The sequence below is a fragment of the Cydia pomonella genome, chromosome 7, assembly GCF_033807575.1.
Source record: "Cydia pomonella isolate Wapato2018A chromosome 7, ilCydPomo1, whole genome shotgun sequence".
NCBI classification, from domain to species: Eukaryota; Metazoa; Arthropoda; class Insecta; order Lepidoptera; family Tortricidae; genus Cydia; species Cydia pomonella.
The window spans coordinates 14285503-14488375 of NC_084709.1; the positions used below are offsets into that span (position 1 = coordinate 14285503).

Here is a 202873-nt window from a genome sequence, read left to right on the forward strand (position 1 = left end):
ATTATTGCACGACTAAGTTAACATACAAAGCTATTTCCATTTCAAATACGCTTATCAATTTATCACTTTAGTTGGTATCTACCAATAGTCGTCGATTTGTGCACCAGAAGGCATTAACATTACGAGCGGGTGAATCAGAAAATGATAGAAGCGAAGCCCGGGGGAGCTCATCAAAATCGCGTTATCAGCTGCACTCACAAATCAGGAGCACCCTGGGAGCGCCGCGACACCTACTTATGCCGAATGTAGTCGGAGTTTCGGCTCGTGACCCGTATTATACAAGCGTAGGGTTGCAAATACGCACGAGTTTATATTTAGGAATAACGTCATTACTTTGGTCTTTGTGTAATAAAGCGAACTGGCGTCACGTCATAAAACCAAATATCTCATTGCACCTCGAGGAGCTTTGCTAAACTATCCAGGTTCCGTCTTATAAATGGGTGATGCAAATAAGCTCCCGTGCTCCCAAGACATTTTTATTACGGGGATAGTTAATATCGCCTTAATGTAAAACGCTCTAATTTTATTTTCTGCCCCGCTAATAACCTTACATATGAGTAGCTATCAAAGTTATTGCGAAAAATATAGTATCTCATCACCATTTTTCAGAATATGAGAATGAGTATAATCTAAATTCTCAGTACTCATTTTAGTCTTCATATTCTGAACCGTATTCACAGTCTGCTCCAGGTAGAATTTTTCTATTCCTTATGTAGTTCCGAGACGTGCGATGTCAATTTGTTCGAAAGCACGTACCTCCGCTCCAAGGATTTAACTAATAATGAAATCAATCACACAGCGACTGACACACGAATGTGAGGGAAGGTACTCAAACATAGTATTAGTTTGTAGAGCTCGTGTCCTGTTTTCGTGTCGCGCCATATAGTCGCACAACCGTATGCATTCTCTAATTGCTTTCTAAAAACACAGCTAGCTATAAAACCTAATGGATCCTGTTTGCAGGCGTTAGCACAACAACATTTCAACTTGTCAATTTGCCGATAGTTGGCGTGACGAGGCACATCAGCCGACCCTTAATCGCAGATAAATGAATTACGACGCGGCGTCATCCATCACTGTCGGTAATTTTAAGATAAAGCCCATAATGCGCGCAGGTTGCTCGCTCAAACCCTACCATGCGTTCTACCAACGCAGCGCATTCGCAAACTGTATATATTACAATGAATCGTTTTGCATAGCTTATGATGAAAGTGGGGGACCACCGCAAATCGCCTTTTCATACAAACGTAGTAATCATTTTCCTCTCTGGATATTAACAATATTAAAAATATTTTGATGTAATTTGTTGTATATCGAACACAGCTATGCCTCTGCATTTTTAATTAATATGAGAGTCAGGAGTATTAAAATTTTTTATGAAAACTGATATTTGCACCTAATTTTTAAAATATTAAAAAAAAAAATCGAAAAAAGTCAAATGTAGGGCCTTAGCTATTGTAAAAATACTTTCCATAATGTCAATATCCAGAGAGGAAAATGGGGACCACGTTTGTAGCGGTAGCAGAGAAGCGGCCGTCCACTTTCCTCTTAACATATTGGAACTACTTTCTCGCAATTCCGAAATGGTTTTTTTTTTGTCATGTGGCCAAGTGGGAGAATTAATAGTATTTTAAAAGTATCTCTTAGGAGTTGGTAATTCCCATGAAATATAATTTACTTGTACATGGGCCGATCAACTTTTTTTTGTATAAACGCGTCCCGTTTACTTCTAAAATATTAAACACTACTTTTTATTACATAAAATATATAATTACATGTTAATTATTAAATCAGATCTATTGTTTTGTGTTTGCCTTAGTTTTATAAAGCAAACTTTTTCCATTTTTATACAAAATTTCTCGTGACTCGGGTGACGAAATTTTTGTTTCATACAAAATCTCACTGTCCCCCAGGCATACTGACTTGCTATTATTGGAAATTCTGAAAAATAATTCCATTACGACTTCCTATATTTCGAGCTTTTTAAAAACAAATAAGTAACTTTTATCTAAATTCTTATTACCGCGCACGATATATATAATGTAAGTGTACAAAATATTTTTTCAAAACTATGTCCCCCAGGCGTTAAGATAACACGAGTCGGCTGAGTCACAGGATAGATTGTTTTGCTATGTGCGTGTGAGAGGGACTATGAACGGCTCAGCCAATAAGAGCTGGATCTAAGTATCGCTTCATGGCGCCTGCGTTTGCTTTAGGTTCATAGTGGCTCGGCCATTTCGTCCGTGACTCGCGAGGTGGCAGCGTGTGTTTATTGTGTGTCGGCTGAGTGACATTAGAATTCCGGTAAGTATATATCTTTCACATCTAATTTGTATCTTAGTTAAGTTCCTTTTAAGTCTGAAATGCTCAGTGTATATGTTTTTATCGTAATTTAAATAGTTTTGCGACAAAAACAACAAAATAGTCTTAAAATGTCTCTTTAGTCACAGTCCCTTTAGTCACGAAAATCGTGACTCTGAAGACTTTTTACGTGACTTGAGAGACATTTTTAGGTTGATTAACCTTAAATCCTTATATAATACGTTAAATTTAATCCTGATAATTATTGCTTCAGTTGCTACAATAGTACTACTAAGCGCAATATTTTTTTTCGTATCTGCAACCTCAAATTTCATAGTTTTTATGGATGTATCGCGTTCGCGAATGTTAATAGATAATGTGAACCTGACACTATAATATTCGATTTAAATAACCAAAATACAATACGATCCCCACATCTTAACTTTATTATCACATTTATTATATTTTTAAAGCAAAGGCACATCGTCTTTACCTATTTTAAAAGTCGCGTCGGTTCGTTTGTTTCAGTAGCAATGCCACTTACAGCGACAGAAAGACAAAAAAGCTATAAAGATAAACTTAAACTCGACCCTGAAAAGTATGAAAATTACAAAAATAATCAACGAGCAAATTATCACGCAAAAAGAGACTTGTCAATGATTTAACGACACAAGAAAGATACAAATGCACGAGTAATTTGGAAACTTAGCCAGCAAAATTTAAGACGGAATGACACCCCTCCAAGCTCTCCGACGATGATGAAGCCTAATGTCCCTCAGCCAGAAAATATAGAGCCTATGAAAATGCTTCGGAAATCGACAGTCCCCAAAGCACAACCAGAAAGAAAGGAGGTCGCAAACAAACAAGACGAGATCGATTTATATTATTGCGGGAAAATTTACAATTACCTAACTACCACTTAGGTGAGAAATAGAGCAGCTGAAAACCTTTAAGAATGTAAAATTGAACCTTCACAATTCAAAAGCTTTAGACAAGCTATCGACAATTTGCAGCACACTGAAGCGGTTGTGGTTGCGGACTTTAGTGAAAATTATAGCTGCAAACTTCTTCTTCTACTTGCCTGCGGCTATATGGGCACATATGGATCCAGTGTTAAAGGACATCCGTAGTTCTCATCCAGATATTACAACCATAGATCTCTATATTGACGGTCCCTTCAGTTAGTATCGTCAAAAACAAAACTTTTACCCCAGCTCTTCCACGACTTTTGAACACGGGTTTCTTGCTATGTCCTGGTCTTACTTTGAGGCTGGGCATGGTAAAGGGCCAGCCGATGGAATAGGTAGATACCTAAAAAGGTCAGCTGAGGAGTTGGTAGCTTGGGGTGCAGACATTTTAAACAGTAATTGCTTACTTTTTTACGATGGTCTAAAAGATATAAGCAAGATTAAACTCTACGAAATTTTATCACTGACACTGACAAGACACTACATAAATAGCCGATAATAAACATTTACAACCGTTGTAGGAAAATTAAAATACAGGAACCTTAGCTGTTTCTGCAGTAGAGGTTTTTGTGAATGTCTTTCTCCTAAAAATTATGAACCACTTAGACCTGTAACTAAGATGAAAGTAGACTTAGCTCCGACGATGATGAGGTATTAAGTAATTACAGGATTTCACGGCAAAGGTCCCCTTTTAAAGAGATTGACTTACTGGAACTGACAAAAGCCCACAACAAGAACTGGTATGATACCGTTTATTCTGAAACTTCCGATGACGATGAACATACACGTTCAAAACCTAATTCATCAGCAAATGCAACGGGTAAAGAAAATCGAGGAATGCAGCGTGGAGACTTCCCATTAGTAAATGTAAGTTCTAGCAAAGGGAAAACTTTTAAATATGTCTGTATTGTCGATGAGCTCCACGATGACGGTGATATAAGAGTCACGTTTTTACGTTATGTTAAAAAAAAAAACTTTTGTTTTAGACAAAACTGATATTGCTGTTATAGACTATACAGACATAGTTACAGATTTGGATAAGCCGAACATTACTATTAAACGATGCGTACAATATTACATTTTCAAAGAGAATATGGAAGTTACGAAATAATGAGCATTTCTTCAGGCATGATTCGTTGCTCAAGCATTTTACGATAGCGAATGACGAAGCTCTTACTATTATGATTCTAAATTCTAATTACGCTTAATCTACTCGCCATCGTAAAATACATATAATACTTTAATTAAAGAATATTGTTTGATTTTTTGTTGACCTCACGAACTAGAGTAGTAATACAAGTTATAATATATAAGATTTATGTAATATAATGTGTTTTTTGTAACCCATCTAGACATCTAGTAATCATAAGTTGATTCCAAATCTTCAAGGTTAGTGTAATTGTGTCTCTTGAGTCACATGTTTTGTCTCTTCGCTTACAGTGTTCTCCCCCTAAATTGCAACAGATTATCGGCATTTAAACGGTTCATAAGAAACATTCATTGATATTATATACAAATAATGTTTCGCTTAGAACTCTGTTAAGTACTGTCACTATACTTGTTTAGTTATATTGAGTGCATACTGAGTTACGTTAAAAAATATTCACATCAAACTACCCATGTGACTCAAGAGACAATAACAACCCCAATATTACGAAATTGAGACTGACTTTTGTACTTTTTATTTTGTAACCGTGTTCATTACTAATTACTTTCAGTAATAAAGGAATGAATTTTTAAATTAAATGTAGTTTCCATATCTAAATCGAGAAATCTGTATCTGTGACTCAGTAGACGTTTTACGTGAGTGTGTTATCAAATATATGTTTAATTTCCATCAAAACACAAGAACGAGCGATGCTCGAGATATATTTGCAATCTTTGGAAGTATTATTATCAATATTAAATAATATTGTGAGGAAAAACAAAACTTTATTTTTTTGCAAAAAAAGTTTATTCGATACAAGAAATAGTTGATCCGCCCACATATTATAATGATTAAGATACCTATATAAAAGTAATAAAATAATTTTAATTTAGATTCGTTTTTAATTTTAATATAAGTAGCTATTTTATATGATTGTATGTACCATTAATTTTACACTATTAAATAAATAAACTAAACTATTATAAGTCTAGCATAAAATAAATCCGACTAAGTGCATATCAGGCCACTCATAATGGAGGTTTTACACCTTCTTACGATATGAAAAAGCCATACAAGCTAAAGAGCGTTCTTTTGCGGCACTTACGTCCTCTTAATAAAAGAGAAGTTCAAGAAATTAAAATTTTTAAAAACTCATTAATGGTTCAACCGATCATATTCTTATTAATTTTGGTGGAAAGTGTTTACTTAGATATATTTTAAAAAAATTGTGAAGAGCGAAGTATGGTATATTTGACTTTTGAAGCGATTATTTTCAAAAGTATTCACTTAATCAATAACCTTTATAGAAAACTTAAAGTATATAATGTACGGAGTTCCCTATTTATTTTAAATATACCTTTTAAACTAAGCCGCGGTTCAAAAACTTCACCTATGATCCCAATTTCATTCAAATAAAATAGCTGTGATGTACCTACGTCCAGACATACTGACAGACCGACGGATGGACGGACGGACGGACATAAGCTTTGCCATTCTGGCTCCGGAACCCTAAAAATGAATGCCCTGCCTACATTTTCGCTCCTTAACCGAGTGACTTTGTTCGATTTTACAAGGGTTCCATTTTGAAGCACATTTGTATAACTATAACGACACTATAGTTCTCAAGGAGCGAAATGATCTCGACAAATATAACTTTCTCTTCTTTATAAGTTAATACAAGAGCACTTAACGTCAATTTGAAGTTGACCCTTTCGCTCGCAGTCGTAGAGGCAAAGGGCAAGGTCATTAGCGCGCCCAATGGCGCGGTTTTGACATCGAGACACAGCGGGCTCGTGGTAGGGGCCGCTCTTCCCGTTTCCTTCCTGACGTTATCGACGTCGCCAATTCAATTATATTCATTGAATGCAAATTTTTTGCGAAAATAGAGTCCCTACCATAAAGACTTTTTAACATTTTCCTGGTTAAAATACTTTTAAAATAGGTCAAGACATAGACAGACGTGGTGCGATACCGCTGTGTCTGTACTTAGAACACTGTGTGTCCGAAGAGGTATAAATTATGACTTATTCTTTTAAACTTTTTAAATCAGCAGTTTTTTTAAAGGAAGGAGCATTGCGAGAATAAATGTTTGTTTGCTCTCTCACAGGCCGAGTCGAACGTGTATCTGATGAAATCGTTTTTTTTTCATTAATTAAATATGTAGGTTCGACTATTTATTCCTAAATAAGTAATGCTAAATTATAATTTGAACCAGCGTTTATAATCACATACTCACAGTCTACAGTAACAGCCCAAAAAAATTCGGGCCGCTTCAGGGCCTAGCAAATATATGTATATGCATGATATATATAACTATATTAAAATACATACATAATAGATAGCCTAGCCTTTACACATAGTATATTTATATGAAAAGAATTGAGAAAATTGAGAAAGATGATACGGAGTTACGAAGCAGTCTAATAGTTAGTATTGGGGAAATACTTTTGTATAAATAGTCTTACCTAAATTCTGTAAAGGAGATGCCCAGGAAAATGCCTACGTATTTTATTCAGCCTTTGGGTCTTGAGTTTGGACACGCTTATGTAATAGCTCGATCGCAATATGTGGGACCTGGTAATTTGTCAAAATGTACGATATGTCTGGTAAAATGCAGCACTATTTCTAGTAGGTTTGCTGGGCTCACATTTAATTTAACACCATATCGTCTATATGTCTGTAATGTATATTATTACTTGCTTGTATTATATTTACTTATTATAATTCCATACAATAGTCTGGGTTAAAGCAAATACACAGTTTCAAGTGTTATCTGGACAATTATATTTCGAGCCTCTAGAAATACATACGCGATTTGTCTAAGCTGATGATTGCTTGAGTTGTCCTGTCTTGGTTAGCGAGAAACAGATGTAGTTAGTTTTGAGATGTATAGACTCAACGAATTTCTTTCGTACCCATTTTGTGCCACTGTAAAGCCCACCATGGTCAAGCCTACTTCATCCCAAGATTTACCAACAAAACTTATTACTGTACCAAGCAAACACACTGGCATGTGTCTGATTATGTGTGGAACCGAAGTCGTTTAAGTAAATATTAAATAATATTGCCTTGTGGCACGCCAAAGTCGATACTTTTGATTTCGCTGACAGTATTATCATTGATAAATACCCTTGAAACTGAACTGTACAGAACTGTGACAGTGACTTGTGTGTATGATAATAGTATAGATTTATGATAAAATTAATTGCAGTCATAATAACGTGTTTATTATCGATATAACAGCATAAATCATGACATCTAATCTAATCTATTTTATTTTAACACTTCTAGAACCACAGCGACTCCGTGGATTCTAGAACCACAGCGAGCATCCAAAAGTCCCAAGGCTAATTATCAAGTCATTACAAATTGGATTTTGTATGTAGTGAGTGAGAAGTGCGACTGTGTGCACGTTTCTCCCCGCAAAACATGGCACACGGTTTGTACAGTAAGATATCGCTTGGGCTCCTCCCTTCCGACGTATCGGAAGCTGGTGTTGCTCGAAGTTACTGTCACTTCTGACAGCTGCTCAGCTGCCTGCTGGCTGTTTTTAGCCTCTTCAGGCTGAATCATATTGGACTCATATCAGATTCAGACTTGTCAGCATATGTATTAGTGCGAGCGAGACGCCGTCGGTGGCAAACAAGCTCACGGCCCGTCTCATGGTAAGCAGTCACCATATGGACACAACTCCAGAGGCATGCGCGGCCTTTAAAAGTGCTTAAGAATAGAGTATACATATACTCCTTTTTGAAGAACAAGAACACTGTAGACTCTCGGAAAACCTCGGCAGGGAGCTCATCCACAGCCAGGCCGTCCGTGGGAGGTCATTCCTCTTAAACCGCACAGTGCGCGACCATTTAGGTTCTAGGGTGTGGGGATGAACGTCTCGTCGCCGGCAAAAGGGGGTTTGCCATCATATCGAACAATTCTTCAGAGCACAGCCCACTTCTTGTACAAGCGGTAAATTACAAACAAGGAGGCAAAGTCTCTCTTTATAGACTTAAAGGTTCAATACCGCTTGTGAGTTCGAGATCGTCGACGATTCAGTCCAAGGGCGCGCTGTACGAATCGAAGGTTCCAAGCTGGCATCCAGGTGCTCCTGCCCAAAGGTGACAGCAGTACCTACTCCTTATGGGGTCTGACAGCTAACTGATATGATTCCAATATTATTCAAATATCGGTTTTATGTTAGGCGCACGTCTGAATAGGCCTGTCAGACTTGCTAAGAAACTGCATTAGAGGTCATTAACTTTGGGAAACCTGGCGGTTGCATTGCAGCAACTTAAAAAGTTCCGATGCATATGCAGCAAAATTTTATTGATTGGTTTATTTGTATACATATCTATACGTATAAGACTTACCTAACAGTGCATTTGAAAGCAGAATAAATAATAGTAATACGCACAGAGGGTCCTGTGTAGATTCTGTATAACATAAACCCTATAAACCCCTGTTTACACCACACCATAACTAAAGAGCCTTAGCCATAACGAGAGCCTTAACGTGATCATTGTACGAGTATCTAACACGTTTTGTGAATTTTCGATAGCAATTAACATGTTACACCTAACACTACAGAAACTATCATAACTTTCGGGAGACAGCTGCGGAATGACGTCATTCCTTGGGAGATTGCTATCAAAGTAGCAGTTTTGACAAGTTACTGAAAGAGGATGCAGCCGATGCAGGTTTCCAGGTCTGTACTGTCTTTTCACATCTCCAATAAGGTAGGCGTCGCTACTATAAACAGTCGCCTATATAGCTCACCAGTCTCACCACACCTTGTTTCGGATGCACCTATAAAACGAGAAGTTATAGCCGCATGTAAAGCATTTCCGAATGGAATCGCATCGAACAGTAGTACGCTGCCAGCGAATCTTATACATTTTTCAGAAAGGTCGGCTGCAGTTAGATTGCATTTTTCCAGAAATTGCATTCTCCTAGGAATTGTTACACGTATTGTCGTACAATGTATGATCACTTTATGCCATGGAAATATAAAATCTGTGACAATGCTAGCGAAAAGGCAGGAATTGAAAATTCTTAGCTCCGACGTAATAACATATCGTAAGTAATAACTTCGGAAAAAAGTTTCGGAATAAGTATATTTCAAGAATTCAATAAGTCGATCTCACTTTTACGACTTCAAAAAGTTAAATCCCAGCTGATCACGCAATTAACAAAAAATATACCGACCTACGTACATCTAAGGTAGAAGTACTAGTGCTCGACGCTGCACTAGTCACCGACATGGGCACTTTATTTCATGGAAATATATGTTAAATTTGAACAACGAAGATTTTTCTGTATTCAAACTTAATCCTTGTCATTTTGACATAAAGTGCCCATGTCGACCTTAACTTCACATTTAACTAATTGACCTAGGTACTGCCAACTGTTCTCTAAAAACTCGAGCAAGACCTATACTTCAATTCTCATATTCATTATAAAGCATCGCCATCATCCATATTAAACACACGAAAAAAAAAGTTTCCAACCTACTATCAAGTGCTGAAAGGGTTTATTTAATTGAATATACATATTTTACCAGACTATGGAAACGCAGTGCCGGATTAAGACATTTTGGTGCCCTAAGCATTTCTAGACCATGGTGCCCCCTCATCAAGATTATATTGAATTTTATTGGTAAATTGAGTGACGTTTATTGCCGCATTACTGCTGAGAATAGAATTTTCAATGCGTCACATCATTTTATCACAGAAATTGACAGTATTGCAGCAGTATTGTTCCAAGAGTAGGTAAGGTCAAGTGTAAGCAAATTCGAAGACCGTGTTTTGCTTCAGTAGAGGCTTAGCCATTGGCCATTGGTTCTTGTCAGAACCAGTACCAATGGCAACAAATGTCTTAAATAGCAAATTATTGTTTACGAAAACGGGACTTAATAGGGTACGGTTAAAAAATAACCTCGGACCAGACGTTTCAAGGACGGCGCTGTCCCCATGGTCTCGGAGAAGACTGTAAAGTCGACATCATTATTTTGACGTTGGAGGTAATTTTAGAACTTAATCAAACGCGATTAAGTCCCGTTTTTTTAATAATAATGTCACAATGTAATGTGTGTTGTGTGTCACAATTAGGCCAATACAATTGGATTTTTTCGACTTAAAAATACGTGTAATCCAAGTTTGCTCCATTCCAGGAGGTGTGCATAAATGTTTCCTTATTTTCAGTTTTTTTGCTTGTACCTAAATCGAAAACGGTACGGCCGACGGAAAACCTGTTCTAATTACGAGTATTATTAAAATTGATATCTGAGGATCCGAAATGTAATTTAACTATGTTCTTGCAATAAAATATATTGATTGATTGATTTAAGGTAAGTACCTTCGTAGTAAATTGTAAAAAAGCGGCCAAGTGCGAGTCGGACTCGCGCATGAAGGGTTCCGTACCATTTAAGACGTATTAAAAAAAATCTACTTGCTAGATCTTGTTCAACATTTTACCACTTTGGACACACATTTTACCACTTTGGAACTGTCTCTCGCGCAAACTATTCAGTTTAGAAAAAAATGATGTTAGGAACCTAAATATCATTTTTGAAGACCTATCCATAGATACCCCACACGTATGGGTTTGATGAAAAAAATTTTTTTTTAATTTATTGACGTATTAAAAAAAAACTATTCACTAGATCTCGTTCAAACCAATTTTCGGTGGAAGTTTGCATGGTAATGTATATCATATATTTTTTTTAGATTTTTCATTCTGTTATTTTAAAAGTTACAGGGGGGGGGACACACATTTTTTCACTTTGGAAGTGTCTCTCGCGCAAACTATTCAGTTTAGAAAAAAATTAAATTAGAAACCTAAATATCATTTTTGAAGACCTATCCATAAATACCCCACACGTATGGGTTTGATGAAAAAAAATTTTTTTTTTAATTTTTATGACGTATAAAAAAAAAACTACTTACTAGATCTCGTTCGAACCAATTTTCGGTGGAAGTTTGCATGGCAATGTATATCATATATTTTTTTTAGATTTTTCATTCTGTTATTTTAGAAGTTACAGGGGGGGGGGACACACACATTTTTTCACTTTGGAAGTGTCTCTCGCGCAAACTATTCAGTTTAGAAAAAAATGATATTAGAAACCTAAATATCATTTTTGAAGACCTATCCATAGATACCCCACACGTATGGGTTTGATGAAAAAAATTTTTTTTTTTAATTTTTATGACGTATTAAAAAAAAACTACTTACTAGATCTCGTTCGAACCAATTTTCGGTGGAAGTTTGCATGGCAATGTATATCATATATTTTTTTTAGATTTTTCATTCTGTTATTTTAGAAGTTACGGGGGGGGGGGGGGGACACACTTTTTACCACTTTGGAAGTGTCTCTCGCGCAAACTTTTCAGTTTAGAAAAAAATGATATTAGAAACCTCAATATCATTTTTAAAGACCTATCCATAGATACCCCACACGTATGAGTTTGATGAAAAAAGATTTTTTGAGTTTCAGTTCTAAGTATGGGGAACCCCCAAAATTTATTGTTTTTTTTCTATTTTTGTGTGAACATCATAATGCGGTTCATAGAATACATCTACTTACCAAGTTTGAACAGTATAGCTTTTATAGTTTCGGAAAAAAGTGGCTGTGACAGAATCGGACAGACAGACGGACATGACGAATCTATAAGGGTTCCGTTTTTTGCCATTTGGCTACGGAACCCTAAAAAAGGTCGATATTTTTTATTTTTGATAAAATCATGTTAATGATCCGAAAACGCTTTCTTAACAGTGTCTGATCCACCAAGTGCTATTGTAATTGATAGTGGGTTCCTTCTACATCGAGTGGTTTGGCAATCCAAAGGAAAAAATTATCTCCTAAGGATCCCAAAATGTTTGCACACCTCCTGGGATAGAGCAAACTCGGATTACACGCATTTAGGACCAAATAAATGTATTAAAACAATTTCCAGCTTGCTGGAAATTAATTCCTCAAAACGCTATTTTAGGATCTACCTAATTTAATTGGCCATTTAGGCCATCAGTGTTTTTAGAGGCAACGTCTAAGGCTGAATGCGCGGAGCGTTCGATCGGCGCTTACGGATGAGGCCAAAGGTCGAGCTGGAAGAAAACAAAGCTTGAATTTGACCAATGGCGAGGAATGAATAGCTGGACGTCCGGAGCGTCCGATCGCGGCGCGTTATCGTATACTTAATACAACCAATGGCGAGGTGTCAACAAGGCAGCCCAGCTGCGAAAGAGGACAGCATGGATTTGGATCCATGGCCAAGCAAAAGTGAGGCAGTTTGCATTAAGTAGAAGGCCTGGCGTCGCATAAGACCTAACGCCGAACTGCAAAAGAGTGGCTTGAAATCGAACCTATGTAATCACGGTCCTCCTACTGCTCTGGCTTAACTCGAAAGCGCAACTTGATAAGATGCTTTTGTTTTTCGGCCTTCGCAGGGTCCTTTATTACACTTTGACAATTAGACCAGCGGTTGAACAAAAATGGGTTTCGATAATATTAAAGTTTTTTCTTTTTTGATATGTCATTGGGAGTATGTTAAATAATACTTTGGTAAAAAGTTAGAAATTTTAAGGTTGAGCTTTCGGTTATATTTAAATATTTTAATTTTTGCTAATAACTAAGTAAATATAGAATTAAAGTTACAGAAAACTTTAGAATATCGAATAACACTTCAATTTATGTACAATTTTCAGTTTTTAGAAATCTGGAACAGCTGCTTTCTGGTAAACGTAAAAACACGTATTATTTTGTAAATATAGAATTAGAGTTGCTGATATTGCAAAATTACGATATTGTCGATCAACTTAGTATTCTAGTAAAAAGTTAGACATGTAGACAATGTGCTTGTCTAGATATTGATTTCAGGTTAAGCAGTATAGCTAATATTGAATTAAAGTTTGTAGAGTTAATAATAATCGATTATCAACAATGATCTCAGTTACTAAACAAAAATTTAGAAATATAAAATCACGGCGACACTCATTACTGATATGTATGCATTCCTTGCTTATATAAATACGTTACGTTTCAAACGCGCGGCAAGTTTGCGCGCGCCGCGCGCTGTGGCAGGAGGCAGCGAACAACGGTAGTGGGGAGCGGGGTGCCCTTGACTGCGTACGGTCCATCAAAAAAATTCCTAAAGCGTGTTTTAAATTAATAGCAATAGAAAATTGTTATTTTGTTGTTACTATAATAGGTATTGCCCGCGGTTTCGTTCACGTAGAATTCGTTATCGCGTTACATGAATATTATTTATTTATTTAAACTTTATTGCACAAACAAAAAAAAAACACAAATGGCGGACTTAATGCCAAAAGGCATTCTCTTCCAGTCAACCATTGGGTCAAATAGAGACAAAAAAAACACATTCTCATACAGATGACCACCCTTCCTTGTACCATTTTAAAAGCCAGTTGCAGCTTTTCTTTCCCGATTTTTTTCAGATGTTTGGACTTGGTATTTTCCTCGCGATAGTTATTTGTTTTAAGGGGAATGTTGTTGTTAACCGCTAATGCTAATATTGATAACCGATAGTTATATAGAGATACGTTATAAGGTATATGCACCCTCATGTTATTTATTTCTGATAAGAAATAAATGTAAGACAAAATTCACAGTGATACATTTCAAGTAGGTTGCCTTGTAAGATTGCGTACGGATAGTTTTTTTTGTTTGTTATTTCATCGTATGATATATCAAATGAAAGCTTATTTGAAAGTTGCCGTATTAAAAAAGTTGGTCCAGTTAATGGTCGCCTAGATTAACCGATTTTTATATAAAATGTAGGGAACCATGGACTGGACCAACTTGTTAAAAAGGCAACCTAGTACAGTTAGTAATATAGTACCTGGGCGACCGAGCTTTGCTCGGTTATAACTATTTATTGTAATATGGTGGTGATAATCTACATAAACTTAAAAAGTAAAATGTGAACTGACAATTATTATTATTTACAATCGATTTTAACCTTACAGCACTTGTCACAGAGTAACGCCATCTATTGTCGATTTCTCTTATTACATAGGTCATTTTTTTTTACTAAATTAAACTTGTGTAAAACAATAAAAATTAAAAAATTATATATAAACTTGAACATATATAAAAAACAAAAGTCAGTCACCGGGCGAGATTCGAACCCGTAACACTCGTTTAGCAGTCCGCGTCTTAACCCGCTGAACCAGACGGACAGTGGCCGGCAACACGAAATTAGTGACCATATTCTGCGTCGAAAGAAAAACGCATGAAAACTCGAAAACACGCGTTTTCCCAAACATAAGACTAATCTAGATAGATTGTATACCCCCAAAAACCCCTATATACCAAATTTCAGCGAAATCGTTAGAGCCGTTTCCGAGATCACAGAAATATAATTATATATACAACGTGTCCCAAAACTCAACGATAAGCCGGCACCAGAGGATGGAGCTGCTTATGATTAGTCGAGAAAAAATAAGGAAAAAAATATATCTCAATTATTTTTGAAATTACAGAAAAAAAATGAAATTCATTGAAAATCGACATCCCTAATGGTATTTTTAACGACCATGTCTACAAATATTCAAATATTACTGTTTTTTATTTTGTTTTTGGAAACTTCAGTAGCCCTGCTATCTAACACAGTTCTTAAAAATACCAAAATACATGTAGTTTTTACACAAAAAATAATCAAAATTCATTTTGTCCCTACAATTTTGAAAGATTGTTTCTTACAGTCCACTTTCAATCATCATGGTGTAAAAAAATAGTATCGACACCATTATGGCAATTATTTTCAAAAGTTGACGCAACTAACCAAGATTCCAAAATGGTATAATACTTTGGGAAACCTAGTCACAACAAAAAACAACGAATTTTTAAACAAGAACCGACATTTTTAAATGTTGATATTAATCACTTTTGAAAAGGGTTGTTGTTGCAAGTTTTAAAATTTCAATGGAAAATGTGGGTAGTTAATACAATTTTCAAGTCAGTACACTCTGATCCTTTGTTCGCTGTGCACCGTTCCGTATTAATTGATGTGGCTCTCATACTAACAACTCTTGGCTTTGCTTTTTGGACTGGTGATCTGCAAACTGTACTGACCTGGCATTATTTTGGACTGTGATTGTGTTTTGTGTATTGGACTTTTTCCGTATTCTGGATTGTTTAGCGTTTATCATGCCGCTACCGTACACACCGTTGGAATACGCTAATATGCATCTCATTTATGGAGAATGCCGATGCAATGCTAACGCTGCTAGCAGATTGTATCGAGAAAGGTACCCAAATGTTCAAAGACATCCGGATTATCGAGTGTTTATTAATGTACATCAAGCCTTTGCGGAAGGTCGTTTACCATTTGACAGGAGACACTGGAAGACCTAGATTGGAACGCGATGAAGAAGTTCTCAATGAAATAGAAAACGATTCAACTACCTCGGTACGTGCCATAGAACTAGCTACGGGAATACCAAAAAGTTCTGCACATCGAATTCTAAAACGTCACAGACTTCACCCATATCACTACAGGCGTGTGCAGACGTTACTACCGCGGGACTATCCACATCGGGTCGCATTTTGCCGTGTGATGCTGCAAAAGCACAGGGAAGATCCCCAATTCTTAGACAAAGTTCTATGGTCGGATGAATCAACCTGCAAGAAAGATGGCTATTCAAATCTACACAACTTACAAGTTGGAGCAATGAAAATCCGCACTTGATGAGAGAAGACAAATCTCAGTATCAATTCAAGGTTAACTTATGGACGGGCATCTTAAATGGAAATGTAATTGGACCCTTTGAGTTACAAGGAAACCTTAATGGTGATGGCTATTTGACCTTTTTACAAAACGACTTGCCTGAATTATTAGAAGACGTGCCTTTACGTGATTTACAAAACATGTGGTTTCAAAATGATGGTTGCCCAGCTCACTATGCCCGTGCAGTGCGAGAATACTTAAACCAAGAATATCCAGGGCGTTGGATCGGGCGACTTGGTCCTATCTTGTGGCCACCCCGTTCGCCCAACCTGAACCCCCTGGACTTCTTCTACTGGGGCTGTCTTAAAGACAAAATCTACTCAAAACCCATAGCAACATTGGACGAGCTTCGCCAAAAAATCACACAAGCTGCGGATCATATCAATGGTAGAAGATATGCACGACGGATAAAACGATCATTTCTAAGGCGATGTCATGTCTGTATTAATGCCGGTGGCAGGCAATTTGAACATTTACTGTAGTATTAATAATGTAGTAAATGAATTTAAAAAAAAGGAAAAAAAATTGTACCATTTCTTTGCATTTATTCAACATTTTTCAACAACAAAAATCCTTTTTTGGGTACAGTAAAAGTGATTACCGCCAACATTAAATAATGTCGATTCTTGTTTAAAAATTCGTTGTTTTTTTTTTGTGACTAGGTTTCCTTAAGTATTATACCATTTTGGAATCTTGGTTAGTTGCGTCAACTTTTGAAAATAATTGCCATAGTGGTGTCGATACTATTTTTTTACACCATGATGATTGAAAGTGGACTGTAAGAAAAAATCTTTCAAAATTGTAGGGACAAAATGAATTTTGATTATTTTTTGTGTAAAAACTACATGTATTATGGTATTTTTAAGAACTGTGTTAGATAGCAGGGCTACTTAAGTTTCCAAAAACAAAAAAAAAACAGTAATATTTGAATATTTGTGACATGGTCGTTAAAAATACCATTAGGGATGTCGATTTTCGATGAATTTCATTTTTTTTCTGTAATTTCTAAAATAATTGAGATATATTTTTTTCCTTATTTTTTCTCGACTAATCATAAGCAGCTCCATCCTCTGGTGCCGGCTTATCGTTGAGTTTTGGGACACGTTGTATATACAAGAATTGCTCGTTTAAAGGTATAAGATAAAATAACTTTTCTTTTGAATATCATGTGACGTTTTCGTTTACACACTAAAAGCACAGTGTAAAAAGTAACAGTGGGCCGACGCCTTTGATGTTTGCGTAAATGCCGACACCGCTCAAGGTCTCCGTACCTACCTAGGGTTATCACAGACTTACACAACTGCCCAAAAGAGGATAGAAATGTTTTTAGTTTTCATGTTGTATGATGTATGTGTACTAATTTTACAAATGACGTCCATTTTGGAAATAAAGATGGCGGATGTCATTTTTTTGAAAAAGTCGTCATGGGTGTTGTTTTCTGGGTTTTTAGGGGTGTGGATTTCAAAAATGGCATCTATTTTGAAAATAAATATGGCGGACGCTACTTTTTGAAATGGGTGTCGATGTGTGTAGCCGTGATATCAACCACCTTTAATTCTAAAATGGTCTCTATTTTTGAAATCTGCACCAACAAGAACCGCCAAAATTGACGTCATTTTTGTAATTGGAACCCCGAGGAACCTCGGAGATGACACCCATATCGATTTTTAAGAAAAATTAATGTCTGCCATCTTGGATATCAAAATAGACGTCATTTTCGTAATCGGAATCCCGAGGAACCTCGGATATGACACCCATATCGACTTTTAAGAAAAAATAATTTCCGCCATCTTGGATTTCAAAATGAACGTCATTTTCGTAATCGGATCCCCGAGGAACCTCGGAGATGACACCCATATCGATTTTTAAGAAAAATTAATGTCCGCCATCTTGGATTTCAAAATGAACGTCATTTTCGTAATCGGAACCCCGAGGAACCTCGGAGATGACACCCATATCGATTTATAAGAAAAATTAATGTCCGCCATCTTGGATTTCAAAATAGACGTCATTTTCGTATTCGGAATCCCGAGGAACCTCGGATATGACACCCATAGTCGAAAAAATAATTTCCGCCATCTTGGATTTCAAAATGAACGTCATTTTCGTAATCGGATCCCCGAGGAACCTCGGAGATGACACCCATATCGATTTTTAAGAAAAAATAATGTTCGCCATCTTGGATTGCAAAATGGACGTCATTTTCGTAATCGGAACCTCGAAGAACCTCGGAGATGACACCCATACCGATTTTTAAGAAAAATGAATGTCCGCCATCTTGGGTTCCATAATGGATGTCATTTTCGTAATCGGCACCCTGAGGACTTTCAAAAATAATGAAAACATCAAATACTACATGATACATATACAAACAGAAGCAAGAAACAATTTCTTGCTTTTTAAAGTCTTAAACTACTCATAATTTCTTAAAATAAGTTATAAAACATGTCCGCCATTTTGAATTTGAAAATTGATATCATAATTATGATATATTTTTGTTTACACTGAGACAAATAATTAGCACATGTCGTATGAAATATTTTAATTGTGTGTTTTTTTTATTTTTTTTTATACTACGTCGGTGGCAAACAAGCATACGGCCTGCCTGATGGTAAGCAGTATCCGTAGCCTATGTACGCCTGCAACTCCAGAGGTGTTACATGCGCGTTGCCGACCCTAACACCCTCCCACCCCTCGTTGAGCTCTGGCAACCTTACTCACCGGCAGGAACACAACACTATGAGTAGGGTCTAGTGTTATTTGGCTGCGATTTTCTGTAAGGTGGAGGTACTTCCCCAGTTGGGTTCTGCTCTAGATCTGGAATGACATCCGCTGTGCTGTGCCCTACCACACAGAGCCAGATGACATTTACAATGCCCATACCTCTCTTATAATGCCTGTGCTAAAAATGTGATTGCGAACTACCTGCAATAACTATACAGTACCTGGGCGACCGAGCTTTGCTCGGTTATAACTATTTATTGTAATATGGTACTAAATTAAACTTGTCTAAAACAATAAAAATTAAAAAATTATATATAAAATTGAACATAAAAAAAAACAAAAGTTAGTCACCAGGCGAGATTCGAACCCGTAACACTCGTTTAGCAGTCCGCGTCTTAACCCGCTGGACCAGACGGACAGTGGCCGGCAAAACGAAATTAGCGACCATATTCTGCGTCGAAAGAAAAACGCATGAAAACTCGAAAACACGCGTTTTCCCAAACATAAGACTAATCTAGATCGATTGTTTACCCCCAAAAACCCCCATATACCAAATTTCAGCAAAATCGTTAGAGCCGTTTCCGAGATCCCGGAAATATATATGTACAAGAATTGCTCGTTTAAAGGTATAAGATAATTAGGCATTAAAACACTCGTGTGATCTTTTTAAGAAACTCACTTCGTTCGTTTCCTAAGCCCACACTCGTGTATTTTAATGCCTTTTATTATGTAGCAGTAACATAAACTACTAACATATGTTGAAAGTAAGTACAGGCGGCTAACACAATGGTAACAAAAGACAAAAGTTTTGAAAATGTAATTTTCATCATCGTCACTTGGCTGTACATTTGAGGGCCTATCGCGAACCACGTTCGACGTGTTACCTCTCTGCCGCACTTGTAAATTCGTACGTAAGTATGACAGGGAGGCAACACGTCGAACGTGGTTCGCGGTAAGCCCTCTGATGCCACCTCCATTAATCTTTTGTACGCCGGTATAGCCTTCGACTCAATGTATAATCTACACTTTTTATGGAAACGTAGTTCCTCCTTCCCGTAGAAATATTTAACTTTCCCATCACCAAGAAAGATTATTTGCTCGCAGTTATTAACTGCTCTATTCCTCGTTTTTTCTCTGTTACTAAGTCAGTACAGTACACATATCAAACATTTTTCACTCATTTTGAAGTCATAATAACTTTTATTCTATAATTAAATTCATGTAATGTCCGCATTTAATTTATGTGCACGATAAACAAACAAATGAATGATTTGAAAGAAAAGACAAACAGCGCTTGCGAAGCTGAGCGGGGGGCGCGGGCGGGGCGAGGTATCTATCGCTCACTAGGTCGGCTACGATAGGCTCCCGCGCGCCGAGCCGACATGTTGACGGACCAGCGCGGCGTGGTTATGAATTTCGCGCCTTTTTAAGTTGATTTTACTATTACAATGCAAGCTACACACAGATATTTCTACCTTTCCATAAAATGGCTGCATATATTATTTTATAGTAATAGACTTATCTCTACGGACTTTAATTCAATATTAGATCTTACAGGACAAAAAACGCATATTAATTGTAAAGCACATATCCTATTCTTCTAATTTTTTGCCTTGCCTATTAACTTAAGAATTTAGATATGATATTGTGGATTTTTCAAACTTTAATTCAATATTGACAAAATAATAAGCTAATTTGAGTTTGACAAAGTAGCACGTTGATTTTTTTTCTAAAAATTTGATAGCATAAAGCCTCATACATATTATAAAAGACGATGCTTAAATTTTGTACTTTAATTCAATATTCAAAATTCATCAATAAAAATACATAAATACCTTATTTATATCTAACGCTCGTTCTAAATTATCTTCATATATTACAAATATGCTTAAAAATATGTCCCATACCAGATAAACATCACTTTTCACTCTTTAGAATTATCGAAACTTATAGGGCAAAAATCCGGTCCCACTATTGGTCTAAATTAGGTCGCAGGATCGCGGCTCTGCAGCACTCGGCCTGGCCGATACATCTGGTGTGCAAGAGAGCAAAATACGCTACAAAATCGGTAATCTACGTCGAGAAAATCGGTTGGCCACAAGCCCGACGGTAAAATTTTTTGGCCATGAACTTTGATGGCCTCCGCGTAAGGTTGTAGATGTGCTTACGTGTTCTCACTCTCTTACGACCCTTAGTTATTAGATGGGTACTTGCACACGTATAAAAAAGCATAAGTACTACACTACGACTGCGATGCTTATGCAGCCTGCGCGTTTTTTTTCCTACGATTTTGGTGCCCCCCTACACGTGGTGCCCTAAGCAAGTGCTTATTTTGCTTAATGGTTAATCCGGCACTGTGGAAACGGTGTATGATTTTAGCAGCCTTTGTATGTATGTTGGTTTGGTATCATATATTTTCCACCGTAGCGTCGTTTTATGATAGAGTCTGTTCGGAAAGAGAAGAGTCGTGGAATGTATTGGGCCCCATACATTCCAGGACTCTTCTCTTTGCGAACAGACTCTATAATGGAGACACATAAAAAATGAATTTTCTACTAATTTGAATTTTCAATCTAATTTAAGTACTTAACTAATATAAAATTGTTAGTTACGCTATTCTTATTAGAATAGATACCTACTTGAAATAAGTAATTTAAAGTACTTCGTTAAGTATACTCTTTACGCGAAATAACAATACACGCACTTCGTTGCCGATTACGATAATAATAGTACGAGTACTTAGTTACCTATTTGTTTTACAAGCGGTTGTTTAACCCTTCTACACCAACGCATGGACAATATCTAGAAACTGTAAAACGTTACAAATTAAATCTGAATGAACGCTATTAAATATCTATTATTCAAAATCGTCACTTTAAAGTTTTCAGATTCAATAATCCTTTGTCTATTTAACGCTATTATCTCACTTAAGAATTTAAATTTATATCACATTACGAATTACTAAATGAGGGAATAAGGGCAGAGGGCACTCAGGTCATAAAGATAAAACAATTAATAATCAAGTCAGATTCAAATCATTTATTAAAATAAGTGATGTATTAATTTCTTATAAAGAACACATTTCAAGAGCAGTCTGCTGTATCTTTAAAATATTTATACACAATAAAAATAACAACTATAATTTATTAATGAAACGAATTTGGTTATGTGGACATTTCCTACGCGGGTAAGTTGAAGTCAAATGTCTTATTGCCAAGCAAACACAACCGTTCCCCGGAACATCCACCTCGTCAACGGCAGCATATTCGTATCCCCTCATTCACAATACAAGATGTAAAAAAGATTGTGAGGATCCGTTTAACGACATATTTAGTATCGTGTTCTGATTAGAGAAAAAAAATTGGGCATGCGAAAAACTATTGGCCTATGTTTTTGGCCTATTTGGACGACCTGCCCCATAGAAAAAAAATGGGGTATTTTTTTTAATTTCTAACTTTTTTCTAATCAGAACACGATACACCCTTAACCTTTTCGACACTGAGTCAAACACAAAAGCTGTCACTCGGACGCCACGTCACCGAAGTGTCAAAACTGAAATTGAACTTTATCCATACGTACGTAGGTCTACGTTGCTGTGGTCTGTGACGGATATGGATAATCCTTTGGCGTTAGACCTGCGGTTCGGATATATCCGTCGTTGGCGTCGAAAAGGTTAAACGGATCCCCACTATTTTTGTTACACTTTGTATAAAACAAAACCAAAGAAATTCACACAAAAAGTTGACAGGGATAGTAATGTGTTGAACATTGGGAATGAAGGAATATGAACCGCACCCCCCTAGATACATAAACATGTCAATAGCAACACCACAATAAAATCATGACACAGGTTTCATAGCTCGCCTCTAACACTGTAAGGCCATTTTCTACGTAACACACAACTTCACAACATTAAGAACATCGGAAGTGTAGACATAAATTTTAAAATGTATAAAGCATTTTTTGTAAAATGTACTTAGATATCCATAACAAAAAACTAAATTTCATTAACATTTAATGCTCTAGTCAAATCAATTTAATAATTATATTCTTTAAGTCTATTTATTACTTATAGAACAGATTTTTTACAAGATTTTAGTGCCGACCTCTAATATAAATCAATTAGTATTTTCTAAGAAAATGTTGTAAAAAGATGTCGATTTCACTGTCGGTCTCTTTTCTTACCAAGTTACTTCGCCGATAAATTCATGAATATCAAAATATATACCAAGTACTTTTTATATGTATTCATTCCTTGCGTTATCATTATCATTGATATCAATTATTTAAAATACAACGCCTTTTTTACATCCTATAAAGAACTCTTACGGCTAACTGTACGAGTAGGTAACTATACGGGAACAAGATAAAAAAACGATGTGCTTACACAAATGTTCCGAATTACCTATGGACTGAAATTGACAAAAATAATTGTAATTTAAATATCACCTATCACGACTAGTGTTTTGTTCAAGTGAAACAAAAAGTTTGCGACTATAAAAATAATTTAAGTAATAAACGTTAGTGCCGTTCTCATGAATATAGACTGTATGGCACAGATAGACGTAGAAATCGGTAATTGATCTAATATTCGATATGAAAAATGTAAATTAATTACAAATATACAAGTCGTATCAGGTACATAAAGTTATAATTTAAGGAAATCAACTGGCGTGTGATGTAATGGAATGATAGCTTATGTTTCTGAGGCTAAAATATCGAAGTAAAAAAAACTTAAAAGCACTATGCTGTACTTGAGGTACCTCTTAAAATTGCGTAAAACTATAACAATTACATAAGCTCGCTTTGGATTGCTGCAAGCTAAGAATTGCATCTTATGGGACCATGGGATAAAAACTAAGCATATGTAGTATTGTTCAATACTTAAAATAGCACCTAAACCGACTCTTCGTCAACAATTGCCGGATAATACAACATAATTATGGCTAAAATATATTTCAGGCATGAGGCAAGTAAATTTAAATCAGTTGCTTTACTAAAAACTTAATTTATGTACTAACCACCTATTAATAAGAGATATAGTTAATCTCACGAAAAAAATAATCGACGTCTCAATTGTAGAGATCGAGAACATTAAGTCGTTTACAATATCACTCTTTAAAATATTATATTACAAGATTGATAGACACATTTTCAACAATGATACTCTCACACTGAAACACTTTGAAAATAACATTGTTTGCAACCTCTGTAGGCGAAGCCCCGACCTGGTCAGGGCATGGTCACGACACAGACTTTGATCAATCCGTGAAGTATTTTATCTCGTTCCAACCTTTTAGGTTGAGAGTTGTGCTATCCATTAGATGATAGTTCGTCTTTGAGCCACTGCGGGACCGGGCGACCCAGTCTGACCAGCAGCTTCGACAAAGCCGTGTTATGAGGCGTATAGTATCGCTTTAAGAATTTGGCCGACCTTTCTTCCATTGGCGGGTAAACGCGCCCTTTAGATTTGCCGAGACATTTCGTCCGCTCATTGCTTACGGCTTGGCAGAAAAATCCTTTCTTCGGGTCGTACCTGATGAACATAAAAGATTAATTACTTAATGACCCATCGACTCTGATAGTTACTACATGAAGTTTATTGGGTGTTCTATGAGCTTTGAGCACAAAGAAGTAGCTCAGATACTGAGAAATAAAGTATATTTGACTCTCGGCGGCGGTGATATAACTATGTATACTTACCCATAAAATTGTTTTCACTTCAGGGTTCTCAAAGGACTCTCATATCTGATCGAGGTAAACAACGGGGAGATAGCAGTTAGGGTAGGAGTATGTGTGAGGCACGCTTACGCATAAGGGCTGATTTTGGATGTCGATATACGTGAGTTTATCCTTCATATCCCGAGATAGATAACAGTTTCACTCTAAGAATAAAAATACAATATCAAGATATACAATGTGTCTCTACCCGCTGGATATAGATGAATAGGACGTGTCGATTAGGGTATTTCTAACCTATGTACAAAGTTCTCATTCCAAAAGCCACAGTATTAACGGAGAAATTAATGATTAACGATTTAATAAATCGTAGAAGCCTGTATGTAGATACTGCCTGCCTGTATTTCTGAAATTGGATTGATCAATTTTTTCATGACATAGTTCTTAATGTAGTAACTACCAATATTTTTGGCTGCGATAGAGGAATGAATTAAGTAAATATTTTTCTATTTACGTTCCTTTATATTAAACATTATTAACCGACTTCAATTTCATAGAAAGAGGAGGTTCTGTATTCGGTTATGGCAATTTTTTTTAAATTCTGCAGTGGCATGAGTGCGGCGGCGGGCTACTAGTACTCACTTGAGCAGCTTGTTGTAGTCGAGCGTGGGGATCTTGAGGAACTTCTGCAGCGGCATGAGAGCGGCGGCGGGCTACTAGTACTCACTTGAGCAGCTTGTTGTAGTCGAGCGTGGGGATCTTGAGGAACTTCTGCAGCGGCATGAGAGCGGCGGCGGGCTACTAGTACTCACTTGAGCAGCTTGTTGTAGTCGAGCGTGGGGATCTTGAGGAACTTCTGCAGCGGCATGAGAGCGGCGGCAGGCTCGGCGCGCAGCAGCGACCCGTCCAGCACGTGCAGCTGGTGCGCACTGTACTCCGCAAGCCAGCGCTCAAGGAAATGACTGTATTTGCCCGGGTTTAGACATCGATTCCTAAAAGAAACGAATTATTTTTATTATAAAAAAATACCTCTTGAGCTTAAAAAACGCTTGAATCACGTTAGAAGAAAGTGCCCACAAGCCACGTTGTCAATTGACGTCCAGAACTACCTTTAGATAAAGCAAAGATGCTTTCCATATAGATTTTGTACATTGACCGGCCTGTTGATCTTTCTTTTTTACTCTCACTAAGACGTAATTAGAGTCACAGAGAAAAATGGCAGCAATTGACGAACTTCGATTTTCGCGGTTAGTTCTATTCTAACTCTATTGGACTCGCATAATTATATTGCTGTCCCGCCCATGATCTCGGTTTTCAATGGCGAGATTGACAGCAATATAATAATGCGAGTGCACTGGTGATGTCAACAGGCGGGTCAATGTACCAAAACTACCAAAATCTATATGGAAAGCGTCTCTTCTTTAGAATACACCGAACTCTGTAATAAAACATAAGCAATGTACTTTGATATTTAAAATATTTAAATGTAATTGATATTAAATCATTCATACGCCTGAGAACATGCTTCTAGCTAGATTAGTTATACTCGTATTCATTGAAACGTATATTGGTGGGTCAATTAAGGCACTCAGCGGCAACGTATATTATGCGTTCACCGTAGGTATATGTATATCGTGCAATCACCTGACAGTGAATGAATAACATTTCTGTTCATGAAAAAAGTTAAATTATGGCGTGGTGTGGTTCGAACTGGTTAAAGGTCATAACCTTTAACCAGTTCGAAGTAAGTAGGTGATCCCAAATATCTCTGGGTATTCGAGTTACATTTAGTTACATTTAGGTACATTTCTACATTCCGTCGACTTCATCTTCAATATAAATGATGGAACCGGCTACAATTACCAGGATTAGTTTACGACTATTCAATATGACGAAAAACTCTATTTGAAACATTTACTTATTTTTTGTTGTTTACTTATTTCTGAAATAGCACACTATCTCTAAAATTATGAACGCGAATGAGATTATAACGGGAAAATGTGTGAAGGTCACGAAACGAGACGCTTATTCAATCTCGATTGCGTAATTTGAAACGATGATTATATGTTTAGCTGCTGCAGTTATCTCTTACTGAACTTTCTAGCAGAATTGACATACTTTGAGTACTTTACTACTAAACAGATGTCTGGCTAGATAAAAAAATATTACTTCGTATTATAGTAGGTATATTGTGACACTCATAATATTTAAAGTGATATTTAGAAATACATAGAGTAAGCTGAGGTATGAAATATTTAATAAAAGTAACGCATAATTCAAGTTAATTTATTCAAGCTTTTATTTAACTTGCCCTGTTAGTTAGTAAATCTTGGAAGCTAAATTTGAGAGAATTTACGATTAACAATTGAGCTGATCTGAAGATAGAGACAGGAGGTGGCCATAGGAATTCTGTGATAAAACAATGCAAATTATTTGTGTTTCAGGTTGTTAGAATTGCCACGATGAGTATTAGTTGCCTGTGGACAGAAAAGTACAGTCAGCGATAAAAACTTGTACGTCTCGTACGTAATATATTTTTTTGCAAAAAACTTACTTATTAGGTATGTTTCTGATTTTACTCCTTGTCATCATAAAAAAGATATTTTTTTAATTAGGTACATCTGATTTAGATCAAATGTCATTTTTTTCGAAGCTCAGACCTTCTATTTTTCTTCTAAGCCCTTTAGAATTTGGAATACCCTAATACTGAATTGGAGGATTTCGAGTATGTGAAGTCAAACGGCAAGTTTCACGTTAATCATTATATGTATGTACGGTTTTTTCTACTTAATTACTCTATCATCTTAAAAAACATTACGCATTTTGTGAATTTTGACTATATTCCAGTTTTTTTAACCAGCCGCCATACGATTAAGAAATGATGTTACTTACCTTAAGTCTTTGAGAGGTTTTGGGGCGGAGTCGTTGGCCGTGATGACGGTGTGGAAGGTGTAGTTGTTGGCCACGGCGTCGCCGTGTGAACGTATGTGCTGGTACCATGAGTACGCCCTGCGTAATAATAAAAAATGCCTTAAAGACAATAAATTCAAAATCCTCAGGTTTGAGTAGGCCAGAAAGAAAGATGTAGAAAAATAAACACATTATCCTCTTTTGTGTCGCATTGTCGGGTCGGGTCAAAACCAAACTAGAAGTAGCAAACTAGAAGCAATCGCAGCGTAAGACCAGGCATACTGTATAAGTACTGGTATAGTTTGTTCGAGACGGACAAATGAACTATAGGTATACCTATAGAAGATGTAGTGTAAGGAGAACAAGTTTTATACCAATTTATATTTTATTTCCAAGCCTTGATATGGGCCTGTCATGCAGAACACCCTTGTAATATGTAAAGCAGGCCAAATCTGTCAGTAAGAGTAAAACATGATTTTCTCAGCTACTCGATCTCTGGTTATCTGGTTAGCTGCTCGATCGGATAGTATAGTAAAAAACCTCATAATACAAAACCTCATAATGTAAATTCATTCGTACTACATTAACACAAACATAAACAAATACCAAAGCAAGTGATAAACATGCTACTTGATAATAATGTGAAATGGCTCTCAACAGATCAGCAGGTAAAGTTTTCAATACGGTTCCGCGTAATCCGCTTTACACTTTTTCCATTTTTGTAGAGCCGCTCTCCTGAACTATGAAAGCATCGAAGAAATGGAAAACACTGCCCGTAATTATTAATAATGCATACTGGGAATTCCATAAGCCTATCGAGTTGAACTAGCATATACATTTTGGTAATGTTTGGCTAAAATATTTGACTTTCATTTATAGTTCATTGCCTACTAACTCGGCCGGCCCTTAAATTTACTGAAGTAACTACATAATTTGATTGTATTCCGTTGCGAATTTCATTATTTGAACCAAAGTAATTTCAATTAAGATATCTACAATTTGGGGGGATTACATTTCGCTACTCGGATCAACTTCAATTAAAATTGTTTTTGGCCTGCGAACGACTGATAAAAAGTTATTTCGCTTCTACAAGATTGGAGATAAGAGAGAGCTTATAAGATTTTGCATTGGCTGTACAGTGATTGCACACTCTAAAAATAACGGAAGTGGGAGTCAAGTAACTTAGAAACCATTAAATGATACATAAAGTTTTAAAATAGTAAACTAACTACTCTTTCGTAAAGTACCTCCGCGATCCACCTAATCATTGATCCCTATGGTGTAGGTAGGGGGAATGTGTAAATGACATACCGTTTGGACGGCGATATGAGTATGGTGATGATCTTTGCGTTGGGCAACAGCGCGTGGGCGCGCCGCGGCGCCTGTTCGCCGTCGAAGTACGTGGCCGACTTCTCGAACGTCATCTGCGTGCCATTGATGATGCTCGGCGGGAAGAAGTTTAAGTACCTGTGACAATTTTTTAGATTTTTTTATCGTATTTGGTGCGTTTGGTATGGGTAAATACCCCTTGTCACCAGTTAGCTGTTGTTTTGCGCCCCTGTTGGGGCATTCAAGGAGTTTGTAAACGGATACTATAATAAGCGCCTCCAAATGCAGTGAGTATAAAATGCACGTTGCGCAGTTTGCGTGTGGCCAGTATTCACCGTTGTGTTCAACGAGAATCAAGAGCAAGCTATGGAGCTTTGGCAACTACACAAATAAAATAACGATATAATAGCTGCCTACACTATAACTTGACCTGCTCTAAACATGAGCAAGATGACAATTCGGTAAACCCTAGGTATAGCTGACTACATTAATACTCATCATCATCATGAGGGCTTTAACATCATGACAGAGGATTTAACACATCATAAGCCAAATAAACGTAGGATCCGGAATTTATCTGTTGTCAAGCCCTTATTTAAGAAAGGCGACCGTAGTGATCCCAACAATTATAGGCATAACATTCGTTCCTGTAATCTCTAAAATAATGGAAAAAGCTGTGTGTGAGAGATTAACAGGGTTTTTAGAGAGGAACAATTTGCTGCAACTGGAGCAGTACGGTTTCAGAAAAGGTAATTTTTATTCAATTTCATTCATATAATAGTAAGCCATTGCAATTAAATGTTAATTATAATATTTTTTCTATATCGAGTTGTGAAAGTATTAAGTTTTTGGGATTATATATTGACCAGCATCTTAATTGGAAGGAGCGTGTTGATTATGTTTGCAGCAGATTAGATCGATTCGTATGTGCGATGAAGAATCTGAGACACACACTTAATGCTGCGGCTTCGAATACAGCCTATCATGGTTATGTGTCCTCGGTGCTTAATTATGGATTGCTACTTTGGGGTAACTCTGTAGATGCCGAAAGGGCCCTCCTGTTACAAAAGAAGTGCATCCGTGCAATAATGGGAGCATGGGTGACCGACAGCTGCCGGCCACTTTTATAAAAATTTAAGATACTGCCATTACCATGCATGTATATTTTAAAAGCGTGTCTCTTTGTAAAGGATCGTCCAGATATATTTAAAATGAGATCTGAGTTCTTCTCAGGAACTCAGAGATCTCAATATGAAAAACTAATATATCAGCCAAGATGCTACAAGGCCATATACAAAAATAACGCCTATAATATGTGTATCCTTCTATACAACAGTGCCTGTTAATTTAAGATGTCTAAAAACAACTCAATTTAGGAAAAAAATGACTACCTTTCTGTTAGAACACTATTTCTATAGTGTCAAGGAGTTTATTGAGCACAATAATGCAAATAATTAATATTAGTATAATCTAATTCAATATAAATCTTATGTAATGTAATGATAATGAACTAGTGTAATGGAATGATAATCAACTAATGTAATTTAATGTATTGATATTAGTCCAATTGATATAAGGATATGTGCTATGCAATTTTCGCATCGTTTAATTACGATAGAATACTGTACAATATTCTACAAGAACATCCTGTAACTATAATTAAGTATTCTTGCAAATAAATGTTATTGATTGATTGATTATAGCGTAATAGCATAGTATAGCGAAATAAGTGAATACGGTGGATTTGACACATTAAGACTATCATAAGCCAAATAAACGTAGAATTATGTAACAGCATATTATAGCGGAATAAGTGAAACCCGAATCAATTAGGTTCATTAAGATTCTCAGATTCAGACAGCAGTAATGATATATTCATATATTATTTCCCTTAATCGTAGTTCTGGAAATTGATAATTGTTCTCATGTTTGTCACAAATATCATAGCTGGAAATCGCTTTGAATTTTCATAAACAGAATCAAAACATTACGATCTGATCAGTCCGATTTACCAAACAAAGCAAGCTTACATAACGAGCGTTACCAAAAAAAACATATTTATATTTTAGGTAATACCGCGAGCGAAGCCGCAAGAGAGCCCCGGTATATGTATATGTATCCCGGTATCTGCAAATTTGCTAAACAACTGATGCTCTGGGCTCCCAGGCGCTAAAGTAATATACCTATTTCCGTATATTTTACTCTCACGAACGTTCTAGCCAACTGTGTTTGTAACGAAAAAGAAATAAAAATACATTTGTTCCGTCTGTTAACGTGAAGGGCCTGTCAATTTGAATAAATAATATTTTAGTAACGAAATATTGTATTGACTACAACATAGCCATTTTATACAAAAAAATACGTATTGCGAGTTACGAAAACTCGTCTATAATAGATTTTGTAGCTGGCTAGTATCCGTGCCAGATCATACTCCACACGCTAAGGTCATTTCGCAGATCACTTGGTCATTTACATACACTGAAGTAAATTACGTTTGGTCAGCTAACGGATGAGGGACTAAATATAAGCAAACACAGTATATGCAACAATTGCTATCTGATTGAATCGGGATAGAGTAATTTACACTAGAACTCGAGTGTTTCACCTTTACCATCGTAGCTCGATTCCAATTACTGCCAAGAGTACCCCGTAAAGCCGAGCTCTTACAAGAAATGTTATAGCAACAAAGTTATTTATTGTTAATTTAGTATTTGCTTTGTTGTTGCGGAGAGCGCTTTCTGTAACTGGCTACGAAGCTAAGTTAAGAAGACCTACGACTTTTTCTTTTTGCTATAAAACCATTTATTTACAAGAGCAAATCTAAATAAGTAAACTATTCTGATACTTCCTATTTTTTTATCGGACTTATTCACTACACATTGTGTAAATCCGAATCAATTGAAAATACAAGGCAATTGTTAAAGAAATCTATCTTTTGCGTGACAACAATTTTGGTGTTGCAAATGTCGAAACGAAATAGTCGCAATTTTGCAATTTTTTTAAAAGGTTTTAGGGATATTTCATTCTTTGCCAAAAAAGGTCTGTCTTGGTGTCGCACAGCAAAAAGTTATGAATCCAAGGAGCAGTAAAGTCATAGCAAATAATTTAAATGTCAAAGGGAGAGGCCCATTAATTTTATCGACTAACGATAACCGGCGCATCATGACTAAACCCCGGATTGACAGGGGCAAAAATGTACCAGTTCTAGTGATTAATTAAATATCAACTAAGTTTATCGACATCGATAAAAACAATTTTTTAATCATCATCATTATCATATGGATTTTAAATTTCTTGCAAAAGTAAGTCGTGCCTTTATTTTCTATATCTGAATGACCAGCTTTCCAAGAAGATAAACGATCTTAACCGACTTCCAAAAAGGTTCTCAATTCGTTGGAATGCTAGAGAATATTGTTGTACTGAATGAATTGTTACTCAATGTTATTTCAATGGTTGTCAAGTGACTTGAGTCCAGAGTCAATGTCAGATATCGGTTAAATCGGTTGTTTATAGTGTATAAATTAAAGAGGTTTGCACATAATTAAAAGATATTCCAACTTAGACATTAGTTATGATATATATATTTAATGAATCACTAGCACTGGTACATTTTTGGCCCCATCAATCCGGGGTTTGATCATGACAATAACATGAATGTCTTTTTAATACCGGTTAATAGAACAATCCCTTTATTAAATAAAACTAAATTGAACTAATCTTAACGTTCTGATCAAATAAAATAATGCCTTCCATCTTATTTATTACCTATTGCGTTAATTATCGATAAGTCGATAAAACAGATTGTTCTCTCCCTTTGACATCAAAGTTTTTACTATGGCAATTTCGCCCCTTAGTGCATACAAATAACCTTTCAAGCTCGCTACCTGTTCAGTTCAGCCATTTATATCATCAGACACGTTTGCTTATCAGCGTTGGGACAATTTAGACGGCGCCTGAACGTTGTATTGTTGCTCTGAAGACATTGTAAAGACGTAAGTGAGGGTCTTTAGTCCTCGCTAATAAATAATGATAATGACACCCGTGTCAGATAACTTCGCGAAAGCCGAGGCCCGAATGTTTCCCTTGAATGTTGCTTCATAATTCTTACGACGAACTACCGCCAATTAGGGCTTTTAGGGAATGGCCTAGAAGAGGGTTCTTGTTATTGTGGCATTTACGTTCAATGTAGTTATTCAGTTTAATATGCAGGTTAAGTAACTGTTTAATTCAGATGACTTTGTTTTAAATTCATATGATTAATATTGTAATTTAATAGGACGCTATTGTATATCACAAACAGAACTTTCGAAAGACCGACTCGATTACAGTTTTTTTTTATAGAGCCGCGTTGATGAAAGTCGGTTAAAACTAACAGGCCAATTCGAACGTGACACTGACATCAATATCTGAACGATGTTATTTAGTTATCCTACGTCTCGCTCGCGCCATTACTCGTACGGACAATACGACGAACGTAACGAAATGCCTGATAACCGAATGACATCAGTTAGATATCATTCTAATGTCAGTGAATGTTTGTTTGGATTAGCCTGTGAGCCTTTGTTGATCGGGCCTCAAAACGAATCGATTGAAACTTTATTCACTAAAATTGACTCACTGGTTTTCATGCTACGGTGGAACGCACGACCAACACATACTTACTCGTACCCACATAAGACATACAAATACTGCTAAAATCATAACCCCTTCGTCGCCTCAGTTTTCTTATGTATTATGTGTCAAAGGCATTATCAATGCAAACTAATAATTTTATACGGAAACTGGTTTATAATGAAAAGCAAATTCTGTTTTGTGATGGAGAAAGAGGTTTAATTAGGCTTTCAATCCCGATAGCTTTTTTCAATAAATAACTACTGTAAATATTCTTAATCACAGATCTCGATTTGTATGAAAATAAGGCATTTATCACTGCGTTACCATCTTTAACATAAATCAATTTTGGTCGACAAATTCCTATTAGTTATTTGTTTCAGGTACAGTTTGGGAATATAGATAAAGATAGATTAATTTTCAAGTAGTGGTGCCGAAACAAGTGTAGTTCGAGTAAAAGTTGCAATATTTCAAGAAACTTGACGCCGCGTGTGAAGTGCCGTTCGGACTTAAAATCTCTCATCGTGCGGATATATCACCGAAATATTAACGCCAAGTCGCGCCTCACAGCAAACGAGAAAGTTTTTAGTGATATTTCAAAGCCGCCACATCAAATTGAGCAAAATTTTATTTTCACGCGACCAAGCCCATTCTCGGAATTTGGTGAATTCAAGGACAAACCGAAAAGGGGCAGAATGAACAATTTTGGAGCGAAGATCAGACCATTCACTCAAACATCGTGAAACGTCATTCGAATCTAACATCCGCCGTCAATGTCATAATTGACACTTCATTCTCTACTCCCTTGTTTACAATTGAACATCAAAATGAAAAATAATACCAAATCCAACGAAATAAAGAAAATAAAGGCACAGATCGCGTGGTGTAAAGGATATACAACCAAAATAGAAAAACTTTTAGACGAACCGGACAAGCCTTTAGACTTTGAAACAGCACAAATTAGATTGGAACAAACAGAAGCCAATCTCAAAAAATACAACGACTTAGCGCTGGAGCTAGCCATCTTGACTGAAAAGGATTCATCTGAAGATTTTGAAGAAGAGGATGAACACGAGGAGCGAACAATAATCGTCATCTCGAGATTACGGAAACTAACCTCAACAGTATCGAAAACAACTACGTCTTCGTCATCGTCGGAAACAACAGTGGATACCACGGGCGTGACTAGTTACCATGGTGGAGTGCGGTTACCGGAAATCGACATTCCTGCGTACGACGGGAAGGATTACACTAAATACGTCGCATTCATCGAGCTCTTCGACGCGATAATAGACTCCAGTGACAAGTTGAAACCAGTGCAAAAACTTTTCTATTTGAAAAAATACCTAAAAGGTGAAGCTTTAGCCTTAATAGAAGGACTTCCCTTAACCAGTGAATCATATGGTAAAGCCAGAGAACTAATTAAATTGCGTTATGATAACAAATTTTTAGTAATAACAAATCACATTCAAGCTATAATAGATAGCACACCCATTGCAAAAGGTACTGCCAGCAACCTGAGGGAACTTGTTGCCAATACTCGTCAGCATCTAGGTGCTCTTAAAGCCTTAGGTCAGCCAATAGAACAATGGGACTTAATTGTACTAACTATTATCTTAAAAAAGGTGGATCAGTTTTCGTGCAGAGCCTATCATCAGGAACGGGACAGTGACAAGATGCCAAATCTTGAAGATTTCTTGTCATTTGTGGAGAGGAGAGCCAGCAGCTTTGAAGAAAGCCAGCAAAGTGAAGGTAAGTCACATACATATCAAACTAAAAGTGCTAAAGTGTGTAATGTGGCCAATGTATCAGTACCTTCATGCTTATGTTGCCAAGCAACAACACATAAATTGTTTTGTTGCCCAATTTTTGCAGCACAATCCCCCAATGAAAGACGGGAGCTTGCTACCAAACACAAATTATGTAACATATGTTTAGGTATGCACAAAAATAAATGTAAATTTCATTTCAAATGCTCCACATGTCAAAGTAAAGCTCACAACACATTGTTACATGTTGAATCTGAGCCAAAAGTTACCAGTTGCCATGTAAACTCAACAAATGCTGATGTTACTGATCTATTGCCCACCATTAAGGTCAAAGTCTTAGGGCCAGATGGAAAGTCATATATTACAGCAAGAGGTTTGATTGATTGTGGCAGCCAAGTTTCTTTCATGACAAATAAGCTTGCCAAAGCCTTGAATTTGCAGCCAATAAATAAAAATCTCAACATTTCAGCCCTACAGTGTCAATCTAATCTTACATCAAAGGCTGTAAATGCCAAATTTGAGTCGCTGCATTCAGATTACAGCTTGCAAGTAACATGTTCACTTGTGGACAAAATCACAACACAATTGCCAGAAAACCAAATAGATACAAGTAAATTCACAATACCAAATTCTGTTGTACTAGCAGACAATGATTGGTCAATTCCAGGTGATATTTCATTCTTGTTTTCTGCCAGCATATTTTGCAAAATATTATTGCCCAGCAAAACCAAAATCTCAAATACTGAACTTTATCTCATCGGTACAGAATTTGGTACAGTAATATCTGGAGACACTCCATGTCATAATGGAGCAACAACCTGCCATCATGTTTCATTGCATGTGGCCACCCATGAGGCCAAAGATAATATTGAGCACCTCCTAACAAAGTTTTGGGAAACAGAAGTTGTTCCTGAAATGAAATCGGAGGTTACAGTAAAGCAGAACTCCTGTGAGGCCGAGTTTCAACGCTCGGTACAATTAATTGATAACAAGTTTCAGGTGTCTCTTCCACTTGCTCAGCCCATGGATCAACTTAATCTTGGCAATACCTTTCCAATTGCTTTCAAAACCCTTAATTGTATAGAAAAACGATTCAAAAAGGACCAAAAATTGCACGAAAGGTACAAAGAATTTATAAATAAATATATAGAGCTTGGTCATGCTAAGGTGCTGCCGCTAACAAACTCAAATAAGCAACAATTGTATTTCATGCAACATTTACCTGTCATTAGAGAGGACAGGAAAACAAATAAGGTTAGAGTAGTTTTCAATGGAAATACTAAGGCAGGCAAAGAGTACAACAGTCTTAATGATGTGTTACTAAATGGCCCTAAAGTTCAAAAAGACCTGTTTGATATATTGATATCATTCAGAGTTCACAAGTATGTCATGATGGCTGACATCCAAAATATGTACAGAGCTATAAGAATAGACCCCAAGTTTCATCACTTGCAAAATATCTTATGGCACAATAACAACAATGAATTAATTATCATTCAATTACAGACTGTGACCTATGGACAAAAAAGTTCGAGTTTCCTGGCAACAAGATGCTTAGAGGAGCTGGCAGTAAGGTATGAGGCAGAGCTTCCTAAAGCAGCAGAGGTGATCCGCACTGCCATGTATGTGGATGATGCCCTCTTCGGAGCAGACTCCATTAAGGATGCATTGGAGGTAAGAGACCAATTTACTAACTTGCTGTCTCATGCAGATTTCCATCTGCACAAGTGGGCAGCCAATGATCCCAAACTGCTGACTGGTATCTCTCCCGAATCTTGCTATGCTGATGATCACCAGCTCTCCATGAAAACTGATCTCAAAGCCTTAGGCATGGTATTCAATCCCAATCAAGATGTTTTCAAAATTAATTATCCCAACAAAGAAATACAACATTGGGACAAGCGCTCAATCCTTAGCTTCATTGGATCCTTTTTTGATCCTTTAGGGCTGGCAGGGCCTATAGTTGTCAGGGCCAAGCAATTTCTACAAGATCTTTGGAGGCAAAACTTGGACTGGACCTCTCCAATACCAGAGGAATTCTTAAGTAAATGGATTAAATTTCACAAAGAAATATTGGAGATGCCAACTATACAAATACAAAGGCATGTAATGCCTACCAAGGATCAAGTAGAAATCATAGGGTTTTGTGATGCCTCATCCAAATCTTATGGAGCATGTATATATGTAAGAACCTTTCAAAATGGAAAGGCTACAATGAACCTGCTATGCAGCAAATCAAAAATAGCCCCGATGAAAAATGAACTTACAATTCCAAAATTAGAATTAAATGCTGCAGTGTTGCTAGCAAAATTATTTGATAAGGTAAAACAAATTTTGGCAAATGTAAAAATAACTGCAAAATATTTACTATCCGACTCAAAGGTTACTTTGTGCTGGATCAAGTCAAATAAAGAATCACTACCTGTTTATGTAAAAAACAGAATACAGATAATAAATAATGTAACTAGTGATTGCATTTGGAGCCATATTGATGGAGCAACCAACCCGGCTGATGTCTTATCTAGAGGTTGTAGTGCACTCGTCCTCGCCAAAAATGACTTGTGGTGGCATGGTCCCCATGACTTTCTGGACCCTAACTACCATCCCCAGCCATTCACAGTCACCAACAGCTCAGAAAATACTAATGATACTTTCAGCAGCCACCTAGCCTGTTTGATTGCTACACCAAATGAGCCAGAATTACTTAAAAAATACTCATCATGGGTAAAGTTGCAAAGAGTACATGCTTGGATTTTAAGATTCTATAATAATTGTAAAAATTCAAATAATAAAAATAATGGTAATCTCTCTGTAAGTGAAATCCAACAATCTAAATACAAAATTGTATCACTCTTGCAACATGAGTATTTTAAAGAAGAAATACACTGTATAAATAATAAATTACCAATTAAAAGTAATTTAAAAAGCTTAGTTCCATTTTTGGATGCAAACAATGTATTAAGAGTAACAGGAAGATTGCATAATGCAAATATCCCATATGCACAAAAGCATCCAATGATTTTGCCCAAAAAATGTTTTGTGACTAGTTTAATAATCCAATATGAGCACAAGTCCTTATTACATGGTGGTTTAAAAGATACAATTAGCAGCCTAGCTCAGACATACTGGATTATTAACTGCAATAAAGAAGTCTCTAAAATAATTGGAAAATGTATCACTTGCTATAGATTTAAAGCTCAAGCTGCCTCACAGCTAATGGGGTCTTTGCCCTTCGATAGAGTAAATGAGGCCAAAGTATTTGATGTTATTGGTATAGATTATTGTGGGCCTTTTAGCATCAAACAGTCTTCACTGCGAAGAAGCATTGTCACAAAAGGTTATGTCTGTGTATTTGTGTGCTTTGCCACTAAAGCTATCCACTTAAAACTAGTCTCGGACATGACCACCCTAGCCTTCATTGCTGCATTAAAAAGGTTTACAGCCAGGCGTGGTTATCCATCCAAAATCTTTTGTGACAACGCTAAAACGTTTATTGGAGCTAGGGAATGCTAACCGGTTAACCGGTTAACCGGTTACCCGGTAATTTGACCAATATTACATTCGGTAAAATACCGGTAATTTCCAGCCGTAACCGGGAATTTACCGAACGTTGTATAGGCAAATAAAAATGTAACAACCTGTTGAATTAGCCCATCTATGTCTTCGTACTTATAAAAAAAACAAAATTACTACGGTTTACGATTACGAAGAGACACTTAAAATACTTACTTTTCTGCATCTTATGATCTCGTCGGAGTAGGAACTAGGAAGCAATGTTTTGTGACAAATGAGTGGTCGCTAATCCCTCGCCCTTTCCCTTCTCGCCACACCTACCCGATCCGCCTTACTATGTTCAGTGTCCTTTGTTTTAGTCTGTAGTGTCAGACAAGTGTGGAATGCGAAAGAACATTTTCTACCGCTGGTTACTTATGTTCAAGATATCGTTCACGAATGTCTAAGCAACGTTCTATATTTTATATATAATTAACAGAATGATCTGATGATGACATGTTCCTGATTCCAACTCCTATCTTAAGAGCCCGGTAACGATTTTAGAGCAAAAAATTTAAATTGAAAGATTTAGTCGTTGTAATTGGACACCTTTTGTTACGTAATATCTAAATAACAAGTATTGGTTTCTATTAGCACGTTTTTTCATCTTGCCTTTTAATAATGAGGTCGCAAGCGTGCGTCCCCGGTAATAGGTGACGAGAAGGGATAGTTTTTAAAAATTCATATAAATTATGGTAGTAAATTATACAAAATGATGTATAAGAACAGTTTCAGCAAATGTTGTAGATTGTTTAAGTATCAAAATTACGTTGAAATTAAGTAAATTTTCAGAGAAATGCTCACTTGTTTTGAAGTAATTTCTGGAGAAAATTGATTTCGTCTAACTTTCATTTACACTACTTCAAATTTATAGTAACAAAAATGTAGTTTATTAAAGTTGAAGTACAGGATATGTGTAATACAAAATTACCATTTTTAGCAGTCCAAACTTAACGAAATTTACAAATAAGATCGACAAAATCACTGCTTTTCGCGCGTTTACCTAAACGTCCATCAGAAAAAAAATCATTACTAATTAAGTGAGTCTGTTTAAAAAAAAATATAATGAAAGATAACAAGACGTGCTAATAGAAACCAGTACTTGTTATTTTTAATAGTTAACAAAAGGTGTACAATTTCATGCGCTTAATCTATCAATTTGACATTTTTGCGACTAAAATCGATAACGGCCTCTTAAAGTGCAATTTTAAAATAAATAGTGTTAAAATGATATGAAACTAATCTTGCTGTTAAATTTTTTTTTTCTTATATTTACTAGATTTTAATGAATGTTGATTACGGTTTTAGTTACTTTAATAACAATATTATATTGATAGATGTGTAAATGCAAACGTGTGTGACATTTAAATGACGACTGTCACTTTTTTGTTACCCTTTGATTACTGCGATTTTTAAAGAATTAAAAAAGTTTAATGTTGCTTATTTAATGTACAAGATCATTTCGCTTTGAAATGATACATGTTTGATTTTTTATTTAATATGATTAGTAAATATATCTTGTTTAATGTTTATAGTTTATTTTCATTATTTTGTTTTGTCGATGTTTCTATAACGTGCTGTTGATTACTTTTAAAGGTTACTGACGAAAATAAGGACACAATCAATAATAATGCAAAATCAATGTTTTTTATTTCATAAACGTATAACCGGTAATTTACCGGTTAACCGGTTAGTGGGACCTCGCGTCGGTAAATTACCGGTAATGAAAAACGCCCGGTTATTGCATTCCCTAATTGGAGCTGACAATTCTCTTAAAGAGCTTTCAAATTTAAGCTCTAAAGAGCATCAAGATTATGTCACAGATTATGCAGTTTCAAAAAATATAGACTTTAAATATATTCCTAGCTATTCACCTACATTTGGAGGCCTCTGGGAGGCAGCCGTGAAAAGCTAAAAAAAAGCATTTTAAGCGGGTCATAGGTAACAGCTTATTTACTTATGAAGAATTTAATAGTATCATAGTGATGACAGAAGGGATCCTTAACTCAAGACCCATAACGCAAATGTCTAGAGATCCTACAGACTTTACATACCTGACCCCAGGTCACTTCTTAATTCAAAGACCAATAAATAGCATTCCTGAGCCTGACATAACATCCATACCTCAAAATAGGTTGCGATTATGGCGCCGTTGCGCACAAATACATCAAAGTTTCTGGAAGGCTTGGCACAAACAATATTTAAGTCTATTGAATAACCGGCCTAAATGGCACAAAATTCAACCTAATGTTGTACTAGATAACCTAGTGCTTCTTAGAGATATCAGATGCAGTCCGTTGCAGTGGCCAGTAGGCAGAATCATCAAGATTCATTATGGCGCTGACCAAAAAGCAAGGGTGGTAGACTTAAAGCTGCCTAATGGTAATATTACTAGGAGGGCCATAAACAAAATTAGTGTTTTGCCCATTGAAATGTAAATCTATGAATGTTGATGATAGCTTAGTAATAATAATATATGTATGATACATATATGTCTTTCAAACTTAAATGTATGTGTTTATTGTAAGAAACTTACTAATCTGCATATAAAAGAAAATATATATATCTTGTAATGTTTACAAAAATAGTCTAAAAAGTTCAATTTTGTTAGTCAAAAGTAGTTATGCTTAAACCTTTAACAAATGTTATTTTGTTATGAATATCTCATAATAATAATAATTGATCTCTATGTAAAACTTGATCTCAAAAACTTATTTAAGGTAAATGTAACAATAACCAGCCTGGTAAATGCTACTGTAACTAACACTTTATTATTGTTTAAAAGCATTTTTTCACTTAGTTTATTTGTAAATCTGCATCAGCATTATTCCACTTAAATTTAAAAAGAAACAAACTGTTCAAAATGGTCAAACCCTCCCCCGGGATTATGTTTCTGAACGCAACCATGTATACGACCGAATGATTTTATTACTGTATCCATTCGCCGACTCACTCACTCTCTTCTTTCTCAACAACTCCACGGTTAACATCGCTCTGTAATTAATATCCGTTTTTTAGTGAAAATACACAGTTTTCATCGATAAAAAGTGACTTTTAATTATCCACCAACAAGTAGGCATATTACAATGAGCTTATGAACGTCAAATAAAGCTACACTGGCTCTAACCCTTCACCTCTGACCCGAGAAGATTTAAATCCCCCCTCAATTGGAGGAGGGAATCCCAATATGGACCGGCAAGAAACTCGGCGGAACACATCTTTTCAAAACATTACATCTTATAATTAACATGCATTAAATATGAAAAAAAAATACAATTTAGATTACTATAGAAATCATGCAATTACATACAGTAGCTACTTATCTTTATAGAAATTTGATAAAAAAAAATATATGTCATATCAAATCCTACAAATACGTAGCTCCCTCAGAAAACATATCGAATTCTTACAAAGGGAAAAGAAAAATAAAATTAATAAAGAAATGAGAATATACATTATATAAATCTGACAGATTGCTATACCTACAAAAAATATTTGATGGCTTTCTTACCTGAGCTGTATCACCTATACAATGATTTTACATATACACATAATACAATGATTTTAATTTCTACTTGTTTCTACAGTTTCTGGTTTGGACCATGCATGTTTGTCTGTCAAGTAGTCCTCGACTCTGTAATAAGCCTTCAACATCAATGACTTTTTAAAGTAATTCTTAAGAGTATTATTGTCCAACGAAGAAAGCTTATTTTTATTTCTAGTGTTATAGTTATGGACATCTGAATTCTTAGTGAAGGAGTCTAGATTCTTAACAACATAAATAATACTATCATAGATGTATTGGGAAGCTACAGTTAAAATATTAATTTCTTTGAAAAGTTCTTTTAATGATTCCTTAAGTTATATATAGAACGAATGGCTCTCTTATGTAAGACAAATATAGTCTGTATGTCAGCTGTTTTGCCCCAAACCAGAAAACCAAATGACATTACACTATGAAAATAACTATAATAGACAAGGCGAGCTGTCTCAACATTGGTCAATTACCTGATTCTCCTAACAGCGTAAGCGGCCGAACTTAATTTGTTAGCTAGCGTTCTTATATGAGGACTCCATTGTAGATTTTTGTCCAATGTTAAACCAAGAAACAGTGCTTTATCTACCATCTCTAAGCATTCATTATTCAAAAGTATCTTAGTCTCGACTGGTTTAACATTCGGCAGAGAAAATCTAATACATTTGGTTTTCTTAGCATTAAGAGGCAAATTGTTAATAGTAAACCAGTTAAGTACATCAACGAGTGTGCTACTAATTACACTGTAATCGGTAGATTTCCGAGGGAGCGTGCATGAACTATAGGAGGCAGCACAGGAGCCGTCAGATTTTTGGCGCGAGGCGTAAATGTGATGTTTTTTGTTCCGATGTAGCCCACAAGATGGCAGAACCTACTATGCATAAGAAAACACGTGACGTGTAAATGTGCCTGTTTATGGTTCCGATTCAGACCACAAGATGGCAGACCCTCCAACGCGCACGGTCCCTATCAACTTTAAAAAGTAGTGATGTATCATCCATCAGCAAAAAGAACTATTTCACAAAGGTTTTCTACTATACATGGCAAATCATTTATATAAACCAAAAACAGGATTGGACCCAAAATAGAACCTTGTAGCACTCCTAATTGGACTACAGTTCCGCTAGACTGGGTTTTGTTTACAACAACTGTTTGTGTTCTATTGCTAAGGTAGGAAGACATATAATTTAGGGCACACATACATTTTTTATACACGAATACAATATATCTATCATACTTTTTTCTGATAATAAATTAATGGTCAATTGCTCATGAAACGGTAAAGGAAAACTAGGTGCCTAGTTTAATCACTGCCCGTAATCATATCCACGGTGTATAGACAATTAATAATGTAAACAACTCGACCCAAGAAAGCTTTTATATTTCCCGAAGACCATTGGAACATAGCAATATTTAATTTCCTAACTCAAAACCAACCAATTTATACAATCACCATCACATATATATGAGCGGTATTTATTATATTTGATGGCGATTGTAAATACATATTAATCGTATTACTCGCACAAGAGGTATTTGTTAATTCAAATATCAAAATATTTTGACGGCTTTACTAAAGTGCTATTCAATTAAATAACGTACTTACCTAATTAAAATCGTTTATTCCGCACCAATAAAGTGGGACCAAAAAGAAAGTACCAGAGAAAATCAGCAATTAGATAATTAAAAGACGAAAAAAACTAAAAAAAACTTACCAGTCTAATCCCTTCATATAGTTGTTATTATTGAAGAACTGTAACTCTTCATAGGTGGTCGGGCTGGGCAGGTTGGGCACGAGCGACGGGTGCATCGCGAGGAAGGTGTAGAGCGCCGTGCTGCCCGTCTTCTGCGGCCCGATCACGAGCACTTTGGGCAGCGTGCCGCACCATTTACTCTTCGACCATATGCGACGGTGGCGAATGTCGTCGCACGGATTCTGGACAAAATGTATACTTGTCATTCAATACAAGGCAATAAATATTCGTATTTATTAATACGACAATAAGAATAACAATTTAAAATAAATATTGGAACAGAAACTTTTTTTCAAAATTGTATTAAATGTTTTTTTTGCTTTAATATATACTACGATGGTAACAAAGAGTTAAGAAGTAGACCGCTATAGTAACCTGTTAGCGGCTACAATTGGTGTGTGTGTGTGTGTGTCACACGCTTGTTTTCGACCTTAGTATAAGTACTATTGGTAGCATAAGGGTAAATTTACGCATGCAGCTTAAGGATGCACAGAGTACGGCACTATAGGTACTGCAAAATATATAATAAGATTTGTTCAATACGTAAATACCAATGCACTTACATATATATTGCGTGATTTCAATTTCTTTAATCTGAATACGTCAAGGACATTAATAACCTAACCTTTGATAAACCAAGCTTGTAAATTTGCATAGAAATTTCAGAAAGAAGTTAGGGAAAGGCAAACCATTTCCCGAATAAAGAGTCTTAGCTTTATCGAAATCTACTTACGATATAAATTGCTCTGTAACAAATTTCCTTCTTACGCGTGATTATAAATAAGTACTCGTGGATGATTACGTTTGACTTCAATGGAGGTGAATGTTATAGAAATGTTTTGAATTTGCCGGATATTTGAACGGCTTTGGTATTAAAATATAGCAGCCATTTATTATCACGACATAATTTACGAGTTTTAGCTGTAACATTTTGTAAAGTATCATAAGATACAGCTAGATATTTACGTTTTGCTATAATTAAACACCTGCCTGTAATTTTCCAACCAAAGTGGTTGTTACTCGTTTCATTATATAATTTTTTTTATCGCGATTTCGGCGTTTTTTAAATATACTACGTCGGTGGCAAACAAGCATACGGCCCGCCTGATGGTAAGCAGTCTCCGTAGCCTATGTACGCCTGGAACTCCAGAGGAGGTACATGCGCGTTGCCGACCCTAACATTCCGCACCCTCGTTGAGCTCTGGCAACCTTACTCACCGGCAGGAACACAACACTGTAGGTTGAGTAGTAGGGTTGATCTCATAGTAAGAGTTGCTCAGTATGACCTATACAACGTGTACCCACCCCATTTTCAGTGGCTGGTGTATCACGTTGTATATTATTTTTTACGAGAAATTTGATTGCGTCTTCCATGATATGGGAGAAAATAAACACAATTCGTAACTGGTTACCGGAATGCTTTAGGCCCGGTTCCCAACTATAAGAATTAAGTAGGTATTTTAAGCAAATGGTAAAAGAAAGGATAGATTTAAGAGTAAGACATCTTTCACGTAATAATGTTCATACAAAATATTATTATTTATTCGGCAATGCCAGTATAAAAATACCAGAACTAATGACAAACCCGTGATAATGTTTCGGCCAAGCCCTCACAAACGCGCGAGCTTTAACAATGCGGGATGGTTCGCGCACTCCAAGCTTCACATCAATATTTACTTTTTGTAAACAAATATTTGCGACCGAAAACACGTTTGTTAGAATAAATGTTTGAATACTATCCTGAAAAACACGAATTTTGTTTTGATATAATTTATATACATAAAAATCTCTTCACCTGTAACTTGGATCTACGGACTATGCGTCACAAACCACACGGCTCGGTTCATGAAAAATAACTTATAATCAAATTGATCCGTCAAGGATGAACTATCATGTTTCAGATCCCGGTACACGGATGTATGTGCAATTTCCTCTTCATATTTCAACGATACTTTACATATCTCTCCGGCCAGTAAAATATTAATACATGCGCCATAAATATTGTTTTTGCAAGGCAAATTTGCTCGGAGTCGAATATGCCACTCTGCTCAAGTATTGATGTGTTTGCGTATAATGTATCAACTTTTGTATTTTTTATATTTAATGCAGGTATGTGTAGTAAATTGCTACACCAATTTCGCGATAAAGCAAACAAGATAGACTGTAAAATTGTGTTCAATTATGTGCTATTATTACATGAACTGAATTGATTGGATCGGGGAAGTTTCATCAACATTTCAGCTATTTATTTTATAAGGTATTCATGCATGGAATAAAGCGAGTTTGCATGTATTAATTATATGATTTTTTTTATATACGTAAACGAAAACATAATTTTGGTCATACGTCCGAGCGAGGCAATGCTGAGTTATGCACATCACCGGGTGCAATTTGTAGATCCAGGTTATTAACTGCCAATTGAAGCTGTTAAACTAGTAACTGTATAAAAACTTCTAGCAATTTATGCATACCCGGGGCAAATTGTTAAGGAGATTTTTATTATTTATTCAAATTACCAATTAGAAAGGTAAACAGTGTTTTGTCGGAATAAATTTGGTAATTTACAATTACCTGGCCATATTTGTCGTTACGATCGAGTTTTATTACAAGCTTCACGTATTTATTATAAGCTTTAATTACGACGTGTTTTATTACAAGCTTTTATGTCACTTGCAATGTTTGTTCGGGTCAAATCTTGCAAGGTAAATTAGACCCACTCTCCATCATCCGATTGAGCTGAAACGTCACATACTATGTAAGTTGGGTGACAATACAATATTATGGTACCATCGAGTTGATCTGATGGTGGGCACAGGAGGCGGCCTTAGGAACTCTGTACAACACAACCTAATTGTGTTGGGGTGTTTGGGTTTGTTAGAATTGTTTCTATATTAGTTGCTTGTTGAAAGATAAGTACAGTCAGCGATAAAAGCTTGTATCAAAATTTAAAGGCCATGCCTGGATAAGCTAAGTGAATCCGCCTCCAGCGAGTTTTGGCTTGTAATTTTTTTTGATGATGTGGCTTTATATTAGTAGCAAGTATGCAAAATACCAGCCTCCCAAATGTTAGATATAGATTTTGGTAAAAGAAAACCAAAATACGCTCGTTAAAACTCTTTAGAGATACGTGTATGTTTATAATGAACAGTGGCCACTTACAAAAAAAAACAACACATTAACACATATAACATTTGGGGGGCTCATATTTTGCATACTTACTACTAATATAAAGCCATATCATCAAAAAAAAATACAAGCCAAAACTCGTTGGGGGCAGATTCACCTAGCTTATCCAGGCATGGCCTTTATGACATAAAATATATACAGTATGTTAATTACCCACCACCATTTACTCAAACCCGTTAATGTTTAGGTCAGAAATAAGCGATTGGTACTTATTTTTGGTCCATGATAATATTATGCTTTGGTTTCATTGCACCTAAATATGATAATGCCATTGTATTCAATATGTCCTAAATTTCAAAACAACTTATGCTCACCTTTTTCCTTGATAATACCAAAGTTTCATTCTTAAAATTTAATTTATATCGTCCAAGTCTGAAGATATTGAAACGTCAAAAAGTATGTTTCATCAAATGCGGAATTTCTGATGGACTTTTTTTTAATATATTAAGTTTAACAATGTCTTAAGTGCATTTAACCTTGTCGTTTAAACAATATTTATACAGAGACGATAATATTGGATAAAATAGCACTCATTAATGTAGGTGTTTAACATTTAGGTATTATGGCACTACGTAGATTTGAAGTTGGAATGTGGTGTTTTGAGAAAAAAGTTAGGGATTCGGAGATTCAGGCATTTTGACACTATTCTGTTTTGAGATCTGGGACCTTTGGTAAATGGGTAAAATGAAAGGTGCAATTAAACCAATGCAATATTATCAACCAATCAATTATAAAACAATAGTAATCACTTAAATTACTCTCGCTCACGATGTGTAATTAGAGAAACAAGTCTTCACACTTGATTTGCTTGAGCAGCTTTCTAAATTCAAGTTCATTAGACAGGGACCAGAAACAAAATATAAACCTCATTTATATGTTGAGCGAAAATGTTTGCTTCAATACTCTCCATTTGCATTTTCAGCGATAGAATAAACGCAAACACGAGTTCAGGTATATAAACTCACACACAACTCGGTCTAACCGCGAGTGTAGGTAATAAATCATAAAAAAAGTTTTTTTATATATCACCGGCGCGCTCGCAAACATCCATCCAAGTTTTTTCGCGATTTTCGAGCCCTCTATCAGCAGCCAGGCGGAAAGGCGGATGAGAGATTAGACTACAGAGTGCGCGCTTAATACATATTGATTCATACGCCGAAACGGTTCCGATACCATTTTGTAATATTTAACGTAAGAATAATCACGTATCGGGGATGTTTGGCATATTAAAATAGCTTACAAAAATCTGGATGCACACTTCTGCGAACCGATTACTTCGAATCGATTTCGTATAAGTATGACTTAGATTTTGACTGTTTGTATTTCTAATGATACCTATTCGGGATAAACGTTTTTGTGTCAAATCAATTGACTTAAATATAATTGAGTAATACTAATATGTTTAACTTTCATCCATTTTATTTGCGTACCAACCTTTTTAACTATAATAATATTGTTTGTAAAATATTTAAACGTGTTTCTTCTACATTGATTATTCATTCCGGCTGTACGTTATAATTGCGGTAAACGAGCCAACCACAAATGTATTGAAAGTTGGTCGGATATAAAACACTGTACATAATTCCATCATCGTTGTTGTTAAATGCATTCGTTGAACACATCTCCCAATTGGGAGTATCGAATATCCGGGTAAGGCACATTGGGTATGAAAACCTGGGGTTTTGTTCTCGAATGCGCTTTCTATATCAAAATTGTATGGGGAATGTAATAGTTGCCTATGCTCGCTCGCTCTAGAGCGCAGCCACAAGTGCGCAAGCGGGGAATGCTATTTACTAGCTATTATTTAACTTATCTTATCCTGTTAGTTAGTGTGGGTCAAATCTTGGAAGCTAAATTTGACCCACTTCCCGATTTCAGATTGAGCTGAAATTTTGCATACATATGTAAATCGGATGCCAATGCAATATTATGTTGACATGGAGCTGATCTGAAGATGGAGATAGGAGGTGGCCATGGGAACTCTGTGTTAAAATAACGCAAAGTAATTGTGTTTAGGGTTGTTAGAATTGTCTCGATGAGTATTAGTTGCCTGTGGAAAGAAAATTACAGGCAGCGATAAAAGCATAAACTAATTTTCACATAGAAGTAGTAAATTTTTAATGAATTAGTTATTCAGAAGCCATCTGCACGCTCGGTATAATAACTACCGCATGCTGAAGACAGCAATTATTTGAGACAGTAGTTTTTAGAGGATTGAATAATATCACAAGTGTAAATACCATTTAATTAACCAATAATAACCACAAGGGCAATGAAAACGGGGTATGTACCCCGGCTATTGACATTAAATTATTGACTAACAGGCCAATTTAAACGTACAATCAAGTGCAAAAATATGTATCGAAAGAATCGTCTCATAAATATGGTACTACGCTCTTATTACACTGGAATAAGATGCTATGGGACATATTTTTGAGTAAGATGTGTACACCCATATTTTTACACTTGACTGTACATTGATATCAGAATAACATCTGACTGAAGTCAACTTAGTGGTACAGAAATTTACTGTAGTGGATAAATTAAATCAACGTTTTCGGATGCCGCGTTGTTATGTAAAGTGGCCTACAGATATAACGGTGGCAGGGTCAAATATCGTCACAATATCAATTTCAATAAAATTTTCGTTTTTCTATCTTTTCTCTGTTTTAGAAATAAGCTTGAAAATGCGAATTTTACACATGATTTTTTTGGAAATTTAAAAATATTGTGCAGGAGACGATATTTTATATTTCCAAAATAGAAAGTTCCTTTACTTATTGTGAAAATTTCCTGGAACTATTCCGGCTTACTAGAATCTTTCCGCAACTTGCGCATACTTAGTTCTGTCACAATGGTTTTGACTGATAAAAAAGCTATAGGTACAGATCCCTTATTATTTATATACATGGGTTGAAGGCTTATTTAATGCGGAATTACTTACAATATAATTTAACGTAATTTTTTGTCTCACTTTTGCATAATTATATGTAATATACGGAAAAATGTTATAAAAACATGCATAAAGTTGAAGATGATATTGATCCCTATTTATTTATTTTTCTTTTCTTTACATGGTTGAATCTTATATAAAACAAAAGCTGGGTATTTAATTGTAACTTTACCAAACCTTGTTTGAAAAGTACCCCGAAGGGTATTAGCTGAAGTACAGACTTATCGGAGAATTAAACGCTGGTGATAATATAACGTTCTAATAATGTGGGTTCATACAAATAAACAATTGTACCTATTTTATTAATGTGACACAGATTTTTACTCCCTTTTGTTAATATTTTCCATTCTCCATGATATTTTAGTACGAGTATGTTATTGACACAATGAAGAACTAGGTTTATAGGTTTTCCATTTTTCAAAAAGCGAAACCTATAAACCTAGAATACATTATTCTGAAGCGATCGACTTCAAAATAAAAGTGATTTGTTAAGATTTAGTTAGTGGAAACCGTTTTCTCCTTATTTGGTTAGATTCAAAAAGCTATTCTTCCCTCTTAAGTATAATTTCTAATAATGTCTAACGACAATCCCAAATTAAAAAAGTAGTAAATAAAGACGCGATCAAAATTTTAAACTAATTATGTAACGTTTTGATCAGTAATCAGTATAAAACAAGCTTTCAAACCATGGCAAACTTTTTTTAAAATTAATAGTACACAGTACAAAGTACAGTATTACATTTTAGCAGTCAAAACCTTTGTGACAGAACTTATCACCTAACAAAGTTTTTTTTTTTTTTAATGCATAAACTTATAATAATATTGTATTATGTTATATGTGGAAAATACACTACTACTAAGTTTTTGTAAGTGTTTTGCCACGAGATTAAACACAAAACAGTTGTTTCAGACGAAGTTACCACACAGTTTACCTCAGGACGGTGAGAGGAAATGAACATGCTGGTTGGGACAATGTATTTACAGGATATTACTGAGCATAGCTGCGGTTGTGGCGACTTCCATATCATATGCACGCGATAAGACGATGCAATTCCGTTGTGTCAATACCGGGATATTGTATTTGCGATATGACTTCCATTACGGAAGCGTATAGGTTTTTTATCGAGATGTTTGCATACAAAGAAGTCGAGAACATGAACCGGTATATGTATGCGGGTTACCCATGCACTTTGGAGCATTTTAACAGTAGTGATAAGGAATCGTTGTGTAGGCGGATTTATGGATAAATGCGATTTCATGTGCTGCAAGTAACTTCTGCTGTTTAAAGGAATTGGCAGCATTTAATTAAATTAAAACGCATTTAGAGCCCGTCCAATTTGTATTTTCATATAAACATTAGACGTTTCAGGTGGCCTTGTTACACTTTGTCGCTGCTAAGTCACTACATGCGGACTTTACAAGAAAACCACAACTTTGCCGAGGGCCGTAAAGACGTTAACAACAAAGCAAAGTTGAATTGAAAGTTGAAACAGACTGAAATGTGTAGGTACATAGTATTTTTTATGATGATTTAAATATATATATATATATATATATATATATATATTACTTAGTATGGTTTCAATACTAACGTGAACTTACTCCCCACAACAGCCGTCCGGCCTCAACTGCGGGAGTACGTTTTTGCGAGGGCGAATGGCAGGGTCAAAGCCAACCTCACGTTAGTCCAACAGACTTTGTAAACGCAATGTATTTTCTGTAGTAACATGAATTTGACAATATATCTAACTCTCCCACAAGGGGTTGAGCGCGTCCAGCCTCAGTTGGAAGTACGTTTCTGCGAGGGCGAATGGCGGCGCATTAGCTAGTCTGACATTACCATTAGACAGTCCAACGTGCCTAAACTTAAATGTGCCTAATTGTATAGATTTGTAAAAGGGCCCTTAAGGTCGATTTACAGAATACATTTAGGAATTTTGAATTTTAATGTATCTTCTGTATGTAAATTCATTAGAATTAGCTAGAAGTACGTTTCAGCTAGGGCAAACGGTGGCGCCGAAGCCACTCTGACATTAATCCAACCTACTTACACTGAAAAAAAAAATAGCCGAACTGGTTTTGTAACTTTACTAAATAACTAAACTACGGTTATAAGAAAATAAACTTTGCATAAATTTACAAAACTTATTTTGTAGTGTATACCCAGCCACTGAACACTGATAGCCAAACACGGTTTTGTAACATATAACACATAGTTCGCAAGTCCCAATTTTTGTGTAAACAGTAACCAAAATGTTTGTTACAGTTATGCAAACATTTCTTTCAGTGTAAATGTGCCCAATGTGTCTTCTGTAGGTATTAAAATGAACTTACCCCCCACAACGGGCTCAGTTCGTCCGGTCTCAACTGAAAGTACGTTTCAGCGAGAGCGAGCGGCGGCGCCGAAGCCAATCTCACGTTGGTCCAACAGCGCAGGAACTTCACCACGGATTCGAACGTGTAGAGCGCGAGCCGGTCGTTCCCGTAGTTGGACATGTGCGTCATGAATATGTTGATCTGTTGACAAATATATAATTTACAATTCAAATTATGCATATGGGTGTTATTACAAGTCAGCAATAGATCATCATTTGATTGGTGGTGGGGAAAATGTTTTAATATACTAACAGCGATTTAATATTGCAATGATGATGACATTGCAATAAGGTTAAAGAATACTCAGTTAAGGTGCTTGCTAGGTTCTGCCAACAGACTTTTTGAAAAATCGTAGCGCTTTTTAAGGACATCAAAATTAAATTAGCAAACTCTAGAAACTTCATCGATTCGAAACTTGATTTTGTGAATTTCGCTCAATAGAAAAAAAACACGAACATTAGACCTCTACAACGCCCCTTAAACATTCATTCATTCATTTAATCCATTGTTTGTAATAATATTTGCACACAAAGTATGAAAATTGCTTCTGAAAGTGCGCAATTTTATTTTTGATCGATGTCACTGATTATTTCTTTTATTGTTAAATCTTAAAAATAATAAAATCCAAAAACATGATATCCGCGAACTCTGGCATGCACAGCCATCTCGCTCACACTTACGCTTAGTGTGAGTGAGAGAAGAACCTGAACCCACGGGGCCTTAACCTTGTCGGCGATCAGCGATGGTAACTTGGTAATGGTTGGCGCGGTAATTAAAAACCAACATTTCCAAGCTTGTTGCGCACCTCCAGGTGACGATGTTTTGAATTAGGTATAGGAGCCAAAAATAGTTTTGATAATAATTAAAAAAATAAACCGGTCAAGTGCTCGCGCACCGAGGGTTCCGTACAAACTTTGAATTGTGTCGTGTAATTAAGGCGAAAGACTTTTGATATGGCGAAAGAAGTATCTATACTAAGTATAATTGTATACAACACCATGTATTGATAATTGTCTAACTAATTTGCGCGATGTAATGTACGTAACGTATGTTGGTATTCCAGGATAATTCTCTATCATGTGAACCAATTTCAAAAATTGATCTTTAATTCGACAAAATGTGTCTTTGAAGTAAGCTCATAGAAAAATCAAGTGTAATAAACACTCGTAAAGATGGTTGCAAACTACATTGCAAAACTGAATTAGGAAATGTTTTTTGTTCATTAAAAAATAGTTACCAAGATAGAGGTCTCATTATATTTTTCCTGTATAGTATCGGCAATATTATGTAGACATTTTATAATTTTTCTTCGGTAAACTTCGGAGATAAGGGGAAAAGTTTTTTTTTACATTTTTCTTCATAAATCAATTTTTTTTCACTATGAAAAAAAAGAAAAAAAAAAGAATGCAATTTGGGCTCTTTTAAATGATACCCCATTTGACCTAGTCACTAGACTGAAATTTTGCCCCCTCTTCATATTGGGCATTTTCAATATTTAATTTTTAAAAGATACTTTCAATGAGTCTAGGTTAGCGTTATTCATAATAATTCCAAATTTCAAATCGATATCGAGCTTAAGTGGTTATCGAGATATTTAGCGATGTGACGACACACAGACAGACGGACGGCGTCGCACCCTAAGGGTTCCTTTTGTACCTTTATGGTGTTGGTTGGCACCATTGGCACCATGTTTATTGGCACCATGACTATAATAGTTTTTAATGGTTCAAGGTTAGTTTCACTTAAGAACAATATAAAAGGTAATCACGGGCCATACCCCGGTCGATTTAAGACCATGACTATAGCGTCTGTGAAAAGTGTAATAGTCATAAATGGTATTCTGTAAGTCTTACAGTTTTCATGAAATAATATTTTATATTGGATATCATACATCGTAATAGGATCCAGACTAGTTTCATTTGTCACTAATTGAGCACATAATACTGACAATTCAAACTGATATAAATAGGTAGGTATTATGCGCATTTAGATAGCGGTGGAATAATATAACCTTGCACATATTTGTCTGTATTGACTTTAACGTGACACACGCATCATTATAATTAAAAGAGAACGATAGCGAATAGTGAGGTATTCCCACAAAAAAAGCTTGGTGTACTAAAATCCAGTGTGTAATTATTTGTTACCTATTTATAATATTAGGCCTTTCACATCAATGCACGTCATGAGTGGTCTATTAGTAAAATAAACAGAATAGAAAATTAGAAATAAATGTTGTTTCAAACACACATTTTTAGCCTCCGCATAGGTCACAGTTTGGAAAGGACCGTTTGGAAGTGACCCAAAGAATAATTGATAAGCGCCCAAATTGCTACATACATCAATCATGAACATATGAAAGTTATTCATGAATGTGACAGTAATATGGACATAAACATATGTCACCGGTCAAAATAAAGATAACCTTTTACTGCATGCATATATAATTACATATTTGTTTAAATTTGAGCTAGAATAGCTGTCAATAGTGTAGAATTTATAACGGCCATATATGGAACAACATGCGGTAAAAGGATAACAAGTTCTTACACTTACACATGTCAATGCGATAATAATAATGTTTACGCGACCGAGCTACGAGGTCGGCACTAAAATCAGAATGGCTCGTATCCTACTGCTACTTACGAGTATATTGACATCTGGTTACGTTGTCCCATTCATGGAATAAGTTTAAAAAATGCATAATGTACCACATCCTAATTGAATTGAAAAAAGAGATCTAATTTTTTAACAGAAGTTTTATCTTAAGATTATATCTTACTTATTCGAATGACAAAAAACGATTCAGAATAATCCAATCATTCGCAAGTGATGTCTTTGATATAGAACAAAAAATACTGTAAAATATATACTTTTGAATGTGAATTATAGAAACGTATCTATATTTTGAAAAGTTATCTGGGGTGTCAGATACTTTTGGCGCGTTGTTTCATCCGCTACTATTGATGCTGACTGTACAAAGATTTAGCTCACATTTAAAATTTAGATAATGTTTAATCTGTGCTGTTTACTTTGATAGGTAGTCCTTATCATTGTATCTGGGCGTACAGCCTTTGCTCTGAAAACGTGTATTCAGATTTATCGGTTTATCTGGTATGGTTTATCGGTTAAGCCTGTATAAGGCAGGGGGGATATATTTTCCACATTATTTTAAGCTTTGAGCAAAGTGATAAAGTTCAAACTTTGCATAATTTCTGACACCCTTATGACTTATAAAGGGTTAGCTAAACTCTCTAGTACACAACTGATGAGAAAGTTGCGTTACGTGTTTTTTTTTTGTCGCTTTTTCCGTCCCGTAATTTATCTGGTCGTCTACCTACGATAAAATTATTTGGCCCTAAAATACGCTGGAGTTGCTATTGATGGCAAATCTGAGCCTATTATTTATTCGAATATAATAATTTATTATTTGAAAATTTATACGAATGATTGTTTATTCGAATAATGCCCATCTCTGGCCTATATTCACATTATATCACTTCATAATGTTGTTAAATAAAGAACATATCTACTAAAAGACAAATGAACGCATTATATTCTCAGCAATGTGCACAAAATACATAACAACATAGATACTACTAAACACAGAGTAATCCTGCTTTACTAATTGCTTTCCTAAACACTTTCAGAAACCAAACGTCTAACTTTTGGTTTAGGGTTGTCGGATGATTTTTGGTCCAAGTTTAACGTAGTTTTGACTTGACCTCTCAGATGTAAAAGAGATCAATTAAAATCTGCCACTAATGAAATGCACTTAACGACCCGCTTCTATCAGTGTGTAATCAACTTATCGAATACTCGATCGATGTGTGTAAGAATGTCCCCAAGTTTTTATTTATTGCATTATATTTTATATATTTTTCTCGATATACAAACTGTACCTACATACATATACCTCGGTTACCTCTACTTTGTGATTGATAGTTGGTTTTATTGAGCGGCGTGTTTTTAATAGGAATACTCTCGTTGGTGTAGCGTACAACTAGGTTTAGACTGAGTTTTTAGTTCCGCTTCTTATTTTGCTTGTGCGATATAAGTTTCATTTACTTACGTTATGTAGATAATGTTAAATGCCAGCTGCTCATTTACCTAATCCAATCATTACAGCATACATGATAGACGGACAGACTTAACATGTTAATAAAAACATGAGAGGGCATTCATAACTGAATCGGAATACATTTTTCAATAAGCTTTCAGGCATAAAATTCGCTATTTGATTAACATCGGAAACGCAATCTTGTTTTTATTTCCGGTATATCTCTGGTTTCCCTTTGTAATGCTGTCCCGGTTTAGTATCGAGGGAAAACCGCATACAGTCATGCATCGGAATGAAGGATATTTGTTTATTAAATTATTAGCTTTCACCAACAGAAAACGAACCTTAGGTATAGATATGGTAAAACGTTGTTTTTAATATGTAAATGCTTACATCAGATGAAAACAATTTTTACTGAGATATAACAGTAAAACTCTTGATGAAAGATCCAAAATTATAAAGCTTGACGCTTTGCAAGCACCGTAAAACGGCGTTACTTTGAACCCCATATTTTAGGCGCCGAATGTCTCGATGGTAATTATTTAGCTGCAAGACACCACTTTTAGCTTGTTGATTCTAATTGGTTACAAAATATCAGTTAAATATCCATACCAACTCGTATACAACTTTAAATTACGCAAATACTTGTCCGTAATTCAACTGACCAGAAACATCTTGACCTAAACTTTATTTTTTATTGCCAATCGAAACGGGGTGTTATGGCTCACCTATGCGGGTTTACTTTGATCCTGGCTTGTAGTTGAAGGCCACCTCATTAAATGAAAAAAGAGGCTGGGCGTCAACGCACTCAGACTTGGGGCACAATTCGAAGTTATTTTCTTATAGAAGTAATTCGTCGGTGAGTTCATCACACATAAGATTATCTTTATTATCGCCATGTCTCGAGCTGTTATAAAAAACAAGTCCAATCGAGCCTCGGTAGTTAGTACCGGAAACGATGATAATTGATATCTCACAAGGACGACATCCTCATTACGCACCTACGAGCTCTCGCAACCTTTATTAACGGTTTAATGACATGTGGATGTTTCCTTACACTTTTGTTTAGCTACACTTGGAGACCAAAGGTGGCTATAGGAACTCTGATAAAAAAAAGCAACCGCATTGTGTTTGGATTTGTTAGAGCTGTTTCAATGAGTATTAGTTAACTGTTCATAGAAAAGTACAGTCAGCGATAAGTGCTTGTATCAAAAATATTTTTTTTTTACAAAAAAATTATACAGTATGGATCGGTCGAGGCGTTGCCGGCCGCTGGGGTTAGGGTAGCGCTTCAGCAGAAACTTGTGGGTGAAGAGGCCGCACGTCTGCCGAGGTAATAACTCACCGGGTTGTTGATGACGGTCTGGAACAGCTCCCCGCCCTGTATGGAACGGTCGAGGCGCTGCCGGCCGCCGGGGTAGCGCTCCAGCAGCAGTGTGTGGGTGAAGAGGCCGCACGTCTGCCTGGGCAGCACCATCACGCCTCTGTGACGGAAGCCGCGTCGTAGCCTGCGTAATATTTATTTCATGTTTAATTAGACTAATTGAGTTTTGATACTTGTCAAACACCGTACGTTACAATGTCAGATCTGTGACAACGCTGGAGACAAGTTTATTAGGAGAAATAGGATTAAAAACTTGATTCAGGAAGGAATTAAACATTATACCAATATTTAAGCAACCAATATTTATGTGTAAACAGACATTTTGTTTTGACGAACCTGAGGTGGATGAGCTTTCTGTAATGTGACGTAGCCTGCGCTGTGGATTTGATAGTATGCTATTTTTTGGTTAAACAATATTTTATATTTAAGCAAAAAGTTGTTCTTTATTTTATAGTGTGATAAATGGTTTTCAGAAGTCACTTTCAAAGGTCACTGTCAATTCTCAATGATGTCATAACAAATCGTCTCACTAGGTACCTTTATATTACAAAGATAAGGTACGTCACACATGAATCACGTTCCATAATCATGTAAGCATGCCATTATTCCCACGGAGCAAAACGCGATTTTATATTTATAACGGAGCAACCAAACAATTCCCAAATCCCACTTGCGAAAAAAGTGTCACGCGCGAACAGCTAATGTTTTTTAAATAACTTGGCACTGCTTAGCTGGATTTGTGACCGCAACAGAAATATTATTACGTTAAATAAAAACGTCCAGTGATATTTTTAAAGGTCGACAGACAGGTAAGATTACCCTTTGTATCAAAATATATCAAACGTAAGCCCAGAAACACTAACAAGGGTTAAAGGTTTAGCAGTTTCAGCGGAAAAATAAAAAGGGATGTCAGAGCACTCAACAAGGACTCTTTTATACAACAACGGCATATTTTAGGTATAACAAATAGCGAACGTTCACAACGAGGCAATCTCGAATTAATGACGTACGTCAATCCAACTGCTGATGCTGTTTCATTATTACTTACGCAAAAACTGACAACTATTTTAGTCTCCCTATAAGCTTTTGAAGATATATATCGAAGTACTAGAAAAGTAACGAATATTACGGTAGGTACTTCAAACCAACGTGAAGAGTATTGGACAAACGCGGACCAGATAAATATTAGCAATATGTTATTGTTGACTTGTTGATTAAATCGGTTACGTACGTTGGATTTCAGTCGTCAATTTTATATAGTTTTAAACATTTGTGTTTACAGAATTCAATAAAAGTAATTTTCAAAGCGTTTTCGACCTTTTTTTTACTAGGCTACTTACTGTTAGAACATATAAACCAAACAGGTTTTAAACCCAATGTTCCTTAGCTGAAAGCTATTTTGTTTTGTCTGTGGTTTTTATTTTGTCAGTTTACAAACAAATGAATACACGTATCGTTTTGCTGTCTGCGACAAAATAATGTTTTACTCTATAAAATCCTGGTAGAATTCCACTTCAAACCCAATACTTACCACTGCGAGTGTTTTTGTCTTCATAATGAAGAATTAATAATGGATTTAAAAACTTAATTATTATAAATGATTTCAACCAATTCTATAGTCTGTGGTTTGTGTTTCTTTTGATTTGATATATCTAAAGACAGGTTTTTGTAAATGATTGCATGGTATTCAGGTACGTTAAAGCTTTGCGCGTTTACCCTCATTGAGAATATCGCGTTAGCATACTATCACAATTGACTGTGACTGATAACCTCTTACAGTAAGTTACTACAAAACGTTAGATATAAAAAATCCTGTGTCTATACATCTTTATTTATAACCATCGGCCCTAGCAATTAAGATAATTTTAATGAGAATTGTGACACTCGTATTTTTAACAACACTTCTTAATTCGCTACTACATCGGAAAGCAACCAGCCACGCCACACAACAGATAAGACCTAATTTAATAAACAAAAGCAATCGTAGACCTTAATATAATTAAGTTCTAAAATAAGACAGTAACTTATGTCTTTAACGATTTAATCAGCTTACCTACATGGTGTCAAATGAGACTTTGACGGCCCACGCTTTCGTTGTAGTAGGGGAAAACAAAGTAGCGCAAGTTAATTGGCACACCGTGGTTCAAAGCGTCTAATATCGTCAACGGTTTAATGAGCTTTAGTAGTAAATGATATGACGAAAAGTTTTGTAATTAGCCGAAAACAGAGTAACCTTATAATGGGCTGTCCCATTATAAGGTTGGGCAGTGTGAATATTAGTATACGATTGCAAAAAGTTAGATTTATTCTTAGGCTAAGTTTATGGTAAGGGATCGTGAAATAAATGGGATATCAGTTTAAGTTAGTTATCCTATCACTAGTTTATCTAGTTTCAAAGAAAATATAAATATTCTATTAAACGTTTGAAATGCTTTTAACGCGGAGAAGGTGGTCGGACCCTATACGTCATACAGGATTCCGTATACAGAATACACGCCTAAATGCGATAAACGTAACGGTCGGGACGTAAAACGATTTGGAGGTGATGCAGTGAGACAAGGCGAACTGTTTGTTGAGCATTATCAATATTTGTGTTTATAACTGCTTACCTAGCCGGCCTCAAATGCGGGTACTCCTCGGTACTGGTGACTTTCACATCCCACACCTTCCTCCAAGCTTCATACAGCGGTTCGTGCACCGGGTACACGCCCGAATGGTGTGGCGACACCGAGTAGCACGAGTTGGTTGGGATGCCGTGCGTCAAGGCGAACTGTTTATTGAGCATCATCTCGGACTCTAGCTGTGACACGTTGTTGTAAAGGTGCGGCTGCTGGTGGTTCCACATGTGGCAGAACCTAGGGACAAATACAAGTAACAATTAATATAATGCTTTAGAGGGATTAAGCGTGTCGTTTATTGGACAGATTTTGTTTGACTACTAGGGATCGGGCCAACGAGTCTAAATGACATAATATACAGGACTGGAGTAGAAATTAGTGTTACAGTTTTAGGGTTCCTTACCCAAAGCGTAAAACGGGACCCTATTACTAAGACTCCACTGTTCGACCGTCTATCACCAGACTGTAAAAGTACGGAATTCTTGATGGGCGAGTCCGTCTCGCAATTGTCCGGTTTTTTATACAGTCATCAAACGTGTCGATGTCGTTGTTAATAAATAAATAATAAATAAAAATGTTATTTATTCAGGTATCAACCCATTAAATTACAATAACGCAACAATACAATAAAATAAAATATACAATTAAAATTAAGGCTAATTATATAGGTACAGCGGGGAAACCTTGCTCATACAGTAGCAGGTTGTATACACTACTTTAACAATACTGTTTGTCGATTCGCTCACTCTCCCGACAAACGACCAGTGCCTTTTACGCATTATAGCGTAAAAGGTAAAAGTCATCTACTCTGTTCTCGGCGAACATACCAGACGCACTACACCGCCACGGTAGCCGTAACATTGCACGAAACGCGTTGTTGTACTGTACTCGAAGTCTATTGAACGATCGTTTCGTGAAATGGTACCACAGCTGGCTAGTGTAGAACGCCTGACAGTACGCCTTGAACAAAGTTATTTTGGCTTGGTCGGAACAGTGAGCAAACCGACGTGCCAGCATGTTGCTTCTCATCGCTATGGCCCGCCGCTGTCTTTCGAGATCGTCATCGTCCTTTAATCTAATAAAATGTCTACGTCATTATTTTATCGTTATAAATAAAAATACATATCGTATATAAAGAGCTGGTATAAACTTTTTTTGCTACTAAGGTACCGCACCCAATGCGAATTATTTGTAATTCTGAGATCGCATTTTTAAAAGTAAGTACCTAACTGTTCTTAGTAACCTATTACATAAGATATACACTCTATTCTCTCTGTCTAGAAAACCAAAAACATACTTTTGTCAGATTAGCACTTTGTTTAAACAGTGTCACTCGGAATAATCAAGGTATAAATATTATTAGTTTACAACAAACTTTTTAAGTAATTTGAGAAATATCCCATGATTATTTATTCAACTTCTGGATTCGGAGTTACCCTGAAATATTTTTCGGCGGCCAAATTAATAAAATACTTATTTATTGTATGTGTAAAGTTCAATTAAAATAGTTCGCTATAACACTACGAAATGTATCACCATTGATAACGATAAAATAATTAGTATGAAATTTTATAAACGACGACATTGACACATATATCGATTGAATAAAAACATGTTACACTGATCTATACTCAATAAGTCCTATTCCGTATGTCATTCGCACTCGATCGCCCGGTCTCTATTCATTATCCTACGCTGGAGCATTATTTGTGTCAGTAATGAGATAATTAATAATAATAATGGGAATTAGTATTGCAAACTACTATCGTTATTCAACTAATTTTACAAATGAAGTTGGATGTCGATAGTATCTAGACAAAATTCAGAATTGTCGGAGTGACGTTCACTAGCCTGGGTATTTGGGCAATCGTAACGTTGATAAAATTTTAGCTAATGCGACTTTAAAAGGTAAGTACCAGCGTAATTAAAAGTGAAACAGGATGCTTCCTTGTACAAGCTTAATTAAAGTTCATTTGCTAAAGCAAAGGAAGGAAGTGCAACTCCATCCCAATCGGTCTTCATTTCATCTAAAGAATTCCTAATCCTCTTAAGCCATGTACCAGTGTGTCGCCGTCGCCAATGGATATCCTTTTCTTTCCGAATTATATTAGATTGTGGCTTTAGGTTAGGTTGTCTAAGCCGGAAATATATTGTAAAAAGTCGCATCCAGTTTTATTTACCGTAGAAAAAATATAGCTAGTTTTAAGGAGTATCTACAATCGAGACAGTGATCAAACAGATACCTACATGTCTTTCTATGTTTACAGAAAAAATATATCGTTATCGTTTTAATTAAATTGATTTGACACCTGTCACAGTTAACTAGTGTGTAACACCATTTGAAATATTATTTTGATGGCCTTCCAGAAGCCCAACAGAAATAACTGCATATATAGTGAAATCTAGCGACTAACGTACCTGGCAATTGGACAGTCAGATCCGTACGAGTAGCGCTAATTCTAAAAAAATATTCAAATTTGTGTAATTGGTTGAGATATAAGATTTATTATTCTTATTTCTCTTATTATGGATATTAAGTTCACTGCACATATTTTTACGTGGTCATTAATGCTCTGTAAACATGGTATCAATATACAACTTAGATTGGCTACTGTTACATATACAACATGGATTGGATACACTACTTACTATTTTTTTTACAGTGTACAACTGGTCATATAATTGGGTGAGCTATTGCATTGTTTTTAACCTTATGTTTTACAAATTCATTATTTTATTAAAATTGCAATCTATCAATCAGTTTCGCCTTAAATATTGATCAAATCTCTTAAATATTGAGCATCTGCTGAACTATCACAATAAACAAATCTACTGTCAGCATACAAGAGATAAAAATTTGGCTCATTCAAAACAGTAAAGCTCCTCTATGTCAGGTTGGCATTTGGCATGAGAATTTCGTTTCGAATTTCGAACGAAACTGGGGACTTTCAAAATGTAAATCAAGCCCAGGCAGAATCATAGTCATATACGTCAAGTTATTATCCTTGGAATACAGAGTACGTAGTTTGCAGACTTAGACCACGTTCATACCCAACCTTGGCGACGAATTCTACAGACTTTGTGTAAAAGCAGCTTTAAGCGAAATTAATTCAAATTAGTGTGAAAACGCAAGCTCAAATGAACATGGAATCTTATGGGCACAAGCGATATCTTAGTAAATTTGTGTCAGATGGTCTGTTTTAACTGTTTAAATTTCATTAGCTTGTAAGCATAGACACGTAATTTTAGATAGCCCCACATAAATAAGTCTGTATCAGCAAAATTTGGTGAATTTGGGGGCCAATCACTGTCACTTTTTCTCGAAATTAATCGAGCAAACAACTAGATTTAAACAACACAGACATCTGAAAAAAAATTGCTTACTGCTAGAGGTGGACATTTGGCAGAAATTATCTTCCGTATACATAATGAAAAAATAATTTACAAATTTAGCACTCAATATAATTAAAATTTAAAAACAAAGTGTATCACTATTATTTGCCCACCTTTACGTTATACCACATTATACGTTGAATGAATTGGAATATTTGTAATTTGTCGAAGCGATATTGAATGTAGTTTGGTTATCGACTGGGAAAATGAGAAACTAGTCTAGTGAGGACACTAACATGTGCTTACCTACAGTGATTAAGGTAGGTACTTAGATAATACCTATTCGAATACCTGCCAAGTGCGAGTTTAATCTTTTAAAATAGTTTCATAGCACTGAAACCTACCTCTGGTTTCAATTTGCGGTATAATAATAGGTAGGTGTGCTAATCTCCCTTTATAGTATAAGCTTATTTGTATTAAAAGTAGACGCTGTAATATTCTTTATAAGCATACCGAGATTAAGGATTTTATGTTTAACAGTTATGTTTACATTTAAACAAGTAACTTATTATAAAAACAAAAAACCCGCCTGCTTAAAAATATTGAATCAGACTTTTTAGTTTTATTTGTGGATATGATATCTATATATATATATATATCTTTAATATGGTATTTTCACTAGCTTTCATTTGATACCCATATAACGCATATTGCTATGATAAGAAAAAAAACAACCCCCGCCTCCCTTTGTTATTCATTGTCGGGCGCTATTTTCAAAATGTATATAGTCTGTCACTACTACAGTTCTGACGCATTCAACGACACCTTATATCTCAAAAACTGTCCAGCCGTTTGGGCTGCAGCGCGTGCGAAAGAAATGGACATACATACATACGCTCGAAAAACGTTACCCTCCTTCTGACGCAGTCGGGTAAAAATACGTTCCTTACATGCCTAAGCTTAGCTTAGTAATTGGGCTTCGATTGTCATCCTTCGGGTAAGAAACCTTAAAAAGCTTATCTTTTGTAAAACATTCCAAAATGAAAACTTTAATTCATTTCCTCACAGTAGTGGTTAAGGGCGAAAGCACTATAGAATGTAAATTGATTCTTATCTTCGAGGGCCTCCTCGCTCAAACCAACTCGTCCATCTATAGCTAACTTTCCACCCTCTTCAACTATAAACTAACTACAACAAGATACGAACTCGAATATGAATAGATAATTTATAAAAGAAATTAAGATACAGTGGAACCTCGCTAACTCGAACCACGATAAGACGAAATCCTTGTGAACGCGAAATAAAAGGCTATTTACCTTCCCTTCCAAGCCCAAAACCTTAATAGCTCGAAATATTTAACCTTATTAAGACGCCATCCAGTACATATTTAACGTCAAAAACTGAAAATTGACCTTTATTACTCGAAAAAATAGACGTATTTTTATATCATCTCTCTATCTCGAAATTATTTATCAACTCGAAGAAAATAATAAGACTACTTTATGCGTATGTATAATTACCTCTCTGATACGATTTTTTTCATTCATTTTCGAAACCTCTTTAAGACGAATAAAAACCTATACGATGAAAGCTCGTTAACACGAACTTTTTGGGGTTTCCCTTCAGATTTGTGCTATCGAGGTCCCACTTTATTAGTATTATGAGAAATACCAAATGTTATTAAGACACGAAGGTGATAATTATCTATCACCGTAATTAACAATCACATATCACACATAATTACGCAGGCCACTAATAGTGGCAATTAATATAAATTATTGTTCATTTACGATAACAACTGGCAGTTATACTAAGACACAAAATTTAATACACAAGTAAAATATTTTCTGCAAGTAAATTTTAATGAATAAAAATAAGGAGTTAATAATAATGTAAGTACAATGATACTCAACAAATAATTGTAAAGTTTTTGCGGTCAGCCGACGCTCCGCTTAAACCACTCTGAGAAATAAATAAGGTTTTTGCGTCCTGAAAAGTTAGCAACGATAAATCAAAATGACCGTAGTGACGCAAAAGTGTCACAGGCTAGGTTTAGTTTAGTTGGTTGGTAGTTTTTGTCGTAGTTTGGAGCTCGTTTCAACTTTTGTTGCGGTATTGTTTTATTTTGTAGTCTATGTACTGAATATATGTATGTTTTTATATGCGGGCATCAAACAAAACGCACTGCAAACACGACAATACAACGTTCTAGCGTGAATTTACCATCCGTTTTATCTTCTCTATGTTATCTCCATTGTTCGCACATGTTTGATTACCCTTTATATCATTCTCGCTCCATAGTGCAAAGGGTACCTGAATCAGATGTGTTCAAGGGATCATTTTGTGTTTCTATCTCCGTCGTCAAGGATCGTGAGCCTAATTCACGTATCACTTATAAGTACGTACTTCTTACCCAATAGTTATAAAGTGCCATTAATGAATTACATGCCATATTTTATAATAAACGAAAATAATTTGTAATGACGGTATAAATGGGCTCCGCGAGACACCACGACAATACATTATACATAGACAAAGTCAAAAGTGTGTCGTAAAACACATTCGGTTTACGGCCACACTAATTAAAAGCAGAAATCAAACCCCATTGAAAAGCTGCGTCTCTCTTTAGATGCGTGTTCTCTTCTGTCTTTAGAGTCATAATCAACACCTCTGTGTTAATTAATAAGTTTTTTCGAAGTATTTTGTAATCCTGCACGTACCGTAAACATTCGTTAAAAATATTTTTTTCTGCCTTTAAAGATCTGAGCATTTCCGAAGCCTTTACTTGTAAAGAGGTATTTTATCGTTCAGAAATATTGCCTACGCCATTCCATCCAAGCGACCTCATTTGTTCTAAACCAAGGCACGACCGGAATGCACAGGCACTTCAACTATTTCTTACCGATAAAAGAATTGCCAAGCGCAAAACTTTTTACAGAAGATAAAGCATTTATGAAATAACATACTTTTTAATAACGAGAAAGAAGCGTGTTACTCGGTACTATAAAACTGTCGGGAATAGGCATAAAGGGCCATTTAGCATAATGTTACTACACTTATCTAAATTATAAATCAGACCGCGTGTGTATAAATGTGTTGTGTATTGTTTACTAAAAACAATACACATCACATTTATGGTTCGATCAACATTTTATATATAATAGATTTTCTGTTCAGTAATCATAATCCATGACACGAAGTTCTTGTGAAAATTGTTATTAACTGCATTGGGTACTGACCATCTTATGAAGATGTCCCATGAAATAAGTCTATAATTACCTCAAAAACACATGTCTGGCATCTGCATAAATATTTACGCAGCAAAAAGAAAAAAAAAAGTAACTACTTGAAGAGAAAAAAAAAACAACTAATAACTTAGTTAAACTAAATCAAGCAGAGTTTACTAGTTGAAGTAAACTCTGTTGTGAAGTGAAGCGCGTTTGTGCCGTACTACGAGTAAGACTTGAGTAGAATAAAGTAAATCCTACCAGTTGAAATGCTCTCTGTTTTTGAGAAGCGCGTCGTCGCCTCGGTTCTCGAGCGCCGTGCCGTGGTGGTAGTACTTGGCGCTGAAGCCAAGGTTGAACCTGAACCCCGGCACCAGGCGTTGTAAGGCGGCTTGCGAGGCCAGGAGGGCTGCGACGTCCTCTTCGTGGAGGCGAGTACCTGAGTAAAAAAATAGTGAATAACATGTTACAATTACTTGAGAATTCTTAAAATAGTTATATCTTTTACAAGGGGCAAAGTCGTTGTTTAAGTGCAAATTGTTGTTGAGTGTTGCGAGGGTTAAATAAATCTAGCCACCGAGTAAAATAGGATGATGATGATTGTTTCATGTCCTAATGTGATAGGTTATTCAGTGCGTGGGATATTGAAGGGGAACAAAAATTTGATTATTTTGGCGCTACGCACGCCATTAAGCTTTTTTTTTCCTTTTTTTTTCTTTTTTTAATATAACAAAAACTTGATTATTTTTGCGCTAAAAAATAATCAAATTTTCTTTCCCCTTTAGGAAACCCTGAAATAATAATAAACCACAAAAAAGATAAAAATAATGACGCTTTGTTTTTTATAATTGAATGTCATGATGCCTGTTCCACAAATTTATGTGGAATGGAAATTAAAAAAGAGGACTTTGCCGGCCTGCAAGATTTGTATGAAATTCCATTAACGACCTCTTGTCATAGCCGCACCTGAAACGTCATATTTCGCAGCCTATAAGGAACATAACATCAATATTTCATTGCATGTTTGAGAAATAGTACATTATGATACAAGTGCGATAAATAGGAAATTTTCAACGAGAAGCGATAAATTAAAACACGACCTAAGGAATAGGGAGGGATAGTTACGTAATGTTCTAATTATCGCACTAGTGCGGTTAAGTAGCACCATATGTACTGTAATAGTACATTGTGCAACGAGGGGGGTAAGTGAAATATTGGATACGAGGGTGGTAATTCGAATTGGATACGAGTGTGGAATTACACACAATGTTTTTCATCACACTTGCGAAGAAAAAACTAAATTTTAAGCAAAATAATTCTTAAATACGGTGACATATCAAACATTCGTTCGCCATTTCATAATTTCTTGACAGGTGATGCATCGAAGGCTCAACCTATTCGGCATTCAGCCACGATTGAAAATTGTGTAGAAATATTTTAATCGGCTGTTAAATTAATCAAATTAAATCATTTTAAACATAAACATAAATATTAAATAATAAACGTCAGTATTTTAAAAGTAAAACTCATTTATGCTACTTGGTTTGTATGAATAAGTGACATCGTTAAAGAAAAAAAGCTATAACCCCCTAGGGAGTTATAGCTTTTTTTTTCAGAATCCATAACTCCCGCGGGGACAATATAGCCCTTTGTCCTTCAGCACACCTGCATGAAATAAGATCTTTTTCGAGCAAGTGTGATGAAAATGTTATTATTTAGTATCACATAAGGTGTGCACATGCCGTAAAAGTTGAAGATGAGAGTTTGCCATTGAAGCATTAAGTCAAAGAAGATTTCTCAATGTTAACCGCCAAAACTGTCAAGGACATCACGCTATAAAATAATAATGCTGAGTTTATAACATTCTCGCTTTCTAATAGAGTAGTAGTTACTAAGAACAGGCGTACATCGTTTCTCGGTTTTCATGATTCTGTATCCAAACGCTAAACGTGACGGTTACCTAAACTGCAAATTTTCCATTACGTATTATTACCTATTATTTCAAATAAGCTGAGATTTATATTTATGTATATATCGTGGCGTATAAATACAATAACAACGTACTATTTACTGGTATGCAAATAATAATTATAACCGCTTAGTCACTATAAGTCAATAGGATTAGGTACACATTGATTCGTAACGAAGTCGACTGCAGTCTACAGGCATCAAGTTACCTTTCGTATAGACGGGGATATGAAATTCTCCTTAGAACGAGAATATCTAATGAATCAGTTCGCTCGATATGACGGTGAAGTAGCGAACTTTGACGTCGAGAATAATAATCTCACATACGTTTACCGTCCGATGAAGCGCAGAAAAGAATATTCTAGGTAATATTCGGGTATGTAGGCACGGTTGAGACTTAAGTTATTTTACAGTACATAATTATGATTGTGCTACTTTACCGCACTAGTGCGAAAATTAGCATATTATGTTACTGTGTCGAACATTTAAAGAGCTATATGTACTGTAAAACGTTGTACGATACATGTGCGAATAGGTTCGGTCGTGTTTTAATTTATCGCCACTCGTTTTAAATTTCCAATTTTTCGCACTTGTATCGTAATGTACTATTTGAATTGAAATTACTTAACCCATCACGGAACAAACGTGTTCCGGACATATTAGAAGCGTACGCGAAGCCAAAGCCAACACATAGAGGCACCTTTTGACACTTTAATGAGATGTAAGGGGTACACCGAACAGATACTACTTTTGCATGTGTCATAGGACGCACGGAGAGGCAGCACCTGCCAGGTTGTAAGGATTATTGAGAGTTAATGGAATCTAAAATGAACTAGGCTATTGTGGGTGCAAGCAATGGACTAAATACTCGGCTATGGGATAAAAAAACCGGACGCCTGTCTAATAAAACGGTATGCAATTTAATTTCCAGCAGACGGTGATCCGCCCCTACATCATGCCCCACAAAAAGCGACATTTAGAATGACTCAAGGGCAACACCAGTGTGAGTGCTGAGGGTAGAGGTGTCACTCAACTTTAAACAAATATCAAAATTACCACTTACGTTTCCACATCTACCCTCGAGAACGCCGCCCTTGCGACTGAAATTACTATTGTTATCGTTATTTATTAAGGCCTGTGCACACCGGGTGCGTGTGTGTAGACGTACACGTGCGCGTTCTAACTAGGGAATGCAAACCGGTTTTAACCGAAACCGAAAAAACCGGTTAAAACCGGTTTTTTGACGGAAACCCAAAACCGGGTTTTTAGAATTTGAAAAAACCGGTTTCGGTTTTATTCGGTTTTTTTTATTTACCTAAGTTACATGTTTTATTCATTATAAGGGTATAAATCGGTCCTAAACCGGTTGAATCGACATCAAATCAAATAATGTGGTGTTGTGTTAGTTTGATCATTTGTAACGCTAAATGAATTTTTACGGTACAAAATACAAAAATACGAAAGATTTAAATATTATAAAGTACTGGCAGTGGCAGGACATCCGTGCTGGTGTACGAATTGTATAGTAGAACTTTTTAATAAAAATGGGTATAAAAGGTCTTACTTATAATTTCATCATGCGATGCGCTGTAGAAAAATTCCACGTAATCAATTATATCAATGGCAGCTTTAGTCTTTTGTTGTTTCGGTGATAACGACTTACCGACCAAAGAATAAAGTTTAATTGAGATTAATAGTACAAATACTAATTAAAGTTGATTATGGAGTAAAAACAAAGCTTGTTTCATTTATTTCCTACTTTATAAATCCATAATAACTTAGCAAAACGCCTCAAGTCTACTGCAGTGTTCATTGATCTCACATCTGCCTACGACACAGTATGGAGGCATGGATTGATTCACAAGATGCTAACAGTGATCCCGAGTAGAGAAGTGGTGGACCTTATCTCCAACATGCTGTCTGAGAGGGCCTTCGAGGTTTTTCTGGGTAGTAAAAGAAGCCGAAAGCGCAAGCTCAATAATGGCCTTCCACAAGGCTCGGTCTTGGCACCAATACTTTTCAACCTGTATATATCTGATCTCTCGCACTCGGATTCCACCAAATTTATATACGCCGACGATATTGCACTCGTGACTCAAAGCGTAGATTTTGACTCTGGAGTTCAAACTTTGACATCGGATCTAACAGCCCTTACCGCATATTTCAGTGCGTGGAGACTTATCCCAAGCATTAGCAAGACTGAGGTAGCCTGCTTTCACCTAAACAATCAGCTAGCCAACTATCAACCAGGTGTCTACATGAATGGCGATGCTCTAAGGTACAATCCCTGCCCGAAATATCTTGGAGTAACTCTGGATAGGTCACTGACCTATAAGACTCACCTAACAAAACTCTCGCAGAAGATCGCTACTAGGAACAATCTCCTACAGAAACTTTGCGGTACTAGCTGGGGAGCTTCAGCTGATTGCCTACGCACCACAGCCATCGCGCTCGTCTACTCGGCGGCGGAATATTGTGCTCCAGTGTGGCTTGAAAGCGCACATACCCACAAAGTAGACATAAAACTAAACGAGACTATGCGCTGCATCTCTGGTACTATCAGATCTACACCCGTCCACTGGTTACCGTTACTATGCCACATTGCCCCGCCTCACCTTCGACGGCTCCAGGCACTGAAGAGGGAAACCCAGAAATAACTAAGAACCCTGCTCTGCCAGCTTACAATGAGTTTTGCCATCCACCCCCCCCAGCGACTAAAATCCCGGAATCCACCCTGCGCTACAGCCCAGAACTTAAAGAATTTCAGCATCTCAGATAGGTGGAAGGTGGAGTGGTCTGCTGACACGGCCGGGAAATTCACCCTTATAACCGACCCGACACAAAAATTAAAAGGGTTCGATCTCCCTCGCAAACTTTGGTTTCGCCTGAACAGATTGAGGACTGGGCATGGCTGTTGCAACTCTCTTACCTACAAATGGGGCTGGAATGTTTCTCCACTCTGCGAGTGCGGTGAAGAAGAGCAGACAACTGAACATATCATCCGGCGCTGCCCCCTTCACTCTTATTCTGAACCAGCTGAAGATTTGGTCTCCGTCACTCCTGACCTGATTACCTGGCTTGACAACCTCAAGGCCATACTTTGATTGTCCTTCAGCTGTGCATGCCATACGATTAATAATAATAACTAGCATTCGTTTTTACACGTGAAGCAATCTTTTTTTTATTCCATGGCGATGAATTTAAGATTTGTTGATTCTAAAAACCGAAACCGGTTTTAACCGGTTTCGGATTTTTTTTTGGTAAAACCGAAGAAAAAACCGGTTTTGAAAAACCTCCGGTTTTTGCATTCCCTAGTTCTAACATAAAGATCCCTATGAGAGACGGCACACCGCTTGCGGTATGTCTGTGGAAATACAAGATGCAAGAAACTCAGATTATCCAGGGTCAAACAAAAAATATTCTTAAGTATACATGCAGCAAGCAGCAAGCAGTGGTGGCCGAGTGGATATGACGTCCGACTTTCAATCCGGAGGTCGCGGGTTCAAATCCTGGCTCGTACCAATGAGTTTTTCGGAACTTATGTACGAAATATCATTTGATATTTACCACTAGCTTTTCGGTGAAGGAAAACATCGTGAGGAAACCTGCAATACATCTGTGAAGAAATTCAAAGGTGTATGTGTGGGTAGTGACCCTGCCTACGAAGCTGATGGTCCCGGGTTCAAATCCTGGTAAGGGCATTTATTCGTGTGATGAGCATGGATATTTGTTCCTGAGTCATGGGTGTTTTCTATGTATTTAAGTATTTATAAATATTTATATATTATATATATCGTTGTCTAAGTACCCTCAACACAAGCCTTATTGAGCTTACTGTGGGACTTAGTCAATTTGTGTAATAATGTCCTATAATATTTATTTATGTGAAGTCCCCAATCCGCATCGGGCTAGCGTGGGGACTATAGCCCGAGCCCTCTCGCACATGAGAGGAGGCCTGTGCCCAGCAGTGGGACGTATATAGGCTGAATTATTATATTATATTATTATAAGTATACATGCATGCGCTTTCTCGCTTTATCTTGTCCGCCTTTGTTATTTAAACTAAGGAATTAGAATGAGAAAATCCCGAATGATTATTGGTGTATAATGAGGTTCATGTTTGAGGAAATGATTTTTTTTTATATTGTTATGATTAAAATACAACAATACTGACAATTTTTGGTAAAACATTAAAAAATTGCCAGCAGCTTTAAAAATTAACTGGCGATTGTAATATTGGAATTGCAGTAAGATTCTAATGAGTCAATGCAAGCAATTTGGTACATATTTTATGATTTTAATATGAAATGTATTCTATCAAAGATCATTAGATAAACTACCTAATTAATATCTTCATCATAATAGCCACAATAGAGGAATGTTTTCCACATATCGCCCAACTTTGAATACGTCTGTTGTTCTATTTTCCTTTATTTGTAGTTTTACATGTATGTAAAATGTATGATTACTACTTACTTTCGTCTAGTGTGCGCCGTGGGGAGTTAGCTAGTGCCTTTTGAACATTTGTTCAGTGTAAATAAGTGCCATATATATATATATAGTATCGGACGTTACAAAAGTATCAACTAGCTCAAACGGAACAGTTATCTGCCTTACCGTGCATCGAGCTCCAGCTAAATAATACCCTACTAGCTTTAAACTTTCAGTTCCAATTACACTCGGAATCGTCGAGAATTGTTCGATACAATTAGGTGTGGTTTTGATGCACTTTCATATTGATCCGTCAATAATTGTTAGTTTTCATGCAAGAATTCAATGCATGCTGAAATGGACTGGTAGAATATTACTATTTTAACATAATTGATTTATTTCAGCAAATAATACTTGTGGATAACTAATTGCAATATTTCTTCCTTACGTTCACTTTGTGTTATATTTTTGATGATTTACCATTATAAATTACTATCGACTAATGAATAATTAGCATTTTTTCTGAGGCTACTTACGGTTACAGTCTCATAAGAAAGAATAGAAATAGTGATACTGAGGTCACTGAGCATCAACATGACATGAGCAACAACTGAATGCAATTTAATTATCTTGACACATATTCTGGTGTAACCAGGTAGTTCTTTTTTCGAAATTAAATTTTCGTGAGACATATTCTAAAATATTTAGATACCACGGTTACACTCACTTGAATTATTCGTCGCTATTCGCGCATCGCCCGATGTACGTGCACAGGATGGTATTTGAGCTGGCGCGCCACCGTCTCAACATCGAGCTCCATCGCTTCCTCATGATCGCGTGGAAGCCGTCGATCCGTGCCTCCGCGAACATACCCGAGGCGCTACAATGTCGCGGCAGCCCGAACACCACCCTGTACGCGTTGTTGTATTGCTGCAGAGCGCTGTAGGACTGGCAATATACTTTAAAAAGCGTAGCCTTCACCTTTTCGGTACATCGTGCAAACCTACGAGCCAACATATTGCAGCGCACAGCCAGCACTCTGCGTTCCCTCTCAATGTCCATGTTGTCACACATGTCATGAGTGACCCAGTGGCTGTGCTAAAGGAGTTCCACAAAGAGTCAACGGGGGGCACGCTGTAGGTTTTATTAACTGCTTTAAACAGTATAAACTTGCTTTTGTTAGCATTGTATTTGAGCCCATGGGCCTCCGCGTACGACTCACATTTGCGCAGTAAACTAATTAAACCACCCACTTAGGGGCTCAGCAGCACCATGTCATCCGCGTAGCTGATGTTATTAAATGTTGGTGTTTTCAATGAGAGTCAATTTTTTTTGCGATTCTGGGTTTGGTCCCATAGTAAAAGTTGCTTTTTAATACTGTGTCCATGTAAATAGCTTTGTAAATTCTGTTGTATTATGTGATATTTTTCTAAATGTTAAAGAATACCCATTAGTAAATTTTCCTTAAAAGATAGACATATACGAGTACCATAGCGGATTTTTTTGTAAGACCAATGAAATATAGATAATCCTACGATACATTGTGTTATTATAGCTCAAACGGATTAGGCAGCGTTTTTGATTAAAGTTCCTAGATAGCGTGATTTTTTTCGACATTGTTAGCAAACATAGTCATACTTTAACCATTTTTTTAAAAAAACCTTAGTACATTTTATAGCTAACCATCCTCAAGAATCGTTATATCGATAGGTGAAAACCGTATGAAAATCTGTTTCGTAGTTTTTGAGTTTGGGGGACGTTTTATAAGATTTGACGTTTTCTGTTAGATTTGCGAATGCTAGGTGGCGTGACAGCCGTGCACGTAGCGAATAGCATCGAATAATTCAAGTGATGTAACCGTGGTATCTATATATTTTAGTTCTTTTTTATTTAATACTACTCTACTCTCTTTGTCGGAATGTACGTTAATTCCCAGTCAACCCAAGCCACAGATTAGGTGTGGCAGTTCCTAGTGCCTTCAAGTAGGAAGTAGCGTATTTCCGATAAATTCAATGTCGTACAAGGCGTAGACAATAAATCCGCCTTTAAACAGAAATGTGGCGTACAGAATTTGCTATACTGACGTATGTGTGTGTTCAATGAGATTACCGAGTCATTGAATAAATCTTAAATCTTTCTCGTTTATATTTTTAAGAAAAAATGCCTGAATCGGAATTATTTCTGAGTGGTGGATGGATACACGGGTTGGATGCTCCAGTGGGATAGGTGCGCGCAACGTACTAGTAAAAAAAAATACAATTCGGGATTTCCAGTCCGTGCTCATAGAACCAAACTTACGTCTCTCGCCCACAAAAATATCGTCGATATCGACGAGGATCCACCGCACTTGCCTAGGGCTGAGCTGGCCGTGGCTGAGAAAGCCGAGTGAGTCGAGGAACAGCAGCCGGTGGAATCAGAATTGCTATTGCAGCCAGACACCAAACAGCTCGCGCTAAATGTCCAGCATGTGCTCATGTATTGACTCACCTCTCTCGCCCACGAAGATGTCGTCAATATCGACGAGGATCCACCTTTCGAGACTAAGGCTGAGCTGGCCGTGGCTCAAGTAGCTGAGCGCGTCGAGGAACAGCAGGCGGTGCAGCCAGAACTGCAGCCCGGAGCCGAACAGCACACGTTGAATGCCGTCCAGTCGCCCATGGTCTTGTATTGCCGTTGCTAGCGGGAGTCGCTCCTCTGTAAAAATATAATACTTTAGACATCTCGCTAAGTGTTTTACATGAGAGTTACCTATGTACCTCCTATAAGAAAAGTACCTGCATTCCTTATTCACAAAAGTTGACGTGAATGACGTCATTGTGTGAGTAACGACTTATTGTATCAACCTAAGGAAAAGGAAACGGGCGATTCGTCTGCTTGTTTGCCTCCTATATCATAAAAAACCTGTGCACTTATCTCACAACTAGGTTTCTTTGATGTAATATATTCACCCTCGAAATGAAGAATCAAATTTGAAATAAGCACAAACAAAATAATAAACAGATAAATAGTTCAAAACTAACTCAATAAGGCAAAACATTAAACAAACTGCAATAAACTGTTTCCTTATTGTTATGCAACCTCATCTCCCTAAAGGGCATATTTTGCATATTGCAGGAGTACCTACTAAACTTACAGCAAACGTATTCTTTCGTTCTAAACTTTTGCAATAAAAGCAATCAAAGATGAATGCGACAAGTCGAATAAACGTTGAGTACGTACTTATTCTAATACTCCTTTGACGATTGTTTGGATTCTCGCGCTTTTTGCTGCTACTGTGTGGGAGCATAACTACTTTAGAATTATTCAATTATAAAAAAGCATAGATATCAAATTTACACAAATGCTCATGATCATTGCCAAAAACACATTTGGAAACTCATTCAATTTGATATGTAGATATTGACTTTGTAACCTTTATTTCAATAATTTAAATATTAATCATTAAAATATAGTTGACAAAGTCAACACAAATCAAATATCATATAAATGTATCAGTATTCAAATGTACACACATCACAAGTACTACTCGCAGATATCTATAGTACAGCACCAATCACACGGTAAAGCCATAGCTAGTACATTGGGCTCAATGATCAAAATAATATGTAAACACTGACAATTTAAATAAAATAACAATTATTCACTAGACTAGATGCCAATTCTAATAATGGGTAGGTATGCGTGTATAATAAATGCAATTGCTTTGTGAACCTTTTATTGCGAACTTTTAGTATCCCATTTGCAAGAGTTTTAATACAGAAAGTCAGTTTGCTCGCTTCCAAAGATTTTAATTTGGTCGAAGCGAACGACTCGTGAATATTTAACACGTTTTATTTGCTCGTCCGGAACGTTGCGTGCGTTTCGTTCCTGTTATGATTTTTATTCTTTTTATTTATATAACAAGGCTGATCCCCTAATATAAAATAAAGTTTTGGAAATGATTATATTAGCATATTTTATAATTTGAGCCTCCAGCTGCACAATTGTGTACCTACAATAAACAAAGCACCTACTGTCAGATACACACTTTGTCTTTACATCGTTCATTTGGTGTGCTTATTTTAAGTATATCTCAACGATCGTGTACCCTGTTTGTAAAGAATTCTTCAATGCCAATAAAATATACGCGCCCCTTCTCGAGAGGGTAATATTGCCCTTCTGCTATTTCATTTTATCTAACACAAGCAAAACAAATACATTACAAACGGAGACAATGTGCCTTAAATAATACGAAGTAGAAGGATGGTGGCACTGTACATTGTTTACAAAGGACTGAATACGAAGAACCAGAGAAAATCCAAAAACAGAATTCACAGAACAACGTAAGACAACACGGAACTTTTTTGCTTAAAGTGAATACTTAAACTAAATAAACACACACCACATACATCATCATCATCAAAATGTATGAATATGTAGCGATAAAATTTTATCGACACTTATTGATTGATATGCCTATTGAGTTTTGAACACAGTTTAGCTAGATAGATAACTAGCTAAAGTTGACGACTGTCAATTATCTTGATAAAATGAGTGACGGATTGAACGTTCTAATCGCGATAGAATGCGGCTACAAACGTCAATCATTGTCGCGACAGTTATGTAGCTGCAGTTCCGAAAGCCACTTTTACTCGAAAACAATACGTAATTCGTTTTGTCTTGAAAATCACATATGTCTGAGATAATCCAGAATGTGGTAATTATAACTGAACGCAACATGTGCGTACATTGCGTCATGTTCTGATTACCATAAATATTACACAACTATTATAAACAAAGTTTCTCACTAAGTCACACGATACTCTGCAGCGCTACACGCTGGATGCACACCTATCAACGTTAGCCTGTGTGACAACCCGGAGGGCTAACTAGGTCGCTTGAAAGAAACGTCAACGTGTCAGATGCAGGGGGCCTACCGCGAAAATCGAAGTTCGTCAATTGCGGGCATTTTTCTCTGTCACTCTAATGACGTCTTAGAGAGAGTAAAAGAGAAAAATCCCCGCAATTGACGAATTTCGGTTTTCGCGGTAGGCCTTCAGTGCTCAGGCGCAGCTCCATGGACGAAATTGATCATGCGGAAATAGTCAACTATCAAAATAGTCACGGTAACAACCCGGAGGGCTAAATAGGTCGCTTAAAAATCTCCCAGGTAATTGCACATGTATACGTTTTGATATAAGGGCCAGGGAACGGGTTCGTGGGACAAGCTGTTGGTGCGGAACACCTTCGATTGGTCTTCAATTCACTACTACCAACATACCGAGTAACAGTCCGGAGGGCTAACTAGGATGTGTACAAAAAGAAATCACTGAATAGTAGTATATGTGACTGCTAATGCCTAATTATGTAAAGTTACATACACTGCATTATCTAGGCACATATTATAAGCTCTGTATGATGTGTCCAGGAACCGCCATGTTACGACCGCCATTGCAGCATTTGTTCACACTGTTTGGAATTGACATTTCATTTCGAATTAAACGACATCTCAACTTGTCTCGTCATGTCTCTTTGTCTTTTAGAGATGTTCAAAATATGAATATTATTATTAAATCGATATAGACGTTATCTATACGCAATAATAAATAATATTTATGCAAATACAAAATTTGTTCTAACAAAACAGTTAAAGAGCCAGCATTAGCCAGTTAACCTAATGCTGGCCATAATTTGCGGCTTTTGAACGCATCATAATGGTTTTATGTTCTGTCGATGTGTGTATACCTGTAGATAAAGGTGTTATTATGTCAATTCAGAGGGCTTACTAGATTTCGTAAAAAAGGAACCCTCACCACTTGCGCCGTACTCGTTCTGCCGCAGCGCCCACGCGACGGGTTCGTAGGTGGAGCTGTTAGCTCTGAACACAGTCCAGTGGTCACCGGGCAGCGCACCCCAGGCCGTCTCGCCCGCCCGTGCCAGTCGCAGCACCGGGGACGCGGGGTTCAACGTTGCGTCCTGAATTCAAGGTATATAATGAATCGAGATTGAAAAGCTGTACGAGTGAACTAGTTAATAGTTATTTGTTTTACAAGGAGGCAAAGTTGTTGTTTAACCGCTCGTGCTAATATTGATACCCGAGCAATCGAAAGATCCCAAAATTGAACTATGAGCGTAGCGAGTGGTTCCAGAAGTGAAATCTTGAGCGTTGCGAGGTTTTCAATGCACGAGGGTTAAACAAACTTTGCCTCCGAGTGAAGACTGTATAGATGAATTGCCCAATATTTTTTTCCCCCAATCGTTATATTCTTATTCGCCTTTTTCCCCATATTGTTTAATTTTCAGACGTCATTATCGCCAGCATATAATTTGGAATCTAAGAGGGTGGAGTCATCAGAAGAAACTAACTGGCTAAGTACCTATAAACAGATAGGCGATAATATCTAATAGCATTAAAGTACCTACTGGATTTAGACCTCTTTAGATAGTAAACAGGTAACTAGTTCTATAGGGACCGTGCGCGTTGGAGGGTCTGCCATCTTGTGGTCTGAATCGGAACCATAAACATGCACATTGACACGTCAAGTGTTTTCTTGTGCATAGTAGGTTTTGCCATCTTGTGGGCTACATCGGAACAATAAACATCACATTTACGCTTCGCGCCAAAAATCTGACAGCTCCTGTGCTGCCTCCTACAGTTCATGCACGCTCCCTATCAATACACGACTTTTATACGGACAACGTCAATGTCATTGAAACGTTGCATGATTAATATTTGTATTAAATAAAGTGAAAATTAATGATTATGATGGAACCAAGCGAAGAAATCCCAGGCGGATCGTCAGGATCATGTTGCGTCTAGGAAAAATAATGTGCAGAAATTGAAACCCGTGGCGAAAAAAGACTATGGGGAATATATTGTACAGGTAATTTGAATGTATGTGAACGATACGGATTGGTAAAATATTGCCTACAGCGAAAAATATGATAGGAAATAAGTGATAATGACGTCTGGAAATTTAACAATATGGGGAAAAAGGAGAATAGGAATATAACGATTAGGAAAAAAATATATTGGGTAATTCATCTATACAGTCCGAGTGAAACACAAAATTTTTCACCACACCAACACGAGGAAACTACTAACTATCAAATATCAAAAAATTAAATTAAATCAAATCCAAATGAACGTAATAAAAAAAAATAATCATTCAAAATCATCATTTAAAAGTCAATTCTACTAGTAACAGAAATAAGGAAACAACTCAAAATTTGCATTTGATTACTTTCCCCGACATGTGGATAAAATACAACTTTCTCTTTCGTTTTGAACGCCTCCAGAGGGCCTTTGCCAGTTGGTCAATACATTTTTCATCACACTTGCTCGCATTGGTCGTCACTCGTAGGCGATGCAAATGGAAAAAGCGATGAAATTTTAACCTAAGGCTGGAATGTACTTTTTTATCACACTTATAACGTGCGTACGAAATTAGGCAGAAGTTTTATTTACTTTCACTTTTTTGCTCACAAGTGTGTCACATTGTGTGTGTCACGGGCGGGACAGGACTTTACGAACTCTTGAATTCTTCACACTAGAATTAATTCACACTCGTTCGTGAATTCTTGTTTACCTCGTATACACAATGTACTATTTCCTATTCGTGTACTTTTATTTGTCATTTATACTCGTACATCTACGAACACCACCACCACCAATTAAGGTGCCGTAAGTACTGAGAGTAAAATTTTTGAAAAATCGTACCGCTTTTGTAGATAACAATACGGTTGCAAAAAATTCTATAAGCAAACTTGAGGATTTTCTCTAATAGGCACTTCAGAGATTCGAATCCTGATTTTTTTACTTTCGCTCGATAGAATAAAATCACGAACATACCTAGGTCTAAAACGCATTTTTTTCCGTCCACACGATCGACCAGTCGTAGGAAAAGTATTGTATGCAACGTTGCATAACTGAATAAAAAAAGCGGCCAAGTGCGAGTCGGACTCGCTCATGAAGGGTTCCGTACCATTTATGACGTATAAAAAAAAAAAACTACTTACTAGATCTCGTTCAAACCAATTTTCGGTGGAAGTTTGCATGGTAATGTATATCATATATATTTTTTAGTTTTATCATTCTGTTATTTTAGAAGTTACAGGGGAGACACACACATTTTTCCACTTTGGAAGTGTCTCTCGCGCAAACTATTCAGTTTAGAAAAAAATTATATTATAAACCTCAATATCATTTTGAAGATCTATCCATAGATACCCCACACGTATGGGTTTAATGAAAAAAAAAAATTATGACGTATTAAAAAAAATACTTACTAGATCTCGTTCAAACCAATTTTCAGTGGAAGTTTGCATGGTAATATACATCATATTTTTTTTAGGTTTATCATTCTGTTATTTTAGAAGTTACAGGGGGGGGGGGGGACACATTTTACCACTTTGGAAGTGTCTCTCGCGCAAACTATGCAGTTTAGGAAAAAAAAAATTATATACCTCAATATCATTTTTGAAGACCTATCCATAGAAACCCCACACGTATGGGTTTGATGAAAAAAAAAAAATATTTTTGAGTTTCAGTTCTAAGTATGGGGAGCCCCCAAAATTTATTGTATTTTTCTATTTTTGTGTGAAAATCTTAATGCGGTTCATAGAATACATCTACTTACCAAGTTTGAACAGTTCTTATAGTTTCGGAAAAAAGTGGCTGTGACATAAACGGACAGACAGATGTTTTTTGCCATTTGGCTACGGAACCCTAAAAATGCTCTCATGCCACTCGTTTTTTTTTTCTTTTATAAAACTCATGCATTAGTTCTACTACAATTATGTAACTAATAATATATGTAGTTACAAAACCTACAAAAGTTTTATATTTCCAATCATGGCTGTACGAGTATATATGCGAAATGGATAATGTCCATATTTGTAACTTTAAAACAATGGCTATGCCTATGAAACAGGAGGTCCCGGGTACAAATGGTGGCTGTGTTGGCAGTGGCTGGTTAGGCATTTATTTGTGTTCATAATAGCTATTTGTTCCTGGATTATGGATGTTTTCTATGTATGTAAATATTTATATCTCTTAAATACGATATATTATTTATATGGGTGTGTAATGCTTAATATAATTATAAAAAACACGATCATTATTTTGTTATTTTGCTGGCTTAGCCATTTCGAAAGGATGGGTGACGATCGGGCAGTCAAGAGGGCTTACTTGGGTCGACCATCTGGACGCTGCCGTTCGAAAAAAACAAACATGAATTGCACTTGTTAGTTAAAACTTAATTAAAAAAAATCTTCTAACCGTTTTATAGCACGAAAACCTACGGCTTGTTTCAATTTGTGGTTGTATTAAACATACACGCGGTATATTTCTACATTTTGAACTACTTGGTTACTATATATATCTATCTATATAGGTATATGTAACTTGCTATTCAAAAGGGGCTCATAATTTGTGCTTGAAACTTGACTCTCAAATGGTTAATTATTAATAAGCGCTCTTGAGTTAAGCCTTCTCAAACACATTTTCGTCTATTAATGTAAGAGAAACTAAATATCTAAAACTTGATGGAAGTTTTAATCATTGAAATTAACTTACTAGGTACAATTGATTAATATTTAATATATAATTTACTGTATAATGTTGTTAATACACAGGCCAATTCTAGTTTCAGTTATTAGATCCGTTTCTAATATATATATTTTTTATAAGACACACCAACAGTACATAAACAAAGCTAGCAAAGTAACAAGTATAGTGGCCACGTATAATATCTATGCACCAATAACAGGTGTGCAACAACACTCAAACAGGTCGAGGCTTTTTACACTACATTATTAACTACAACTATACATTAATAGATTAAGTGATTGAAACATGCATAGGAAAAAACTAACTACTACTAATAGTACTACTACTAATATAATACTGATCTGTCATTGGAAAATGAGATATTTCTTTAACCAAAAATGTCATTTTGACACTGACAGATCGGTATATCAGGAAACAGATCTAATAACTAAAACTAGAATTGGCCTGGCAGTTCTTACTGTCCTTTAATTAGCATTCTGTCAGTTGCGAACTAGCGGATTAAAGTCGAGAGTAAGCATAGACAACGAGCTTCGATGCCAATCTAATTAACCGATAGTGGATAAAATAGATGCAACTATACTTATAGTAACTGTGCTTCCGCCACTGAATAGAGTTCGATGTACTAAGAAGATTAATGGCTTTTACACCTAAAGCTTGCTGAGATTATCTTGCAGTTTATTGGTAGTTTTAAACGCTTGTGTAAAGTTGTTTACACAGATAAAGGTGCCAATTCTTTTATAAAATATCTATTTTAGTGGTTGCCTTACACAAATTAAATTATTTTTGGTAGCGCATATTTTGACATCGTGAATCCATTCAGGGAATTAATTCAGTAACCAACGTGTTCAATTGTTCATTAGTAATATTCCAAATAATAAATTAATAGTTTAAAAAAACACTAGAAAAACACGATTTTTAAGCTTGAAACCTGATCATAAGTGCAAACACGACTATGATACGATATTCCATCATGGAATGCCAGTGCCTATCTTCCGGCTTCATCATCAGACCTTGAAACCTAATCGTGGTCAAAGTTCATTACAAGACTTGTAAAAAATCCAAAGACAGCTATGATACGATGTTCCATCATGAAGTTCCAGTTCATATCTTCCGGCTCCATCATCAGATCAGTTCGACAGTACCATATTATTGTATTGTCATCAGAACTACATACAGCTGCCAATTTTCATGACGCTACGATCCTTAGAAGATGGTTAAATTAGTTACCTTAGATTCCATTACATAGTTAAATACAGGTCGACCTAATAAAAGCGTGTTAATATACATACCGTAGTTTTTGTTAAATAAACTTTCAAAATAATTTCGAGCCAATATGGTTAACATTGTATGAGTTTAATATACAAATTCTCGTTCGACTCATTCAACACACAAAAAATGTTTGGAAAGACAGGATAACGTTGTTGAATTAAATAGTTTTGTTATTTATTACAAACCATATTTTCATCAAAAGGGACTGATTACTTTTAATAAATAAATTTTATAATCGTGCCGTATAAATAATAGAATAAATTCAAGCAAGAGCGATGTTTTCCATTAGAAAGAGTTCTTATTATGGTAATACCGTCCATTTCATTAGCATATCGCGGCAAGTTGTAAGTAACTGAGATAGGAATCTGAGGTGGTTAAGACTTTATTGTTTGTGTCTTATTCCTCTGAAGCTTAGTTATTTCAGGCTTTCTACTGGATGGAACAGACTAAATTGTAGTTTGATGTTGATTTCAAGGTAGAAATGCGATATCAAACAGCGCAGTTTTTTATTGGAATTTTCTGGTTACAACATTAGAGATATACAGTGTGTAAATTCAATACGGGCAAACCTTTAAACGGTGGCATAGGACCCAAGAAGCATATTGAGGTAACTTTTGCTTAGAAGTACAAAGAAAATAGTAACCATACAAAATAATTCGCTTGCGCTCTGAAATAGCATTTAGAGCCAGACCAAGCTAAGTTGGCAGCGATTTTGATAGCCCAGCCTGTGCAAGTGTTAAGTAAACGTCACAATTCGTCTATATCACTGTCGTGTAACATTAATACTCGTACCTTTAGTCTGAGATTGGTGTGCATAAAAAGCGGAAATCCCTTCAGCTGAGCGCCGACCAGCGTCTCTTCCCCCGGCGTAGCAAACCCGACGACGCCCACAGAGTACTCGCGACAGTACTTGTCGAGGAGTTCTCGGTTCCATTTGTCCATGTTGGCGTACTTGGAGAGCGACTCGAACACGATCACGCCGTAGCGGCCCTTGTCCAAGGTGGTGAGTACGGGTAGGCTCTTGCCAGCGACTTCCACCTTGTACCTGCACATAAAGTATACCTATTAGAATTCGCATAGCACAATCTAATCAATAATTACTAAACAATTTCTCTGAAAGCTGTAGACCTAGCGAACCTCCATTTTAAAAATTCAAAAACTGAATCGAAAATAGTTATTTGTTTTACAAGGGGGCAAAGTTGTGTTTCCTCGTGTTGGTGTGGTGAAAATTTATGTGTTCACTCGGAGGCAAAGTTTGTTTAACCCTTGTGCATTGAAACCGTGTGTATCAATATTAGCACGAGCGGTTAAACAAACTTTGCCTCCGAGTGAAACACAAAATTTTTCACCACACCAACAAGAGGAAACTACTAACTATGAAATACCAAAAAATTCAAATGAAATCAAATCCAAATGAACGTAATAAAAAAATAATCATTCAAAATCATCATTTAAAAGTCAATTCTACTAGCTAACATAAGGAAACAACTCAAAATTTGCATTTGATTACTTTGCCCCACATGTGGATAAAATGCAACTTTCTCATTCGTTTTTGAACAATCAAAAGGGCCTTTACCAGTTGGTGTGGTGAAAAAATATATAGAATCATCAAACCTGCTCACAAAATTTCAAGAGAACCGGTTGAGAAATGCGATTTGGAGAGAAGAGCAGTTGGCCAAACGAAAGCATTTTTTACCCAAGCTGTATCGGAAACGCTTCCTGCTCGCTCACTCAATTACTTGTCAAGTTATTGTGTACAAAACTAACCTAGTAAAATTGAATGATAAACTGTAATATGCGTAAGTTAACAGGGTACGTAGCCAACGTGCCAATCGTTTACAATCCGTAGCGAACGAAACGCAACTTTCACTGACGCACTAATATGGAAGAGAGACAAAGAGAGAGATGACTACGCTACGCTACGCTACTGAGCCTTAACGATTAGCACGTTGCCTACGCACCCTGGCAACTTAACTTAAATTCCAACCTAAACATTCCATCATTAATTTTATACACTTACTTGCTCCAACTTCGTTGTAACGTGAGTATCATTTATTCGCACCAATATATTTGAGTAGGTTATTTATTAGACTAGATTCAAAATATTCGCTCTTGGATGTAACCTCATTTATTTTTACTCTGAAGCTCTAGAGAAGCCAATTATATAGCGATTAAAAATTATAAGTCAGTATGAAAACTAAACATATATTTCATTTACCTAATCCAAAAGATTTTAAAATCACAAAGTATTAAATAATTTTCTCAAAATTCTATATTTTCTCACAGGCTATATATATTTTATATCAAAATGTACTCTACTATTAACTTTTCAGTACACGATCTTATGGCATAAAAACTTTTTTAGTGGAAAATTGACTGATTATAAAAAGTAGGTCATGCATGTCGTGCTTCACGAAATTGGACAGGAAGATATCTACTCAGCCATGCAATTTAAGTTCTGAGTCTTATTTTCCAACACGGCATATCCGCATTAGTCATAATTTTCGTTTGACCTATATTAAGTATTAGTTAGTAGTGCAGGCGGAAATATTTCCAACCTGTATCTGCTGATTTTTTTTCTGCTGATACGTGGCAACGTTGATATCAATTATGTAAGTAGGTACTAATGTGAACCTCGGAAGCCTCTACAAGCCTGGGTTTACTTACTTTCCAGCAAACAAACTCAGGAATACTGAATAGGTTTTTAATTTCAGATAAATCCACTTCAAGGTAATTAAATCAATAAATACATATAGCAAAGTTTACCCGGGTCTATTGCAACTACCCGGACCCTAATTGATTGAAAGGGTTTGTCCCTTAAATTCCTGTCGTTTCGGTAACAACTCGATAAATCAGTTAGATCAAACAGAAACCCACCTTCGGTACGATATAACCACTACTAGTCATTACAAAAGCAGTATTCGAATTTCAAACTATCAGCTTAGACAGATACTGTAAACAAAGCAATGATGGTCGACCCTTGTCATGGAATTGTATCTACTATTTTAATAGTTTCCACGGTGACCTACCCTTTTAAATGGGGCATTCGATCGAAGTTGATTTGCAATAAAATAGTAGTTTTAATACTCGCATATTTTCTATTGGGAATAGAGTAGCCATTAGGCATACGTGTCCTACATCAATATAGAAAGATATGAATAGGTTTATAGCTGAATACAGGTCACGGGTCAGGAAATAGGAAAATGCACCTAGTGCCGTGAAGAAAACGGGAGTAACTGGCATGAAAGTTGCGAGCAGCTACCGTTCATTTTGCTCGAGTTAAGGCCCGTTTCAATTTGGCAGCCCAAGAGCACTACAGTACAGAGGCAGGCTAAGGCGAACGGCAACTTGCAAATAGCATTTACCTAACTCACGCCGACCCGCTCCACCCCTAGCTCTCTAATGCACGGCCACTCGTTGGCAACTTTGTGCATAACATAATATAGCTCGTAATACCGACGCGCCCTCCGATAGCCGATTTGCGAGTTTCAAACTTTTCCGTTCATTGGTGGGAATTGGTTCGTTTATGGCACGATACTACGTGAGCATTGCAGCTCGACCTCTTACAGGCTCGGCTAATATATTTCTAATTACCTTAATTAGTGTCCTGTCATTAAATGAGAGCGCTCGGTTCAAATTAGAACGCGCGAAACAGCCTACTTAGCCGTGAACCGAACGAGACGAGGGCTAATTCGTGATAAGGGAGCGCGAGTGAGTTCAATTAAAAGGGGGCAATGTCAGGGCCCCCCGGCGGCCTGCCGCCCCTCGAGATAACAGCAGTTATCGTAAAGAGACCGGCGGCGCCCGTGCACAACGCTCGCCGCACCGCGGTCCGCTAACAAACGTCGCCGGTGCTGTCAATGGAAACATTAACGGAAATTTCAGACCAGTTCCAATCAATAACATTGTTGCTTTGTCACCGAATTGCCTATCATGTTCTGTTTCCGCTCCTACTGGGGAACTTAACTCTAAATTTATGCTCCAAATGTAGCAGTTGACTTAAAGTATCACAGTCATTAGCCGCAAGGCTGACCAGTTACGACCTTTCCCTAATGAACATTAGTTCCCTAGTAAAGTTAATTTAGACGGAGATATTTTCTGTGTCATTATTCGAAACGGCCTCATCAAGAGACATTCTGCAAAGAAAATGTTTACGTGAGTTTGTCGGTTACATCTTTGGCGCGACGCCGTTGCATACAAGAAGTTGGAAGAGCTCGAAACGTCGCGATAAGCAGGCGAGCGGTCGCGAGTCGGCTCCTAATGGCGGCAAGGACGTACTAACTAAGCTAACGACTGACACAACTGCCAGCGGCTTCTAAAATTAAGGCAAAGTTTGTCATGCTTCCTTCTGTTGCTGCTTTTATCGAACATTATTCCTATAGGCAGTTAATAAGGCGGCTTTTGGTGGTTCTCTACTATTTCGTTTAAATTTACGTTGCATTGTACCTCATTACTGCGTTTCTGTTCCGAATTAGGGTTCGCGCAAATATAATGAGTGTTGACATAGAAATTGCGAGTTAAAACGTTCTCGCTTGCAATAAAATGGATTTTACGACATCTGGGAGTAATAAACGTCTCCATAACAACAAAAGGGCCGAGGAGCCGAACGGCCAACAAAACAAACTCGAGTGTATGTGACGAGACGGGGAATTGATGTGATAATTAAAGGAAACTGAGAATTTCCCGTGAAGTAATTAAGTCGTTTTGACACAAACGAGCACTAATGGAGTACCGGGCGGTAAGATAGCGGGCGGGGCGGCGCGGCGGCTCTAATGGCACTACTAACTAACTAACTGACACCGCAACGACTTGCCGTAAGATAACTTGCGCCTCCTCTCGCCATGCCGCCATGCCACGCCAGGACGCGCTACGTCGCGCCTCGGTGCACTCAGCTGTCACCTTTATACCCATTTACTGCTTCATATTTAACTAGCGACCAGCACTAGTGCGCTTATCTCGCCACTATTTATTCAGGCGCCTGGGGAAGACGCAACACCCGCTCTAAGTTCACCTCGACGAAGCTACAGCTTAATCTTTAATAGCTTCTAATCTATTCTCGTGTTCGTTTAAGATATATTTTATGTTTCGGTCTTATACATCCGTTGATAAGTGAAAAAGGGTAAGTTGGAGTTCTATTTCACCAATAAAGCGATTGTAGGAGCGCTTTAGCAGATACTGCGGTACAGAATTAAGGCGGGAGCAATTTTGTGGCGTGTATTTGCAGACCCCGCGGAAGTGATGGTTAAATAGCGACCAAGCACACGTAGCTTAATGGACGCATGTACAATATGTATATAGGTAGTCACACTCACACGTGGGGAGCGGTTGGTTCCCTCTAATTTCATTTGCGTTTTGTTGCTCCTGCACATACTGCTATATTTTAGTCGTTGATTTCCAAATTGTTGACGTTTCCATTTTACAAACTCAATTATTCAATACAGTTCACAGTATTTTAAGGTTAGGGAGCTGTGACAATATTCCTACCGAAAATGTAAACCTAAATATGACTAGAAGTTTCGCAGTTAATAATTAGGCACCTATTAGTATGTATATGTAGGTATACCTACCAGTGGCAGGGGATCCGTAGAATAGTATCTTTCAATAATCAAATCCAATATGCCAAATTCCGCATTTTGAAAACGATACAAAAAATAGATCGACAAAAAAAATATATTTAATCATAGAATTTGATCCCAAAATTTCACGAGAATCGGTTAAGAATTGCGACTTGTGGGGGAGAACATCCGGAAGGCGGACATACGAAAGCAAAATGCCCGAGTTAAAGTTAAAACGGAGATCTTCGCTAACGCTTCAGTCAATTAAATAAAAAAACAGCCAAGCGCGTTTCGAGCCACGCATAAAGGTGGGTTCCGTGTAAATAAAAAACCATATCAGCAAAAGGACGTTTCTTCCCGGCATTTAGATACATCCTTTTAATAAGAATAGTTTTTTTTTGGGAAAAAGGCAATCAACGGATCAACCGATCGTGTTTAAAACATTTTTTGTGGAAATTTATTTAAGCTATATATTTTTGACTGTTTCATATTTTTATACGCCCTGTTCAAAAGTTAGAGGGTGCGGCGAGCGGCGGGGACATTTTCGACTATGGAAACGTTTGTTTAAAAAAGTATTCAATTAATTAAAAAACTTTTTTTACAAACCTTAACATTCTTTTTGATTTTTATTACTTTTAATTACATTTGTAGACGGCCATATAGAGGTATATATATATATATATATATATATATATATATATATATATATATATATATATATATATATATATATATATTTATAAAATATACTTTTCTCGAACTTGCAATGAAATGTTGAGATGACTTACTTCAAATTAGGTCCGGAAATACTACATATCAGGTGCGATGAGTAAAGATAATCCCATCAAAAACATTTCATGAAAAGTGTTGCCAAGACTAACAGGCGCATAGAGCTTTTACACTAAAAAGATATGAGATCCCCTAGTAGGCACCAAGACTTTTACTTTGTAAGCCCAAACTTTATCAGCTCTAACTCAATAAAGCCAACAGCTTGGTCAAACAGTACGGCTTGGCCGTTTCGTTGCTGTCATATGGACAATCCCGTAATATCATTTTCATAATTTTAAAGACCTATGTTAGGTGCTAAGTTGTAAGTACTTTGTACTACCTATACAAGTCCACCACGGGAGTGTTTATGTGACAGTAACGAAACGGCCAAGCCGTACTGTTTGACCAAGCTGTTGGCTTTATTGAGTTAGAGCTGATAAAGTTTGGGCTTACAAAGTAAAAGTCTTGGTGCCTATCTTACTGGGCACTATACCTAAAGGTTATGGCGCCATTTGCTCGAAATGATGCTGCTATACCTTTGGCCTATGATCTATTAGATGGCGCCAATTTTTGATATTTAACAAATTGAACTCATGTCAGTGAAAGAATAAGGATCAAAGTCAAATGGCGTTCTAAAAGTTTTAATCATGTTTCGAAAGATGGCAGTAAATCTATTGTGGCTTGAAAGTTTTTTTGACAATCCACTTCTATTGCTTGTGTTTAAGTTGTAAGTAAAGTTTGAAAAGTTTACGACAAGAAACAGAGGCAATACTATAGAGGGCGCTACTTGGCTGTTTTACGTGAACCCGGTTCAAATCAGCACTTTCAATTTTTTTTTTATTGTTGTTTTGAAATTAGCATTCCAATCACTGCTACCACACAAAATTTCACGATTCTAGGACTCCACCCGTACCCCCGTTTTAAGGAGTTGCAGGGAGAAAGTTACAGATTTCTCACCAACAGATTTGTTTGCATACAGACTCGACTCTACGTGCCAAATTTCAGCCTTCTAAGACTCCAGGGAGTAGTCTATCTTTTCTATGACACGGATTTCATATGGCTCGGACGGTGAAAATTAAGGTGTCTATAAAATCTAAAGTACAATTGGTAGCCTAATAAAACTTGGTGTTTAAGATAAGTCTACTGACTAGATGGTACCCTAAAAATTTCAGCTCTCTAGAATTATCCAAACCAAAACTACGAGGGTCCGAAAATACGACGAAACGTGCCGAGAAAAGATATGCACTGCCTTTGCCCTTTGTCTCGTCTTGGCGGGGGCTCGGCCGTGCCCACAGATATGTAAAGGAATTTCATACAGCCTTACACACCTAGGCCTGTAAGGTAACCTTCTTTTGTTTTTTTAAACGACAAATTATGGCACGTCTTGGCATTCAACCACAGAAAACCTATAAGCAAAATTCTGCCATTATGCTTTTTTTCTCTTTTTTTCCTACTTTCTTTTTTTCTTTTTTGTGTTTGTTTAATATTATTTTAAGGTTCCTTAAAGGGGAACGAAAATTTGAATATTTTTGCGCTACGACGCACGGTTTAGGAGATATAAGGACAGCCCTATAAGGTTTTTTTTCAGTCATGCAGAAATCTTTATAGGGCTGTATCTCATTTCATCCCTTTACAGAAAACCCGAAAGTAATAATAGAAAAACACGAAAAAGAAAAAAAAGAAAAAGGAAAGAAAAAACAAGCGTAATGGTGTGCGTCGTAGCGCCAAAATAATCACATTTTTGTTCCCCTTCAATACCCCACGCACCTATCGAATATATATGAATAACCTATCACATTAGGACATGAAACAACCGTCATCATCATCATGCATTTTTATTTTTATTTTATTGCAAGTTTGAGAAAAGCACTAGAAAAATCTCGGCGAGAAACGGGGTTGCCGGCCGCGTATCCCTGCCGGCCGCGTATCCCTATCGACCTCGCTACGCTCGGCCGTCTAGTAGGTATACTTGGCTCGCAACCCTTCGTTTCCCGTCCTCTATAGTAATGTACTATTATACCTAGTTTTGAGATAAATCAGATAAATGGCTGTGACATTCGGACAGACGGACATGGCAAAACTCTAAAGAATCCATTTTTGCCATTATGGCTACGGAACCCTAACAAAAAAGACAGAATATTACGAGTATTACTCTTATTCGAATCGTTACGTTGTATAAAAATAACAAAATATTTTCGAAAAGTGCGTAAAGGCGTTTTAATAATGAATTGAAGGAAATTAATAAACTTTTTTTGCTTTTATTACAAAGAAGGAATAAGCTGGGCATTTTTGGATTTTAATTATACTTACAATTAGACGAATAACAAAAATTACGCATCGTGGAAAATTCTAGAGTAAACCGTAGAGATGGAAGTTATCTTAATTTTGTAGTCTCAAGCAGAATACAATATTATATTAACTCTGTTCTCATCGCTATTTTCTTAAAAAAATAAAAGGTTGTAATACACTTCTTTTGAAATGAAATATCTTCGAAATAAGTATATAGCATTACATAATATGCACAGCATTATATTTATTACATTTTAAAACATATTTATCGGGTCTACCGCGGTTCGAATTTATGTGCGGATATAGTGAGTGTCGGGTGTCGGACTATTGACAATAATTAACACATGTGTAGTGAGTGGTATGAAATTGTGATGCCTACCCCAAACTTTTAATAGACTATTCGTCGGGTGAAACCTGCGTCGAAACATCGGAAATAAAGGTAACAAAATGAATTCGCGATAGACCAGGTTTTAAATATGTTTTAAAATGTGTTCAAAACGCCAAAGCTTTAAATGTTATATTTTATTAAATTCCCGAACTCAGGAGTTAGTTTAAATTAGTTTAAACTTTAAATGATAAAAATTCATTCGTATTAATTGAATTGCATTGTCGTGTTGTTTTATATTCCTTGTATAGATGCACTAGGAGTATAAAGTGATATTTCTTAAAAACCTGAATAGGATACGATTTATTCCCATCTCGTTGCACATGTCATTAACGATCTCCGCGCTTGACTAACACAATAAACCCGGGAGTAAACTGATTTTTACCTAACTCGAGCAAAAAATCCACACGAGCAGGAGCGCCCGCGACAGACGGGGGTAAGGAGCTATTAGTATTGAAATAAATATGGGTGGGTTTCACCCTCCCTACTTTTTATTTTTCCGGGCGTTGTACGTCAAGTCTTCAGCATATTAGCTGTCAACGAGCAGAACCGATAGCCTCGGGCGAGAACGTGGAAATAAAACACACAGAGGCGACAAACATCCTCACATAATAGTCGCCGTGCCGGCAAAGCGTGCCTGACAAATATTAGGATAAGACTTTATTGGCTATTCTTTGAAGTGATTTGCCCTTGAAGACACTTATTCTATATTAACTCATTACTTTTCCTTCTTATAATAATACTTTACAGTACATATGGTGCTACTTTATCGCACTAGTGCGAAAATTAGCATATTACGTTACTGTGCCAAACATTTAAAGGGCCATATGTACTGTAAAACGTTGTACGATACATGTGCGAATAGGTAATTCGCAACTCGTTTCGATTTAAAACACTCTCTTCGGTCGTGTTTTAATTCATCGCCACTCGTTTTGAATTTCCTATTTTTCGCACTTGTATCGTAATGTACTATTTCCCTACTTACTTACAAGAATATCAAGATGTAAATTAAATTTATCGCTGTTATTGTTGTATGATAACTTATTTTTCTCTTTTGTTATTCATTAATGAATAGTTTTAAATAGAAGTATTTTATACACAATAATTATGCATGAACTATGATATACCACCACGGCACGATTTCGTACTAAATATGGTCATAGCCATGCGTTAACTCAAATCATGAATGAAAGACTATTTGACTCAAATGTTTTCTTGAGTTAACAAACTCTCAGGAAATGTATGTTAATGAACCGGTGTTATCACATGTGCAGTTAGTTTACTGTTAGTATCAGGTAATCTGATTTTTGTTTAGATAATCGGATGATTGTCATTTCTTCCTCTCATGTGACAAGGGTCATAAAGGATCATACATACACATTATGTTGTATCCTTAACCCCTTAGCAAAGGTAAGAGAAACAAATACACATTTTTACACAACACCGTTACAGACGGAATACACTTTTTCAGTACTCGATACTCAAATAAGAAAATTATGGGTATATACAGGATGATTCAGGAGACGTGAGCAGGATCAAGCCTGCATATTCAGTAAATTATCATTATCAGCAACTGTTTCGTACCAGTATTTGTGAGATTAACGTTAATTTAATTTTTACTGTTAAAAAAAAAGGCTTTTTTTTATTTACGATATTTATGGTCACCCTCTTTGTTTTATCCATAATAAGTGACAAATTGAATGTCATCGAAGAGTGTGGTTACTTTTATAAAATCGTATCTCACTCAAGTGTGACATTTTATTTTCTTCATAATCAAAGTGCTGTCGTAACGATTAAAGAGGTTTTATCTTTGTTAATTAAGTGTTGTAGGGTGTCCATGATTGTAGATAATCAAATTTGTCCTTAACAAAAAGTTAAATAACAGATAAAAAGCGTGATTGTTTTACTCAAATATGATGTTGAACGATTCATTAACATTTATTGATTGTGTAGGCTTAGTCCTGCTCACGTCTCATGAATCACCCTGTATATGTACCCGAATCGTTAACTTTAGTGTAGGTATTGTCATTTTTCTGAAATTTGACCCATAAACACGATTAATATCGGAGTATGAACTTCAATTGTTGTTTAACGCTCAAATTACAGCAAAAGCGGCTAACAAATAAGTAAACAACTGTTATAAGCTCTATGACACAGTATCTACAGGACACATGGGAATATATTGAGGGCGCGTGACGTACAAATAAGAATACACTCGCTGTGACAAGCCAAAGGGCAGCAAACTTCCCCGAGTCCTCAAACTTCTGTATAGACAATAAGTATAGTACGGGGTGGGCAAATAAGAGTGATACACTTTGTTTTTAAATTGTTAATAATATTAAGTGCAAAATGTATTAAATATTTTTTCATAAATATATTATTCAGAGTTGGCAATTGTATACGGAAGATAATTTCTGCCAAATGTCTACCTCTAGCAGCAAGCAAGTTTTTCCCAAATGTTTGTGTTGGTTAAAACACGTTGTTTGCTCGATTGATTTCGAGAAAAAGTGACAGTGATTGGCACCTAAATTCGCCAAATTTTGCAGCTCCTGGCTTATTTCTGTGGGGCTATCTTAAATTACGTGTCTAGTTATGCTAACAAGCTGATGAAATTTATACAGTTAAAACCGACTATCCGACACAAATTTTCTAAGATAATGCCGAAAATGTGCGAAAATATGATGAAATTTGCGATGAAAAGGGCTTACATTTGCCTGCTGTTAGAAGTGCACATACTCGTATGTCAGACATTTTGTTCCGGCCAACCCTAAATAATATATTTTTAAAACAATACTTAATAATCTTTAAACTATACTTCTTATTTGCCCACCCTGTATGGAAGTTTTTTTTTATACTAGACAACAATAGAAAGAAACGGACTTAATTTTCAATGGGCACTGAAGAATAACTAAGAAGCGGTCCGGAAAAAAGTAAAAGTGATTTTCTACATCCGACTATAATTTAAAATAATAATCACTATCTATTATTTGATACAAATGACAGAATAGGTGAATGATTATAAGCAAATCACCGAGGCTTGATTACATTTATATCAAAAATACCTACCTGAAATCCACGTTATTAATTGTGAACAAAACACTGCAAAATCATCTCGGTAGTTTCAGTATGTTTCAGTTGCTAAATATTGAAATACATCTCAAACTATAGTGGGCAAGGTTCTCCGAATCAAGAGGAATATTTCAGCTTTGAATAAGAGTAAATATTTCGGTACAAATAAAGGCAAATTAAATAAATAAATTGTATCCCGTCTTCTAACGGAAACTCGTCAATAAGATCAATTTGTAAGATTTTAGTGTAGATTAAAACAATTATTTAATTCTTAATGTGAGCTACCTTCATGATTGTAACGTCTTTTACAGTACACTTGGTGCTAGGTTAAATGCGATAATTAGCACTTTACGTGCCTATGTCGAAAAGTTAAAGGGTCATATGTACTGTAAAACGTAAGATACACGTCCGAATAGGTAATTCGCAACACGTGTCGATTTTCCAGCTTCTATTTTTCCGGACCACTTTTTATAAGAACTTGGCTCTCTTTACTCGTACTAGACCTGACTGAGTTTGAGATTTAGTAGAATGTAATACGTCACTGAATATGTTACTGGACCGGCGTCGGCCAAAGCAGTGAATAATTAGTTAATTACATTAAATCGTTTGTTGACATGACACCTTTTATTTGCATGTTTTCAGCAGCTCAAGAGACATTATTACACTAAATTGAATATCACTTACCGAATGCGGTTGGCGACAAGTAGCTCGGCGATGTCGCGTCCGAGCCGCGAGTAGGCCGACTCCACGATGACTAGCACTTTGGCGTCGATGCGCAAGCGGGCGTCCGAGCGATGGTCCCGTGCCGCTTCCTGCTGCGAGGCCAGCAGCGAGCACTGGGAGAGCGGCCGCGGTATGCGGTCTCGCCAAACTAGGCTGTTAAAAAATATATATTAGTAGTTAGGTTATCAATATTTTCAAACCTTAACTATTTAAAATGAATTAATCAATAAAACACAGCCTGACAAGATTTTATTGGGCCCGGAGATAGTGTCGCTACAATCAGCTTACATTATGTCATGTTTAATCAAATAAAATGCTTACGACGACCGGTTTGGCCTAGTGGGTAGTGACGCTGCCTACGAAGCTGATGGTCCCGGGTTCAAATCCTGGTAAGGGCATGTATTCGTGTGATGAGCATGGATATTTGTTCCTGAGTCATGGGTGTTTTCTATGTATTTAAGTATTTATAAATATTTATATATTATATATATCGTTGTCTAAGTACCCTCAACACAAGCCTTATTGAGCTTACTGTGGGACTTTGTCAATGTGTGTAATAATGTCCTATAATATTTATTTATTTATTATTTATTTATACTTGCCGATAATAAATACCTGCGCAATAAAAATAAAAGCCAAACACCTACCTAGTCTATTTAAGTACATACAGCCTCCGTTTCTTTCGCCATGCCAATCATTGTCTAGCTTGAAAAACAGCGGGGTAGCTCTATAATAGTCGCCTTAACAACGGTATACCTACAAGTATTAAATCTTTATTACTCAATGTAGGTTAGGAGAAACATAACTTTTCACCCTCTATTAACATTTTTTTCTTAACCATAATCAATAGTTGAGCGTTGAGGAGAAGCGCTTGAAGTCACTTCCGTGGATATTTTTTTACACTTTTAAGGTTTAAATGTTATAGTCGTCGATATTATTATCCGAGCGTAATACAGCAGATCGTTATACACATTGGGACTGCGCGCGACCTCGCATGAATGCGCTTTCAATGAGAGGGCATAGCGAAATTGATCAGGCGTCAATACAGTTAATAAGGCCATAGCATCCCAACTGCATATTAAACCTATCACTTTAAATATGTCAGCAAAATTATGCGTGTAATTAGTAGAGCAAGTTCAAACAAGCTTGGTCACTGACTTTTAAATGAGGACAGTTGATGTGTTTATTTGACTTTGAGTAGAAACTCATTGGCAATTGACTGCAATTACAAATTAGGGGACTTTTGAGAGCAAATAGTTATTTACGAGTTACAATTGAAGTGGATACCGGCATAGTCCCCTTCCAGAGGCCAGATTAAATAAAGTGATCAACTTGTGAAACTCGATGCATAGCCGGGGTAGAATTTTTATTGAAAAAAAGTGTAACAAATTACCCATCAAACAGTTTCACTTTCAAAATTTACAAGAAAATCAATCAAAGACTGCCAAAGCTAAGGCTATGTTTCAAGTTTGAGCCACATCAAAGCACCATTAAGGTTTATCTGAATAGCGTAAAATAAATAAAGGCGGAATTTGTGGAAATATTTATCCTGAGAGGCGGTGCGGTGTGGCGGAGGCCTGCCGTGGCCGAGACTTGCGGCCTCTTTGCTTTAATGAAAGGCTCGTCTGAATCAACCGGGAGGAAACTTTAACGACGACCTGAAAAGAAACATAAAGCCGGGTCTGCTCTGATTAACTAGCTCACACAATGAACCTACTTAGGTATTTGTTTTCAAGTCTTTTCTCATCCATATTTAAGTTTATTATTCTTATTTAATCTTCTAAATAAGAATAATCTCAATCGATAAAGAACGTTAAAAAATATTTAAGAACAATTGGAAGATTTGGAAATTGGAAGTGTGAAACTAAGTAGAACACACAAGTGTAGTTATGAACAGGAAGAGTTTAAACAAACGATAGGGCAGTTAGGCGTAGGGTTGGTGATAAAACAATACGCCTTTAAATCAACGAGTTCTTACTGCTTCTTAGCGAAGCTGCTTCCATTAATTAGTCAGAACACAAGTTTTGCTATAAATTCCACAGACTCGGCAAAACTTGCCGCCCCTGCCCCGCATCTCGGAGAGCAATTTTAAGCCGATAAAATAAAATTTCCTACCATCCTAATTACATAAAATCATGCTATAAATTACTTGGTAATATTCGGCTCGTCGTCCTAATAGCTGTGAAAAGCTGCCAAACAAAGGGCGACAAGGAAGCCTGGCACAAAGTTGAACGCCTTTAATTCTTCCCCGGAGTAATTTCCTGTATTAACTGCCAATTTTATGCATAACAATCGTTATCGTTTTGAAAATGTACTTTGAACCGAACGGCAGTAAAGCGTTTGTTTCAAAAGACTGGTTTCACACGTCCATACCTTGTTACCCGCCGGGCGGAAAAGACTCGTAAAATGGGAGTTTTCTGTACGTTTCCATCGTAAGTTCCGACTAACGCAATACGAGATAAGAAATAAAGAGAAGAAACTTTACGAATAGGAGAACATTTTACCACATCTGACATGCAGGTGGCTACGAAGGTTGAAAATTTCAAGAAAAGGTATACAATCTCGCAACAAATAACGTTGTAATTCGTTTGATCTTAGAAAGAGAATATTTTCCTTCAGTTATTTCCCACAATCATGTGTTTTCATGGATGTTTTAGAGCGATAAGTGCAGCGTCGAACCGAGTCGAATGCCGGTTGCATGTCGGAATTCAGCAGGTGTTGGCTACGATACTGCGGGAATGCTATTTATCGCGTCTTGGGTTGGGGACTTTCCATTTCAATATCGTGAACATGTGAAAGTTATTATTCATTAACGACAATGTGAACACTGAATAACGTGATTATTCGCAAACGTGTCTTACGTACTATCGCGTGTTGCTGATACGTATCACATTCAGTAGGTTTTTAATTGATGTATTAAACACTGCTTTTGTATTGTTAAGTATATTATATATTAATAAGCTTATTAAAGGCTTGTATGAGCTTTTACAAGCTTTTATTGAATAGTATATAAGCATATCCTAGTCTGTGATTATTTAATATTTAATCTTCTACGTAAAATGGGTGTTATGAGTTTAATTATCTTTTTGGTGGAAAAAAGCAGGCGGGATTTTTTACGCATTTTATTTATGGAAATATGTTTTATTAAAATCTGGTACGATATATAACCGACTTTCCCCTAAGTTGGTTTAATACGTAATGTTACATAATATACCTACCTACGTGTTTGGCGTAAAGTTGAATCGACATAATTTAGGGCTAAGTACTTGATATCACTAAATAGTATGAAACAAAGTCGCTTTCCGCTGTCTGTCTGTCCCTATGTATGCTTAGATCTTTAAAACTACGCAACAGATTTAAATGCGGTTTTTTAATAGAGTGATTCAAGACGAAGGTTTATATGTATAATTCATATCCGTGCGGGTCGCTGGTTGGCTATAATCTACACTATCCATACTAGTTACCTCTTCACGCTTTAACCGGTGAACCAATTTAGATTACATTTGGTATAGCTATGATGGTATGAGTCCCGCGGGGAAGGATATAGGATAGTTTTATCTCAAAAATCAAGTCAATCAAGTGAAAGAGGTGGTGCAATTTGCTATAGATGATCATGTCTCCTCCTTCCGCTCAAAACTTGTCTGGTTTCCTATTCGTATTCGGCGCAATATTCGCATGCTCTGCGCCCTCTTTTCTGTTCTTAACGACCCTCAGTCCCCCGAATATCTAAAATCTTTCTTCCATTACTATGGTGTCTCTCGTGTCCGTCAGATTCGCTCTTCTGGCAATCCATCTCTGTCTATACCATCTAACCGAACTAGTTACATGTCCGATTCTTTCTCTATTCAGGCAGCTCGCCTTTGGAATTTAGACAGTGTCCGAACAGATTTACTTTTAAAAAATCTTTAAGTGAGCGCTTTGCTGGCAGTACTGGAAAATCTTAGTGTTTCTGCTTTGTGAGTTCATCTGATTTCATATATATATGTGTGTGTGTGTGTGTGTATGTATATGTAAGTATATGTATTTGTATCAATATTATTTATATATATGTCTGTTTATGTTTCTGTATTTCTTATGATTGTATTGTGTCCGTACATGTACCTAATTGTATCATCTATACTTCATGTTTTTGCACCGCCTACAACTTATCTGCTTTGCCTAAAGGTTGACTGGTAGAGAATACCTTACGCATATTGTACAGTGTGTTTTCTTATGTGCAATAAAGATTAAATAAATAAATAAAATATAAGTGGTATACAGAAATATTATTTCTACGCAGGCGAATTCGCGGGCAGAAACTAGTGATTAAATAAAAAATAATCATCCAATGAAATCCTCTCCAAGTATTACATTTTTGTTTCAAAATATTTTAAACTTACATACCTAATTGAGTAGATATTCTTTGTACACATGAGTATTACCTACTAATTACAAAAGAAATCTATTGACAGAAATAGAACGAGGAAGTGTAGACGGAAATCGCACAGGGGGACCGTGTCCGCCTCCGCGACAACTTCCCATATCGACGATGCTAGGGCACCGAGCGACGCAGCGGGCGTGTTTATACATTATTAACGAACTACCGCACTACGACCAGAAACAAGATCCTACATCGATTATTCTCGTTCTTTGCATAAATATATCAACTTAAATGTGTTTTTAACTCCACTTATGCGCGGATTACTGTTTATTTATTAACAGAACGCAAACGGAACAGAATAAACGCTAATCCCTCGGTAGACGTAGCGTACTGACCGGTATAATTCCACATTGATTCGATAAAGCCACGAAAGTAAATTGAATTCTGTGCGAATGACGCATAATTTAAACTAGAGTAATTAATTATGTTCTGGGCGGCTTTCCCGTCATTATTCAAGAGGCTTTCGTATTTTATATTAAACCGTTGGACGGGACAAAACGCATATTTCGTATTTTTTCATGTCTTTAAATTAGTGTAAGTTCGTATTTTTTTAAATTTCAGGGAAACTAAATTTTAAAAAGATTTAAAAATAGTTCATTGAAATATTGCCTCTAACCTTTCTTCTTTTGTTCACAAAGAAATGAAAAATTCATAACGTATGTATAAGCTCTATATGTTTTGTCGTTATTTATGTATAAAAACCGACCAAGTGCGAGTCGGACTCGCGCACGAAGGGTTCCGTACCATTATCTATAAAAACTGCAAAAAAAATTACGTTTGTTGTATGGGAGGCCCCTTAAATATTTATTTTATTCTGATTTTTAGTATTTGTTGTTATAGCGGCAACAGAAATACATCATCTGTGAAAATTTCAACCGTCTAACCATCAGGGTTCATGATATACAGCACGGTGACATACGGACGGACGGACGGACGGACGGACGGACGGACGGACAGCGGATTCTTAGTAATAGGGTCCCGTTTTACCCTTTGGGCACGGAACCCTAATTATAAGTAAAATAAGTATGTATATTTATATGTATGTATGGTATGTTATTGAATTATATTTGGTTGTTGTTGTTAAAGTAGCACCGCCCACAATCTCTCTGCTTCGCCTAAATGTTGACTGGTAAAGCATGCCTCATGGCATTAAGTCCGCCTTTTGTACTATAAGGTTTCTTTTGTGCAATAAAGATTAACTAAATAAATAAATAAAAGCTTTGAGTGAAAAATTCCGCTTCTGTAGCAAAATCGCCTCGAGTGTTCCAATTGCCTGTAAATTTAATGACCTACAACGTGCTGTAACCGAATTTCACTATCGATCCAATCAAAGCTCTATCCTATCACGTTTTGCTCTTCGCAGCGATCAATTATGAATACGGATTCAGGCATCATCGCCACTTAGACCTCGAGCATGCCGAAACAGGATTAGTTTTTGATATATTATAAGAAAACCTCCTTAAACTTTAATAAAGCCAAAGTTATCCAGAGTTAAATATTTGGTAAAATATTTTGATATGTTCCCAAAAAAATGTAGATATTCATGAGATTAAGAATATATGTATAACCCTAGTGTTCCTAAAGACTTTTAGCCCGATATTTGAAGTTTCCGTGTTCATTTTTTGAGCTGGCTTAATGGAGTAGAGTTCAAAGCTAGTGATTTCAATAAAGCCGAAGTCTTAAGAAAAACTACAGGTAGCCTTTTTAACACATTCGCTACCAACGTACACTACGGCTACACTCGTAGCCGATCCCAGTGTTTTCCCGCATTGTAGAGGAAACCGACTACGAACAGAGAACCCGCCGAGCGGGTTCCCGGTACTCAATGTGTTAAGGGCTCAAGCCTTTTGTAAAGGTTAAAGCTCCTTTAGCCTTTTAAAAAGTCTTAACTTTTATGAATGTACAGTCTGTAAGGAAGGCGACAGTCGTAGAATATATCGGTTCCCATACATTCCACGACTCATAAAGGTATCATATCTTTATAAGCTACATCAACGATCGTAGGTCAATCTTATAAACATATGATACCTAGTCATATATACCGAATGTAAGCTTACAAAAAGCACCCATTTAAACTGGTCGATGAGAAACTATACCTCTCGCGTCGCATGATGGTTCTTTTTTAGGGTTCCGTAGCCAACTAGGAACCGTTATAGTTTCGCCATATCTGTCTGTCCGTTCGCGGCTTTGCTCCATGATCGTGAATGCTAGAAAGCTGCAATTTGGCATGGATACATAAATCATGGATGTCGACAGAAGTAAAGAGAAGTAACGAGTAAAGAAAAAATATTTTTTATCATACCTCCCATACAAAATGCTTTTTTTTTTTCGCTTTATCCCAATGGTGTGGGATATTATTGGTCTTCAAAACGATTTAATCTCCATAACCCTTTTTTGGATTAAGTGAAAATCCCCCCTCCCCCTCTCCCCAATAACTTTTGAACCATGCGTCCACAAAATATGCAAAAAAAAAATCGTACAATTAAAGCTTAAATACTTTAAATGAAAACTACAGCGACAATGGTAGGTCCAGCCGTTATTGAGTTACTCGTATTGCAAAAAGTCTTCTCTTCTTATCAAAAAGTCGTACAAAGCGCTGCGAAAAGTACTCCTTTAATATGCTTGTAATGTACATTATACTTACTATAAGCCCCCGTTTAGTCTATTCTGACAGAATGGTATCTACGGAACCCTACACTGAGCATAGCCTGACATACTCATGACCGATTTTTTTAATGGAGTAGCTGTCAACGTAAAATATTTGTAGACATTTTTTGGCATTCTAGCACAAGTGATTTAAGTTGAATCAGTGTCATGGCAAACTAATTTGAAGCTTTAATTCTATTGAATTGCCACCACACCAACAAACGCGTCGACTTTACTTATTCGAAAATTTTCAGCTTTGGTTACATTAGGCTTTGAAAAAATGTCGAGTCTCAATATTTTGATAAAGAGAGACGAGGCGAGCCGTAAAAAACGAGCTAAAGGGCTCGAGTCATTTGGAACACTAAATAACACTATGCGCACAATTCAATACCTATAATTAAATTTTTACCCTCGATATTGAACGGTTTCAATTCGCTAGATGATTATTACAAAGCGTCAACATTGATTATTGAGTTGTCATTGTGAAAAACGGGTGGAATTTGACAGTCCAACGCAGTGGACTACGTTGCAATGCAGTGTGGCTGGAGTGCACCAGAACGCAACCTCGCGCGGCGATAAAATCAGTATCGTTCGGAATATTTGGCGCGCTAGCGTTGCCAACATTTTTTGTTTTGATTTTTTCCCCTGTCCAAAGCTCGTATATGACTGGACAAATTGTAGTTTTAAATTAATATAAATAAAACTTACCTTGTCAACGGAGCCGTCACATAATATGTATAGAAGAATATTGTGAGGACGGAAAGCAGCATGACGCCGGCAACGCATTTCCTCACGTTGACGTGGCTAGCCAGCCAAAAGCAACAACGCGGCGCCGAGCTCTTGTGGGCGTGTGCGTATTCGCCGCACTCCAGCAACGGCGCGCGCGCTCCTCTATTCTCACCACCCATGCTTAAACCTACACACACTATATGTACACAGAACAGTAACACTTAGGCCTCTACTACACTGTAAAAATGTCCCCAACTATCTATCTTGGAACCCGAACGGCTGGGTTTGTCCTTGGTGGTGACGTTTTTTGTCGCCACTTTCCGTGTTTCCACATTTCATAGCGTCGTGACAGTGAAGCAGAGCGCGGTTGCGCGGGTAGTTGGAGTGTGCGTGCGCGATAAACGGCCATGTCGTGGTGACCAGCGCAGTCTCCGTTTTAAAATGGCCGCCGGCGCATTATGGCGGGTTGTGCTCATCACGGCGACGGCGTGCTCCACTGGGCGAGCTACGGCATCCGTCCTGGCGATCGGCCGGCGCAGTTGATCGCGCTCATTTGTTTTGCCTGCAACAACAAAAATTTAATGTTAGGTCTATGTACAATGCTATCGCTATATAAAGATAAAATGGACTCTTCGCCTGTATACACAAGTCGACATTCCCATTTGGAGTTTTGAGGGCAAATCTGTAGTAGTTATTATATACGCAATGGCGTGCAAAAGTGTCAAATTAATTTGATTATTAATTCTATTTCGATTAAGTGAAGTGAAGATACGAACTGTTCTAAACATTTTAATCAAAAGTTATTACTCCCCTGTAGTTTACAGACAAACAGTTAATAATGGTAAGTGTTAAAGCTTTTAATAACGGAGCTCCATTAGACAAGAGGCTCAATATCAGAAAATAACCATCAGCAATCAATAACAATCATCGTAAACAGAAAAGAAAAGAGAGTTCTTAGAAAAGTTCTTAGACAGATTTTAACTCAATTGAGATGCTAATATTTTTTCACCGTTAATACATCTAAATATTTTTAATGAATTTAAATTATCGTTACCTATCAAAAATATACGTTAGTAAACACTGTACCCTCGCCATGAGTTTCAACGCGGCCTTAAACGCTAGCGACTGCGTCAAATCAACTGCAGTGCATCTCTTGCACCAATATTAGTACGAGGGAGCTACATTAAGTTTAATTTACGTAGTCGCTAGCTAATATGTCAATGTCCAATTCATGGTAACAATGCTGGTCGACTTTGAAATAGGATTTTACCTTCGATATAACCGTATATTTTAAGTATAAAAATTTTAAGGTTTTATGACATCTGAGAATTCTGGCATTTAATTTTTTTTTTTTTGGCTCCGTGGACATTTATTAATAGATTTATTTCACAGATATTACATAATTAATAACAATAAACTATAAATAAACTTAATAATAATAAAAAAGGCTACAAATAAACTTAAAGTAAATAAAAAACGTCTCCCAAGTCGCTGCTGATGGGCAGTGTGCCCAGAAGGCTGGCCGCATTGCCACGTTGGATGGCAATGCTTATCCTTTGAGCAAAATACTGGCCAGCCCTCTGGTCACCTGTGGCATCTATAAGGCGCGACGCTAGGTCCTTGTAGAGCCGACGGGCGCTTGGCCCCCACGGCCCCAGCGTTTCGACCCCAAACGCCTCGAAAATGTAGCTACTGACGAGGGTGGCGTATTTTCGGCGTTTGAGGTCTTCGGCCGCGGACGCGGCACGACCAGCACCACTGCTGGTACCCGGAAGGTGGGACGGCGCGAGAGTGTCAACGCATGTGGCATCCCAAACTAGAGGCCGTCCCAACTTCCAAGGCACCAGAGTCATACCGTCGGGCCTCTTGCCATCGTCCCTTGCCAAACCGACGGGCTCCAGTATGGCCGGAACTTTGACACTGACAAAGGCCCTTCGGATGACATCGTTGATGCTGGCGTGTCGGGGTATGCGGCCGGCGCTTCTGCAACAAGAGAGTCCATGGTGACCATAACTATCCACCATGGCACCACAACGGCAGCGATGGGGAACGTTCGTTATAGTCCCTAAACGCAAACAAGCTGCCAGTCGAAAAGTGGAGTTGTCGATTAGGGTGCCTATGGATGGTGAAGGTAGAGCTTGCAACCACAGTCCCGACTCCCACTCCGCAGTGGCAAGAAGACGAGCTCGATCTGCCGTACCAGTTGACGTATCAACAAGACTATTCCGTACTAGACGGCAGAGCGGCTCGTCCCACTGCCTCTGCGAGCAGGGATTGGAAGGTGGATCTGTGTTGCCACAGGTTAGTGACCAAACATTCCTGGCCTCGGTGCAATGTGCTGCCTCTATGGCCCCGAGAGAAGGGGTTAAAATGCTGTCAATTAGGTTTTGAGCACTATGCACCGAGGACAAGAAGGCTGGCAGCGAGACACTAGAAATTTTGCGGATACCCAGGCCACCGTGCCGGATAGGTAGAGTAGCCTGGGTCCAAGACCTTTCTTCGAAACGTATATTGAGGACTGATGACAAAGTGTCCTCAATTAGCGAATCTAGTTTAAGGAGTAGGCTGGGATGCTTCCAGAGGTGACTGCAGCGGAGAACGTAGGTGAATTTGGGTACAAAAAGGCAGTGACGAATGATGGAATAGGCGGTATGCACGTTGATTTTCAAAAGACGTTCTGAAACAGAACTGAAATTTTGAATTTTGTCATTGACATATTCGTCGAAGGATTGGTCTAAAATAGGGCAGCCGAGGAGGTGAAGCTCATTTTCGCTGGTAATTTTGATTCCGGGAGCTATCAAGGCAAAGTTATCCGCTATGCTTTGACAGTCAAGAGACGAGTTCGAGATAAATAGTTCGCATTTAGAGAAGTTTAAAGTTAAGCCAATAGTTTTTAGGTCGGATGTTAGTTTCTGTAAGTCGGCTAAAACGGTGCAGGCATCACCTCCAAGGGTTCCGTCGTCGAGGTACCAGATATTTAATTTAGAATTTAATTTTTTTATGATAGGATGGATGGCGAGGCTGAAAATGGCTGGGCCTAGGGGATCGCCCTGCTGACAACCAACAGAGGAGGCCAAAAGATTTGTTTTATATAAAAGTTTAGTAGGTGAACTGTAACATTGCCACAAGAAATTGTATGTTTCGGGAATTTTTTCTTTGATTTGGGTCAGCAGGGCGCCTCGGTCCACGGAATTGAAAGCATTTGTTACATCCACCTTCAGCAACACTTCGCCCGCCCGATGCTCCACGTAAGTACGCACGGCGTGGACGGCGGCTTCACAACCGCTTTTGGACCCAAAACCCAGTTGAATAGGACTAAATTCATTACCCAATTTTGCAAGGATGGCACGGCAAGCTAATTTTGCAGTGAGACGCCGAAAAGTGGATCCAACAGCGATTGGACGTATGCCACCGTCTTTTTTTTGTAGGGCGCAAAGGTTGGCACCGTAAAGAATGTCGATAACGTCTGTGGGTACTTCTCCTCGCAACATAAGGTTTACGAGTGACGTAAGCTGTAAAAGGAGCTCGTCACGCGTTCCGTTGCAGTCGCTACTTAACACGTCTTTTAGATGTTGTGGCGTGAGGCCGTCTAGACCGCCAGCTGAGCCATTCGGGAACGACATGACGGCTCCTAGGACGTCTTCTGCTGTAGCCATAAGCGGTAAGTCACTAGGTTGGGGAGGGTCAGGCAAGGCGAAGCTGGCTGCTGGAGGAGGATGTTTATTAGCTAGGGCTGAAAGAGTATCTGTGCTGTTAGATGCTACTACGTCGTTGGAAAAAATGATGCGAGCGGCTCCCCTGATGTCACCGTCGGCTACCTTGCTCTCTACTATTTTAGAAATGTTCCGACTGCTTGTGTATTCACGAGTAGTTTGATGTATAAGAGAATCATGACAGCAGTTTTCCTTAATTTTGGCGGTAAGAGATTTATGAGAGTGGTCATTGACATTAACGTGAAGAACTTTGAATGAAAATGTCAAAAGCTCTTCCCAGGCGTGTTTTGTATTTTCACTGACTGTGGCTTTTATGGTTTCAGTGAGGCGTTTGGAAAATGCGACGCGAGCGCCTCTGGGTATACGTTTAACGGTTGGGAGGGTACTTTTGAGGTTACTAAGAGTCTGCCAAAAAGGTGGGTCGGAGAGTGAGGATTGTGGTTGTGAGTTACTTGTCGATGGAGGAAAGGATGTAACAGGGGCTGAACAAGATACCTGGGGTTTGTGTTTTTTTGCGATGTGGATGTTTAAGCCTTTGGAACCTTTGAAATAACGGAGTTGGGGACATTGAGGGCATCGGACATCTATATCCAACGACGCAGTGGGGGCGACAGCATTGGTTGCGGATAGGGACATGCAATATGAATTTACTCTAAAACTACTTAATTAATACAATTAAAATAAAATAAAAAGGATATAAAATAGCTGTAGAAACACACGCGAGCACAGCGATTTCACTTCAAGTAAATGTACGCTTGGAACTTATGAAAAACAACACTTATATAGGTAACACATATTGACATCCGAATCTGGTTACTCCAACCAAACCGGCCTGGTTATCCAATGATTGCCCCATCGGATAAGGAAAAATCGTCTGTATTCAACATAATAAAAAACATTTCTCGAATTTCACATAAAAATAGGTATTTGTTGATAATTTCATTTGACAACTTGTCATGTCAGCCGGGCCGGCCGGAACGGCGCTCCTTGGCGCGGCCTGCGGCCCGCGGCCTCCACAGAGAAATATTTACGACTAAACGATGTCCACGAATAAATGGGTACTTTTACAGACTCAAAATATTATTACATATGAATATTTTAATCTGAAGAAAATTTTATTTTTATTTTATTATTAATGATCGAAAATGTATTAAGTGTTAATCTTATCTTTAAAATGTTTTGACGTGTAATGTATCATGCATATACGAAATAAATGAATATGAAAATGATTTCTCATATAATATAAAATATATCGTAATAAGGAATATATTTTATGTCTCATGTTTTGAGGATATTTACACGAATATAGACAACGTGTGAACCGGGGTTTGATTTTGCGGAGACCGCAGCCCGGGCCACTTTGTTGCGCTGCTTCGCGCCAGAAGCAATATCACTTATGTAAATTCGTGTGAACATGTTTATTTATATTTTGTATAAAAAGATGTGTGTGCTAAGCCGATTATCATCAAACATTTCTAAAGTGCTGGCTTCTTTCTTCTTCACCGAATGTAATAGGCACTAGACAGTCCGACAATTGGTATCAGTAAAAGTGTTCACTGAAGCCGTGCTACGAGACTTATTTGTGTGTATCTTTTAGTAGTATATATAGTTAATAATGCTAAGTGTTAAAACATTTATTTATAACGGAGTTCCATTAGGCAAGGGAAAAATATTATAGAATGTGCTGTCAGTGATATAAAATGTCTGTTGTAAAAGTAGAGGACGACCAGCAATCAATAACAATCATCGTAAATTGATAAAGCCAACTCACTTATTGCTAATGCAAACCCGTTCCGTTCATAGAGGTTAAAGACTCTTATGACAAACAAAACACAAGTTTTCTTCGGAATATTGTCAAAACTTAGTTGGGATCCTTATATTAATTTCAGTTAATAATGTATGTTTGTTGGCGTACGTTGTAAACAGGTGTACAAAATAAATACAACAAAATATAAGACTGATATAAAGCTGCGGTTACACAAAGTTTAACATACATACATAGACATAACATTTTATGCGGAAGAAATTACTTTATTATGATATAGAATAGACTAGACATTCTATTACGGATTCTGTTGTACGTGTCGGGTTCTATACTATCGGCAGTGGATTCTTGTATTTATTTTTGCGGTTGGAGGGTGGGAACATTAATTGCATGTAAAAATACGCAAGTAAGTATAACGGGTTAGTACTGATTGACTAGCACGTTATCTTTTCGCGGATTAGCAAAGTAATATTTTGTGTTTTAATTAGTGCAACTATTATCTGTAAAGATTGAATTATATATTTTTTTTTAGTTATTCTGATATTTATTATACAAAATTTCTGGGTTGGTCTCATAGTAAAAGTTGCTCAGTATAAGCCCAAAACCTCCCTGGCAATGGAAATGCACATATTTTTTGGCCACCATGTATATACCTTTTTTGTAATTTCTCGCACTTATATTTATTAATGCTGTAATGAATAAATCGTATACTACAGAAAAAATTACATGACACGAGGAGAATATTTTGTAATCGTGCGTTATGATCTAGATAATATTGCGGAACATATGCAAGATGAATAAACTTTGGGGTCGTTACGGACCGGAATAAGTGGCGTTGTGTTCAGCGCGACCGCGCCAACTCGGTTAAAGCAACTCACGTATCATTTGCCTGCCCTCGTAACGACTCCACCTACGTTAATTGAATCAATATTTAAAAATCGTCACAAAGGGCAACATGTAGGTAGCGCGTTGCGCGAATTTTTAAAGGGCCGTTAAACGATAATGGCTAATGTAAAAAACCTATTCGCAATAAAACACAATGGCCAGTATCGCAATATGCTGATATCTTCCGTTGGCCATGAATATAATTTACTGCTTTATACTACAACGCTTTACATTCGCGGCATTTTTCAGAGTTCTGCCAAAGTTTACACAGCGATGTTTGCCGATGTCAATCCACACTGTCCCTAAACGACTAGACTCGAAACGCTATTCTCGTACATGAATATTCAATTGGTTACTTGCGCTGGTTGTAAACTTTAAAGATAGAACCCTGACGATTTCCAAGAAACAGTTACAGCTTTTATTAGAGATGTGCCGACTAGTCGCCGACTAGTCGGGAAAGCCGACTATCCGGCCACATTTATAGTCGGCGACTAGTCGGCGACTAGTCGGCAAAATGAGCCGAATAGTCGGCTGCCTAGATCTTCCAAAAAAATAAGGAAATAAAATAAAAAACCACCATACTCGAAGTGTTTGCCGATTTACCCAGTCCACCTCGCGAAATAAGTACTTGGCATTGATTACACTTCACTTTACTTGAATCATCTTCAACATCGTCAAAAAATGTCCACACGCGTGATTTTCTTTTAGTCATAATGTTTATAAAGATCACTACTTGTTTATTTAAACTTTTAAACAACAATTACGATTCGTTATGTATGTTTTTCTAATAATAACACACCGGAGCAACAAGTGAATCGGAAAGGTAAACAAAACTAGTCAAAACATGAAAACGCAACCACGTGCGGCAGCGAATCAGGCGACCCGAACGTTCCCGATTACGCCCGAACTTAGGCGAAGACCATAGTCGGCTACGCCGACTAGTCGGCCGACTAGTCGGCCACCTGACTGCCGACTAGTCGGCTAGTCGGCTAGTCGGCCAAAACCGTAGTCGGCACATCTCTAGCTTTTATCGATTTGTGCAACTAAGTGCAATATTAAGCTTATTTAAGAAGTAGGTACATACGAGACGACGTAGTCATTATCATTACAGTATAAAACTTCTATTAACCTTATCGTAAATGATAGGTACAAAATAATTCTTTAGCGGAAAAAGTAACTGAAGAATTTATCGTTATAGTCTGCCGTTAAATTGAAAGTGCCTTTTTTACCGTACGTATAGCTGTTATTTTTATTACAGCCGTCCTGTAATTTAAGTATATGATTTTATTAATATCAATTTGTTATATGGGATCTTGGAGATTGGAGATCCGTGAACATTTCAGCCGTCCGCTTGTATAAATTCGACCTTTGCGTTATTTGAATTGAATTGAAGGGTTTACATTGAAACTTCTTTGCTACCCCAAAACAAATCCATTCAGCCGTGAAATTAGAGGAGATCCTCAAATTTCTGAATTAAATTTGATTAAAAAGTTAAGTGATGAATGCGAAACCAAATTCGGACAACTGTGAAAACCTTTTTGTTTCCGATCTGTGTTTCACCACATGATTTGTCAATTTCACGAACATTCTGAAGGTTTTTCGTCGGTCGAAAAACGCGTTAATTCACGACTGAAATCATTATGTAATACAATTTGACGTATTCGTAAAAAAGTTTCGTATAAGCGAAACCGTTGGTGCTAAGGTAGTGCGGTGGTGGGAAGGAAACGCGCTTGGAATCCGAGATGGTACTACCCTTTGAATATTAACTAGTGGACGACCCGGTCACAGCCGTAACTGGGCCACTAATCTACGGGACTGTTGGAAAGGTTAATTCCACTGCCGGCCCTCTAGACGCGTTTTTAGGATTCCGTACGAATTGGTTACAATTTGAGACTGCCTTTCATCTGCTCGTCCGCGATGAAATTCAAAGTAAGTTACCCATACTTAATAATTCCCTATAGCGTCTCAGTAATTTAAATAGAGTCGGTTTACGCTCCACGCTGATCGATAGATATTTACACTGACAATTTTGTTTTTTTTTTACCGTTCGTATATTCTAATCCATGGGATTTACCCACATTTTAAAAAGTGGTACATATAAGTAGCAATTTCACAACGCAATTTGTCGTGCTTAATTCATTAATGAATAATGAGCAACTGAAATGTCACGAATAACGTCCATGTCATACATAATCGTTTAGAATAGGCTCTACCTTAAAAAACACTTTTTCTGACGCATCAATCATGTGAAAAGGTGCTATGTTAAATTTCATTCCAATTTCCAATAGGTGGATAAATTGAAGGTGCTAGGGGCCGTGATTGACGAACGCCTAGATGGACTGATCGAAATTACAAGGGTCCCCTTTATAGGAGTAATTAACTTGCGAAGGTTTTAAAACATTTAATTGACGACGTCAGCTATCACGAAGTAATTTATGATAGCTAACATCGTGAAGTAAAATATTGAATGTCGCTCATCAGTTTTTTTTGTCGGGACGTAGACGGTAGACTTATGTGTATAGGATGCGAGGCTGTTCATCCGAGACTCGTCATTCATGAAGACGCGTGTCAAGGTTGGATTTGTCAAATATATGCGTCATCGTGGATGACACGAACTATAGGTCCAGTTTTCTATAAAAGATTTTGGACACAGTCACGTCTAAAAATATCGACACGGACAAAGTGCCAAAAATACCTTATTCATGGTATATAAAATATATCTCAAGTATTTCTCTCTCGGAAACCGCAGCCCGGGCCACTTTGTGGCGCTGCTGCGCGCCCGAGGCCATATGACAAAGTCAATTCGTTAATTTGTTATTTATATTTTCTACAAAATGGGACATCATCAGCATCATAAAGGACCTCCACAATGACAAGTAGTGCGTTGCCATCAGAGAATAATTTTCTCTTTCTTCTTGTTTTAAGCCTTATCCTATTATTCGGGGTCGGCTCTCCTTGTCTGCCTTTTCCACTGTTCCCGGTTTTGGGCTACTGCGTTCTACTTCTATCTCTTTCGGGTCCTGGACCGTCGTCGTCCAGGTGGCGGGCCGTTTTCCGGCGCCTCGCGTTGTCGTCGGTAAAATAATAAACAATGAATTATTCCACTAATCTATGGACATTTGTAAATTGTTAGTAAATATTCAAGCTAATGCTCCTTTGATATAAAGCGCGGTTCAAGTCTTTCAAGTTCATGGCTTGTGATGTGACCCAGTAAAAACAATTTAATACTTCTACGCCACAGATAACCGTGTATCTAAACACCAAAGTGAACAGGAACAAAGCTCGAGATAAAAATGAACTCCAACAACTACTTATCACCCTGATATAACTATAAAAACTTTCGCCGTAATGCGAACAAATTCCTTACAGTTCCATAAAATTGATTACCAGCGGAATGCGAAAAGTTTTTTAAGAAAAAAAATATCTTCTAAGAATGAATTAGGTGTCCGTGCGGCGGCCGACGGAAAGATGGCACCCGTGGAATCGATCCGATTTTTCAATACACGATATAAAAGAGTTAGGAAGGTCGGCCTCTTCATTTACTATACCATTTTTAAAGGGATTTTATCTTTATTCGGTAACCTTTGTTAGGTATAAATAGGTTACTAGTAGGTATTGAAATAAAATAAGATTAACTTGAAATCTTGAAGTTGAATGCTCCATAAATGTCAATTGTTTGTGTGTGCTTCGCACGGGTTACACAAAAACTTTAACAAATTATTCACCTAAACCTCCCCAAGAATCACTGTATTAATAGGTGAAAACCGCATTAAAATCCGTTCAGTAGTTTTTGAGTTTATCGCGAACATACATACACACAGACAGACGCGGCGGGCGGGGCTTTGTTTTATAAGGTGTAAAGATGAAAACAAAGCTTACATAGGTAAGTAGCTACGATATTATAGGTTATAAGGTTTTGATGAAACGTTACAAAACCCCTCGTGTATTACAGCGAAAATAAATAGGAAAACCCATTACCACCTAGTTTAGGCACGGCAACGGGCTAAACACCATAAAACTAAATGCGTAGGGTGTTGTTTAGTCACCCATAAGCTATTATTAATCAAATATTAATGAACTTGGAGTCAAGGTTGAAAGTAATTATTACTTTGTCCCGGGTGGCTTTTAGAATTAAACTCTAGGAACGTATAGAAGCGGTTCTAATGAGAAAATAAATCACGTTTCTAACTAAACCATATTACAGTTTTCATTTTCCATGTGCTTAGGTATTCGCATTTCCAAAACACTGCCCGCGTTTTATTGTTATTTATTACATGAATGTTTGGCGAAGGAAATGTAAACTAGCAGAGGCTAATCTCTAACCGTGTAAATTTGGAGCGCAATATTAAAGTTCACGCCAAAATCTGCATATTTTACAATTCAACTCGCCAAAAAGGTTTTTGATTATGCTCGAAAGACTAATTAAGTCATAAAAAACGGTCTAACAATGCCCATTGTTTTGTTTGTCAAGAAGTTTAGAGCTGTGACAAATTAATTAATCGGGCCAAATTTGTAAATAGAAATATAATTTATTGTATGCTATGGGCTAATGAGTTTGCAACTTGACGGAAATTTAAATTTTCAGTGCGACTCGATTACAAAGTCTACGATAAAGCTGAATACATCAAGGTGTCACAACTATAAAGAGTTTAGTTCGTAAGATATCGGTATTATTTGGTTGGAAAGATAACGCTTTCTTGGAGGAGACAAGGAAGGGCCAACTTAATATAACTTTGCTCGTTCTCCACACCTCGTCTCGCCCGGTTCGGAAACCCGCATAATAATGCTCCGTTAACATCAAACTCCAATAATGTGCGGATCACGCCTCTAAAGCCGTGTACACACCCGAGTTACCGATCTAATTTACGCATGCGGAAAGAGCTTTGTGATGATTTGTGCGGGACCAGATCGCGTTCGTTAACTCGTTGGAGTGTGCGTGTACGTGCACAATATATGCATGTGACAAAAGCTTGATATATTGCAAGTTATGAGATGACCTGTTAAAAATACGTGCGTGCATCTATTTGGTATTTTATTAAAGTTCTGTTGCGATAACACATTTTGGTCGCAATTAAGTCTGATTTAAATTGGTAATCACATGTGAGGATTAGAGTAAATATTTTCAATTAAGAGAATGGCACTCAATTCAAGTTTCCCAAAGCAAACATATATTGACACATTAGAATATAAACAGCACAGCCTTAAAGTTATAATTTATTTTCACTATTAATAAAACACAAGATAACTTTATAATATAATACGGTACTAAACGCACTATATTACTAATTTGTATTGGAGGATAGAAACGCAAAAAAAAACCATATAATTAATGCTTGACTAAATAATTTTCACTATTGAATAAAGCCGATTTTTGATAGAGAGGGCCATAAATGACTCGCTAAAGGGCTCGTGGTCAACGATATTACGTCGATATCCACTAAAAATAATATTTCTAAAGACCCGTTCCAGAACAGTTGTCATGCGTCATACACGGCAATCCAATACAAAAGCAACGAGTAGCGCAAAAACAAATCGCCTATAAATATACAGTATGTAAAAACGGTGTTGCGGAACACGTGCAAAAGTTTACAGTAATGCGTTTTTAGGTTTCCGTACTCAAAGGGTCAAACGGGACCCTATTACTGAGACTTCGCTGTCCGTCCGTCCGTCTGTCACCAGGCTGTATCTCATGAACCGTGATAGTTAGCCAGTTGAAATTTCTACAGATTATGTATTTCTGTTGCCGCTATAACAACAAATACTAAAAACAGAATAACATAAATATTTCTTTCCAATCTCGAGGTTCTCATCCAATCACCGAAGTTAAGCAACGTCGGGCGGGGTCAGGATGGGTGACCGTTTTTATAGATAAGGGTACGGGACCCTTGTCTGTGCCTGTGCGAGTCCGACTCGCACTTGGCCGGTTTTTATAAATAATGGTACGGAACCCTTCGTGCGCGAGTCCGACTCGCACTTGGCCGGTTTTTATTTATTTTATTACAATATAATCGGGTTTTAATGCTTATAATGCAAATTCCTTGGTGGGTCACATGCCTGGTTGCTAATGACCATTTTGGTAGTATTTTGATAGTTAACATTGGACAAATGTGTGTAATATTTGGGTGAATCAACTTTTTTTGTTTTGTTATCCTGTCCCGTTGTCCAAGGGACAACAGTGGCACAGTTTGTTTGAAGAGACGTTGTATGCCGTTCTATTAACATGCTTAGTAGGGGGCCCATTATGGACATTGGTTATAACGACCACAAAAACGCAAGTTTGATACATTTAAGTACCATAAAATCAGTATTCCAATGAACTTTTGTCCCCTGGACAACTAATCGTAACCATGGCAACGAGTGACGCTAAAAAGTTGATTCTCCCATTTACTTATACAGTCAGGTCTTAAGTTCTGTCACAAAAGTTTTGACTGATAAAATGTAACACAAAACTTTTAATAAAAAAGTTAGCCATGATGGTTTGAAAGCTTGCGATGAGACCGCCTGTTCCTACCTTTCTTTACATTGTAAATCTGTTTAAAAATTTGTTTTCTTTGTGGTGTAATAAAGCATATTTACTTACTTGTTTTATACTGATCAAAACATAAAATAATTAGATCAAAATTTAGATTAGCCTCGTGCATGAAGTTTAAATTTGAACCAAATAAATTTTATTCGGATGATTGTTATCGATATATGATGTTACAAATGCATTTTCGTTATAAAATTATCATTTAATTGCTTAAAATAATAAACAAAAAGTACAAAAATTGCGCGCGAAATGCTAATGAGCGAAACGCAATGCCATTGGTCGAAACGTCACGTGACTTCACAGTTCAGACAGATTTGCTGTTTTGTTCTACGTCGCACTGATTTTAAAACAAATCTGCTATAAAAATGTATTTTAGTCGCGTTTTATTAATTAAAAATAGTTATATCTCAAACATCCGTTATTGTCGACTACTTCTAGATAAACACTTGGTCGAGTTTCAATACTGTTATTATTTAAACTTGCACGTACTTACATACAACACGTCGATCAAAAGTTTTATTATGTTTTGTATCACGAAATTATGTTTTTGCATTATTATAGGTTGTAAATGTCTTTCACCAGTATAACTTCAGTTAACTTATTCTCAATAATTACATTTCCGAAACAATACATCCAAGTACTTTCCTCTCCTCCCAATATCATACGCTTCGCTTTTTTTGTTAATTTTCGCATGCCCGCCAATAGTCAAAGACTCGCCAACAGTGCCAACTTCAGCGCTAATCAGCCAAACAAATTGTAATTTTAATAGTACATTACGATACAAGTGCGAAAAATAGGAAATTCGAAACGAGTGGCGATAAATTAAAACACGACCGAAGGGAGTGTTTTAAATCGACACGAGTTGCGAATTACCTATTCGCACATGTATCGTACAACGTTTTACAGTACATATGGCCCTTTAAATGTTCGACACAGTAACGTAATATGCTACTTCTCGCACTAGTGCTATAAAGTAGCCCCATATGTACTATAAAAGATCTTTTACATTTAAATGAAACATAAAATATATATTGAACCTAGGGATTGCAAACCGGATTGGTTTTCAATCCGGCCGGATCCGGCCGGATTTTGGCCGTAGTCCGGCCGGATCCGGCCGGACCGGATCCGGTTTGGTATAGGAATATAAACGTTAATTAAATGACATATTTTTCTAGTTTTTTGCGTAATACGTATTCCTAAATCTATACTTAATTTGAAGTTAATAAATAACTTCTTAATAATAAAATAGAACTTGGTAGTAAAAATTGTAACAATGTCAATATCACTTTAAAAAAAATAATTAAATCGGTAATTTATTATATTTAACCATTCAAAAGTGCTCAAATTTTCGTTTACAATTATAAATTTGCTTAGTTTCCAAAGCCTGATGATGGGATGTGGGGTGGGAATTGGAGCTCCTTGAAAGGAGAAGTTTTCGTAACTGTTCTTTGATTGAATTCTTTGTAGAGTCTGTTCAGAAAGAGAAGAGTCGTGGAATGTATTGGGCCCCAAACATTCCACGAATCTTCTCTTTCCTCACAAACTCTAACGTTGACATCCATTCTAGCATAGAGAAATAAGAAGTACATAGATTGCTCACTCCATACATCAGTTTTGGTACCAAAACGCTTATTATTTTCGTAGTCGACATCTAGCATCGAGTAGCGGAACTCTCAGTACTGCTACTCGACAATAGATATCGCGGCAAACAAAAAGTCTAATGCTCAACGATTTTCCGCTAATATTATAACCAGCGTAACCGGAACTCTATTTTCAACTCCTACGCTTACTATTATTTATTACTTTTAACGAAGATATTTTACTTTTAACCAATTATGATATTAAATGCGCTCTAGTATTATCTTGCTCTAATTTATTTGTCCGAAAAAGTAGTAGACTGTATGACTTAAAAAATTGTACTTTTTTAATTTATGGAAAAGTATATTGGTCAAATTATAAGGAACAACACACGACACGACGATCTCATGCGAAAAATAATAGAATGTAGGATTGAAAACCATCGCGGAAAGGGACTCCCTAAGAAAAGTTACATAGATCAAATAAAGAACTGGCTAGACGTAGAGTAGCATGTACCAGGAGATGAAGGAAATTGCATAAGATTGGATGAAATTGTAAAGACAAAAGATTCTCTGTTAAATTTGAATAGAAAAGAATCTATATTTTATCATATATATACATATATTGGAGAAAACTAAAGATTATCAATATTATCATATATTCTTCATTCACACATATTGATGAGCCCAACTGTAGTCGGTTAATCTCCTATCACAACATTATGACACGACATTAACCTTGTCTTTAGCATAAATTACAAATGCCTTCCATGGCATCTCCATCCTTTCATTTTTCCTTCTATTACAGTATTTATGTAATCGTCATATCGTGCCACCTACATGAAAGAAGAAGAAATCCTCTTTTGTTCCCACTCATCGTCATAATAAATATATTTTTATCTTACTAAATTTAAACGTTTTCATTCGTTTTTTGTTCTGTTCAACTTCATACCTCGTATCCATTGTCTTTTCCTCATCTGAAACGCACAGTGCGTGCTATATTTAGGCGTTTTTTTATTATACCGGATCCGGTGCGGATCCGGTGATTTTTTACCGGATCCGGTAACTCCTGAAAAGTGCCGGATCCGGCCGGATTACCGGATCCGCCGGACCGGATTGCAATCCCTTTGAACCACACCCAACTTGTTAGTAGAAATATGCATATTTCTACTAACAAGTTGCAATTGCATACAAGAAATTCAAATTTTCTATGGGAAGTTGTTGTGTTATAGTCACTTAGGAATTAAATATACTTACTATAATAAAATTAAAATTGTAATTGTAAATAGAATCAAATTGTCGCTCAGGGGCGCAAATTAACATAGAATTAATTAATGGATGTATGTATCACATTAAGTGAAATGTATATTTCTTTTGAGATCAATAAAAAATCTTCAACCACAAGTCAACTCCTGCCTACAATATTTAAATTTTGGTTGTGCCAGAGTATCATATTGATTTCGACATTTAGGTCTCCTACAACGCATTAGTATGCGTGTTTGGGGACATTTTTTTTTTATTTGAGCGCTTGAATGTTATCGTACATCTAAAATTGGTGATTAAAATTACATACATACATACATATAATCACGCCTATTTCCCGGAGGGGTAGGCAGAGACCACGGATTTCCACTTGCTACGATCCTGACATACCTCTTTCGCTTCCTTCACTTTCATTACATTCCTCATACACGCTCGTCGGTTTAGGGTGCCCTTGACCTGGCCTTTCTTCAGGATTTCCCCAATTTGATCAGAGAAAGTCCGCCGAGGTCTACCCCTTCCAGCTCCCTCTTCTACTTCTCCCTTATACACTCTGTTTGTTAACCTTCTTTCACTCATTCTTTCCACGTGTCCAAACCATCTCAACATACCTTTCTCAATTTTTGTCACTACATCTTCGTTCAGTCCACACTTTTCCCTTATCACACTGTTCCTAATTCTATCTTGTAATTTTACACCACACACACTTCTCAACGCTCTGATTTCCACTGCATTCACTTGACTCTGATGTTTCTTCTGCCATACCCAACTTTCGCTACCATACATAAGTGTAGGCACCAACACCCCTCTATGCACAGCCAACCGTGCTTTTTGCGACACCTTCTGGCTGCTCATAAACGCGTTGAGTGCCCCATTCACACGATTTCCAGCATTCACTCTCCTTTCAATGTCTTCATCATGTTTACCGTCCCTAGTGAACAAGGTTCCCAGATAAACAAACTCTTTCACTTGTTCAACTCTTTCTTGACCAATCAAAACTTCACAGTTCGTCATACTTTCTCCCTTTTCAAATACCATTACTTTCGTCTTGCTCACATTTATTTTCATTCCTTTCCTTTCAAAAGATCTATGCATTCTAGTTACCATCTCCTGCAATTCTTCACCCGATGACGCCAGCAATACCAGGTCATCAGCGTAAAGAAGACATTTGACGAGTAAACCTTTCATTCTCAGCCCACATTCATCATTTCTCAAATCATGCATACTACTGTCCATGAATAGATTAAACAGCCACGGTGACGCTACACATCCTTGCCTAACACCCTTTTCGATGCTAAACCACTCAGTGTACGATCCGTTTACTCTCACACAAGCACTGGAATCCTCATAGAGCGATTTCAGTGCCTGAATGAGACGACCGCTCAATCCATACACCGACAGTACCGACCAAAGTTCATTCCTCACCACTCTGTCATAAGCCTTTTCCAAATCCACGAAAGCGCAATAGACCTTTTGACCTCTGGCCAAATACTTTTCGGCTATGCATCGCAGGGAAAAGACTTGATCCGTACATCCCATACCCTTTCGGAATCCCGCTTGTGCATCCCATACTTTCTCATCGGTTTCTTTCACTACTCTTTCAATCAATATCTTTGCATACATACAATGATTAAAATTTTGTATTGTGAACGCTAATAGATGAGATTGATGCCAATTAATTAATTAATTGGTCAATTTGATAATCCCGTCTGGACGAGCCTTAAGAACGGGCAAATTGTCTATGCTATACAATTTAAAAAGTTTTGTGTTTGACTAAAGAATATACAGTTCAATATTGTGTATAAATTCGTAAATACGAGGGTGGGATGATAGTAACTGGCCTAAGTAGAAAATACTTGAATTTCGGTGTTAAAACTAATTTTATTTTTCGACATAGTCTCCACCTAGCTCTATGCACTTATTCCATCTTCGCTCTAAAGCTGCGATGCCCTCCATAAAATGATTCTTTTCGAGGCTTGCAAAATACTCCTCCACAGCGGCTATGACGGCATCATTAGTGGCAAATTTCTGTCCACCCAAAAAAGTTTTAAGCTTCGGGAACAGGTGGAAGTCGGATGGTGCCAGATCAGGCGAATAAGGTGGATGGGGCAGCAAATCATACTTTAATTCGCCGATTTTTGCCATGGCTTTAACACATGTGTGAACCCTAGCGTTGTCTTGATGGAAGATGATTTTTTTTTTGCTAAGCCTGGTCGTTTTTGATGAATGCATTGATGAAGCTTATCTAAAAGATTAGCATAGTATTCCCCATTAATAGTTTTACCTTTGGGAAGGTAGTCTATCATCAAAATTCCACTAGCATCCCAAAAGACGGAAGCCATAACTTTTCCAGCCGACTTTACAGCCATAGCTTTTTTGGGACCCGAACATCCAGATTCAGTCCACTGTTTTGATTGAATTTTTGATTCTGGCGTGTAGTGGTGAACCCATGTTTCATCTGTTGTTACAAATCGACGCAAAAAATCAGCTTTATTTTTCTGAAAACGATCCAAACATTCTTCCGAATTTTGCACGCGGATTCTTTTTTGATCGTGCGTAAGCAATCGCGGCACCCAACGGGCGGATAACTTTTTCATATTTAATTCTTCACTTAGAATATGATGTACCCGTTCCTTTGATATCCCTGTAGTGTCAGCTATTTCTGATAACTTCAATCGTCGATCTGCCAAAACCATATCGTGCACTTTGGAGACCATTTCCGGAGTTGTGGCACTTTTTGGACGTCCAGAGCGGGCTTCATCTTGGACACTTGTACGGCCTCGTTTAAATTCAGCCACCCAGTTTTTTACTGTGGCGTGAGAAAGAGCACATTCACCTAAAACATTCTTTAACTCTTCATAAATACCTATCCTCTTCATACCCTTCATGTAAAGAAACTTTATCACCGCTCTTTGTTCAATTTTATCCATTTTGAAAACAATCGTCACAATATATTTTCAAATAACAGAAAATCGATAAAATATTTAAGCCATCAAATTTAAATTTCGAACACAGATAGCCAGAGACACGAAGCTTAAATTACGCTAGTTTATTTTTAAATTCAAACTTTTTAAATAGCTAAGGCCAGTTACTTATCATCCCGCCCTCGTACTTAGTTGAATTGATTAAATTAATGAATATAAGGCTTCATACCTACTACTTACTTCCGAAGCTTATGGTGCAGCCCAAAAGGTAAGAAGTATTTTGTTACCAAATCGATTGATATCGACAAACAAAATTGGTTTACTCACTCGATTTAATTTTTATTGGAAAAAATATTGAGTGAGTTTAGTACATTGTGAGCTGCACTTGTATTTCCTTTTATGCTTTGGCAATACCTAATGCCTATAGAACGGTTTTCAGGTTCATCCATGGTATTTACAAATAATAAAATGAATTATTAGTGTCGAGGAGTTGAAATACACGAACAACATTAGTACCAAACGTCAGTTGACGTCATCCGCTCTGTAGAATTCGCGCCAAAAATTATGAGCGTTTCAACCGCTCAAAATTTTTCAGCATTTTAAATATTTTTTAGTAAAATAATGTGAAGATTTATAAAAGTATTTATATTGTTTTCGGTGTTGAACTGATATAAATAATGATTTAAAAAAAAATATTCATGCATGAAGCTAATTGTTTATTTATATGAACCTACTATATTAGAACGATATTTTATACCAGCATTTAGTTCTCAGGCAGGTCTTTACTTCAGCTAATATCCTTTAAACTTAGGGTACTTCTCAGTAACACTAACACGCTTATTGACATCCAACGAGTAGGTTTGGCAAAACTTGTACAGTTGCAATTTTGGCAATTCAATACACATGAATTATATATTTTAAAAAAGATAAAAGGTCGCGTACTTTTTGCATATTTTTTTACGACTTTTTTAGAATATCAGATAAAATATCGCAAAACTGAGACAGAAATCTACATTTAATTTCAGCATTCAATAAGCTTCCAACCCATATATATGAATAATAAGGGATCTGTACCCATGACTTTTTTTTTATCAGTTAAAATCTTTGTGACAGAACTTATTCTGAACTTATGACCTGACTAAGTACATGTGACGAAGTGCGCTGTCGTCATATCAATATTAAATCAATAACAGATTTTAAAATCTGATGACACTACAACGCAAACTGGGTGTTGAAATCTTACAGTGCAGTATAACAACGTTCCCCATGAACTTTGCCCTTACCCTGGAGATCGTTTTATTGATTGAATACCTTGTATAAGTATTATATGAAATATATCGTAATTAGCTAAACATACCCACTTATTTACCAGTTGCTCCATGAGCTGTAGAGCTCGCGAACTTTTGATAAATATCCAAAAACTGAATCGACAAAAAAAATTTAATCATCGAACCTGCTCACAACATTTCACGAGAATTGGTCGAGGATTGCGACTTGTAAAGGAGAACATCCGGACATACGAAAGCATATTTGCCCAAGCTGAAACGGAGACTTTAGCTAACCATCGGTCAATAAAAACATGTAACAATTTTACTTTGTGCATTAAGACAAAGTAGTCAACGTAAAGGTTTTTCCATAAAAATGTTATTTATTTAAAAACGGATCTAAACATTTTTTCCTTCTTTTAAATATTTCGCTACATTCAAGTAATAAACAATAATGTAATGTGTTGTGTTGTGGCGTTAAATAAATGTATTTTCTTTCTTTCTTTCTAAACATGCTACGGTGGGTTACGGCGTAGCAGTTCGTAGTAAAGCTACGCCCCCGAAGTATTAAGTGATACAGTTGGTCTGTATCGAACGTACACTGACATCAGAATTATATCTGAATGATGTCATTTAGTTATCGTGCGTCTCGTTCGCGCCAATATATGTACGGATAAATACAAGCGAAACGCACGCGCGACTGACACCATTTATAATATACAATTTCGATGTCACAATGTACGTTTAAATTGGCCTTTTGGTATTAAACCATATTTATGTATATAATATATATTAATTTTATTATGTTTGCGCGTGGGACACAGTGATAACATATCATAATTATACTTATATGTATTCTATGGTATACTTCTAATATTTTCTGTCAAGGAGGCAATGCTAACACACTCTTAATTGTGAAGTCTACCATTTGTACTGAATCACTATTTATATATGAACCAATGCATACGTTTAATTGAAACACGAGCGAAACAGTAGTGGAAACAGACATATTTAAGAACTAGAACTTAGCTTATTATACGAGTCGCAATACCTAGAAACTGTTTGCGGCAACTTTGCTTGCATGTATATAAAGTGACTTCCTAGAGCCAGATGGTGGGACTTCCTTAATTATCTCTTCAGCCGTGGCTTTGGGTTAATTAAACAAAATATTAATCCTGGAAAATTAATACCTTCGAAACTGGAAGTATGACGACTATAATTAAAAATGTAACATGAATTCATGTTTGTCGTAGTTATAACATGTATGCCAAGAATCACCTTTTTCTAATACGAGAATTTTATCACCGTTGGCTAATTATTGATCAAATATTGTATCAAAATTAACTATTTACTATTATCATTAAGAATATTCTCACGCTTAATGCAACATAACCGCTTCATTTGTAAGTGTGATTGTTTTATAATTTTATTAGACAAAGGGGTGTAATATTGCGGGGCCGGTGGCTGGGGATCGAGGCGGGTGCGCAGTAGCGTCATTAGGGTACGAGCGAAGACCGCGGCTCCCGCATATTTGGTCAAGATTAATTGCCCCAAAACATCATCTGTCAACCCCGGCGACATTCCGACGACATTTTGTTTGCCATACAAATAGTGCTCCATGTCCGCCCTAAGCACAGAATACATACGTGTTATTTCCTTGTTGGACGTCTCTTCACTTTAATAGACAACATGCACTTATAAAATGCACATTACGTTCGTGTTTTCGAAAGCGAAGTTGTAATATTTATTTATACGCAGAAACTGTTCAGAATAAAACAAGGCACGCCGCTACGTAATTTATTTGCTGAATATTTTACCTGGTTGTTTCATTTGCTAAATGCTGGGTGCAGGCCGAACTACAATTGAGCTCTAATTGTGATTCCACTAATTTGCATCGGGCGCTGGCTTACCGTGTGCCGCTTGCTGCTAGCCGTGTCTTTCTTTCACGCCGACCTTGTGATTGTAAGTATCTTTTATTGCAGACGAAAGCGTAACTAATTGCTTATTACTTCATTACTCTTACCCGCATGCACCACGCGCATTCAAGCGAGCAATGAGGTAGATTGTGTAAAGATTTTGGTTTCTGTGCCACTTCGTCACTTGTCATAGTGCCAATCTATATGAAGCCCACTAGGAATCTTATATTAATGTCACTGCGACTTGCGAACTTATGAAGTGGCACAGAGATCAAATTTTACCTTACCCGTACAATGTCAATTTCAATTCGGGTACCACTGCAATTACCATCGAAATTGCAGTAAAACCGATAGCACAATCAAAGCACCGTTGCCCACTCTGACGAGCAATATAACGTGTTAGTACAAAGGCAGTTGCAGCAAACAGGTAATTCTAATCAGCGCTTAATATGAGCCAATGACCAATATCACGAATATTGTGCAGCGATCTGCTATCTGGTGGGAATATATTATAGAAAATGCATTTTCTTTTCAAAGTGTAATCACAGCGACGTTTTGACAAAGTGCATCGCTTGCTTCTATTAAATTATGCGAGTGGCACTGGCTTTACACGATTAGAGTAAATTTATGCAAGACATTATCCGAGGACAGCGCCGTCGCATAACAACGCCTTCAGTGTCCGAGCGCTTGCCGCGGCGCGCCGCCCGCCTTTATGAAACCCTCCGCATGATATATGGGGTGTGTGCTACCACAGTATTGCTTCTTTGAGGATCTTTTAAAGATATGTGCATACGACCACCTCGTTCCTTTTCTAGACAGCCAACTTTCAAGTTAATATCAGCGAGCAAGTTAAAAAGGGGCTCGTTTTGTAGTAGGTGCGCGGCGGAGAATGGTATTTTTCGCTAATGACGACGGGGCCCGCAGAGCCGGGCCGCGGCCGCGTGATAATCCTCCCAACCATTAGGCCCGGCCACTCGCTCGCAAATCGTCCGCATATTTTGGCCAAGATTAATTGTTCTCGAATATCATCTATCACAGTGAGCTCTCTCGTGACGGTCGTCAGCATTGCGCGCGACGTTTTATTTGAAGCACAATGGTCCTCGTTCAAAAGCCCCGCAGGTTGAGGAAGGTAATTAAATTTTTGTTCAAAATGATAGCTCCGTTTAAAACAACTGTTATTAATTCAAACTTAAGGAGCGAAAATTGGCGTCTTTGTAAATGATAACAGGGATAGTAGTAATAATTAGTTATATTAGTAGCAGGTGGCAGCATGCTTGTAGTGGCCGTGTTGTGGGTAAGAAAACAAGCGACAAACATTGCTGAGGCTACGTACAATGACCACACTATAGCGAAAACTTAAGCAAAAATTGCAGAATAAATTTTCTCATACGCCACTGCAGTAAATTTTAGTATAAAATAATAAAAGTTAACGACCATTATTACGTGAAATAGAAGAGAGGCACGTTCCATCAAGACATTTACATAATCCATTAATTAACCATTTAAACATTCTAAGTCCCAATTTAGATAGATGAAATTAGAACGATTAGAGTTTCGCCGAAAAGATAAATCTCTAGTTAAAAATCTCCTGCGTCGAGTTTATTGCGGAACGGACAAGTACAAATCGAGTCAATCTTTTTTTGTCAGAGACGAAACACCGGAACGCGTCTGCATTTCAGCGTTTTCAATGTGTAAAGTTCGAATATCAATCAAGCCGACCTTTTTTCAATAAAGCTACCACAGGGATCTCATCCGAAGCAATTTTTCGAGTAATTTCTCCCTTAGATCCCAAGTGTCCATTGGCTTTTACTGACATTGAGTTTGTTTCCGCCGGTCGGAACAATTTATCAGCGGAAGCTATTTCCCCAGGATTCGCGGACCACCGCGGCTATCGTCACCTAACCGATACTTTTTGTTACCTGTCCATTATTATCGTGTCAATACAAAGGTACAATAGATCTACTACGTGTTTTTTCTGACCTTCTTCATTGTGTCTAGAAACATTACTCATGGCGTATATTTTCTATCTTTTATATCTATTGTTGGTATTGGTACTATTATTATTTGCCCACAATATATTTGTATTTGGTACACTTACTACTTACTGTAAGAACACTGAGTACTAGATAGGAGACTGGTCAAAGGATCTCCACTGCAAGGAAGAGATAGTATGCACGCAAAAGGAGTTGATTAAAGAGCCAGCTAGCTACGTAGCGGGCGACAATGAATATTCAGAGCATAGCGTTCATTGTGAATTCGAGGTCGGAGCGTTAAAGTTTTTGTGCTCAATTCTTGATATATTATTATATACGAGAAAATACAACGATGCAAACTGTTAAGCGCCAGACTGATAAGAAACTGGCTGGACATGTTTGCCGGATACACGGTGACGTGATCTAAAATCTAGCTTCTCTAGAATGGTCTGATTGTGTCTGATGGTAGGAGAGTATGTTCAGGGGGTCAATTTGGATGTTGTAAAATAGACACTTATGTCAACTTACGTTATCGTTATTACAATAAAAATAACACAACTAAAAATAGTTTCATAAGTGTATAACAAAATCGTTGTACCTTTTTGATTCTGAACTCAAATTCATGTCGTATTTAGTTATAGTACCTACCTACCTAATTTTAAGCTTTCCAATTGCACTTAGAGGTACTTAAATAATTGCTTATAATTGACCTACTGTGCTGAAGTATAAAATCTATACAAACTACGCATACATTAAAGTAATGCACAGCCTTGGCAGCCCACATGACGTTTCTATAAGGCCGTGCCCATTGCCTATCAAACCGCAGACGAGTCGATTGTTCAAGGTACCCAGTGTAATCGTGACCTCAATATCCTTAATACACTAACCCGGACAGTTACACAGGCTCTCTTAAAAGTTAATCGTATGCTTGGTAACCTATTAGAATGACACCAATGTGACGTGCGGTGCTAGGCGCAGCCATGCCGCCGGCGTTGCAACTGCATTGCCGCCCATTTCTCATCTCGAACGACGGAGCGCGCCTTGCTTGCACCAAGGAATGTTTTTTACCATTTACTTGAATAACGAAAGAATAGTTTTTGATATTACTTTTTACACACCGCGCTTAATACATTATCTTGATTCAATGAGCTACATTTAGATTTTTAAGTATTTCAAAATTGTAAATTGCTACATAAGTTTTTTTTAGACTAATCTGATACATAACTATGGCATTATTTATTGTGCTCTGGCCTTTATATTTGAGTTTAATATTTACCTATGTTGTATTTTATCGTGTTTTTTTTAAACCGTAAGCAAGTAAAATTCGTAGAAACGGTAAACATTAACAATTATTATAAATATCCACAATCTTAAAAATAACTAATATAGCAGAATTAACAAGTTTTCCGCCATCAGTCATTATTCATTAAATAGGTAACTAAAGAGACTAAAAGAAATAGACTACAATTTTCAAAAGTTAAAATAACAACATTTAAGTTCAGCACTTTATTAAGTATTTTACAGCCAACTTAAACTAACATAAACGTGATCTCTTACAAAATATTTTATTGCTGTGGTCATTAAAGTTGATTTATTACGAGATACCGCAACGAAAATGTGGGCTGCACTTTTCGCGGGTGATTTTTATTGCTGCAAAATTCGCCGTTGTTCTGAAAGCTAGAAGCAAATTCAACTGTAAATTACATCTACAGTAAGAACGTGGAACTTTAACCACGAAGCGTGCTGGAATAAAAAAATACGATGTTACTGTTACGGTTTAACTCCCTTTGTTATTTACGCTTACGTTAACGCGTACCGCGCGTACGCGACGCGTGAGTCATCGTCCAGTTTGTTAAAGAAAATCTTTTTGGAATGGAGTCAAATTACAGTATTTAATGTGGTAGAGAGCACTCGATAGCCGCCGGCTAGTGATTAAACCGACAGTTTAATTGGAATTAATGTGGCAAGGGTTATTGGGATTGTCATGGTATGACCCAAATAAAAAACATGGTTCTGTACACATTTTATCAGGTCGACTAAAACTGTCAGAAATATATCGAAACTTTATCCAGTGAAAATCGATGTATGTAAACATCATTTTGCGTATGTTTTATTTAAACATACAACTTTAAGTTACACAATTACGTATTACGGTGGATAAACCGCAAAACATTTCTTACCCCTTTCGTTTGTGACACGGCATTCACGTTGGCAGAAAATATTTCTCAAGCGATTTGTAATTAGCTAATTTTACGAACTAGATGCTGACTAGACTACGTTTAAAAGTCCTAAATATTAATATTATGTGGTATAAGTCTGTACAGTTATACACGAAAATATTAAATAACAAAGAGGAAGCAACACTTATTGTCACACATTTCCTACGCGATGTCGTTGCCGAGATCGCGGAACGCGACACGTCCGACCTCGGTAGCGGCTGGGCATATACTGCTCTGTTCGGCCGGCGACTCGCGGCGATAGTAGGCGGCGATATCAGACTGCTCGGCTATAGGCGGTTGTAGGCTAGGGCGCTACGAGGAACGCTACGCGCTGAGCTGCCTGAAAATTTATTCGCTAAGGAAAAATTTGGCGCACTCCGGCCGCGACAGTTCATCCATTCGATGCTCGCCGTCGCCGTCGTGATACAGCTCACGATCCAACCCGATTAATACTAAGCACGCCAATAAATATTGATGCTGGCTCCTTTGTCTTGCACGGAGGATTTGTTCCCTTTTATTAATGGTACACTCACGTTCGCTTGCGCTGAGATTTTGCCTTAGCGTCACGTTATTCGGTTTGTATGAAATAATATACGGCGAGGTTCAGTTTTTAGGGTTCCGTAGTCAACCGGCGTTATGTCTGTGTCCATGCTTTAGCTCAGTAACCCTTTTTGTTTACCAGAAAGCTGTTAGCATGTCATTTGAAATGCCATGAAATGACTCATTTCATATCAATCACGTCGAATGGTAAACAAAAAAGTTTAAAACAATGTACATGACATACCTTCACTGTGGAAGATTTTTTTAAACACATTACGTCTTGAACGCCAAATCTGGGGATTAGTTGCCAAGCGGACCCCAGGCTCCCATGAGCTGTGGTATAATGCCGGGACAACGTCGTAAACAATTTCTCAATGCGTTTTAAGCGCAAATTTTCCTCGCCTATAAGGTATAAGTATCAATACAGCGTATACAGCAGACCAACTATACTTAATTCAATGTTTGCTGTAGTTTTGCTTGTATAGGTAGCGGTGGCGCTGCAGAACTCTGAGCAAGACCTGATATACTTTTGGACGTTATATTTAAATTAAGAAAACTCATTCACATATTCGGAATGGGATTTATTAATTTAGTAAAGTTGCATTTAGATTACTTCAGGTATTTAACAAACCAAAGCAGGATGTGAATAAAACAACAATGTCTCTTTAATACTTATTTGTTGTACTCAAATCAAAACTCTTCGTTTGAGGTTGGCGACTAAGTCAACTGAACGACTGTCATAACTGCTAACAGTCCGAAATCACGAAACAGCGAAGTAAAAATTGAGTAGGCATTAAAAACTTTTTCATTTAAGGTTGAGTTGTTTCAGACTAGGAAGATCTGGCAAATTGAGTTAGATTCATAGATAAACGAAGAGTAAAGAGAAGAAAAGAGAGTGAAGAGCGATCAGAGAACAGTAAAGAAGAGTGATTTGTGTTTTTTTTTACAATTTGAAGAGTTTACGAAACGTTTACATTTCTAACCTTGATATTATAAATTTGACTTTCAACAATGTGCCGAAAGCATAAAGACAGGCAAGTAATAAAAACATTTTTCACTTAACGTTGAATGGCCTGAATTGGTGCTGATTCGGATGATCGGACAAATTATGAGCGGTACGTCGAGAAGGATTTTGGCCGTAATCGTCGGGTCACTGTACCTACTCCGGTAATAGGTGTGACGGACGATAATCCTCCCTAATTAATGTATGGGCCGGGGTGAAGGTTCAGGTTGATATCCCTATGATCGCTTGCTTGTTTAATACCCCTGTCGCTTTGTACGGGACTCTAGGGTGGTCAGTCTTGATATGGTATGGTGATTGACAGTAAGGATTTAGGAAGATGTTTTAATGGAAATGATGTTTATGGATAATGTTTTGATGTAGATAGACGTTGTGAACAGCACTCATTGTGATCATGGTGGGTAAAACAAATAGTCTGTATTTCAGAGATTGGCGAAATTAAGGCATTTATTAAAAACATAAATAACAGCTTGCTAGGTTTTTTCCATATATTTTCCATCTTCTAAGTTCTACATATTTAATATAGGTAAATATTTCTCAATATTCCGACTATTCCGTATTTTCGCTTTTTTTTTAAGTATATAAATATATTTCATGCAAGTACTGAAGAAATCTCAAATAAAAAACACAATATCTTGGTAACAACTACAGATTATATCGCAAAAAAGTTATAATAAGTTTTTTTCTCTAATTATATGTTTGGAAATGATTACCTTATTGAAGCAAAAATAGTACGGGAAATTTTTCATTACAGTTAAACTGGGTTAAATTAAAAAAACAAAAATAAATCGTTATTGTACTGTTTTAGCGGATAGCACGTTGTGGTATCGATTACTAAATATTTCTGGTTGTAGAAATGTGACTGATGATGGTTATGATGGCTGACAGATCACAGGTATAATTCCACTGATAATAAAATTAACTATTTCATCTATTCGTAGAAAATGTTCAAAGGAAATGCTAATATTTCTCTATTTGCAAGATAAATACTGATTCGCCTTTATGGAGTGCAACAGACACTGGATCAGAGGTTATTTGGATGTAACCATTAGCACGATCTATATAATAAAATAAAATTAACTTAGGGTTATACTCTTACACTCCATATTATCATACACTCGTGGGTACTATTAAGGTATTTATCTACATCCATATCATAACCTCCCTATAATATATTCAGAAACGATAAGCTATATTGAGAAACCTGTATCGGTTGTGGCATCTTAAAGTTTACTTTAAAGTATGGATACTATTATTATTTATTCATATTATGATATGCTTTTGTAAATATTGCCTGTTTTTCACAATATTCGCACGCCTGCATGCAGACTGAATGCACGGATTTCTTTTATTTTGTAACACCTTCTCATAACTGTGTTCCATGCAAATAAATAAATTCTTTGAATCTTTGATAACCGATATTTTAATCACATTCGAATTTAGAACATCTCTGAGAAACAAAGGGATTTGATTTGACGTCTATTCTACTATCAGTTGAGATGAAGTTTTATTTGGAATGAAATGCCAATAAGGTTGATCGGTCGAAGTATTTAACAGATGGCGCCATCATACCTTGCCCTGTCAATTCCTGTTTTTTTTTTGGGAATTTATGCCCATGCAAATTTATGGCATCCAGCGAGGCCTATAAGCCAAATCTCATAGAACAAAAATAGAGATAGGGGCAAGCTATGACGGCGCCATCTATGCAAACCTTTGACAGTTGCCTACCCCATTGCAAATAATTTTGAGTAATCTTGCATGTTACTTGTTATAGGATTATATGGCCGCCCGACTCTAGTTTGTCTCTGAAGTAAAAAAAAAACTACGGATGCGTGACAAAGTTTTCATGTACGTCAAATGACGAATGTTCAGTTTATCTTTTAATTAATTTGGACTTACATAATATATATTAGTGTGTTTTGTTGTCTATAATTATAACTATAGTAATAAAAATCGTGTTAAATGAGCGATAAAGATATTTCAGAGTCGCCACCACATATCCGCGAGAGAGCAACGATACCCCAACGCCGGCTGTAACATGCGGTTCCTGAATATATTATACAGAGCTTACGAGTATTATATGTGTGTAGATGAAGCAGTGTATGTAACTGTAAATAATTAGGCATTAAAACACTCGTAATGCCTTTCATTGTGTAGCAGGCATATAAATACTAATAATTTCTGTCTCTCATATACCATTTTTATATTAATTCAATTAATTTTAACTTTTATTTTTATCGTATTCACTGCATGTAAAAACTTTTAAAGACATAGACACACACTACTTGCGTTGCAGAGAAAATAAGTTTGGTACAAGCTTTTATCGGTGACTACTTTTCTTTCCACAGGCAAGTAATACTCATCAGGACAATTCTAACAACCCCAAACACAATAAGTTTGCGTTGTTTTATCACAGAGTTCTCCAGGGCCACCTACTGTCTCCATCATCAGCACGGCAATCGGGAAATGAGTCAAATTAAGCTTCCAAGATTTGACCTACAGTAACAAAATAACATAGGTACCTACATAGGTACTAACAGGGCAAGTTAAATAAAAGCTTGTAAAGACAGCAAATGTTAAAGGTAAAATTAACCAAATACTTGTATCATGCAAAAGAAAATAGTGAAAAGTCAAGTCGGGAACACCTCCAAGTGTTTAAATTTAGCTCTGGTTTCCAAGGTGTCACATAGGTCAATTCTTTATTTCTGAGTATTAGGGGCATTGCTGGTACTAAAAAAAAAACAACGGGTTGCACTCCGGGAGTGCCGGCAGAAGTGAAAACTTGAATATTAACGTTGTGCATTTTTGATATTTTGGAGGAATTGAGTAGCAGTTTTATAAAAAAAAGATTATTCTCTATTATACCTACGTAAATAAATTTGAGTGTGAAAGATATTTTGAAATGCGAATTTTAATGTTAATATATAACATATACAGGGTAATTCATGAGACGTGAGCAGGACTACAGCCTACACAATCAGTAAATGTTAATGAATCGTTCACCATCATATTAAATAAATAAATATAAATAAATATTATAGGACATTATTACACAAATTGACTAAGTCCCACAGTAAGCTCAATAAGGCTTGTATTGAGGGTACTTAGACAACGATATATATAATATATAAATATTTATAAATACTTAAATACATAGAAAACACCCATGACTCAGGAACAAATATCCATGCTCATCACACGAATAAATGCCCTTACCAGGATTTGAACCCGGGACCATCAGCTTCGTAGGCAGGGTCACTACCCACTAGGCCAAACCGGTCGTCAAAAATGACCCGCGCGAAATCGTCTTTTCATACTAACGTAGTCTTCATTTTCCTCTCTGGATATTAATATTATAGAAAATATTTTGAAAAAAATTGTTGTACTTATATCGACCACGGCCACGTTTGATTTTTTCGAATTTTTATTTTATTAGGACCATTTAAAAATATGTATGAAAACTGTTTTACGCTCCTAATTTTTACAATAATCAAGTAAACAACAAAAAAAAGTCAAACGTAGGGGCATAGCTATCAAACTGAGAGAGACTTACTTAATTTAATTTTGTATTCTCATTTTGAAGTCACCCCTATACCCCTTCGTTCGACTTTTTTTAATTATTATAAGATTTAGAAGAGGGGCTATAAACATATATTCCATGCAATTGTTTTAAGAGCTCCGAACTTTTAATTGTAGTTAGTTTTAGTTTTTTATTAATTTTGTGAGTTAAGGATGCTTGTGAGTTTTGATTGAGATTTTATGCAAATAAAGATTCCGAACTCTTAGTTATTGTAATTAAAAAATCGAAAGAAAATCAACCGAAGGGGCATTTTATTTTGTATAATGTTAATAGCATGAGACGAAAATAGTTACTAAGTAGGTACATTTGTATATGTATATGTAAGAAGCGGTCACGTGAATTCGACCTTTTTTCATCTTAATACCTAAGATATAAATAAAAGAACGCCTGGGGTGCAATTCCGCATTTTATTGACAGGTCATGACATTGTTATGTTGTGTCAATGCTTGTTTACGTAAAATTGTAAACTTTTTTTTCAATTGGAACATTTTATGGTACTACCTACTTTGAAGAATGGTAAAAAAACTGCCTCAAAATAATGTATATTCGTATATTGATAATAACTATGGCAACCCATACAAGTTGGCAGTTGGTAAACTAAAATTAGTCTATTACTGTTCCATATAACGGGTCTCTAATAATAGTAACTTGGGTAGTGGTGCAATACCTAGATTCAGATTAACTTCGAGTCGTATGTTGGTTGCGTCCCGTCCACGCAACGCTGTCGCCACTCGGGCGCCGCACACGCGACTTGCTGTGAATAACCTGCGCTTGCTCTTTCCCTCATAATATAAACTTGATTTACCATCTCATTGGACGTTCGCCTGCCAAGAATTTTGATGCACTTTCGATGACAGCAGGAATTTAATCATTAGCGTAACTATAAGCAACAGTGTAACTCTTACATTAGTAATTCAGTGAACGTATATGGTTTTTGCTTTGACTATTACAACCAGTGCGATAAATAAAACGCGGAACGTATATTGTTTCTTGCGAATGTTTTTTAAAGCGCGTAGCATAGAGTAGGTACTACGAAACGCAAAGCTTACAATTATGCTGTTTGTCGCAAGTCACTAAATAGCGAGAGCGCTTCATCGAGACACAATTCCACTAAGTATAAAGTTTCTTCAGTAGCAAGTAACAACGGGTGGCTTTTAGCCGCGTTTCAATGAGGTGAAGCCACTGTTGGTTCGTTTATGAAAAGCTTTCAGGTTCGACACGACCAGGGGATGCTCTATTCAAATCGTTCTTCCTGTCGACAGGCGCTCACATAAATCAACTACTGAATAAGCTGTTCTCTTCTTCTGACAGGGATTTAGAACAAACGTATATTTGCCTAGATGCGGCGTACAAACTACATTGGAATAGATAAGCCGTTTCATGTCAAGGCATCGCCGTTCCGTGTATTGATAGAACGAACGGATTAGCTTTACATGGATTTCACATCGCGTTATTAGACGGAAACATGACATGGCACGCTTATTTACAATCATGATCTATTCTTCTATGTCTACATTTGTAACTATGCGGGCATTACGACAGCGAACAGGAGCCTACGATACGATCAATCACAACAGTGAATATTGTGAAGCGGACATGTGCATGTTGATATACTTTGAAAACCATTCAGAACAATTCCAATTCCATTTTGTTCGATGCATATTTTCCAAAATGTTATTTTAGGACGAAGACATTTTTACCGTTATAGAAAAATGTGAACGTGAAATACTGAATAGAGAATATGTCTTAGAGAGGTCTGGGCGAATAGATAGGCAGTAGTCCAGCCGTTGGTGCATAAGCCACGAAGCGAGGCCAATAAGCGGCTCAGTCTGCGTAGCCGGCCGGGCAAATCTTGCAGCCAACGAATATAATAGAAAACCCCTGCCCAAGATATTTACCTTTACATATATTTTTCATAGAAACTCAGGTTGTAAGTATGAAAGACCATGTACAAGGGTGCTCACACTGCTCGCATACTTACGCTAAGTATTCTCGCAACAACTTTTTGCTGCGAATCGCCGAAGTTAGAAGCATACATAAACGCTACTTACGGATGCTTTTGGCCAAACAAGCTATTCGTCGTCGTAAGAAGACTGAACGTAGAGACATTTTCGGTGAGTAGTTGTTGTTCTTATATCATCGTATGTGAAGAACTATTATCGAAGATAAATATATCAACTCATTTAATAGCGATAAATCATATTGTGTTACATAGTGATTGAACTACTTACCGACAATTTACTCGTTTATAGCGTACAGCCGAAGTCATAAATATTTATACATTTCTTCACCTTAATCCATTGCAATAAGGTGATAAAATGTAAATATATTTATGAACTCTACTGTACCGCAATGATGTAATTTATTTTATTATAAAAATCGCCACTAAGTTATACATATAATTTTACTAAGGAACGTGGTTAGCACATTCCAAATAAAATTATCTCTATGTAAAACTTAGTGTTTTCAACTCGAACCAGAAATTCCGAAGACCGAGAGCAACGAGCAAAACTTTTTTCATAAAAGTGCAGCGAAGCAGTGTCACGTCGGTTGCGAAGAAAGAACGCCAGCAAGTTAACATTTGCAAGGGTTACTATTTTAAACTTTATTATATCTATCCACTTCCCTGCGTTGCCATGTTCTTGCTACAGTTCGGTATTTTTCTGTGAACGCTCTAATGTAATTGAAGTCAATTTGTAAAGTAACATTATCCTTAAGCAAGTCTTAAGCTTTCAACAATAACTTAAATGTGTTTCAATAACAGAATTGTAATATTGATTTCAGTATATTTCTAAGAACTGGTTAACGAATAACTGACAGATTTGAAACAATACCAACGTACCACGGTAAACTGGGAGACTAGACCGACCGATGCGTTCCCTTGATGCTAATTTAGTCGCTCGTGACCAAAACTATCAAAATTGCAAATGCGTCGCGCACTCAGGATTGATTTGGAAAGCGTCTTTACCAGTAATTACGCTGCTTGTCTTAAAGCCCCACGATGAAACAAAGGGGAATGCTACAGACTGCACAAAATATAAATCCGTAGCATATTTAAAAGACATAATTGTGGTGCAATATTTATATCAGGAACATAATTATATTAGTGAAGAAAAGAGTATAATACTTTTTACCATTACTAATGAAATGACATTATAAGTACATACAAAGTGACCAGTTCATTTTATTAGAAAGAGACTTCCGCTTGTAGTACGTTAGAAATTCTTAAATGAAACGGGCCCAGTAGGTAATTTAATTCTTGTTCTCAAAATATGGTAACTGACGAAAGTCCCTAAATACAAAATTCTGTCGGATCTTTTTATTTAGCCAAAACAAAAAGTGAATAAATGTGACCACGGGCCTACAAGACAATTTCAAAAAATGTAGACAAAAGTTTTTTCATAAATGTGCAAAAGGATTCGCGCGGCGGGTGAGCAGATGACGTCTGGCTGGGGGCGATGGGCCGCACTTGCTCAACAGCCTGCTGGCAGATATGTTAAAAGGAAGACACGGGTCTTACCCCTTTTGTAAGATTTTATCACTTACCCCAAGGCGATACAGATAGATAAAAGAGTGAGCGCTGGTAGCATTAAAACATCTAACGAAAAATCATATGAGAGATGAGAGTGCTTGTCTAGGTGATATAGGTACTTGATGGTAGGTACCCAGATTTATTTGATGTTCAGTTTTGATATTACCGGTTCACATTAAGACGCAGCTATAATTCCTCAAGTTATTTGTATTGTGTTTTAGTCATGTTAACAGACATAAATAAGTCATTAAAATGATCGCATGACATGCTGCGATAAATGCAATAATAAGGATTTAAGGAACATAACACATCCATATGAAACTAAATGCTTAGGGCCATTTCAAGAAATAAATCAATAATGTGTAATTGTTTATGTAAATTACCGTAGAGAAATTATTATAGCCCAGGGTTCGGAACCGGTATTGAAATATCTGTTGATATCGTTCCAATAGCGTTATATTATTTCGTTCATTAAAAACCGGTTAAATAATGGAACGCGAACTAATAAATAAGTTCTCTCTTCTAACCGGTAACCGGAAGTTTATAGTTCGCGGGAAACGATATAATACCGGTTACTCTCGGCTTTCGGAGACTCTCAATTAAACTCGATGTTACACGCGAAAGAGACAGCAGTAACTTACTCGAAGATAGAAATCTTGCTTCGACATTTCCAATTTAACCGGTTAATTTCGTTCCATTCCATAACAACGTTTGGTATAAACCGGTACATCAATAGAACATCAAAAGGAAACGAAATCCTTCTCGTTCCTGGGTTAATGATGAACGAAACTGGTTTGAACAATAAATCGGTTTGCGAGCCCTGTAATAGCCACTTCTCCCACTGGTGAAACTAGAGCTGTTTCTGGTCAATCATAATACGAATATTTACAAGACATATGGTCTTCTTATCCTGTTGGCAGTAGTACATAACAATAATGGGGATCCGGGGCGTATTATTGCGCTGCAAACGGATTGTCGTGTCTAAACTAAATCAAAGTTCGTTTCCGCCGGGAGTCGGCAAGTTCCCGTCTTTAGTGATGGACGAGACAAAGACTGGAGTAGTTGTGGACCTGCATGCTCGCGGTCTTTGTTGCCTTAATGATTAAGGCGGATTGTTAATGGACTAAGACTAATGCAGGCTTATTCATTCTCTAGCGTCTTATAAATTTGAGTTCATTTATTGGTTATAATTATAAATTAATGATAAAATGATAAATGAGCTTGTCTTATTGCAAAAAAATAAATAAACGAAGGTTAGTTATTGCATTTATTTATAATCAATTCTGTATATGCATGCTAATTTTTAAGTAATAACGGTTACTACAAGTGTACAAAAACCGCCTAAAATATATTTATTTATTTAATCTTTATTGCACAATACATGAAGGTACAAATGGCGGACTTAATGCCTTAAGCCAGCTCCACCAGTCAACCAATGGGTTAAACAAGTTGTCACCGAGACTATATATGAATATAAACTATATATTGATAAACTTACACATATACTTAATACAAATAAACATACATATATTAATACATACATAATTATACCAAGTCTGAATCATTAAGTTGATGAAGAAGAAAGTTTGTCAAGGAAATACTTGCACAACATGCGCTTGAATGTGAATTTGGTCTGCGCTTGTCTGATAGAGAGTGGGAGAACGTTCCAAAGTCTGATTGCCTGGACAGTGAAAGAATTGGACATGAAACCCGTTCGGTGTTGGGGGACAATGAGCTTAAGACTACGGGGAGAGCGAAGATCTGTGCCTGGACGTGGGGTAACAAATTTAAATTTCGAACGGAGATAATCTGGGGCGGACTGGTCAAACAAGATTGAGTAGAGAGTACATAGAATACGAAGTGAAGACTACGGGAAGAGCGAAGATCTGTGCCTGGACGTGGGGTAACAAATTTAAATTTCGAACGGAGATAATCTGGGGCGGACCAGTCAAACAAGATTGAGTAGAGAGTACATAGAATACGAAGGGATCTGCGCTCTCGAATAGGGAGCCAATTAAGAGACGGAAAGAGGAGATATGGTCATACTTACGAAGTCCGAACACGAACCGAATGCAGCTATTAAGGAGCCGGTCAAATTTATTCAAAGAATCTTGAGTGAGATTAGTGTAACAACCATCAGCATAATCAAGGAAAGGCAGAACAAGAGCTTGGACGAGAAGAGTTTTTGTGATGACCGGGAGAAAAATTTTAAAACGATAGAGTGCTCCTAACGTGTTAATTACTCTACGACTGACGTCGGACACCTGAGGTGCCCACGTGAGCCCATTGTCGATTATTAGCCCTAGGTTTTTCACTTGCGATGAAAGCGGAATAACTTCTGTTTTAAAGAGAACAGGTGCCATTTCAGCAGTATTTACCAAAGCGAGTAAACGGGTGCTGCCAAGTAATATGGCCTGGCATTTGGCTGGGTTAACTGTGATTCCAAAGCAATGTGACTAAGTGGAAATACGGTTAAGGTCTAAGTTTATTTCAGCAATTGCCTGACCCAGATCCTTTGCACTCGCTTGGGTATAAAGCTGCAAGTCATCAGCATACAGATGGTAAGAGCATACGATTTTAGAAGTAATAAGGTTAATAAAAATTGAGAAAAGAAGAGGTGAGAGAATTACGCCCTGTGGAACACCAGAAGTAAGAGTGCACCAGTCAGAAGACGTACGATCAGAACTAACCGACTGACGGCGGTCCTGAATAATAATTATATGATGTAGTTTCATATCACATACATTTAAGTAGTTTCATATCATATATCAGATTTACAGCTTATATAAAGTTAATAGTTTCATAAATATCATTGGCATGGTGTTAGATAGATAGCATGTTATATCGTGGCTGTATATTTAGCCCGTCACTAGAACCCCTTGGCGCTAGCAACTAGCTGCTTCAGTCTACCCCGATTCATTAATGTGCCCATTCCAGGAATGACAAACCTTCCTTTCCTATATACGCACACCTGATATTAGACTATAGTTAGTCGTCGTTACAATCTAATAACTGTACTAAAAATACTATAGTTTCCAGCAGTATTATGCAAATGATATGAATTTTCAAACAAACGCATACTGCAGGGGTTTATATTATAATTATTTCATTAACGTGGTGAGTAAATTACTTTGTCACGATTTTTAATCATACGAAAATATGCAAACTCGCGAGTTAATTAAAATTTTAGGGGCTTCGTAAAACTTTCATTAACCGCATTTGTAACTTGAAGTTTTTCATCAAGCTTTTTCAGTGTTTAACAAATTGTAAACTATCTTCTTTACCTAATATTGAAACTTGTTTAATTTTACTACACTAATAGAAAATGACAGAAAAACTTAAAACTTCTATACTTTTGTTAGTACAATAAGTTACTGACGATTTATCATTGCGTGACGATGAAATGCGCACTGGCAACGTGAAAGTGAAATCAATTCTGATTTAATCCATTCCCTCTCGCTGTATATTACGTTTCTAAAATATTTTAGTAACGCGGTTCAGTAACAATATAAAGCATAGTTCATATAGAATTGGTACGCACTAGATGATTGTTATTTTTTTAAGTAAATAAAATAGGAAAGTTATGAATGGTGAATTTTAAATAGTAATGTATTTAGCTTTCAAACATGTATAAATAAATAAATAAAAATCTTTGTTATGTAAATAATTACGAACTGTTTTCATAATGGACCCTCATCTTCTGCACATTTAAACGCTTCAGACTCATTTAAAGAAATTAATCTATATGATTCGAGTAAGCATCGAAAGTGAATTAATTCAAGTGTCTGGCAGATGTGCGCGGGGATTCGTTTGTTTCTCGCAGATGACCGATGGTATCTCTTCCTCTCGGCACTTTCTATGTGCACGTGGCTGTATCTGCGAAACCTTAAAATAAGCTGGCACGCATTCAAGTGCCGCCAACCTACATGGGCGCAAAGTATTCAGTTCATCAAAACCAGATGTTTCCGAGACCTATTTAAATGCGGGCATTTACTCGGAGTGCTGTAGTCTTAAACGTATTCCATTTATTTAAAGAACTAAATAGTAAATACATGGTCTCGATTATTTATTTATTTTATTATTTATTTATTTAAACTTTATTGCACACATAAAGAAAAATGTACAAATGGCGAAAGGCATGCTAAAAGGTATTCTCTACCAGTCAACCATTGGGTCAAACAGAGACATTTGTGTATGTTGGTGCACTCGATTATTTAATAAAATTACGGTGCAAATGGTCAACTATTTAGCGGACAAGCCGTATTTATTACAAACGATAATTATATACACGATACATCGTGGATTTCAACTTTCTCTGAATTTCTAATTCATCATTTTATCCTATAGAAAAATATCCATGTTAACCACAAGTACCTAGTGTGTAATGCTGATTATTTCATATGTTCCATAACTACCGCTCTTCCCTAAAAAAGATATCCCATGATAAAATGTACATCTTTTATTAAACATCATACTTAGTCCAGCTGCACAAACTTCAAAGTGAAAGTTAAAGTATCCAGACCGGAAACGGCATGTAACAACAAGCCTAGATTGCTCTTAATACTTGCACAGATACAGGAGCTGGCGGTCACAGAACGAGAACAAAGTCCTCAATGCGCCTACAACAGCGACGGCTTATAAAAATTCAGAGCATTTAAACTGGAAGAGATTCGGCGACATTAAACGTTTTAATGTTATAAACAAACAGTAGATGTTGGCCGCGCTCCAACTGGGCTGGGCGCCTCGGCCCCGCTCGCCGGCGCTTCGCTGCCGTCCTCTATACGGCAGGCGCATTGCGAATGTCATTTTACAAATGCAACTATTGCTCTATCTAACCGACACTGCCGATCACAGCTTACTATCTGCAGTTAGATCCAGATGACCTATTAAAACTTTTTGTATCCCGCTCTGTGACTGAAGTTCGAACAAGGTACATAATAAAATCTAGTTAGCCACACCCGACTGTTTATAACATAAACTCGGCTAGCTTATTCTCGGTTTTAATTAAAGCAAGTAGATAAGTGGCTTAGCTCACAAGTTGCGCAGTTATAGAGGTCCTATTATCTGCGTGAAATTTGACTCACAAACCGCAGTCTCCCTGGTGGGTCGACATAACTCGACCCAAGTTGAAAGCTTCAATTACGCCGAGTGAGTTGTTCACGCAGGTGACTCCTTAATTACAGGGTCGAAATTGAGCTGCCCATTCAGCTGACACGTTTGCAAACGGATTATCATCTCCCATTTCATATACATACAACCCTGATAATTCCACACATGGTCGTGGAAGCCGCGTCGTTTTAGTAGAATTTTCTCTGAGAGATTTACAGAAAAAAAGTCGGCTTATGTTATAAGGACCCCTATATTGACGGTAAAAGTGTTAAAGTTTGTAAATAAATTGTAAAGCAGCATTAATGACATTTATGATTGGAAGGGTTTCCGGTTAAAGTTCAAGCGGTTTTACTCAGTATTTCTTAAATAAGTAAATGGTTATATCTAAATACAATTTTAAGTTAAATAAGTATTCTAAACGTTATCATAATTATGTCCTGAATATTGACTTGGCAACCTTAAAACGTAGTTGGCAGGCAACAAAAAGCATAAAACGTAGGTAATCGAGTGGTAAGTACCTCGTATGAGACTTCCTTTAAGTTTCAAAGCATATAATGGCAGCAATGGGCGCCTACCATTGCTATTCCGCCTACGTCGGCCGGTTGGAACAGACAATTGACTTGAGGCAATAACGTTTTGCTTTAACTGTAACTCGTATTTCCTGCAAGATAAAATCTAACAAACATTTCAGACCAAGACAGCTTTTTCTTAGTTTAAATCCGTTAGCAATTGATCTGTTGCGCACTGTTACACAATGTACCTAGTGTACCTACCTAAGTGGCCTGCAATAACATCGCTCTACAATTGTGACATATTTTTGAACGTCATGTCATACCAGATACAACTGCAGATTATTGTATATTTTATTAAATGTTTGTCATTTCTTGGTGACTCTTAGTGCTTCAAATAAAGCTAAAGTTCATATTATACACCGTGTTTTTACTGAATTCGAAGTGAGCGACAACATAGACTTGGTGTTTTAACGTAAAACCTGCAATTCGGTATGCAGATTTTACGTTAAAACACCAAGTCATCTACAAGTGTGGTCATACAGATATATAGAAAGGGTAAGCCAGAATAGGGATGACACGTTACGTTCAATTTTATAACAAAATCTTGTTAAATATGTATAAAATGAGCAATTTATCAATCTCAATAAATTGGACACAAAGACATGGAAATGATAAAAAGTTTAAGACTATAAAAATCCAAAATGTAAGTGTTTCAACTTCCAAATGAAAAAATGGTATCATGTATTGATTTACATTTTATTAAAACAGATTGTATAGCAACTATACGTCACCGTAAAAATTAAAAGGCTATAGCCGTGTAAGGAAACAAAAAATGCCCCTGGACTTAATAGCCAATTAATAGATCCTATATATTGGTCGTTATGCTAGTTATTAATCTGCCAAGTTTTATGTCATAATTATTGACAGTTTACGTGAAATGTCACTTCAAAGTTTTTTCTACTTTTCTAAATATTTAAAAACCCACAGATCCATTTCTTTTGAAATTAACGTATGTTGATAATGACTTGAAGAGGAATAATTTTACAAAAAACCAGACGTGTCTTGGTCAACAATAACTTGGTGTTTTTTGATGTCAAATATATGATACCTTGATGACGTACTAGGTAGATGTATATTCAAAACAAAAAATCACCATGTTGCTCCAACCCAATTCATTTGAGACCAACATATATTAGTACAGAAAGAAATGTCACATAAGTGTAAAAAATGGTAGGTGTCGCTGACTCACAAGTGTCAAAACAAATGTTTGATATATTTGACATCAAAAAACACCAAGTTAAAGTTGACCTAGAGACGTCTGGTTTTTTGCAAAACTTATTCCTCTTTGAGCCATTAACAACAGACTATCATTTCAAAAGAAATTTATCAGTAGTTTTTTAAATATTCAGAAAAGTAAAACAAAATTTTGAAGTGCCATTTCACAAAAACTGTCAATAATTATGACATAAAACTTGGCAGACTAAAAACTAGTATAGTAAGTAGTAGTAGTAAACTATTTATTCATTGGCTATTAAGTCCAGGGGTATTTTTGTTCCCTTAGACGGCTACAGCCTTTTCTTGATTTTTATACTTCGTGACGATATTAAATTCTTCGTGCCGACATCAGGTACCGTTTAGTAAGTAGCGCGCGTAGTGTAAAATTGACAGACTTTTGATTATCATTTCTGACTTTTGTATATCTTTAACGGAATGGGTCCTAATATATAGACATTTGATCCTCAAAATAAACCTGGTCGACTGATACCATTAATAAAAACTTCTCTAGCCTATTAGGTGCGGCTGATGGTACATATACAAAACACAAATTTCTGTTTCACTACGTAGTATCTTCCTTTGATATTAAAGCTAATAGTAAACCTGAACTAGTCAAAGTTACCTTCAAAAGCAAATGCAATATTGAAACAGTTCCTGACTACAGCATCGAACGTAACTCTTCAAAAGATAAACCAAAACTGTTAAACGAATTTCAAATACGCTCAGCATAACTCGTATGAAACTGTTCACTATTAGTTATTTACGAAATCTGTTTACAAACGACATGGAAACGTAAATCTCAATTATTTGAAAGAAATACAGATGTTGATAGAAGCCTGTTAAAGGAATTACAATATTTTAATGCGACCTAATTCAACGCTTCGAAAGGGCGAATCTGTTACTATGTACTCAAATTTTTCACACAAATTAAAATGGCTGCAGCGTCAAACTGGCATTATTTCGGCCCGTCCATCCCAAGGGAATCCAATTTGCAGTCCCAACGTCTCTCGTAAATGGAATTTTGGCCGTAGTGCCTCTATAACACATTTCAAATAAAAAATTGAACGAAATTGTAATGCATATAATAATTATTTTATATTAACTAATATACACTGCAATTTTATGGACCCAGATCCAGAGTCAGAAATAAATACATTGAATTTGAATTGAATATGGTTTTTTTTTTTCATACCACGACGGTGGCAAGCAAGCATACGGCCCGCCTGATGGTAAGCAGTCACCGTAGCCTATGGACGTCTGCAACTCCATGGTATTTTTACACTGAAAATAGACGTCACATATTTATTTATTTATTTATTTAATCTTTATTGCACAATACATGAAGGTACAAATGGCGGACTTAATGCCTTAAGGCATTCTCTACCAGCTAACCAATGGGTTAAACCAGAAAGATTAAGTAAGTGATCTACATATTAGATGCAAATTTTCCCGTCACTCTGGTGTATGAGCGGTGACAGCGTTATGTGCGTGGGCTCGAATATCCGGACAGATTTTATAGGCATATTCTTAACCACATTTAAAGACCAAAATGCCATAGTTTATGTAGGTACACCGAGCTACAAAAAATGCATGAGCACATTATGGTTCGAATTCATTAATAATGTGGCCATACTCTTTTGCATCTGATCATGCTCTTTTGTACAATGTCTGTAATTGATTTTTTGTCATCAATGTCTTCCACTTAAATACTTAACGAATCGTCTTTAAGGTACCTGTAACTTTAATTCAAGCTACCTAAGCCTCTACCGTAACTGCAAGGGTGGAACACAACACTGTGTTCACGTCTTTCCTGTAAAGGTTAGTTATCTTATTAAACCCTTATCCATATGAAAAGGTACTCCCGACATTTGGATAGGTATGATAAAACCATTACCAACATGCCCACATGCTGTTAACTATTGTGCACAAGAGAGAAAACTTGTGTGTTCGTCAGAACTGTACAGTGAACACAGTTTTGTGTTTGACTCACAAAGGTGACGAATGCGACACACAACTCTTTACGTTAACCTGTAAATTGTTTTGTTATTATTTTTAATTATGGGTCACAGGAGCTGAAAATAAGGAATGGAACCCCAAAAACTGATTTCAGAGCAGGTTTAATTTCGCCCGGAAATGAAATGTGGAAGTTGTCCCGGAACAAACAAACGAAGAGCTATTATTGTTTCAAATCATAAATATGCGATATATGAATTTTTTTACAGTGGCGGGTTTCATCAAGAACAGAAAACACGCGCTTGAAACAGAACGCCAATTAAACTACTAGGACGCTATTTAATACAGCAGTGTTTGCAATAATTAATTGCCTTCATCAATCCAAATTAAAATTTGAGTTTTACAAGGAGACGTCAGGAGGGCTTCGGGTTACATTATTAAATATTTGGAGTGAGTAAATGTCTCAAGCACAAGGTAATTTCTAGTGACAAAGGAGCGGTTGAACACCGGCTGCGTCTCGAGAAAGGAGTCGTCACGTGCACACGGTAAATAAAATTCATTCGAGTAAGGCTCCCTAACTCACCTGCCCACTACCAAACGCAGGATGACGAATTTCATTGCGTGTGTAAATACGGGCCTCGCTGAGCTGAATGTACACATATTATAAATAGTACATTATTGCAGAGGCCAGGAAAGGGCAATTCGTGGATGAGTTTCGATTTTTCGTTTTGACAAAGAAGTCGAATCCACGAATTGCTGTTCCTGCCGAGGCATATATCTGGGGGCACGGTAGTGAACCCGCCAAGACGAGCAAAGCGACGCGCAAGGGCATTACCTACCTTTTCTCGAAGCGCATCGCCGTTTTTTTGAACCCTCATAACTTGGGTTTGGATTATACCAGATAAACAAAATTGATTTTGTTTAGGTTTCTAATAACATTTTTTTCTAAAATGAATAGTTTGCGCGAGAGGCACTTCCAAAGTGGTAAAATGTGTGTCCCCCCCCCCCCCGTAACTTCTAAAATAACAGAATGAAAAAACAAAAAAAAATATATGATATACATTGTCATGCAAACTTCCACCGAAAATTGGTTTGAACGAGATCTAGTGAGTAGTTTTTTTTTTAATACGTCATAAATTTAAAAAAAAAAATTTTTTCATCAAACCCATACGTGTGGGGTATCTACGGATAGATCTTCAAAAATGATATTGAGGTTTCTAATATCTTTTTTTCTAAAATGAATAGTTTGCGCAAGAGACACTTCCAAAGTGGTAAAATGTGTGTCCAAAGTGGTAAAATGTTGAACAAGATCTAGTAAGTAGATTTTTTTTTAATACGTCATAAATGGTACGGAACCCTTCATGCGCGAGTCCGACTCGCACTTGGCCGCTTTTTTTTTGTTATTGCGTAAGAAAATATTTAAAATGATCTCGGTGCTTTTCTCCAAAATTAGGGGCTGAAGGATTGTCATAAGCGACTTACAAAAAGAAATGAAATCCCATCAAAAACATTTCATGTTAAATGTAGCCAAGACTAGACCATAAGGCTCGCACTGTCAAAAATATGTCAGATCTCTTGTAGAGCCAAGCTTCTAACTCTACAAGCCCTAACTTCACAAACTCTACTCCTTAGTCAAAATATGTGGCTTGGCCGTTTCGTTACTAAAAGAAGTATTGTATATTAAAAATAATTAATAGTGAATACATTTTTCACCTTACGCACATATGACGGTAGCGAAATGGCCAAGCCATATATTTCGACTAAGGAGTAGAATTTGTGAAGTTAGGGCTTGTACAGTTAGAAGCTTGGTTCTACAAGACATCTGGCCGCGTAGCCAACGTTACAATCGTTAATGCTCCGTAGCATAACGTAGTCATCTCTCTCTATCACTCTTCCATATTAGTGCGACTGTGACAGTTGAGTTTCGTTCACCACGGAGCGTGAACGATAGGCACGTGGGCTACGCGGGCTGATATCTTTTTGACAGTGCGAGCCTTATGGTCTCGTCTTGGCTACATTTTACATGAAAATGTTTTTGATGGGATAGTGCTTTTTCCAAACATGCGAGGAAATCACTTAAAATAATCATAATTTAAGCTTCAACAAGCACTCAAATCGAACCTTCACATCAAAAATGTCAAAAACAATTTCCCTATTTAATTATTTAAAAAAAGTTAAAGGCACAACTATTCAGCCATTAAGTACCATTCAATATTCGCTCATTTAATATGATTGTGCAATATAAGCTGTAATTACACGCATGAGATCCTTAAAAAATATATAAAAGTTATATAGTCTTTGATTTTATTAAGCAATATTCGCACGATCATACACGAAGGTCTTACACAACTCTATCCTATAGCTTGAAATGATACTGACCGGGTCGTGTAGACGCAGCCCGCGACTATATTAATTGGCTGTTTGCGTTTTTCTTAGTGGATACATGTTTTAAAAAAAGTAGAAAACAATACAGTAATAACTTCCCGTCTGCTAAAACACGACAATAATGGTTTGAATTTTTTAAATTTGAGTTTGACCATAACGAAGAACGGCCCATACTATTTCTGCTACGATAAGGTCAACATTTCCGAGCATATTGGAGAAAGGTAAAATATAAACTGTATCTCTTATTACGCTATTGTAAATATAACTTACGCGTTAGCACTGGACACGGATAAACTAGGCAGCCCCGCCGAGAGCCGAAATACGGCTAAAATTTTATGCGCCGTTTAAGCTCAATTGAAGTTCTCCATCGCATGTAATGATAAGCTGCAATAATAAGGGGAAATTGTACGTTTTTCGCATTTTAGGTCGGTATTGCGGTATGGTGTGGTTCGTCTTCCGCGTGGCGGAATAGCGAGTCGAAGCCGCCGAACTGTACGGACGAACGCTGAATCATAAAATAGTAAATCAGTTCATTGTTGCGAACGGCTGAATATTTGCCGTACCTTTTTTGAGAAGAATTTACACGAAGATAATTCCGTACGACCGTACGAAATAAGCTTTAGCACAGATAATTAGGAAAAAAAAGAAGTAAAGTTTACAGCAACATAACAAGAATTACAAACGAATACGTCAGCTGTTTGACTGTTTACTTACAAAAGAAAACCTTATAAACTTTACTTGGTAAATATAAATATTATTTACTTTACTTCTAGTTATTTGAAGCCTGCTTGCAATTTAAAATATTAGCAATTTTCTAAAGAGCTTTTTACTCGAAATATTAAAGCACTTAAGAGTCTTTGAAACTGTGTACTTACTCGTAGTTACAATAGGATAAGGCATAGATAATATACGTTTCATTACAATCCAACACGTAGTTTTAAAATGAGAACGAAACCCCGTTTGTAATTTGTACGGGAAAGAGGAATCCGGTCGAGCTTGCTGCGGACTCTTAAACAATTTGACAACATAAATTACGCGTACATTTGTTATATTTCTGCTTGCAAAGACTTCGCAAGATATTTTGTATTAAGTAACATTTAAATAAAGATTCTAATGGCCTGTTTCACAATGTCCAAGTAAAGTATTGGATAGCTAATTGACCAATAAATTAACTTCCAGATAAAATTTCCTACAAAACTTAGGACTTTATATACCAGTTAAGCTTATTTGAAGATTGTGAAGCGTCAACGATGACTTTATTCGTCAGATAAGTGGCAAGTAGCTTATTCAAGACTTTACTTGGACATTGTGAAACAGGCCCTTAATACTCGTAAAACACCCGTGACACAAGACAGCATTAGGCCGGCGCCCCACTGCAGCGCACGCTATGTACACGACCTATACAAAATTTCGTGGGCTTGCCCACGGTTTGTATTAAAACGTGGGCCGTGGATGTAGCGTGCGCAGCAGGTACACTTTCCCCCTTATTAGGTTACAGAGTCCAAGCTAATACTATTTGTGATTTTACTTCTAGTGAAATCAATTTTATTTTATTATGCAATAGGTCCCAGAAAGAGCTACTCGTAATACTACTAGTGAGTGATTTCACTAGTAGTAAAATCACTAATAGTATTAGCTTGTATTTTATTATGCAATACGCAATCACGCGTACAAATTCGGATAGTATCACTCTGAAATTCTGAATCACATTACGTTTAATTCTTCGAAAGCCATTTTTACAAGCTTTTATTTACTTTCAACTGACCGTTGTCTGTTTGTAATCAAATCTTGCAAGTTAAAATTGATCCACTTCCCGGTTTTCGATTGAGCTGAAAATTTGCATACATATGTAAATCGGGTGACAATGCATGGTACCATCGAGCTGATCTGATGATGGAGACAAGAGGTGGACATAGGAACTTTGTGATAAAACAACGCAACCTAATTGTGTTTGGGGTTTTTAGAATTTGCTCGATGAGTATTAGTTGCCTGTGGAAAGAAAAGTACAGTCAGCGATAAAAGCTTGTACCAAAAATGAATTTTTTGCCAAAAACTTATTTTATTAGTGATATTAGAAATACATTTTTCTCAAACATTCTCGGAAATGGTCGCAAATTGTTTGTAAATGGAAACCGCATAGTGCCGATTTTTTTTTTCATTTCAAATTGAGAAAATAAAAACGCTGTGGAATAGAATATACTCAAACATACCCAAAATTACCCAATCTGTCAGAAGAAAAAAGCGCGAAATTCAAATTTCTTATGGGAGATCAACCCTTCGCGCCTACATTTTAACCCGACTGCGTCAGAATGTGTTGAATTCATCAGAATTATGGTATTGACATTGGGGGTCACCAAACCGATGACCCATTTTTTTTGTTTATTTAATAGTCTCAAGTATAAACCCGCGATAGTTATTTTCTTTTAAGAACTATTGATTATTAAAGCAATATGGGTATCAAATGAAAGCTAGTGAAAATACCATTTTATAAATATATGTATCATATGGTACCTGTAACTTTAATATTACTTATGCCTCGACCGTTTAAATTTGCTTCCTTTTTCTACTCACGAAGTCAACGAAGTGGCTGGGCCAGAGTACAGGTTTTCATAGGAACATTTTACACCTAGGAATAAAATAATTGTATGAAATCCCGTCAGCTGCGTTAACTTTTTAAATCCAGCAATTGCATATACATAAAAAGACCAAGGAAATGTTGCATTCAGTCTACTGAAACATTTCGTTCAACCAGACATATATGTCAAATTATCCTAATCGGCAAACCTCGGCCGGGCATCTAGTACCTCGTCTGAAAATGCCTTCCTTCCATTCCGCGGCAACAATGTACTATTGTTTGTCTTTTTTTAAGTATATTTTAAATGACAATCTTCTCTATGTTACTGAACTACAAAAGCTAGCTTTCCCTCAATCAAGGGAAGCTAGAGCTCTGTTCAGTATGGTGATGGTGGGCATCCGAAGACGAAAATAATGATCTGTTTAGCTTTTAAATGTTTTAGTGTAAGAACACTTCTCGATGTGTACTATTGAGCGGCATCGTCTTTTAGACTAAGCTCGTTAAATAAAGATTTAAAAAAAAAACTACAAAAGCGATCACATGTGAAATTTTAAACAGGCATAATGAGAAATTATATGCTTCATTATAAAAATATCACTGTAGCCTGTTGTAAGTTGTAACGTTATTGGTTGAGCCCGCGATGAAAATCGCATAAAGTTATGACACGAATAATTTCTCGGGTGAAAAATGGAATGACGCGCCACATACAATTTTCAAATGGCCAGCAATCCGGAAATATAAATGACAGCCGAATGACAGATACATCCATTTTTGTTATATTATCTCCGAGTGGCCCTTTCTAAGAACTTTCGGTATTGCCTTCCAAAACTGCGAAACACGCAGCATGCATTGTGGGAACAATGGAAATTTAAAATCGGTGGAAGTCTAGTTCAAGCTCTTGAAAATTTGTCTTACGAGGCGCACGAAGGGTTCCGTACCATTATATCTTTAAAAACGGCAGAAAATCACGTTTGTTGTATGGGAGCGCTCTTAAATATTTATTTTGTTCTGTTTTTTTAGGATTTGTTGTTATAGCGGCAAGAGAAATACATCATCTAAAAATGACTAATGGTCCATAATTTATAACATATATGTTTCACTGATGTGTTAACTTGCATAATTGCTGCGTAAGATTATTTGATATTTACATTAAAATACGTTTTGAGTCTCAATTTAATTCAATAATTTTTAAACGCACGTTTCATGTTAATCGTGTAAAACAGTTAAGTATTCAGCATAAATTAATGTGTGTATCTGAGATACAAAAAATCTTTAGTTCAGCTAGGAGTCATAATTAAAGTACTATTACGACATGATGTCATTAATAAGTAGATACGGTAAATAGATCTTAATGATCAATAATAAGCATAATAACTACCAAAACTGAGTATACATACTGTAATATTAATGGAACCAGCTAGATAGGCGTATACCCGACTTCCCAATTTTTGGCGAAAAAAAAAAACTAACAAAACTTGACATTGGCAAAATTTTCATAATTTGATGGAAGCCATATTTTAAAAGAAGAAGAAGAAGTCTTGGCGACAAACACTGTAGAATAAATACATTACTTTGATTAGTTTCCCAGAACTTGCAAGATTAGCTGATTTAGGGAGCAATACGTCAGCCATCATAACAATCTCTGAATTAAGGAAAATACCCAAAATATAAATAAGTACGTAACTGAAAATGAAAAGCCATTTTAGACGGCTAACCTCAACCGTATTAGTACCTATTTTTTTATAATTTTTATACCTAATAAAATAATTTCTAATAAAACGAACGGGCAGTGACCGTACACATATCTAGCACAAAAGGAAACGCTTACACGGTTACCAAACAACACCTATTATGGCTATTATCAAATTTACCTGTCTGTGGCAGTGACAAGGGTATCACAGATCCTCACGAGTCGGCATAGACTTTAAAAGGAAAGGGCAGTTCGAGCACAGCCGACCCTCGTGCATTAACGCCTAACAGCTAGGAGCCTGATATTGACTTAGCGTTACTTTGTGTGTGCACAGCAGTCTTTGTCGATTCCGACTGCTCGTCTAACCTGTTGGGCTCTTAGCATATCTTCAAAGCGTATTACATAACAAAAGGTTGTTTTCTTAGCAATGCATCAAAAAGAAAGACTCGTGAATGGCATGCATTTGAACGGTATGGTATGTACTTGAAGTAAGTGCATTTTATAAATTGGTAAATTTGAAAGCGCCTCCGCCAAGATGAAGAGAGAGGGAGGGGTGCCTAGAATTTTCGTTTGCATTTATTTATTAACTTAAATTAATCAGATAATCTTGAGCATGAAAGCTTATTTAATAGCTAACAGCATAACAGGGACTCTAAAGTTACAAACAGTCTTTGGGTAATCGACACCGAGTCGTTCATTAATTCAATAAACCCCAGTCAAGCTGCCTACATAAAGTTGGAGTAGAAATCGAATCTTCGCTGGCTGTCATTTAGCTTGATTTGGCTGTAAACAACCTGCCACGAGAGGACGTGCCTGCCGTCAATAATTTGGAGAAGGAAATTGTGACAGGTCGGGCATGTTGTTTCGGCTTTCGTTTTGGGGCAACTACATGGGCGAAAGGCAATTTTATGTCGCCTACGAACATGGAAAGCATGGAAATAAAGTGACACGGACGTGTTAAACGAGGGAACCTTAGCCAGCCGTCGACGCTACCGACGTACCATCATCGGCCGTAACGCGCCCCCTATATCCGCCGCGGAATGGGCCATGTCTTCAGTTTTAATTTTCAATACCGACGCGCCGCCAAAACATAACTAGTATACGAGTACATAAATATACTCCAGGCCAGGGTATCATATCGCAACTTCGAAATATGTTTGCTCGATGTTTCATTTACCAAATTTTCATTAGACAACGCGTTTTAAAAGAACCGTAATTTTATAAACTCTTGATATCTTGGGCATCCTGTAGAAGCTAATGGTTTCTACAGTGACCCTTCTAAAAATTCAACAGTTAAAAAAGCGCTTTCGGTACAGTCACCTGCAACAATATGTTACACAACGAAGGCCGCAAAAATATCTGACACGATCTTATTTGTAGAGCCATAAACGCGTGTCACAGACACAAGAGTAACATATTATTGCAGGTGACTGTACTAATAAAATTTGGCATGTGAAACATCTAACAAATAATGTTTCAAAGTTGCGAAGGGTAACCGTAATAAACATTCAGAACCAGACACAATTTTCAAAGTCAATAATGAAGAACATTAAAAAAAAACTGATTGTTAAGAACAGGGTACACGAGCAGACAGCAAAAATATTCACGTAAACACGAAATCCCTCTGATTTTATTTTTTACATTTTTCGCGTAAATGCAAAAAATGAACTCGTCAGCTTCCTCGGTATCGTGGGTTCCATTAATTATATTATACAATCAAAATTCATGTGAATTCTTACTTCAAACCATTTTAAACATCACTTACATATTAAAGTAAAAAAATCTTTAAATGCTTTGATATCGTGAACATTTTATTACCAGCATTTCGTGGATACAATAAAATTCCTTTTGTTATATAAAATGTGGCGAAAAATCGCCGGGCGACGTCGCGGGATGTCACAAGCCGTCACTCCTGGCGAGGAGATACACCCGAATTAAATTCCTGTACTCCTCGCAAATGCGGCCACGTTCCCAACACGAATTTTGGGAAAGTTTTGTAAAGAGTCAGTATATTGGTAGAATTCGTTTGTTTGGTTATTAAGTGATCGTAAAAGCGGCGGTTAAAAGCGCCTAGTCGAATAGCCGAAACAATCGCAAAGTGGAAAAGCGAGTTATGGGTTGCGTGAAGGGAGAGGACAGGCGAGTGCATTAAGATAAAGCGCGTTGGGCGGGCGCCAGCGTCTCAAGTGTCTGGCGGTGCCAAGCGCCAGGCCGGGCGTCAACTAGCCAGGAGGCCAACTCAAACTTACATTTTGACATTGAAATGATGTCAGTCGCGCGCGTATTTCGCTCGTACGAGCCGAGCGAGACAAATGACACCTTTTAGATAATCATTTTGATGTCACATATAAGAAGAGAGTTTGAATTGGCCTCCTGGCCTCGCCGGACGCCCGGCCCGCGCGGCCTTATTTCATCAATGCTCTAAACTCCAACTAATAATTTAATCTCTTGTCTAGTATAGCTGGGTCAGCTGGGTGGCATTAACGTCTTACAAAATTAGATTTAGCCTGTCCGTAACAATAACGCTCGACGTAACCGCCAGAGTATCTATTCTGTTCGAGATTGTTAGTTATGGTAAGTAATAATAAACAAATAAATTATTGATGGAAATATTGAGGTTCATTAATGTTGTATGTTTTTTTTACGTTTTACTAATTTAATCTCATAATAAGGTTATGAATTTTGATGGTTGGAATAATGAAGGTTCAATATAAAAGGGGGCGATACGCGAGGGCTTCAGGGGGGAGGGGTCAAGCCGAATCTCACTAAATTTCACATTGGGAAGAGGGGGGAGGGGAGCTTTGGCAAATATCACGTAATTTCAGGCAAAAAATTGACAGAATCAGATTAATTTAAAGTAAAACACTTTTCTAGACAAAATATGACAAAATCGAACACAATTATTCTATATGTTAAAATCCATGAATAAACTTATTCAGTATTGATATACATATTAAAGTTTCAGCCCCAGTCTTTACTACTCCTCATAAAAGTATTTATTTATTTAATCTTTATTGCACATAAGAAAACCTACTGTACAGAAGGCGAACTAAATACCATAAGGCATTCTCTACCAGTCAACCTTTAGGCAAAGCAGATAAATTGTAGGCGGTGCGAAAACATGAGGTATAGATTACACAATTACCTAGTTGGTTACTAAATTCTGTTACTGCAATAATCTTTATCTACATAAAATATACGAACGAAAGTTGAATAAACTATATATTAAAATGAAGTACACAAAATCAGGAATTACATATGACAGTATCATTCAAAATGGCCTCCTCTGGCCTTGACACGCCCTCAAACGACGAGGCCAGTCATCAATAGCGGCACGCACGATTGTCATGTCTAATTCCGTCACTGTCTTAACTATGGCCCGCTTGAGGGAGTCAAGATTTGTGTGGGGTTTAGCACAGGCTTTCTCCTCAATAACCTGCCATATGGCATAATCCAGGGGGTTAAGGTCCGGGCTGGAGGACGACCAGTCTTCGTGGGCAATAAAGTCAATTTTGTTCCTTTGAAACCAGGCTTGAGTTGTTTTTGCCTTATGTGCAGGAGCTGAGTCCTGTTGAAAGACCCATGGCTGGTTTTGAAATAGGGTGTGGCTTAAGGGCTTCACTATTGGTTCGAGAACGGTTTCCTTTGGCGGTTTCGGTCGGCTTTGGTCCCAGTTTTCACACCTTTTTCACAGAAGTGAACCTGAGTATGACACACCCAGCCAAATCATCACATAAGAGGGATGATGGCCTCGTTGCACTCTCGGAACAGCCGCAATCGCCTTTTGACTGTCTTTTGCATACACTCTTTTGTTCTGGCGGTTACAACATTCTTCAATAGTAAATTTTTTTTCATCTGTAAATAGTATTTTTCGGTGGCCATTTTGTGCGTACCGCTTCAATAGCACGCGACTTCTCTCTAGCCTCATAGTCTTTAATCGTCCATTAAGCAAATGACCTTTTTGTCTGCGGTAAGCGTGTAGTCCAAGGTCTTCATTGATAACTTTTTTTAGGGAGCTTCTCTTCACAGACATCTGTATTGCCAACAACTTTTGCTTCCGGACGGGGTTTCTTGCAATTCTCGCTTTCACTGCCTTAATTAGAGCTGGGGTCCGAACGGTGCGTGGTCTTCCAGACCTCTTGCGGCCATCGAAGCTCCGAGTACTATTGTATCTATTAAATGTGCGATAAACAAATTGTTTGTTGATTTTTAGGTTTTCAAGCAACTTCAAAATCATGTTTGGCGGGTGCCTACATTTGTGCAACGTAATTACTGCGATACGATTCTCTTTTAAGCCCCAATTCATTATAGATGCGACGAGATAAGCGTTATGTGTGGTATATAATTATAGCTCACAAATCCACCACATTATGTCATTTTTTATTTTTCGGTAGCATTTGTTTTAACGGAAATAAAGAGGTTGCAAACCACAGAACTTAGTAACCGACTAGGTAGGTACATGTACGAACACATTACAATCATAAGAAATACACAAACATATACATAAATAATATTGATACAAATACATATACATACATATATATGAAATCAGATGAACTTTAGATTATAAGTAAGTTGTTAAGATTTTACAATACTGCCAGCAAAGTGCTCACTTAAGTATTTTTTTAAAGCAAACCTGTTAGGACACTGTCAAATTTTGACAGGGAGACTATTCCAAAGGCGAGCTGCCTGAATAGAGAAAGAATCGGACATGTAATCAGTTCCGTGCGATGGTATAGACGGAGATAGATTGCCAGAAAAGCGAAGATGACGCACACGAGACCGAGAGACACCTTAGTAGTGGAAGAAAGATTTTAGTTATAAAGTAATAAAGAGTATTGTGTTTTGTTTAATAAATCAAACGCATTTCCACTCAAAATACAAAATTTGAAAGATCACGTGAGATTAAGGGGGGGTGGGAGGGGGTCGAGACAAATCTCACGATATCTCACCACGAAAAACCCCTAACGTAATTAATGAACGCCCCCAAATAGCCATCCACAGTGCAGTGTACAATCGCGCGTGTGATGTTCAAAACACTGACTCACGAGCATCATCGTGAATCATTTTATAAAAACAACTACCAATAAGGAAGTAGTCAATATAACTAATTAAATATAGCTTCTAAAGAACATTGCTTAATGAATATTCCAGGTATTAAACAACTATGGAACTTACAAGCATGAACTTACACCCCAGTTGACCCGAAAACCTCACTTCGCTCGATTGAAAACAATAAAAACAGTAAAGCGTCATGCATCTTTATAAACCGGTCGGTTTTAGGGTTCCGTAGCCAAATGCCAAAAAACGGAACCCTTATAGATTCGTCATGTCCGTCTGTCTGTCCGATTATGTCACCGCCACTTTTTTTACTTTTAGTGTAGGTCTGTAGGTCGATAGGGAGACGAATAAGTTCATCTACCGGTGTCGAAACAACGCAAGAGGCCTCCTTCTTTACGTAGTGTTGATGTACTTTCTCGTTCGTTTAGTGGTTTATTATGGCCGCTGTGACTACCATACCCGGCCTCCCCTACTGTCGAAGAAAATTAAGTAAACAAGTAAATATCGTTGTAACACAGTACCGCTTTTAGAAAATCTATGCCGTACGTATAAGCGTATCAATCTCAATTATTTATGCGAATTCATCACCATATAAAGTCGAATGAAATAATGTTACATAGGTACCTAACATAACTTACCTACAGTTAAATGAGGTAGTCATATTATGAGAACTCTACTGCTTATAAAGGTAAATAATTAACAAAACATTGATTACGTTTGCCACTCCAAAAAATTCGCTCATCCGTTGCAGTTCCTACCAAAGAGTACCAAAGATAGACATATGAATAGGTACAGGTACAGTCAGAATCAAAAAGTCCGTTAATTTCGAAGGTGCGTTCCGGGACATACATTAAGCAACTTTCTGAACGAAAGCAGTTTTCTGAAAGAAACCGGTATTCGAATTATCTCAATTTTGGAGATAACCAATAAGTAATTTTTATCTGATAAGGCCGCTACGAGCGTGTACACTTGCCTTAGGGCATGTTTACATATTGATTAGTGTTTAGTATGAGTTTATACAATTGCTACTAAACGCAAGTACTATCTCCGACGATCGATATTCGTTGATGTCATTGATATGTAATTGTTTTCAATTGTTTGGTGGATTTAAATATAATGTCCGTACTACTACAACGCTATTAATTACTTTTTAAGAAAAAAATAGTGATGTGATATGTTTTCTTAAATGTAGGTACTTTGCCATAGAAGTTAACAGAGTTTAAAAAAACGTATGCTAACAATGGCGTGTTACGTGTACATTGTGTAAAAGACATGGGGGATGATAAATAATCATATTTTTTCTCCTCAGTAGGTACATATAAAAAAGGGACGAATGCCAAAAATCAACCCGCAGCCGACAATCTCGTGTGCCAATTTCTGACAGTGAATGGTGTCGTCCCAGCAATTACGGTATAAACTAGACAAGTGAGCTGACCACGAAACAAATATAAATTGTCCAAATAACGTACTAATAGTTTTCCAACGCGAGAATATAATTTTATAACAGGATATTACCAATACTAGTTATGCAAAGAAGAACACAATTTTTACTCCCGAACTAATTTAATTTTAGGGGCCACTTTTCTATTTGTAGGCTTTTAGTTTTTAGGTAGGTTTAGTTTAATTTGTTTAGTTCTTAGTTTAATTTATTTTAACCTGTTATTCCTGATTAATATATATGTTCATTAATTTTTTAAAGGATAAATACAATTTGATGATAAATGATACCAAACTCGATGCTACGTTCCTTAACCGAGATGACTAATACATTAAGACCCCTTATTTAACCGCTTTTAGCCGTTTTAATTCCACAAGCCATTGATCAATTCTGCTCATATTTAAAAAAAAATATAAGTAAAAATATATTTATTGTAACTATAATCATACTCAAGTTTAGAAAAACTTTATTGAAGTTATCGCGTAACAATAACTAAAATTTAACACAATTTTTATAAATCCTTATCAATTGTAATAAAATAAATATTTGTTCCTGAGTCATTGGCGATTTCTATGTATTTATAAGTAAGAATTTAGATATTATATGCATATGTATATGTATCGTTGTCTGAGTACCCACAACACAAACCTTCTTGAGCTTACTGTGGGACTTAGTCAATCTGTGTGAGAATGTCCTATAATATTAAATTATTATTTAATTGTATCACAACATCCGTTAACAACGATTAAAGTATTTTGAATAAAATTATTTATTATTCGTTGCACATAAAGTACAAAATAATCGAAATTATACATTGCAATGGTGGAAGCCAGGCCAATATCAATAAATGGGAATTCTAGGATCGCAATAAGCCGACGAACCATAGCAAGGAACGACACAGTGGCAGTCAGCACTTTCTTTGAAGCGCATCCTCAGCTGGGAGACAATAATGAATTCAGGGTTGAGGAGGCGTGCTCGAGTTTGCTCGTACGATCCACTTTTCACTTCCTCTCTTATAAAGCGATTAATGACAGCGACCTTTGAGACGATCAAAATAAGAAGGAAATAAAATGCAATCACGAAAGGCTTCCTTTTAGTCTTGGCGCTCGATTCTTAAGGAGTTTTGTCACGTAGTACATAGCGCCGTTGACATCATATTAAATTCTAAAGAATGTATTATGCCTTACGCTTATATGATTACGTGTTTAGCCGCCGTTTATAAAAATCTACGTTGTTTTGTACAGTATTGTGGTATTTGTGATTGGCTGCCTCATTGGAAAAAATATTTTTTAAACAGGTTAACCTAAATATACTTGAATAATTTCAGTGTCTGTATAATCTAACGAACTAGACCTCAAGCCAGGCACAAATTTTGTCGGTGATCACATCCCGGGCGATAACTCGTAAAGTAGTTAAGGGCGATCTGTAATAAAACCTCGTGGACATCAGCTGCCGCTCCTGGTGGAGTGAGGAACGGCAGCCAATTAAACGTAAAAAAAATATAGTCATTTAATGATAGTTTAGATGTAGCCGATTTTAGCGATGATCTGGCAAAGTTTAAATCGGGATGCGATGACAATTTTTTTTTACGTGTTTGGGTGGCTGTCATTCATCACACATCACCAATATTACCATTAGCTTCTTCGCTCTTTACGAGTTCTCGCCCGGAATACTCTTGGTCATGGAAATCGTTTCTAGCTTGCGGTCTAAAAACACTAAGTATGTTCTTCTTATACACAAATCACGAATGTTTTTGAAATTTTTTAATAGTTTAAGGAATTCCCTTCATTTTCTTGAAAATATAACATAAATAAAATAAAAAATTGGCTTTTTTAATTGAATTCCCAGTGCAATTTCGATAAAATCTCTTTCTATCAGGCCTTAACCATCACAACTTTGCCACACCGATATCTGTCGAGTAATACATTAAATATCTATATAACATATTCGAAGAAACCTTACGTGACGCAAACAGCCGGCGAAATGTTTTGATGGGAAAAGTATTTAAGTATGTTTATATCCAACTTATGATGGCGTAAATGTAGGGAAAAGGGCGAAGGAATCCAAAGAGGGAAAAAAAGTATTTCTAATAAGTATCTAATAAGAAATCAATCGGCAAAAGGTTAGGTCGTAGATTGGAGAGTTCGAATTTGTTATTTGTGATGACACTGTTCAATTATTTACTTATCGAAGTTATGCTGGCCAACAATGACAACATATCATTTAATGGGATTTCTGAAACCAGTGAGGCTACCACCAGTTCGGCACTGACATAAACGCTATCGAGAACGTAACTTAATACTTTCTATGCATCTCGCTCGTACTCGCATATAAGTGCGAGCGAGATGTGTAGAAAGTAAATTACGTTCTCGATAGCGTATGTCAGTTTTGACACAGTCAGTCACTCATGGTACGGGTATAGTGCGTTGTTACAGGCAACCACTAACGTTATCTGCTAGAACAATAATGCAATGCAGTGACATATAATCCTATTGCCCTTAGTAATTCCGTTAGACAGTCAAGTGTTGTTGTGCCATTAGTCGTGACTTGGCATCGAGTTAGGTTGCTAATGTGCAATCAAATAGCGTCTGCGACTGCTAGTTAACTATGCGTGCGCTCTATGAATTCAAATAGACCATGAAATTGCCACAACAATGTCTTGTAACAAACACAATCTTGATTTAAGATGACACCTTGGATTGGGATAAAACAGGACTGGGGTACTCAGTTGCAAACAATGCATATAAGTAACATACAATATATTATAATTGTTCAAGTTCCTGTAATTCTGTATTTGTTATTACGATATCAAGTTACTACAACAGTATAAACCGTGAAACGTGCCAAAACTGAAAAATTGAGTTAGATTAAAACAGAATCTCAGTTATATTTGTGTGCCGAGCAAACATAAACACGAAGTTGTTCAAAGGGTGCGAACGTCTCTACTTAACCGCTGCGACCCGGATTTCGTGCCAAATATTTATTTTAATTACATCTCGGTTCCTTCAAAGCCCGAGTTAAATGTCTCCACCACTTTCCACACCGATATACTGAATTAATTCAAGGGCTTTAACGACGCCCACAATTAATTCACATTTAACTGCGTTAACAATGCCACTTGGAACTCCAATGAAAAAAGAGTTCTATAAGATTATGCAGCATTCAATCGGTAATAAGGAAATAAAATTAAATAAGATGTAGACTGACGGAAAGGGGAATATCGATGAAGAATTTCCTTGGGGAAATACAGACCGAGTAATATAAGTAGCAGATAATTAAGTAGAGACCGCACATTGAGAGACCTGCTCCAATTGGGACTTAGGTATACAAGAAAATTCAACTGTAAATTGAAATCACTTAAGATCTAATATTATTTTATTCAGGTATGAAAAAATACAAGAAATGGTTTATAATATAAAACGTATTCACTCCATGTTTTATATGGGCACCGTGATTGACAATAAAACATTTTTACCAGCTCGTGGCTACTTTATAACTTATGAGTCCTAAGTTACAAAGTACATCCACTCCACAGGTTATCATATATCACGTATTGTTAAATTGGTATTTTCAAACTTACGTGGTTTCTGGCACGTGCCAATTAACATACGAGCACTTATTTGCTGGTAGCGGGTGTTTTCATAGTGCTGTACGATTAAATATTTTCTATGAAATTAATCATAATGAATATTAGGTACCTAATACATAACGCTGAAAAATACCCAAAACATTCCGTTAAGTTCCATGTAGCACATTCACTTAGTACTCGTCTTAATCTCTCTCGTCTGACTGTTAAATAATAAGTCGTTGCGTACCAACAGGCGGCCCGCACGCTTGTTTGCCACCGTCGCGTCGTGGTATAAAAAAAACTTGTTTACTGAGATCATATCACATTAAAAATCATAACGAACTTGACTTGTGACATAAAGAAATAGCTAAATAAATAAAAATATACGAGTACCTAAGGTTAGAGTGTTCACGACATACATCAGTTTATTTACTTAATAAATAATAGGTGGTATGGGAGGTATTGTAATTAATAATGATAAGTTTTAAACTCACTTAATACATATTATACTTAAATGTGTTTTTTTCTATGTATCGACTTATTTGTTATATAGTTTCTGAATATGTACGAGTAATTCAGTATGACAGCTAAGCATTTACTGGAATGTAGTTGTACAATCGAAAATGAACAGTCAAAGCGGACTTAATTAAAAGTAACCAGAGAGGGACATCGTGGTTGGACAGCCACAATGGCCGCGGGGACAATGCGTGTCGTCATAACTGCTGTCTGCTGCAGTACCCGTCGCGTCACCTTTGCAAATTAATCTGTCCTGTTGCTATCTGTTCGACATAAACAAACAGTTACGCGGATGGCATTAACAAATCAAAACCCAATTTAAGCTCAAATCCTACTTCCATAGAAGATTATGGATTTCAAAATGCTTCACCTAATTAAAAATGAATAAACTGACAGCCAAAAAACCTTTTGTTCTTTAGAGAAATATTTACAAAAGAATACGTTCGTGTTAGTTCACGGCCCTTTACCCTGCTTGTTTTATTACCCTTTTAAGTACAAGGTTACGGTTTTAACCTAAAACAAAAATGAGAATAATTTACCATAAAAATATCTTCTAAGCGGCACTTTCCTGAGAACATGATATAAATGTTACGAGCCTAGAGGACCACAATAATTCGTTGCGTGAAGGATACTCCCGCCCTTAATACCCTTCTTACGTAGTGCGCAGTTTGTTTTATCCCGTTGCGTATCTTGAATATTAATGAAAGTACGAATTTACCTAGGTGCTATCATGGACTATAGATAGTAGAAACCGGCATGCTATTCTACTATCTTGTTCGAACCGTTATTATAATACGCGCTCGGATACGTTTCGGTTTATTAAATTCTGTATATTCGGGTGAAACGTGACGTCAAACACGTTTTAATTAAGTAATAAGCAAGCAACGCCAGTCGTTCCTGGGTACAAGTCCAATTAGTTTAGATAGTTGTGTCGGATTGTGAGGCGAGGTATGAAGAAGGCATCTGGTAGTGGCGCGGCGCTTGCTAGAGATGCCCCTCTCGCTGCAAGGGCGCACGCCAAGAAAGCACATCTGCGCATAAATTCTGAACACGTCCGGTGATATAAATTTATAACGGTGAAGCGGTGCGGAGACAGGCGGCGCGCTGTAACCTCTAAGAATTTATTAAATAAATTAATTGTACCAAAACGAACGATGACTTGAATACAGAACGAAATTAAACTGTTTGCCGGTTTAAATCACGAGACAACCCTCGTAGCTCAATTAGTGAAAATTTGAAAGGTCAATCAGTATAATCTATATGTGTCTAAGTACATCCGGAAAAAAATTGGAAAAAGGACAATTACCATATCAAGTGAAACTGATGAGAAAGATAGAGTCGCTAACAGGTACTTATGGAAGATATCTAAATATAAAAGGTTTCTTTTATACAGATCTTAAGAGAAGCTCAAGTAGCCCCAACTGAATAAATTTTAATGGACAACTTCCTCGAATATCCGAGTGCTCGCTTCAATTCTTTTAGCGGGAGTATTTTAAAACTCTACTCATTAGCTCTACTGTTCTTGAATCATTATAAATACATACAATGTTTTTTTATGATCTACTATATGATAACTAAACTCACACACAGCTTTTACATGCAACCACGAAACAGGATAACACAACCTTATTAGCTCCCCGTTATTAGATATAGATTTATAGACCACCAGTGAAGTATTTACAGTACATATGGTGCTACTTTACCGCCCAAATGGTAATTAGTCCTATACGTGCGTATGTCGAAAATTTTAAGAGACATATGTACTGTAAAACGTTGTACAATACACGTGCGAAAAGGTAGTTCGCAACTCCTGACGACGAAAATTCCATTGTAATTAGGTGTATAACGGAATGTCAACGAGGCGTTCAGGGTTTCTATAGGTATATTTCTTGAAAGAGTAGGGAATGCTTTAGACGAATCCTTATGAGTAACATCTCTGAGAGCACATAGGTGTAACGAATATTAAGAAAACAATAACACTGGGTCACTTGTGCTGAAAGCTTGGTAAGTGAAGGGAATACGGGGCCAGCAAACATTTGGAGTGTTGGCAGTTGGCGCGGCGTGGTGGAGGCGAGTCAGCGAGGATCCACTTTTCCAATAAACCGCCCGACGGAGTGCATAACGTGCCCAGATTACTTATAGCCTCAGGACCGACCAAACAACAATATTTGTCGGCCCGGGACACTAGATTAATTTTTCCTGGGGCGTTTTAATTCTTGCTCCGACTTCCCGAGTTTCTCGACCGCGCTACGAACAAACAACAGATTGTTACCTACTCACTTATAAATATATTTTATTGTGGATGAATTACGTGTATTTTTCAAAAGGATCCATTGGGTCAAGCTCCTACGTGACATTAAACCTTCAACTATGTATGGCATAATTACATGAGACACTAAATCCTACGTAACATACATTAGACATTATAATTACCTACGGGGAAGAGTTATCCTATTGAAATTCGATTGGAATCATAATGTCGCTTGCTTTCGCTGGCACTATTAATGTGAAACCATTTGTTTTGAAGCCACGCAAGATTTACATACGATATAATCTATCTTTAAAATAAATTGAAATGGAGTAGGTTCTTCGAGAATATGCCTTTCCCAGTGACATTATAATACGTATTCATAATGTTTTTTCTTTTAATAACACAAGATCCTTATTTATATAAACCGACCCCTCTCACAAAGATTTTATTAAATGTTTCGAACAGATTTGCTAATTTTGATGATTCAGATAGATAAGAAAAGAGTGACTTATTAAAATACTTATTCCGCTTTTTCTTTTGGGTTACATTTCATAGAAGGCATAGAAACAGAATGTGCATTTCGATTCCATTCCATCCGGTACTTATTTGCATTTGAGCTTGTTCGATCGGATAATACAAGCAAAACTTAGTTTATCGAGGCAAATACATGTGGTGCAGGCATGCGGCTCACGGTGGGTATTTGATAGTCGTTAACCTCGTTATAGACCTATTTCAAAATAGATTTTACTCCCAGCTGACCAGCAGTATTGCAGCGCGAAATTACTGCCTCAAATGTCAAAAAGGCAATTTTATTGAAAAATGTATAATATGAAATTTGACGTATCTTGCAGTGTTGCAACGCAGCATGCATTACTGTCGACTTCATTAGTGCCGCAAATATCTGAATCGATGTTGATGACCGGATTTTACTTCCTAAGCACCTATTTTAAGACTGCAATCTTGTATTTTTGTTGTACCATTACATTACTTACAGGCTACTACAGCATGTTAAGCCAAAGTATGTTCAACAGGAATAGCGGACTTCTATGGCAGCGAACACGTTGAAAGCCTTTGGAATAAAGGCGAGATCGGCTAGGCAACGCCGTCTCTACCATCGTCAAGGCATACTTCTATGCGGCGGGTTGACAGGCACATTAGGTACTAGAATACTAGGAGAAACGTGAATATAAATATCTCAGGAATATTTCCCCAAAACTTAAACTTTAACAAGCTGAAAATAAGGACCATGATTTACCATTTATTTCTTACGTAAAACTTAAGAAAATTGCATTTTGATTCAACTCAAGGAGAACTTTGCTATATCTAAGCTATAAGTTAGTAGGTAGAGGTGAGACACGTAGACTGAAATTAATTTCTTGCAAAATGAGAGTAACTTGTGAGACTACGAAACGATTAATTAAGTAAGCAGGTGCAGCAACGACGTTCATTTTGAAATGAAATAATAAAATCAAGAATAATCTTGATACTATACGAGTGAGCACTTATAAACGTAAAATTCGTTTATAACAACATGAACAAATATAAGAAAATATGTACATACGCTTCGATTCAAGTAGACAATGAGAATTGAACATACACCTATTAAGCTTTTAAACAGCAACAATGGGGCTCATTGTTAGAGTACGAGCATATATGACGAGGACCGATTAACGCGAGGCTGCACAGACGTAGATATGACCGATATAGGCGGCCAAAAGTCGATTTTGCAAAAATCAACATATTGATAAAAAAATACCACGTGGAGGTAGTCTATAGACCCAGGCATATTATATGACCCTCCCCACTCCTTATCATCAAACCTGAACCGCATAACAGGCAGTCGAACTCTGACTATCGCTCAGCGCGCAAGTTTCTGTTCTCGACGCTCCAAAATATTGCAAGTTTTCCCAAGTGTTTAATTGGTTTTTCTGACGTTTTCATAAAGTTTTTTTGATGGATTCCAGTTATTCAGGTAAGAATTTATATATCTCAATAATTTTATATTACATTTTTGACATTTATCATATATTTTGAGCTCGTTAAATATGACCCTTCACAAAATGTTGTTTTTTCATAGATTTTGATTTTCAATGGTATTTTTGTTATACTTCAGGGTATCTTGTATTGTATATGCCTGAACAGATTACTTAGTCGTCTTTATGGTGTCTCAGAAATTAGCCGCCACTAGCCGCCCCTATGTGGTCTTAGAGGCTTTCAAAGATAACCTATGAAAAAAAATTATTTTCGCACATTTAAAAAAAAAAATTGTTAATTTAGTTTTATCTTTTTACGGGTGAACCCAGTGCTTCGGGGAGAAAAGTATTTGCTCGAAAATATATTTTAGAGCAAATACAAGAGCAAAATTTGCCAAGTTTAAGTGAAAAGTGCGATTATTATGAAAATTATCTTGTACTTACCTACGGAACATCGGAAGAGCTCAAAAAATATATAAAACATGAATTTTCTTATTTGAAATACAAATAAAACAAAGGTGGTTGAAAGCAAACAAAACAATAGATAAGTTTTTAAAATTGAATGAGTCTTGGTTGGAAGGAACTTTTGAGATTCCAGTGGCATCCTCTAACACGTCAGGACGACCGTGTAAATCCTTTGGGGAATTAAGTAAAAGAAGTGCCTGCCGAACCATATATACCAGTGTAGATTTGTGTGTATTTTAATTTTGTATTTAATAAATTAAAAAAAAAAATTCATATTTTTTTTTTATATACATATTGATTTTAGTATAAAACAACGTTTTTACATTTTTTATCCCATTTTGTACCGAATTATACCCTAAAATAATTTTGGCCGCCTAAATCGGTCATATCTACGTCTGTGGGCTGGCAGCTTTGCAGGCAGATGCCACTATCCAGGACTGCGCGAAAGGTAATTTAGCGCTGTTGGGTCATAGCCGTTTGTGACCTTCGATACCCCAACTCCCTTTCCCGCCGATTACTAAGGCAACAGGCAACGATCAATTACCTATGTTCAACCTAACTAAAAAACACGAGTTTAACCTCTGATATTGAAGACATGGAAAGGTAACAAACAGATCGTAAGTTCGACGATCCCACAGGAGAAGGTCACATTACAACTAAAATAAAAACTTAGATGAAGTTCTTCCCCTGTAAATAGTAATGTAACTTTAAAAAAATATGTACGTATGTACTAATATTTCAATTCTCAGAACGTGTGTTTGCAATATTAAACACGAGCGTTTACGTAACCAGTACTCCTTTTTATACGTACTTGGTTAAACATAATAAATTCGATTTGTTACTCACTCACCGCCCTAAAAGTTATCTAGTTACCTTAGTCAGAAATAAATAGTTTATTGCATGGCAAGCAATTATAGCCCTCTATCTCGTTGCGTAAGATCAGGGCCTGAATGTTGCACGAGCCCACTGTGTTTTATGTCTTCAATTAGTATATCCCTGTATATTCTTTTGCAATTTTCCCCTACCCGAAGGTTTTGTAAGTAAAACGCAATATGAGTATCTACAGAAGCTTAGCTACCCAATTAAACACAAACAAGAGAGACTTGTTATATTATAATAGTATACTACGATGTTGTTTTAATTTATGAAATAAAATAATTCATTTTTTTCGAAACGACATGTTTATAAGTCGACAACTTTCTCATTACGACTGGCACTGCCGAAGCAGGAAATTGTTATTCACGGGAATGGTTATTGAAACTGAAAATTTAATATTCATACCTTAGATTGTTCCAAATTGGGTGCGAATTTAGTTTTCGTTCCTGGAGCGCTCTTTCACGTTAAGCAGTTGTGAAATACAAGATAACGGAAAGTTAATTACAAGTAAATTTGAATGAATCTCATTTTTAGATATTTAAGAATTGCGGTATTTTAAGCCTTGAAATAGAAACCGATCATTTGGATTTCTGACTCATATAAGGGACTTAAATCTTACTTCTTTCTACTTTATTAAAATAAATAATATGAATATTAATTATGTCGATATAGGTATTTTCTCTAAGGCGTTTTGCATATACCTTTTACATTTGTGGATAAATTAAAATTGAAATCAATTTCCATACGCGAGTACTAGGCGCCAAAGAAGTTATTGTGGCATTGTTATATACATTCACCTGATACGGCGAGATTGTAGACACTCATAGCACATTGTAGACACAATAGTTACGGTTAGGCACTGGCTCGAGCCATTATAAGCCGAGTCACATTAATTCAGAAGGTGGAACAATTGCGGTGGGCAGCTTCGTTAGACCGCAAGCGACACGTGTAATAAGATAAAGTAACGCTTACCGCCCGGCGCCGAGCCGTGCCGTGCCCTGCTAGAACAAAGGTCTTCCGACGTCGTCGCCTCACAATACCTAGGTATACGTTCACCGCACACTGTTCTCGCCTCGCCCACTCATTTACACACTCTATTGTGCTTTAAGTATTATAGAAATGCTCGGTCCATTCATTTAGAAAACCGATCTGTATTACTGGCCCTACAAGTGTTAAGTACCGCACGCAACCACAGCACAGACAATGCGACCTCACCAATCGAATCACCAAAATTAACGCAAAGCCCTAATGAAAACATAAGCTTATCCTAAAACCTAAAAAAACCTTTTCAGCGAATCAAAGGAAAATGGTAAGTCCCGCTCACATTAACTCCACTGCTGTTAAAATAAAGAAGACTTTCTCCAAAGTTGAAAAAGGGGCGGCTGAAATCCAAGCCCTGAGGAGTTTTCGTGCCAAATATTTATTTAAATGATGTCGCCGCCTAAGGATCGGAATAAAATATCAGCAGAACCCTCCATTTCAATTTTAGCCGTTATCACGCTGCGGCTAATGGCTCCTTCGGCGCATTCGCCATCCAGAGAAAGGTACGCCTCCTAATAAATATGGATATAAATTGGAGCTCTTACCTTACACCAACAATACAAATTGACTATAAAGATTTCTCTCAAATTCTTAATTACGGTTTAACACAAAATCGGTGGGAGTGAGGTTGAGGCAATTGAGGAAATTTCTTGTAGCTAATTAGCTGGAAAAGCATGTTGCAGCGACCGACACGCGGGTCGACTTCGGAACGCGGTACTGACTCCTCGGGCTAATATAAGCTTATTCATGGCCTTTATTCGAAAACGCGCTGCAGAAGTATCGATGTTAGATTGGAATGAATAATGCAATTTTTTGCGTACCTCTTCTGTTTTAGCAGATGTGCAGGGTGCACTATACTTAATAAATGTGTTGGAATTTGATTTGTATGAATTCAGAGCTGAATGCAGTCTTCTATTTTTCAAGACTAAAATTTAATGTAAGTTTCAATTAATTGCGTGAAATAAAAAACTCAATCTACTGACTTAACCTTTCGATATTTATTATATTTAATTAATATTTTCCTTTACAAGCCAATAAAAAAACATCGAAAATATTCCGTAATGTTTAGAAATTATCCGTAGAAATTAAAAAAAAGTTTGCAGAACTTAGAGAAATTGAAGCCTATTTTATCTATCAGGCATGATTATCCTGATTGTCATTTATCGCGAACAAGAACAATTACACTAGTTATTTCAAATCGGTACCTCCAAGAAAAAGCAATCATAAGCCAGCTAGTGTTAATATAGGGGTGCATTATATGCTGTGCATTCAAGGTAAAGGAGTATGCGTAATTGTAATTGTCGACCACAAGCCACAAGAGCCATCCAGCGCTCACGGCTTTATCTCAAACATGGCGCCCAGCGACGCAGGACGCACGGTCGCACGTTTGCAGCACACATCATCGACTCTGTCTGAGGCAATATGCCCGAAGCTTACGGAGGGCGGGTGTGTTAAAAGATCACCCAAACTAATTGAACTATTACCTCCATAGTCATAAGAAGGGTGCACTATATTTTTTGTAATTACTTTTCATATATTATAATTTGATATATCGTCATTTTGAATAACTTAATAAATATCAATATCAATATCAAACATTTATTCAGCAAATAGGCCACAGGGGCACTTTAACATGTCCATGTTTACAAACAATAAATAAAAAAATAATAAAAACAATTACAAATATCGAAACGATGAAATAATAAATACTTTGTTAGAGATGTATACTGTCTCTAAATGTGAAATTACACAAAAAAACTATGATAAAAAAATAAAACCACAAAATACTAAAATTCTTTAGAGATGTATTGTCTCTAAGTGTCAGAGATAAAATATAACAAAGATATTAAATTATCCTTAGAGATGTAGAGGGTCGCCAAGGCTTGAATTCTTATATAAGTAATTAAAAGACAAAAAATTAAAACAGACAAGAACCAAATGAAGTGTCTCACGTTAATGCCACTCAAAAGTAAAGTTACATACTTTAACATAACCTGTACCCCGTGTAAGCTTAAACAGACCGGTCTCCACAAAATGCATACTACTATATTACCTAATTAATGACATACATGATGTTATTCTTGGTATAATGATTACAGTATAGAATAGAAATATTTTTATTCGTAAACACAAACGAGACAAATTCCATAATGTAACAAAAATATAGAAATAATATAGAATAAAGAGCGTGCATAAACTGTAGGAGGCAGCACAGGAGCCGTTAGATTTTTGGCGCGAGGCCTAAATGTGATGTTTATTGTTCCGATGTAGCCCACAAGATGGCAGAACCTACTATGCACAAGAAAACACGTGACGTGTAAATGTAAATGTTTATGGTTCCGATTCAGGCTACAAGGTGGCAGACCCTCCAACGCGCATGGTCCCTATAGTACTTACGTTAAGTAGCAAATGTAAACTCGTACTAAACACTAATCAATATGTAAACAGGTTAAGGCAAGTGTATACGCTCGTAAGAGCCATATCAGAAATCTTTTTTTTTGTGGATATCTCCGAAATTTAGTTAATTAGAATACTGGTGTCTTTGAGAAAGTTACTTAATTTAAGCTCAGGAATGCACCGTTGAAATTGACGGAAATAAAAAAACACGGTGTATAATTATACTTAGCTCTTACTAGAAATGAAAGTCTCCCAGAAAAGTGGGTTAGGTCAGGTTAAAACTGTGACCCCACACAAACCAATATCTAGGAAAAAGTGGCTTAGGTTAGGTTACAACTGCGACCCTTTATACAAACTTTTTTTTAATTTAAATTCGTATACCAAACTATAATTGCGTACTTTGGTAATGGGCTCCCAACTCAACTATAATATTCATTTCAATACGCTGTAATCAACTATAAAAAAAAATTGACCAATTACGTGCCGCCGCGCTCCCATAGAAAACACCAAACGGACGCGGGGCAGGACTAAATAATAGTGGTGCGATTACGTCTTTTGTCTACTGAAATACCAATTTACATTAATTATTAATTTTTATAGTAAAAATATGTGGATGACTCGTTGAAAAAGTATTGTATACAATCAAGCTTTTCAATATCGTATCTTACTTAGGCAACTCAGCATTGTGTAAAGTATTAGGTTATATTAAAATAACAGTTTTGAATGATTCACGGTTAGTTTCACTAGACTTAAATCGACCGGGATATAAACTGTAAACACGCGCAGTGACACTGTGAGTGTGGTGTGCTTAGATAGACTAACAAGTGTGGACGCGACCAGTGGTAAAGTTGAAAGCGAACGCAGCCGACACGCACGAATGAGGGTAGACCGAACGCGTTCTACACAACTTTGACACCCACCCGCTATCTCCAGTTACCCGTGAACAAGATGCATGTAACTGCGTCGAAATATCGGGAGCTCAATAAAAACAATATAAAAGATAATCACGGTTTATATCCCGGTCCATTTAAGTCTAGTATATTAAAATATAATATCGCAAAAACCAAATATGTCTTTATACCAGTTAAACATATGTTTAAATAGGCATTACATCAATTACGGTTTAGATTAATTTCAAAAAATCAACGTTTAATAATAATTACATTTAAACAAGTAATAAATAATACATGAAATGGCATTATGGCAAGTGTACGAGTATGATAGTTCCAATATTTATTTATGTAACCTTTATTGCACAAAAGAAAAGCTTATAGGACAAAAGGCGGACTTAATGCCATGAAGCATTCTCTACCAGCAAACCTTTAGGCAAAGCAAAGATATTATTATATTAAACAATACACAAGAACTGTAAGCTGTAAGTAAACCGAGAGGGCATTTATACTGGTTTGCCTGAGGGTTCCACTTGCTTGCGCTCTGTATGCTAAATAACATCCCCTATATCCCGCAATAGCAACCTACCTGTGGCCTGTGGAAAGGCGAATAGCTATCCCAACGCGGAAATAGAGAATAAACCGATAGTGGACAATAAAAGACGTGACTGAACAGAGAATACTAGGAGTTTATTAAAAAATACGAACAAAACCGTATTGGTTTTAGAGATGCTCTAACCGAGAAAACTTCTGCTGTATGAAGCAAGCAGAAAACGTATTCCCGAATGAACTCCACTGGACCTCGAGAGCCAATTAAATATCAAACAAACTTGCTTTGTTATAATATTTCCCGAACATGGCTGATATTGGATACTTCACAACTTTAGTTAGTCAACAAATGTTTTTCGTATCCAGGATTTTATGAATATTATGTTTAGTACAAACCGCGAAGTCTGGACACTACATTATATAAATACCTAATTGTAAACAATCAATTGTCCAAAAGAATAATCATTTCTTATAACAATCTTCTAAACTAGCCATAAAATAAAACTACTTAAAAATTAAACTAATATTAAATAAAACTAAAATTAAAAGATATACTAATAAACAAATTAGTTATAAAAAGAATACCCCTTCTAAAGTCTCCGCCTGCGGCAAAGATCCCATAACGCTGGCCGCGTTACCTCTCTGTATTGCCAGGGATATACGCTGGGAGAGGTAAGCGCCAGCCCTATGGTCTCCAGTGGCGTCGATCAGCCGTGCCGACAGGGCCCCCATGAATGTTTTCATGTCCGCCGACCAAGGTCCCATTGTCTCCACAGCAAGCGCCGCAAACTCATAATCTTGCAGTAAAGATGAGTATTTGCGGCGCTTGAGTAGTTGGGCCTGGTCGGCAGCAGCGCCGGCTTGTGCGCGGGTAGCCTGGATGTGGGACAGCGCAAAGGTGTCTACGCATGTGGCGTCCCACACCAAAGGCCTACCCAGTCTCCACGGCACCAATGTGGCTCCATCCGGTCGCTTGCCATCGTCTCTCGCCATGCCTGTGGGTTCTAAAGTAGCAGGCACAGAGACGGTAGCAAGCGACCGCCGAACCAGATCATTAATAGTGCCGTGGCGATATAATCGGCCGGCGCTTTTGGTGCATGAGAGGCCATGTCGGCCTAGCCAGTCCACGTCCTTGCCGCATGCACAGGTATGGGCGGAGCATATTTTGGCTCCAATTCGCAGGCAGACCGAAATCCTCAACGTATTTTTGTCCAAAACCGTGCCAATATTGCGCGAAGGCAAAGCGTTCAGCCAGAGTCCCGATTCATTAGTACAATCTTCTAAAATCCATGTAACTAAAGCATTTTTTGTGTATGTATGTATGTTTTTGGGTATAATATAATTTTTAATTATTTACAGATACAGACTTTTGGCATTTTGGAAAAACGATTGTCATGTTTTTGATTTTCTGAAGTAGTAATATTTCAATTCTGTAACTGTACTTATCTATTTTAGGCTACAAAAAAGGTTGAATCGCTACAGTAACAAGGTGACGTAAAGGCAACCTGTTTGGGCCATCAATTATACGACCGTTACTGTACAGGAGGCGTCAACCGATGTCCATTACGATGAAACATGTAGGCCTAATTAATGGACTCAGTCTATTATGGCGGCGTGTGACCACCACGCGCCGACATGTACCGCATTGTTTCCCAAGAACGTGTAATAGGTATAAATGGGGTGAGATAAATGATGGCTACTACGAGTAATGTATTTAACATTGAATTAGTAATTTAAAGGTCCATTCATTAAATGTATCAAACGAGGGAATGAAATTAAACCCAGTGAAACCCATAGTTGTGTACTAATAAAAAACGGCAATAACCGGATAATTATGTTAATAGGGTATTAGTGAGTCTAACATAAGTAAACGTAACAGTTATTAATGCTATTAGGTTTTAATAATTGCTATATTGGTTGAACTCATCTAGATATCTCCAAGTTTGCTTTTATTCATTTAACGTGAGATACATATCACTTCTTTAACTAGCTTCAATTCAGTATCAGACTGTGTGGCGCTTCAAACTTGTCGAGAGATATGTTTCAGGACAAGGTTAATTGAAGACAAGTCGCTCCACACAAAAGTAAGACTCACTCAAACACCAAGGAACAGTGACATCTCCGGTAACTCAGAGCCTGAAAACGTTATGTCACACGCTAGGCTGCCAACGGCAGCGGTTTGCAGATATGATCATATTTTCGCATTGCTTACCGAATCAAACGCTACGGTAAACGAGTGTAACTGTGATCTTAAGATGCGCAACAATTGGTTGTAATCCTAGAGCGCACTTATGCTGGTTCTCCTTAGCCTCCGCCTTGCCTACGCTTAGTCTCCAATTAAAATAACACCCATGGCATATGTCGCAATCGCAGTTGGCTGCGGCTGTAGTCGTTTTATTGCTCGCGATCCATCTTATCGCCCGCGCCGGGAACCGCTCGTATGCAGGTAATCGTTCAGGTAACGTCGCGTAAACGTGGTGACACTTTATTGCATTTGACGCAGATTTTATTTATATTGGCTACGGGTGACTAGTTGGAACATCGACGTTTTCGAATCATGTCACGTTTGAGCGGAATAGCATTAGGCAGATCAGCAAGAAATACCGATAAAATCTACGAAGGCAATAAGTTGGTTTATAACTACCGGGAATGGGAGAAACTTTAATCGATTTTAAAATTAATAAAATGTATGTCAATAAGTGGACACAAAGTGAATTACTTACTTAATAAAAATGCTGACATCGGGTTTTTAGGGTTCCGTAGCCAAATGGCAAAAAAACGGAACCCTTATAGATTCGTCATGTCCGTCTGTCTGTCCGATTATGTCACAGCCACTTTTTTCCAAAACTATAAGAACTATACTGTTCAAACTTGGTAATTAGATGTATTCTATGAACCGCATTAAGATTTTTACATAAAAATAGAAAAAAAAACAATAAATTTTGGGGGTTCCCCATACTTAGAACTGAAACCTAAAAAAAATATATGATGTACATTACCACGCAAACTTCCACCGAAAATTGGTTTGAACGAGATCTAGTAAGTAGTTTTTTTTAATACGTCATAAAATTTAAAAAAATAATTTTATCCATCAAACCCATACGTGTGGGGTATCTATGTATAGATCTTCAAAAATTATATTTAGGTTTCTCATATTATTTCTTTCTAAACGGAATAGTTTGCGCGAAAGACACTTCCAAAGTGGAAAAATGTGTGGTCCCCCCCCCCCCTGTAAATTCTAACAGAATGAAAAATCTAAAAAAATATATGATATACATTACCATGCAAACTTCCACCGAAAATTGGTTTGAACGAGATCTAATAGTAAGTAGTTTTTTTAATAGGTCATAAAATTTAAAAAAAAATTTTTTTCATCAAACCCATACGTGTGGGGTATCTATGGATAGGTCTTCAAAAATGATATTTAGGTTTCTCATATCATTTTTTAGTAAATAGTTCATAGTAAGTAGTTTTTTTAATACGTCATAAATGGTACGGAACCCTTCATGGGCGAGTCCGACTCGCACTTGGCCGCTTTTATTTTATTACCTTCTGAATATAAAACTTTAATTCATGTAATTTTTTTGTAAAACAAAAGTGCCTCGTACATCCGTTATTATTTTATGCTCACGAGCTCCCAAGGACACATTGAGGTAAAAGGGCACGACATTTAGCATTTGTCCATAGACGGCAAAGATTCATGTGATACTTTCACATTTCGTGGAGTCCATAAACGCACGATTTTTCCAGGCGGACAGCATACTCATTTAATACCATCGTGTTATAAAATATTCCTAAACTGACTAGCAGCTATTTTGTATCGATGCTAAATGTAAATTAACCGACATGCATAGCGTGTCGTTGCGTTATGAATCATGCGGCCGGTGGGCCGGCTGATTGAAGACGACAAGGGCAGGGGCATTCGTGCGGTGTGGGGTGTTTAGGCGACGAGGCAGTCAGGTGGCGAGCCGGCCGGGCCAGCCGGCACCTGAGCTCAGCCGACACGCGGTGCTTTCCTAATGGCCTGTCGCGCGTCCATCCTCGCCCGTGATTGATCGACACGCCCTCGCGATATGCACACATCCTTACACACCGTATAGGAACACTCCTCGTGTACCTATCACACGTAATCCATCACAAATTTCAAAGCCATTACGGGTGCGATAGTAGGTTAAACATTTGCGTGAACTGCTTTTAGGAGCGATCGATAACAGATAAAACCATTTGTGAATGCCGGAACAAAACATGAAATACTGCAATGAAGTCGTTACAGTTAATGCAGAGATTATAATTTATAAATATTTGCGCTGCTTACAGAAGGGTGAAGATATTCACATTAAGCTTTTTATAAGTTTCTACTAAATCAGTAGATTTTTTATGTATGTGTGATTTTATAATCAGCAACCCTCCTTTTAAGACAAATTTTAGAGATGTTGAATAAAATCACAAACAAGAACCATGCACAAATAAAGGCATTCAGAAATTCGCCTTTACAGCACGCGTTTTTTTGCTCAATATAATTATTTAATTCAGAATGATTTGACATTTCATTAGATAAATTCACTTTAGTAGGAGCCTATGAAAAACATTTACTTAGTAAAAAAATAAATGAGAGCAAGGTAACTGAACTGAACACTGTCGAGGGCAAACAATCGTTCATCAACAATTTCACTGTCATCTACAATATTTTCGGGAGGCACAAAACATTTAGCCAATTCAGCGAACAGAGGGCAGCCGTGATAATAGAGTCTGAGGGCGGGAAGGCAGTCAGCGCAAACATAAGGCATTAGCGTATTGTTAGCGGCTTCTCAGGCGTATCCTCCATTTTTTCCTGTTTTGTTGGGAGGCTTCGAGTAGGGAGGTGCTTGAAAATAAATGACGTTCGGAGGATAAAAAAGTAAAATGGGCCTTCAACTACAATAAGAGCTTTGCCGCTCCCATAACTCTCATGCATAGGCTGTCACCAGACGAAGTTCAATAAACAACGGTTACATATATACTAACATATTAGAGAATAATTTGTGACACATGGATAATTTGCATAGTTGAACGATGCAAAATATTTTACATTAATTGTTTATAACGAATAGTTGAACTGGATAATTTACGGGGGTAGACAAGTCAGTAAGCAAATGCACGACACGGCGATATCCTAACCTAGGCTAGCTAACAATAAATTCACTATAAATTAACGGCAGAAGAAACAATTACATATTTAACCTAAATTATATAATAATATTATTAAAAACCTTTTCGCTTCCGGTATCAAAGCCACACGTAATAAATTGCACTGAAATGGAATATAAACCGAGAAAATCCTATCATTTTGTATGCAGCGACGCGCGTCCAGGTCACGCTGGAGCAACAGTGTGGTTCTCCAAGGAGTCTGTCTACCTATGAACGCATCTCTGAATGTTGCGATTCCTATCTCGAAAATCCAAAACAAATCTTGAAGGGCATGCTTACGTAGTTCGTTTTTTAAAGTATAGTTTTTAACTAATTCTAAATTTCAATTAGTCTCGATTCTTTTTTAGGGTTTCGTATCCGAAGAATGAATAACAATTGGAACCCTACCCTAATACTAAGTTTAGTAAATTTATGTATCTTCTCTGATTGCTTGAGAGACGACGGGAAGTATTTATTTCTAAGTCAATTTCGAGACCCAACAGTTTCATTAATTTCGTGTCAATGTTTTGTTACTCTTTATAGACACTTGCACTTATACCGATGTCCAAAACAAGTGTCAGGTACCTAAGTATTAAACTTAGCGCTCAATGAGGTCGCGTACGACACCAATCGTCTAGCGCTAGTGGTGAGAGCCATTCTCGACGGAACAAAGCTACCCTGATCTAATCAACGCAACAATACCTCGGATAACTCCACAATTGAGCCGGAAAATAGCGGCACCAACACACCAGATATTTTAAATTACAAACAATATTACACGGCGCGGATACAAACGAGTCCATTGTAGGCCGTGTGCGCTCGACAGCTGTTTCAGATAACGTGTGACCTCCGCTGAATAAAGAGTCAGGACAATTACAATGACGCCGCGTGCACTCGCTTATCAACGCTGATTTGATAAACAAATAAAAACCTGTAATAATTGGGGCGCCGCGCCGTCGGCAAATACATGAAACATTGTTTGGAAGAAAATTCGAACGCTGTTTGCGCTACAGCGGAAAGGTAATTAAAAATTCATCTTTTTGTTAATTATAGCAGCGTCCGGATCGTGAATTCTATTTTAATTGTATGTTATGTGTTTTATGATTAGCCTTTGTCACTGGAATTCTCAGAGATTTGTTAACAGGGATTATATATCATTATTTAATTTATATCTAAATAGGATAAACTGTATTGAATATTTACCGACGAATAAAACAAAACCCGTACATGTATTTATCTTCTTATTAGAGTTAGTGAGATCGACTAATGTTCATTTATTATATGTGGTATTAAATTAATAGCATTACACCCCGTTTAGAACAGCCTGTTGTATCTATTAAATGAGCAAGCAAGAACACCTGTAAAACGCCGAACGTACTAATAATGGCACTTAAGCGTCAAGTGCGGGAAGTAACTGTCACAACGGCAAGCATTACTGGAACGACAACACAGCCAATCTGATAGATATATACAGATTGTATATATGACAAATTGGCACTTTCACTGCTGTAGATTTTATGATATCACTTAATACTGGATTACCGTAACTTAGAATTGGAAAACTTTCTACTACGGGAAGATATTGAAGCGCTATTGGGCCTAAGCTTTACAAACTACGGAACCCTAAAAAGTAATACCCTATTTAGATCCTATAGCAATTTTTTTTTATTAAAATCATTGTCACAATATACATTTTCAAGCCAACATCTTAAAAAACGTATAATATATTTAGAAAAAAGTTTTGCTTCATATAACAAACTTAAGCAACGTGATAAAAATTTGATTCAATTACATAATTAGATTTAGATAAACCTAATCTCATACCAAATAAAATTTTCAGCACTTCTGAATGGTCAGGTTATGTCTTACTCATACTTAGTTGAGGTTAATAGTATTTTTTTAATCCTATTTATTTATTGTTTTACAAATATCTTCGAAGGAAAATATCAATAAGTACGTACATTTTTATGAACCCAACATTTATTTGTATAAAATCCTCATTGAACGGACTACCGCCAACAGCTTGCGGCAGTATTACGCGGATGATTTGGCAGCAGTTGGCTTCGAGGACTTTATTCACGGCATAATCGCTAGCTCAGTATAGACAATTTAAATAATTCACGCAAAGCAATCTTTAATACAAGGACATGTGAAGCTTGAGCTGGTACAAGATTACATTATTTATTAATCATTAGTATTCTATAGGGTACCGGAATGCATTAGAATTGTACCTAGTTGGTTACTAAGTTCTGTTACTCGATTTGCAACCTTTTATTTCCGTTAAAACAATTGCTACCGAAAAAATAAAAAATGACATAATGTGGTGGATTTGTGAGCTATAATTATATACCACACATAACGCTTATCTCGACGTATCTATAATGAATTGAGGCCTAAAAGAGAATCGTATCGCAGTAATTACGTTGCACAAATGTGGGCACCCGCCAAACATGATTTTGAAGTTGCATGAAAACCTAAAAATCAACAAACAATTTGTTTATCGCACAATTAATAGATACAATAGTACTCAGAGCTTCGATGACCGCAAGAGGTCTGGAAGATCACGCACCGTTCGGACCCCAGCTCTAATAAATGCAGTGAAGGCGAGAATTGCAAGAAACCCCATCCGGAAGCAAAAGTTGTTGGCAATACAGATGTCTGTGAAGAGAAGCTCCCTAAAAAAAGTTATCAATGAAGACCTTGGACTACACGCGTAACCAACTAGGTATTAGAAAATACGAGTAAGATACCTTAATTCCGCCTTTTTGATACTTGGTACTTGCAATTACAAGCTACTTACAATTACACATACAGTTGTGCGGAATATAATAGCAGTCAATAAGAAAATGAAAATTAGGGGGAAAACTATAACTTTATTCAAAATTACAATTATAGCATTCAATTGTTTTTTCATAGGTTTACCTATACGTTTTTATAAAAAATTCGGGGAGTTAGTAATTAAGCCGAGTTTGACGATATTTTTAACTTCCAATATTATTTAAGTAACGGTTACAGTTAATTTTGAGACAATGTTAGTAATGCAGAATAATTATAAAAACAATCCAATGACATTGATCCAAACTTAGTATTTTGCCATTTTTGCCCTAACTTTCACTTTCTTATGTACAGCTATTATATTGCACACAACTGTATAGCATAATCCTAAACATCTACAATAATATCTCCTCACATTGAAAGGGACACTCTTACCAGAAAATAAACTGTTTTCTTGAAATATAAATATCATTTACAGTACATATGTAGCTACTTTCCCGCACCCGTGCGGAAATGAGCACTTTCCGTGCATATATCGAAACTTTAAAGAGCCATATGTACGATAAAACGTTGTACGATACACGTGCGAATAGGTAATTCGCAACTCGTGTCGATTTAAAACACTCACTTCGGTCGTCTTTTAATTTATCACCACTCGTTGCGAATTTACTATTTTCTGCACTTGTATCGTAAATAACTATCCTGGTTGGGAGTGAACTATTAGAACGATACGCTTAGTTTACTATTAGTTTTACTGCGGTGATGCCGATTATTTTTCTAAGAAAAACCTTAGTCAGATTTGTCTGCTGCTGGACAAACATATATTTGAACGATTCATATCAGGGAAATGCCTTCTGCCAATGCCTTCGCCAACAAGGGCGAGGCAATAACCAACCCATTCTGGCAATCAGCATGGTACGCAAATGACATCATGAATGTAGTTGATTCAAAAACTTAATAGCCAAAAAACGCTACTAAGTATATATCATTTTAAGTGTATTCTGTGCTGTACCAATATATGCATAAAGTAGTCCCATTTTGAGACAGTGAAGATGTAATCGCAATAACATCATTTTAACAGGCGTGATTCTAGAGAAAACTGCCCAACTTCAAGCTGCTTCAGGCTACACTTAACGGGGAGACTAAGTAAGTAAGTAAATATTCTTTAGTGCACCAACAATTATACATTTTACATACATGTAAAACTACAAATGAATTTACTAAATACTAAACAATATACTACAACTAAATATTTTCTCAAAACTCAGGTATCCCATTTTAAGTACAAACAATGGCCCACTCTGATCTTAAAAGTATATCCATTTAATCGCCCTTTAAAATTGATTACGATGTGTTTACACATGGAATTGAATCTGCAAAATTGAAAACGGTAAGCCAAATACAAAATAGCCTCTTAGCATGCACAAAAAAATAGGGTATCTTCTTTTCATTTATTCGCCTCAATAGCTTTGATCTCTTGGTCCTTTGAAAAACGCTACTCAAGATTCACAGAATATGCTTAAATGGTTTTCTATTTAAGTCTCTCATCGAATATCTTATGGAATTTGCATTTCAAACATTCCGTCAATATTTCACTCAAAAGTTACCAATGATTTGATTTATTTACATTGCCTTAAATTACTAAATACTATATTATTTGTTTGTGGAAATCTCAGCTATTTTTGGATGCCATATTATTAAAATAAATATGCCTGTATAAAATATCGTTTTATATCGAGATATAATCATGCGACGAGCTATCTTTGGATTTGAATCTAAATCTAAACATAAAACCTACAAACATAAACAATACACGTCAATCAAATTGCTGATTATATGAGCACATCTTTTTATAAATAACGCCATAGACCAAACCGTAGACGTAAACTTTACATAAACATTACAAACGATACCACCATCATTCTTGGGTATCACTTAAGAGTCCTTATAATACATGGAAATCATACCAAAAAAGAGGTGTTGCCTTACATCAAATGAGGTAGTTCTGTTTTATATACCTAGTTGGTTACGAAGTTCTGTTACTCGATTTGCAACCTCTTTATTTCCGTTAAAACAAATGCTACCGAAAAAATAAAAAATGACATAATGTGGTGGATTTGTGAGCTATAATTATATACTACACATAACGCTTATCTCGTCGTATCTATAATGAATTGGTGTATGCAAAAAACAGTCAAGAGGCGATTGCGGCTGTTCCGAGAGTGCAACGAGGCCATCATCCCTCTTATGTGATGATTTGGCTGGGTGTGTCATACTCAGGGCTAACACAGGTTCATTTCTGGGAAAAAGATGTGAAATCTGGGGCCAAAGTTTACCAGGAAACCGTTCTCGAACCAATAGTGAAGCCCTTAAGCCACACTCTATTTCTAAACCAGCCCCATGAAGAACCAACCCATGGAAGACCCATGTCTTTCAACAGGACTCAGTGAGTTGTTTTTGCACATAAGGCAAAAACAACTCAAGCCTGGTTTCAAAGGAACAAAATTGACTTTATTGCCCACGAAGACTGGCCGTCCTCCAGCCCGGACCTTAACCCCCTGGATTATGCCATATGGCAGGTTATTGAGGAGAAATCCTGTGCTAAACCCCACACAAATCTTGACTCCCTCAAGCGGGCCATAGTTAAGACAGTGACGGAATTAGACATGACAATCGTGCGTGCCGCTATTGATGACTGGCCTCGTCGTTTGAGGGCCTGTGTCAAGGCCATAGGAGGCCATTTTGAATGATATTGTCATATGTAATTCCTGATTTTGTGTACTTCATTTTAATATATAGTTTATTCAACTTTCATTCGTATATTTTATGTAGATAAAGATTATTGCTGTAATAGAATTTAGTAACCAACTAGGTATATACTCGTAGTGATGAAATAGTAATGACAAATCCAAGTTTTCCAACAACATTAAAAAATACAGAACTACCTCATTTGAAGTTAGGTAAAATGTACCAATTCCATGGGCTATTAGCGACGACAATTATTTAATTTTGGCTCAAACCTTTACTCAGGTACACTTTGTAGCGGAGTTAGCTTAAAGTTAAAAGAAAGAAGAAATCGCTACTATTTTGTAGGAAAGGGACGTTTGCTACACTAACTCTCGGATATATTGTAAAATCTATTTACCTACTACAGCGACACTACCACAAACTACAACTACTACTACTACTATTACAAACTTTATTTCATTGTGCAGTTATGATCGATTGTTGAATAGCAGGGGTACCGAAAAAAAACTGTAAACTTCAAATGAAAAAAACTGATGCGATTGAGAACGAACTAAGGTTTTTAGGATAACTACAATAAAAAGCGACTTTTAATTTAGATATTTGTCAGTTTTTTATTTATTATTTTTTCTATAGGAGTGTTAGGCCGCTTTTTCCTAGCACATTCAGTGGCAGCTTTTTACGGACCCGTTTTCCATATTTGCTTGCATCAGCCCATCACCTGCTGCAATTGTTAATTGTTTTGGCTGTTTAATTCTTCTCCTTAAATACACTTTTGATTTGAGCCCAAAAATAGTTGAGAGAACGGCACTGCAGGACGGACGTTAGGAGCAAGTTAATCTATTCTATGTCAACTACCAAGTGCGAATTTTACGAAGGAAATTGTATGATTTTCGACTTATCCTAAAATTAAGTAACACACATTTTCCGTTCAAATTTTTTTTTGCTATTTGGAAAATACCATTTTTCAGTGATCTCTTTTTATTACCTGTGTAAAGTCGAACAGCGTAAAACCAGAATTATTTAAATTACAATATATAATATAATAATAAGACTTTTTATCGCGGTAAGAAAGCCGTACGCATCTTGATGAGTAACGAAAATTACAGCGGCTTGAAATTTAGTTTTTTTTTTCGGTACAAGCCTTAATACGTACAGTCAACCAATTTGAATCCTAGGCCACTATAGAACCTTGTCGCTTTAACTACTCTATACATGACACGCATCATTCAATAAGCACTGTCGTAGAAGTCATTATGACATGGTTCTATAGTGGCCTAGGAATCAAATTGGTTATATGATATGATATTTATTGGTAAATATTTACATTTACAAGTCCTTTTATATACAATTATCTTGTGATAGATTTTACATTGTTTTACTTACTATACTCATGTATTAATAACTTTCGACTCGTATAGCATTAAAAAATACCGACCTTGACCGTACCTTACTACGTACATACTAGATTTCGAGCATTAAAAAAAATCAAACCAATCTGATTTTTCAGGAAAGCTATTGTAATTTGGTAATCGGCCAACATATATTTTACGTTTTCGAAATTCTCTATGACTGGTTTTCGTACTTCGTAGTAGGTATTCCGTGTACCATACGTATACAAATAAAGCAAACACCTTCTTTTCGCGATTTAAACTGCGTAATACTGATTTATTTGTTATGCTATTAAAAAAACATACTTAAACCCTTACCAGAATCATACCTTGACATCAATTCAATATGTGCCTACATCGGTATTAAATGTACGGGAAGGTAAAACCAATTAACAACATTGAAACTTACACAGTATGATACCTTACAAAAATTATACGAACTCATCAACAATTTCTGAATCCGATAACGCAATCCTCCGACATCAGCTTACGCTTCAGTGTTCCGTTGTATGCAAACAAACAGTAGAGAAGCGAACCGGACGCACCGGACGCTACATGGTGGTGTGCTCCCATTGCACTGAGCGAAGGCGAATCAACTGGAGTAACTAGACCCTAGCCTCCTGACGACCGGGTTCAAAGGTTGCCAGCTTAAATTTAACTCTGTTGACAAAGAGTCGAAAGTTAATTGGGGCATATGTACTTCGTGTAGGACGCCGGTCGTCAGGAGGTTAGAGGCCCTAGTCCCCTAGTCACTAGGGTAATGTAACCTCGAATAGCGCAACAACTTTGAATAATTGAAGAGTGCTATTTTACGTAATGTCATTGTTGAATGTTGATGTCTGAATTCGTTATGCCAGAAATGTTATGCGGGTTATCAAAGTCAAAGTCAAAATATTCTTTATTCAAATAGGCCTAGCAACAAGCACTTTTAAATCGTCAAATTTTACAAATATCATCTTAATCTAAATATCAGAGCAATTTATTGATGCAGTTATTATTGTTCTAATAAAAACATTGGACTATTATAGATATGGTAAACTTAATAATAAGAATTTCACAAAAGGATCGTCAAACATCAAAATTGTATAAAAATACTAGTCTAGAAACTTTCTAGAGTAAAATCTAAATGTCAATAAATACGGTATATATATATATACATTTAATTATCAATTTCATCATTATTAACATAACAATAAATATTTTAATTCTTACGAAATACGTGTATTTTAGATAACAAATACAAGATGTTTGGTTGACTAGAAGAGAAGGATGAATATCATTGTGCCATTTTTTTAATATGGAATTATGGTGTAAAAGCTGACATACATTAAATTTTACAATAATTTACGGAGAATTGCACCAGAAAACCACCAACGAACTGATCGACGTTAAACAACATACAGCAGCGGCAACTACATGCCAATGAAAACTGGCAAACGTCCCATACAAGATTTTTTAATGAATTTCAAATTTCAAACTTTGATGAACGATCTACGCTTAGCAAAAACAGCGGCCAAGTGCGAGTCGGACTCGCCCATGAAGGGTTCCGTACCATTTATGACGTATTAAAAAAAAACTACTTACTAGATCTCGTTCAAACCAATTTTCGGTGGAAGTTTGCATGGTAATGTATATCATATATTTTTTTTAGATTTTTCATTCTGTTATTTTAGAAGTTACAGGGGGGGGGACACATTTTTTCACTTTGGAAGTGTCTTTCGCGCAAACTATTCAGTTTAGAAAAAAATGATATTAGGAACCTAAATATCATTTTTGAATACCTATCCATAGATACCCCACACGTACCATTAATGCCGGTGTTCCTCAGGGCTCTGTTCTGTCCGCGACCTTATTTCTGCTGCATATCAACGACATGCTAGTCCCAGATACTTTTGGGTATGCCGATGACAGCACTGTCGTGGACAGATATCTCTCCAATGCTCGGGCCAAAAAAGAGGAAGTCCAATCTAATCGACAGGCTATGGTAGACCGTCTGAATTTGACACTTATGGTAGTATCCGATTGGGGCGACGCAAACATGGTCAAATTCAACGCTACCAAAACACAGGCGTGTCTGTTCTCTGCGAAACGGAGTCCTTTCGACCTGGCTCCGACTTTCCGGGATGTATCCGTACCGATATCCAACCATCTCCAGCTACTTGGCACAAGTATCTCATCTAACCTGAGCTTCGGGGCGTATATTGAATCTCTGGCTAAATCTGCAGCTAGACGATTAGGCGTCCTTTCTAAGGTCAAGCAGTACTTCACACCGGAGGAGCTTCTTCAGCTTTACATAGCTCAAGTCCGGTCGTGTATGGAGTATTGCAGTCACCTTTGGGATGGATCCGCCAAGTATCAGCTAGCCACCCTAGATTCTATAGACAAACGCGCTAGGAAGCTTATTGGGGATGCGAGATTGGTAGAGGCTAGACTGCAGAGCCTAGAACACCGTAGAAAGGTAGCCTGTTTATCGGTATTCTACAGGATACATTTCGGGGAGTGTGCGATGGGATTACATAATCTTATCCCCCCATCACCGTTCTGCCACCGTGGGACTAGACGCGGACTTGCGTTTCACCCTTACGTCGTTACTTTACCACTGATTCGCACTAAACGCTACGCATCCAGCTTTATCATGCGTACGGCTAAGGAGTGGAATTCACTTCCTGCAAATCTATTCCCAGTCCACTATAACTTGGACCTTTTTAAATCGAGAGTGAATAGACATCTTTTAGGTAAGCATGTTCCATCCTAGACTACATCGGCACTTTCCATCAGGTGAGATTGTGGTCAAATGCTTACTTTTTCGGAATAAAAAAAAAAAAAAAAAAAACGTATGGGTTTGATGAAAAAAAAAATTTTTTTTAATTTTATGACGTTTTTAAAAAAACTACTAACTAGATCTCGTTCATACCAATTTTCGGTGGAAGATTGCATGACAATGTATATTATTTTTTTTTTTAGATTTTTCTTTCTGTTATTTTAGAAGTTACGGGGGAGGACACACATTTTACCACTTTGGAAGTGTCTCTCGCGCAAACTATTCAGTTTAGAAAAAAAATTATATTAGAAACCTCAATATCATTTTTAAAGACCTATCCATAGATACCCCACACGTATGGGTTTGATGAAAAAAGATTTTTTGTTTCAGTTCTAAGTATGGGGAACCCCCAAAATTTATTGTTTTTTTTTTCTATTTTTATGTAAAAATCTTAATGCGGTTCATAGAATACATCTCGTTACCAAGTTTGAATAGTATAGCTCTTATAGTTTCGGAAAAAAGTGGCTGTGACATAATCGGACAGACAGACGGACATGACGAATCTATAAGGGTTCCGTTTTTTGCCATTTGGCTACGGAACCCTAAAAAGGTATGTTGTTTGTGAGGCCTTGATGTCCGCTTGGTGCCGTACCGTACGCTGCGTGTAGCCTCACGTTTCACGTTTTATGGTAAGCTTTTGTCTTCAAAATTACGCTGTTTATATACAGTTGGACGGTGTCAATGTCAACCGAAGACCAAGCCCGAACACTTACTTTACAACTTAATTTGGCCTGTAGGTTCAACTCGCCTGGACTCGATTAATTCTAACATCAGCCATGAAATGACCGAACGCATGCGACAACCGTGTAAGATAAAGCGTCCGTTGTCTGAACAAAGCGTCCGATTAAATCAACGCGTCCATCGATCGTCGTCCCAGAACAAACCTATGTACAGTTAACAACCATTAACTTGCTAGTAAATATACCAGCCGGACTATCATTCAAACACCTATACATAACTAACTTTTGACAAAACCTTTATAGCATAAAAGACATAGGTAGCAGACTTCTTCTTCCTGGCGTTTGTTCCGGCTTCTTGGTCCGCTTGGCAACTAATCCCGAGAATTGGCGTAGGCACAATTTTTTTCGAAATCGATTGCCATCTGACCTTCCAACCCAGAAGAAAAACTAGGCCTTATTGGGCTTAGTCCGGTTTTCTCACGATTATGTGTTCCTTCTCCGAAAAGCGACTGGTAAATATCAAATGATATATTGTACCTAAAGTTCCGAAAAACTCATTGGTACGAGCCGGGGTTTGAACCCGGGATTGAAAGTCCCACGCTCTTACCAACGCCTACTCGACATTGCGGAAAACCCTATGAAGTAGAAAAGTATACACCGTGTTTTGTTTTATTTCCGTTAATTTCAAAGGTGCCCTGAGCTTAAATTAAGAAACTTTCTCAAAAACACCGGTATTCTAATTAACTCCATTTCGGAGATAATCAATAATTATCTTATAAGGCCCTTACGAGCGTGTACACTAACCTTAGGGCCTGTTTACATATTGATTAGTGTTTAGTACGAGTTCATACATTTATACTAAACGTAAGACTATCTCGGACGATCGATGTTCGAAATTACATTGATATGTCACAGTTTTCAATTTTTTGGTTGAATTCAATGTACCTAATGCCCGTGTTACAACAACATTATATGCAACATTTTATTAAATTTTTTTTTGACAATTAACTATGCCATTTAGTTTCCTTAAACGTACTTACCAATACCCCGAAGTTAACGGAATACAATAAAAACACGGTGTATACTACATAATATCTCATACATAAAGATCAAATCTACTCGGCATTGCGAAAAACCGTGTCCAACCGTTCTAGGTGGAAATATATTGTAGACAAATTTGTCCAGCAGTAAACGTCTTCTGATTAATACTAACATTCATTGTCGTCTCAGAACCTCCCGCCCCGTTAGGCTTATCTTCAAAACTACCCCGCCCTCTTTTGAATTCAGCAAACTAATTAAAAACCGTTGCACGCGAAAAATTATTGAACCTTTGAACCTTTTTTGAAGTCATAATAAATCATAACCAACAGGCAACAACCATAGGCAACAGTTCGTACCAATAGACCATCACTATAAAGATTCCGACAAACTAATAGAACAGCAATCTAAATGGCACACCATCAATAGTTCTATCCCCCAAGGTAGCGTATTAGGATGTTTGCTGTTCCTAATATATATTAACGATCTTCCTAAAATAACCAACCACAATGTATCATATTTGCTCACGACGTGACCCTCCTGTTTAGACATGGCAACGACTCCAATGACTACTCGCACATTAAGGAAACATTCACAAATATCACAGACTGGTTACAGGAACACAATTTAATATAAATACAAACAAAACAAAGATAATACAATTCAGACCCTATCAGAAAAAGCCCACCGATTTAAGAGCCCGGTAACGGTTTTAGACCAAAAATGTAAAATTGATAGATTTAGTCGTTGAGATTCTACACCTTTTGTTACGTAATATCTAAATAAAAAGTATTGGTTATATTAGCACTTTTAATAATGAGGTCGCAAGCGTGCGTCCCCGGTAATATGTGACGAAAAGGGACAGTTTTTAAAAATTCATCAAAAAATTATGGTGGTAATTTATACAAAATGATGTATAAGAACAGTTTCAGCAAATGTTGTAGATAGTTTAAATATCAAAATTACGTCGATTTTCAGAGTAATTGTCACTTGTTTTGAAGTAATTTCCGGCGAAAAATTTTTTCGTCTAACGTTCATTTACACAACTTCAAATTTATAATAACAAAAATGTAGTTTATTAAAGTACAGGATATGTGTAATACAAAATTACCATTTTTAGCAGTCTTTACGAAATTTACAAATAAGGTCGACAAAATCCGTGCTTTACGCGCGTTTACCTAAACGTCATTTATAAAAAAAACATATAAATAACATACTAATTAAGTGACTCTGATAAAAAAAAATCAAATGAAAGATAACAAGACGTGTGAATAGAAACCAGTACTTGTTATTTCTAATAGTTATCTAAAGGTGTACAGTTTCATCGACTAAATCTATCAATTTGACATTTTTGCGACTAAAATCGATAACGGTCTCTTAACACGGCTGTTGCAGGATCTAAAATTAATGAAGACACAGAATGCACTTTATTAGGGATAACTATTGACACTCATCATCAACTGGAAAAAACACATATTAAAAGTAAAATCAAAACAATCTATTTTCCTTTTTGCCCTGAACATTCTAAAGTCAAACACTCATACTGAGTGCGCCTTGCCCACATACCACTGTACCATGGTTTCACAATAAAGATTTCTATTCTAACCCGAAAATCACGTGAGCACCTTCGCCGCGCCGAATTCCCGCCAGGTTCATTCAGAAAAAAATATTTAAAAATATATGACTCTCATTTTTAAATTTATAACTGAATTACCAGCCTTTCTAATGGAGTATAATAAGCTAGTATCACACAAATGAGCATAAGGAGTATCTATTTTTTTTGTCTATAGTGACTAATACGAACAAGAGGTCGCCACAAGGACAATCTAAAATAGGTTTCGTACCCATCCATGACCATCCCTACTAATATCGTGAATGCGAAAGTAACTGTCCATCTACTCTGTCAGTCTGTTACCTCTTTATGCCAATACTTATGTTTAAATCGCTGAACCGATTTAGATGAAATATGAAATATAGTATGGAGATAGTTTGAGGCCCGGGAAAGGAAAGGACATAGGATCATCGTCATTCCATGCCCACAAAGACGCAGGTACTAGTTAGATTAGAAACAACGGTTATTCTCAGTCAGTTTAAACTTTAATTTATCATGGCTTAACATTGTGTTCGCGCTCAACGAAAACAATAAAAAAATGTTTGTAGCGCAGTATCGCGAGTCGCGACATTAAGCCAGCGTTCAGTGTTGTCATAGATCACAATCTAGTTCAGCCGCGTTAAGAATTCATAAAGCTTAAATTACTCTAACGGGAGAATGCTGTTGAGTGAAACAATTTAGGGTGGTTATCAGGAGGTGGAGACGCCAGCAATTGAGACATTACGTTGTTTGGCGGGTCCGTAACGAGCAACTTGCTTCAACAAATTACTTACTACAACGCTGTCGGGCTCGCCGCACGGACCACACATTGTCATTTTACAAAAGGTCACATGTTCAGCCAACGTTAAAGATATGTCTACACTATTGCACCCAATTGCGTTGTAATACGGCAGATAATGTTTCCATATGTTTAACGTCGACTGTATAACATACGATTGTGAACGGCGCAATGGATTTTCTCAAATACCACATCGAGTATTCGAGTCTGCAAAATGCGCAATACACATGTGGTACACGGTACACGTGTATTTCTTACAGAAATTCACGACACGGTTCTTAACATTTCCGCACTGTGTTAGTAAGTTCATTCTTGGGTGCGATAATAATTCTAATAACTTATTTAATTTCGGCGGGAAATGCAGGCACCTAGTAGTTTTTTTACATTGAGCTTTTTATAGCAATAAGTCAGCGGTTGCTAACCTGGGGCCAATTACCCCCGTAGGGGTAAAACTGGTATTTTACGAGGATAATAAGCTCAATTAAACATAACAAAAATTAGACCTTTAAGAAAGAATATTGATAATTACTGGGAGGAAGGAGGAGTAAGATCGGGTTCCTTAGTTAGTCATAGGGGTGGCGGAACTGAAAATGTTAAGAACAAATAAGTATTAAATAACTAAATAAGATTAAAACACCCTTAATGGCTCAATTATTAAAAACCGTCATTTGAGGTGTACTATAAATAGCATAAACATTTGGGCGTTAACATATTGTATTGAAATAAACATCCCAAATGGATGAACTTAGAGATAAAAACATTATAGTTCTGCAATCAAACAGAGTTATAATTTAAAAATGTAATTTAGGATTTAACTCTATTTGCCAACCTAATCTTTTGATGAATTTCGTAAGTTCGTGGCATGGCATAAATCCTTATTAATATTAGTTTAAAAATAACTCTTTATGTTTGTTACCTCTTCATGCTTAAACTGCTGAATGGATTTAGATGAAATTTGGTACAAATGGTAGTTTGAGGTCCAGGGTAGGACATAAGGTAATTTTTCAATCACAATCATCAATTATCACAAGACTCAAAAGGTGGCAGGTCTTGAAACTAGACCGGAGAGAATAACCCACCCTATCTCTTCACATAAAAGAAATGGTGGTCAATGGACTACCACCTGGAGAAAGAAATTGATAGCATACAATCCGATTATGACTAAGTAGTCAATTTCTTTCTCCAGGTGGTAGTGCCAATGGAAAATGAAAGTAAAACCAAACAAACTAAAAAAAAACATCATCATTCCATGCAGACATTGTCGCAAGCAATATTAAATAAATATGTGATATTTTTGCAGCTCTGAATATAGACTGTAGTTATTATTATTTAAGTTTAGATCTCACACATCTGTTTTAAAATTGACTTTTCTTTTGTTATATGTCCATGATGTGTGTTTCCTTAAGGGCCTCCTCCATCTTCTTCCATTTTTCTTTGTCTTCAGCAGTATTCTCCCAATTCTTTCCTGCAATTTCTATGATGTGACCCCATGTGTGTGTGTGATGTGAACCCATCTCTTTTTTGTCTTCCCGAGTTCCATTCGCCCAATGGATTTGATGAGAGCTAGATCAAGACTGTAGTTAGCAGCCTTAATAGTTTTTCAATATATATGTGTATCTGTTCTGTTATTCCTAATCTACAACACATACAAGCAATTCAAACATAAAAAAAGATACACAACATTTTCATTAGAGAATGTGCACGTTAATCTATTACAGTGCACATGAACTCCAAATAGCCTAACAGTTACAAAGTAACCTAATCACCGTCAGATATATTGGAGCAACCGAGGTGCTCAAAAATATCTGTACACACACTCTAATGCCTTGACAATAGAGGTGAGTTCAGATATTTATGAGAACCTTGGCCGCTCCAATAATATGGCAAATGTAATATAAAACTTCAAATCTGGGTGTGTGAGGCTTGGTTTGAACCGCAAAAGATTTTTTTTCCATCACACATTGTTATGTTTTGTTTTTTTTCTTGTGACCACACATGTTTGACCAATTCTAGTTCAATGTTTATACTTTTTAAAATATGTTTTTTAATTTATCACATTTTACAACATAATTATTACTTTGCAGACAATACTTTGTGTCAATCAAAAATGTTGATACTTTTGAGTGAAACTTAAGCAGGGACCGAATACCAGTATATGTTTAATACATATTAACTAGTATATTGGTTGTTTATGTATATTTTTGCATTTCAATTAGTTAATCTGATAACTCATTGTCCTTACCTAAATATTATTCTAGTAAATCAGAGAAATATTGCGAAGTCTGTGTATTATTATGAAGTATGTGTTACAGCATTGTGATATAGATACATGTGACTCCCTTTGACAGTTAAGTAAAATGATAAGTACAAAAAATTATACTTATTTAAGCATGGAAATATATTTAATGGTGAAATAATGAGTGGCTTCAAGCTTCTAGCTGAAGTAACTGAGATTTTTTTCTTTAATCTGTGACCTGCACCTGCAGGTTCCTGCAGGGTAGTAAGGCTGCCAGAGCTCAACGAGGGTATGGAGTGGTGTGGAGACGTGTAATTCCTCTAGACTTAAAGGCGTCCATAGGCTACAGAGGGCTACAGACTACTTACCATAAAATGGTATGGGGCGTATGCTTGTTTGCCACTGAAATAGTATTGAAAAAAATTAGTGCTTATAATTATAATCAATCTAGCAATATATATATATAACAACATAGATATTAGTTATCACTTCTGTATTATATTGTGGTTTTAGTTTCTATAAAGATAGTCCCATTTTAATTTAGATTATTATACATTTCGATTTTAGTTTTAAATAATTAAGTGAGTAATTTAAAAGTTTTGTTGACACTGACAATATCTTATATCTTTATTGGTAATATTTTAGCTTTATTGGCAAAATTGTTATGGTAGAAATGATACGAATTTGTGTTAGGTATCCTAAGTAAACAAGTTATGATAGTATAGGCAGAAATTAAATAAAATCATCACCTTTAAGTTACTATTTAGGTACTTATAAATAATATGATACTCTCTCTAAAAACGGAATCTCTAAATATTTAACGTAATGGTAGATTAAATAATCTCCTGTTTAAATGCTGTGGTTACAAAAAGGTTACCTGTGTTTACTTAAAAACACCAAGATTATCTTTCGACAAGGAATCATCTTTGAATTGGTGAAAGATAATCACGCCTTACATAACAAGACGTTATTTCGATCACCAAGCTTAAAAAGCTGAAATGTTAAGGTCTTAAAACTTATAACAATTATATTTCACTATCGTACCTTGGAATGGTTCACCTCTCCGTAATATGAATTCTTTAACAACAGCACAGCACTAACACTTTCATTCGGTTCTTGATAAGTCGTTAATAACTTTAATTTAAAGTCCACAGGCACGGCTTTTCTACAATATCACAAAAAATCTCTTCCTGCTTTGCGTCTTCTTCCCAACATTCCTAACAAAAAAACTAACCATAAATAATCATGACATGACGTGACGTTCAGAAAGCTTTCTTTTACTGTAAATTGTCTAAGCTTGGGTTAAAAACTCTGATTCAAGAGTAACAAATTTAAAAAATCTACAGTTTCAAAATATTTTATCCAATCCTTTTATAATAATTTCTTTTAAAAAACAATATGTTTTGTTATATAATATATTTTGCATTCCTTAATATATATGGAACAGAAAAACTTAAGTTTTTCTTAAGCAATTGTGGCCTGGATTCGAGGCTTTTAAGGAAAATTATGGACCTAGAAAATAAACCGGACAGTGTACATTGGCCAAAAATTGTCCTCATGAAAAGTCAAAGTGGGCCGTTGCATCTCTTTCTAATTAGGGTGACCATAATCATCCGATGTGGGACATTAGGATAACATGGATTATATAGTTTGGCCAGGATCTTTTCTTATTCGTGCATAGTCAGAGAGAATCATGCTGTCTTTTCGCTGTGCTACTATTATGGTCCCTGAAAAGGGATGGATATAATTTTTTTCTCTTCTGTAAAAAGCTTCACGAAACTTTAATTAATTTAGTCGTTCTAAACGCTGTTACTGATAGGCGTACGTGAAGGTGGTTCGCCGTAACGTTTGTCAAAAACACAGGTATGAGAGAGAGAGAGAGGGAGACAGATATTCTTGTATGTGTGACTGAGGGCCGCAGGGGGAAGTGGAGTGCGGGACACAGCTAGAAGAGCGCAGCCGATCGTCGAACAAGTCAGCGAGTCACCTCTGAAGCGCGCTTGCCACTCAAGAGTCAATTTCTTATAATTTCGTATTTAATTTTCAAATTATGCACTTAGTAATAAATTAGTCAAAAGTATTGCGGAAGTTCTTATTGTCCTCCTGGACAGGTCGCGGTTCGCTACGCCCGTTTATTATAGTTTTTAACTAGGGCGCTTGTTACTGGAGCATGGACTTTGAATTTCTTTTAATTATTATCTTTTTCTTACGATAGTATTATGGAGTTTGTTAAGAGTCAAGCCTACCGTGAACGCCGAAGTTCGCAAATTGCGAGAATCTTTCTCTGTTAACTCTTAACATTAACTACGAGTAGAAGAGAAAGATGCCCGCAATTTGCGAAATTCGGTGTTCACGATAAGCCAGCTGTGCGGAAAGAGAATGTAAAGGAACTAGTGATGTGCCGTTCCCAGTAAATGTTCCAAAGCTAGTAAATTTCCAGTAACGTTTTTGGTATCTGTTAGAAAAATACACTTTTCATGGTTGTCTATATGCTCCCTTCCTATAAAAACCTAGGTGACCATAGAGTTCTCTCTCTCTCATTTCTGACAAGCCGCCTATGTAGCTGTAAGTTATATGTGTCGTCCATTAATTTATTTTAAAACATAATTGAAATACGAAGTCTCTACAATCGTTGTGTGTAACTAATTCCAAATGCATATTAATTATTCAAAATAATTCCTGCATGAAGATGATTGTTTGATTTGTGTCCGCCACCACGAAAACCTTCCTGCGCTCTCAACTCTGCTAAAAGGTTAGTGGTCCAGAAAATAAAGGTCTACTGTTTTTATCCCATGAAGGGTTTTTACTGTTAGAATAACAGGACCTGTGTTCGTGTAGAATAAAACTTGAGTGTTGTCGACTTACACGAGCACGAGGTATAACCTCAAAATGGCGGAATCACAATCATCAAATCATTTTGCTACTTCTACATTAATTGAAAAGCTGCACGGACTGGATAATTATTTATCTTGGAAATTTGCAATTAAAATGATGTTAACATTGGAAAATTTGTGGGCTGCGTCGATGGTTCCGACGCGGACGGCGGCAAGGACGCGAGGGCGCTGGCGCGCATCTGCCTTTCAATTCAACCCAGCTTATATCAGCTTGTAAGAAACTGTACAACATCCAAGGATGCCTGGAAAAAGCTCGCTGACGCCTTTGAAGACAAAGGACTTTACAGGAAAGTACTCTTACTCCGACAGTTACATAGAGTTGAGTACCACAATTTCTCCTGCATGTCTGACTACATAGAAGGTGTGATGAAGCTCGTCGCCCAGCTCTCTGATATAGGGAAGAATATTGAAGATGGCGAAGTGGCCGAAATATTGCTCCGGATTGCCAGAAGAATACAATGTTTTAGTATCTGGCTTGGAAACAGCTGGATTAACAAACACACTCACTAGTGAAATCGTCCGTACTCGGCTTTTACAGGAAGATCATCGAAAAAGCAACATTCAGACTAACAATGATACATCAACAGCGTACATGATAAAGAAGAAGAACACCAAGCTTTTATGCTCATAATGCAAGCGCAATGGACATGTGGCCCGCAGATGTTTCAAGAGGAAACGTGAGGAAGCAAAGGCAAATAAAGAAGATCACACACTGTATGCTGCTGCCTATTCCGCATGTACCTCTGAAGACTTCATCATTGATAGTGGCGCAACGGTTCACCTAGCAGGAAATCAAGAACTTCTTCATGAAACCAAAAAAAAGTGTTTGATATCTATTGCTAACGGAGAACAGCTTAGCAGTGAGCTCATAGGTAAAGTTCCTCTTAATGAGAAAACTTGTATAGATAATGTAATTTTTGTGCCACAGCTGGCAAGTAATTTATTATCAGTAAATCAAATCACTGAAAAAGATTGCATTGTCGTTTTTGATAAACAATCCTGTAATATTTATTATAAAAATTCATGTAAAATCACAGGCAACTGTTTCTTATCTGCTAATAAAAGTAATGGGCTTTATAGACTTAAATTGCAAGAGCAGCACATTCCCGAATTAGGTCACTCTGCGCCTCTTCACTCTAGGCAGGGACTACAGAGTGCCAATGCTGCCGTGCCCGCGCCAATGCATCTTTGGCATAGACGCTTAGCACATCTGCATCACGACGGTATGTACGTTCTGGGTGGAGGAGATCAGTGTGTTGGTGTCGTTTTTCAGAATAAACACGATTTGCCAAGCAGCTGCGTGCCATGCCTTACTGGGAAGATGTCTGTGACACCTGTTCCTAGGCAAAGAAGTGGACGTGCTACTAAACCACTGGAGCTGATCCACAGTGACGTGTGTGGTCCGATGCAAGTCAGCACTTGGAATGGAGCCCGCTTCTTGCTGACATTCACTGATGACTGTACCAGGAAAAGCTTCGGTTATCTCATGAAGAATAAGTCAGAAGTAAGTTCCCATTTTATTGATTTTAAAAATATGGTAGAGAAACAGACTGGGTTACATATCAAAATTTTACGTAGTGATTGTGGTACAGAATATTGTAATAGTAGTTTATCAAGTTTTCTTAAACGTCATGATAAAATACACCAAACGACTGTCCCTTACAATCCAAACCAAAATGGTGTATCGGAGAGATTAAATTTAACAATTCTTTCGAAAGCTAAAGCTATGTTGCAGGAAAGTGCTTTGGATGATCGTTACTGGGGTGAAGCTGTGATGACAGCAATCTATTTAAAAAATAGATCCCCTAGTAGATCATTATCAAACAAAATTCCGGAATGCGAGTGGACTGGGTCAAAAATTGATCTGAGTCATTTGCGCGTCTTTGGCTGCATAGCATATTCCCATGTGCCACATCAGAAAAGACGAAAGCTTGATGCTAAGGCTAAACTATATATATTTGTTGGTTATGGTGAAACATGTAAAGGCTATAGATTAATTGACCCCAATAATCCTCGCAAGGTAATTTACTCTCGAAGTGTAGCTTTCTTAGAGGATGAATTTATGGACAAGACACCAGTTACGAGGCAGGCTAGAGAGCATTTTATTATACATGATCAATTAAATTTTACCAATTTTAATAATAATTGTTATAGTGATATTTTACAAAATAATGGTGATCATGTAGCAAGTGATAACTGTGATACTAGTGTTAATGAGAACTGTGATATTAGTGATAAGTCTAAAATAAGCTCTAAAAATGTTTCAGAGGCGGAAGTGACGCCAACTGCGCAGTCTCCGCTCTCTGATGAGTATCTGTCGCTTGATGAAGATGGTGATGAGGGTGATTTGAACCTGCACTCAGACACTCCATCCTCTCTGCCAGACCCATCACTTCGAGGAGGAGAGTCGATTTCACCGGTTGCTGCCAATGCGTCGACATCTCGCCCCGTTCGCAGTACGAGAGGTATTTTCCCAGAGAGATTTAATGATTTTGAACTGTTGTCGCTATATGTCACTGATAGTTATCAAGATGAACCACAAACATACTCCGAGG

General features: G+C 36.8%; 3 protein-coding genes across 4 annotated transcripts; 1 reads left to right on the top strand and 2 right to left on the bottom strand.

The window, feature by feature from the left end:
- Positions 1–21905: 21905 nt before the first annotated feature.
- On the bottom strand, positions 21906–198712 carry LOC133519893 (bifunctional heparan sulfate N-deacetylase/N-sulfotransferase). Of its 2 annotated transcripts, none has more exons than XM_061854081.1 (15): positions 198469–198712; positions 104939–105521; positions 97126–97317; positions 85168–85420; positions 79349–79511; positions 76044–76250; positions 67419–67596; positions 60589–60834; positions 57941–58103; positions 52494–52676; positions 43982–44202; positions 28782–28937; positions 27453–27569; positions 25373–25552; positions 21906–24417 (listed from the first exon to the last, which is right to left on the bottom strand). In XM_061854081.1, the coding sequence occupies exons 2-15, from the start codon at positions 105136–105138 to the stop codon at positions 24195–24197; spliced, it is 2682 nt and encodes an 893-aa protein (XP_061710065.1). In that variant the 5' UTR covers positions 105139–105521; positions 198469–198712; the 3' UTR covers positions 21906–24194. The 2 variants fall into 2 exon arrangements, with proteins under 2 accessions (XP_061710065.1, XP_061710066.1); XM_061854082.1 differs by lacking the exon at positions 198469–198712 and adding an exon at positions 130947–131211.
- LOC133519892 (uncharacterized) lies at positions 33853–37650 on the top strand. Its single transcript, XM_061854079.1, has 2 exons — positions 33853–35162; positions 36686–37650. Exons 1-2 carry the CDS (start codon positions 34238–34240, stop codon positions 36757–36759), a joined length of 999 nt encoding a protein of 332 aa, XP_061710063.1. The 5' UTR covers positions 33853–34237; the 3' UTR covers positions 36760–37650.
- On the bottom strand, positions 122570–123618 carry LOC133519493 (histone-lysine N-methyltransferase SETMAR-like). The gene is made up of 2 exons (XM_061853498.1): positions 122973–123618; positions 122570–122835 (listed from the first exon to the last, which is right to left on the bottom strand). Exons 1-2 carry the CDS (start codon positions 123616–123618, stop codon positions 122570–122572), a joined length of 912 nt encoding a protein of 303 aa, XP_061709482.1.
- Positions 198713–202873: the final 4161 nt, after the last annotated feature.

Bases quoted from the DNA above. Each gene is read 5' to 3' on its own strand.
- LOC133519892 (XM_061854079.1), top strand. From the start codon at position 34,238: ATGAAAAATAATACCAAATCCAACGAAATAAAGAAAATAAAGGCACAG. The intron at 35,163-36,685 runs GTAAGTCACATA...ATTCAATTACAG, and splicing joins AGAAAGCCAGCAAAGTGAAG to ACTGTGACCTATGGACAAAA.
- LOC133519893 (XM_061854081.1), bottom strand. From the start codon at position 105,138: ATGGGTGGTGAGAATAGAGGAGCGCGCGCGCCGTTGCTGGAGTGCGGC. The intron at 79,512-85,167 runs GTACGAGTATTA...CCTTGAATTCAG, and splicing joins ACACCAATCTCAGACTAAAG to GACGCAACGTTGAACCCCGC. The intron at 60,835-67,418 runs GTAGGATTTACT...ATTTGTCCCTAG, and splicing joins AACAGAGAGCATTTCAACTG to GTTCTGCCACATGTGGAACC.
- LOC133519493 (XM_061853498.1), bottom strand. From the start codon at position 123,618: ATGGATAAAATTGAACAAAGAGCGGTGATAAAGTTTCTTTACATGAAG. The intron at 122,836-122,972 runs GTAAAACTATTA...CATGTGTTAAAG, and splicing joins GATAGACTACCTTCCCAAAG to CCATGGCAAAAATCGGCGAA.